General features: G+C 42.1%; 6 protein-coding genes, 2 long non-coding RNA genes and 1 other non-coding gene across 12 annotated transcripts; 5 read left to right on the top strand and 4 right to left on the bottom strand.

The window, feature by feature from the left end:
• The first annotated feature begins 8299 nt into the window (after window positions 1-8299).
• trnae-cuc (transfer RNA glutamic acid (anticodon CUC)) lies at window positions 8300-8371 on the top strand. Its single transcript has one exon. It is a non-coding gene; the product is annotated as a tRNA-Glu (tRNA).
• A 754-nt stretch (window positions 8372-9125) lies between these two features.
• Window positions 9126-35273, top strand: LOC148340105 (uncharacterized). Its single transcript, XR_015842615.1, has 4 exons — window positions 9126-9253; window positions 18178-18345; window positions 30547-30574; window positions 35193-35273. It is a non-coding gene; the product is annotated as an uncharacterized LOC148340105 (long non-coding RNA).
• A 9761-nt stretch (window positions 35274-45034) lies between these two features.
• On the top strand, window positions 45035-98086 carry samd11 (sterile alpha motif domain containing 11). Of its 3 annotated transcripts, XM_088292006.1 has the most exons (13): window positions 45035-45794; window positions 47122-47213; window positions 58798-58973; window positions 66575-66684; window positions 74733-74825; window positions 79298-79462; window positions 84606-84759; window positions 90271-90386; window positions 91363-91441; window positions 91573-92333; window positions 94379-94512; window positions 95494-95604; window positions 95839-98086. In XM_088292006.1, exons 1-13 carry the CDS (start codon window positions 45341-45343, stop codon window positions 96097-96099), a joined length of 2706 nt encoding a protein of 901 aa, XP_088148132.1. In that variant the 5' UTR covers window positions 45035-45340; the 3' UTR covers window positions 96100-98086. The 3 variants fall into 3 exon arrangements, with proteins under 3 accessions (XP_088148132.1, XP_088148133.1, XP_088148134.1); XM_088292007.1 differs by lacking the exon at window positions 95494-95604; XM_088292008.1 differs by lacking the exons at window positions 45035-45794; window positions 47122-47213 and adding an exon at window positions 55897-55970.
• A 2529-nt stretch (window positions 98087-100615) lies between these two features.
• noc2l (NOC2-like nucleolar associated transcriptional repressor) lies at window positions 100616-117044 on the bottom strand. Its single transcript, XM_088289949.1, has 18 exons — window positions 116902-117044; window positions 116454-116585; window positions 116194-116377; window positions 115862-116114; window positions 114225-114315; window positions 114057-114135; window positions 113821-113931; window positions 113548-113661; window positions 113275-113463; window positions 112440-112579; window positions 112182-112293; window positions 108825-108938; window positions 107657-107758; window positions 106946-107089; window positions 104234-104347; window positions 103905-104037; window positions 102134-102226; window positions 100616-100888 (listed from the first exon to the last, which is right to left on the bottom strand). The coding sequence occupies exons 1-18, from the start codon at window positions 116913-116915 to the stop codon at window positions 100755-100757; spliced, it is 2253 nt and encodes a 750-aa protein (XP_088146075.1). The 5' UTR covers window positions 116916-117044; the 3' UTR covers window positions 100616-100754.
• Window positions 117045-117809: 765 nt separating this feature from the next.
• On the top strand, window positions 117810-130560 carry klhl17 (kelch-like family member 17). The gene is made up of 12 exons (XM_088289950.1): window positions 117810-117986; window positions 119300-119564; window positions 120941-121062; window positions 121135-121356; window positions 124967-125083; window positions 125170-125383; window positions 125469-125613; window positions 126038-126205; window positions 126319-126407; window positions 126522-126595; window positions 126683-126864; window positions 128534-130560. The coding sequence occupies exons 2-12, from the start codon at window positions 119351-119353 to the stop codon at window positions 128760-128762; spliced, it is 1776 nt and encodes a 591-aa protein (XP_088146076.1). The 5' UTR covers window positions 117810-117986; window positions 119300-119350; the 3' UTR covers window positions 128763-130560.
• Window positions 130561-136111: 5551 nt separating this feature from the next.
• On the top strand, window positions 136112-151816 carry plekhn1 (pleckstrin homology domain containing N1). The gene is made up of 16 exons (XM_088291137.1): window positions 136112-136205; window positions 138377-138467; window positions 138555-138716; window positions 139671-139751; window positions 140355-140445; window positions 142183-142316; window positions 143311-143460; window positions 145088-145168; window positions 145281-145356; window positions 146071-146216; window positions 147197-147343; window positions 148221-148445; window positions 149249-149404; window positions 150020-150232; window positions 150446-150503; window positions 151176-151816. Exons 1-16 carry the CDS (start codon window positions 136132-136134, stop codon window positions 151358-151360), a joined length of 2070 nt encoding a protein of 689 aa, XP_088147263.1. The 5' UTR covers window positions 136112-136131; the 3' UTR covers window positions 151361-151816.
• A 595-nt stretch (window positions 151817-152411) lies between these two features.
• Window positions 152412-157779, bottom strand: perm1a (PPARGC1 and ESRR induced regulator, muscle 1a). Its single transcript, XM_088289727.1, has 4 exons — window positions 157721-157779; window positions 154367-157290; window positions 152944-153060; window positions 152412-152640 (listed from the first exon to the last, which is right to left on the bottom strand). Exons 2-4 carry the CDS (start codon window positions 157263-157265, stop codon window positions 152525-152527), a joined length of 3132 nt encoding a protein of 1043 aa, XP_088145853.1. The 5' UTR covers window positions 157266-157290; window positions 157721-157779; the 3' UTR covers window positions 152412-152524.
• A 7366-nt stretch (window positions 157780-165145) lies between these two features.
• LOC148340099 (uncharacterized) lies at window positions 165146-197975 on the bottom strand. The gene is made up of 5 exons (XR_015842546.1): window positions 197666-197975; window positions 194972-195010; window positions 175183-175430; window positions 166883-166954; window positions 165146-166390 (listed from the first exon to the last, which is right to left on the bottom strand). It is a non-coding gene; the product is annotated as an uncharacterized LOC148340099 (long non-coding RNA).
• Window positions 197976-211491: 13516 nt separating this feature from the next.
• Window positions 211492-213942, bottom strand: hes4 (hes family bHLH transcription factor 4). Of its 2 annotated transcripts, none has more exons than XM_088290444.1 (4): window positions 213580-213942; window positions 213366-213461; window positions 213166-213253; window positions 211492-212454 (listed from the first exon to the last, which is right to left on the bottom strand). In XM_088290444.1, exons 1-4 carry the CDS (start codon window positions 213685-213687, stop codon window positions 211883-211885), a joined length of 864 nt encoding a protein of 287 aa, XP_088146570.1. In that variant the 5' UTR covers window positions 213688-213942; the 3' UTR covers window positions 211492-211882. The 2 variants fall into 2 exon arrangements, with proteins under 2 accessions (XP_088146570.1, XP_088146569.1); XM_088290443.1 differs by having other exon boundaries at window positions 211492-212457; window positions 213580-213939.
• Window positions 213943-224701: the final 10759 nt, after the last annotated feature.

Raw genomic sequence — 224701 nt, 5'->3', positions numbered from 1 at the left:
TGCATATACACCTTTATGGTGGTTGTTTTTTAAATTTAGGTGAAATTATTCATATTCAAGACTCGTCTTGTGTGTTTGATCGCGGCGCATTGATTATATTTGGAAACGCTTTGCACCAAAGAGCTGTAATCCACCCATGAACAAAGAACAAGTGCAACTGAAATTGTCGTTGGACTGCGCTACTTGGATTGGATTTTATTTACCCTTGGCCGAAATGCGGCGATGGATTCTGCTTAAGGTAAGCCATTTTAAATTTGAAATGAAAACTTTGGAAAGTTTTAGGCGTTAAAACAGCTGCAGGCTCCAATTCAATATAATGGCAAATAAGTGTATGTGAAACTGACGAACTGCATGACAGACTGACGACGATTACAGGTTAGTTTGACTTGAAGAAATGACTGCCTGCCGAATGACTGACCGGCAAAATTTTGTAAAATGCCCACCTCTCTTCCTAATTTATATTCCACCGAATGGAAAGCGCTTTGTTACAGCTCCAGCTGTTGTGAATTGCACTATATAAATAAAGTTGTATTAGCTTGGTCATGGGAAAAAAAAATCAATTCTAAGTCAACTAATTAGTCACCACTGTACACTGAGATGAAACAATTTTGAGTAAGCAATTTTTTAAAGTTTCTTTACAATTCTTTCACTGAGTCTCTTTTGATTATACTCAATTTAAACACTTGGCTATTCCAATTTTTGCTCCGCGGGGAACATATTGGAGTGCGGATCAACCGCGTCTGTTTTCTCTTTAGAAGATGAGCTCTCAGCAGCAGGTAGTGAATCTGCGAGCTGGATATTACACTGCTGCGGCATAATAATGTCAAAGCCGGGCTAAGCCCAAAGGAATACCTCCTCCCTATCACAACGGGAGAGTGATGGACCCGCATTCTGTGATGCTTCGCCGCCATGGCTGTCATTTTTATGTTTTTGTTTTTTTTATTGATTTATTTTGCAGTTGTGATTGTAGTCCTGCTCTGGAATGATGCCCCTTTCCTCAAACAAATGGAGTAGTGAGGAGGTGCTGCGTGCTGTTGCCGCCTCAGGTCCCCATTAAAACACGCCGTCGGGGCCAAGCGCTGGCTGGTTGAATAATTCATCTTCCTCTCCTCTTCCACGTCGGGGATGGAGCGACTGTGACTCGTGTCAAGTCAAATCCCTCTCATGATGCTGTGTGTACCCCTCAGGCGGGCGCGCAGGCATGCATCATCCCTACACACACACACACAAAAGAAAATCTGCTGGTTGTGTCTGAACAGCAATACCATCTTTCTACCGTCTTTCCTGCTCGGAAAGGCCGCTGTGTTCTTTCGGCAGGTAGCCGTCGCCATGTTTGTCTAACGTCGTTGTTGACACAGAGCAACTGTGCCTCTGCTGTTTGTCTGAGCTTGTTAACAGCACAAACCTTCCGCTTTCGAGAGGCTCAGCGCTCATTTAGAGGTCATTCTTTTGAGGCCGACTCTCACTGAGCTTGGAGCAGCTGCTTTTGCAAAGGTGGCAATGCGGCGGTTATGTAAACTGCAGCTGCGGAAATGTGACCCTCGCAAGTCAAGATAATTAAACGCATCAAGCATCTAAATGGCAAGCACACCAAAATATGCTAACGTGTGTTTTTTTTTTTCCCCCCTTGGAATGAGGCGAGTACATGCGATTTAAAAGTGAGCGTTTATATTTCAAGCAAAGGTTAACGTGAGGTTTTCCAGTAAAGTGATAACTGGACCAGGGTGGCTGCAGGATTGTAAAATACTTAAATTGTTAGGTTGGGCTCCGCTGTGGAGCACATTCCCCGCAAAGTCAGTTTAATGTTTTTGGAGCAGGGCTTTGAGGGGGGAAACATGTTCCACTGTGGCCATGGAAACAAACGTCATGTCTCAAAAGTAAACACAACTTTTGGCCCAAAATTGAGCCAAAAGCATCTTTCTTGGGTCATCCTAATCTTAGGTTTTCCTGAAACTTCTCCTTCTGCCCTTTTTATTTCTAATCGTCATCATACCAAACGTCTTCCAGGGCGTCCATCCGCTGATCATCAGAATTCCTACACATTATTCTTCCAACTCTTTGTCCAATTCTTGCTACCCTCATCATTTTGACATTCCAACTCTTGCGTCATCTTACTGGTCCTCTGTTAAAAAAATACACATTATTTCTTTGCATTTTAATAAATCTATTTCATGTTATTTATAACCTTATATAATCTTTTGTTTTAGTCCAAAAATAAGAGAGTAGACCTTGTTCCTCCTTTATCGGGTTAGGGAGGGGAGGGTTGCATGAGGCAGAAGATTTTCCTTTCAGTTCTTGCTCTCTCTTGTTATGCCTCCTCTCTTGCAATCCGGACTGTTTTTAGATTTCGTTGGCATTATAACGGCTTCCTCTCAATTAGGGCTCACTACAGCTTTATGTTGCTAAATGAGGGAAATGCTTACGTTCGCAAACACCAAAATATGAGCCGATTGCTTTGATATTTTCAAGAGATTTTGGTGATGATTGATAATCGTTTTGTTCCAGTCCAGTTAATACTTGTTATAAAGTCTGTCATACTCGTATTGACTTAACTCACTTGAAAAATGCATTTATTTTTAAAAAAAACCCCACCATTTTGATTTGCCATGACAGTCATTTGTTTGCAATGTAATTACTCAAAGTTGTGTGTACCATGCATTTACTGTAAGTCGGACTGTGAGTGTGTTTGCAAAACCGCCGCATGTGTGTTTGGACCTGGTCTACGGTTCTCGTACGTCACATGATATCCAGCTCCCGCATTCCCATCATAGCCTGTGTCCTCAACCGAGCGTGGCCGCTAGCCCGCCTCGTGCATTCTTCACCTCGCCCAGCAGACCTCACGCACTCCCACACTCATCTTTCTCCTCTTCCTATGTGCTGGTGGAGCTTGCAGAGAAGAGACTGCGATCGAAGCAGACACTAGTCTTGGTTCAATAAAGCGAAGCGAGTTGGCTTGTTGGCAGCGGGCGAGACTTGCAGGCTCCTCTTTAATGCGTTGTCATAAAACATGCAGCTCGCAGAGAGTTCACGTTCAAGGAAGCCGAGCCCAAGTGTCCCTCCTTAATGTTTGTGCACCGAGCAGAATACACGTATGAAGTAAGTTAACACAAAAATATTAAAATGTATCAATTTATATTACAACCACAGTATCAATATAAAATACGTGTAAATGAATACATTTGAGAGAATATTGGGCCTTATTATCTTTGTATGGAGGCAGTTTATTTAAGCAACTTCTCTTGAGCTGTTCTGGTGTATTAATAATATTATGTCAGAGGAGTCCAATGCTTTTCAGGGATTGAGTGTCGATGCAACGGGTTGTCTGTGCGTCCCACAGTCTCCCATCTTGCATTGGGTGTCATACCTGCTGCGGGAGCTTCATAAAGGCCGCTTGTCACAAATTAATCTGAGTCATCTTCTCCCCCTCTGCAATTTCCTCAGTTCACTCAGTCTGCGGCTTGTCAGTCGCCCACTGCTTTGAAATGATCCAGACTTTTTCACACCTGGGGGGGTTAGCATGGCATGGCATGGCAGTGGGGGGGTGCAACAGACACAATGAGCACCCCCCGCCCCCCTCCTGACCTTGTTTGTGTAATGGCCGCCGCGCATGTGATAGATGGCGTTGCCGAAAACATTTAGCCGCTGCACCGCGAGTCTGTCCACTTGTTGTGACTCAGATGGATTGGCCATTGTTTTTTCCTTCCTCACCTCCGCGGTGTAATTTATCTCCAGTGAGAGTCCATGGAGGACAGTGTGTTTGTGGAATGCTGCCTGATACACCCACCAGCGGGCCCACAGAGAGAAGTTCTGGTGAGCACCAACGAAGATATTTTCCTGGTGAAAACATTATCTCTGTATATATAATATAGTACCATACAGGAGGGACTTTTGAGAGGAGCCAGATGAGGCGGCTCGGGCATTGTGTCAGGATGCCTCCCTGGTGAGGTTTTCCGAGCACATCTCACAGGCTGGAGAGATTTGAGCTGTGTCCAAATTTATAGGCAGGTCCTCCCAAAGGACCATTCGCAGTTTAGGTCCTTAGAAGCCTTCAAACTCTGTGGCCCACGTGGCCCATAAGACACATTGGGCAACAATGGTTGAGTAGTCAGCTCCGGATTGAGTCATTCTATTTGTGATATCGGCCAAAAGTCTCGTGTTGAATGGCGATTATGGCTAAAATGCATGTTAGCATTCTTTATTGATTTATTGATTTATTTATTTATCTTTCCTTCGGGGGCAACAATGTGATCACTCAATTTATAGAACTGCGGGCGGAGCCTCTTCACGGCAACCAAGTTTTCAGCAGCTACGGCTTGGAGGTAAGAACCGTTTCCATTTACTCAAGATGCTTTCATCGACTACGATGTTTTTCCTTACGGTGAATTGAGAAAGACCAATACTTTTTCAATAGGATGTAGATGAAGCCATGTGTCTGATTTGGTTGCAAAATTTCATTTTTACCACATTTTGAATTTATAAACAAATACAAACTCAATACATTATTACACACATAAAAGTAACAAAATATATTTAGTAAAAATACAATTACTCATCAGTCTGTAATTGCTTCAGGATAAAGGCCAGTGGTGTCCTTTTTTTTTTTTTTTTTTTTTTTTTTTTTCAGGTTTACGGTCGCCTGAGCAGGAAATGTGGCTGAACCTTATCTTCCAGGACCGATCACATGGACTGGGAAGGGGTGCAGTTAAAGTCCAATAGTCCTGTTCTTCCTCTCCTGGCTGGAAGCGGCGACCGTACTGGTTCCAGTGTCCACTACATCATCCATATGTGGTTTGCACGGCTAGCTGGGGTAATAGATGACTGCCATGTCACTATAAATGATTTTTTTTTAACCATTCATTACAATGATTTTTATACACAGACTATATGATTGCATTCAATTTCGTCTATTTTGGTATGTTAGTGTACATGTGGAAATGCCCTTTGAACTGTTCAAGATATTTTGGTTGTATATTTGATGATTACGTTGCACTACTTAGAGATGCTCGTGGTCTTCCGGCACCTCCTCCAGGCCAGACACCTCAGCAGACAGCCGGTCTCGCCACTGCACTCCCGTCACGATTATATATAATCTATTTGATACATTTATTGCCCTGAAAAGTACATGATGCAAATTTAAAATGAAAGTCGATCACTTTCTCGAACATGTATTTTTTACTTACATGAGGTGCAAAGGTGTGGTGCATCTCCAACTCGCAGAAGGTGGCACGGAACCTTGCCTTTGTCATTCCAAAGGCATGATGAATAATTGAGTGTGCCCTGGAATGATGGAAGTTGAAGTCTTGTAAGGAAAGCTGAGGGGGAGTGGTCGCTGGAGGCCTGGGTACCCTCCATCTGCCAAGATGAAGTGCCCTGGAGGAGGATTCAGCCCTCTACAGTAGAGGGGACCATGCCCGAGGACCCAGGAGTCGCGGACTGACCCAGGCCAGCTCACATAGATGTCCAGAAAGTGGCCCCGATGGAACACACAAGGCCTGAAGAACAAAGCTGCTATTTTTATAGTCTTGACCATCCGGGCCACTTGAAGGCTTGATCCGGACGGACATGATAGCAAACAATTGCTCCAGCAACTCATGAAAAGGCCCAATGATAATAGAATGAGAATCACTAAACTAGAACCTTCAGTGACCGATTCCATGCATGTGTTTGGAATGCGGCAGGATGGTGGCGTGCCGGGAGAAAAAAACATACAAGCGCAGATTGAATATGCAAACTCTCCACAGGGAAGGATGGAGCTGAGATTCCAACTCAAAACCTCACAGCACGTGCCAGCCAAGAAGTGCTGCCCTAACACGGGATTTATTATCTCATGTTATTATCATCATCACAGTGGAGTCACTTGGTCTAAAACTTTCAGATGCCTGTGAGAAGGCTAAACTTAAACAAGTTGTTGATCATGCATAAAAAAAAGACTTCACTGTCAGAGCCCAGATGAAAAAATGTAACACTTCTGGAGTGCTCCTGCATGGAATGGAAGCTGACGCATATCCCGAAAAGACTACAAAAGTTATGTTTACTATCTGCATTCATGGTGATGGAAAAGCTTCTTGAGCTTAGTGGGGCATATGCATAGCATGACTCACGCACTGAGTATTCAAAGTCTGTCATATGTCTGCAAACTGCAGAATGTTCATGTCGAACATTGCTCTGCAGAAGCCTGGAGGTTGCGATGTGTTATGGCAGAAGGTTTATCCCAACAACCCCAACCTCATGCAGCCCCCGCATCCCCTCTCCCTGTCGGCCCTCCACTTGGTGGCTGGCTGCAGATTTAATGGATTTAGCAGCTGTTGAGGAAACAGCCACGGCTTGCGGCATATGCTCTGCTTACAACAAAGAACAGACGTACACACCGTAAAGTATGCTGCCTCAGAAGCTGCACTCCTCCATTAAATTGACTTTCAACTTGTACTCCTGCATATTCAAAGCATTCTTAAATATGTGCACTATTTTCCAATGAATATATTATTAGATCCTAATTGTTGTGACTGTAATTCATGAATGTGTAATGTGTTTGGGTATTCAAAGATGCAAGAAAAGTCTCATATTAATATTATGAGCTGATTCCAAATATGTCATTTTTTCTCTAGCATACCAAGTTTTCATAATTATCATCATCGGCATCATCATCATAATTAATTTAGTAATATATTTTGTTATATTTATGAATTGAAGGTTAGGTTCAGCAACAAGTTGAATATTTTTTTCTGAAATGTCATAGCTGCAAATTGCAAAATGATCAAATCAGTATTGTGCAAGCTTTTATAAGTCAAACTTAAAACCAAGAAAGAAAAAAAAAAGTCGATATTTTTTAAATCAGCGTCAAAAATACTTTTGGAGACACATTCAGCCATCTGTGGTTCAAATTTGGTGTTGACCAGTGGAATTGCTCTGTTAATTCAGCCATTATTATACATACAAATTGATTTTTAATATTTATTAATTTAATAATAAATCGCCGCTCCTTCCTGCCAACTGCTGTCAGATTTTTTAACAAGAACATTGGGTCAGGCCTACAAACGGGAGGGCATTAGTGCAATTGTGCAGTCCTAGGATGCAATCTACACTACTACTGTACTTTCAGCCAATGGTTTACTTAAATATTGACCAATGATGTATTTTGTTTACCATTACAGTATTCTTATAACAGTACTTCTATCACTGCAGTATTTCTACCATTGCAGGACATTCACCATTACAGTACTTTTATCATTGCAATATTTTTATCATTGCAGTATTTTCAATCATTCAGTAGTTTTTATCATTACAGCGTTTCCCCCTCTGTATAATGGACAGGCATTAGGAGTGTTTCCTTACACTTAGATACGTTTATACTGTGTATATTTGCATGCTTTTTATGAATGTCTGCTGCTAATGTTATACATTAACGGCTACATTACGCCGCCGACTCTGTGTGATCTATATCTTTGCTGCTGTAACACCTCAAATTTCCCCATTGTGGGACTAATAAAGGACATCTTTATCTTTATCTTTAATTTTTGATTCATTAAATATTTGGTTGATGATTTATTGTAAAAAAATAACCTTTTAAAAATGAAATAAAAATATGTAAAATTGTATCTATTAAAACCAAATTTTAATTAAATACCTGGTTAATTATTTATGATTAGAGCACAGTAATTATAAACTACAGCTCTGATTCCTAACCTTGTTCTCATGGGGTATTTGCGATCGCCGGGCTGCCGCGGGAAATTATCCAATTCATACATTTTACATGCACATTTTAACTTATTTTATTTAACCTTGTATACGAATGACGTAGACAATCTATCCATTTTAAAAACTGAAATGTGACTTTTGACAAAAGTTCCCCCCTCCCCCTTCTGTAGCGGCAAATGGGGGCTATTTTGTTCATACTGGCTTTAGGGTTTGGTCGGTAACCGTTTCCGCCACTGTATAATGTGCAGAGCGGGCTTCGTATGTCGTTTTTTCCCTCCGCATTTCGATAGCTTGAGGGTGTAATATTCGCGCGATGAGACCGAGACAATTACCATCTTGACATATGTCAAGAGTCCGATGCAGCGGATAGAAGCCGGACACTTTTCAAAATAAAATATTTTTCGGCCTCAAATAATAAATAAACCGGAAGTACAATATTTTGCAATTTTCGTGTTTGGGGATCACTGTTCTAGCGGACGACCGCGAACATCCACAAATACAGAAATACGGTCGCGTCGTGAATTTCAATGTGGACACCACGCGCCATTTAACACAACTTGTCTTTTTATCTTATTTGATCTTTTGGGTCAGACGATCGTATCAGTCCCTGGTGGTCTAGTGGTTAGGATTCGGCGCTCTCACCGCCGCGGCCCGGGTTCGATTCCCGGTCAGGGAACTCCTTTTGGTAAACAAGTAATATGCACGTTACTATTTGAATTACTGAGAAGTTCTCCACATTATCAATACGACTTTATTTATTATTATTATTATATTATTTATTTATAAAACGCATTTCATAGCAGCTGGCGCTACAACAAAGCGCTTTCCATAGAGTGTAATTATAAACTTCTCCAACTGCTCCAATGTGATCTACTCGGAAGTGGTCGAACAATCAGTGCAATACTTCGCCGTGATTGAAAAATGCGGCAATTTGTACACGCTTACAAAACATTTGTTTTGACCAATCCCGGAAACGGATGAAAGTGTCGTCACCGACCGCCTAGTTTTGACCAGCTGAGTCTTGTTTTCTCAATAATTGACACTGATGACATGACGTTGAGTGCTTTTTTTGCAATGCGGATACAAGGCGTTTGAAAATATGATTTTTGAATCAAGCCATTTTCAACTGAGAATAGTTTTGGTCAGTTCGCCACAGACACACTTTAAAATGCTTATTGCTGATGGTTTAGTTTTTAATGTGACACACAAGAAACACACCAAATTAAAAAAAACACACACAAAAAAAAACACTAACAAATAGAAACTAAACAAACAGTCCTGAAACCGAATTAAAGCTAAATAAATGTGGGGAAAAAACTAAGTTCAAAAGGAAATTAAAACTAACTAAAATGAAAAAAAAAAAAAAACTATTATAACCACAGTACCCACCCACTCAACTTAATTCACGTGACATTTTCGGGGTGTGATAGGGTTGTCAGTCACGTCAACAGTGGCGGAGAAATGATTCTCGCTGCTCTGGAACTTTTTGAGCTCCTGCGACCATTACTGAAAAAAAGAGATGGCCTGAAGTTTGATGACCAGTAAGTTAAAGTATCATGTAAGTATTACTCGTTTACAGCTGCTGGTTGTGAACCAAGCTAACAATAGCATTAGCCACACTTTATATCACACACACAAACAAACACACAAACCTTATTAAAGACTATAGTTTTAAAGTTAGTTGTGAACTATATATTTTTATTAAAGACTGTAAGATGATTTTAAAAAATGTGGCATGGGACTTTTTGGGTCACAATGTTTTGCAGTTGTTTATGAGAATGATACTAAACCCACAAATGAGCATTTCACACATTATAACCATTAGCATTTTGTGCGCACATTGCATCGCCATTGTATTCACAGCTTCATTTATTTTGTCAGGTCAAGTATGGGGCTCTGCATTTCTCAAACTAATATTGTAATTATGACTCTACTGCTGTTTTCAGAAGCGCAATTTCTAGCAGATAGTTGGAAATAATTCTGTAATTATAACCTTAAGGCGAGCTGTAGGTTTATTGTCGCTTGATGGCGCCACAATCAAACGTTGTGCACTTGCTTGTTGTATAGCTTGAATGACAGAAGCGAGGACGCACAGCAGATGGCGCTAGTGACATTATTATTACATTTACTTGCATAGTCCTGTTGCCGTCACTTATTCATCACAGTCGATGTTTAACTTTGTTTTACATTAAATGCGCACTTCTCCCAGCCTTGTAGTTCATTCAGGCCAAACTTGATTTGGATTAATGGTGAACAATTCACTTGGATATCAGCTGCCACGCATTACCCCACTTTATAATTCAGCCTTTTTAGCGCTAAGAGAGTTCATGCATTCAGATTGGTACTGAACTCGAATCCAATTTCACATGTAAATAAAACAAGCTCAGCACATTTTTGAGACTGGCTCATCAATGGTGGTAGAATTAACCGAAGGCGCATCACGTTAGACATCACAAAATCAGAATAAAAAAGTATGGCCAATACATAATTCTATTATTTCCTCTCAGATTGGATGTAGAACATTAATTTGGGATTTGGACCTGGAGAGACGTCTTCAGGTATTCTAGAGTTACGGAGGGGTTCGCTCTCGCTTCCCTGAGCAGTTTCCGCCTCCCTTTTGTCAAGGGACGCTCTGTTCTTCTGAAGTTCACCTGGTGCTTCCACTACTGGACCAGTGATGCAACCGTACTTTTCGGCACATAGGCAGATGAACATGCGGTGGCTGCATATCTTTGTCCATCTATGCTTCTCTTGAACTTTCTGTCTGTATTCTGACAGCTCCCTGGACTTTAGGACTGTTGTCTGCTGACAAGCACGTGATGACTGTGGACAGGTTTTGGACACATTGGAGACATTGGACACAATTACTAGGCTTGTGACATTGCGATGCAATACGGTGTGCAATCATTTTAGACTCAAAATAACTTTTTGTCACATTGAAATTAGGGCTGATCGAGGTAAAATATTTGATGCATGAATGACCTGGCCATGCATCCCCATAATTTCACTCAGAATTGCAGTGAGCAGGAAAGCGGATGGTCTCTGTGATTTCAGACAATGCAATTTCAAGATTGTCAAAAATATGGACAAAGCGTGTTTTTATCCGTCGGTGTCATTGTCACTAACTGGGTCGAGTACCGAAAGACCTCTGACGATTAACAGAAACATGCTGCGTTTTTTTTAACAGACTCTGATCTTCTATGTTCACGAATCAGCAGGATATTACAGTAAACAGGTCACACTAACCAGCGGCAAACTAGTTAAAAAATAAAAATAAAGACGTTGTGTCTACACGCAAACGGCTGACGTCATCCTGACGAATAGGTTTAAACGTATATTAAATATTTTCATCTCATCAATGTTTTTTGCTATTGTTTGGCTGCCAGGATGGCCGAGTGGTCTAAGGCGCCGCGTTCAGGACCCAGTCTCCCCAGGAGGCCTGGGTTCGAATCTCGAATTTCCCCATTGTGGGACTAATAAAGGCAATATATTATTGCACCGCAGAGTACTGGGTTTTGAGATCTAGATGATAATAGGTCTCAAAATCATATTTTCAATCAATTTATCTTTGCTAAAGGACAATATTTTTTATTGAAATAGTACAAAATGTAACATATTTTTGCCTTGAACCATTTTTAACAACTTGAAAAAGGACCCCATTCCATTCCTCACAAAATGTCTTTTCTTTCCTTGCATTTTAGATTTTGTTTTTAACGGTATAATGTCATTATCTGTCATGTTTGTAAATCAATGTCACTGTACATTGTAAAAACAAATTGCAAATAAAATCAGAATCGCAATATCTGTCAGAAAAATGGCAATACAAATTTATCCTAAAATTTGTGTTATCATAGCAAAAGTGAACTTTTCTGGTTATGCCTCCTTCGCCACAGAGATCCTTTTGAAAACCGGAGTACTCACTCTTACACATATATGTATCGTCAATGCAGTCATCTCTAACTAACCCCCTGCGAACAAACACACGAGACAAACCGGGTTTGTTTCTGTTAATCGTCAGAGGTCTTTCGGTACTCGACCCAGTTAGTGACGATGACACAGACGGACAAAAACCTGCTTCGTCCATATTTTTATTTTTTTGTTTGTTTCCCGTCTATCGTCAATTGCGAGCAAAACAAGCGTCTGTCAGTGACGGCTATTTCATCAGTCTGAGCGAATGCCCACCTTTACGGTACGGTAAATTATAAACCTTCAAACAACTCACAGGGAGCAGTCCAGGGTTTTGTATAATTATCTTCTTCTATCTTAACGATGATGCACAAAACAACAGCTGCATTTAAATGTGAAGCTCTCTTCATAATGCTAACCAATGGCAACAGTTCGCATGAAAATTTTTTTATTTTTTTTTGGGGTGGACATCAAGTGTCTGGTTTGTACTGCTTTTCAGAAGACCATAGAAATCTTTTCCGCCTTTTGCAGCCAACAATGACGCACGCACTATGCATGACCAATGGCAAATGACGCTATGTTAACGGGTCGTGACGACCAATATGTCAACCGGCAATGTATTGTGGGTAATTCGAAGACCTTGAAGCAGTGTATGAACACAATTTTGTGTTTTTGTGATTTTTTTTTTTTTCCCTTCATCCTATGTGGAGTTGCTCACATTTTCAAAATCTGTTGATGTTAAAAATCGGTATGCATGTACCAGGCTTTGTTGTGTACTACGTTTTGATATTTGTGCTTAAGTCTCACCATTGCACGTGTGTGCGCTGGTGTTTTTGTGTGTGTTTGTTTTTGTGTGTGCGTGCGCATGTTGCGGATGACGGCGTCTTCCTGAGGCTGATCACCACGCTCTTCCCCGCGTCCTGTTTTTGTCTGCGCCTCCGTCTGTGTGGAAGTTGTGTGGGCACCCTCTGGATTGCCTCACCGCTGAAGCATGCCGGACCCTGTTATCCGGCTATCCATCTGTCTTATTGATTTTCTCCCGCGTCCCCCATCAACACCCCCCATCCCCCCACCCTGTAGAGTTTCATCTTTCCTCCACTTTTCTGTTGGGCGAGAGAGAGAGGAGGGGTGAGATCAGAGAGGAGGGGGATTTTGTGTGCGCGCGTGTGTGTGTGTGTGTGGGGGGGGGGCGCTTTGTTGGCAGCGTGACTTGTGTAAAACGGGTGGAAGAAGTTTTGGGAGGGGGTACTTATTTTTTTCTATGGCGAGAGAGAGAAAGACAGGACAAGAGTTGAAGTTGTATCCCTCTTTCTCTCTCTCTCTTTCTGTCTTCCCTCATTCTCAAGGGAGCATCCTCCCTCCTCCTCTTCCTCCTCCATCCTGCTCTGAGGCGCCTTTGCAACACACGCTTCATTCGCCGCCGCCGCCATCCCCCCCCTTCTCCTCCTCCTCTGCCTCCCGCTCCGTCCGCCCGCCCGCCCGCCTGCCTGCCGTCTCTACTTCCCGGGGGGCCTGGGCAGTGCTGGCGGCACAGTCGTGATTTGCAGGAGATTTGTCTAAGTGAGAAGCAATTAGTGCGCCTAAGCACTGCTAATGTATGCATGCTGGGGCCGCCCCCACACCCCTACCCCCTCAACCCCCCCCCGTCTGTGCCAGGTCTGGGCCAGCTCTGCGTCCAACTCTCCCTTTAGCACTTTTTGTCTTGAGCCGTCACATTGTCCCTGTTTTCTCCTTCTTGTGACCTTGTGGCTTGCTTTGCATTAGCATCTGGCAATTAGTGCACCACTCATGCGGAAATTAAATGTAGCATCTTATGTTGGGTTTCTACCATCAATCTCTTGACATGAAAAGTTTAGCGGAGGTGTTCTATAGCTCAAATTAGCTTACTTGTGTTGTTCTAGATTACGTGCATGGGATGTACAGCATTGTTCGTCCGTTCATATATAAACGTGATGGGAGGAGGATGCACCTACTTGGTTGAAGTCAGTCTGCCTCCATCCCCGTCTGTGACGATAAGCATCCTTTTAGCTGAACCTCTTTGGTGGACCACAATCCGTTCAGGAGCGTTGTTTAGATTTCAAAATGGAAAAGTAAATGCATGTTTTAAACCATATAAATTGTCTATGTTAACCAGCATTGTCACAAGTCAGAAAAGAGCACACGGGAATAACTTTAATGATCAGTGTAGAAAGAAGTTCCTATCTGATCCAGTTAACTTCATACATGTTGAAATAAATGTATTTCTTTTTAAGCTATTGTCATACAAGCCCAAGGTAGCCAAACACAATTTAAACACTTTATACATGTAATGATGTAATAAAACTTATGCTCCAATTTTTAATGGAAACTGTTACATCGGTCTAAAATTAACTCAGCACCTAGTGTAATGCAAAACATGAATACATAGCAGACATAAACCACTCTCCCTTTTGATAATGTGTGAGAAGCATATGGCTGCTTGGCAGTCAGCATGTCGTTAGCTAGAGGCTATCACGAGAAACTAGCAGTCTGCAGCTTCAGTCAGTGCGTCTTGTCTAGAACTGAGCACAAACAGATGGACTCAAAATGTATGACACAGAAGATCCAAATCAAAGTTCATTGCAGTAAGTTGCAATCGCAAACGATCAGATCATCAGCAAGCTCTGTCGAAGCCTGAAACAATCCTGATCATTTAAATCAGGTGTGTTGAAGTAGGGTTTCATCCAAAACAGGCAGGATATGGCTCTCAAGGAACTGGAGCTCCCGACCGCTGCTGTCGCGCCAAGTGACTTTTGACCTTGATCTTCACATGGTTCCATTGAGTGATGGTCAGTCTTTGCATTATTCGACTGCACTAATCCTTCTACACACTGGAAGCTCAACACGTTCCAAGCTCCTGCACGGCAGCATGGTCGCACTCAAAGCTGGTAGTAGACCTTGAAACATGCGAGGCAAGAGAAGGCTTGCTTGTTCACGGGGGACTCGCTTTCTGGTATGACCGCCCGAAGATGAACTTTGCTCTCTTTCTACGCCTTGGCTCTTTCTTACTCAGACAAAAACAAGATTAGGTCTGCTCGTCTTGATGCTGGGCTGTCTGCCTTCCAAACGGGAGCCGACGCGGGCCGTGGGTGGCTTTGGAACGAGGCGCTCGTTAATTAAAGATGGGCTAATTACCACTGCTTCTTAGCCGGGCTTTTACGGCACTGATAAGAGGATAATCCTGCAGTGAAAGGCAGTGATCGAAGTGGTCCCTTCTAGGCCGGGCCTCCTGCTCAGCTGGGCCGAAAGAAAATGCACGCTAATACCCCCCCCCCCCGCCACCCTCTTATTTCGCCCTCTTCTTTAAAGCAGGCCGTATAGAATATTCAAGCAGGCTGCACTTCAGTGGAGGAAGCCTGATTGAAAGACTCAAAGACGTCAGCCACTGCTTGTTAGGCGGAGCGTTTGTGAGGTTCCTTTTAAGCTACATCAACTTGCTAAGTTCAATTTGGTTAAGAAAACAAAGCCATATGGTTCATTGTGTGGCAGAACTAACATGGAATATATAATATATTGCAGCGTGGCTTTTCTGTGAGACGACACAATGGAAGCTCATGTGCTGGAGACTTGTAGCGGTGCCGACACACACACATACATATAACACGTGTCGGCTCACATGTAAATAATCACATTTACAGTCCATCTCGCAGTCACATGACTGAAAGGTTGCACGACCCGACTATCGTTCACGTGTCTCTAACCCATATTTTGTCACGGGGAGTTGGCCATTAGCGCTCACTGGGCCTTTCCCATATGCTTGGACGGCACAGATCTATAATTCAGGGATGGCAGATGTCTCCATGTATTATTCATAAGTGCCGTTCCATGCCACGCTAGCGAGCCAGCCAGTCGCAGAACCGTTGCAAGGTCTTTGCATATAGCAGGACTCCTCAATATTGACCTTTTGAGTGCCCCTTCCCGGCAAATAGGTCACTTTTCATGTCATAGCTGGGTTGTTTCTGTAGCATGCAGACAGCACAATCAGATTAATAAGATCTTCACTTTATTTGTGACAAATGTGGGATTGAGTGAGAAAATTGTCTTAATTATAGGTTCACCTCGGTTTTATTATTGTAATACCACGTCAGTTGGGATGATGTGGAACCTCCTTTTAGAACCTACCCATGAACGCTCCAGCTGCAACACTTTTCCAATCAATAGGGGGCAGTGTATAACCTCAAATTTGGCATTTCCAGCTCTCTTCTAAAAAAGGCGGAAATGCCAACTTCCCTGGCATGGGCTGAGAGTGAAAACCTCCATTTACCAGAAAATTTATGTTCCACTCTGCCACGCTCACAAGCTTTGGGTCGTGACTGAAAGAATGACATCACTGTGGCTTGAATGAGCTTCCTCTGGGTGGCACGTCTGGACTGCTGCTCCATGATGCCGTCACAGGATGTAAAGCACTGGGGATTGTGTGTCGTCCCAGTTTCCCCAACTCTGCCGGGCCAACAACTCCAAAGAGAGACAGTTAAGGCCATGAGTACAGACACAGGCCTCCGTCATGGCTGCCACTCCTTTGCTACATTACCCAGACTGGAGTAACACTGCATGTTTCAGTGGCCAATTACAATTTATTTTTCAGATTTAAAAAAAAAAAAAAAAAAAAAAATCTGGCAACATATATTTTTACATATTGCTTAACATTGTCTAAGTTTCCATTTCATGAACCTCTGAAACAACCCGCATGTGCTTACAACAAAAATGCAAAAAAAAATCAAGTACACAGGTGTCAACACTGGGCAGCAACAACAATGACGTCAACAATAATAAATGCATTGTATACCTTTTAAACATTAGAATAAAATAAGCCTTAATTAGTTCAGTAACTATTTTTACAGCTACTGAATAATATCTCATTTAAAAATATCAACGTAAACGTTGAGATCATCAGGCAATAAAAAGATGATATATTCGGTGGCATCGGGCAGAAAGCCTCGCTTTTCAACAAAATTGTTAGGCAATTAACATCGCATTGTCAAAGAGCGCATAGCCATTTTCGTCACTTTATATTGGTAAATAATTTGTAAAAATAGTATACAAGTACTGCCAAATACTATAGATTTTAGAAAAAAAATATGAAATTTAGACATGGGAGGGTTCGCCAAGACAAGAACTGAATGTGAACAGTAACATCTGCTGTAATTTATCGTAGTCAATATGTATCGGACCTCGCGATACCTGAACATCTTCAATAGACTACTTAATGAAAAACATTTTAAAAGTAGTTTTACTCCTTGCACACAATTTAAATACATGTAAATATATTAAAATACGCTTTTTACAGTGTTCCGTAGTGCCTACTATCTCTCTTTGACTGTCAAGAATTGGGAGTCTTTTCGTATAACCTCACTTTGAGGAAACGGAAACAAGAAAACTCCCGCACACAGTTCTCCAGAAAAAGGGCAAAGTGTTCACATAATCCTTAGGATCTAGTAGTGGTGGGTGATATGACGATATTTAGATCGTTAAGGATTTTAACGAGTTGTCGATCTCATAAAGCCAAAAGATCATCAGATTGTCTATAGGGCACATTACAATTACCTTTAGCTCTACGGCAGCTCAGAGCCGCTGACGCGTACCCGACCAACCAATCACAGCAAGCACGGTGCACCCTACGTGACATTCCCTTTTTTGTTTGTGTGACGGGTAGCTATGGCGGAAAGTCACCACGAAACAGAGCTGGTCCCGAAAAGCAACTCAACATGGACAGTGTGGATTTGGTTTGGCTTTTCCCCGGAGGACAAGACGTAAACCGAAGTTATTTGCAGAGACTCCGTTCGAACGTCGGATGGCAACACGGCGAACCTGTTTACGTCATCACTTGTGGAGACGGCACCCAAAACACTACGTCGACAGTCAAACCAAACTTAGGTCAGACACACGGCAGCCTTAGGCAGTTGTCAGCGGCAAGCCAACACAACTCACGGTAACAGTCATTTAACAAGGGCACTCCGTATGAAAAAAAAAACAAGCAAGTGGTGGAAAGTGACTTATTATTTTGCTAAAGACGTGATTCCGATTAAAATAGTGGGGGGAAAAAACGAGGACTTTGAAAGACTGTTCAAAGTACTAGAGCCGTGCTCTGAGCAGTGTTTTAATGTTGACGTTATGTTAGCTTTTATGTTTACGTTCACTGCGCGTTTAATTTAAGTTAAAACCTGTTCAGAGAGCTTAGTTGGCTTAAAATGTCAGTTTTTGTATTATTTATTTTACTGTTACATAGATGCATACAGACTTTTATTTTTAAATTTTTATTTCATTCACGAACATCAAACTTCCACGCATACTTTATGAGCCATCACATGTTTTGCCAAACAGAAAGTGTTAAAATTTTAGATAATATATTTAATCATGCTGCAACGCTTCATGAGGCCTCATCTACCCATCACCACTAGCTATTTGCTACTAACCTACGTACTTCCTTGGCTTACAGCAGACTTATAGAAATCATGAATAGCAACAAAAAATAACAATACACAACTTCCTTTCAATTCCATTGTAAAAAGTATTGGGATGAATTCATCTTTTATTGGCCTTTGCGTTTTGTTTTTCCAGGTTTGACCATTCATTGATGGATTGAAGCTCGTGGATAGTTGAAAACAACTCTTAACTGTGTGGATCGTCTCGTTTGGATTTCGAGCTCCTGATCACGCTTTATTAGCGGCAGCGCTTCGAGGCTGCAAATATTCCTGCTGTGCGATGGAGGAAGCGGTTGCGTGTGTGGTGAGGCGTCTGCACTGTAAATCACACCTACATACCTGGAGGAGACGGCAGCTTTGTGCGCCGCTACCCTCAAAGAGTGGGAGATAAAACGCACACTCACACACACACCGAGACACGCGCGCACACACAAAAGCAAGATCACAAGCTGCCGCCAGCGCAAAGCCTGTCCGGCGCTGAACTGGCAACCCGATACCTCCTCCGGAGCCTTGTGGACGGGTCGAGTGGGTGTGGGAGCAGGCTTCCATAAAGTCTGTCCCGCCGGTTGGCAGTAACCTGAGCTCCAAGCAGACAGCCGCGGTGCCTTGCAGTCAGGAACTTTGTGTGTGCGTGTGCGTGCGCGTGTGCGTGTCTGAGCGCGCACACACAAGAGACGTGCTGTCACACGTTGGGATGAGGCATATGTGCGTGCAGTTCACAGACCAGCATTAAGAACTCACCTTGAGTTTCTGTCACCCAATTTACATCATTCCAAAATATCTTCCTTTTTTGCCCTCTTTTGCTCTCTCTAATTTTGAGGACACTAGCGTTCCTCTCCAAACTCCCAACCCCCTTTTCTCCCTCCCCCCCCATTTTAACCTCAGCGAGCTTCGACGTGACCGCCATCCAAAACATCTAAGACGTCAGCAAGCAGAAAAACTGCCGTCAGCTGCCATATTGCACGCTGGGGCTGCCAGGATGCTGGCCTTTATGGCCGTGCACGCTGTGTGTTTGCAGAGGGACCGGAGGGTGGAGGGTTGGGGGGTGCGGTGACGGGCTGAGGGTGACGGCGCTTGCCTCTGGGTTGGCAGAAGGACAGAAACCCCTCTTCCGCCCCCCCCCTCCCTCCGCGTTTGCGGTGGGTGAGGAAGTTAACTGAGCCACGGCAGAGCCAAGATTCTTTGCTAAGATATTGACAGGTTGGAACCTGAGGGCTCCTGCAGGATAGGAACACACTGCCAGAGGCTTGGTTAGCGCACCGCCTGCCAGCCTCGCAGGGAGGGAGGGGCATGAGAGGGAGCGAGGGATGAAGGGGCGAGATGGAAAGAGTGGGTGAGCCAGGGATCTCTTCGGGAGTCCAACATGAGTTGGATGGTTGCAAACTGATGACGTGCTGGTGATGTTCGTTACAGCCCATTGTGATGATTTACAACAGGCAATGCATTCAGTACTTCATGTGAGCAGTATAATGGTGATCGCCAAAAGTCATCGCAAACACATTCAATATTCACTGACTCGCATTTTTTTGGGCTCTTTTCCCGGATGACCTACAATGCCACTCGATGGCGCCAAAGCCCTGGCAAATTGGAATGTTGTAATTGGTGTCAAGGAAGTGCATTACGTTGAAGTAATACATGGAGACCATTGTAAGAGCTTTTGGTTTGAGAGGAGCTAAATTTAGCCCAAGTTGTTAGACATCAACTCATCTGTAAGCGATTTGTTTTTAATGTGTACATTCTTTCTGCCCAAACCTTGTGATAATGTGAGGGGAACGCAGACGGCTCTATGGACCATTTCAGTCATCCTCTTGAATGCGCTGTGCTATGAAAAATAGCCACATCTAAATGTTTCCACAATTACCACCATTTTCCCCTTTTTAACACTGGTAACCCTAAAATCCAGTTCAGTAGACGCGTTAAATTTGAGAAAGGACAGCTTCACGCTACACAAACCTTGTAGCGACTGCACCCAAAAAATAGATAAATAAATAAAAGACATTCAATTATATTTTTCAGGGTTTGTTTGGGTCACCTTAGGAAAAGTTATCAAATTTCAGAATGGAAAAAAAGACATTAAATGTTTTTTTTTGTTCTGTCATGACTCAAATGGATTCACAATGGCTAGAAAAGTACGTAAGGGATAAGTAATACACGAACTTAAAATGCACAAAATGACTTATTGCACATAATGTTGGTTTGCTGCTCAGCAGTTTTGTGCCTTCCTTAAAAGGTATTTTTTGTGCATTGAAGCTTTGCACTGCAGAAAAAATAAATCACAATATGTGGTTATTTGTGGATTGTTCAAACCCTTTGTTTTTGAAGACCATTTTTTTATACATGCATTGAGAAATGTATTAAGAGAAATGAAATATGTTTAGATACTATGATAAAAAAGAAGACACATATGCATATTTAAAATGACATTTTTGTCATACATCCGTTTAGGAAGTGAGCTAGCACTAATGGAAAAACGTTGGGCCCCCTCCTCCATCATTTTAGTTACCCATCACTGGTTCAGACTATGAATATTGTCAATTATAAATATTTAGAAGGGAACGTCATCAATAAGTCTTAATTTTTCAATATTTGTTTCACCGTTCAGTCCATATCCCTTAGAAGAGGGGTGTCCAACCCCGGTTCTCGAGGGACCGTATTCAGCACATTTTAGATCTTCACTCTTCTCAACACACCTGATTCAAATGATCAAGATTATCAGGCTCCTCAGAACTTGCTGATGCGCTGATCATTTGAATTAGTGTGTGTTGGAGGAAGGAGACATCTAAAACATGCTAGTTAGAGGCCCTCGAGGACTGGGGTCGGGCACCCCTGCCCTAAAGTATAACGGGCGTTTACAATGTAGATATGTTTAATTGGTGGCTGTCCCACCAACACTGTTGAGCTCTGCAATGGGGTGGAAATATAGGTCTTGTGGTTCAGGATCATTTGCCATGGTAACGGCTGACCAGGTCAAAAGGTGAGCAGCTTCGCTAAGGAGGATGCTGGCGGCTGTTTGTTGATTTTTTTTTCGATAGTGATGACCCTGACCTTAACACAAATCAATACTGCCTCCTTAAACTTTCATTTGTCCTTGTTCACACTCACACCAGACAGATTGGAAAAACGAAGGCGGGCCCAGAATAAAAACACTACGTGAATAATAAGATAAGATAAGATAATGATAATGCATCCAAGTGTGTACATCTTAAATGTGATTTCATTCTTGAATTGAACTTTTGTCCTTGGAATTGAAACTTTGCGCAAATGTAGGCACATACTCTTGCAGGAATGCACATCAAAAAAGTGAATGGGAACAAAACACATTCCACACACAGACCACTACTAAAGCGGGCCACGCACATGCTGACGGATTGGTAGAGATTTGAGCATTTCCCTCCTGCGTTCAAAGTCCAGATTCTTAGATGTCTCTAAAAAATTATTCAGAGTGGTTTTCTTGTGGTGTGGACTGTGTCAAAGGTGCATATTATCGCTTTTGAATGTTTCAGATCATTTAGCCATTGTTAAAATCTCACAAGGAAAACTAAATGGATACAAGATGCAGTATTAAACCTTTCTGGCCCTACGTCAACCATGAGAACAATCCGTGGCAAAAATGGCATCCTCGGGAGAATTCCGGGGTGAAAAACACTGCTGCGGAAACAAGAGCACAAAAGCTTGTTTTAAGAAACGCCTTGATGATCCCAGAGACTTTTGGAGAAATAGTCTTTGGAGTGGCAAGGCAAAAACTGATCATGTTGGAAGATGTGCGGCTCCTTTACACTTTCATTACATTTGATTAAAAAAAATAAATAAATAACATCATGCTACAGTTACACATTGTGGTGGCAATGTAAAGGTCGAAGGCTGCTTTGCTACTGATGTCGTTTAATGGTTGAACATACATACTTTTTCGGGGTTGTCGTGTTTGTGTTAAATAATGATAAAGTACGCCTGAGGTTGCAGCTTAGAACGTTTATTCACACAAGTTTAATGCCATCCAAGTTAACAACAACAGTTCTTATTCTACTTGGTTCACACAGTCCTCAACTAACAGCAGCGCCTCCCAGTGGTAACACTTATCATAACAGGGGCCTCATGTAAAGTGCTGATTTTGGAGCGACAAGGATTCCGCTAGCAATATGGTTCCTTTTTAGCAAAAAGCACGATTGTGCTGGCTACTTGGAGAAATATTTCAATTTTGTAACACTCAAATATGTTCTTCTGCTGATGACTAAAAAATGGAAAAAAGTAGAATCCAATTTTTTTTCTTGTTGAAGAAGGGTGAAAGAAGGTCTTAAAAAATAAGTCAAAATGCTCTAAAAGGGTTGACCCTCTATGGGTGGTCTTGACCGAACAAACAAGCTGATTTGATATCACTCGCCCTCCCACCTGCAAGCTTGGCTGAGGTAGAAATGCTTTCTCCTTTTTTCACATGATTCTTTATCAAATCGTGATGCTTTACTACTTTGCCTCCTCTTTACAAGTTTTGAATTATGCTGGAAAAATACAAACACTGTATACTAAACCCAAAGCATCAGCGCCTGTGCTTTGCCAAGTTAATTAAGAACATGTCATTCACTAGTGAGTTAAAAACAAGTCTAATTTTTTGTTTTTTTTCAGATATGCATCATTAACCAGGTTAGTGTCAACTGAAAGATTGTTCTGTGAGCTGTACATGTAGGGAGTCGTTCCAATACAGGAAATCCTTTTCAAAAGCACCTTCCTGTCACCTCTCTTTTTCTTCATTGCAGTGCTTTTGCGTCTTTCGATGCTTTCACGCCCTCGTTACCACTTTCACTACCCATAATCCTGTGAGTGACCTGTGAGGTTGTTGTGCTCCTCTGCAGAGCTGCAAGCCTTCGTGGGCAGTATTTTTTTTTTCTCATGTTTTTGTTTCTTCATTTCGGTTCACCATCTTTCCACTCGCCCACAGAGGGAATCACCTCACTGAAAAACTTTGTGGATGCGCTGCAGCATTTGTCACATGACTTACTGTGCCGTTTGTTCACATTTTTAATACACGATAGCTGTTCGTGTAGAGAGCGTACTATAACTGACTTGTAGTAAGCTAACAGCAGTGTTTCTAAAGGCATCCATTTTACATTGAAAAAAAACTGTATGGGGTATTACTGTATGTATATATATATATATATATATATATATATACATACAGTAATACCCCGGTTATCGCGGTTAATGGGGACCGAGACCACCCGCGAAAACTGAAAAGCCGCAAAGTAGCGACGCCCCTTCAAAAATGCTTAAAAAAACCTATACAGGTATACAGTATACCCTCCTGTATACAGTACACCATATAGAATACGGGTAGAGAGAGAGAGTGAAATTCATGTTATAACAAAAAAACTAATTATTGTTAAAACTTATTATTTTTTTTATTCCCCAGCCATTCTTTTTGTATTTATTCAATTACTTCTTTTTGTATTTATTTAATTACTTCGACTTTTACCTGCTGGTACGCCGTCCGGTGTGCCCTCTGAAATGAAAGGTGGCATTCTTCATTTATTTATTTATTCATTCATAACTGACAGCCTCGCGCTCCGCTCGTGCCCGGGCGGAAGAGGTGCTCCTCTTCGGCTTAATTGTCACGCACGCCGGCCGGCCTCCTCCTGAGCTCTCGTACGGTCTCGAACGGAGCAAAATGTCGCCCCGCTCGTGCCCGGGCGGAAGTTGTTCCTCTTCGGCTTAACTGCCACGCACGCCGGCCGGTCTCCTCTGGAGCTCTCGCACGGTCCCGAAGGGAGCGAAATGTGGCCCCGCTAGTGCCCGGGCGGAAGTTGTTCCTCTTCGGCTTAACTGCCACGCACGCTGGCCGGAGCTCTGGTACGGTCCGAACCGCGTGAAACGTCGCCCCCGATCTGCCCGGGGGAACGTGCTCTTCTTCGTCCACTCTCCTCTTCGCCCACGCTCTTCTTCGGCGCACGCCGGCCGTCTAACCGCTCCAGCGCCCCGTCGTGCCGCTCGGCGAAACTACAATGCCCCCGAATATTTTTTAGACCCGCGAAGCACTGAACCCGCGAAAGGTGAACCGCGAAGTAGCGAGGGTTCACTGTATATAAATATGTATATGTATGTATATTCTTTTATTGGACTTGAACGATAATTCTGTTGGAAATAAGCACGCAGACAATTTTATAGAGTACATTTTCCTCTAAAAACAAATATTTGTTACCAGTAAGCAGTGTCCAAATTGAGAGTAAAATATTCGGAGTAAAATTCACTCTGAGAATTTTACGCTGAAAAATTTACTCTCAAATTCAACTCTGTTAACTAGTAACAAATATATGGAGTCTTTTGAGAGTAAAATGTACTCTATGAATATTATTGTCCAGGATACCCTTTTCTTAAACAATTTTCATTGGCCAGAAATGCTTGAAATTTTAAGTGAGCTGTTTTCTCATTATTTTAAAAAAATATTCCAAATGTAAGTAAGCTTTTCTCGGACTGGTTCTCTTTTCTTAATTTGATATGGTAAGGAGCTTATTGGTTAGTCCTCGGGTTGCCACATTTCATAAATAAAAATAAGGGACATTCACCAATATATTTTTTTGCATGTGAAAGCTTTTGTTGACTAATGCATTCTCCCCCAAATGTGTCCGAATGCAACACAATTGTGGTTCCGAAATGCTCATGGGTTTCCCCAAAATAAACTGAAGCAGTTTATTATTGCTCAACTCCTCTCACGTTGGCAGCTGATGCAACGTTTTTAGCTCTGCACAAGACACTTGCACGTTGTCACTGTCAGACATTTTTTCAGAGTTGGATGGGCGTGTAGTAGGCAGATACTTGAATAATGAGTGAGGAGATCATCAAAACAACATTGAAATCAAATCTGCTTGTTTTTTGCTGACCTTTGTCTTTCGTAGCCGATTGCATGCAAATCACAAATCACAAGGATGTCAAACGTAAATATCAGCATTCCTGGTGATGATGCCAGAAAATCAAGAGATCACAATTCATGGTTTTCTTTGGCAGTTTAAGTAGCAAATGTTGGTCAAAAATTCAGATTATCACTAACCACTGCAGTTTTTAGGAACTTTGTGTGAAGATACAAACTTGAGGAAAGTTTCCAATTAAAGTACGTGAAAATGTAATTAGTCTAACAAGCTGTAGGGGGAGCCAGGACAACCAAAATGATCAACAATTATTTTAGTTATGCAGTAATTTGTCCTCTTTGAGTATTTTCAATATGCAGGTATTTCCATCTATCAAGAAAAAAATCGGTGCATTAAGAGCTGGGTATCAATGAGATCATTTAAAATCCGATCATTTTTGCACCCAGGTGATTGATTTTTTTTTACGTAATTTGCTCACGAATTAGTAAGAATATCAGCCAAAGTTCAGCTTCAATTCTTTAACTTCCTTTGATTTACTGACATATATTCAAAAGCTTCATTTTCTGCTGCTGTTTGATCATCACTTTTCATCCCCTCATCTATCTCTTGAGGCGATAAGAAAAGATCATCAATATGATGATATTATCTCTCTCCCATGTTCATCTTCAAGCTTTTTAGCCAAACGATACGTGATTTGAAATTCCCCCTTAATGTGGTTTGTTAAGTGCTTATGTGTGGGCCGCTAAGTCATGCAGTTGATCGTCTCCAGGGTTTGGCTTTGGTGGCGTTGGAAGAGTTGCGTCGTGGCCGGCCCTGCGTGAAGCAGCAGCACAGGAAACGCGTCAAAGCGCTGCAAGCAAACTGAAAACAGATGTCTGAAGTTAGCTGCCGGGGGACTCTCGCCGTGGAATTAGTGTCAACTGGGGTAGTTCGCTTCCTCCTAACTGTTTTGCTGTTGCTGTGAGCTTGTCGTTTGTCTTCAGCTTGTTATCCTCTGATGAGGCTACTGGAAAAACAGTACAAACAAAAATACATGAAAAAGTACAATATGTTTCAGGTTGTTCAGAATTCAACAAAAAAAAAATGTGGTTCCTTCCGGGGACAGAAAAGATGCTCCTTCTTTCAGAAATTTTGCTTTTTTTTCCCAGAGAGTTTTTTTGGAAAGACCATCAAGAAACGTGTTGTTTGTCCCACATGTGTTGCTACAAGCTAATCCAAATTCGTAGGCTGCGTCCGCCAAAGGCCAAATTTGAAGGCCACAATGCATAATTTTCAGTGCACCTTGACTGCATGCCAGTGTCCAAATTCACGCAGTCTTTCAGTCAAGCCTTAGTTTCCATGGAGATTGGCGTTGAATGAAAGCTGCTGCGTGGCTCTCCTTGGTCGCTTGTATTGCTCTGTTCTTCTTCTACACTACATCGACTCTTTTACCAACTGAGCACAGTGTCGCCATCTTGCGGCGGTGCAGAAGACGGTCAAATGAGAGTCGCTCTCATTGTCCAAATTTGCCTCGGTTTATGCGATCCTCCGAGACTACATGCTGTACGTGTATGTCAGATTTTAGAGACTGGGCCTGGTGGGGTGTCGTTATGTCAGCAAGTCTGCGTGTGAGTATCTTGGTGTGAAGTGTGGCCAACAGCAGCTTGTTCGTGAATGTTTGTGAAGGTTCAACAAGCTGCCGAAGAGGGCAAACGTGGCTCTGGCGCTCATTTCCTTTGTTTCCTTTTTTTAAACTTTTATTTTTGCCTTTCTTAAGTCTGCTGTCTTTTGCCAGGTTGGTTTTGCAAAACACAATCTGTTTTCAATTGCCTTATGTAGATACATAAAAGTTAAACACAAATAAAATAAAATCCCTACATAACCGGGCTTTATAGTAGGTGTACTGTAAACCCCAAACAAAGAAGATACTAATAGTGAAAATACGCAAACAATTGACACTCCTTGGCAAGCAGCTGCAGCTCATTCCGAATGTAGCAGCTTGGGTTCTGAGCAGAACAAAGAGATCAGAACACATTTCTCCATTCAGAAAGATAACACTGACTCCCAGTCAGCTGTAGAATAGATTTTAAATTTCTCCTAGTGGTCTATAAATCACAGAATGGTTTGGGTCCTGAATCCATTAAGGAAATGATAATTGAATATAAACCCAGTAGGGCTCTGTGGTCTGCAGAACCGGGTCAATTCCTAGGGCCCAGGTTTCAAAGTAAACATGGTGACGCAGCAGTATTTTTACAATCAGCTTCACGCTTCGGTTGTTAAGTAATTTCAGAAAGCTGCTTTTCACTTCTTTTCCTTTGTTTTTAGTTTTTTTTTTGTCATTTTAATGAGCTACTTTGGTCCTGTTTGTGACTGTTTTAGGAGCTTTGCTTTTGGTTGTGTGAAGCACATTGAATGCTATACAAATAAAGTTGCCTTGACTTGCAAATACGTGGGTGTTTCGCCGATTAATGGGTGGTTAGGTTCGGCCAAAAAAAAAAAAAAAAACATTGCAAATGCTCATCATGACCATGCTGGGTCCACAATACACCGGACGCTCAATAAAGTTAGTGGACTCGCATTCAAAGCCTCTCCTAGTGTTTTGAAATCCAAACAACCTGTTTTTTGGACGTTATCGCGCAATAGATTGCGTGACCTTGGCAATACCACTGCGTTCTAAAACAAAACGACCGTTGAACACCATTGTATGACTCTCCCCATTAGACTTGCTGTGATATGCACTTATTATTAGGCGTGACCACAATAGAAAAGCTTATCTCATGCAAATGAACTCTTATAAGCTGGAATCCTCGGCTGCTTCACTTCTTTCGCCCCTCAGCCGCCCCCCTTTTCTCTTTGAAATTGTCCATAGTGGGAGATGGCCTGCTTTCTATGCCTGGAAGCGTCGCCTGCCCTCCTCCGCTTCACTGCCCTCTGACTTTCTCTCACATATACAGTATACACACATGCACATTTAGGCACATGTGCACGCACACGCACACACACAGGCCTATACTGATTCAGTCATGCACAGCAATCATACATGGCACATGCACACACATGACGCCCTGCGCGCCGGCTGACGCTGTACGTGCAGGACTCCAGCTGAGCCTCTGGTCCTCGTGAGGCGGCCTCGCCTCGCCGCCGTCTTATCCCTGTGTCATGGCACCAAGACCACGCACCCCTCGTGCGTACTAAATAGATGCACTCACAAACAATGACTTGCATGGCTCTGGACAACCGTAAATCCTAATGATAGTGGCTGACTCGTGTGTGTGTGTGGAGATGTTGGACACACAGGGGCAGTAAAATAGAAGCCAGCAGTGTTTGGCCGGGGCGATTTTTCTTTGCTGATTCGAGGTGAATTGACAAAGCCAGAAGGTCCTGAACAGCTCTGTCTGAGAGTGGCTTTCAGCAGGCTGTTAGTCTTTTCATCGCACGCACGCACACACACACTGTCCCCTCTGACCTGGGCCATTTCCTGCCCCTGGCTGATCTATTGGCTGACGCCTGCCCTGTGACTGCAGAGAAAAAAGAGGAGGGGAAAGAAAGTGTGTGTACGCATGCTTGCGGCCTGTCCCCGTGAATCGATATCCGTCTCGTATCCATGAGCTGTGCCTGACCCCTGATTGACCTTGCTCAGCGGTGCCGGTCGCCGTTTGTTTTTCCATCGGGTCTGAAAACGTGAGAGGCACATCAAGTTTGACCCCCGCTGTGATGAGGTGACGGCTCGACGTGGCATATGGTCATAGTCAACCATTAGATTCCACTTTGCTATGATTGCAGACTGCATTTCTATCTATGTTCAATTAAAAACAACCACAGAAGACAACAGCAGACCCAAAAAAACGGCAAAGTCGAATATAGCTGGTCTTCTGAGCTCTTGCAAGTCAGTTGTGACGCAAGCGCACTGGATGAAGTCAGCCTTGCGTGTTGTTGGTGTGTGCTGATAGACGCTTCAGCTCGCAGGCTTAGCGGGGCTGTGGGTGCTTGCCGCCGCCGGCACTAATTGAACCCTGCCGCTGATGGGGGGGAGGGAAGCGAGGGTGGCAGCAGGGGTGGGGGGGGTTGTGCGTCAATGAGGGAGTGGGGGAAAAAAAAGAGAAGGGAGGGAAAAAATAGCGTGGTGAGGGCGACGCACCCCTGGGGGGTTTGAGTCCCTGCCTGCCTGCCTGCCTTTTCGCTCTGCCGCTCCCCCCTCCCCCCTTCCCCCTTGCCTCCCTCCCTCCCGCCGCCCGTCTAAATAGCCGTGCCGGCGCTCCAGGGCTTCCTGCGCCTTATCTGCTGATAATTGGGCGCTGGAGCTCCACAGCTCGCTTATGAAATATAGATTCCTGACGGAGGGGAAGGACGGCGTAGGGGGTTGGGGAGGGGAGGTGTGGTTGTGGTTGTGGTGGAGGGAGTGTGCAATCAGAGAAAAGCCCCTGGCCCTAACAGAGAGTGTGGTGCTGCGAGCAAACAGCCCCGACAGCTCGGACAATGGCCCCACGCCTCATCAGAAATTTTCTGAAAATCGTACAAAACATTTTGAGTCAAATGAGGACCTCGACCAGTGTGTCATGACCTCGCATGGTGGGTATTTTTTGGCGGCCATTTGTTTTGTGAGGCGAGAACACTCGCAAGCAGCTTTACCATAACTACCGTCGAAAAGTTCATGGAGACTGACCTGCCATGCTACTGATTGTACTCACTAGCCCACGCCGATTCAATATACAAGTAAATTGAGTCATAATTTTGGTCGAGGAATGAATTAAACCGGTACCGCTGTACATCAAGCCTTTTTTGTTGCAGCATTTTATTAGTCAACCAACACCAATCCAGGCTTGCTGGTCTGCAACAGTTACGGACTTGTATGCACCGGCCCGTGGCAAAAAAAAGGTAGGGGACCACTGCCGAAGTGTAAGAAGAACTGATGAAGACCACTTCTCAAGTGTTCTTTGAGTATGAGCAGCAGCTGATGTTATTTTGTTGCAGCAAGGCTGCTATCTGCAGTCTCGTGGGGGCAATTTATTAGATCAGAACATGGGGACTGAATCCCACAGTGGAACAAGTTGTGAAAAATTCCACTGGGTCCTCAACACAACATGCATCCCTCTTATCTGTTTCAGCTATGACTATACAGTTGAACCCAGGCTATATCGCAATTTATCTTTCATGTTTTGCAGATTTTTAAGTGATCATTTTTAATGCATTTTTGCAGTATTAGTATTATTGTACTAATAAGTCCAGGTGCGTACCTTCAGTGTAGTACCACATTGTGCCTTAACTTGCTGGGCAGCAGTGGGTTCTACTGGAAAACATACAGCATAATATAAGAAAGTTGAAGAGTAAAAGAGAAGATCCCCAACTAGACTTAATTGATAGTCGTTCTTCCCTTGGAGCTGAGAGAATATACAGGAGGCTTGTGAGTAATGTATGTTTGTATCTGGTACTGCTCCACGTGTATTAACCTTGAAGGTTAATAATTCCTGCAACATTGATGCTAATTTCTGTCAATCCGTCTATAGTATTTTGCATTCTATCTTTGCATTAAGCATACGTACAATATCATATGGTTTGATTGTGTATTTTAGTTTTTAACATGCGTATTGGTTGTATTTCATGATATGCTCGTGGTATCATCAATTTACACAAAATTGTAAAGCGTGGAAAGATGTATGATGTTTTTTTTTCTTCAGGTCCATCTCTGGCTGACCTTCACTTCAGGTAAAAACACACAAACACGCACATACGCGGGCAGGTCTGTGCAAGAGCCAATTAGCTAGTGAGCTGTTGAGTTAATGAAAAGGCAGCTAGCTGCTTGCCTATGAGGGATGGACTGTGAGTTAATATATGACTCTCTGCAATTTATACATCTATGAATGCAATGACTTACTGACAGGTTGGACCAAAACAAACAGGAAGTATGCAAGTACTCGTTGTTGCTAAATTGCCCTTTTAAGAGATATGAGTGTTTGAAAAACATAAAATGTTAATGTTAACATTTTCTGTGCACTTTTTCTTCTAAAGGACAATGTGGGTTATGGTAATCCTAACACCCCCTCACACACACACAAAGAAATCACTCAACCACTGCCAATTTGTCAATCTTTAACAAATAAATATTCTGTTGTTAGTTTATTCATCAATGTGCAATCCAAACCTTTTTTGATGGTCATTAATGATGCACTGACCTTGACCAGGAAATGCCATACTCAAAGGTACCCAAAGCGTCATGTCCCTTGGACAAGTTGCATTTCACGACACCATGCACCAAACTAATTAATTTCAATTACAATTAGCATGGAGGCCCAACGGCTGATTTATTGCCTTGCTTTCACCCTGCATGTTCCCTTTGCATTAATCACCCTCACGCTGGTCCGTTTGATCTTCATCTCTTCATCTTCCTGCCAAGTACCTTCCTGTACACCCCCCCTCACCCCCCCCCCCCCCTAAACTCGGCTCCTCCCTCCGTCTGACCGCAGGGAACAGTAAAGTGTCCTTAACGCACCTGAAAAATGCGGCGCTTAATGTTGCACCACTGGACTGAGAAAATGTCCCTGTGTATACCTTCTAAATATTGAAGAAATAATTTGCGTGTAATGCTGAATTTAGGAATGATTCATGTTTGTTCATGCAGGTTACACTTCAAATGTGTCAGTTAAATCCCCCCTTTCATATGAGTTTCCCACTGACGTAATTCACTCTATGTGGAATGATTTTTTTCCAGAGTCCAAATTCGATCATCAAAACTATATTAACATGAACAAGATTTTTTTTTAAACATTATTAATTTTCACGTGAAAAAAAAATGAAAGATTTTTTTCAAACATGATTGTACGCAGTAACTCAAACAATTTTATATAAGACAACAAACATCTACAATATACAGACTCAACATGCTTAAAAAGTGGTAGAAAGAAGCATCGGTATTTAATCTTCCCCTTTCTCCACAGCTCAGTTGGAATTGAAATGTCATATTCTGTGATCGCATGGACAATCAAAAATAACATTTACAAACTATAGCACAAGAATAGTATCAACAAATCTGTGAAAACACCATGCCATTGTTGTTAAAAACTGTAACACACTCTTCAAACTCTCTCTAACGTCAAATGAAGAGCAGCAATCAACCCTGAACCATTGGCCTACTAATATATGATCAAATTTAAAAAACTCTCACATAACATAACTCTACCTTTTGATCACATGCGACAAGCGTGTGGCAGTGATCCAGACGCCAGAAGCTAACGTAGCAGCCTACGTCAAACATTGCAAACAGATGGACTCAAACGCATGAAACCAGTCACAGAAGGTCAAAATCTCATTCATTTGCTTACGAAAAGTCAATACTGGCTGAGAGTCCATACAAGTATGCTGGAGTGGAAACAAAAAAAAATACATTTGTCACACCAACATTTTAGGTAAGCAAACATATTGGAACAAATGTGAATATATAATATTTAGTTGTGAATTGACATAACCATGTCTAACATGTGACGTGTTGACATAATCAGATGTTCGCAATCTTTGTGAAGCTTTACAGGCTTCCACCACAGTCTCTTTCTGTTTCACCACAGGCTCTTTCAGTTGTTGCAGTTTGTGCGTGCGTGTGGGTGCGTGTGTGTGTGTGTGTGTGTGTATGGTGGAGAGGTAAATACCTTGAGTGTCCTCTTAAGACAGTAAAATGCATGCTCTATGGGGTTTCAGTCTGGAGATTGAAGACTGACGCCGTGAAGACTCCCAAACAGTTTGGTTGAAACGTTCTGTTCTAGCGGTACCATGTCACACGCAGGTGCTGCTTACCTGATACGCAGCCCAAATATATTGTTATTGTTTTATTGTTTATATTTCACACTGATAACCACACTGTGTGTGTGTGTGCGCGCGTTTGTTGTTTTTATTTTATTTTTATTATTTTTTTTATTTTTTGCATTTCTGCTTATGCGGTACCTGCATGTGATGTGGAAATTATGTTCTTGACGCGGATTGGTGACGAGGAACGGACTGGGGCCATATGGGTCAGCTTGGAATACTGAGCGGAACTTGGTGACGGACTGACGATGCTATACATAGCTATATGTAGCTTTAACTGTACATGTATCTGTACAACTTTATTGGAGCAGAGCGGCCGAATTAGGATGCGTTGTCAAACATTTATCAATTATATACTAAGTGTTTTTTCATGTTTTAGACTTTTTTGAGCAATGTGACCATGATTCCTTATTTTTTTTTTACTTGTATGGAACAATAATTGTAATAGGCGTAACAAGCTAACGTTCAGTGATTTTCATGACAATATACGGACAGTCACGAACAGTTTGCAGCTCTGTTAGACAACTCATAAGATGTGGTTCCACATTTAATGGTAAGATGAAGAAATAAGCTTAATTCCCAAATAAGGTTACATATCATGTGAGAAGGTGAAGAGAAGAAAAGGGTTGTAGTAGATTGCGGTAGTTTTTCTTCTTCATAAAGACAAGCATTCACTTTTCATTTTGCTTTTTAGTCTTGAAAATCTTTCCAGTTTGCATGTTTGAGCTCATGTAACCAATTATTTTCATTCATAAGCACAGGAACATAGAGGAAAGTACTCATCCATCCACCCACCCACACAAACACGCACACACAAACACACTGGGAGGGGGCGCTGTATTGGGTTTGCTCCAGGAAGTGTGGCTCCTCTAAAGCTCTGGTCAGATGAAAGGCGAAGAGAACCGTATCGATCGAGAGAGGCGGTGTGTGTGTATGTGTGTGTGTGTAGTGGGGATGTCGGGAGGTGTGGGCGTTGTGGCTGTGGGGGGTGGAGCCTGTGGTGTGTCTGCGTGATGCAGGGCCGCCAGCCAGGCGAGGAGCAAAAGGCCAGAAGGGTTCTGTGGGGCAGGGCGGGGGAGTGGAGCGGCGGGGGGTGAGATGGTGTGTCGGTTTGTTGGTGTGGAAGATTGTCGTTGCGGCCCCGTGTCTTTTGCTGCAACCCCCCCTTCCTGGCCCCTCATTGGAGAATGTACAGCACAGACACGCACGCATGTATGCATGCATGCATGCACACACCATGGCGGCACCAATCTGTTATTCAGGCGAGCTGTCAGGAAATGAAACAATATGGCTGGAGCCCATCTAGTGGTCTGCTTTGCGGACTATTCAAATCCAGATTTGTTTAATCCACCAATCTAACCCAAGAAGTTGGAAAACATTTAAATAGCAAAATCTATAATTGTTGACAAAGTGTTTGGATTTTGTCCCAACTTGACGACTGCATCTTTTGGAGGCTTCATTTAAAAGCCAATTATGTTAGAACTCACAAATGGAAGGCCCCTTCGAATGTCTCCCACAAACAAATTTCCCCGCTTTTTATGTATGTTTTATGTAGCATTATGGTGCAGTAAAGATCCAACATCCTTTGCCACCGGCTGAAACGGCATGAGGATATGGATCTTCTGAGATGGTATTCATGGGAGCATGCACATTGTTGGAAACTCTTCCAAATCAAGTGAGCCATGATTTCATTTTCGCAGATGTTTTGTCCCTGACTTTGTATATCTGAGTAGGCCAGCAACGACTGACTAGTCTTCACTTGCTGAAAGCTTCTAAGTGTGAGCTCTTTTCAGCCATAGCCAACTTGAGCCGGGCTCGCCACCTACGGCCATATCAGTGGTGACTTTCTTTAGCTGTTTGATGGTTCCAGCTCAGCCCTCTGGAGGAAGTAGTGCTCGGATGTTGCTGGGAACCCGCGGACTTGAGTGGGGAAAATGGTTGTGTGCAACCCTTTGTTCTTGGTATTTGGCATTTTCTGTTGGTGAGATGTGGCCAACCACTCCTCCTAGGGCACCGTGAGCTCAGCAACTGTCATAGTTTTCGTGCTCTTGGTTAGCAGTCCCACTACTATCCTTCACGGCCATCCAAGATTCCTTCAGTAGCATGACTCAGTCCTGAAAAAGATTTCAATATGGCAAAACATTTTGGAAAGAGAGAATGCATAGACTGTCGTATTCAACAAGTGCTGATGGTTGGCAGTGTTTGGAGGTTCCTCCAAACATATTGCCCTCTTGTGGTGAGGCTGTTGAGTATTTTTTTTCCTTTCTGATCTGCTTGGAAAACAATCACGCCGACAACATAAAATGTTAAACATGTTTTTATGATCGAGCCACAGACAGATGTGACAATGAAGGACAGCCAATTCGAAAGCAACCTGAGCAACTGGTTGACTGAGTGTTTGTATAACGTGTCTCACAAGTCATTCACCACAATCAAAAAGACGGAAGCGTTGGCAGCTGCGATGCCGTTAGCAGAGAAATGAACAGTTATCATTGCTTTTTCTATTTCTTGTTCTCTGTGTTTTGTACAGCTCTGATACTAACACGGATTAAAACCTGGAGGACTTCTGTGCCAGTCTTGTTCATACAAAACAACCAGCTGAAAAAAAACGGAAAATGATGGCTTTTATAGGCAAATGGTGTTTTTATGGTGAACTGTTCTGAATTGCTTGAGCAAGAACTTGCAAGAGCGAAACATTTAACCACGTGACCATTGCTCCGCCCGTGTCAATCGACACATAAACGAGTTTCTACTTTGCGCTGTGACAGACACAAGCGCCAACGAGATCAGTCAGTTGGCTGCAGCCTATATAAACTGCCCTTCATTGCCTTATCTGATTGATTTGAGCGAGCATGGAACCATATGTGGACCTGGGCTTAGTGCACCCCACCCTTCCCCTCTTTGCCCCGGGGGAGAGATCGTCCAGGGCGGCTGGCTAATTGAAATGTGTTGGCGACTCATCGACGTCTCGGCTGCCGTTTCAAGCTATTGCCAGCCTGAGTGCTGATTGCTGGTTTCACATCACACGAAGAAAAAAAAAAATCAATAGTAGCCGGGAGAGCTTGGGTTTATTCTTTGCAAGGAAACGTTTATGCCGTGCAGCGAAGAGTTTGATATTTCTCATTTGTCATTTTGTCTATGCAGATCAGACTTGACTGTGCATTGTTTCTAAATTGCTTTGCGTGCTAGAGGACATCGCTAGGGCCAAGTTTCCTGGAGCGACCAGACCTAGATATTTCCACTGGGAGAGAACCTCTTGACCTCCGCAAAGCACCAAAGCGGCCTTGTTGTGGAAAAGTGGCCTGTGATTCTACAAGGACTTCATCCAAAGGAATCAGTGCGCGCCAGCCATTTTAAGTTTCGCTTGGCGGGCGCTTTGCAAGCAACAAAATGCTAATTAAACGAGAAAGAAAACTGGCAAGGTTGAACTGTTTACAAAAGTGATAAATATTCAAAGACAATGCGAGACGGTGGCCACTTTGAATTTTGTTAGATTTATCCATTCATAATTCAGTGATTATGGCAAAAAGCTCCTCAATATTAACAGTCTGCGGAATCATACATATTTTTGCAAACATCAAAACATTAAATGGGATTTTCCATGTTGAATTGCATTTTGTGCCAAAGCATAATGCGGCTTAGATCTGATTTGGTTTCTGACCTGTCCCTATATTCAAAGCAGAACAGTTTTGGCAGGGATACTGTATGTCTTTAGAGGCTAAAATAAAAGTCATGCCTCGGTTGAGGTACGAATGTTCTTATTGCTTGGATCTTTCGGACCTCACGCCAATGTTCACTTTTGTTTTGTTTTGGCCCATGTGCTTTATTAGTATTGAAATAGATTTGCAATCAATGCATTGTGTTCTCATCCTGGTGTTTGAAATCACCACCTCTGTTCTCTCGAAGTAGCCTACTATCTGGACTGTGGCTGTTGCTACCCTTCAAACATGGAGCGAACCCTTTGAAAAATGGATTGTAGAAGAGATAAGGAATAATTTATGTTTCTATCACTGCCTCGCACAAATATGGTGGGGAATACTGTGCCAATAACTCCCACAAACTCCGAGAGGCATGCTATCTTTTACAGCACAAATTATTAACAGCGCAGGGGAGGAGACGCGCACATTTTTTGGGGGGCTACAGAGACCTGACTGGACAGCTTTATTATGGAACTATAATGTCGTGAAATCACCGTTTAAAAGTAAACATTCAATATAGTATCATGTATGCTGCAATATCACAATTAAAGTGCGTGTGTGTGCATGTTTGTGTGCTTGAGCGGTACATATGGTGTGTGCGTGCGTGCGTGCGTGCGTGAGAGGGAGTCAAAAGAGGGGTGTTGAGGGAGGATACCCGGGGTCGGGTGTCCGCTCGCCTCTGTCGACTGGCGTTGACAGCTACAGACTGCTGGTCTAAAATGAGAATCCTCATGGGCCGCCTGCCTGCCCATCCAGCAAGAAAATAAATCCCAAGTGGAAAAGGACGCTGTGTGGGATCACAGACAGCCGCCTGACCTCTCGGATCCGCCGGGGGAGGCTCAGGGCGCCGGCACGACACCGTGACCCCCCCACCCCCACCCCCACCCCCACTCCCCTCCCGCCGCCGCCGCCTCCTCTTACAGCCTCCTCACTGATCTAGTGTTACCCGTGTTCAACAGCTCTCAAATTCAGAACTTTGTTGGTGCAACGTGATGGACCTGTTTTATTGAAAAACAAAAATCTTGTTTACGTGACAACGACCAAGCAAAACTGGGAAAGTATACCTTTGGATTTCTCTGCGGAAACAAATACATTATCAAAGCGAGCTCACGTGACTCAAACATTGCAATATGCAGTCCAAACTGGTAATTAGCTTCATATATGTCCAGTGCACTCACCGCTTATCTTCCTGGCTTTAAATATCTTTCAAATACCAAAGCGCAAACATTTTTGTCTCCTCGTTATCATACAAGTCAGGGAGATCATTTCATTAGACCTCATTTTAGTCCATTCATTTGCTTTTATCTTTTTGTGAAATATTTTTTGGGAAAAAATGCCAATAGAACAGAACAAAAAAAAAAAATCACCAGAAGTTTATGTTTAGTGGGCAGATTAATGCGAAAACACTCCAGCGTACTTTTCTCCAGCGTTAGCATGTTTTATTGTCTTATTAGTTCAAAATGCTCACCAGTGGTGATGTGGATGACAGAGAAATAGTGTCATTTCTATTATGCGAGTTTAACACCGAGCATGAAATGTCGTGTTGCCCCGCATGTCTCGCGTGCTTTCGTTCAAGTGGTATCTATGCTTCAAGCGATAAGAGGAGTAGCCGCTCCTTCTCCACTGGCAAGAGAAAAATATAAAGTTTGAACATGGCAATGCTAAATGCTATCTTGTTTTGAAAGTTCATCTGTAAACAAGTCAATATACTCACCAAATCCGCCAACTTTCTCGCTCAAATTTCTCCAAGGCTGCTCCATTTTTGGTGAGGTGGACTTTTTCAAGCAAATGAAAGGAGAAAAATATTAGAAGAAAATGAATGACACAAATCTGCCAATTGGATTGGATTGCATTTCATAACATTTCTACAATGTCCTCCATTTTCAGTGTTTACATGGAAATATTTTTTTCACCAGTAATTTTCACTTGGAGAGCCATTTTCACTCCCGAATTGGCTAGTGATCCACATCACGATTTGAGAATCTGTGGCTTGGCCAAACTCTGTGTTGACCACACATGCATAAAGATATGCTTGTAAATTCGACTCTGGCTGTTTTCAGAGCATATCAGAGAAGCAAAATCACTCTTAACACACCGCCACAAAGATGATTTTAATTTTCAGCAACATCAGAGAAGCAGGCCCTTCGCTGACTTTCATCACAATGTAGAGAAAATGCTCAAATTTGCTCCACGCGTCAGTATGTGTGTACCACTCAGTTTTTTTTTGTTTTTTTTGCCAGCGCAAAGGTGTAAATGTTTGTTCATAATTTTAAGTCTGGCTAATGATACTATTCACACCTGAAAACATGTACTGAAAAGTTAGCAGCAACTGAACTGTACTACTTGCGCATTGATTCGTTCAAGTACCACATGAGTGGAACACACTTGGAGAATCATTGCTGTCAAATCTCGACTGAGGTGCTGAGATGTTGCTTCTTATTTTTTTTCCGTTAATTTGTAAACAATACAATATGTCGAAAGTCTCTTCTTTCTTGTCACACACACACGCACACAATCATTCTTCACACCGCTCACTTCCTTGTTCTCCACCTCTAATCACCAGCCGCACTTTCAGCTGTTCTCTTGTACCCTCATGGACAACCACATTTTAGGTACACACTGAATTAAGTGAACATTTAATAATCCATTCCATTTGTCCTCATTAGGGTCTCACATCAACTGGAGTCTTTCCCATCTTATGTTTAGTGAGACATCCTGGATTGGTCGCCAGTAAATCGCAAGGTACACATGGCCAAACAACCATTCGCTCTCACGGTCACACTTGTGGACAATTTAGAACCCTCATTTAGCCCAGTGCTTCATGAGGAAGAAGAAAACATTTTCTGACTACCATTGGTCTATAAAAATCTTATCAGGACACCTCTGCATAATATTGTATCTCAAGAAAAATAGATGAATACAGATCAACTTACAACAAAGAATAATTTTTTTTTATTCTGTAACAGAAATGATTTGAAGTTCATCAATTTTCATGAAAAAAATTAAGCGCTATTGCCACTTACTTTACTGGATGTGCCATTACACTTTCTTCTAGTACTGCAAATTTAAAAAAAAAAAAGAAAAAGCATGAACAAATTGTGAACATTGAAGCTATTTTTCTGGAACTAAATCAACTTTGCTCATTTTTTTTTTTTTTTACGTTGAGGTGGCAAGATAGATGTGGCGTTCACATGTTCTCCTTGTGCCTGCATGGGTTTTCTCTAGTACTCTAGTTTCCTTCCTCATTCCAAAGACATCCATGGTGGGTTGATTGGACACGCTGAATTGCCCCTTGGTGTGTTTGTGAGTGCGGATGGTTGTTCGTCTTTTTGTGCCCTGCGATTGGCTGGCAACCAGTCCAGGATGTACCCCGTCAAATACTCAAAGACAGCTAGGATTGGCTATACCGCGCCCACGACCCTCGTTATAAGTGGCTTGTAAAATGTATGTACGTGTGTATGTGTCAATGTGTGTGTAGGTGTGTGTGTGTGCCTGCGCGCATGTGTGTGCTTGTATAATAATTTAAAAAAAGTATTGGCAGTACATTAGCAGAGAATGTCCACTGTATCTGGATGGTTCTGTGAATTAATTTAACAAAGAAAATTTGGGGAACAAGAATTTAAGTAATGAAATTAAGGAACTAACGCAACAGAAACAGGAAAAAAAAGTTTTCGTTCTCAACAGCTTTTGGCTACTTGCATTTGAGAAGATCAGCAGTTTTTATTTTTTTTTTTTTGCTCAAGAGTGGCGAATTGATTCAGTGCTTTAAATAGTTAATTACTCTGGCCGTGTCTCTGGGTGTGTGAGTGGAGACTGGGGTGGGGGGTGGCGTGGAAGAGGAGGGGGGCATGGCGACGCTTCTGTCTTTTTCCGGCCGAGCCAGCTATATATTTTGCAGCTCATGTCTGAAAGAGTGGCTCCAAGCGCCCGGGGTGGGCTCCAGCCCTCTGATGGTTTTCCAGTGAGTATTTGTCAGGTCAGACTGTGCACCGCCCGCCGGTCTCCGCCGGTCTCCTCTTCTCTCCCCGGGTTATTTATTACCTCTCTCCCCCGCCGGCAGCGTTGCGGCTCCGCGCCGCTGCCAGTAACGGCAGAGGCGGGGGGGCCGCAGCAGGGGGGTTGCTGATGGACGGACAGGAAACGCAATGGACTTGTAAACAAAGCACTTCAGACTTTCTTTTCGCATGTCCTTCGCAGACTTCAGTCATATGAAACCATTTTACTCAGTTGAATTATTTTTTTTTAAGAATTATATATTCAAAAGCAGTCACTATCAGACTGCAGCTGTCCTCCCTTCGTTTTGTTCCAATTTCTCTTCCAACACCAATGTTATAAATCCCACTGACAACTGATCATCATCCATAATTCATTACAAAACTTCACAACCAATGCACACTCAGCAACATAGATCAACTGGATTGCTTGGATTCTCCTGGTCGTGCCACACGGCCAAAAGAAAAGAAATGAGCATCACATTCCACCAACAAATTTTATTTAAGGTTTGCCTCTTTTAATCTAGGTAAGAGTTATAGCACCAGAGTGTTATGTGGTTCGGAAGATCGTGAACAGTTGTTCAAAAACGGTTTTGTGTGGTTGATGACCTCAGTGGGCGGAGGCAAGAAAAGAGTGCTATCAAAAAAAAAAGGGAATTTAAATTTACAAGAACAAAATGTACGTGCCTATGTCAAAAATGCAAAATTAACAAAAGTCCAAAAACAAGATTCAAAGCAACAAACAAACAGGAACAAAGACAACCAACAACAAAAGCAACAATCCAACAAAAACAGAACAAAACTTTAGAACTAAGACCAAAACAAACTGACGAGACAATGAGGAACACCTGGACAAGACCCGAGTGAATGAGAGAGCCGATTGGCATCCAAGGGACGAACGGGATTGTCGAGAACAGTTGGGCACAAAATCTATCGTCATAGCCAAGTCATGAACAAAAGGACACGGGGAAAAAACAACTACCATCAACTAAATCCAATCAAAACCAAATAAACAAAACACAAATCATGACATCAAGCTATGAACACTCCCAGATGATGTTTTCTGTCAAACTAAACAGAAAACAAAGACAATAGTGCATTGTTTCTTTAAAACAACCACTTTAACTTTGCCTTATGAATGTTTGCATCGACGTCGCAGTGTTTATCTTCTGTGAAGAATGACTAATGTTACTTGAGCAATACAATGCTTGTACAGTTAAAGATTTTACCATGGTAACTCTGGAACTGTGTTTTATTTTTCATCATTTCAAATTTCGTCTTTTTTCTGAAATAAGAACAATTAAGAAGCCAAGCACGATCGTGGAGCATATTTTAGTTACCTTTTGGCGGTTCCATTGTATAGTTCTGTTGAGTCAGTCCAGTGTGTTGTGCGTCATATGCCAGCACTCATCATTATTTTGGCGTGTGTCAATATATGTTCATTTAAATGAAACCACCAAATCCAATACAAAGGAGCTGTCGAGCATTACTGCTGCCGAAAGGATTGGGGAACATTTGGCGTTGGCCGAGTACTGCGCTCTGCTGAACACCGTTGGAGTCTTCTGTATTCCTTCCATGCTGTTGTAAAAGCAGAGACTTTTTTTTTTTTTTTCGTGTTCTTTCTTCTGGTAGAGGTAAAGGTTAAGCAAAGTTTTCCCTTTATGTCAAACAGCAGAAAGAGCGATGGAAAAGTCTGCAATGAGTTTAAGCGATGGCTGAAGATGTGAAAGTTGAAGCGTTGACATTGTAAAGGTTCGGGGAACCCCTCCAGGATGAGTCACAACTTGGGACATGAAGTGGGTGTGTGTGAGTGGGCACGGGGGCTCCCTTTTCCGACTGCTTTCAGCACGCCTCTCGTGATGGGCCCGCCGCTTCAACTAAAGTTTCCGTGACGACGCTTTGACATTTGGGTAAAGGTTGGTTTGATAGCGGGAGAACCTCAAAGCTTCTCATGTGTAAGTCTTCCTCTTCCTAGAAATGACTGCTTCAAAACACACACACAGACACCATAAATGTCAGCGAGTCGCGATTTATGTTAGTGCTACTGTTCAGTGCACTCATAAACGAGGGAAGTGACATTATTGTTTATATCCAAATATATCTGCTTTCATTCTTCAAGCCGCATGCGTTCTGATTTGTGCCTCTTTCTGATCTCTTCCCACCTTTGGCTCGACACGTCACCGCTTGCGCGGTCCAAAGGAAGACTTGTCTGTCTTCATCTTTGCTGTGGTAGCAGGCATGTGTTTTTGTTAATGTCTGCAGTGGTTTTGCCAGCCCGGTTCTGGCTGCGGGCCTTCTACCAGATCTGGCCACGATGTGGTCTCTGGCCCTCCCGAGCAACGCGTCCGCCTGCGGTGCAGCGTGCCTCCTTCCTGTGTGTGTGTCAGAGGCTGTTTGGTCTGATTTATGGGCCCCGGACACACAGCACTTTGGATCCCACCTCTGCTGCTCCAATGGCTATACCATGTGTCAGAGGGGAATCCACCTGGGTGGTTCTCCACTGATGGGGGTCAGATGTGGACCTGCTCAGGAGCTCCTGGAGCTCAGGGCAACGTGCCCGCGCAAAGTGGAGAGAGAAGGTGCTCTCACCAAATGTTCTTCCCAGGTTGAGGCAACGTGCTTCCAGCAGTGCAAGAACTCATCTGAGCATCCGTTCCTTCTGAACTGTTCTCCAGTTCCACCTGCTTTTGGCCTGAGAGAAATGCAACTGGCTGAGGAACACAGATGAAACGGAATGTTTGTAGGACTGGATGTTTTTGCCTGCTCATGCAATTCAATTATTGAGCTGATGATTCAAAAAGCATGTCGTCCTATAATTGCCTCTTCAGCTGAGCTTAATAACGCTGTCCCTCTTATTACAATGAGAGCCACACTTGTAGTACTTGTTGAAATCAATGTAAAGCAGGGGTGTCACACTTGTTACGGGCCAGTCATAACAGTATACCACAAGTTACAGCTAAACATCTATCTGAATTATTTTTAAACTCTTTCAATGGCAGCCATTTTCAGACCCTCCCATGTGAAAAAAAGAAGAAATGCAAAAGACTTAAAATTACGTACCTGGGATTGAAAAATATGTCTCTGTAAATGAATGAGTTTTGAGATTACGGTTCTGTTCGCATTTGGCACTGTAAGGGAAGAAAAGGCAACCCCCCTCCCCCCAAAAAAAATATTTTCTTTTTTTTTTTCTTTTTTTGCTGTCAGAAACACATTTGAAATGAAACCGTCAGTTGTTGTTCCTTATACCTCAGACGTTCTATGGAAGAACCCTGATAATCCATCATCAATAGGCCTAATGGCATAGGTTAAGTTATTTAAAAGGTTTTTGTTGCTTTTATTAAATCTTTGTGAAATATATGAACTGGATGACCAAGAGTCAACAGGTGAATAAATTTTTTTTGTTAGTTTTTTTTCTGACTATTATTTTGAGGGAAAGTAAAAATAATTTACGCTATATGCTAGCTATTAGGGTAATTACATTATATATCAACTGCATTTGATCATTAGCGTTTTTATAACTCATACTAGTTTTGAAGCCAAGGAAAAATTGTGAATCGTTTTTGCAGGTCATGTAAAATTTGAGAGTAAAATATTCAGCATCAAATTCAGCGTTAAATTTTTGCTGTGAATAGTTTTTTAGAATAAAAAGTATTCTAAAAAATTTACTGTGTGTGATCCAAAATAATGTATACAACTGTCACCAGAATACAGATATTCACGGTTCAGCATTTACGAATGTACCTATGACAGTTTTTTGGGGCGGTGAAAGCCCTCCATTAGCTTCTGAAAATGTCTTTCCTTGCAATGTAATCAGAAAAAAAGCAAAACAAGCCATGTTGTGGCATCTTACGTCCAATGAACTATGTTGAAGTGAATTAAGGAACTAAATTTAGACAAAAATTGTGCCATCTCGTGGCTGTTTGGTGCCAAGGAACTATGCTATATGTTATATATTCCTACATTTTTCATGAGTGGGTGGACCCTTCAGATTAAATTTGTTGAGAATGGACCATCAAAGTACTTTTTCCCCCTGTACGAAGACAAAGGCGCAGGTCTTTGTCTGACATTGTGAGCCAGTCCACGTATTTATTCTCATTGGTTGAAAAATAAATGCATTTAAAACACAGCCCGCGTTTTTAAATGTGTCAGCAAGGAATATGATGATTTATATCAACCTGCAAGTCGAACTCACACTTGTCACATTCTCAATGCTAAAACTTGGTCCTTCATATGAATCTACATGGCGTCGTCCATCGCGGGCCCCCCTCTACTGCTGGCTGCCGCCGAGCCTCCGCGGTTTAAATGGGCCAAGTTGAGACGCGGCGGTGAGTGCAAATCGTGTTTGGTCTGCGTCTGTGAACTTCAGCCTGACTCCACTCTAGCACACACGCCCGCGCGCGCACAAACTCACGCACGCGCAGGCACACACACTGACGTAAAAACAAAACAAAACAAAACTTTAAGCTCTATGGTTACGAAAATACAACCCCAATTTACCCAGATGGTTTAATGCACGGATATAGGCGGAGTGTGTAGAAACGAAACACGAGTGACACCGCAGAAATCATTTCCAGTCCAAGCCAAGGCAATAAATCATTTAAAAAAAAACGGGGAGGCGGGGGGCAGGGGGGGCAGGGCGGGGAGGTGCGCGCGTTAATGATCCCCGTATGCAGCATCATGTCCGCGCCCGGCGCGCGCAGCATGTCAGGTATTAGCAGAGAGTGTGTGTGGGTGCATGTGGGAGGTAGGAAGCTGTGGGGCTGGCGGAGAGCGCTGCCGCCACTGCAAGCGTCACACTGCTGAATGGGAATCTATCCGGCAACTCCAGCAGACCGCTGTCTCATACGCGCGCCCTGCGTAAAACCAAGCGGCGCGTCTCCAAGTGTGGCTCGGGCCGACCCACAGGCGGCGAGCGCGCTCAGCAGCTCGGATCGGACGTCCACTTTTCCCGCACTTGTTCCCGACTTGCAGCGGCTCACAACAGCAGCATGCCGGCCATCAAGAAGGAGCGCCTGGACGGCGACGACATGGCTTTGGCCGCCTTCAACCAGTCCGAATACTTGGCCCCTTTAAACGCCGCCGCGATCCCCGTGGTGACTCCGCACCCGCCGCCTTACGAGCACATTTTGGCCCATCACCGCGCGTACTTGGGGCTCCACGACTCGACGCTGCATCACCAGCACCTTCAGCACGCCACGGACGACTTGATGCTGGAGCGGTTCTCCTCCATCCCGGACTTCCAGCCGTTCTTTGACAACGGCGAGCCGTGCATCGAGGTGGAGTGCGGGGAAAACAAGGCTTTGCTTTATATTAACAAACTATGTCAGGGCAGCAAAGGACCCTCCATTAAATACAGGGGCGAGTGGCTCACTCCCAACGAGTTCCAGTTTGTCAGTGGTCGCGAGACAGCCAAAGACTGGAAACGGAGTATTCGACACAAAGGTAAGCTGTGGCATCACTGGGAGCCGATACATTTAGGCTCTTTTTTGTTTGGCCGAGTGGAGTTATTACTTATTAGATGAGCCAAGACAAAGTTCGTCCACTTTACTAGAGGAACAGTCAAGAGTGCTCTTCGGGGCTGAAGTGGAAAAAGGGACAACTACATCACTTTTATTTCTCTTGGTTTGTGTTCTAAGCCATGTTGTAAAGTTGACTTTGTGATAGTTTCATTTAAGCAGTTTTGTTGTTGTCTACTTTCTGTTGCTATGTTCAATCTCGAGCTGCTTTACTAACCCACGTTTATTGCAGGGATTCCCAAACTGTGGTGCGCATGCACATGGGGGTACCGGTCTGCTAAAATAATCACTTTAAATTTATTCCCCCCCCCCATTCTCTTTCTGCCATGTATTATCAAGAGCGTTAATGTGAATATTTCCTTATGTTCATATTTGCATAATTCTTTATGAAGCTATTTTAATGCCTACGAAAGGTTGTCTTTTGATTTTTTTTGAGGGGTTACATCAATTCTGCCAAGATTTTGAAGTGAGTGTGTGGCTTAAAAAGTTTGGGATGGACTACTTTTATAGGAACACCATCACCCAAGAGAGATACAAAAAAGTACTATTTCCACAACTTATGCATACTGTATTTAGCTGTTCACAAAATCCATAGTGGTGATGTTCACTCTCCAGTCTCAGAAGTTTGCGTTTTGGGGATGGTTAGATGCTCGTCAATGTCAGCCCGGAAAGATTTGTTGTGATTCAGCCAGCTACAAGTTTGCATTTTAATCCATATCCTTTGGTCAGGTGATGTCCATAGTGAGGGATGCTTAGGGGGCGCTGGTCCATACATTTTTCTTTAAACATAAAAATATTTAATATGAACACTTAATTGTTCTGAATTAAATTTCAAGCTACTTAAATGGTTTTAAAAGGGCTTTGTTTTGATTTCTTGGCGTGGATACGCAAACTTTGCAGGGATATTGATGGGGCTCAAAAACTTTAGTATTTTTATGGATACATCGCCGAACTACATGAGAATTAAATTTGAGTATTTTTACGCCCCCCCCCCCCCCCCACACTGACACATTTTTAAGCCAGGTTGAGGTGACACCTTCAGATGTATTGGGGGCGGGGTGTGGGGGCGGGGGTTCATTCACCCCAAGGCCTGAAGTGATCAAGCAAATAGTCATAACAAAATCCGGATCCTTGTGCTGGATATTTGACATTGACTTCTTGGTGACTGATAAGAAAATAAAATGTGTTGTGGTTGCGTTCAGGTTATGCGCGCATGTTCTTTTCCACTCATTCGGCGGTTGTTTGTGTTGCAGGGAAAAGTCTCAAGACACTCATGTCCAAAGGAATCTTACAGGTGCATCCTCCAATCTGCGATTGTCCAGGTTGTCGAATCTCCTCTCCCGTGGTAAGCATATTTCATCTTCTGTCAATTACTTTTGCGCTGACGTAGATGTGCTACATTGGGTCCATTGATAGTTAGCTCAAACTTGTTTGCACAAAATATGGGAAATTTATTCTAGTTTTGTAGCAAAAACTCAGTCAAGTCACTCTTTTTTTTGGGTGATATTCTCTGATGTTTTTGTTCTTTGAAGTCATGTTTCTACAAAGTTGCAATTTTCAGTCGGTCACGATGAAGTCTGCAATGGTAAACCGTGATTTGGGTTGTGCTTCCACCGTGTGTGCGGAGGTGGGATCGAGAGAATTTTGTCAGCTCCATTAACAGTGTGTCCCATTAAAGAAGTCAACAAATATGAGGCGCATGACAGTGCTGATGTTATCCGTAAACAAGAATCATGCTTCAAAACTATAACTTGTGTTCTTCCCGTTGTATACCTTGCATAAAAATGACCTCTTTGCCAATCAATCACTGGGCAGCCATGTGTCTCTTGCTCCACCCACCGTTGTTTATAAATAGTACCAAAAAGTATGACAGCACAACTTGGAAGGGTGAAACAAATGGGTCGCAATTTGGCTTATTTCTGATAAATCGGACTAAAAACCACCCGATCTAGTTTGTGTGCGAAAGCAGCAACAGATATTTCATTGCCGTGTTTGTTTTGCCGCACAGTTGCATGATGGGTAAGCGTGTTTAGGGAGCGCTGCCTTTGTTTATAACCTTTCCGTTGAAGACCCTACAGGCACACTGTGACAGATTTGACAGTAATTTTCTCTCAGCGTGAATACCGAATGCACTTCCAGCCTTTCAAAGACGCCGAGCATCAAACGGCCATTTATCCCGAGACAACGAGCTGTCTGGCTTTGTGCGTGTGCGTGCGTGTTTTGCGTTAACTGTCGGTCACTGTTCAGTCAGCCTCCTCACCTGGCTGACAAGCGCTTGTTTGCCCGCTCCGTCCCCTAGAGCTTGACTCGGGGGCCAACGCCAAACCTGGAGGCCCCGCAGATGTGTCACGATTATGGCATCGGCTCTCTGTGCGTGTCAGCTTTGCGCAAGATCACACACACACGCACGCACGCACGGCAGATCTGTTCACACAGGTGTGCTGAGTTGTGGGTCTGCATGTGTGTGTTTTCATCACCACGCCGCGCATCTGTTGTCGCTCCCAAGCCCTAATCTTGAGGGAAGGGTGTAAGAGGCTTAGCGCGCTACTGAGTGTGGCTACCGCTGATTATTGTGTGTGAGACACGCAAGGCGAAGGCGCCTGAGATAAGACGGAGGTGTTTGAGTGATACAGGTAAACTGGCGACATTTTCACAAGAGCTCGAGCCCAAAAGAGAGCTCGGCCCAAACCAATTACCTCAGGGAGGTAAAGGATGGGAAACCAGATGCGGTCTGATTGCGTTTTTCCGAGAATTTGATCATTTCAGCATGCTTGCATGTGTTTACGCTCAAGAGTAAGGTTATCGTTGATTGACTTTTTGGCTTGTCTCGGCACGTATTCTTCAACCTCAATTTGCAGACGCGATGGACTGAAACGTTGCTATTGACGTAAGTGTGGATACGAGGGGCCGAAGCTTGTTGTTGTTATGGTCCTCGTTTCCTCGTCTGGCGGTGAAGCCTGAAGTTTAACCCGGCGACTGAATACCACCATGACGCCTTAGGACACCCACGTGCGCACTGTGCATGCGCACACACACACACACACACGCACACACGCCCACTCCCACTCGCACGCATACGCAGGCTAAGAATGTCAGCAGTTTCACGCGAGGGTGAGACGGCGGAGGGAAGGCAGCGGGGCTTGTATGGCCTCTATGGCGTCGCTCCCCCTCCCCTCTGACTCCCTTCAGGGCATGGCAGCCAGCACTCCCCGAACCAATACCCCCCCCCCCCTCCCCATCCATCCCAACATCCCTCTCTCCCTCCCTCTCACACACTATACGCCTGCCTACTGACACAAATTACCTCATGCAGACATTTATTTTGAAAGTTTGACAGCTGAACTTTAAGTGATCTCGCTCCGCTATAGGCATAAGACGAGCTTTCGTGAAAAAAAAAAAAAAAAAGTACAGCTGGTGGGAAGACGTTCCACCTGCCTGCTCAGGCCTCGTGCAAGATAATTGCAGCGTCAGCGCCGACTGGAGCTCTTTGTCATGTTGGCACACATGCTTGACAGTTAGTGATTAAATTATATGTGTAACGTCATGTGTTCACACTAGAGGGATTGATAGGCTGTTGATTGTCATTCTCCTCCTTAGCCTAATGCGGGATCATCAGGTGTTGAAGTTGTTTAATGGACGTATTAAATGCTGCCTATTCCGTATAACTGGGTCTATAAAAGGCAGAAAGTTTCCTGGGATAGTTTAATCCTATGGCCCTCGCTCTAAATGTGGTGTTTGTTCACTTTTATGTGTGCGCATCTGTGTGTGCGTACGCACGTGCGTGTGTGCGTGTGTGTAAGTGTGTGTGTGTGTGAGTCCAAGGTGGCCGGCTGATTAGCAAGCTGTGTGTGCATGCGTGTGTTTGCGTCTCCTCCCGGGAGAGCTCGGCTTCCTCTACTCTGTTATTTCAGCGGAACTGGCGGAGGATGGGAGGAAATTACAGTCGCCTCCTCTGGCTCATAAAGCCCCCCCCCCCCCGCCCATCCAATCATGGGCCCCCCTTCCCGCCGTTGCAAAACGGAATTAAACCCACACGTTCACAAACATCTGTGGAAATGGCCGCAATACACTGTTGTGCTTCAAAATAAAAGCTAATTCCTGAGGTGGAGTCTCCATTGGGTCGCTGGGCTTGTGTTTGCGTCTATGCGTGTTGCTGAAGCTATGTTGCTATGGTAACGCCAGTATAGGCCATTGGCTGAGAAGTGTGCAGAATTGTGGTCACGTGGAGTGTGTTTGTGCATTTTCCGACCAAGTGAGACTCCAAGGATGTGCTCCTTTAAGCAGGCTAATGGAGATCAATAGTAACTGCGACATGTGTCGGACATGTTGCGAACACTTGTGCACTTGTGACTTGTTGTTTTTCCTCTTAAATTCATTCAAGTTGAATTGGGTAATGATTGGCTTTAACTGGTGTCCAATTTCCCAAACGCACTAAATGGACTGAAAGGCAAGTCCATGTTTGTGTTTACTTGCATGCACAAGCAAACTTTATGTTGCTCAGTATGTCAGTGTGAGACAGTTGAAATAAGTTGAAGCATCCTTCTATTAGTTTGTGTTTTTTTTCCCAATAAAAGCCAAGAGATATTGTTGTGAAAACTCTTCCTCCCAACATCTGTGGGCGCATGCTGTTTCAACATGTGACTTCCACTAGTTGTCGTCACATTGGGCCCTTGCACACGATCCTGCGCCGTCTTCTGACATACATTAGCAACAAGCTCCAACAAGAAGACTTCAGCGACTACAAGGAAGTGAAATACACTGTTAGTCAGCAAGGTAATCGAAATCACACATGATCGTGATAATGCCTTGACTGGCATATTGTATGAACAACTTTTGGATTATTATTGATGATAAAACATGACGGAGAGTCAGATAAAGAGTGGATGAATTAAAATGCTGAAAGATAAATGAGGGCAATCTGAGTTTATCTTGGATCCCTTTGCACGACGTAACTGATGATTCCAAATGATTGCATTCCTTAGAGGTGGTGTGAGCGTTTGCGTGACTAAGCCTCATCAAAGTGCTTGTTCAAACCTCGAGGAGATGCCGTTTTAGTGGTATTTTTAATTAATTGTGCCATTGCATCTCACGAAACTCATCTGAGGTGTGTTTGTGATACAACCCTGTCTTCGCCTCCACTTCCGCCATCACAAAGATCCAGTAGCAACCTGTCTGGAAAGCTCCCCCGCGGTGGTCTTGGCGGTCCAATCCAAACATGCAGGCGGCGGGAGAATGAGGGAGGAGGAGGGCGAGGGGGGAGAAGGGCGGGATTGGGGGTGGTTGAGACAAGAGGGACAGGGGAGCGTGAGAGGCGCGTTGGCACGCTTGACTGCACCGCCACTGACCTCCCAGCGCCGCTCCAGCACTACCCCCCCTCCCCTTCCCTCCGCCTCGCCGCCCTCTCGCCCTCTGTGCACCGCCGCTCTCTCCCGTCACCGCAAACCCCCCTGCAGCAAAACTCCCGCCCCCCTCCCCTCGCTACCTCCCCTCCCTCCTTTTGCCCTGCGCCGCTCCATTGGGCTGAAACTGCCGCTCGACTCAGCGCGTGGGGGCCAAGGGTGCAGATGAATGCGAGTGTATGTGTGTGTGTGTGCGGGTGTGCGTGCGTGTGCGTGCGTGTGCGTGTGTGTCTTTGTTTTTGTGTGTGTGTGTGGGAAGGTGGGGGACTTGGTCGCATGCCTGCCCGCCTCACGATGCTTTCTCACTTTTCTTCCCTCCTTTTCAAAAAGCCGAAAAAGAACAGCAAAGTTTTGTCTATTATAGTACGCAGTTACGCTTATTCAACCAAATGCATTCTAGTTGATGAGTCGTTTATATATTTATCTTTTTATAAATATATTTTGGTATAGAGTGGTACCTTGACTTTCGTGTTCAGTTTGTTCCGTGACCAAGGTCGTAACAATTTACTTATTTAAAAATCCTCTATTGAAATGAATATAAATTCTATGAATACATTTCAGACATTTATTACTCAAGAAACTAGCACAATAAAAGCGAATATAAAGTGCTAGAGTATGCACTGTAGTATGCATTGGATGTTGTGTTGGTGTTCCTTTAAGGGGTGTGGCCTTGTGAGTGTTTTCATATCATGGTTGTGTGTTGTACTGTTTGTGTTGTTCAATAAATAGCAGAAAATGTAAAAATCATGTAAAAATACTTTTAAATTGGGGCACTTGGAAATCAAGATACTTGGAAAAAGCCATTCTGAACAGAATCATCTTCAGTTGTTTTGAAGTTGTTTTGAAACGTACCCCTCTCGCTTCACCCATGTACGGTGTATGCTATGATGATATTTCCAAGCTTAGTTTCACGAGACAAGATCACGATGATTCCTGTTCATATAGAAAATGCAAATGTCGTAATTAATCTACTTGCCATGACCACTTTTTATGTGTTTGTTCCACAACCTAAAACAACAGCTTGTCGTCTGGGACACACTTTGCTCGAGAGGCGTTACGAACACGAACGCTATGACACCGTCGTGTTCCGTCATGACTGTTTTGACTGTGACGTGTTTGAGCATGCTCAGACGGAACACTTAACAAACGAACTAGCTAGGCTAGTTTGTCTCAGAAACTGGCTGAAAGAGGAGAAATTCACTCGGTCCCAACAGTGACCTCATACAGTTGAAGTAATCTGCAATCTCCGGGGCCATTTTTCCATCACTGCACTTGTGCAAAAGTGGGTGAACAGCTGGCTTAACTCAAGTTACGAAGGGACTTGCACTTAGATGTGTCTATGGTTGTTGCTTTTTAAAAAGTTTTTGGCTCAGATAATGATACACAGAGTGAAGAGAAGTTGTTCTAAGCGTTGTTTTTACAATTAGCATTCCAAGTCCGTCGATGGGGAAAATGTCTTCTTCTTGATTTTGTTTTGACAATTGAGAAAGTTGGAAAGTTTGCTACTGCCACCTACAGGAAGGAAATATAAGAGCATGTCCTACTGTGTAAATAAATTCCTGTTTGTAATCTAGTCGTCAACTAAAATTCATTTGAACTGTGTTGCTTGTACTGTAGTTAATTCTGTTTTGCTGCCGTTTTATTATTTTGGTCATGGGCCTCAATGTATTTGTCTCTCCAGCGTTACAAAGGTCACAAGTTGCGTGTGTTGCTAATGTGTGTTTTTCGTAAACAAACTGCGACTTTGGCATAACAGCAACGGTACTTTCAATTGCGTTTGTCTTCTCTGCGTGATGGCACAACGTGTTGTCTCGCCATCTTTCCATATTCTCGTCACGTACTTTTGGCACTAATAACCTATTTCATACAGACGTTATCTGGAATATCAAGCAAATCATACCCAGCGTATTAGAGGGTTAGCTAGGGGGAAATGTGGTTACTGCCAACATTGTAAACACTTTAATCAAACCACTACTTTAATCCGGTTATTGGCGGTAATCAGGTTACGTTTGTCGTGTTTGCATACTGAGTGATCTCAATCTAACCGGCGTGTGGCTAATCACCATCCAGGCACGAACCTGTGAAAATGTCACCTCGGATTCCACGCGCCAGGGCCAGACATGAGGTGGCGAGACTAAACAAAATAAGGATTTGTACGTGGTGATGAAGTGGACCTGAAGCTCGTACACACAGGACATGCTGCTGTTTGTTTTGGCCTTTTTTCAGCGCTTTTATTTGAGCGTGGTAATGACCGCTTCACCCCACCCTCATGCCATTGTGCACACCCGCCCCCTCAGCCCCTCTCCTTCCCTGTCATCTCTTCACCCACCCCTTCCCCTTCCCCTTCCCCAAAGCGCTCACGCCAAGTCGGCCCGCCATCCCGCCTCCACACACACACAGGAAAACACACACACAAGGCGAGGTAACGGCAGACAGGCGCGTGACTCATTAGGCATTCGTCCCCTAGGGAGTTTGCTGGGGGGGCGCGTGCGAGGGGGAGCTAGCGCCGCAGCTGCAGGAATGTCACGGGCGGCTACCACAGTGTGTGTGTGTGTGGGGGGGGTGCATGTGTGCGTGTGTGTGTGTGGGAGGGTGTGAGCTTGCTAATGCTGTTTGGAGCCAGCGGCAGGCCACCTTTCAGGAAATAACGCAAGGGAAGTGAGGGGAAGAAAAAAAAATGAAGAAAAAAAAACACCCTTCTTATTCGTTTTTTCCACCAAGAGCGCAGTTAAAGGTCCGAAATAAATTTGGAGGGATTGATTGCTTTATAATCACTGTTTGAATTTAGCCGCCTCTGCTTGCCAAAGTTGTGTATGGTGTAGTCGATTACAAACAAGATGGTTTTGTTGATTTCCAGTTAAGCCTTGGCAAAGAACTCATCAATTGATGATCACCACTTCAATTGATTTGGTTATGGTGTTGTACTCACGACAGACAGAATGCAATCAGATCTCATGAGTGGAGCCTCGGCATTTAATGCTGTATTAAGTAACATTTGACCGTAAAGTGGTCGCGAAAATCATTTTGATAGGCGACTGGCTTATGATTGGACAATGGTGTGCACAAGGTTTGGTTAAGACACAGTCTCCGAAACTAAAAGTGTTTAATAAAGATCAGTGAGGTTTTATTCATTTATTTTATTTCATTTATTTGCACATAGACGGCAAAACAATATATAATGACACAATTTGTAACATAGAAAGCATTTGTGCAGATGAAATCACAAAACCCAGATAGGGTTTACAAGATCAAACTCGCCTCGTTTTACATCTGCATATATAAATACAGATTTATAAAAAACTTTTTGAAATGTAGATTGACAACCAAGGATGCAGTGAGATCAGTATCTGTATAGGTGACAAGACTGAAAGTTTGTAATCCCGCTTGTGAAATCACCCGATTACTATAGCACCTGATACTGTACCCAGCCTCTGATATTTTAGTCATCTATTCCTCTCTTACCTTTTCATTTGTTTAAGTGCATATGAGTTTTGAGTAACTAGTTTGATCGACTGATTGATTGATGCCATTTTACTAGCCGGTCATCTATTATGTAATTTAGGTCCTCTGTAAGGTGCAGTGTACAATATGGCTAATAGCACAAAATAGTTCAAAAACTGTCAGAATGTGCTTACTTCGAGGTTTTTGACACACCTAATAATGAGAGTTTCAAGATTGTAAAAGTCTGCTTGTGCTAACAAATAATGCAAACTATTATAGACAGGCTAACAAATAGCTTTGATGTTGTGATGTAAACAATGAAATAAATATTTGAACACATACAGACATACAGAACGATGAGATAACAAATACTTTTTTTTTTTTTTTTTTTGTGACACTTTCACCTCGGAGGCCAAGGCAAGCACAACAGAAACGGCACTCACATCCTGGGCAAGTGTAATAAGCTATATATAATATATTTGAGTGAAATGTATTCCTTGTTCAATGAAATATTCTTGCACGCTTGTTCAGCAATTATGTACATTTTTTTCTGCTTGGCCATTTCAACTTATGTTCCCTTGCATGTAAAGAATAACTGTATTATTTTTTTTTATGCATAGGTACGGTCCCAGGATTTTTTTTCCTGGGGCAAAAAGGGGGCTTAACCAATACATGGGTGTGCTTAGAAAATAATTCATGAATATGTTTTGGAATATGAAATAAAAGAGGCTTAACTGGGGCTATACATATTTCTGAAGGGGTTATACCCCCCTAAAAGCCTCTACACAGCAATCTGACAGAAAACATCGCAAAAGCTGACGGAGATGCCGACTACTCCGGACCTTCTGCGCATGCGTGTGAAGTAGTACCTCTCCATACCAGCTTTTAACAGCGATGTCCAATAACGGCGGCCTTTTTTGAATGAGTGTGATTAATTCGTCTTGGCGCTCTTCTGTTCAGCTAGCCGTTATGTCAATTGAGAAGATGTGAACAATGAGCAAAGTTGATTTAGTTTTTGAGGAATAGCTTTCACAGTTTTCCCACTTTCGTCACCGCCCATTCTTGTCCAATGCACTGATTCGCTAGCTAACAGCCAATCACAATGATCAGTTATCTCGACAGCCCGACCCGCCCAGTCGCCCCCAAAAACAACGGCTCTGATTTTACGACGTTGCGGGCTACGCTAAATAGACGGCGTGTACCAACATTTCGACGGCCGATGTCAAATTGGTGTAGTGCCATCCCTGTTTATGCATGAAAAGGTGAAATCAGGGAGTAGGAATCAAAGGTTTACACGCACTGACTGTGTCTACATTGGCGATACATATTAATATACACATTGACTGGCGCCGTGGCCTGTGTTCAAAAGATCGAATCGCCGATTCGTTTTCACGTTGCGTTCTACTGTCGGTGCTGTTCTCCGATTGTAGTGTACCTGATAGATAGTTAACAGCATACGCATGCATGCCTGTGAGTTTTTTAATGTCTGAATGCGAAGCGCAGATATTTTCGTTGGCTGCGCGACTGCCAGAGAGAACGCGTGGGAGGCGATATTCATAGTGGTGCTTTTAGTGGGACTTTTATGAGAGACTTTTTTCCGCGTCTGAAAGGAAGCTGACCACACGCAGTAAGGTTGACTCTGCACACACACGGTGTGTCTTTCCTTTTAGGGCTCCTACGTGGGCTGCCAGGGGTGTGTTTTGCTCGGTGTTTTTGCTTTGGCGAACCCTCCCCCGCGTTGCGGAAGTGTTGCCGGAAGCAGTGGGAGCTCAACCTAAACTCAACCCAAGTTCTGCGTCAGTGCCACTAAAGAAAGGATTGGGGCTTTCCGGGAGAGGCAAGGGTGTGTGTGGTGTGCGGGGGTGGGGGGAGGTAGGGTACGGGGGACTGTCAGCCTGGCTATGTCGCAGCCAATGTGGGCGATTGTCTACACGCTCGCATTCGCAGTCTTAGTCACAAGTGTGCTCAGACAAGTTATTCTTGTATATGCTATATTGCTGGCATGCTCCGAGTAAAACCCCCCACTTTGGTGGGAAAAGCAATGTGTGAAGACCAGGAACAGGTGTGCGTTTGCATGTGTGTGCGTGTTTGCCGTGTGTGCGTGTAGGAGATGAGCGCAGAGCACATGTGTGTTTCCGTTTTAACAAGCGCAATAAAGGGACTTTGACTCCGAGAATTTGCATTGAACAGATGCGACTGTTTTGGTCTGCTGTTCTTGACGTGATGTTGATTGGTTCGTGTTTACAAAGCCTCCCACCCTTCCCAGCACAAACCACCACCTCAAATTACAAAGTGGCCCACTCGCTGTCCTCCAGCATTAGAGCAATACTTGTGCAAAGCAACAACAGGAAAGAAGAGGTTAATGTGCTTTTCTGGTGCGGCCAGTGAAGGGATAGTAAAGGGAGAAATATGGCAGAAGTTTGTGGCCTGCTCATCCTGGGGGATGTTTCCACCCCCCCTTCCCGACTCTGTTTAATGTCTGCCATTTGAGAGACTCCGGAGGGGCTGCACCTGTTTGCCTCTTGGCTAGGAGCCCCCAACTACCTCCTCCTCCTCCTCCTGTCGCCCGCCTGCCTGGCTGCCACTCACGGTGCAGCGCCTCCTGGGAGGCAAGGAGCGGGGCGAGGAGGGGGAGAGAAGAGGAAGGGAAGGGAATGAGGGAGAAGAGCGGGATTGCGTGCGGTGGAAGGGATAGCTGCAGGGCTGGAAGGCGTCCGGGAGTAGGAGCGGAGTTGTCGGCGTACAGAGAAAGCGAGAGACGAGGGAGGAATTTAACTTCCATGTCCACTCTTTCACACCCACCTTCTTTTGTGGAGCTCGCTCACACAAGTTTTACTCACTTTTCTCCTTTTTCTTCCCTCGCTTTCTGTTTGACCTGTGGCCTCTCTTGCACAAACATAATTCCGTGCGCCATTCCTTCTCCAAATGTCTACGTTCTCTTGCTCTCCTTTTTCTTGTTAATTATTGAATGTCCCACAGCTTCACATCCAAATTTTCTGAATGTTTGTCTAGTGAAACTATTTCAAATGTTCACCCACTTCCACAGCATTAGGCACACACACACACACACACACACACACATAAGATGAAATTGCGTGGCTTCAGTAAAAGTTGACTAGGCCAGATTGCACCAACTGACAAAGAAGTAGTACCCCAACAATATGTTCATTGTGCTTTGCAGTGGTATAGAAATCATTTCTACAGAAAAGCCCACATCGGGGACAAGACAATTGTGGCCGCCATATTGATATAGAGTCCCGTTACGGGAATTTAAAAGGTCCTACTTTGTTAGACTGGGGCCCTACCTACATAACTTCATTTTGTGCCAGCGCAAGTCTAGTCTAGCATGATTGCAGCCGTTGTGCCCATCTGGGCTTTCGGCGCACGGAATTGCCTCGGCCCCAACTCAGCCGACAATTTGGAAACAGGCGTAGAAACGGGAACATTGTTATTTTTGTACAAGGGCAATGGCCTCGTTCAGCGTGTGTGTGAATTTGCTAGACGTGCTTGGTCTCACTGGTCTCTAGATGACCAAGTAGTTTATGGGAATGACGCAGAAGTTAGCATTTTTTGTGACGTTAAATCTATATCGTGGCATGAATCAAAACCCCATGTCGTGTCTGGGGCTTGATAGTTTATTTTTTATTTTTGGGGGGTCGGCTTGTTTAGTTAGCGCAGCGGTATTCAATCCTTTTTCTTAAGGGTTGGTGTCCTGCCCGTTTTCCATCTCTCCGTGGAACGATCGTTATCTAGCTTTTGATCATTTGAATCAGCTGTGTTGCAGCAGAGCGAGAGAGAAAACTTGCAGGACACCGGCCCACAAGGAACAGCATTGAGGAACCCTGAGTTATAGGAAATAGTCAACCCCAACATCAAAACAGACAAATCTATTATTATTATTATGATTATTTTGAAGAGGTGTATTTAATGCTGTGGCTGAACAGTATGTCGAAGACATGATGAGAATAGAAAGGCCAACATTCAAAACTGGAGTCGTATCCATGAGCCGAAGTTTTACACTTGTCTTGGTTTCTTTAAACGTTAAATGCATAAAGTGCTCACTTGTCTCTTGTGTGCCTTGTTGTACAGAATCGTGGCCGCCTGGCTGAGAAGCGCACCATCCCGCTGCCCCCTAACCGTGTGCCCAAGAAGGAGCTGGCCTCCATCTTCAGCAGTGATGACAGTGAGGGGAGCGAGCGGGCCGGTGGGGATCATGGCCACATCAAGCAGGAGGACGAGCTTCATTACAGTATCGTGCGCAAGAGGTACGTCATGTTTGATATGTGACTCACTCGCAATGCAAAGATCATCGTGCAACATGTGCAACGTGTTGTTTTTTTCTTATTATATGCACTTTGCCATGATGTTAAGTCATTGATGTATTTTTCACGGCTTTGGTTTGGTCTCAAGCTCTAAAACATTAGACGCTATGACCTCATGTCATGTTATTGCACTTTTGCAGCCAAATAGTGATATGACCACTGGAGCCTATGCTCATCCTGATGGACGTCCTTTCTTGCAGCCCATTTAACAAGATTACGGATCTGAGCTCATGAAGTGATTAATTAATACAAACAGAATAAATTAGACGAGGATTAATGGAAGGAAGAGGTGGTGCTGCCTAAAAGCAACCCCGCACAAATGAAAAACTCTGCTGTATGCCAAAAGCAAACACATCGGGCCCACAGTCGCACAATTCTATTCATCACGTTGGGAGGAAGTCAGAATGCTTAAAACTTATCAGCATCTAAGAATGCACATCATGAATAAACCTGGAAGTAGTTTGCAGTATCCTGTCAAAATAATGGTTAGCTCTGCTGTCTCACAGCACGACGTTCCCTGAGTTTGATTCCAGCATGAGCTGTTCTGTGCGCCTGATGTATGGAACTTTCAGCGTGCCGTTACCAGTTTTTACATCATGCCTGTGTCTCTCCTCTCCGGTTACTCTAGTTTCACCCCACAACTAAAGATATGTAAGGTTGATTTCCAGGTGCTGACACAAGATCTAGATTCGCTGCACAGTTGCTGCCGACTGCTCCTCGGGGAAGGGTTAAATGCGGAGAACATATTTTTCGGTCATGACAACAAAACCATGCAAATCATTAAACTTCAATAATAATCAACTTGAGCGTTTCATACATGTCGAAATGCACACGCAGCCATGCGTCATACACAGGCTTGGTGAGGGTCAGGGTGAGGTCGTCTCACTGAGATGAACCAAATGGACCGTTGCGCTTTGATGGATGAAAAAACGATGCAATTTTGCGCATTTTTTGATGAGTCCATGTGACTTTTTCGACGTGGCTTCACATGAATTTCGAATTTGTGATCACTTGACGCTTGAATAAACTGATTTGTGCAATTCTAAAATCTGACAGAGTGTGGATGAATATAATGCAGCGGCCGTTCATTGATTAACCTCAGAAAGTCCCCGGCTGCATTATTAGCAGCTTGTGCAAGCTCATTAGCGGAGGGGATGTTTTTCATGTCTTGAGACTTGCGTGTGACACAGTGGACAGCACACCAACTGTGACGCTTTAAATGGATCCCCTAACCTCATTTAAGAGGGCTTCCCCTCCCCCTGACACTTGCGCCGCTGGCGTGTAAAGATGATAATGAATTTAAAGAACACTTATGACTAATATGTCAGGCTTTTACCCTTTAGAAAGGCGACGGACTCGCTGGAGCCGCAGCTCCGGTCTGTCCTGGGCATCCGTCTCGGCCCCGCTTTATCCGCCGATGCAGGTCTGGACGAAAGGGATAATGGGATGTCCAATCACAGAAATGTGATTTCCATTGACCGCTGCTTCGTAAGTGAGTCGCAGAAGGGTCTTAACAAATTGGATTTGGCCAATGGATGTGAAAAATACAGGGCGCCTCTATATGTGTGTGTGTGTGTGAGGAAAGTTGTGTATCATCAGTGGCGGCTGCAACGTGTCGCATTCGACAACCTTCATCTAAATTGAGGCCGAATGTGTCTGTCCAAACTATGTCATCTTAACATAACCTTGTGGAGCTTAATAGGATGAATAAGAAGCACCATTTTGATTTCTCTATTCACTTTATATTCAGGTGGAGCCACAGGTGACTCAAACTGGAAATTGCAGTTCTTTTGGCGGACTGAGGAGCATGAATAGATGAATACTGGTTAATACATCACAACCTATCATAGGAATCTCCAGGACTGCGCAACCAAAAGCATAAAGAAAATTTAAAATACTTCATCCAAATATTTGTCAATAATTAAGCTTATATATGTATCACACTTAAAGTCTAGTATGGTAAACCAAGGATACATTTCATCACAGAGAAGAAATACTGTACTCGAAGCTGGTAACTTTGGAGTATAGTTTTCATTTCCTCCCAAAAACAAAAACCCAATATATTACTTATTTTTTAATTTTTCAGTTCATTTAAAGATTGATTAAAAAGCGCTGACAAAGTGTTTGGGTAATTACCCAGCAAACATCTCTGGAGTCCGCTGATGTCTTCTGTTTCACGTCCTTGGGGGCGTGGAAGTATACACATGCGTTCTCAGAGCACACCATTTGCCACCTAATCACCTTCATTTAGAAGAAATGCCTATAATATTACTGAATAAGGAGATCAAAAACTGCGAGAAAGAGCACCATAAGACCTACAGAAGTTCACTTCAAGCTGATTGATAGTCATACTAAATGTGGCAAAGCAGACATTAAAGAGACTAGGGACCTTACTTAAACGAGCCAATTGACTTCATGGTGCAAAGTACCATTCACCTGTTCCAGCCCATTTACTTTACATTATGTATAATTTATTTCCAATCCATCCATAGGCAGATTCATGAACGTTTGTGCAAATGACACAGTTTAACTTGACTTGCTTTTGAACAAACAAACAAAAAAATATATACATATTTTTTTCAGAAGCTGTGTTTAAACAGCTTCTTTAAATCAGCCGCAGTTGTCCCGAGTGCCGTACAGCTGTTTTAAGCTTTGAACTTGAATTAATATAATTGTGTTTACTTGAAAGCGCGGGCCTTTTCCCGTAGGATTGCTTCATATTTGTACATGGTTACGTTGTTGTCAATCTGAGTAATAACCAATACCACGGAAACAGCTCATTTCTACCGCATTCAACATTTAGTTTTGTGGTTGTATTGAACAACTGTGCCATTACCTTGTTCCAGGAAGGGGTCATGGACAGTGTGAATTTACTGGAAATTTCTCTCTTCCAAGTGTTAATTAGTGAGCTTCGGGGGGTGGCTTTATGGCTTTCTGGAAGAGCTTTTTGTTTGAAGCCATTTTGGTATTGTTGACGCTTATTTTCCGAGGCAAAAAAGTTGCAAAAGTTGATGTTTGAGAGGGTGTTGACAAGAAGGAACTCACTAATTCCTCATATGTCTCTCAAAAATCTCAAATTTCAAGGCAGTTTGTGACATGATGCTCTTGATCTCTTTAATACTAATTACAGAATTATTCACCCAGTTTCTAATAAGAAAATATGAACACCGTACAACGTGTAAAAAAAAAAAAAAAAAAGGGAAGAGGGTCGATGACTGACACAAAGTACGCATGGCCAAAATCAGTGCCACTGTTTCAATTGTTGTGACTTGTGCCTTAGGAAAAACAGCAACAAGGTGAAGTGACGATGAGCGACTGTTGTTTATTATTTATTTCTATTTTTATTTCTTCTCACCTGCGTTTGCTTGACTCTCTGTTGTGTGCTGTCTTTCGTAGCTGCAAGCAGAACGCAAGAGTTACTGGTACAAGCGTTCACGTGTGCATATATATATATATATATATATATATATATATATATATATATATATATATATATATATATATATAAAGAAACCTGTCAAAATAAAATTACTGCATATTTTGTATAAACTCTGCAGGCTGATGTGGCCCCCGGGCTGTACTTTGCCCAGGTCTTATGTAGGTTGTAGTGGGTTGTGAGTTCCGACTGCTTTGTAGGTTACAGCTCGAAGAGATCTTCACGCTTCATCCTTCTTTTGACCTCTTTCGCTCTTGTCTGAGTCGCTCTTTCTCCGCCGCTTTCACATCCCTGCAGTCGGTCTGTCAGCACTTTAACAGTGGCGGTGTGAGACGTGGCGTCAGAGTGCCTCCACAGCCAACTCATACTGTGACCTCCAGCATCGCCACCTCAGACTCAGCGTGCCAAAGCCGCAGCGGGGCACTGCTGGGTGTTCTTACCGAGTCCTTTCCTGTTTGTCTGGACTGTTCTCAGTCGTAGTTTCCTCATGTATAGGAGACGGCGCCCACAAAAGCGTCCAGGAAAGGATTACATCCACCCTGAAAGTTTTTTACTTTACTTTGTTTATTTGGAGGGACTAGAATTTCAAAAAGAGGGTAAAAAGTAATATGGTTAATTGAACGTGCATGATTTTATCTACTGAAGAAAATCTTGTTCACTCGGTCTATTCTTGTCGTAAACAAACATGGTTACAACGTGTTGTTATAATGCTATTCTTAAAATTTGTATCAACAGCCATTAATTACCCCAGTGTCTGGGTCAGTGAGTCTCTGCTGTGGTTCATGATGAGAGGGTGGAGTGGACCATTTTGGGGATGAGCTTAGGATGAAATGGCAGATCATGTCCTTATTAGCAGCCAGGCCCAACATTAATATAATACCCCGCTCCCCACACCCGATCCTCACCAGGCTGCCTTCCTTAGAGCTCACGTGGGAGCGCTGACTCAGGTGACTGGGTCTTAAACTCCATCCCTTCTTCATCCTCCGGGGGGGGGGGAGTGTGACCTTGCCGCCATCCACTGAAAGGAAAGGGGGCGGGCTGATGGTGGCCAGACATGGGTGAAGATCGGCTTCAGCCCCTCATTAGTCCAGGCGGGACAGCTCAGGAAAAGTGCGCTAATTACTCCGCTAACAATGCCCTTGCCGTTCATGGCTTAGAGCGGCCGACCCGCCACAGGATAATAAACCTCTAACCTTCCTGAGAAGTTCACGATAGTATTATCATCATTACTTTGAGTGACGGAGCGAGGGAGGGTTTGGCTGCAGTCTTATGCGTTGTTTGTCAGCATTTGTGTGTGCCATTGTTATGTTAAGATTTAAATCACAATTTTGAAATACAATATCTCTTCTGCATCTCATTTTCATTTTGATGAAAATCACTGGTCTGACGGCTACTAATTTCAAAGTTAACTTTCTCAAAGGATGTCTGGCATTATTGTAAAACGTATGCAGTTCACAGGCCAATCAAGGCTCTCCTTGCTTAGGTGACAGTCCGCCTGTTTTCTGAGTCACTGCTTCTGTGCGACTGAAAAATGAGCGGCGAGGGCGGCATTAGGCCCTCGTCGCTCCCCTTCATCTTTTCTGTTAGCGTGTGGAAAACAGCCTGGCGGCCCGCAGCCTGACATTACGGCGGCAGCCTGTAATCATGAGGCTGTAAAAAAACCCAAATCCAGCAGCCGCAAACAGTGTGGCCTCGTCATAGTGGTGGCAGCAAAGAACCATTCACCACTTCTGTCCCATAAACGCTGCTTTTGTCGAGTCATAGCGGACCCCCTTCGGAGACTGCTCTGCTTTTAATCAACTTGCGAGCTGACATGACATTCTTTGCAACATGTGAGGATGCGTTCGAAATCAAAAAGAAGGGGAAAACGCCTTTTTAAGGTTTATTTGACTAATGAATATATAGAGTTAACTTTTTTGGAATGGCAGCGGACAAAAAAAAAAAAATCAAACCTCTGCTTCCACAAGCTGTTTGCCATTAAGTGTGACGACACTTCCACTACACGGCTGCTACACTCCCCCTGAATGCTAAGCGGCTATTTCCCATCATTATGGCATTTAATGCGATCAGGATGGTAATCAGATTGCAAATGAAATACCCCCCTGACACACTTGTGTGGGTCTGCTGGCGAGGAAAGAGGTAATTGATGGGGAATTGGGCAGCACCAGCCAACTTTTGGAAGTAAACCTATTTATTATTTTTTTTTGCTCCTTCTGCCGCTTTAAAGGAAGAATAGACTTTTGTGCTCTAGGGCTCCCCCTACAGTGAAGTGGATTTCGCCATGTTAGTGAACAGATACATTTAACACTTCCAGCACAGAGTTATATCATCAAGAAATAAACATGGTCTGTTTTTTGTATTGTGCTGCATTGTATTTGAAAGCCCAAACCACAACCCTGGACAGTTATGTTAGCAGAGATGCTTGTGCTAACAGACCGTCACCTATGTCAGGAGTATTCAAAGTTTGACAATTGTGGTTGCCCCTGACTCAAAATGTAAATAAAAGAGAACCTTCATTTTACCACAGCTCTCAAGTTAGGCCTGCCGCACACTGAGCGGTGTGGCCGAGTGCGACTATTCTGGACAACCACAAAAAACTTAGTCGGCGACTCACGCCCACACACTAAGCAATGGAGCCTTTAACCAACTCGCTGCAACGGAAAATGTGAGGAACCTCAAATTATGTGGCGGAAGGCACTGTGTGAAAATGTATTGTTGATTATTCTTATGTGAGAAATGGAGAGGCCCATTTATGCTAATTACAAAATATCATATTTTGATAAGCATTCGAAAAAGCCACTTACCGAACTAAAGTTTTTCTTTTTTTTTTTTTTTTTTTTTTTTTTTTTTTTAGATAAATGAAAAAAAATCTGATGTCAAATTAAAAAAAAAAAATCAACTTGTGAAAACAATTTATTAAGACTTGTTTTTTATACAGTATTCTTTGGTGCTTTTTTTCTCTCTCTTGCTGACACAGTTCTTCAAATACGAGGCAGAGCGAGCAAAGCAAAGCTTCAAGCTGTTTATATTATCACAGTTGAAGTTTACTGTAAAACTCAACTCAACTGTATTTATAAAGCACTTCAGACAATAACCGCTGTATGCAAAGTGCTGTACATGGGGCAAAAATACGTCCTAGAACAACAAACAATAACACTTTAATAATGAAGCCAGTAAAAAGCACAAAAACTGTAAAACCAAAAACCAAGTCTCATGCTGAGTCAAAAACCAAAGAATAAAAATGAGTTTTAAAACGGACACATTAAACAAAAGACAATTTAACTTTAAATTCAAACTCCAAAATGTTCAACCAAACCAGTGGAAGTAACACTAACATATTTACAATTCATAGGCTGATGAAAATGAGATGTTCTGCTAATAACTACAACCCTTCAAACAATTTCAACTTTTAACGCATGGAGCAGCAACACATACAAATAAAGCATATTACAATACTTATCGGCGTATTTTCCACACTGCTTTTTGGGAACAACATTTATTACACAAATTGTGCCGGAGACCTCTGTCTGAACAATTCGACCGACACCCTGCATGTCTTCCAGTGGGCATGTTACACAATGTGGCAGCGGTGCGAATTACGAAGCAAGGGGTCACCTTAGTATCAGAATTCACTCAATCATATTCTGTTCTGTTTAATTATTTTCCATACATTCAAAATCATAATCACTCAGCAATGTTTTCCAATAATTGTGTCATCATTTCTGAGTATTACTTAAACTCTTCTTCAATATTCCCTTGAAACAGCTGGTATGGCGGCATCTGTCTCAGAAGCGGCATAATCAGGTTTTAAGCTGTTAAACTACTTAGAGGTTGTGAATATGTTGGATAATAGATCTTAGTATGGAAGATGAGTGGGGATGAGAGCCAAGAGTGCTGGTTGCACTAGTCACTCAGAGTGTGTGACACAACACAGCCACCTGTAGCTACTGAGTTTGGACGTAGCGCGCTCTATATGGAGCCTTTCTCTTGTAAGTAGAGTGTGGAAAAAGTTTATGTCACACTGGTTTGGCCTTGGGGATTTCTGTTTGGAAGTGCTTAACGCTTCTGTTTGTTTCTCTTCTCTTCCTCTCATGTGTGCGTGCGCCAGTCGTGACAGTGACCTCTCTACAATCATCTCCAACCTGCACCACAGCAGACAGCATGGCATGCCCGAGGGCCAGTCAGCCTCCGACCACAATGCCAGTACAGGACACACAGGTAGGACCTCCAGTGATGATGCGTGCGTGTGTGGGGGTGTGTGTGCGTGCGGGTGTGTGTGTGTGTGTGTACAGTATGTGTGGGTCACTTTGTGTGGCTAACACTGGCAGACTCCAACTGCACATTCTCCATAACATATGCAAGTATACTCTTATTTGACTCTAATTTGTGCGATTGGGGGATTTTGCCTTAAGCTTATTACCGCTTCCTGAAGGTTGCTCTCCTGTCTGTTATTTAATGTTCATCCTACCTTCTGTGTAGCACTCCAGGATTTATTTTGGTGTTAAAACCCCTGTTTCAAATTATGTCCAAATAAATAGCTTTGTTTGCTATTAATCCAAACAACCATGTGAGTAGAGGAACCGTGGTGTGCTAAGCTAAGAGCTTACACACAGAACACAGACAACATTTAATCGCGGCTATTTGTCAAGCAGCCTGCGTGAGGATATTGTGCCGCCATTAAAGACATATGGTCGGAAAACCACCTCACTAATCAGCTATTATCACAGTGTGTTTGGATGTTTTATGCCACTCTGACAATTAACAATGACATATTTGTGTGTAAGATTAATACACAATACTCTTTTTCATTCATTATTTGATGCCCAGCACTTAGCAAAAGTATTAGCGAATGCACACATGATTGCCTGGTTCACTAATGTTAGAAGGAGGTCTAACACAGTACTTTATTTGCTCAAGTTCTAAATGAATAGTAAACAATATCAAATCAAATAAGAAAAAAATATGAAATTCACTTTAGGATTTATAATCCAACCTGGATTATAAATAATTTAAACAACAAAAATAATTTCATTCTAATAATATTTTAATTAATTACATGAATTTATCATTTTTATTTTCATTATTGTTTTATCTAGTTATTATTCAATGTATAAAATCATTTATTGAAGACATGTATTATTTCATTCTTATAACAGGATAGGATTATAATGTAATACTAAAAATTGTGAGAGAAGAAAACAATTCAAAATCTAATAAAGTGTTGGAGACCATGAAATTCTAATTTTCGGGAATCACTTTTAAAGAATCAACGGAGTAGTTTATGCATATTCAGTTGTTTGAGTGTATGCAAATAGTTGAGTGTTAACACAGGCTAACATTCATGTCCAATGACACGTAGGCGTGGATGACGTTTTAGAGCTGCGCATTACTCGACTTGAAGGGTTAGAAACTTACTTACATAGTACACAATACATATCTTTTAGGACAGGAGCTATAACACATACATTTTCATTCTGCATATAAAATGCCGCTTTGTGAATGACACCCTAAATTTGCCCCCGGAGTGACCCTGCCTTTTCTCATCCTATTAGCCATTAGCACAGCAAGCGGCAAATCAGCTCAGACCCAACACCTCCATTCCCTCGCTCTCTGTTTGCTCATCTCTTTTGTCTGCAGGATTAATTACCCATACGGTACCTGTGAGAGCAAGGCATTGTGGGTCCAAAGGCTAAACTTACACCCAACTTTGGAAATTCACGCTAAATTTTGTTTTAATCATTCTCAACTTACTTGACAAACAAATCAGAGTGTTGAGTATTTGCGCTAATGAAGGAAGACCCAAAGGGTGGGCGTGGAGGTGCGTTCGGGGGATGCTGATGAAAGAGTGTCTGACCACAGTTTGCCTTCGCCAGAGGGGGTCCCGGACCCGAAAATCTGTCCGTTTGAGCATTAAAGCGCGATTTAACAGGCTGCCCGCGCGCCTCGCTTCGTTTCTGTAAACAAGTCCAATCCGATCAGTGCCTCTAATTCTGTCTGCCAGTGAAATTAGACACACACACATTCGCAAGCAAACTATTACACATAAATCGCGGATAGCTACACGTAACGCGTGCCCACGTAAAATCAACACAGGTTAGGATTGACGTCCAAATGCACACGTGGGTTTGAGAGCTGGGGATTATTTGAATTGTCTGTCTTCCAGTGTTTTCTCCACCTCTGTCAACTTTGCAACTCTACACTGAAATGTGGAATTAAAGTGTGCACAAACAAAAACAGGAAGTAGACGAGGCAAAAGAAGAGAAAGCTCACAGCAGAGAGAGACTGTGATGGAAGAAACATTTGGAATTAGTGAGACAGAGGAAAGAGAGATGAATGAGTGTGCTGGCGGCATCGGGGGAGAGCTGGCGACAGCTATGGTGGCGGACAGCGCCGCCTGTGTGTGTGTGTGCGTGCTTGTGTGTGTGTGTGTGTGCGCGCATGGGGGTGTGTGCGTATGTGTGTGTGTGTGTGTGTGTGTGTGCAGGGAGGAAAGGAGGTCGTCTCTGTGCCGGAGCAGGCCGTTAATTAAATCTGAGGGACAGACAGGAAGGCTGCCTCCCGCCTTCTCTTCTCCTTTCTATCCCTCCCTCCCTCGTTCGCGCTCTCGCTCCCCAGCCGGCGGCTATTCAGAGGGTCTGTGAGCGGCGATGGGGGGGATGCGGGGAGGAGGGGATGAAGGAAGGGAAGGTGGGGGCCGGGTAGGAGGAGCCTGGGCGTCGTTGCTGAGAGTCTGGCGGCCTGTGGAGACTGTAAACTGTGGCGCTGTGGTCAGACCGGAGACTCAGGCCGATAAGGTGTTTTTGGCGCGCCTTCTCTCCCTCCTCGCCCTCCACACAGACTCCCAGAAGCAGGCAGTTACAATTTGTTGGTGTGTCTCTGTGTGTGTGTGTGTTTCGTAGACGTGAGCATCTTCCCCAGTGTAGTTTTAAGTGCCTCTTTTGTTTGTTTTTTTTTACATGCATGAGAATCTGGAACACAGCATATTTAGGAAAGGGACTATTTTTTTTCTCAGGATGATAGTGAGTGCAATTTGCCTTATTAGTGTGATACATTATAAAGGGCTCTATGTAGTAAATGTTCCTGGATTTTGGTTCAAACTCTGGCGCTGTTGGGGTGTTTGCGTGAAAGAACTGAAAAAAGCTCGTAGAGTCGATTTCAGAAGTGAAGTTAGATGGGTTGGGGTAGTGATTTTCTTGAGCACATAGGGTCATGGGTGAGCTGGAGCCGATCGCAGCTGACAGATGGCAAGAGTTGGGGTAAACTCTGGACTGGTCACCAGTCAATTGTAGGGCACATAAAGACAAACAACCATTCACGATGAAGTTGCACCCGCAAGCACACGGAGGGACAAACCAACTCTGTAAAGAGAGTCTTGGAGTAGAGATTCCAACCAAGATCCTCAGGACTGTGAGACAATCATGCTGACCACTTGCCTAATGTGGCTTGACAGGATGATGGTTCACATTTTATTTGAATGCTAATCAAAGTCATGTATTGTGATGATTCTATGTTGATATGTGCCAAAGTCCCAAAGCCACATATTTTTCAAACTACCAACTTATGTTTACTTTTCATTTACTCTTCAATCATCATAGAATCCGTTTAAAAATTCCATAACTTTTAATAACCATTGTTGAGTCATGATAATTAATATGCCGTAGTGTTGCCGAGCAACACGTGCTTTAAGTTGCACATGAATTAAGTGTGAACAGTCAACTCCAGATTTGACAAAGAACACAGATCTGTTTATTGTTTCAGATTTTTTTTTTTAAATTAAAGTTACCTTCAGGCCTGATGAATCACTTTTGAAAATATGCATCCTATCCTTGAAATTTGCATTTTGAAAGCACACCGTTATGCAAATTGTGTGGAACCACTTAAAATCCGAGACTAATTAAATGTAGCGACCAAGGAAGATCAAATAATTCCTTGTTAACGGCTTCTTCAGTGTTTGTCGCAGCGTTCTGTTAATCTAAATGAGCTAAGTTTCAGCTTCTGGAAACTTCTTAAACACATGCAGCCACCTGTGCACCAGATGACTTAGCAGTTAGCCACACATTTTGCCCTCATGCGCTCCATAATTCTTCTTGAGCTCCACTTCTCTTAATTTCCTCCGTCCACCGCCGAATGACAGAGGAGGACGAACAGACGAGCAGCGCGCCCAACTGTGTTACTGTGTGTACTTTGTGCGTGTTGGCAGTGGCGCATCCTCCCTCGGCAGGAGCCCAAGCGCCCCCATGTCGCCCCCGTCTCCATCACCCACCACGACCCTCCTGCCCCCGCCCTCACCCAGCTGCATCGGCCCGTAAGCCAATCAATGGCGGGGCTTTCAGGGCCGGCGGAGGCCCCAGCGCACGGAAGGGGGGATCAATAAGTTATTAGCACCATTCTGTCAGCTGTAATGTGGAGATTGATTGGGGGGCTGCGGCTGGCGGCCCACCCCACGTCCCCGCCTGTCACCCCGCCTTTCCTCACGCGGCCCCCGCCACCCACCTCCCCCTTGCTGGCCTGATAAAGATGACAGATTAACGGAGTAAGAGAGGAATTAAGGAGTCTGGCTGTCTGAGCTGTCACCATGCAGCCTGCGATGGAGAGAGGAGGGAGGAGAGGAAATCGGACTGGAGAGAGAGAAGGAGAGAGCAAGGAATGCTGCCTTGCTTGATGCTTCGCCCTGATGGTGTCACATGAAAGAATGGTTTCGATCCCGCTGTTTTCTCGCTGTCTTTATCTGCGCTTTCCTTCTCATCTGGTTTTCCTCTCAGTCGGATGAATTGCACTTATAAAGGAGGTTAACTTGCAAGGTTGACATCTAATGACATTTGGATATGTTTCTGGTGGCTTTTACGTGGCTGAGGATTCAGTCCTATGTGTTTGTATACAGCCAAATCACAAGTTATGTCATGGTCTTACGAAGCAAGTCCTGGAGCATTCTTTTTTACTTTTAAATTCAACCTGCTGTAATGCAGTTTGCATCGGTAAACTCTGATCTAACGGCTTGCAGTCCCAGCTCAGGGTGTCTTGGCAGAATGGCTGCGTCAGCATAAATAGTGGCCCATCCTAGCGTAACCTGCCAATAATTTGAAGACAGTAAACAAAGGACAACAATGGCGGACATCCAGTGTGAATGTGTATACTTTCTTCTTGGCATGTGGCTGTTTATAACAAACAGAAGAGAAGCTTTGTTTGAGGAAAGGTGCATTTTGGATTTTGTTTCTATTATCTGTCAACCATTAAGAGATTCAATTTCTAGCGTCATGAATCAGATGCTGTGTCATTCTGATTAGTACAATAGGGGTGACAGAAGGTTTGCTAAATTGGTACCCTTACAAGATTATAAGACTAGAACACAAATCCAACACTTGAGCAATCATTTTGGTGACAGTGGTGAAGGCAAAGCTAGAAACTTAGAACTGATCCTTCTGCAAGACGGCGGGCATCTGCCTCAACCAGATGGATTAAGCTGGTGAGGAACAAAGTATAGACGGATGTAGGCAAGAGAAGATTGCGCACAATTCTCGGAACACCAATACAACTTACTGTATTCTCTATTGATATGAGCTCATAATGATGAATTTTGTCGTGTTTTTTGCTACATCCCAGATCGCCACTTTAAAAAATCGAAATCACAGCACCGATGATCAAATAATAATCACCACCCCCACTGCAGTGCACATCATAACATAACATGCACGTGATCGGGAAGCGCCCCGGGTAGCAAACTTGACTGTAAGCACCCTTAGTTAGTAAACGGCTTGCAGAGACGCTAGCACAGCTCAGGGCTGGGCATTAAAAGGCAGCATCAGTCGTCTAAGAAGCCCCATTTAATTGGCTTTAAAAACTTGCCGCCCTCAAATCTCTGGCCCTCGGGCACCCGCTCTGGAGACGGCGTGTCTTTAGTGAGGTCAGCTTGAGACGACTCAAGGATGTGTGTTTGATCATGAGCGAGCGTCTCCGGGCGTGGGTGGAAGCATGCTCTTTGCATTTTTGGAAGGTAGAGTGGAGGCTTGAGCTAATGGGGATTGTCGCTACTTCTGGATTAGGACGTGTACATTTTTGTGGGGGAAAAAAAGAACACTAGGATGGTATATGAAGAAGATCATTGAGGACCTTCATGTCGATATATCCTTGCTCATTAGCATCTTCCTCCCTGCAATGGTTTTTAGGGTGGTAATACTTTTGAATCTTCTCAACAACATCAAACAGGGTATTAAAATTGGAAATTGTTTTGTTCCTCATTTATTTGTTTATTTTCTTATAGTTTCACGTAAAGACGTTTTGAAAATGAGCTGAAAATGCCTGAAGGCACCACAATTTGCATGCCTTGCCCGTTGCACATGCTTGTGCAACAACTGCTTGTCCGCCCGGTTTCCGTTAGCGTATTTTTTATTCATCATATATTTGGCTGGAGAATTGGAAGTACACGTCACACTCAGTACTGCATTTCAGAAGTCATGAAATGACTGTAACTATCAAGTTTTGCAGGCTAATGTTATATCGCTTACAATTCATTTTAACCTTGTGATGAACAGACAGTGGCTTTTCTCTTGACTTGTCCTCAGATTGGACATATAAACTGCTTCTCGCTGGCGTTTTAATATCATTCGCGATTCCGCTTAGCCTGTGTGCGATTTGGGACTCCAATTAAGTCTCCATCTTGCCAAGTTAAACTTTACCAACATTAAGACTGTAACCCCTAACTAACTTTTTGACCAGTCTGCAGCCTGAAGGAGGTCATTTCTGTAAATAACCATAATGCTTGTGGCCTGACAGTGAAGTCTTGAAAATAAAGTTAACAAAACAAGGGCAAAGTGGCCCCACCAGAATGCACAATATATTCTGTCTCCAGGCATGCACTAAATTTTCACCGCGCAAGCAGTTTTCCATAAACACACTTTGATATCAAGCCAAAATTCATCGAAAATGTATGTGTTTGGCCAAGGCCTTAGCTTGTGACAGAAGTCTACAACTCTTACAAACTATCGTTATTGTTTTGGTTGTTCATTGTTTTTCATGCACAAATGAGAAGCATCGCTGTGTTAAAGACGAGACAGAACCGCCATTCTCTTTGTAGGAAAAAAACCAAAATGCTCCTTCCCATCCCTAAAAATACCCTCAGTGAAGAGAAGGCAGGAAAAGGGCGAAACAGAGGAAGCAGTTGCTGCTGTGGTTTGTCTGACAGAGTTTGAGAGAAAGGCGAGGTGCGGCAGAAAAAAAAAAAAAAACAGACAGCAAGAGAGATGACAAACATCTTTTCCGTTCCTGCGACGCAGTCTGCATCTCCTCCCTCCATGATTAGGCCCGTATTGATTTGAGGTGTGTTTGAGGGGGTGGAGGTGAGACGGCGAAGCTGAAAAGAAGGGAGGGATGAGAGTGGAGGAGACGGCGAGGAGGCGGAGGCAGCAGTAGGGGGTGCTGTGATTTTACACAAGATGAGGAAAGACGAGGAAATGTGTTTGTTCATTGGACAAACTGGAGGAGAGAACAAATGGGAGATATTTTTAATGAGAGATTGGTATTTGTGTTGGTCAGAAACAAATATACAGGCATAAAGTGGGCTGGAAGGAATTGAAATAGCTTTTAGTAGTGTCCAAACATTTTCTTTCAAAGGCTGCGCTTGGACAGTCTTCACCTTCAACAGTCTTATTATTTAACTCGCTAAAAACAATCCATCGGTGTATTACAATGTAGGAAAATGACACAGGCTGTGTCAATTATCAATTTCTCGCATTTTCTACGAGCTGCTAAAAACGGACAGCGGTTTGCAAATGGCACTCGTGCTGAAGCTTGGACACCACGATTGCAATCATTGGTTTTTAGGACCACATCTGGAAAAAGAGGAGAAAAACGAGCAGAGAGCATGATAAGACCTCAGGACGGACCGTTGGAAAAAACGTTAGCGACACACTGAGACAGATCTCTTGTCCTGTTGTCATACATACACACACAAGGCATGTGCGCATCCACTCACACACACAAAAGCACACACAGAGTGAGTGAGTAAAGCACATCTGTCATGAGGCCTTTCAGGCCCGCTCTCATCTCTAACAGAAAAGGTACATCTCCACATGCCTGTGCCCTGCTTCAATAACTCTTTCTTTCCACCGATAACTTTTTTGTCGGGTGTGTGTGGGGGGTGCTCTTGAACAATTTTAACTCGCACCCAAACTAATTTCCCAACAATCATTCGTTCAAGTTGAATAATAATAATTCCTATCCGTCGTTGCCCTTCCTTTACCCACAGCTCTTTTGTGTCTGTATGGTTCCAGATGACCTTCTAGGCAAGAGGAGAAGCTTCTCTCCCAACAGCAGCAGCAACTCTCCTTCGGATAGTAAGAAGTCACGCAGCGCATCACCCAAAGGTAAGCCCAAGTTTTGCATTCATCAGAGGTGGGGGATACAAGTCACGTAGGTTGAGTCAAGTCAGACTGCAGTCGTCAGTTTTCGACTTGAGACTAAACTTTAATGAACATGCACATATGAAGATGATCTAAAGCTTAGCTGAAGAAAGACAGGAGGGAAGAATTAGTAGAGGCAATGTTGATTTAGCTGTGAGAAGTCAGCATTTTAAAATTATGCAGAGAAAATGTTTTGTTTGAACAGTTTAGAATCGCACCTTTCCCACACATTTTAATCCACGAATCCCTTAACCCTCCCAACACAGATGGCGCATCCCTTCCTCCCAGAGATCCTTAAAAAACAAGCCCATTTATAGCCAATAAAGGCATCACCTTAATCGCAGAAATCATGTAATGTAGAAGCAATGCTCATGTGTAAATGTATGTAAATACGTGATTATTACACCAGACTTCCATTATACTTTTAATGTGGCGCACCTCCTCAGGAGCACTTGCGCCTGGGTTGTAGCATGTCCCAACACATTCAAGATTTGATTTGGAAGAAATGTCCTTGCGCAACAGTTTGAGGAATTTATCGATTGTCTATTAATTTTACATAACAAAAACAGGAAAAATTGAGTCATACCTGAAACAACAGTCTAATGACTTTTGCGGAGGATGTACCAGAATGCATTTTATCAGATGGCAAAACTAACATGAATATCATGTCAAATACTGTATGTATGTATAGAATATAAGTTATGTGTTTTTATTTAATCTTGCTGCATCTAACATGAGCAACCTTTACCCTCCTCCTGATTACCTACTGGTGAATAATCAGGCCGGAATTAATACATTTTATGATTTCACATAGTTACTAGATCGCAAATCTTCATAGTACACTTTTTATATTTGCTCATAATATGAGACGACTGCATGATAAATCATGGATTGACAGGAATACCTTTGGCGATAGTGCAGCAATCCGGTCACCATCGTCTATTATTCATATTTCTCTTATGTGGCGTGAAACTGGGCGCCCGACGGAGCCTACAGGCTTTTCCCTCTAGGCTCCTGAAGAAGACTTCCTGACTGATGCATTATAAAGCAGGCAAAACCAAATGCGGCTTACCGTACATCCAAGTCCATCCCTAGAAATATTGTACATTGGCAACATGCACACAACACATGAATTCACACATAGACACCGTAACTTTTGATGTCAATAACTTCATGTTAAAATATAGGACAGAGTGACATTAACAGGTGTTTTGGTGACCCTTTCTTTTTGCCTGATCAGTGCTCCTACCTAGCACTTACACACTTACTTTTTGGCCCCATCTTAGCCTATGAATGATGCATGTATTTATATGTGAACGTGTGTCTGCGCGTGCGTGTGCGTGTGTGTGTGTGGGGGTGTGTGTGTGTGTGTGAGAGAGTGAGAGAGAGAGAGAGAGAGAGAAAGAGAGATTGTGCTTGTATTCTGACTTGGCTTCCTTCTAATGCATCTTTCTTGTTTGATTTAAAATATAATTTATACGACACAAGTGAAAATTGCAAAAATTACTAAATGGCTCCAAGATAGAACTACATTCATCCATCCATTCATTATCTAAGCCGCTTCACCTCACAAGGGTCCCGGGGCTGCTGGATCCTTTCCCAGTTATCTTCGGGCAGTAGGCGGGGTACACCCTGAACTGGTTGCCAGCCAATCGCAGGGCACACAAAGACAAACAACCATCCGCACTCACACTCATACCTAGGGACGATTTAGAGTGTTCAATCAAGCTACCATGTAGGTCTTTGGAATGTGGGAGGAAACTGGAGTACCCAGAGAAAACCCTTGAAGGCACAGGGAGAACATGCAAACTCCACACAGTTCCGGCCGCAGCCGGAATGGAACTGAGCACCTCTGCGCTGTGCAGCCATTGTGCGAACTAGTCGTTCACCGTGCTACCCGATTGAACTAAAGAAGTTGGTTATTCAATTTTAGACTCACATGCACACTGTCAAAATGGGTAACCAGTTAACATTTGTCCAGACAATTCCACTTTTGAAAATCTAAAAATTAAATGTAGCCAGGATTTGAAAACAATCAATGTTGAAAATGGTTCCGAAGTGACGATGCATAAATTTTGAAATATGTCATGTATTGACAAAAATAAAAATAAATCCAACTGTTTATCAAGAAGCCAACAAACAGTGCTAGAGGAGGCTAAAACCCTGCTAACAAACAAGGTAAACAGATGGCTAACTGGGGGCCGATACACTGCTAATAGATGCTAACATATGGCTAATGGCGCCATAAGTGTGCACAACATCGTTAACAAGGCTAACAGAGGGTCTCATTCATGCTATTGTTTTAGTGATTAGGGTTCCTCACTACCACTCAACAGAAGTGATCACTTTGTAAATAGTTAGCAACCTTTGCGCATAGGAAACATTGTTACTGTAACTCAAAATATGTTACAGTGTGTCCAAGCATTTATGTTCGTCTTACTAGCAAAATGTCCTTTAAATGTTTAGTATTCAACATGAAGTTCCTCCATACTTGAGGGAAACTATATTGAGCTTTTGTCCGTCCTTGAGGCTCACCCGTGAGTTGCGTCCACACCTAATGCCCAACACTACACCTGTGTGTGTGTATGTGTGGCGTCTCCTCCAAGTGTGGCAGCGCCAGAGAATAACCATTAATGAGTAATGAATGTGGAGAAATGGACTGAGAGGAGAGCAGATGGAGGTAGTCGGTGAGATTGGATGCCGCTGTGTAAATGATGTCTGTTGTTCTTTCTGCACCAAAGTCGTCACCCTCCTGCTGTTTACAGAGTGAGAAAACTTTTGACAAGCACAGACTAGTTGAACGCACATACATAAGAGTACCTTGGGTGGATTAGCGGATGCTTGGCGGGAGAGACAGAGATGCTCTCGTGCTTGCTTTACCGCCTCCAGCCGCTACTGCTGCTCCTTAGCGCCACTCCTGCTTGCCTGCTCAGGGCCAGGCTCCGGTTTCACTAGCAAGAAGGAAGGTAAAAATAACCTCTTTTTCATCCTCTGTCTCCCCAACCACCTCCACATACCCCTGCACTCATGTTACTATTGACACATAGAGGGAGGAGGGAGGTCAAATGGAGCAATGAAATGCAGGGACCGGCAGCTAGTTAGATATCATGCGCCATCTTTACATGTATTTATAGATTTGCCGACTTTTGAATCTTTCATCTTAATCAGCGCTTTTGGACATTTTTTTTTTATGCATAAAGTTCGAGAGCTCAGTGTGGAGGAGGTGCTTTTCTGTCCAAGGCCAATAGATGAGGTGTTGGATAAGTTTGGTGGGAATTTTTACTATCAAATTATTTCAGTAATTTTATTGATTCAATTGAACAGTGACTTCTAAAAATGATATGGTGTCAATGTGTGGCCAGTATCGACGCCAACTCTGGCGCCGATCAATTAAGCTGCGTCGCACAGCAGACACATTGATACAGATCCGTCACCAGTACCCATCCTTAAGTGGGACACATGAAATGCAGTCATTTGTATGACAGCACTTACATTTCTCCATATATTTGCATTGCACTATGACAGTGTCAACGCGTAATCTAGGAAACAATCTTTGAATACTGCGACATCCAAAGTTATGTTGACATCTCTACTTCAGCTCACATCAACTTCTGAATGTATTAGAATAATCGTCCAAATATGACATATTTTAGGGCGTTTTCCTCTTCATAGAGGTGCTCAATACAAAATGTCACCAATTCACATTGAGAGAAATCAATAAAATACAAAATATTTTGGCAATATTTGTATAGGTTGATGTGAGTAGAGATGTCCGCATAGATTTTGGGGATGAGTGATTGCAGTTTTCTGATATCTGAGTGACTTCGGCTTTTTTTCAATTTTATTTTTTATTTTTGCACGTTTTAGACTGCTGCCCCAAGTGCCAGTCTACCTCAGTGTCCACTGCTGGTTCTTTACCAATACGTATGTTTTTTACAGACATGTCTTGCCACATTGCACAATGCCACACGACACCTGCTTCCATAACATTATTTTTAGTAAGGCTGTAATTGGTAGTTGCAGAAAAAACTGGCCATCAATCAAACAAAAAATTACATCACTGTTTCTTTTTACTATAATGTTTTAGTGAAAAGCAAATCAACGTATATCACAACACCAAAACAGCTACTATGATAAAATAAAATACTAATAAGAATAAAAAGTTTCATTTTCTAAATCGATTTTTCAAATTGGCAGGTGAGGGCACAAGCATCTTGGTGTGCGCGGACGGCCCCCTCTGGTCCGCCCTTGTTGACGGGTCTGATACATCCACTAAATAAGTCAATGTATCGTTACACCCCTTGTACATACTGTACAGGTTCATTCGTTTATTATTCGCCAGTTAATGACCTTTTCTTTTTGAGACAGCACTTGCGATAAGGGCAGTTTGATGTTGGTCCTCATCGATCATATTGGTCATCTGCTCCTATCCCCAGAGACCGCGCAGAGCCCAGAGGGGGAGGCAGCTGGCAGCCATAGCCACATGAGCCCTGAGGACCACTACAGACGCATGATGTCAGCACTCAGCGAGCATGGATCCTATGAGGAGCAGCAGCAGCGCCTCTACCAGCTGGCCAGCAGCATGGGACTGCCCGGACACGGTCAGTCCACTGTCTTTATCACTTTTTGGGCGGTAAAATAAGCAAAGTGCTCAAACCAAAATATCCATGACAAATATGCGGTCTATTGCAATTATCCCGCTGCCAATGAAAGGGCCACCTGACATTTCTAATTGTGGCATTGGCCGCCCCGTGTCAAGGTGGGACTCACATTGATTTCCCACCACCACGGCGCTTCGTCATTAACAACACCCGCAAGCGACATGCATCAATGCCGCCATTGATGCAGAACCGCTTATTGGCTAGGTGCCAAGCACCTAAATCTCTCAATACACTTGTAAACCCCCAGTTCGTCCCTTTTTTTTTAATCGAGAGAGATAACATGTACTGAGTTAAGCTTAATGAAACTACAATTAAAAAAAGGACAAATTAAAGTGGTGTTCAACCAGTCATCCATTTTGTAAAACCTGTACCATTATGTCCTTCCTGCTCTTTACAAGCTCTTGCATAATGGCCTTAATCCATTCAAGGCCCAGCTCCAATTGAAGTTTGAGCTACTTTTATTTTTATTTGATTAGCAATGATGTTGAATTGCAGGCTGTAAATTTAAGGGGCCAAGCCTATAAAGGTTTAATTACCTTCTACTTGGTGTCTTCAAGAAGGCAGAATTCAGAGTACCGTGCAGTGTGATTGATCACCGTCATACTTTCCCAGCAGTGTTGCTCGCATGACGCAGATGATTCCACGCGCCTTCTGTTGTTATCCTTGTCATTTTGTGGTTTCATTCCCATTCCATTTTTACATGTCATGTTACACAGAAGGGGCATTTTCCTGTCAATGGAACCCGACAAGTTGTTGCTTTGGCATTTCCAACCAGATTTTAGCCGCTGTAAGACTTATTCCATTGCTGTTAACATATTCAATGAAACGATACCTACCTGGACTCTCAGTTCTCTATTAGAACGTAAGAGCTTTTTGGGGAGCAGATACCTCTCAGAATTGGGAGAGAGCGCTAACTGTTTTGTGTCACAAGAGGCAAGCATGAATCTGTTCAGTGAGAGCTTGTTGACACTGACCTGGTCTCAAACGGGGGCCCCAGTGAAGCACCTTCCTTACCAGCCATGGTCTCTTCTATACATCCATCTCCAATCCTGCATCCCCCTTTCTCCTCCCACCTTTAGCCTTGGTCCCCACTGAGCATCCTTTTATGTGTTTGAAGTGTCGGCCGCAGAAAATGAAAGTGTGAATGAAACAGGGGGGTGAGATGGAAGTCTCTTCATGTGTTTGGATTTGTAGGTGTAAGTTGTTGTGAGATGCAGCTTCTCTCGGGGCAGTTTTTCGGAAGGGTGGAGACGGGGGTTCGGCTTGTTGAAATAGCCAACAAGGCTTTCCTTCGCTTCGTCAGTTGATGAGAGCAGCTTGTGAGGAGAGAAAGGAAAAACATTGTTGGGGATAGAGATCCATGTGAAAGTGAAGGGATGGATGGATGAGTCATTGTTGCGTCTGACTTTATTGAGGTTTGAAAACTATATGCTTCATCTTTTTAACATCACGCCAGACAAGTTGACCACTCCAGCTTGCGATTTCTCCGAGTCCAATCAGTCAAAAATTATGAAGCGTGACAAACTCTGCATATTTACTTCTGCCTAAGCCTGCCGCATTGTGAAAGGATTCGCTATTTGCTGCTGCATTCTGCGCTGAGCGGATGGATGTCGGCTTTTTCAGTACCTGCCAGTCCACCAAACCCATCACTAGGCCGGCCAAGCTGCATCAGCGCGGCACTCCTCTGCATTCTCACGAGCTGAACTGAAAGGATTTCGGCTCAACTCCAGGAATGATGTCGGGGAGAAAAATAGGCATGGCACAAAAGAAGGATAAGCGATATGGACCCAGTGTAGCGAACTGGGACCTCCCAAAATAACTCATGCAGAGGAAGAAATGTTTGTGATTTCGTGTTGTTTCCTTTTTAGTGGAGGGAAAATTGCATTTGCGTGCAGTGGGACAAAGAAGTCTGACCACAATCCGTTCCGCGACGCTGGTTGAACTTCGATTTGGTCCGCTTTCAAAACGAAAATTTCCCAATCATGGCAATTAATAATGATTTGTTCTACAGCGCAAACTAGCACCATGATAAAAATGACTTCACTAATAATTGCTATTCAATTATAAACAGCAGCAAATCAATCAGAAATATTTTTTTAACCCGTTTAATGATGAAGAAGAATTCGCAATGCATGCACCATTTTTTTAACATACGTGTCACACAATTGTAGAATGAGATTGACCGCGAATGTGATGTTAAATGTTGCAACATAATATCCATTCATCCATTTTCTATATCGCTTATCGTCACTGGGTTCGTGGATGAGCTGGAGCTTTTCAATTTGGTGCTGATGGCAATCCAGATATTTTGGTCACTGTGGATGTCCGTGCTCTACTGTGTGCTATTGTACTTTAACCAGGAATATGTTAGCGAACCATTTACCAGCTCGCTAGCATGCGACGCTAACATTGCAATCTACGTCTTCACTTTGTGGTCCTACTTGTCAAAAAAAAAAAAAAAAGGTCACAGATGTGCAGCATCAATCACGTGAATTCCAAGTCCACATCGTTTTTTTCCGCAACAATCCAATGGCGTCCCAATGTAACAGGAAGTCAGAACCTTTCAAAATAAAACCTGGAACATCTCCTATCATGGCTTAACAGAAGCATCACTTATGTCGTGCTATTGTCCAAATGGCTACTGGAAATCATATATGACCCTCATGACCCTGAAATGTTGGACAAAAGTACTTAGACATGTCCTGGCATATGTCATGGTAAGGATATTTTTCTTGCTCTTGCGGCTTTTGTCTGCTATAAAAGTTTGAATATTTATTTTTTAACCTTTTTTTAGGATCCCCACCCAACACGCAGACCTCAATGATGATGCAATACTAAATCACAATAATATTCCTTTAGCTGAGCCGCTCATCCAAAATAGCCGGTGTGGTGAGTAACGTTGCCGCAGGAAACTCAGAGGTCAACGCTTCCACCGTGTCACCCCTGCATCGTGCACAAAAGATTGTGTGCGTGCGCATTGGGGCTCCGGTTCCCTCTGATCCCGCTCTTATCTCAGCCCCGCCACCTTCACACACAAACACGCACGCACGCACGCGCGTGCGCTCACACACACACACGCACGCAACCTTGTCTGCCGCCAGCCGAGTCCCCTGTGGCCTGGCGCAGCAAACAGATCGATATACCGGAGCTAGGCCGCATTAATATCTGTCGCTTCACCTCCACCCCACCCCCAACCCCGGCGCCCGCTCAGCACGCACACACACGCGCGCACACACACTCAAGGCGGCACCTAAATCACCCAGATACACACAAACACACATAACGCCCATGCAGGCGGCGGAAATGGCCCGCTGGCACCTGAGGGATCTGTCTAATTAAAAATGGGGGGCAGATAGAGAGGGGGCAGGGGGGTGGGGGAGAGAGAGAGGGAGAGAGGGAGAGGATGGATTTTTCTCTCATTAGAAGCCCTGTCTCCTGGTGCGGCCTGGCTTAGCCAATAATGATGAGGTCTCATCTGGGAGGAAAGCAGGGAAGCTGGGGCGGGAAAGGCAAGGAAGGCGATGGAACGAAGCAAGCGGTAGAGGTCAGGGTTCGGCGTGAGGCGCGAGGCAGGAGGCAGCCAGAGAAGACTGTTGTGGTTGTGTGGAGGTGAGATGGAGAGCCGCACAAGCGGGTTTTCATCTCGCATCATCTATCCATCCGTCTGTCCAAACATCCATCCAAAACTGCTCACCAGTCACATCCCGTATACTGCAATTATGAATAGATAACTGTGTGGGATTCTGTGCAACAACAGTGACACAACGGTTTTTTGTTTGTTTGCTTTATTTGTTTATGAAACCCAATAATTGCACATCCTAATTGTGTTACTATTTCCATTGTTTGCCTGTTTGCTGGTAAGAGCATTATGCGGTAATAACTAAACTCATGTCCAGACAACTTTCTTATGGAGTGGGGCACATTGCTAAGGAATAACCCATTAAGGTTTTTGGCACGGACCCAGTTATATGGACAAATACTGAAATTCATTCAGACTTAACATTGAAACATCATTTTTTGGATTCAAATTTCTCAGTGAATAATGTATGACTTTTGTACGAATGTTAACAACTTGGTGCGAATGCAAATCTGGAGTGTTTGGCCTTGGTGGATCGCTGCACTGTGCCTTATGCAATTGTACTGCTTCCTCTGAGTTCTTAATGTGCGTTCAGTTAAAAAAAATACGCTATGTGATTATTTTGTTGTTTGTTTAAAACCCTGGGTGGTGTGTTAGTACAGTGGGTCTTTTATACACGTATTATAAAAGTTTATTAACAAAATGAAATATCTTCAGAGCATGTACATGTATTTTGTCTATATTTAATAATGCATTTTTGTCATTAATCTGGTTAGGAAGTGTGTGGTTTTATATGGCCCCCCTGTAGCACTGACGAAAAATTGTGGTCCCCTCCAACATTTATGTTGCCCATCCCTGATACACATCCGACACATTTTCTAATTTGTCACCTCTACCTTGCTTATTTCACACCTAAGTCCACCGTTTACCTGCAATATAAGCATGTCCATGGAAATATCTAGACTCAGGCAGTGCTCGACACTGGGTCCCCGGGTAGGATTGCCCCATTATTGCGCAACAGCAAGGCCAACATTCGACAAGGCCATCTGGACTTTTTCCAAAATCTGTAATATTCCAAAATTTTGAATGTGAATATGAGTCATACATATTTATATATATATATATATATATATATATAACACACGCACACAAATGGTATATTTCCATACACATGCTTGTATTGCAAGTAAAAGATGGAGATAAGGTGAAGTGAGCAAAGTAGAGCTGACAAATTTGAATACGTCTCAGATGACACACATGTTACACACATACCTCTTTCATCCTGTATCACACACAAAGCAATGCACAGCCCACTCAACATGCGTGTTAAATAGATGTTTACGAGGATTTTCTGCCTGTCTACATGGAAATTAGCCACTGGATGCTAAATTTACATCTTCCCTTCTCTCTTCCCCTCATTTCTTGCCTTTGCTTCAACTACCATTCTCCCATCCTCCTTTCTCCCTGTTCCGCTTCCCGTGTTTTGCATCTTTGTTCTTTACTCAGACGTGCTGCGCGCTCAGCAGGAAGCGTTGGCTGCGGCGATGAGAAATCCGGCGGCCTTAGAAGCTCACCTGCCCACGGGAGGCAGCTCCTCGTCATCCAGCCAGCGACGCAAGCAGGGCCTACCGCAGCACCGGGATGCACATTACACAGACAGGTGAGGAATCTCTTGCACTTGCTCGCTCCGCCAAGTTAGTTTGCAATGCGAGCATGACTCATTAATAAAACCTGACACCAATATCCTCCACAAAAGTGGCCATTACAGTTGATGTGAGGAAAAAGCTGAAAATAACGAGAAAAAGCATCTAAATGGATCCGTTAGTTACCATCTTGCTCAGAAAGATTTGATCAAATATTTGGATGTGTGTGTGTGCGCGCGCGTGTGTGTGCGTGTGTGTCCAAATAACCTCTTGCCTACCACTGTGGAGACGCACTGCTGCGTACCCAGCTCGTCCTCCCTCCCTCTCTACCCCCAGCGCTGGCCCCTGTGCCTCCCAAACAAAGCCGGGGGCAGCGGGAGTGGGCGGATAATTGCTTGTCGATTATTTATGTGGCGCGGGGAGAGGCGGGGGATCGATAATGGGCCGGCGGTGCGGCGGTGGGGAGCGAGGGAGGGTGGAAGAGAAGGGGGGATGTTTGTGCGAGAGGGGGGGTAGTGAGGGGAAGGGGTGGGGATATAAGCAGGAAGCGGAGCGGCCTCCTGGTGCGGTGTTGGGGCGGTGTGCATCTTGTGTGTTTGCGTTTGTGCGCTCCATTTTCAAGCGTCATGTACGCCATATATGTGGATTGAATTTGGCTTTGTTTGTGTGAATATAATTTGTGCGTGCATGCGTGTGTGGCCCATGGTGCTGTGCAAATGTGGTCAGCGAGCTGCGGCTGTGCGCCGCCAGTGTATACAGAGCAGCGTAATTAGCCACACAGGGCCAGGAAGGGTTAAATAGGCCTCACCCCACACCCAAAAACCTCCCACCTGCCTCCTCTTTAACCTCTTCACGAGCTACACACTTTTTGGAGCGAGTATAATGGAGGGGGTTAAAAGAGAAAATAGGCTCAAGGGCACTTGGCTTTAATTGTACCTTTGTCAAAATGAGAAAATAAAAGAAGAAAAGGGGAACATGAAGTGTAACCGTAAGTGTACAATGCCACCCTTTTATTTAATTAGAAGCAGAATTACACCTGTCCTTAAATACTGTATCCAGTTTGGACATCAGGACACTTCATGAAATGACTATGGAAACCATAGCTACAATCATTAAATAATTGAACGAAACAGTTGCCAGATTCAATGGGGAAAAACAGAATTGGTCGTTTGTGGAAAAAAGAATTCAGTCAGCGGCGCTTTACAGCACACCAAGCGATTAAACACCGCACATCTATTGGTGCGCTGCAGCTGAAAAAACTGCAACCCTGTTTGGGTTCGGGGGTTGCACATTATACTGGACTGTATTGCTTTTTACAAAATCGCAAAAAAAAAATTGCGACTGTCATACAAATTCAGAAATGAATTGCACTTTTCATCATCGGGACACCCATATATATATATATAGAACTTTTTTATCACTTTTGTGCATTTCTAATTGGCTGTTACAGCTGCACCAAAGTGGCATGAACTTCGCTCACTGCGTGACAGTTCACTTGGTTTTGGCTGCGTTGTCTATTGTGCAGCGCGTTTAACCCTGACACATCTTAACCAACGTAATGCTTATACCTCCAAAGTATCCTCCAATGAAACATCTCCTTCAGACAAAGGCTTCTTTTTGTCTGCACTTAATGAAATAAACATCTCTGGCGATCATTAGAGGAAGTTGTTTTGAAGCGTTTGGTCTATAATAAAATGAAGACGTGACTTCCCCATCCTAACCTTCCTGCAAAAAGCTACGACTTCCAATCATTCAAGTAAACCAAACCTTACTCTTCTACAGTGCAGTAGCAGACTTAAACCAAGCCTAGTGGAACACAAGTGTTACGTTCTCATTCTTTTCTCCATGTAGCATACAGGTGACTTGTAAAAGGCTGGTGTTAAACCAGCACAAAGAAAGAACAGGAACCAAATTCTAGAGCGACCCCAAAGTGGAAAGAGTGCAAAGTGAAGAGAGAATTCAAATAGAGATAATTGGTGGAATGAAAAGCCGTGGCTAAGGAAGCGAGTCGAGGCGGCAAACTCCCTCCCTAACTCTCTCTATGGCTCACCTTTCCTTCGACCCCTCATCATTGATTATCTTGGGCCCATTAGGGCCCATTGTTAAAAACAAATCATTAGGGCCGCTCAATGGGCTTAGAGCCTGGCGCTCCATTTGTCTGGCCTTAAATGGCGCTAAGCTCACCGAGCATCTGCCAGGCAAATAGGCAGGGATGGGGGAAAAAAAATAAAGTGAGGAAGGAAGTAGAAAAACATGGGGGCTTAAAATGGGGATGAAGAGAGGGAAGCGAGAGCAAAAAAGCGAAAAAGTGGAGAAGGCGAGAGGACGATGTGGCGGAGAGAGAGAGATGAAGCAAGATAGGGAGTGAGGCGATGGAGAGAATGTGAGATAAGGGAACGGAGGGAGGGCGGGCGAGCGAGGAGGGAGCCTCATCCATTTTAATGAGCTTCCTGTGTAAATGTGTTCCTGCGGAGAAGGAGCCGAAGGCGGCCGCGCGGCGCTCCTAATCCCCCCACGCTCCCGTCATTAAGGGCAGTCCTGTCACACACACACACACACACCCCCACGCACATACACACAAAACACACGTACGCACACACCTCGCCTGGGCTGCTTCAGGACAGGAACGCTGTCGCCACTCTGACAGGTCGTCACACACGAGTGAATTTCCCAGAAGCCCTTGGCCTCACTGGCGGCACAGCGAGACGTGGACACACACACACACACACCCCTACACGCGCGCACACACACCCCCGCACACGCAGGCCAACCATGGAGCTTTGCGTTGTTATGAGTCCACCTTGCATTTGTGCAATAGGAATGCATTGAAAGGCCAAAGAGAAAACAGACCAAGGCACACCACTCGTCCGTCCAAATTGCATTCTAAAAAAAGAGGGAGAGAAAGAATGAGAGCTGGAGGAAGGGAGTGGAGGGGAGTGTCAGGCGCACTCCTTTCCCGCCTTCTCTCCCTCGCTCTCCGTGATTAGGCCTAATTATGGTGGCGCAGACGCCTGGCAGCCCCAGTCATGCAGCTTTAATTGACCGTTATTCATCTGTGGCCTAACGCTAGGCAACGGTGGGCGGCGCAAAGAGACGGAAGAAAGAAAAGGGAACATCTGAGAGACGGCGGTTGAGGCAGTTTGGCGTGCGGAGGAGCCGACCACGGGTGGGGGTTGATGGCGGTTTTTTGTGTGAGCGGCGGCGTGGCCTCGTGGAGCTGCGCGTCGTGAGGCTAATTGCTTGCCCTGAGGGATTAAACCAGGTGATTACACACTGGGCGGTGTAATTACATAAGAAGCGGCTAGTGGGGCCCCCAGCTTGCGGCCCTGGGGTCACGCGCCACAGCCCTCACCCAAGATTAATTGGAGCTGCCACAGGAGTGCAAGGCGCCGCCGGAGAGAGCGGTTATACGATTAGCATTAACATTTCAGCGGCAAAGGCGATCGATGAATGCTTTTCACCCCCTCCCCTACACACACACACGTAGACCAATAGCTCACAACTATCTCATCCCCTTGTCCCTGCATGCGAGTGTTCCCTCCAAGCTGTTCCGCTCCCTCGCCGCTAAGCCAAGCGAGAGACAAGCAGGCGCTAGCTAATTTGAACATGGTTACAAAACAATATTTGCGGTTGCACGCGTCCCGTCGTTGGTTTCCACTTTGTTTTCCTCAGCTCCATTCCCATGTGTGCCTGTGTGAGGCGACACACACGACTGAGGACGGAAAGGCAGCAGACACACAGAACTTGGAAGTAGGGCAACCAAGATTAGTCAACCACTCACGATTAGTCGACATCGTCACTAATATTTTTGCTGTTTTGTTTTATTTGGTCATATAAACACGTATCACAATAACTGCACTGAAAGGCGCATTGGCTTGTGTAGCTGCAATTAATCTTGGTCTTTTGAGTACAGGAAGTACTTGTACTTGATGTGTGGTGATCAGTGTTCGGGGTAACGCGGTATAGTAATATATTACATGTTGTCAGTAACTAAGTAATATAACGATTTACTCTAAAAAGTAGCGAATAAATTGTGAAGAATTGAATCACTGTATTTTTTACATGTGATTTTAATGAATTTTGTGCCATCAGTTGCAAAACGTAAAACAATGGTCATTCTGATCATCAATCATCTGCCTCGAAGACGATGACGTGCGGTGGCCAATGACGCCACGCTGCGACACCTCTATTCGGACAAACTACAACACGCGCCATTAAATTAGAGTCTGACGCGCTCGTTTATTATATCCGTACTATTGTTAATTCACCTCGAACCTTAGTCTCTATGTAGCAAAGAGAATTAAAATTAACTGAACTTTGAATTATTATTTACAAATACATCTTAATTGTCTTTAAGATTTTATTTGCATGTAACTTAAAAAGAATTATAGCTGTAAGATAATAGGGGTTATTTTAGACTTGCTGCTTGCTTACTGCAATTTACATATGATCGAATTGGTCGACTGATTGCGACAACTATTAGTGACTAGTCGACTAGCAAACTAGGCGTTCATGGCAGTCCTGGTTGAAAGCCGCCAAAGGAAACAGGCGTAATTTTTGCCACCTATCAGGCGGCAAGCGTCTGCCTCCTCCTCGTCTTCCTCAAGACACATTTTGACACAGTCAAGAGGTCAAGATGCAGAAGCCTCATTACTCTGTCAGTTTAAAAAAAAAAAAACATCTGACTTGAGGATTTAGAAATAAGTGGGGAAAATGAATGCGGGAGCGCGTAACTTGACGAAATGGTGAGTGATGAAGAGGGGAGGAAAGAGAGGGCAAAAAGAAGGGCACAAACAACACCCATTTTTCATAGGGAACAAAAAGAGATGGTTTGGTTAAAAAAAAAAAAAGAGAGACACTGAGTGGGAGAAAGGTGAGAGGCGCCTTTCCCCCCTTGACGAGGACAAAGGACGAGGAAGATAATGGAGAGGCCTTTTCAAAAGTTGAGGTTGCAGGACGTGCCATCTTTTTAGCAGCATCAATGCTGGCTTGGAAAGCGGGAAGGAGGGAATGGGGCATCAAAAAGGGGAGGGGAAGGGGGGGGTTGACGAGGCGAACAGAGGCGGGATGAGTGTTAATTAGAAGGTCCTTCAGCCCGTGGCCCCGGTCAAGATGCAGGGGCCGCCCCAGCTGTCAGAGCATGACACACTGGCATTGTGCATTCAGCTCTCATTATGCGTGTGGCTCGAGTGTGTGTGCGCCTTTATGTATGCATGTGCGGGTGTGTGCGTGTGTGTGCGTGTGTGTGTGTGGGTGTGAGAGAGGCGGCAGTGGAGGGTACAGCAATGGCCAGCGGTGCTTGCTGCAGCCTGACAAGACTGATGAGGCACTGGGGCGACGTCAGGGCCTTTGGAACACGGATGATAAAAATACACCGTACACATCGACGTGGCGGCACGCACACGCGCGAGAAGGGCCGAGGCGCACGAGAAGAGAGGAAAACAATAAAAAAAAAAACACGGTTGTCGGAATGAACGAAGTGCGCTTTAAATTCATGTGTTTTTTTCTTTTCATATTTGCCTCTACAGGGAACTGTCCCAACCTCCGCCCCTGCTATCACCTCCAACGGCCCCTCACATCGCGCTCGGACCTCACTTGCGGGCTCCTTTCCTCGGCTTGCCCTCAGCTCTCTGCCAGGCCCCGGGTGAGTCATCGTTTGACAGCTTTGTCGGTATGCTAATACATGCGTTGCTTTCCAGTGTTTGGGAGTTGATACACAGAACGGAACGTTGAAGGTCACAAACAACAACGCTGGTCAACCTCCAATATTTTCCAATTTCAAATCAGTTTGCTCAGACTCCAACTCTCCCTGTTATAAAATATGCATTTAAGTTGTTTGTTGTTGTGAGTGAGCCACCTTGAATGATTTTTATTTAGTTTTTTATTCGGATTATGATTGGTTCTGGGACACTCGCCCAAGAATCAAACTCATGCTGTCGAAACAATTAGCAGCATTTATTGATTGCTCCACTCACTGGGGGGGAAGTACTTCACTTTCCTTTCCTCAAAAATATTGAAATGATAAAAGTTTATTTCAACACCTTTTGAAATGTACGTGTCTGACTGAATTAAATCCTATAAAACCAAGGATTTTGTTTTAGAGCTGTGCTAAAATATATGTTTAAGTAATAGTGAAAGATTTTTAACAATCACTCATGACTAAAATGTATTCACCCACTCAATAATAAAAACTCTCTGTTCTAAGCTGTCTGTCGAGAGAGCTACAGGATGAAAGTTGTCTTGCATAAAGACATGCAAGCTACTTTGACTACGTTCCATTCTTCATCTTGTCCATTCACTGAACTATACGTCATATTGTCGGGATAAGCAAGTCGAAAAGTCCGCATACTGAGTACGCAATACGAATTTGAATAGCCTACGTTATGAGGTGATGTGTGCGGTATGAGAAGATGCGATACAAAACAATATTATGTATAAATTGAGAACATCATGATGACAATATTTTAATTTTGATGGTAGTTCTGACTCTCGTGATTTGACTCTGGCAGTCAGTTTAAAGTATTTTTCTGCAAGTATGTAATTTTCCACAGCTCCTCGATGTTGAAACCCTGAACAGGGTTCACGTTTTTTAATTGTATTTTTTTCTTTTTTCACACCAGGCTATGGTTTTCTGCAACCGGCTCAAGCTGAAATCTTTGTACGGCAGCAAGAATTGCTGAGGAAGCAAAATCTAGCCAGGTGTGTGTGTATGCTTTTTGTGTGCCAATGACTCAGGTAAAAAAGTGTGTTGGAGTTTAGACTCATTATTTTTGTGTAAGTAGTCATTCCTGCGTATGTGCCTTGTTGACATCTGACTTTGTCTGCGTCAGACTTGAGATGTCAGCCGAGCTACTGAGACAGAAGGAGTTGGAGAGTCTCCACCAGCGCCAGCAGCAGCAATTGCTGAGCTCCGACCCGCTTGCCGCCCTCCCCGCTAGCCTGCCCTCGGACCACCCGGCCCTGCGGAGCCTTCAAGACATCCCCGAGGGTCATCCACTCCGAGAGGAACTAGCCCGCCGCTCGAATGCCATGCTGGTGCTTCGACACGGGGCGACGGCACCCCTCCTAAGCGCCGAGCAGCAGGAGCAGCCCAAGATGTCATCCACCCACAAAGACGCCCAAGCGCAGAGCTCCACGACCGGTTCAGACGCTGATTCCAGGAAGGCCCTCCGCCGGGGCTCTCAGACTGAGATCCGCGCTGGCCATCGCAAAAGAAGAAGAGAGGACAGAGGAAGTGACGGAGACGACGAGGACATGAAGGACTCGGGCAGTGAAACAGAAACATGCGACGAGAGGCGGGAAGGCCCCGGTGCCAAGTCGAGGAGTAAACACAAGGACAGGAGTGGTAGAGAAAGAGACGGCAAGGGGGCGTGCGACGGCGCCAAGGAGAGCCGAGAAAGCTCGGGCCGGCTCAACGCGCCGGCTAGTTCCGCTAGGACCGACTCGCCCAGTCGCCACCTGTTCACCTCAGCGCTGGGAAAGTCGGATGTCAAGCTCCAGCTTCCACCTGGATTTGTGCCACCTCTGCCCGCTCTTCAAGGACAGTCGTTGCCCTTCGGATTCCCCTACGTCAACCCTTACTTTCACATGGGTGAGCAGCTCACACACACGCACACACACACACATAAGAGGCTAAAAGGCAGCATGCGAAACCCATTAGCGTCACTTTGTGCGCGTATCTGGCTCCCCGTTTGGGGGCCTGCCTTTGACCCTGACACATGGCACACCAACATCACAGCCATGTGGGAATTTGTTCACACACACCATGGATCGGCAACTGGCGGCTCGCGGTTCGCATATGGCCCTGACTACACTCTTCGTGGCCCCTTGATTAATGATAAAATAAAATAAAATAAAAAACACTAAAAAAAATGTTTGTTTTTTTCCATAAAAATGTTTGTATAAATGAAAAACAAAATCCACGGGAGCTGAACCGCGAGTATGCAGGGGTCGACTGCAGTTTTAAGTTGTAATATCACAAATGACCACTAGAGGACATACATTGCACTTACACTTGGTCTTGGTAGGCCTAATATTTTTTGTCGCATTTGCAGGACAAACCAACAAATCTCAACATTAGAATTTAGAGTGAGTTGATTTTTGTGAAAAAATGCGCATATTTTGTTGCTTTGCTTTTCATCAGTTTTGTGCTGTCCTTGAATGGTAATTGTATAGAACAGAGCTCTTACAACTGGAAAAAAAAAATCACAATGCTCTTTGCTTCAAACTCTTTGTTATTGGGTTAGGATAGTGGATCTTTTATAAACGCTTTGAGAAATATACGAAGAAAAATAAAAGAGCATGTGCATGCTTGTATGAACATGTTTTGAAAGTGGCCCACCGTGTAGCACTGATGAAAAATTGGGACAAATGACTATAACGACAACAGCTTGTTGATGATCTGCCAAGAATCAAAATTTTGATATAAGAATTAGATGGTGGAAGCTATTGATGCAAATATTTTGCTTCATATTACCTTTATGAACCACCTATGTTTTTTTTTAACTCTTCTTGATGCCACTCTCTATTGAACATTGATCTGAAAGTACACTGAGTTGACATTTCATGAAGCCCTTTATTTAACCCAACAATGTCATTCGAGGAGGAAAAAAAAACACAATAACTGGTTCATGAAGCAAATTTAAAGCTTAATTTTCTCATCACTCGTGGAAGTAGAAAAAAGAAGTCAAAGGTTTATTTCAAGCAGTTTATTTGCACTTTCTTCTGACGTTTTCTGTCAAACCGAACATAAAACTAAGAGGCTTACAAACACATAACTTTGTCCTGGCCAGGTCTGCTAGCTTAATGCTAACACGGAATACAAAACTCCATTAGCGAGCTAATGATGAATTGTTGTGCTATTTTTGACACCCCAATGGATATTTAAAGACAAAGGGCCCAACTGATATGGATTTTTGAGACCAATGCCTTTTTCTGATATTTGCCATTATAAAGCTAACCTAACCTATTAACCGACCAATTAATTATTAAAAAAAAAAAAACAATAAAGATGAATTACAGGAAGGAAATGTGACTGCTTCACAATACTTTGTCCTGTAGTTGTTTTTTTTATGCAACAGAGAAAACTATGCAAAATTCAGATTTCACCCCAAAACGTAATGTGCTAAATTGAGGGGAAACAATAATGATATTTTTGCCAATTTGAAAAACGCTAATATCCGCAGATTAAATTGTTTATTACTCTTGTTTGAGTTCTAAAACTTTCAGTGTATTGTCTTATTTCTCTATTATGCTGCCCTCTGGTGTTTTAGGCATGCACATGAAAAGGAGCCACACATTGTATTATTCATGATGAATTTAATTGTTACTAATGTATATTATCATTAAGTACAATACTGCAGTGTTATTTTTCTAATTAAAAAAACATCTTACAAATGTTGGTTTTTGATACAGGCTGGAATGGATTAATGTCATTTTCATTCATTTCAATGGGGAAAGATGATTTGCCTTGAGTACAAACTAAACTCCTAAGTCAACGCACCACTGTACATTTCTCATTCTGACTATTTTATTTTATGATTCTGTAACAATCGTGACGCAACAGAATGTCCTCAGCCTCTTGTGTTTTAATTGATTTGTCGTTTCTTTTCCCCCACTGACTGCCGCTGCTCTCAGGCTCTGTTGGAGGTCTTTTCATGGATGGGGAGGACTCGGTTCAAGCGAACCCCGTGGAGGACTTAAGCAAGTGGAGTGTGGAGGACGTGTGTGGCTTCATAAGCAGCCTGGCCGGATGTGCTGAATACGCTCAGGTGAGACTGTGAAGACAACAAGACGAGAAGAGAGAGAGAGAGAGAAAGGAGGACAAATAGAGGCCAGGGGCAGGCTGACCAATAACTATAAAAGTGTGCAGTCATCACCATAGCGTCTTCTTACGGTCCTTTTGTACAATGAGTCAGGTTTAGAGAAGTGTGTGCTTGAGGGGTGTGTGTGTGGACATAATGTTTGCGTGTAAGTGTAGACCTCTTATTTATGTTTTGTGTATTTTTGCTCCCCAATTCATGGTCACGGAAAATAGCACAAGAATAATTACATGACATGATTTATTTTGCATTATTTGTTCTGAAATTAGTTTGTTTCCATTCAAAGTTGGGTCCAAAGTTTATGGACAGAGAACTCAGGGCCAGCGCCATTCGTGTATGCAAGGCAAACGGTCGAGATGTGTCGCTTCAACTGTATTAATTTTTTATTTAGATAATAGACATAGTGAAAAATAATATTTATTGTAAATCCTCATTGGAGATTATTGTCAAATTAAAGAGAATTAAGTAAGAGAATTGCAATTTGTTTTATTTAAAATAACCACTTCACATTGCATGACCACAAACTTGCAACGAATAGCATCACTGGAGTGGTGTAAAATAAATCATGGATATTTGAACACAAACAGTGCAACAACACATGTAGACAAACAATGCAACAATACTCAAATGGATTCTTTATCCTCTGTGCAAAAATATTACTACAGCTTACCAAATCACTTAATTGTGAATCTCTTTTTGGTTTGTGTCTCTGGTTGTATTATACTCCACCCCTACCCCCGACAAAAGACGCTAATAGAACATGAGGATTTTGATTTGGAGATCAAATAGCCATGTGAGTCTTCTGGAGCGATCGTGAAAATATATAGTTAGCGCCATAAAAAAAGCAACCAACTTGCGGTATTAGTCGTGTGTGAGTGCGTTGTGTGCATGCGTGCGTGTCTGCGGCTGAAGTGGCTGTGTCTCCGCCAGGTTTTCCGGGAGCAGGTCATTGATGGGGAGACATTAGCTCTGCTCACTGAGGAGCACCTGCTCAGCATCATGGCACTAAAGTTGGGTCCTGCCCTCAGGATTCGCTCGCAGGTACACACACCGCAGCCGTGCGTGTGTCCGTGTGTGCCAGACAGTAGACCCGAGAAAGTCAGCCAGCGTAGCGTAGCTTCCCAACCAGTAGCCTGCCCTAAAAAAACAAGCCTTCTCTCGCTCTCCCCCTCTCTCTCTCTCTCTCTCTCTCTGTGTGTTTAACTCAAAGTGTAAGCAGCATGTCACTGCCATCCAGTCTTTACTGAGTCCTGTTTCCTCCTTTCATCGGCTCAGGTGGCGCGGCGCATCGGCAGGCTTTTCTACATGACCGGATTCCCGCTGGCGTTCCCGTTCCCCCCGTCGGCAGCCCTGCGCCCTTCGGAGCGGGACGGGGAGACCCCGGGTGTGCCCGCTGACAACCCCTCCATGCCTCTCTCCTTGCTCCAGAGACCCGCCTCCACAAGCGGAAACTCTTCTCCGTTCAGTGGCCCCACACCGGGCTGCTCCTCACCCAAGCAGGAGAAAGCCAACGGCTCAACGGCAGTGGGAAGATAAGGGCTCCCTCTTCACAGGGTTCGCTTGAACTTCCGGGCCTTAAAGCAGAAATGGACGGGACCGGGAAAAAAGGCAGCATGAAGGACGACGCGGACTGAGTTTCTGGCCAGTGGCTGTGTCTGAGCGGAATCCAAAGAAAGTGGCTCGGGAGACGCAAAAAAGAGACAGCTGGTCACAGACAGCATGCCAAAAAGAGGCCACAAACGCCACATTCTTGCAAGTCAGACAAGCCAACGCCAGCGGAAAGCCGTTCGTCCTTCCTTCTTTCCTTCCTGTGCTGGCTTTTTTTTTCACCTTCTTTTCTGTACTTGTCCACTGCAAGCCCTGCACAATCCAGGAATAAGACTCATCTCCCTCCTCCTCGTCCTCGGCCTCGTGGAAGCTGTCGTCGTCGTCCTCGTCCTCGTCTCCGAGGCTGAAGCGGCGCCACGCTAAAACGCGAGCTCCGTCTTATCACAGCAACTATGCATTCCACTATCCCGATACCAAAGATGACCGGATGAGTGGAATTGGAACCATGTTTCTGCTTCTGTTTGCATGAAGGCTGTCGGACAGAGAGAAAGAGAGAGTGGGGAATAATGCTAGTGCCTCAACATGAAGCACTCGATGGTATTGAGAATTATTAGGGCCACACTGACAAGAAAAAACAAATCGCAAATTGTCAGTCAAAATCTTAGCATTCTGAGGAATAGCTCTGAATTTTACAGATGTGACGTTTTCATCGTGCAAGAAAAAAAACAAAAAAAAAACGAGACGCAGTAGTCCAGGGTGAAGTCTGCCCCAGACTCAGCTGGGAAAGGCTCCAGCTCCCCATAACTTTGAATAGATAAAAGTTCGAGAAAACGAATAAATGGATTACAAGAAAGAACATATTAGGACAAATAAAAGTCTGATTATTACCGAGGTCAAGTGTCACAAGAATAACAAGCATGAAGCCGTATTTTTACGGGGAAAACTGTCGAAATTGTAAGAATACTGTCAACATTTTGTGAGAGGAAAGTCGATTGTAATTTTATGGGGGGGGGGTGGATTTTCACAACAGTATTGCAAGACTAAAGCATCTCTTTTTATTTTTTTTTAATTAACTGTTATGACAAAAATAATAAGACAAAACCTTTAAATTGAGTAATTCAGAAGTATAAAATCAAACATTACATGAATAAATTCCTATTTTAAGAGAAAAAAAAGTCTGAGTGTTCCAAAAAGAAACGTTCCAAGGAAAGAATACAGCTATATTGCACCTGCATTTCATCAAATATTGAATATTTCCTTGTGCAAAATATATGGCAGGTCTGTGTCTCTTCATTTGATTTCTTTTTTTGTTTTCTCTTCAGTGTGGTCCTAATAGTCTGGGCACAACAGGACGCGTGTTGCCGGAAACAATAGCTCACATCTTTGTACACTTGTGTTGACTACTGTGGGAGGGTTTGAAATAATAATAATAATGATAAGAAGAAGAATGACGAATCATGCAAAATTGTACAGATTCATGCTTGAGATGAAAATATCCCGAAGGTTGCATACGTGGTACTTTCAATTTTTTGCTAAATGTAGATGCACGAAAAGAAAAAAAAAAAGTTTTCTTTACTAAAAAAAAAAATAATAATAATAATGATAATAATGTGACTCGCTGGATTTTTGTGGTACTTTTGTTCATATATTTTCCTCTCCTTTTTTTGGACATTTTTTTAAACTAATATTAAAAGGCGCTCCAATCCTGAATGCTACTTCAGCATATAAACGAGGACAAAGTATTTATAGGACTTAGTAAATAAAGCAAATTATATGTATTATAATTAACCCCTGAGACAGATTCCAAAGATACTTTTACTTTTTCTTTTGGTTGCAGGGCAAAAAAGGCACAGAGCTCTTAATACGTTTTTTTTTTATCTACACAAGCAATTGATTCAAATGGTCCCTTTAAAGGTTTTGTCTTCATCCTATTTTTCTATTCACCACACGGGTGAAATAAATCATAAAGAAATGACTCCATTGTCTCTTGTGGTGATGTCGTTTGGTTCTCTGAGGCTTTTGTGTGTCAACGTGGTGGCCGAAGGCAGATGGGTTCAGGTTAGGCTTTCAAAAATGAAGTAAAGCAGGGTTTGCCAATCTTTATTGAGAAGGCATATCGTTTACGTTTGAAACATCTCACAGTGCACCACCTAACAAAAAAAAATTCAAAAACATATATATTAGTTCATCACAAAATTATTATTCGGGTTTTTGAATGGCATATGGATATTCAGGTTTGTTGTGTATTCCGCCCTCTAGTGGAAGAGCATCTCATTTTTCTGGCTGTCCTGATATGTCGCAAGCATCGATAGATGGACAATCATAATTTATAGGAAAGTGACAATAAAATCAGTCAACAGCTTTTTTTTTTTATGAATGTACTTTATTTAGAAAAGACAAGGAAAAACATAACAAATAGAAAGTTGACTTGTGAACGGTATGAGCAAACAAAAGCAAAATGTACCTGATCATCAGCCAAAATAATATAGTTTGTGTTTAAAAGGGGCAGGAAGAAGCCTCACGCTTTTCCAGTCGTGTCGCTTTTTACTGACTAAAAACCCTCCCCAAAAATGTGTTTTCTGTTCAAGTTCAATTATCTTTTAAAAGTACACATTTTTAAAAATAAACAAATAGTTTACAAAAATGTGATTGGGGCTGTCAAAATTAAAGAGTTAACTCTGGAGATTAATTTATTTTTTTTTTAACTCAGTTAAATATTTTAACCCACTTAACTCAGTTTTGTTTACTTCAAAAATATTTTGCATACTTTTCAAATTTTGTACCATATCGGCTGTACATCTTTAGCACATCTTCTCAGAACAAAACACCGTGCTCAAGTTACCACTGGGCCTTGCTGGCGTGTGGCGCTTGTGGGCAGAACTAAATGTACTGCATAGGATTTCAAATGAGGGGCTCCAATATTGATTAGGATTTTAAGTTAGGGCTTCAATTTTGCGTATTCGAACATTGGTTTATGTTTCAAGACCGATTAGGGCAGGGGTTTGCAACCCACGGCTCCAGTGCCTCATGTGGCTCGTTCATCCTTCCGCTGTGGATCCCTGTGACTCTGTAAAAATAACGAGTACTTCATTTTGAAGTAAAAACAAGGCAGATATTAAAATTGGATTTGGGTTTTGAATTATGGTTTCAATTAAAATGCAAGGTTTATTTTAATTGAGATTCTGAACTTAGGTTTCTGGTTTCACTTGTAAACTATGGAGGAAGATACGGTTTGCTACCCAAAGTACGTACTGAATGTGGTCCCAACTGGGTTCCACATTAGCAGATGAAAAGTGTTGTGATTGTAGTGGCTATCAAATGCAACTGCCTTAGTGCAAGTAGGTTAACGAAAGAAAAAGGGGAAATTCTTGTTTTTTTAAATACTATTAGGAGAAACCAAAGTAATATTACGGTGCTAGCTGGGAGGGAAAAAAAACAACGAAAAAATATGTTAACAGAAAGTTACAGTCCAAGAGTAGTTTCTCTGTAGATAAAAAAAAAAAAATAATTTTATGAGTTCGGTTATATAGATATTTATTTATGTTTATTTGAAAAACAAACAAACAAAAAACTATGAGGAAAAATGTCCTAAAATATTAGAAAACTACACTTTTGCCACTTAGGTTGTAAATAGGTTTCAAAAAAACACTAGGAAACTAAGGAGTAATACTGCAAAGTGTTTTTAATGTCATGACAAAAGCAGGAATATTTTGTGGAAAAAAGAAACGTTGGAAATAGGTTGTAATCTAAAATTATAAGTTTAGATCGTAATTAAGTATTTGTTTTTAATAAAATGGTCGAATGACAAACAAACAAAAAGTTAGAATATCTTTCGGGGGAAAAAATGTCTTAAAAAAATAAATCCTATTGCTTAAAAAATTGGAATTAAACTAACGTCTGAAGAGAAAAAAACTCACTCAATATATTCAAAAAATGGGGAGATTACATGGATGTAAATGAACTAATGGTAGGGTTGCTCATTTGACAATAACAACTGCGAAACATTGGTGTTTGTGTTCATGCAACAGCGAGGACAAATCTTTTTTCCAGGCTTGGCGTTTGTACGAGTAAAGCCACGGTGCGAGCACGCAGGCAGGACGACAGCGGTCCCAGCGAGAACTTGGCAGAGAAACACAGCAGCCTGTGTTGCCGCTCTCCCACCTGAGCCCGGCTTCTTGGCACGGCATCAGACGCCAGCCCGCCAGGCCGGCACGCCTCTGCTGCCTCGGGCCTCCACGCCCGCCTCCTGGCCAGCCTGACCCCCCCCCAGCCCCCTCCCTCCCTCCCCCTTTTCTCCCTCCCTACATGCTGGCCTGAGGGAGCCTGGAGGTGTGCAACATGGACATGCAAGCGCACTACCGCTATGGATTTGCATACTTAATAAAGGTAAGTGGACCATCAAATGTACCCGTTTCAAGACAAAGATTAGGATTTGAACGCAGGGTTGGTGTTTCAAAAGCGGATCATACTTTCATATTTAAGAATGGCAAAACTGGACACATAGGATTGTTCATATAAGTTTATGCTCTATAAAAACGACATCAGTAAGTTATTGTACTGAACAGAGATATCAATTGGACTTTTGAAAGCAAAAGACATTCATTGCATGTTGAATGTTGAAGCGGTTTTCCGCAATGAGACTCTCAGTCGTCGTCGGAGAGCTCAAGGTCTTCCACCACATCCTCGTCTCCTTCGGCCAGCTTGATGAGGGCAGAGGACGACAGCGGCTGAGGGCGCTTTGACACCTCCGCATCCTCTTCGTCCTCCTCTATCTCATCTAGAACGGAGCACAGAAGGAAATTTGATTATAAGATTTGGATATGACACAGTTGTTACTTTTGTCATGCTGTACTAAAGAAACTCGGTCTTAGAAAAACAAGACTTTTGCCTTATCTGAGCAACTCTAGGAAGTCGTGTTCCAGATAATTACGGAAAATATTTTTTCTCTAAACTGATGACACAGAGTGTCCCAAAAAATTGGGCTATTAAGGGAGGGGAAAATGGTTAAGTGGACTGCCACTGTGCTGCAATTCTACAAGAATAATTAGGAAATCAAACACCTAATTTTACAAGGGTTAATTTATAATATGTGGGAATCAGTATGAAAAACACATTATACAAGAAAAAAAATTAATAAATGTATACCTTTGTTAAAATGCACTGTTTCAATTATTACGACCAGTGATGTTTGAAGATATTTGATAGGTTGAACGAGTCATTTATTGAATTTGCAGCATTAGGAGGTCATACTGTAGACGGTTCCCGAGGACTGGAGCAGATTAATGTCATTTCAATTCATGGTAGATGGGAAAGGCAATTGGAGATGAAACTCTTTGGAGGGGGCGAAGGAATCGACGGAATTATCGATAAGATAATCGATTCTAAAACGACTTGTTGGTGGCAGCCGTATTATCGTTCAAACAAAACTGTTGCTTCGGGTCCCTGGGATTTTCTTGCAAAAAAATTCCTCCTCAAAATTAGAAAGTCGCTCCTCAAAGTCAAGGATGAGCAAAACTGCTCCGCAAAGAAAAACTATTTTGTGCCTTAGGAGTAATAAAATATCAATTGGCTGGGGACGGAACTTTTTAGAAGTTGATGCCCCATCTACTACTCCAATTATCCACTATGCAATTTTGAGGGGGGGGGAATGCATCAGAATTAGATTATTTTCCAAAATCGTTCAGACAGACATGATGTGATAGCCCGTCAATGGCGCAATGAGGTGTTAGCATTAAGCTAACAGGGGCAAAATAAAGGCTATTTTCTTAGTTTTTGTTTAGTTTGACAGTAAACATTTCAAGGGAGAGCGACAGTATATAGCTTGAAAACTCTTTTTGAAAGAATTGTTCACTATTTGACAAACTGCGGCTCGTTTTGAAGTGGGTTGAGTTCACTGCGATATGCAGCACTCATATTGCATGTTTGCACTTGCATCATAAAAAGAAATTAGAGAATAGGGTGAAAGATGAGAATAAATATGTATTTTTTGCAGAATTCAGATGCAATACAAATTTACACCCACCCAAGTCTCCATCGCTCATGTCAGACAGTCGGTTAAGATCTTGGTCGTCGTCATCATCGTCGTCATCATGTGACCCATGGCTGCCCTTTTTATCTAGACACAGAGAGAGAGAGAGGGAGAGAACATTACAAGCAGATCAAACCACATTTTTCCCCTTCTCTGTTGACTTTCCCCAAGTTTTGGTTGCTACACGGCTGACGTTCTTTGGAGACACCTCGATGTGGGCCAAGCATCAGAGGCAGCTGCAAAGCGTTTGTGCATGCTTGCGTGTGTGCTTCCCCCTCCTCCCAGAGATGGAACCCAAAGTCGATTACAGCCGCCGCCGCCTGCACTGCACAAACACCCGTGACAGTTTACTACTGGCAATTTCAGACGTCTTCGGCTCACGGCCTAAATTTAGCAAATGGAGATTGCAGGCAGGTTTCATAGCAACACTTATGATGGAGGCTCTATGTGTGTGTGTGTGTGTGTGTGTGTGTGGAATAGCCAAAGGGACAACGGGGGTTCACAGGCTTTGAAGTTGAGGTGTGATGAGAGGCTGAGGGAGTAGACGAGACAGACGCACACACTACAGAGCGGGTTCCTCCTGTCTGCTACACTGCATGCACGCGCGCGCACACACACTTTAAATGCAGACACAAACATGGATAAAAATATCAGGCACTTCCCTCGCCGTCTAAATTCAATGACTTAATGCTAGTCACTCGAACGTCCTCACTGTTCCACTAGGCTACCTTTAAGGTTTCCCCTAAATGACCTGGACGACTTCTCGTTCCCCCTCCCCACGTACGCACGCCAAAGCACCACACACACATATACAAAACATCATTAGCCTGTCCTGCAAGTTCCAGGGCAGTGCGCGTCAACAAAGAAGCTTCTGAAGACTCGAAACTGGACAACGAGTTTTGTATTCGTGTGCCGTCATCTGTGAGTGTGTGCGCCAATGAAAGCAAGAGAGGAAGCCGCCACCTCTGGCTGTTCCACTGGTCTGGTTTGAATTAGGAACTCCCGCAGGGAGCCGAGCCCGTACTTCCTGTCGACGGAGGTCAGTTTGTGTTTGTACTGGGCGGAGGAAAGAGCAACCAAAGGGAGGGTAGGAGGCACGGAGGGGGACGGCTGCACGTGCGTTCGCGGGGACTCTCCCGGCAATCAAGTCCAGATGCATTGCAGGGGGAAAGAAAAAAAAAAAAATCCCTGCCGCCTACTCCTCTTTTCCTCTGTGACCTCAGAAAGACCCCCCCCCCCACCCACCCAACTTCTGTGGATGTATTCCCACCTAAGGCCTGTGGACAACCGCTCCAAAAGGTACAAAATAGAAAAAGGAGCAAATGACACAAAAACGCCCCCCCACCCAATCAAAGGGGAACATTTACAGGTTGATTTACTTTACTTAACACTAAAGGAAACCAAAGGACCACAACAACAAGCACAAAAAGACTCCATGGCAAAAACCAGACTTGATCTGACATTGCCTTTTGAAACTTGACTTCCTCTCTGCGAATCAAAAGGTAGCAAAACACCGCCCCCCAGAGGCCAACATAGGAAATGTGTTTTCTCTTGCTTCGCCATAGAGGTGGACCTCTGACGTTGAATGCGATCCTGGGACACTGCTTAGCCATCCATTTATCATATAGCATTAATTAGACCGGTAACCTTTGAATATTTTGAGATTATTCCATTATAACATGTTATTTAGACGGATGCGAGCAAATTCAATATCCTTCAAGGAAATCTACAGTGTCGAGTATTTCTAAAGGACCGACCAGCTTACCTTTGAATTTGAGTCCTGTGTCGTCATCATCCTCAGAGTCGCTTTCAAACAAACCCTTAAACTCCTTCTTGTCCTCTGCTTTCTTCTCGTGAAGCTTCTTACGCTTAATCTCAGGAAAGTTCAGATCTTCCATCTTCACAAAGCAGAAAACAACATTAATGTATTATTTTTTTATTATTATTAATTATGAAATAATTATTTGTTGTCGCATTTTAGTCGTGAAAATTAAGAATGTTTCTTGCTTTATATGACTAACACTGCCAGTTATAAAGTGAAAGCCTCAAATGATTTGTGAGATGGCGAAGATTTGTACCATGTTGGATATTTACCCTTTCTTTGCCAGAAATCTCCAACAGAATTTCCTTGTCTCTCAACTTCTTCCAGTGGATGAAGTATTTGCTTAGAGGAGTTCCCTCCTTCGCCGTCGCCTTCTCCCATTCCACCTGAGGAGTAGAGGACCAAAACAGCCGATGTCAATTTACTTTGGTGTTTCTTGGAGAAAAAGTCAACGAAGAGCACATTCACGAGCAAGGGGAAATAAAAACATGACTAGAATCTGGTCTGTGAGATCTTCCGAATTTGGATTTGATTACATTTCCTAACCAAATTTCCCACTGCAATCATTTATATTTGGAAAAAGGCCTTTGTAAATCCAACCCGTCACCTTCATAAATGTCACATGCGTTCATGAGGGATGATTATCTAAGACTCAGTGAAGTGTAAAGCGGAACGAAACCTAATATTTAATGTAAAATGATCAAATATAACACACAGAGTATTGTCCGGTTTAAGAAGCGAGCATGGCAAGCTACAACTTCCTTTGTAACACAAAGATACTGTCACAAGGGCGATGAACAAAAAGAGGAAGTAGAAATCAACCCCCTCCCAAAAAAAAAAAAAAGCTTCAAACATCACTTAAGAGACAACACTTCTGCTTAGTCTTAATGATGACTGCTCGTGGTTGTCTCCGACTATCGCTAATATAAGACAAAAGTACTTGGACCGCTGAAGTCAATTTTGCTAAGAAGGCAAGTCTGGTTTTTCACTCTAACTTCATTTAAACTATTTTTCTCATATTTCTTTTCGTATCTGGGACGGAAAAAAAAGGCAACGCAGAATCTTCTGTTTTGACTGATAAGTGAAGTGAAAATGTCTAATAATATATTACAGTAGTCACTAATGGATGTTTATAGCGGTCGTTGACAGAACGTGTATTTACCCGTGTTGCTAACAAACAAAAGAACGTAATAGAGACAACAGTCTTGAATCGTTAATTATGTTGGCTCTCAGCCTAGCGACAGAGGCAAGGTAGCAGAGGGGGCTGGCGGCCAGAAGGGGGCCGTGGCCTTTTTGCACAGCAGCGGCGGGGTGACGTCCCCGTTCCTGTGCCTGCAGGGACACCTCCGCCGCTGCTCTGTTGCCAGGAAGTGGATGCCATGGTGACAGCATCCAATGAGACAGCAGTGGCGGCGGCGTTGAGAGCGCTGCAGGAGCCGAGCTGTCTGTTCATTTAGCACACCCGTGTGTTTGCACATCTTATTGCCTCGTCTTCTTCTAAACACCAAGACCATCCCTTCATGACTACATTGAGCCTGCTGATGATTTCTGACATGTAGAAATAACTCAATTTGAGTAACTGTGTCAAAAATCTGGCACTGTGATCATTGATTAACTTGGCAACAATAATAGAATGATGTGACCTCTTATCCCATCCATCAAATTGTTACGAGTGACTTCTTGTGAGTAGTCAGCAAGCTCATACTGAACTTTGTGCTTTAAATGATACATTTCTTAAAAACCAACATCACGTCTCGAACTCGTGACTCCCTTGACAGTTGGAGGACCTCAAGTGGGTCCAGAAAAGTGTCCATTAATGTGTTTGTTTTTAACGTCCCAAGCATTTGTAATTTGAGTTCGACCAAAATGTGGTGAAAACTTTGCACCAAAGTTATAACCACAGTATTTTAACCACAGAATTCAAAGCGTGTGTTCTTTTTAACAAGAACATTGGGTCAGGCCTACAAACGGGAGGGCATTAGTGCAATTGTGCAGTCCTAGGATGCAATATTAACTACTACTGTACTTTCAGCCAAGGGTGTACTTAAATATTGACCAATGATGTATTTTGTTTACCATTACAGTATTCTTATTACAATACTTCTATCACTGTAGTATTTCTACCACTGCAGGATGTTCACTATTACAGTACTTTTATCATTGCAGTACTTTTATCATTGCAGTATTTTTATCATTGCAGTATTTTTCTATCGTTGCAGTACTTTTACTATTACAGTACTTTTACCATTGCAGTATTTTCTATCATGCAGTACTTTTCTATCATTTCAGTACTCTTACCATTACAGTACTTTTATCATTGCAATATTTTTATCATTGCAATATTTTTATCATTGCAGTATTTTCAATCATTCAGTAGTTTTTATCATTACAGCGTTTCCCCCTCTGTATAATGGACAGGCATTAGGAGTGTTTCCTTACACTTAGATACGTTTATACTGTGTATATTTGCATGCTTTTTCTGAATGTCTGCTGCTAATGTTATACATTAACGGCTACATTACGCCGCCGACTCTGTGTGATCTATATCTTTGCTGCTGTAACACCTCAAATTTCCCCATTGTGGGACTAATAAAGGACATCTTATCTTATCTTATCTTATCTTAACTCCATATTACAATGTCTGTGCACTTGACAAGACTTCATTTCAGATCGTAGTAATGGATTAAATGTTTCATTATGGGGATAGTAAAAAAATGATCCACGGTAGCCATATGGATGTCGGAAGAGAAGCGAAGCTTCTGTTTAGTCATGTTTTTGAGACCTAATGGTACCGTGTCGTGCATTTTAATAATACTGCATGGTTACACAAAATTAATGTCAATTGCCTGTAAAGTTAAGGTTGTATGATGGGAACAGATTCAGGTCGAAAAACAAATTACATACACAAAATGTTATCAATCTCAAGGGGGGATTTTGTTTTAAAATGTGCTCATATATTATATTTTCTACAGCCCTATACTCACCACTGCACTAGAATCAGCCACTCCAAAGGGGGCATTTTGTCGTTTTGCTGTGATGTAGTTGCTGTTTTCTTGCACCTTGTCAAGCAGCTGGCGCACCGACTTGCAGTAATTGGCCACTTTGCATTCTTTCAGGAACTCTTTCAGCTGGAAGAGGAGGAGGGTTAGCGTTGGGGGATGGTTAGAAGAACAGCACTTGAACACCATTTGTCGGATCAATTTGGGACAATTTGAAGTGCTAGGACGCACCAGATCATGACTATTAGTTTGCATTAATAAAATTATAAGTGATGAGTCCACTACTGACTAATACACAAAGGAAAGTCAGACTATTAAGGTGCATCCCAAAAGATATCTTCGCGTTTCTCATGAATCCCAATAGAAAAACAGGTAAAATCACAATGAAAAGTGTCGCTACTCTGTGCAGTTTGTGCGTGTGTTATAGTGTTAAACTTAAAAACCCGCCGACCGCATTGTGAAATAACCCCCACAAAGGAGGTCGAAAAGTGCTGATTTTGTGCGTGTGTGGTCTCGACAAAACAGCGGTACAGAAACAGGCAAGGCAACAAAGTCATCCTACTGAGGCAAACAAATGAATAGCCATTGTTTTGGAAAAGGCCCTTCAATTTCTGAACATATGTGATGTTCGTCAACATGAAAAGTGCACATTTACTTGAGGAGAGTGCAACATCAGCCACATTTAGTGTAAATTACCCGAAGGACTGTGGGCAGAGCGAGCTCTGGGAAGCCGATGGAGTTGGCCTGAGTGTGGAAATATTCCAGCATTAGGTCATAAAGCTGGTCAATCAAGCCGTCCTAAAACAGAGTTGCGGAAAAAACAAAAAACAAACTTTAGAGGTCGCTGTGTGTTGTGCACGTAGTTTGCACGCCAACTAATTTAACAAGTATCAGCCATGTACATTGCTGGTGGTTGACGTCAAGATACAGTGTGGGGGGATTATTACAAATTGCACTTTTTTTTTTTCCATTAATTTTATTTCAAACGACCCGTTTAAGTCGACATTTGCAAACGGTTTAGTCTGGATTTATGGCTAAACATTCAAAAACAGACGATAGACTTTGATGAATTTGTGTGGCAGGTGACAACCGGGTGAGAAAATGGGCCATGACAAAGCATGCGGGAATAATCTCAAAGGGCTGTGCTACAATCCTCTTGGCTGCAGCACTGAGTGCAAAGACTTGGGGACAATTTTAGAGGCCTGGAAAGAGGGCTTTAAGTGCTCAATTCCCTTACGTGCGCAAACACACGCACGCAGAATTGACACACGGTGTCAGATGTGTAACGCGAAAACAACTTTAGCCAAGGCCTGAGTCACTCATGAGATCAGATGGTCTTTCTCAGCGCAACAAATATCAGATGCAGATGTCCGACAATGGGTCATCTGAGCCATTCCATTGACACCGATGCGACAATCTTTCTTATACTGCATATGCATATGATTTGCATTTGAGATTAATCAACCCAGTATCTGACTGAGCGGCAAAGTCTTGTGCTTGCGCAAGGCCCGAGGATTGTTTTTTCGTCAGAATTTGTTCAAGGTTACAAACACGTTTGTCAGATGCTCGCAAACAGTTTTAACTGTTGGAAATAAATTTTTCACATGTTCAAAATGTCTTTTTTACGAAATTCGCCACTCAGTCCGATACGGGCTTAAGTTAAACATCAAACATTAACTTCTGTTTAACATTCACCAGTATCCTTTTTTATTTTTTCAACTTTTTACAATTTGCAAACAACCAAAAAAAAAAAACTTTCTACCTTCATCTAAGAGTTCCCATTACTTACTTACATAAAATAAAATGCTGTTATTGTTGCATGTTAAGTTCACAGACCCTTTTTTTTTTTTCTTCAAAGTGATACCTTGTACGCTTTCTCTTGCAAGTTGACATTGTTCAGCTTCAGGATGACTGCAAAGTTGATGGGCTTTTTACTCATCCGGGCTGGTTTCTTGTTGAAGTCCACTTGCTGAAAGATCTGTGAAGAAAAACATGAACATGAATTGTGAGCTGGCAGCTTCAAAAAATTCATATACAAGTCACTGCAGATGTTCGGAGGTGTTTAACTGTCCACCAGTCTACCAAACTCCTCAAATGCTACAAGTGGTTTACATTGAAAATTAGAGCAACTGGGACTTTCTGTACCTTGCTATGATCACGCTGACATGAGTGATCACAAGCCAATTAAACAGCACACCAAGTGAGCTCATTCGCTAAAAAAAAAAAAAGAGCTGTGGAGCAGCATGAGGTGACAAATCTCTTCCAAAATGCTTTTGCCATCTCGATTTTGCGCTTGCTGGCGGAAAACATCCTTGCAGACAAAACTAATTTGAAGGAAACTATTTCAGACGACGCCAATGCAGTTAGGGAGAGATAGATTTTGCATGTGAGTTGGTCTGTGATGCACTCTCCGCTCAGTCCAAAATGAAATATTTTATATTATTAATGTCATAAAAACATTCTGGTCGCTGTAGGGGTGTACAGGGAATTTTTTTCACCTGTTAATGTTTGTAGGGTGTTGGTTATGAGACCTGTCATTGATTGTCTTTATTTCTGGTTTAGGAAGTTGAGTTGGTAGAATAGAACGCTTTTTTTGTTGTAACTGAGTGTCTCCACCCTGAGCCTTTTGCTGTCTATATTTAAGTGTAAATAAATGACTGCAATTGTTGTGGTCGTCCTTGGGCGCCGGGAAAGAGGGAAGCATCTTTCATGTCAAACGTCCAGTCATAACATGTTGCTGGAACGTTAACATGTTTTAACGTGTTGGCTGTGGCAGTTAACTTTTGAGCAAGATGGTTGAAGAACAAAAACTGCAATGGCCAAAAACAACCAGTGACAGTGTTACTGGTTGACACAAGAGGATATGGTTGTTTTGCTACGCAAGGTTAAAGGAAAGCAGGGTTGATGAAAAGTCTCGATTGCCGACCTGTTTCCACACATTCAGTTAAATTCAGGATGTCAAATTATTTTTTTGTAATCCATCAAAAGTTCACCTGTGCCAAAACACTTCAGTTGGGTTACCTAATACAACTGGACGCTTTTACTTGTTGGGTGTTTATATTACACGCTGCTGCTGGAATAGTGGCATTCCCTGACAGGCAGTCGTCATCCCGCCTGTTGCGTCCATGATACTACCTTTGAAGGTGAGAAATGGACAGGTCTTTGCTCCCCCATTCAGTGTTGGTGCCATTTGCACAGAAAAAGCGACACCCGGGGGGAAAGAAAATGGGGCTTTTCAGGCAATGTCAAGGGGGTTAGTAATATGGCACTTAAAGGGTGGAGCCTGACCAGAGAACAGCCACATTCCAAGAAGAAACAACAAAACAATGGATGTCCGACGTTGTGGCTGCTAAGAAGTCGCTTTATTTACATAAGTTGTAAAGGGATCGCCAACCCACCAACAGACCCTGTGGTGGCAAATGCAAGCCAAATCAAAGTAACAAACTATCGGGGGGAAATTAACTGAATTGTACGTTTGGTGGAAACACGGCATTCATACAAGGCCAAGAAATAGTGGAAGCTTTTCCAAATAAGAAAAAATAGATGGCCATAACTATGGTTTCATAGGAATCTGTATGTAAGACTTTAGTCTCGTGGTTACCACTGTTTTCAAAATGTGAAATGCTGTACCATTCTCCACTGGTTTTAAAATTTGAAATATTTGGTTTTAAAGGGTACTCGCAGGCTGCAATGGGAACCACATCAAAGCATAGCTGGAAGCGGTGGACTTACATTACAGAAAGTCAGGTTCTAATATTACAAGAATAAAGTGATACTGATCCAGATTAAAATTGTAGAAAACAAAAAAAAAAGGTAATAATTTCGCCTTGAGGTATTGAAATGAAGTTGTACATTAACCGAGTAGTTAGCAGTGATATAATAAGACAGATGGATGGATAAGATTAAAAGTTGCTTTGCTAAAAAAAATAATAATAAAAAGAAGAAAAAAAAACAAAAAACAAAAAGAGTAGACAAGATATAGTCAATTTCATCATGAGTATGATCAATGTAATAAACAAACCAAAACAAAACCGACTAAAAATTCCGCTGGGTACATTCTTAGGCAGTGAGAGAACATTCCAGGCAGCGCGTCGACTATTCTTCCACATGCTTTAGCGTTCTGCTTATGGCACACAAGTGAAAATGTGCTGTGTATGTGTTTGAAGCTATTTCTGACACCCGCTTATCACCGTGTGGTTCTGTGCGCCTGTGTGGTCGTTAATGTGCTCAGCGTGTGCGAAGCAGAACGGCGTCGCTGGCCGCTGCTGTCTCTATAAACAGAGGATGTGGTGGCGGTCTGAGGGGAGGACCAAGGGGAAGTGGGACAGCATGGACCAACCCTGATGCATGCACACACGCAAACACACACAAAACAGCACGCACACGCTGCCGCTGCTGCCCGAATTAAATCAGTATCAGTGCACCTCAGCTTACCTTATAACAAGAATAGTAAATGAGTAAAAGCAGAGGGAAAAATGTGCATCACAAACTGTTTTGATGTTGGCGATGTAGTGGGGGTGGGGAGTGAGTTAGCTAAATGGGGCATGCCCTCTGCGTGAAAGTATGGGTAAAATGGGGGGGGGGATTGGTGGAGTAGGGCATAGGCAGACAGGATGTGGTCTACACAGCGTGTTGAGACCACAAGCATGACTTTATCGCTTCTGTCAAACTGCTACACGCACAAACCCACACAGAGACCACTCCTAAAGGGGGAAGCTAGTCGTTGCTGGCAGCAAAAAGCAGTCTCTTCTCTCAAACCAAGCTGACGCGCAACACCCAATGCTGTGCGGAAGTTGTCAGTTAATGACGTTCCATTCGGAAGGCAACTAAGCTTTCTGCCGCTCAAAAACACATTCTCCTCAGGACAGAAAGTCACCACTTGTGGGCTTCCACATTAAACAGTTGGCAAAAGATTCTGGCAAATTAACCATGACATTGTCTCAATTTAGAAAAAAAGACAAATTACCAAAACGTGTGCGGATGTGTTGGAGAAAACCTGCGGCTGGAGTGTGTTTTATTGTATTACAGCCCCGTTTTGTACGAAACACTGAAATTCACTTCAATAAAAGCCCCTCACTCTTCTTGTGTATGTTTATCTTGATGGTCAAAATCATTTCAGGACCAGTGGAGAACAATTAGGATAAAATTACGTGGAAGGCAACATTGGCCACATAAACAAGTTAGAAGACAAATAAGGCACTACAGTAGCATGGAGTCTCACCTCGGCGAGGAAAGGGAGAACCGGGACAAAAGTGTTGGTGCTGCTTGAAAGCAATGTGAGGGCTCTGCAACAATGCATCCTCAGCGGATAATACCTTGATGAGGGCACCAACCTGTTGAGGGACATAACACAGTGATCACTACCGCCACCTGCTGTTAGTATAAAATACAGCAAGATTTTTGCTTCACTCATGAAAAAAAAATGAGAACATAAAAAAATAAATAAATAAAATCCCGGCGACAAACTAAGAGCACTTACTTGATGGTACCAATAATGACTTGGCACAGTGGATAGATGAGAGGGTGGAGGACGTCACTGGGGTGCAGGGTGCTGAGAACACGACACCACAGGTAGAGACAGTGGATGTACTGCCAGTTGTAAACTGACTGGTATGTTTCCTAAGGAACACAAAAAGGCACCGTTTCATTGGGCTGATCTCAAGTCTCTGAACGGCAACGTTTCTTCGATCCTCAAAACATTCAAAGCAGTCCGGAAGTTGGGACTATATTACGCAGCATCTCAGTTGTCTTAAAAGTGCAGTGTGAGGATCAAGGAGGTTCCATGGGCTAGTTTAAGATGATGGATGAATAAAAAAGGGCGAGTACCAGCTGGACCACAAATGACAAGATTTCAAATATTGAATCTTCTGTTTTTGTCATTGATTAAAGTTGGAATATATATATTTTACTGATTGTCTGTTCTATTTGAGAAAGTACAACACCAAAATGACTTAATTTCACGGACTCATAACTACTTCGAGGTGCGTATGGATAATGGATCAATGAGGATCCATTGCACCACGAGTCAACACTGTTCACAATCATATAAGTGGCCCAAAGCTACGGCAGGGAGGAGTAACTAAGGAACACGCCGGCCCACATCTGGAGTTAGGTACATACGACATCATTTATTGCAAATCATTTTTCCGACCTCCAGTCTTAGATTTCTTGATGTAGCAAAATGAAACTTTGAGTGGCGCAAAACGAAAGCAAAAATTACATCCTAAAACCATTCTTTCCAGGATTATATTTCAAATGCTCCTTTGGTTTCGGAGTCTGTCCTCCTGAACTCATTCACATGATGGGAAACCAACCTTCTTCTTCATGGTCATGGCACTCCGAAGGTGGATGGCGAGTTGTCTGATGTAGATAAAGGCATGCTGGTAAGTGGCACGCGTGTCCAGGGAGTACATTTCTGAAAGTGTGCGCTGCATGAAGTTGATCATGGGCAGCGCATTGGGCGATGTGAACTTGCAGTTTTGCACATAAGAAATGTACATGTGCTGAAAACAGACAAAGTTACATTTATTTATTTACAATAATCCATGTTGAAAGAGCATACCACTGCATCGTTTTTTGTTACTCACTTTCAGAATGGGGCTAAGATAAATTTCTTGCTTGTGTCTGCAGATTTTGTTCAGGACCAGAAAGGCAAGGACTCGGCTTGTCTCCTCTCCGGTGCTCCATTGCTTTATCATTTGCTGAAAACAAGACGTGACATGGATGAACAAAAACATTTCAACTATGATACCACAACATTCACAATTCATGCAAGAATGGTGCTGGTGACTTAGAATTCATTTATTTTAAGAGATGAAAAAAAGTATCACGATGCTAACGCCATTGCACATTATTCGTACCTTAACCAGGGGCCGACACTGTCTGGGAAGACAAAGAAAATAAGGTACGAGCTGATTGGCGTGTCGCAGGACAGCGCTGATGACTGTGGCCTCTGTCAGGCAGGAAAGCAACTGTGGATAAAGCGCATCAAAGAAAATCTATGAACAATACAATGTGTCACAGAAGAGGCACAACTCCAGAATTTATCTGCTGTTCCTTTGTAATCTAAATCACACAATAATGGCAGCAAACAAACCTGAACAACGCCACCGAGATACATCTTGATGTCCAATTGATGCTTCTGCCATTTCCTACTAGTTTGCGGTAGAACTAACCTAAAAACAGAAAAAGAAGAATGTCAAATGATTTATTTTTTCAATCAACACTGATATGGATATGATAAGATATGAGAACCCCTGCCTACCGTTTCGGGTCTGTATCTGCCTTTAAGTTGAGCATCTTCTGAAAGGCGCCATGGATGTCTCGGATGCAGAAGAGGACCAGGGAATTAAACACTGTAGACAAAATTATAGAACAGGCGACTGTTAATTACTTCACTAATGCTACACCCATAAAAGCAGATCAAAGGCAGTTAAGATAACAAAACTGAACTCGCAAATATTGGCTATTCTGCATTCACAAACTCATATTCACGGACATTTTTTAACCAATCCTTCTTAGCTGAATATGTCACTTAGCTTTTCAAAAGTATTAAAGTATTAATTTGGCGCCATCTAGTGGAACCTTGGTATGATGTTTAATCCTTTGATTTTTTTTCATGTGGTTTGATCTTTCCTGTTTTGCGGACAGTTTCTGAAAGCACTTCTAGCAGTTAAAATTGAAACAAAGTTATTCACAGATTTGTGGCAAGAGTCAGTGCCTATCACTCAGGAATAGTTGGGATCCTCTGTACTAAGGCTGACATTTTTAACACATAGATTGCCATATTCTCCCAATTATAGAAGAGGTTAGGTAATTTTAGCATCCAGAATTGCATTGGCCTGCAAGTAATGTTTTATTCTGCAGTTGTTACAGATGCTTTGATTGCTTTTGCTGTCACAGGGGTTACATTTGCGGTTTTCATTACTATTACAAATATTTCACAGTGTAGCGACATTGTAGAATAGTTTTAGGTGTGAAATACTCTTTGATTTCTGTTTTGATGGAGGATATTTTAAACATATAGCGTTATACTGTGAAGAGGCAAATGCATGTTTAAGAGGTTGACCTGATAGGGGCTAAAACCATACAATTCTGGATGCGCTTAATTATACTAGAAGTGCATGTTCATAAACAACAACAACAAAATCATAAAGGGCATTCTCCAGTTGTCCTTTATGACAGTGGTCCCCAACCACCGCTAGCAGCCCGGTGGCCATTTTGTACAGAGGCGCAAAGAGAAAATAGTTAAGAGTTGTTATATGATTGAGAACTGAAATAATACGATGACTAGCAGTGAGATGTGAGTACACTTACTAAATCAGACGGGGTAGAAACATGTTGGACAACAACCAGACTCGACCCCTTTCCCTTCTCGACTTCGGTTTGCAAGTTGAAGTAATCATTAAGTCATAATAAGAAGCTAGTAAACAATAATCGAATGCACATCTGATGGACATCGAAGACTTTCAATGATGAAGCTATAGTGATAAGAGAAGTTCTTAACAATCGCTTGTCTGACAGTATCTCCAAATCAGCGTGCAAGACAATAGTCCTGTTGAATCATGTGAACAAGTCCCACCCAAGTGATGACTGAAATGGCTGATGTAGTTTGCATTGCTTAAAATGTCAGTTAAATGATGCTGCAGTCTTGTAGTTTTGACCTAAGCGCGGGTGCAGCACAGCGATAAAGGCATAAGTCATGAATTAATCAGTCCATATTGAACTCCTTTGCTGACACAAATGAATTTGCCTCAATGAAATGACTCACATGGTTTGGTAATAATAATGCATTCATTGAGAATCATTTTGTTTGAGGGACCCTATAGCCCAATCTAGATTAGTCATTAAAAAAATTCCAATAATATTACACTATCACAACGTAAAATAACATGTTTTTACCTGAACTCTCATCCACCTTGTATTTGCACTGGGTAGCTCCATCACCCTTAGTCGTGGCAACAGCAGCCTTGAAGGCTTGGGTGATATCTCTGACGAGGCGGGGAGAAGGTTCCTTTTTTACAGCAGCTTTCCAATCACAGATCATTTTTTCTGTGACTTTAATGGTATCGACTGTCTTCTTGGATTTCTTAGAACCTTTTTGAACTTCCTCCTTCTCCTTCTCCTCCTCCTCCTTCTCATCATCACTGGCATCCTATATGTAAATGATAATTTTGTTGTTAGGGAATACCTTATTAACGTTTAATACATTTACACAACAGTGTCAGTACCACCTCCAGCACGGATGGCAATCTGTGGTACTTGTCCTCATCCTCATCGTCAGAGCTATCTGAGTCATCAAAATTCAGGAGGTTCTTGTCATTGTCCTGCAGAAACTTGTAAAACTCTGGATCTTTATTTTTCAATCTGGACAGCTGGTCCTTGTGCTGCGACGCTTTACCCTTCTTCACTTCGTCCCTAAAGAGGAAAGAAATGCATTGTTTGACACTAACCTTTGAATTTGTACATTTGAATCAACAAGTCTGATAGTTACGTATTGTTATCTTTCGTCTTGTCCTTTTTCTTCTCTCCATTTTGCTTGGGGGAATCGTCTTCAGCCTCCCCTTCATCATCTGAATCCAAGCCGTACTGCAAAAACTCATCCAAATTGAGGTCCTCTAGTTTTCTACAACAAACATGACATCTCTATAAATCATCTCGCTAGAGGGAGGAACAACAGTTTTATAATATCGTCATCAAAAAGAAGAACAGTCAGTAAATTTCATATGCAATGGAGTAACACGTCGCTGCTTGGATTGTTGTTAGCAACAGCTAGCAAGACCCCCTTTAGCTAGCACATTATAAACCAGCTCGCACATTGGTCACGTAAAACTAATTCACTTTCGTGGTCCAAAACAGCCAAAACATAATATCGGTTGTTATACTAAGACCGGCAAAGACCTTAATTACAAACCAGAAAACATTCAAGAAATAGCACGTACCGTTTGCCAGCCATGCTGTATTCCACATGTGACGCAAAATTCTAATTACCCACAATGCCTTGGGTGCTGTTGGTTTTGTGTTTCATGGACAACTACCGATGCTGGCTCTCTGTAATTTAGTTTTATATCTTAAAAAATTGCGTGCCATTCCCTGAAATAAATGCAGTGTTGAAAACATGATCACAATAGTTTATTCGCAAATAAAAAAAACATTCGGCGTGCACGAGAACCTGAAAATATCTCGTGTTACGACACTACATAAGATCTTTAGTTTCAATGATCGCTACATCCATGGGACAGGGATTGGAATAGCTGCATTCGTTGTTGACAAGTAATTTTCTTTACCCCACTTCTGCGAAAGTTCACGAACTGAAACAATTCGCTCCTGTCACACCGACAGTGGCTGGCGACGAAGACCGAGAAACCAGCAATAGGCTTTTATTTCACTTTTATTTGCAAAAAATGATACTCGGTGGAAGCCATGGGTGACTGTAAAATGTCTTGATATTTGATTTCATGTAATTTCAACGATAACTAAATTGGTACTTGACCAATCACGATGGCTCTTTTACAACAAGCCCACCCTTTCGCGCAGGCGCTGTTGTCACGTTAAAATTGACTTCCGTACTTCGTAGTCGGAGGCGGACTTCTTAAGGTCGTTTCTGAATATGCTCATAGTACACAACCTTCTGATCTCGAGTTCATCATACGATGTGGACAATAAAACATATACCATGTATTTGATGCAAAAAACACTTTACATTTAGTGCAATCTCATCCTCAACTTCCGCACAAATTTCCGAGCTCCACTATGGATCGTATCCACGCTTTTAAGGTTAACTATCGTTTCCACCTTAACAGACTCATATCAGTGTCCATACATTTTTTTTGTGCATTGACGTCAATCGTATACAAGACACAAAACAGGCTTTTTCCTTTAATATGCCCTATGCCGAAGACGAATATGGACAGATAGCTTCGCTGCAGCCGACTTCTAAACCATCCTGACTGCGACAGCTGCAGGCTCATCTTACATCATATTGGGAGAGACACGAATTGCAAATATAACTGCAACAAAGCTACCGGTAAAGAGACGATATCCCTATTTTACCCGTGTGGCTACTAATGTTGTATAATGGACCAGACGGATCTGGTTGAAAAAATGTGCTTTAATAGAATTATAAACGCGTTGTTACAGCTGTACCATATTTTTAAGTTGTCAACATTACCATAGGCTCTCAGAGCTTTGCAGATGCCAGCTAAAGCTTCGGAGACAAACTCAGTGGGCATTTAATGTTGTCCCCATCATCAGAGAGTATGGTCATTAGTAGTGTATGGTGTGTGTGTGATGGGCGGCGTTTCATGCTTAAAATTTTATGTAAAGCTAGATACCAGACAACACTGCAGAACGGTATCATATTTGAGGGGAAACGGAGCCTACTTTTTCACAAAATGGTCCTCGTGAAGATAAGCGGATTGGATCATGGATTGTCATGTTTGTTGTAGTTTTTTAATCTCAACAATTTCCAAGAGTTGACTGTTGATAAACTTTTGCAGTTATGGTGTTTTTTCCCGCCGAGATAACAGCAAACGCCCACTGGGTACACCTACAATAATAAGATGCAACGCAAGCAGTGTATAAACAAAATAAATGATCGACACTATCAAAGAGCCATTGTAAGTTTTATCGTTTCGAATTATACAATAACACACTCAAGTTTTTTTTTAAAATAACTTAGCTACTTTATTGAGTGACATCAGAGGGTCACACTATTAGAAGCTGTATCATCGATGTCCAGTTTGACATCATCGACATTAATGGTAATGATGGATAATAGGGATTGTGAATCTGAGAGTGCCAATCAAATCCTTGCATTTTTTTTTTTTTTGCAAAGAGATTCCCATAGCCGTCCAGACAGACCTAAATAAGATGATGTTAGTTTAATTAGCTATTGCAGCTCAGATTCATAGTTATTTGATTTACACGTGTTGGATTCGATTTGTTTCATGCAATGTGAATATTTGCCATAACACAAAATGTTGCTAAAAGTCATTGCTACGTGAGATACACCCTTCTTATGTCCAATTACATCTGAAATAATAATGTACGGTACATGCTGTATTCTGCATTAGATGTTTTACTGCTTTGGGCTCTAATCAGCATTGACGCCGCATGCCCAGCCAGCCTGCAAAAAAAGACCGGACTTCTTGGATTGCTGTTGTGCTGACAAGAGTCCTGTCATAGCTGTCACCATGAGAAATACAGCAGTAACAAAAACAGCCGAGATTGCTCCAGGCACCTGTCATAACACCTGCTGACGAACTAAGCTCTTTCAGGCGGAAGACTGATGACAAAGGAAATTTTCTACTGTAGTTTTAACGCCAATCAATTTCTCAGTTGGCCAGAGTGCGGCACAGGCACGAGCCGGCGACCGCCACACCCGGCACCATGATGGAGGGAGGCATGCAGCTGCTGAACCGCGATGGCCACAGCATCTCGCACAACTCCAAGCGCCACTACCACGACTCATTCGTGTCCATGAACAGGATGCGACAGCGTGGGCTGCTGTGCGATATTGTGCTCCATGTCTCCAACAAAGAGATCAAGGCACATAAATTGGTGCTGGCTTCTTGCAGCCCTTACTTCCACGCCATGTTTACCAGTAAGTACAGTACAGTGCATATCATCCCCCAAAACCAGCCTGCACCTCTTTTTCATTACACTTTCAATCCTCTTCAATCTGTTTGCCTTCGGTTATTTTAAGCTCTGGAGTTTAACGTGGGAAAACAACATATGAGTACAGTAAACACCACCTTATGCATTTGAAGCATCATTGTTTCCCTGCCTTGTTTTCCTGTCTGGGGCACAGGTGGTCAGTATCTCTGTGCGTCTTACATTTCCTCGCTATACAAGGCCATTGTGCTTGTAAACTGCCTCCAGACTTCCAGACAGCAAGCTTCATCGAGTCTAACCCAGTCAATAATGAGCTCATTTTCACAGTCTGTTTAGCTTTTTGCCTGTTTAATTAGTTTTTAAGAGCATATATTTTTTAGTTTCTATTAGTTATTATTTTTTCAAAAATGCTTTTTTTATTTAGTGTATATTTGTTTTGGTATTAATGTTATCTATTATATATATATATATATATATATATATATGGAATACTGTAATTATCAAATGCAAGATTAAAAAAAAGTTACTCAGTTTTGTTTAATAAATTAAACTACAATTCCAGAACATCTGTTTAACCTTCCTTTTTCTGTACGGCTATACAGTAATATCAAAATAAATACATTGAAGATGAAACAAAAGTGCATGAAATTTATTGACAAAGATTAAAATGAAGATTTTTCCCTATAATTAAAGTTAGTTTTACAAACGTAAAATGCTGTTTTATTTTTTAAATCACTAAATTTTATTTTATTTTATCAATAAAAATAAAATTTTAGTTTCAATTATTTTGTTAATTTTCTTAATTAGATTAATCTTGCTGACAGCTTTCTGCAAAAAAGTGACATAATAGTAATAATAATAATAGTAATAATCGTGCCATAATAATTACAATGCTAATAATAATATATACATGATTGAATTATTAATTTGGGGCAGATTTGTCCTCAAATATAAAAAAATACAGAGATTATAACAGATTATAACAACTCTGAGCTGTTTTAGCATTCTGAAATTGGTCCCCTCTCTGCATGGGTTGATTCGTTGTTTGTGTCATGCACTGCATCAAATGCAGAGGTAACATAATTTTCCTATTCGCTTGCAATTTCAGTCGTATATTTATTACGGTTTTCTAAAAATGGCACCAAACTTGAAAGTAGTGTCATTTTAGCCGAGTCAACAGATCTGAGCAGCACTGACTGGTTAGAACCGCTGTCCTGGGTGAGAATGTGGCTCCCTAAATGTTCCTTATCCCCTGCCTCTCGTCATCTCAAGACAGCTGGATCCAACTTTCCTGTGACCTGCGCAGAATAAGTGGTAGAGAAAATGGATGGTTAGTAACTACGGTTATTGTGTACTCTTACGTAGATGAGATGTCAGAGAGTCGTCAGACTCATGTGACGCTACATGATATCGACCCCCAGGCATTGGAGCAGCTCATTCAGTATGCCTACACAGCAGAGATCGTGGTCGGGGAGGGTAACGTTCAGGTAATATACAGATTGCATCATCACTCATCACTTAATACAGCCAGGGTAATTCCACTTGCAATCCTTCCTTAGACGTTGCTTCCGGCTGCGAGTCTGCTGCAACTCAATGGGGTGCGAGACGCCTGCTGCAAGTTCCTCCTCAGCCAGCTGGACCCCTCCAACTGCTTGGGCATCCGAGGCTTTGCTGACACGCACTCGTGCAGCGACCTTCTCAAGTCGGCGCACAAGTACGTCCTGCAGCACTTTGTGGAGGTGTCCAAGACAGAGGAGTTCATGCTGCTGCCATTGAAACAGGTGGGTGCAGGTGTAGTCATAATGAGCGCTGTCGAGCTTCCCCTTTTTTTACTGCACACAAAACTCACGTGAAAGGAGCAGGGAATGTGACGTTGAGCATGATAAACGGATATGATTTTTAGCCTTCATTTAACAGACATTTGCTTTTCCTCAGCTGAGTGTGTCTATCACTGTCCCTATTAGTTTTATCCTCCCACAGAGCAGCCATAGACTATTTCATCTGGCACGTCAACTCAGACAAGCTATAGCTTATTCAGCAACTGCTCTCTGTTGAATGGTTTCCATTTTTAAAAGTCCTCGTTTCCAGTCTAAACTTTCTATTGAGCTAACAGAACGATTGCTTTCCTAAGGCGGTTTTTCCTTTATCAATGTATGAGCTCATTAATGTCATCTTAGTTTACGCAAAATGCCAGGAATGGATACTGGCGAGTCTACATCAGTTTTTTAGGTGGTGTATTAAATAGTGCCAGACGGATGTGCTTTTTTTTTTCCAGGCCTATATAGATACTGATTATTAGTATTGACGGATGCAGATAACCCATAAGCCCATATTCATTTGTAGAAAAATGGGGGGTAAATGGTATAAAATTTTGAAAAGTAAAAACTCCAACACTTCGTTTAATTGCCTATAACTGCAAGTATATTAAACTGCTTTTTTAATTTACATGTTAAAGCTTTTGTAGATCATAGAAAATAGATATTGTTTTTGGTATCCTAACAAACAGCGCAGAGAGTAGTTACATAACTGAAATGGCCTTCTTTCACTCCTCAACGCAGCTACTACACGGTTGTGACTTCTCCGTTGCTTTTTTTGGGTGTTCCGTCATTCTTACGTGTAAGAAAGCCATATGCAGCAGCTGTGGCTTTTTTTTTGTCAGCAGAGAAAGAGAAATTTATAGCTCTAAATTAAAACAAATAAATAAAAAATACTGGACTTTCCCTTGCAGTCCATTTTTGCACCACGTACGGACGGCACTTTGCTGTTTTAAAGTGCTCTATAAATAAAGTGGAGTTGAGCTTTTCATGATATGCGGCTTGCACAGAGAGACGGACACACTGGCACTCACTCACTCCTTACTTTTGTCACTATTTCCCTATCAATATTACCTGCAACTTTATTTCAAGTAGTTAAACGTTGGAACCTTGTGAGTTATATAAAACTGTATGGAAGCGTGTTGCGGTCAACCGAAATATTTTTTTTTTTGTTGGCCATCGAAGGAATAAAAAGAAAAAAGGCCGATACCTTTAATTGACAAAATGCCAACTATCGGCCTGACTGATAATCTGTCTGTCAATGTTATTGTAAAATATATAATAATATAAATATATGAAGTTTGCCTTCCGCCAGGCCTGGTTAATACATTGGATGGATGTTCACTGTAGGCTGCTGCCCTCATCTGACCAGACAGCAGCTGTCTGCTCTGGGCCAACAAACCCAGCCAGCCTCATCTCAATCAGGCAACAGTGCCAGCCAGCCACTCAGACTGCAGCACGCTGTAGCACCGAGCCACGTTATGTGCCTTTGATATTTTTTAGCATGGCTTAGCAAGCCTTAAATGAACATTCAAGTGATTATGTGTGAATTCTTCATTTGCCAGGAAGGATATTGTGGCATTTATGTATGTTGAGCTTGGGTGGGAGAACAAAGGAAGGGTTTATTGTCATCAAAAATATGTTTTTCAACTAATTTTGTGATTTTCAACTATTCATGATCCAGGCTGAAGCGTTATATACCGTATACACAGTATACTGGTCCAATATTTGGTTACTGTAGTTTTTTTCCTTGGGAATTGGACGATAAGTCAAGGAGGAAGATGTTCCCAGGCGTTTTTCTTTTTGTGTGTGTGATGGCGTTTTGATCATTTTTGCATACTTTTAAAAATACACTAACCCCTGGACTGTCCCATGAGATACACAATTAAATAAACATAATAAGCACGCTGACTTTGGGATTTAAAAATAAGTATTATCTCAGTGAAGCCAGAATTTTGGAAGCTTATGTTGCAGAATTCGTAAAAAGTCAAAACAGTAAAGGCATTATGTTTAATCATTAAAACACGACAGTATAATCACAGTCAAGTGCGTATTAAATTTAACCGACCAACATATCAAAACTTAATTATATACAAATAAACATTTAAAAAATGGTAGCGGAAAGTAGAATGCCAGAAAATAGTTTCAAACATTTTCAATTCTTCAATCGCTGTCTGTTCCTTACCTCAATAAATGTTTACGTTACATTTATACGTCCCAACTACTACAGTAAGCTACAACTGTTGTGCAAGAACACCAGAGACTGGATGTAGCTGAAGTGCATTTCCGGCATCGTTCTTTATTTTCATTGTTCATGTTTGTTTAAAATAGAAGAAATGCTCATATTTAAGGTTTTACATATTGTGAAAAAAAAATCGTACACGGGGACAATGGAAGCGTATACAGTAATTATTGTTACATAACAGACACCCTTTCAACTTGAAATTTTACTGCACCACCCGGAGGGGTTTTGTGCATGCCGTGTCATATTTTGAAAATCATTGCATTGGATTGCGCAGGTGTACCTTAATGTGTAAAGTGGATATAAAAAGTCAACACACCCCTGTTCAAATGCCAGATTTTTATGATATTAAAGCAAATGAAACCATCATTTCAAAACCCTTTCTACCATGTGCCACATAATCCGTACAATTAATTGAAAAAAAGTACATCATTTTGGGTGGGAAAGTACAAATGAACAACTGAGATATTGTGGGTGTGCAACTCCTTCTTTTAACTGGGGATGTTGCTGTGTTCAGAATGATTTCAGATTTGTACAATGGAAAAAAAAAACATGTGAAATCTCGCAAGCACATTTGAGAAACTGTCCTATGGTCTAATGAAACCAAAGTTGAACTTCTTGTTCATAATTCCAAACTTTATGTTGAGTGCAACTGCAAACACTGCGAATCACAAAAAAAACCCAACAAAACACCATCCGTACATTGAAGCATGGTGGCAGAATTATGCTTAAGGTTTACTTTTCAAGTAGTCCTGGGAAAGAAATATGAGTCAGGAAAAGCCTGCTAGAACAGCTGCGCTTTAATTGGGGTTAATCCGAAGCAGTCTGAATGGTGGCAGATGTGTGCTGACTTCCATTTACGATGACTTTGATTGTGATTGATTAATTCTAAAACACAGCCACATCCCCAGTTGCACAGAGGGTGTGCACGCTTGTGTAACCACATTATATTAGTTGTTTATTTTTACTACACTTCTGGATCTGCACTCTCATTTTTATTTTCCATTTGAGTCATATTTGGAATATTTTTTCTTGGTCTAATTTTTTTCATACCACAAAAACAGGACATTTGAGCAGGGGTGTGTAAACGTTTTGCGTCCAGAGTAAATATTTGCCACTCATAAAAGAACTCTTGGGTTTTGCTTTTTCCTCATCTGTCAGCAGAAAATATTTCACGCACTTTCATTCTTTGAAACATGGAGGAAACTAGAAACAATCTATTTCTATATTGTGGCTTGAAAAATTACAATACAGTATTTGTTCATTGTATTGCATAAGGTGTTGTTGCCATATTTATTTAATTATTACATTTGGCATTTTATCTTGTGCTCACAGGTCCTGGATCTGATTTCCAGTGACAACCTGAACGTACCGTCTGAAGAGGAAGTGTACCGGGCTGTGCTCAGCTGGGTGAAACATGACATAGATGGTCGTCGGCCACATGTTCCATGGGTAGGACTCATTTTGTCTCACCTGAGATGCTTTCTGACTTCACTCTTAAAATTCAACTCACCCAAACAATGTTGCTGATCCATCAGTTGATGAAGTGCGTGCGGCTGCCACTGCTGAGGCGAGACTTCCTGATGAGCAATGTGGACACAGAGCTGCTGGTGCGTCACCACTCTGAGTGCAAGGACCTCCTGATCGAGGCTCTCAAGTATCACCTGATGCCTGAACAGAGAGGCGTGCTCAGTAACAGCAGAACGCGAGCTCGCCGCTGCGAGGGCGCCAGTCCTGTTCTCTTCGCCGTTGGTCGGTGCCAAACTGAAAAGACAGTCAAATGAATATAAAATGGTCCTGTTTGAACATTGTGTGTGCGTGTACGCTTTTGTCCTAGGTGGGGGCAGCCTGTTTGCTATTCATGGAGACTGTGAAGCATACGATACCAGGACAGACCGCTGGCATATGGTGGCATCCATGTCTACGCGGCGGGCCCGGGTGGGCGTGGCAGCCATTGGGAACAGACTGTATGCTGTTGGTGGGTGAGTGACAACAATATTTAATTAACCTTTGCTGGTACACCCATCGTATCACTTCAACATCCATACTTCAATTTTTTTTTACTCCTAATTATGTTCACTGCCTCAGCAGGGCACATAAACACAATCAATGATTCACTCTTGCATTCAAGCCAATGGTCCATTTGTTGTGTTCAAATAATCTAATATCCATGTTTTTAAAATGTGGAAAGATCAGAAACCCACACATGCACAGGGGAAATAAAGCAAGCAAGCGCCCAATTCTAACTGCACCCATCTATGAAAATACCAAAATCCTTTGCACTGATAAGGGTGTTGGCTAAAAAAAAATATTTCACAGGGAGGTACATCATTGAAAAAAAGGTTACAAACCACTTCTCTACAGTATAAAATAACACTCCTCTTCATTTGTCCACATGTCATTCAGGTATGATGGGACCTCAGATTTGGCAACTGTGGAGTCATATGACCCCATCACTAATTCCTGGCAGCCTGAGGTTTCCATGGGAACGCGACGGAGCTGTTTAGGTGTGGCGGTCTTGCATGGATTGTTGTATGCGGCTGGGGGTTATGATGGAGCTTCCTGTCTCAATAGGTATCCACGTAGACACGCACACGCACACACACACACACTAGTACAGTACTAGAATAGTTGCTTTTGATTGTCTTTTAAAGATGTCTTCAAAGTTGTCTTTGCTCTCTCTATAGTGCAGAGCGTTTTGACCCTCTAACCAGCACATGGACCTCAATTGCTGCCATGAGCACGCGCAGGAGATATGTTCGAGTCGCAACTCTAGGTAGCAACTTGTGTTGCTCAGCATGCTTCATATTATAATGTCACATCAAGATGGATTGATGTTCAACTGCGTAAGTTTGCATTTTGATAGTTTACGCTTTCTTTCCCCCTCCAGATGGTAACCTGTATGCGGTGGGTGGTTATGACAGTTCCTCACATCTTGCCACTGTTGAGAAGTACGATCCTCAGGTACATTTGGTGCTTTTTGCTATGACGTGTGAAAACTTTGATTTGTGAGCTGAATATTATCTCTTAATTGTTGTGTTGGATGAACAGAGCAACACGTGGACACCCATTGCTAATATGCTAAGTCGACGCAGCAGTGCCGGCGTGGCCGTCCTGGACGGCATGCTGTATGTAGCGGGAGGTAATGACGGCACCAGCTGCCTCAACTCAGTGGAAAGGTTCAACCCCAAGACCAACACGTGGGAGGGAGTGTCTGCCATGAACATCCGCAGGTTTGTCTGCAGACACAATTTACAGTCGAACAACTAAAAACAGGACGGAATATCTTTGAGAGAAAGCTATTATTACACGATGAAGGACTTTTTGGATGACCTCCTGGATGACCAAACACCCTGCAGAGGAAAATTTATTTTGGCCGCTTGTATCTAGGACGTTGTTTTTTGCTCAAGGAATAACTATAATGACATGATTTCTTTCTTTTTAAAATTAAAGCATGATTCTCTTAAAATTATGATTGTTTCCATTACAATATTATGGCTTGGTTATCCAATATAATCTAATCTTGTTTTTCTTTATTATTACAAAATCATAAATTACATAGTCAACGTTTTTGCTCAAAACATTACGAGTGACAAGTTTATGAAGAATTGTAATAATACAACCTCTTGTCAAAAATGTCAACTTTATTCTCAAATTTTACAGCAAAAATTCTAGCTTTTATGGAATTACTTTTTATTCATTTTGTGAGAAACTAAACAAATAAAATTATTATAAATTATTAAATTAATAATAATTTCATAAATTATTCCCTGCAATTGGCTGGCAACCAGTTCGGGGTGTCCCCCGCCTACTGTCCGAAGATAGCTGGGATAGGCTCCAGCGCCCCCCTGCGACCCAAGTGAGTAGAAGCGGTACAGAAGATGGATGGATGGAATAAATTATTATTAAATTAATGATTATAAAATCAAAATACTATGACTAAGGTAATGACGTGGCATCATTTGGACATTTTTTCGGGGGATTTTCTCTTAAAGCTCTAAACCTTAAATTCGCCCCCCCCCCCACTTGTTTTATGTGTGGTAATCCCTGCAGTTGTCGCGCACGTACGCTCAAGACAAATATAGATGCAGCAGATCAGCATTGAGAAGTGGGCTTTTGAGGTGTAGCCATCTTGGATTTGTAGATGTGTCAGCTAATTCGCTCAACACGCACACGCATGCTCAGACACCCACCCTCCTTTGTGTGAGTCAGAATGTGGTGGGAGCAAGTGCAGCGCCCTGAATAAACCATGGTGCAGAGCGCTTTTATTATCCAGTTGCTGGGAGGCTCAATTTACAGTTTAAGCAATGTCACCCTGTGCTGATCTCTAATCCGTCTCTTGACCCAAAAACATACTAATGTTGAGAAAAAAACCCCATTTTATTCTACTTTAAAGTCAGTCTGTTTTTCAGGTTTTGGCAGCATCTGTCTAACAATAGTGCTGCCACAGTTTTTTTGAAAAAGCAATTTAGTGACTTTTTTGATTACTTGATTTTAAAAGTCACTAAGTTCAATCACAAGTTACTTACTTGGTTTCATTCAACATCCGCTGACAACCCTGCTTAACATAAAAATGACAACTGCTTTTACCAATGCAGTTTTATCAGTACTGTTTAACTCATTCACTGCCATTGACGGCCAAAGACGTCAAAGTTCCTTTTTTTATTTTATTTTTAACTCGGCTGGTAGCGAATGAGTTAAGAATCAAATTTTCATGTGCACAGTTGGGGGCCAGGCATCCACCTAAGGGGGCATCCACACACCACTCTACCCCCATTAAACTATTAATACAAGCAAATATGAAGATTTTTGGACCACTTTTCATTTTTCTCTGTGGCAGGACTCCAATCGCTATCCTCTGCAAATATATCATTTTGTGGTTTATTTTGTTTACCGTCACAGGAGCACTCACGACTTGGTGGCAATGGATGGCTGGCTTTACGCCGTGGGAGGCAACGACGGCAGCTCCAGTCTCAACTCTATCGAGAAGTACAACCCGCGCAGCAACAAGTGGGTGGCGGCCTCCTGCATGTTCACGCGCCGCAGCAGCGTGGGCGTGGCTGTGCTGGAACTGCTCAATTTCCCACCACCGTCCTCGCCCACCCTGTCTGTGTCCTCCACTAGTCTTTGACACGGGGTCATTGCTTGGCTAACCTCAGCCTCCGCTGCTACACCCCAGACCGGTTCTGGGAAAAGGCGTAACTGCTCAGTTTGAGGAGGAGGAGGATGAAGATGAAGAGTAGCTGTGTAAATGAGGCTCCTGGCCGTTATTACTGGCACTTTAGATTCAGATTGGCCATCAAAAATGTCATGAAAATCTGAATTAGGACAGATTATACTGAGCTACTGCCACCCCAGAGGTCTATTTTGTACGATGAAATTGAATATTTTGCCCTTCTGCGTGGCGCCCTAATCATCCAAGTTCTCTCGCCTCAAGAGTACAAACATATTCCTAAGGAAGATTGACCAGCCTTTGCTCAATCCTCACTTTACTTGCCACCACCCGAAAATGTAGTGTTTGCAATCTCACAAGAGATTCTGAATCAAACGCAAATGTAGCTCATTGTCTGGTTATAACCAACTGCATGTTTAGTCCACATCAGCTGGCATCAACTCCCAAACTGGGAGGCTAAAATGAGGTAGTGCTGCTAATGTCACGCTAGGTGGCAGTAACGTGCAATGGTATTCCCCACCTCCCTCAATCCACACCCCCCACCCAATGTGCACTGTGAGACAGCACTGACGCAACACAGGAGCAGCCGAGCCCTCGTGTCTAAAGGAGTTTCAAACTTGAAAGAGGAATTTTAGAGTATTTATAAAGATGTGTAAATGTTAATATGTTTAACTGTAAGATGTTAAGAGAAGGAAACATGAGATGCCTATTTAAATGTAAATATGTTTAACTGTAAGATGTTCAGAGAAGGATACATATGAGATACCCATTTAAAAGTGTTTTAATATATTTATTTATGTGTGATATAATAAGATAATGTTCTTGAGTTGACTATTTGACAGAAATTGCCCTGTTACCATGTTAGTGTCGCAGTGAGCAGATTAATGATGCTTGTCGGAGTTGTGTGGATGTACCACAATTGTCAATCGTTGAAGTCAAACTTCTATCGACTGCAAACTAGCTGCGATCAGCCAAGTAGTGCACGCAATTTGACACAACTGGTACAAAATAAAGGTTATGTAATCTAAAATAAATGTTACTAGGCCCATGTCTAGTTTCCATGATGATCGTGTGACTCAAATGCTACAAGGGCATGCGGAGAACTTCTTCATAAAATAAAATGACAACAGCATGCAAAAAAAAAAGCACACAAGTATGATGCGACCAAGATGATGGTCATTCTGCTCACCCGTATTCTCTGTCATGTCTTTTACAATCCGCCTTGGTAGAATCGATCCAACTTCTATGAATTACTGATAAGTATAAATGTGTCGAGAAATCTAACCCAATCATTTCTGTGTGGAGTTTATTTTTATTTCCAGTAGTGCACTTGCGTCATCTAGATGGAACCCTTCATGGCTAACAACAAAAAAAAAAAAAATCCCGGGTGCAAACGATTGTGATATATTGCCCTTTTCCTATTTTGTTCAATGTTTTAATTTTCTACCTCATTTTTCGGTTGTTTGTCAAAGAAGGCCCAGTCGAATCAACCTGCCCACATCTAATGGAAATGCTGATGTTGTTTGAATCTATCAGGACCAAGGACCACTTATGGCATGTAGATAAGAATGTCTTGTAAATAGGAAGATGGCTCAATGAATCGGTGTTGTTCAATGTGAATGTGACTGTAGCAATTTTTTTAAGTTTGTGCTTCGCTTGTATGTGGTGAATATTTATTTGAACTTTAAAATATTAAATTTTGCACTATTGCAATTGGAGCAATACAAAAACTGAAATAAAGATGTTACAAATGTGATTCAAGTTTGAGACAAGATCTTTAAATTGTAACCCATATTTTCCAATATATTGCATCTCAGTGTGCCATTTACTGTGAAAACTGAACCTTGTGTCGCTGGGCTTACTTGCTATACTGCATTGCTTGGTAGTGTCCCAAGATGCTCTCCTTTCACTCCTTTGACAGCTGAGCAATCTCACTTTACCCTTTCCGTTACTTCACCTCAAACGGCCACCACACCTGTGGCTTCCTCTGCACACACCATTTTAACTTAAGTTGAATCAGCCATAAACAAAATGGTAAATAGACTGTCGCTTTTCTACCTTTGGTACGCAAAGCGCTTCATACTGTTACCGCATTCACCTACTGATGATGTAGCACCAGGTGCACCTGGGGGGGGGTCAGTATTTGGCTGAAGGACACTTTGTTTTTCTGTCTGTCTGTCTATCCATCTATCAAATCTATCCATCAGTGGCGGGCCGTGCATTTCACACCTGGGCCTTCGGTGAAGTCCTACTTCGTCCTACTTGAATAAATAAATAATGAAAAAATAAATACCCTTCATAATACAATCATTCATGACACCACGGCTGGACAAATATTTTATAGAAACACACTTACACAGTACTGAGCGAGTGTTGGACGACCTAGCTTCTCTTGAAATGTCTTGAAAATGGCCTCGCAAGTGCATCTTCTATTAATCCACACTTTTCCCTCCTTCGTGTAATGTTCTGTCTTCTATTATACAACAAGTCACGCAGGAACAATGATGCAGCAAGCTGGCCTCTCTGTATTTACTCACTCGTATTCTCTACCTTGCATACACGCTTGTTCGTCTCGTAACCAAACACACGTCAGGCAATACTGCCTACTAGTGGCTCGTGATATAAGTGCTATCATTACACTTCGGCCATTGTGGTTTAAAAAAAAAACAAGAATATTTTAGATTTTCGCACGGTCGCCAGTTACAACTTCCAGGTGTGTTGATTCCGCGTAGCACTGCACCCTCACGCGTGAGTATCCAATCACAAGACACGTTCATCACTTTCAGCGTAAAGCCAGCGATAAGGCTCACTGTAACCAACTCGTAATCTGATTGGCTATCGCAACTGCCTATCAAATCTGAAAGTCCATTGGCGATGACAGAAGAGATTCCCGCAAAATTGCATCTGAAGGCCTAGAAAATAATAGTAAGCGCTACTGGTATTGTCAAACCTGCCTGGCAACACGAGCGAGTGAAATTCTGATTGGATAAAAACCCTCACCAAAAAATACAACGCTAGGATATAATATGACATCAATGTGAAGAATATGATCATTTTTTTCTTGATTATGTTATGCCTATCTATCGATCTATCTATCTTTTTCTGTGTTCATTGGAACATGTGTCAACAACTATTTTATGACTACTGATGTGTTTGGACTTCAAATAGTTGCTTCAAGCAAAACCACAATATATTGTGCTGAGCTGGCTTTGTGCGTGTTCAGTTTTTTTTTTTTTTCTTTTACAAATTTTGCTAGCTAGTGGGTTTAAAATTAGCATTATGCGAGTCCCTCATAGATGGATGCAATGCAGATAATCCGGTCACTTTTCAAAATGAACTATTTTGGATCGTAAATAAACCAAAAGTTTATTATTTTATCTGTGCAGCCTGGTCCAAAATGGCCCGGTGGTTGGAGACCAGTGGCCTAAGGTGTTCTAACTACATATTGTAGTATGCGTTACTTAACTCCACCAAGTAGGTTGTGGTTGATTGTGAGAAAATTTGAGTGAAATTCTAATTTATTCTCCAGTTTGGTGCTTATCACATTCAAAACAGAATGTAAGGAATGAACTTTTTTAAACTGACAGTGAGTGATCTTGCCTTCAAAGGAGCGCCAGGGTCCAATTAAGATTCCTTTATGCTGGTCCCGTGTGAGAACTTTGGCACGTCGGAGTTTCCACTGGACACCTGATGTTTGGGCTCTCATACCAAGGCTCCGTTTAAGTGGGCCAAGGTGTGACTTTAGCACCGTCTCTCTCACCCGCTGAGTCTGGATAAACAACACGGAGTGACTTCTCAGTTCAGGCCACCACACATGGAGGGGGTGAGATTAGGATTGTATCAATTCACTCTATTGGAAAATATGAATAAAACGGGTTTGACTCACAATACAACAAACTCATGCAAGCTATCACCAAAACAGCACTTCATGTTGCCGGCCGCATTGAGCAAGAAGAATTAAGCATGTTGAGTCTTGCCAGTTTCACATTTCAATTCACAATCAGATGCTTGATTCTAAGTCAGTTCATATAAATGGCGGTCAATTGGTCAAAGACACTTTTGGGACTTTTTTCCCGACAAGCAACTATCCTGTATGTCCATGGTCCCAGCCAATCTATGTCATTTTTTAAAGGAAAGAAAATACAATAAATTCCTGCTATGATCAATATCGCTTCAGTACTTCTCGGTAGCAGAAAGAATGTCAGAATACAATTATTAAGAAATTTGTCAGTGCTTATATGCACCTATATCGATTTCAAATTTTGTATCATTGGTTTATTTAATTCTTTTGTCATTCCACTCATATCGTTTCACTTTCTGCATTCTAATCTTGGTGATAGCCTATCTTATGCAGGAATTTGATGAATGCTGCTAGTATTTTTGAGTGAGTTAACCAAATGCGGATAACAACATATGGCACTTTTGTGAGGGTGAAAAAGTTACCGGTTAACATCATGAACACAAAAACCACACAGATGGCGAAAGAGTTGACAATATCCGTGTACATATAGAAGCCATTAGACGTTGCTAATAAATAAATATATATAAATAATAGAACGCCTACAATATGTTTGAATCACATTATTAGGACAAATGAAAGCACGGTCAACTTGTCACAATATTGCAAAGAAAAAAAGCATTAATGAAAGGAGCAACTCACTATCCAAAGCATTCCACATCAAAGGAGGTGGAGGCAGAAGTATGGTGTGTGCGAATGGATTTGTTGATAAGTTCAAAATAAAATGTACTGAAAAAATAATACTTTCAAATCCGGCATAGATTTGAAGCAGCTTTTTCAAATGCAATTTTTCCCAGCTGCATCTAGAGAGTGAAATAATGATGATCTTGTCGAAATTAACTCACTCTAAGAAAATTGTATGCCTTCTCACATCGAGTGGAACAGCCCTTCAATTTTTCCACCTGTCACTTTATGGAGCTGGGATATACACGGACATGGATACATTTTTGCTGTACCCATCCACGGAACAACCATTCAATTTCACACCTGACTATACCCGGGCCGAGCATGCTAACTCCACACGGGGAGGACGGAGGCCTGATTTGAACCCACAACCGCTGAACTGTGCGGCCCATGAGCTAACCACAAGTGCAACCTTTACTTGTTGTAAGCAAATTAGATTTTTAGACCAATCAAGCAAAATTGAATCAATTCCCATGACACCCTTGATGATCCCTCACAAGGCACTGATGTCCTGAGGAACAGTGGTTGGGAATCATTGCGATTTACTGTAAATCAAGTTATATGAGTAACTCTCTTTCCATGCACCGTAGACTTCTTTTGGACGGATGATGAAGCCTACTTGAAACTTTGGACGGAAAACTGAGATGACATAATGCAGGAAACCACGGGAATATTTTTTAGGACGTCGAGTTCCTTGTGATTGGGAGGAATACTGATGGAGGTGTATGAGTCACGTGCTGGCTGCGTGTGTTTTCAAGCCCGCTGTCATTACACCTCAGTGCGCCGACATTCGTTTACTTTAACAACTATCAGACTATAGCCCGTATATTGTATCGGTATCAGTCGGTTAGTCAATCTGTCTGTCTATCTGTCAATCAATCAATGAATCAATCTCGCGAGCAGCTCTATCTATCTATCTCTGATTTAAACTGTTTGTCATGGGTGAAATAAAGAAAAAAAGTCTGCATAATTCTTTCACCTTATATTTGTTATTGTTGCTGAATTCCTATGAACACATTTATGAGTGAAAGTGATTCAAACATTGACGTTATATTATAGCCCTCTTTGGGCTTGTACCTGGAATAGCAGCTTGGCTATGATGTTATATTGTTTATAATACATCTATTCATCTTACATACTGACATCCATAACAAAGCCCTCTGTGCGCCAATCATCTAGATTAGTTTCCCTGGTTTATTTTGATCTTATTTCACACATACCTGTAAATGTTATGTTATATCAGCACAGAAGCAGCTCAATTTGTCGGCTACACTTTGTTGATTAAATCAAATATCTTTAATCTCGTCACAGGTGCGCAACCCATGAAAGGAGATCCAGAGAACAATAAAGTTGTGCTGTATGCCAAAGTGACAATGATCCCGAAGTGGACTGTTGATGCCTCAGGTACATCCGTTTAACAACCTGTCCAACAGGTTAGCTGCCAACGAGCTGCACGTGTTCGATTTTATTACTAAGATGGCCGCAGACACTGACAAAGAAAGAAATGAAAACACGCGGAGCACACCTGTCTGACTGATAAGACGTGAAGCACGACTGTGTATCGCATAACGTCTTATCAAGTCCTTCTCTGGAATGGAACATATTTTCATGTTAGAGCCGTGTACGTAATACTCATTGGCATCATTTATAACTTTATTTGGAAGTTCCAGATGGAAAATTAAATATAGCGGAAGACTCAATTGAAATTATATTGGTGTTCCATTGGACTGTTCTAATCATTCATATCATGGTCAGCTGGGTTTAAGTTTTTTTTCGATTCAACTACAAGTAATACAAATTCACTTAAAGTCAGCATTTAGTCTGAATGATTTGGTCTTATATTGCTTTGAATTTTGAGAATTTCTATTAAAAGACTCCAAATTTCAATTTGTGTTTATCTCTCGGGAGCAACCTCCGTATATGTAAACTGGATAGCCACTCTTTGCATACCTATATGCAAATGGTACCTTTCGAATACACAATAGTCCTGTTTAACCATCCATGCCTCACATCGCACTGATGGATGACTGACTGCCCAAGGCTAGAACACGATAGGAGGGTTTCATATTTTCTGTGTTCATTAAAAAAAAAACTACCTGCCTATTTCGGTCATCAATATTGAGAATATGAATAGAAAGCATTATTTTCTAAAATGACAATAATCTGTTAAAACACTTGAATAAAATATAGCCTTCTTACAGCGGCAGGCTGAGTTCATGCCTGGACATGCCGCCGGAGGCTCGCTCCCATTTTCTCTCTGATTGACACACACCATCCAGCCCGTTTGCAGTGGCGACCCACAATGAGCCCCATTTGGCTCCTGGAAGGTGTGAAACAGCACACTTCTCTTCTAACCCCCCGAGACTTGTCTTTGTAGCTGCCAGGATTGATTTAACAGACAGGCAAGTGCCAGAAGGTGTGAGAGCGCAGGAACACGCTGAGGCAATGATGCGGGCCCAAACCAAGCCCCGCCCCCTTTTACGCAGCCACACGCGCTATACAGTCCTCAGCCAGTATGCTGCTCCCTCATTCTGAGGAGAGCACGGCGTGCGCTACGCTGCCCCGCCGGACTACTTGCTGAAAAATCACACTTTTTCTACTACTGAGGACGCTCACACGAACATTATGGGGAGCAGCATTTCATGTGTGCCCCAGCACAACTTCACCTTCTCCAGCAAAAGTTTTATCCGCAGGAACAGGTAACTACAATCATCCAGGTATTCGTTGGACTTTTCTATGAAATGTATCCGTTCTGTATATACCTATTATTTAGTTTACTTTTCGTCCGTGACCTCTTTTGTCAGGCGTTGAGAAATAGGAGTTGTGAATTTTAGTTCCAGTGGCTTTGGTTCCAAGTGATGTGCTTGACTGGTGGCAGTCTGGCTCTGTGTATCAACGATCCGGTTACCATTTTCTCCACACATCTCTGTGACTGTGAAGATGATCTGCCAGCTGTCAGTGATTCCAGTGACCTAACAACAAAATCAGGCCTTGACCGCCTTATGGTCCTCTTGACATAGGGCCAAATATATTTATTAAGCGAAAATATGTGATCCTGATGTAGCAGAATCAGCTTGTCATAATCTTAACCCTGTAATCGATGGTTTATCTTGCTGGTTCCGTTCAATCCCACTGGATTATTTGTCGGGACATGTTCCTATAGTCAGTGTTGGATTGTCACATCTGATTCCCATTAGCGCCCATTATTCTAGCTTGCACTGATGATTCAGGTTCTGGTTTTCACCAACTTGCCCAGAAGCTCTTAATGTGGTTTGTATTTGTAAACAACCACACTCACACACACACACGCACTCACACACACGCGCACGCACCCCCCCTCACGCGCACACACAGATAGATCAATGGCTCAAGTATGCACAGTAAATTCCAAATTCCTGTTCCTTTGTGGTAAAATGCCACAGTACTCACTACTAAAGGATCTTAGGTGTGTAAATGCACCGCCTGCTTGCCATAGCAGACGCATTCTTTTTTTATGTTGCGTCCACAGATGGGAGTATCATTATCATACTTTTCTCATTGTTGAAACAAACCAAAATAAAGCGGAAAGAGAATCAGGGGCCTTAAATGATTGACGCTGGTCACTGACTTCCTGATTAGACAGAACTTGCTTCCCACCATGCAGACAAAGGCCCATATTGTTGCACATATACGGACAGATAAGCAGATCAACTCCAAAGTGAGACTCCACCAGTAGTGCTTGAGTGCGTTATCAGGGCACTGAGGGTGCTTCCTCATGAAGATGTGACACTAATGGTAGCAGGCGAGGGTCATGCAAAACAAAGAGGATCATTGAATGCAGATTTTCAAATGCATATCAGCAGCCCAGGAGTCAATTGTTCTAATTAGGTAAATGTCTGCCACTGATGGAATAAAGAAAAAGTGGGGAGGTTAATTATCTTCTATTGTCTGCAGAGGTGGATAAAGTAGCCAAAAGAATGCATTTACTTTAGAATAATATGGCTTCAGTAATAGTAAATAGTTCTCCAGATTATTACTTGAGTAAGAGTAACATAAGTATTGCGTGTTGGGAGGAATACTCAAGTAGTAACTGCGGAATAGCTGCTGATTCATTGAGCTTTTTAATCGAAGTATTAAAGTAAAATAAACAAAAACTATAACAGGAATGTGCAGGTTCAAATATTGCCCAACATAATCGAAATGAAAATAATGACTGTAATCTTCATTAATTAATAGAAATCGAACAAATTCTGCCACAAGAAATGGTCTTAAAATAACCTTTTTGCTTTATCCTCCTGAAATAGCGCATTGGGGTCAGCAGACAGAAAATGGAACAAGGCATTTTAGTGAATCACACAGCTTTTCTTTTTTCGTAATCTGCAAGGTAATCATATAAATGGAATGTGTGTTGTCCTTCCTCTTCTGACCGGGAGTCTCTCGCCATTGTGTTTGCCGGACTTCGCATAAATTAGTCACTTTGAAAATATTGCGTCCGTGTGGTGCTGAGGAGACTTTGTGTGCAGTCATGGGGCTGCCTGGCTTGTTTGATTGGTGGAATGGAATCAAACATCACTAGTTTTCATGTTGAATTGGTAAGTAAAACGTACGATGCATCCTAATTCAAAACAAAAGTTGCTTACATAAATGTAATGGAGGAAATGTTGCACGTTACTACCCACCTTTCATCGTCTGCACATAAATTGGAATTTGAAACAATAAAATGTCAATACGACCCCAAGCCCGCAGAATCTTGCCTGCATGTCCTGGGGACAGAAGTGGATGACAGGCAACGCCTATAAACAGGAAATGTCCCTTGAAAATGCACTTGGGAAGCAAATAATAAACACTGGAGAAAAAGCGCTGAAAAAAAGTTCTTCTCCCTCTTGAGCAGCAGTCGCCTGTTTCGCAAGAAGAACCCCCAAGAGGGCCAGGAGAAGTCCAACAGTATCATCAATATCCTCTGCACTGTCACCCCACGGAAGGTAAAAACTCAATCATCTGCAACAGTCAACAACGCTTCCTGCTGTGGGTGCATGCAAAGTCAGTGTTCATCAAAGGTCCGCTTGCAGGAAATGTCCCCGAAAGACCTGCAGAGCATCGAGAACATCAAATGGGATCCTCCATTCCCGTACGACCCGGCGAGCGGCTGGAAAAAGAGCAGCATTAATGTGAAGAATTACGGGCGGCTGATTCACAGCTCCAAAGTTCGTTTCCGCTTTCTGCACTGCCAGGTGAGCAGAACTTTTTCTTAAATGACATTATGATAATACATTATCCTGTTTAATTTGGTGTCATGAAATTTAAGATCAAGCCTGCACTGACAAATCCATCGCAAAGCGGACGGTGTCAAAAACAACAATAGCAGGTGCAGCCTTGCAACGACGCTACTGCGTGAACATTAAAATACAGAAACTCAGTGATGCAACTGACATGGTGGTTAGCCGTGAATAATCCAATCAGTTCTCCAGCCTGTGTTCGGACATGCTTTTGCAGAGTGGTAATTGTGAAACATCTCTGGGAGGAAAACCTCAGGGTAGAGAGAACTCTTTTGATCCCACGTCCTGATAGACGACAGCTTGTGCAAAGTCTAATTTCGCAGCAGCAACTCTGTTTAGAACAACAACGAAAACAGTTAAAGGATGGAAAAATTGACCCGTTTAATTCTAAAAAGAAAATGTGAAACGCGCACAGAGAGAAAAATGTTTCTTAAGCATTGTCTGATCAGTGAACTATTTAAAGAATAGTAGATAAAGTTTACTATCGTCACAAGTTGTGAGTGTCCAAAAATTCCCTCTATTCCTGAGAATCCAAAACTTACACAACGCTAATATTTCCTTGAACCAACGATGAATCAGCAGCTGACGCAACAGGCGGGGAATTTAAAAAGCAGTAGATCCTAATTTAGTGCTTGACATTGGAATATGATTCTTCTCAGACAGAAAAGGAAAGTTGCAAGGAAGAAATTCCAACGAAAACAATTCCTTTGCAGTTAGAACAATACATCATTTTGACTGAACCCTTTAATAATGGATTTCTTCTGCATTGCATGAAGGGTTATGCAAAGTATACAAAGTCTCATAATTGCTCTGCAGGTGTTTTGGTTTGCCACCCGTAATCTAATCATAAACGCCAATTACAGCGACAAGTCCAACTTGACTTTTCAGCTTCTCTTGTTGCTTCTGCAGGATATACACGATTGTTACCTGGATCTCTTCCAGACACACCTTCACTTTGTATCCAACAACACCCCTGGACTGACATACCAGGTGAGTTTTTTTCCCCCTTCAACCTCAAGAAGACTTTTATTCCTCCTTTCAAAACCATGCTTACATCCCTACGTCAACATTTTTACGAGGTTTCATGTTCGCTGGGATAAGAGGTCGGAGTCATGCCGTCATTGCGTTTGACATACGTATCCTGTCAACCGGCAGTGTGTTGGTAAACAGATAGTATGATTATGTTTCCTCACCTGTCTACTGGAGCATGAGCAGTCATTAATCATCAGCGCACCTCGTCTGCTGACGGCATAGTCGGAATATACATGACAGCATTTACAAGGCGAACTTGGTTTCAGTTTGAAACAAAAAAAAAAAAAAAACCTCTTTGTCAGAACATGGTAAGATGTGACTGATAAATCTCAGTTACAACAAGACAAACATGGCATTATTAAGTATTAATATCAAGTTTATGAGTCATGAGTCATAGCTATTGTAGCGGTTCACATAGATGACTCCGCAATTACTCTGCAATTTACCGGCAAACGGTCCAGTGTTTAGTTAAAAAAAATCATCTGGGATGGACTCCAGTCACCCAAAACTACACATCAGCAAATATTAGCTGACTCATCGTTTTTGCTGTTTTATGTGCAGGGAACTCTTCCACTGAAAGAGCTCACCATCTGCAACCTGCAACAGAACTGCAACCACAGCCAACCGATGGAATACGCCTTTCAAATAAATGGTGAGCAATAATATTTTATTGTCACATTTTTAGTACCGCATTACATTTTTTTTAATATTATATAAATTGTAAAACGATGTATGAATAAAATTGTGACTAGGGGATTTGCACCCGCAAGATTCAAGCTGGAGTCAACTAATCAACTTTTCGCAACATTCTGACAGATAAGCTAAAAATATAAAAGACAAGAATAAAGGTTGCTCTATAAGGGAAATAAAAATGCGCCTATTGATAGTTTAAGTACAAAATAGTTTTGCTGGAGGTCCTTCTTATTTCAGATGATCAAAGTAGCTTAGGCTTACAACAAATCATGGCCATGCGTTCCTTTCAAGCTGCAGCATTTCCGGTATTGTCACATTCCGTTAATTCAGTGGTGCTGTGACCCTCATCACCTCCAATCAACCCCAAGACTAACTAGAGTTGGGCCCCCTTTAACCTTGTTCAGGGGCCCAAAGCTGCCTCAAAGGCCTCACTGGTTAGACAACAGGTGCAGTTCACAGACGCCAGCTGTCACACCAAAAAGCCCTGCTACCATTCTCAGCCTTGTCACTGGTGCAAATCTAGCACACTGTCCGCAAATGAAAGCCACTTCACTTTTGAACTTGCTTGCTATTTGGAGGAACTTAAATACTTTGCTTGGGTAACACTATCAGCCAAAACAATGGTGTAATGTGAAAGTCCATGAAATAAGATGTATATGACAAGTGAATCAGTCAATGTCAACTCCACAGTGTCTCAATCGTCAGACAATACGCAATCCATGCACGTTTGCTTATTCAATTGTTACATACATAATGTCTAACATGAACAATTCAATTCCATAATGGGTCATGAATTAGAAAACTGTTAATCACTTACTTTTAGGGAATGCAAACGATACTGAGATCACTGTCACATGAATGGGTTTGCCTCAAACAACAGTAAAAATGTAATTGAATAAACAGACCAAAATGCCAAAAATGGCAGCAATTTAATACATTGATGGATTTTCATTCACCTGGATATTTCCCTTGAATACTCAGAAGACGCTTATTATCTTGTGGTTTTATATTTCCGTCCTTATTCTCACTCGCTCTCAAACTTTCTTTACTTTATGGGAAGCATCGACAACGGCACACATGTGGAGGAAGTGTGACGAAGTCTGAGTCAAGTGAGAGATCTGATGTAGCGATAAGTGTGAGACATTTACTTTTCCAACTGCTGGAAACGCAATTCAAGCGGGTCAAGAGTATGACGAAGCAAACAATGAGTGAGAGAGAACTTCCAGGAAATGTGAACAGGAGCGTGAACGTTACATAACGGTAGTTTATTACGCTTACCAACAATGTGCTTCAGTCCGAAAGCCTTTAACTTTCTTTGACTGATCTGCATACACACATTAGGTAAACTCGCACCTGCTAACGAGCTCGTTAAGAGTTATATCAAGACTATGTATTAACTTCCAAAGGCATCTATCTCGAGCACAATGAAATCAAACGTCTTTGCTGTTTATCTCTGGTATGTGCATATTTGATAGAGAGAAAGTCTTTCTCATTCCTTCTGGGCTTTCAGTGTGTGGGAGGACGAGACCGCTATGATTTGAAATTCTTGTGGGGATCTTCAGAAGCACTGTGTGATGCGGTCTTCCACATATGTTAACAGTTACTGCATTCTAGACATAACAAAGGGAGCCAAGTGGGAACTCCTCGAGTGAGTGGAAAGCTATCTCGCCAATGAACCCCCCTTTGTTCCTCACAGGTGTCAGCCTGAACCCCATCATTGTCTTTTGTGCCAGCCAAGAAGAAATGGACCGATGGTTTGGTCTTCTTAAAGAAAACATTGCAGCCAACGGCGGCAATGCTATATCACCGGAAAACTACACCAGAGTCAAAGTAAGTTCTCACTAACGCTGTTGGGATGCCAAGAGGTGGTTTAAGGCACTTAAAATTGTCCAAAAGTGATTGCTTTATTGTATTTTGTAAGCATATAAGTACTGAAACAGTATTTTTGATTCTTGGATGGGAAATGGTGAAACCATCTTGTTGGAAAAAGAGCATACTGACAGAACTACGGTATGCCATTAGGATCACTCATTTGTTCATAAACAAGCCAACATCCAAAAGCATCAAAAATACATATACAATATGCGCTCTCTCTCTCTCTCTCTCTCTCTCTCTCTCTCTCTCTCTCTCTCTCTCTCTCTCTCTCTCTCTCTCTCTCTCTCTCTCTCTCTCTCTCTATATATATATATATATATATATATATATATATGTATATATCCGAATCAGAATCAGAATGCCCTTTAGTGTCATTGCACTGAGTGCACAACGAGATTGGAGAGCTCCCCTCTCCAGTGCAATATAACAAATAATTTAATTAAATATATCAATATTAAATTAATTCAAGAAAAAATTGTAAAAAAAACAAACTAAATTGCCCCGAGGTGTGAGTGTGAGCGCAGATGGTTGTTTATCGATGTGTACCCTGCGATTGGCTGGCCAGGGTGTACCCTGCCTACTGCCCAAAGAAAGCTGGGATAGGCTCCAGGAGGAGAAGTGGTTCAGATAATGGATGAATATGTATATACAATTTTTTTTTTAACTTGCCCGGTGGGAAAAATCTCTTTCTCCAAGCTCTGACGAAACAGGATGTGTGTGAGTGTGTCATGAGTCAAGTAGGTCACTCCTGGCTCTCCTTCAGGGCTGGATAGCAGGGAGTGGCTTTGACCACATCACAACTGTTATTTAACCTTTAAACACTCACCAGTACATCATGTTTTCAGGTGTGCAAGTGGCTGATGAAAATATAGGTGAAAATTAACCACACTTTAATTGGCAGTTGGTTCTTGAGTCATCTTTGTTTAACTTCCCCGTGTGTCTTTTTTAGCAAAACCAGGAGAAGACACCTGCAGGGAGAGAAGAGCTGAGGAACTCAATCAACAAAGAGCCCATCTATGAGTGGGAGGGCTCGCAGCGGGACAGCCTGGGCCCCATAACCTACGTCACCAAAGTTCGTTTGCAGCACCTGCCCTGTCAGGTACAACCGAAACATGCACTACCTTTCATTTCCTAGCTTGTGGGGGAACACAAAGGAGGGACATCACATGTGTTCAGGCACATGGGATTTTTGACAGGACTTGAAGAAAGTAGGAAATGAGTCACAGTGTTCAAATTGTGTAACACGTGTATAACTTCCGCCGCATAATGTAAGGGTGGAGTTTTTGGGCCTCTCCTGCACATACGCTTCATGTCGTTAATTATGTTATTATTTTAACAAAGGGTTAGCAAAGTCAGATCCGGCACGCGAGTGAACTACTTTGAACAGTTGCGCAGTCGTGATTTTGCATTAGGGGCAAGTTGAGAAGTGCATCAACCGATACAGTAGTTTGTGCTATGATTAAAAAAAAAAACTTGTTCCTATTATTATTTTATGATGAATACACATTGATTTATTTGAAACCAAATGTGTTTTGATGAGTCGCATCAAAACAAATAAGTGCTTTGCAGATTAAAATAATGTATTGAAATAAAAATCAACACCCAAAAAGATTTAAAAAATTAATTAAAATTATAATTAAAAAAAATAACTGACACCTTGTAGAGGTTTTTTACAAGTCTTGGGTTTTGTATGTCATCTACAACACGCTCTTCAACAATGTTGTCTTGCAAATAGCATAGTGAAATAATGAGCAAGTTAAAGTTTTGTATATGTCCACTGGTGATGTTATTTTGTATGACAATGATGATTAAAAACTTTAGACCTGAGGTATGTGCCTCCAAGCAACAACACAAATAATTTTCCAAATAATTTTGATGACACAAAAGTGACAGCTAGGCCCATGTTTGAGAACCACTGCTCTACTTTAGGTACCCAAACGTTTTATGTAAGTTGAAGTTTTCCCTAAAGTAGCATACCCAAGTTGCTGAGTATCAGATAGAGGCAAATGAAACAAAACAGCAATCATGCCACGACGTGCCAGGATTGTTGAGATTTATTCACTGTGGGAACTCGCGGTTGCCCTATTGAAGTGTGTGAGAGTTAGGGTGTGGGAAGTGACTACACTCACCTCACAGCTGGAATGTCAGCTGTCTCTACGGACACACCCTATGTGAGGTTGAGGAAATATAACCTATGCTTTCCAGACCTTTAAATGCCGAAATGTACCAGAAATCATACTGGGTCTCTCTGCAGAGGATTAAAGGATCCAACGGTTGTTTTTAAAAAGGTTGAATCAGATTTCAAGGTGACCTATGTGCTTTTCCTCATTCAGTCTTATCTGTCTGCAAGACGTTATCAGGTTTTATTACCGTTAGAGAAAAATAATTTGTTGCCGTTTTGCCTTATGCAAATTCAAAGGTGCAGACATATAAAGAGTTGTGTAGGTCAAGAACATTCAGTCCACGAAACATTTTGAATCCCTTGTTGTAAAGTCTGCTGTTAAAACTATAGAGAGATCGAAATGAACCTGCCACTAAACAAATTCTGCCACTTGACAATGTGGGTGGAAATGCCTGATCACTTCAAAAGAAATTTGTAATTTGTAAAAAGAAAAAATACATCTATATATTGTCACGACTGAGTTTGTGTAATTAAATAAATAAGGGCAAATGACTGTCAACTCCATAAGAATGAAACCAACAAATGCTACTTTTTTTGTCGACAGCAACAAAGTGACAGATTACTGGTGATGTACACGTCAACGCTGATCATCTTATCAGAAGAGGAGCACGGCCTCTTCTACAAGGTATTTACAAGAATAATAAATACTTCAAGCGATATACTGTACTCATCATTGAACTCATCATCAACTCCTGAGCTGTGCATGTCTTGTATAAATCAAATATTTCATTTACCAGGGGAAGCTTCCACTCAACATGATCACGGTGACCACACCCTGCCAAGACGTCAAGCCCAACACCTTTATGATTGAAGGTACGTAAACATTGTACAATATAATAAGATGGGAGTGTTGTCGGTGATGAATCATTATATTGAAGAAAAAACATTTTCAGTATATTGTGACATCTTTGTAGCTGAAGAAGGTGAAACATACTTGGCACTTGATACATGAACATGTTCAATGTCATGATTTAATTAGGCCTATTTAGGAATAACAAAAATTTATGTCACAGCTGTTAATAGCATATTTTTCCCCGGCAGAACTGCATTTTATATTAAACAGTACTTTTAATGTTTTACACATGTACATATATGTAAAACATTCAACATTTGGTTTATTAAAATAAATTACTATCTGCTTCATTTTTGTCAAAAAAAAATCAATACAGCGATTACTAGTGATGGAGCCCCATGTTAAAACCACAACATAATAAAACATGCTTTCATGTGTGCCACGTTGTCCGCACATGGAGAATACCGATTCACAAGTTGAACTCCTCATTAACTGTGTAACTTAGCAAACATATTGATATTGTGTCCCACCCTAGTGTACAGTGTTGTGCATATTTGACGCCAAGTGGACTTTTTCAGGAATGTGCTAACGTCACAAAGTGCAACCCCCCATGAATGAATTGGTTTTATCCCCAATGAATGACAATCTGATCGCGGCGCATTCCACTGAACGACTGAATCGAATGACACGCTTTGTTCCCCCACGCACTCCACCCCTCCCTTTTCTGTTGCTAGGGAAGCTCATCAACCCCATAGTGGTGTCCTGTCTGGATAGGAGCGAGTTCCGCGACTGGATCCAACATTTTAAAGCTGCTGACGTGCCCGTTCTCAGCCCACCGCCCCCGGTCTATGACATCATCTACACGCCAACGCATAGAGAGGTAAGACCTGCCCGTCTTCTTTTTTTTTTACAGGCCCAAACAATCGCGTTGTTCACAGCTGCTGATGATCAAAGCAGTCTATGTGTCTTTCTACACCTGTTTGGTGATTCTCCAGGTTGACGTGAATCTTCTTTGTAGTCACGTGTCCTCTTTTTGACAATCCTTAATTGTTTCTATCAACAGTGCTGATTTTATATGACATGGCGCATTACTCCTTTTAGGTTGGATTTATGTGTCATATTATACATTTTTATAGTCACTTCGTTTCTAGGAAGAGTTTCTACGGCTCAGTTGAAACCGGCCAATATAAAAATGAGCCAATCTGCTGCATTATAAGGATTACAAATGAGGACAAGTCACAATTTATACTTGCTAATCTCACATTTGAATCCCTGCTCTGTATCAAATATGAAATCCATATTGGGAACTGTGAACAGTGGTGGTCTTGTGTTTTGCTTCAGTCTTCTGTATATACGCTTTCCCAGGGTATCCTGGCTTCCTCCCGCATCCTAAAATCATACATGTTGGGTTCAGTGAAGACCCTATATTGTCTATTGGTGTAAACTTGAATTGTCGGTCATCTACATGTGTCCATATTCAGCTGGCATCGTCTACAGCTCACCTTTTGAGCCTAATAAGCACAAGCGCTCCAGAAAATGGATGAATGGAGGGAAATGACCACATGTAATGCAGCGTTACCGCTGAAGAGACATGATGGTTTTCTCTTTCTTTTTTCCTGAGTAAGGAATTTACCGGTACTTGTTTTCAGCAAAATCTTACATTGTTATATGTGTTATGGATTTCAATGTGCACTGCAGATACTAGGAAGGTTGGATGATCATTGAATATTCACTTATTGTCTTGAATTATGACAATTGAGTGGAAAAGGTTACTGATTAATCACGTCTTGAAGAAATTGAGGCCCCAGTGTAATTTGCTATGTAATGCTGTTAATATGTGGAAACTTGTGTGCCGTGTAGGCGCCGCAGTTTGACAGGTGGAGTGGAAACAGTCAAGGCCACCCTGAGTCCCTCAAGTTCAGTCAGAGTGGACGAGGATCCCACAGCCGTCAGTTCCCCACTCATGAAGGCAACCCACTCTCACCGGGATACTCAGAACCTCTCTGTGTAAGTTACTGTCAATATCAATAATGTGCACTGCTTCACTTTGAAATATGCTCTGACCCCGCTGGTGCAAGGCCAGATAATTGACTTTTGGGTATTTTCTGATTTTCCAGTAATATTTGTCCTCATTTCTCTTGTTCTATGTAGAGAACATATAATGGATGTTTATAAGCGTTTTCTGAAGAATTTGTTTGGGGTTTGTCCATTTTTTTTTTGTTTTGTTTTGGGGACCCCCTGAGATAACCTTGGATATCCCGAGGATATAAATCTAACTCCGATACTGGTCAATATACGTGAGGACATAAATTGTCAACGATAAGGAAAACTCTATTGCTTGCTTTACTGGAGCACAGCAACAATTTTTTCCTCCCACTCAGTTAATGATTAAGCAAGGTCAAGAGTCCTGTTTCTGCCCAAAAAAAAAGCTCAGGTGGTACACCTCAAGGTTGACAAGAAAAAGAAAAAAAAACTGTTTAGTTGGAATTTCTTCCAGGCAACATCCCATTTATCCAGGAACTGATTATTCAGCAGCAGTAGCATGTTTTCTTGTTAATCTCTCTCTCTCTCTCACACACACACACGCACCCCATCCCCACACACACACACATTTACAGACACACTGTAGAAATAATGAGGTACATCAGAACATTTTATGACACTCCTCTAAGAAAAAGGCAATGCAGAGCAAACCAATTAGCTTTTCCTAGAGTGGGCTCATTGCCAATAAGACTTGTCTTTTTTTTTAGCCTCTGACCTGCACCCATCTAATTAAAATGACTGAGACCTCTTTGTCCCCATGTGTCACAATGGTTTTCAAGTGAGACAAGCGCCATTTGCGAATGATTACATTGCTGACAACTGCCCCGCTTGTTGTCTACAGTACAGCCGTCCCTCCTCGACCGAGACCGCCCGCCTGGGAAGCAGGACCAGCAGCTTCTCTTCACACACCAAGCCCGAACGTGACCCACGACCTTTGCCGCTGCGCTACCCGTCCCCCCAGCGCAGCTCTTATCTCCAGCCAGGAGAAAGCTCTGCAGGCATGCCACAGCTGTATAGCACGCCGTACCCTGGCCCACATCGCCTTGAGAAAGGCCTGCTTGTCAAGGTAATAAGTCAGCCCGGCCTTTATACACTTGATAAGTGCACACAGAATTCCCCTTGAGGGTGTCGACTTATCTTTCAAGTCACTATAAATACATAGTGAGTAGGAAGTCGAGCTAGGTCATGATATGGTGTGTTAGTGATGGTAGTGGCAAAGCTTAGACATGACAACAGATGAATGAGTAGAAAACATTTAACCTTTGGCCTTAGAAACTTCAATGAGCAAAAAAAACATTTACTTGATATGTTGGATCTTGGAGAGAGTGCTGTCTTTCTTTCCAAAATGTCTTTTTTACTCAATACGGAGTAAAAATTAATGTGTCTAAACAAAGTCTTATGGATCTTATAAAGATATATAAGAAAATATTGATTGGCACATGTTTGAGCCCTATGAAATGCATAGCAACAAGCGGTCACACAAATTATCTAGTTGCTGCCTATGATAAATTGTTAATGTGTTTGTTGTCTGTGCTACTTATTTATGTAAAGCACTTGAAAGAGAGTTATCACAAAGTAAACCGGATCACTACAGCACTTTTTTAAAGTAGTTAGCTCACCCCGACTGCATGAATCTCTCTCTCTCTCTCTCTCTCTCTCTCTCTCTTTTAATGTCGGACGTGCCTGTCTTATTTTGGATTATCTTGTGAGATAACAATATTGTGGAAATACCACGGGGCTGAGCATAGATGAATACTCAGACTTGGTAATTGGAGTCCAAACACTAAAAAACATTTTCACCCTAGAGTGAATAATAGAAAACTAAACTAATTATTGTTTTCAACTAACACTTGGGTTTGTTCTGATCAGTCAAACAGTTGGAACACATCCCAGACGCCTTTTGGCTACTCCATGAATGCCCCGCAGCGACACTCAGACATGTGCGCTCCTCGCCAACCGTTGTCCCCGCTCTACGATGTGCCCTGTAGCCCTGAAATCTTCGCCTTGGATGAAGTGCATCCTGTGGTAAGTGGGTCATTGATACTGGATTCATTGATTCAATTTACACCAAGGTTAACGAAGATAAACAGAAAGTGAATAGTACATGTCTTTCAACAATCAGCAAATTAATTTTTCAGTTCTTGTTCATTAAATTAATTATATGTAAATAATACATGAATATTTTTTTCATTTATGCACCCTGCTGACTAAATTATCCATTTTTCATCCTGATTGAGTTCTTCGTATTAATCAAACAATCTCAACGCAGTTGACCTCCTCTTTTGGCATTGTAACCAATTCCTCAAATACTCGAGTAATTGCCGCCCAGCCTGAAACGTTGAATTGCTTTTGGATAATGTCAAAACACTTAGACAAGGCTATGGCTTGACTAAATGAAGCTCCACCCCTCACTTCAACATGGTTCTTTGGCTCCAGGATGCCATATCAAGGCAGGAAAGTAACATTTTTATATTAGACATGGCTTTTTCTAGAGCCCAAAAAATGATTTTTTTAGACGAGTTTTTCAGCAATGAATGGCAGATAGGATCTTCCTAAAGAAAACAAAAGCATGTGAAATGTTTAATTATAAGACAAATCACGCTCATAGAACCATCACCAAATCATCTTCTCCCTCAACAGGAGAGCTGGCAGGAGTCCACCCATCTGTACCACGCCCAGCAAAACTCTTGGGTTCCTCCCCCTTCCTTCAAGCTCTGTACCCCACCGATGGGCAGACACCGCCGGAAAAGCCTGGTCCAGGATAAAGAGAGCCCTCAGAGTCAAGTGGATCAGAGAGCCGAGGCCGTGTCGAGGCTCAAGCTTCTGACTGCACCCTCAAAAGGACAAGAGCAGGTGAGAAAGAAAGTGCCGCTTATCTCCCAGGGCACTCCGGTTTCTGGAATGCTTTGGTACAACATGCAAATGTGGCTCACTGAATGATAGATGGATGTATATATTTCTTGTCTCGCGCAGGTGCTATAAGATCAGTTGCCGCAGATGAAACAGAATATTTGTTATGGTTGACAATGGGAAGTGACATTCTTGTATTTTCACATCTGTTGACAGGCAAATCTCCGGCCCACCTGTGGGATCAACGCATCTGAGATGTATGATTACTCATCAGGTAAAAACTGGTGGCAAATGATCATGAGCACGACAAAACAACACTTTGGATATGATGGACAAAAGTAACTAAATGTTCATCTTGTTTCTCACTTTATGGGAAAAGTTTGGTGATCTCCCTTTTCCTTAGTTTATAAAGCAAGGTCCATAAAGCTGTGTCTGGATGAGTTTTCTGTTGAAGAACATAAAGCCCTGGTCTTAACCCAGTGGCCCAGTTTGGTTTTGCCAGCACTTGAGGCATGAAAAAAAAAATTGTGCCATGCACCCCATCCACCATAGCCCAGCACACGCCCAGAATTTAGGCATTTTTAGCCCAATCACCACATTAAACAATCTGAGGACTATTGTGATTTTCTGTTAAAAATATCCACCCATGCATTACTGAGAGGTAAATATTTGCAAAATATCACGTTTATCATTGGAATTGGGGTAAGGCGAGAGAGAAACTTCTGTTTGTGTTTGTCTTTGGTTGACACATTGCAATGAGCACATGCTTCAAGCAAGTGGCTGCACGTTTCTGTGATGCACTGGTTTTAGGGTAAAAAAAAAAGAATGACGTGTGTTATGTATGAAAACACTTGCCAATCACTACAGTATAATGGGTGGAGAGTGTCTCATATTCAAATGTATGAATGATTTATAAAAGCCTGTCTATCCTTTCTCCCTCTGATAGATCTTCATTCATACCTCAAACCCACAGAACCAGATGACCAGGAAATAGACTATGACAACATTTGGGAGTATGATCGCCACACTGGAATGATTCAGCTAACGTCTGGAATTCCGACACACTGGACGGGATTAAACAGCGGGGCCAGGGGCCCTGGTGCCATGGCAACGGCGCAGAGATGGTCATAAAGCAAAACAATAGGCCGGCACTCGTCTGGTCGTGTGCAAACAACGGATCTCAATCAGAAGGATCATAAAAGCTAACTCGTGCAGGCTTGTTGTCCAGTAAGCGTACAGTAGCAGAAGAAGTATGAGGACGTAGTGGTGGTAGATGTGTGAAGGGGAAAAAAACATTCTAAAAAAATACAAAAGAATAAGAAATTCAAAATATGATTTCATGGGTTTGACAGTAGTTGTGTATTATTGTACTTGTGAATGTGTTTTGTTCATTAGTGCAAATCTCTCTTTACCGCTGTTATTTATATTTCTCTTTTTGCTTAATTAAAAAAAAAACATTCCATTTGGTATTCTTAATAAACCTACTGTATACAGTTTGTAAATAATGTACATTTTATTATGTATGCAAAAAGACGTTTAATTTGGCTGTAAGGGTGTAATACTGCATTATTCTGATACATGTGTGACGTGCGTTCATTTTTGTGTTTGTTTGATGTGTTTATTTATATTTAAAAAAATAAAATAAACTGGTAAAATGAGCCAAACATTTGGAGTACATATTTTGTATTGCAGTTCTACTAACATGTATGGATTTTTGTATTATATATATATATATATATATATATATATATATATATATATATATATATATACGTAAAAAAATCCAATACGTGTTGGAAGCATACCCAACTTTTTTTTGTTTGTCTCGTGATCATATACTGCCCTCTAGTGCTTGAATAGTGTAAAAATACCGGTTCGGTTCTTATATCTTTGCGGACCAAATGAAATAAAAAATCACCAAACCAAAACAAACTAAGCATACATACAATTTATTTATAACACACACACACATATATATATATATATATATATATATATATATACATATATATATATATATACATATATATATATATATATATATATATATTTAAAACAGGATCACAAGTAAAACAAAAAACAAACAACCCAACCCCTCCCCCCCAAAAAAACCCCCAAACAAACCAAAAACTCCCCACAGTTTTTCTAAAGATAAAAAACATCCATCCATCCATTCTCTGTACTACTTGTCCTCACAACGGTCGCGGGGGGGTGCTGGAGCCTATCCCAGCTATCAAAAATTGAGTATAGCGAACAATGAACAACTTGAGAAGAGTTCTTACTAATTTAGAGACATCAAGTACCACAGGCCGTAGTGAGATGCACTTTCTTCTGATCAGCTGCCACCCCAACCTTGACATCCTTTCTCAGGTATCGAATTGCTGACAGAGCACTTACATTTGCCAGCAGAACTGTTTGAAAAGACAAAGGACAAATGAGTCAGCACACGACTGAAATCCGTCTACCTGTACTTCAATAATAACTACACATTCTTGGGTAGTTCTTTTTCTTTTTTAAATTTCAGGTTGATTTTATGTAATTAGAAATGTATCATATCGCAAACAAATGTGTAATTAACACATCAAGGTACAGTATTTCTTGAAAAAAAAATACAAGAGGTTGACAAAAAACTAAATAGACAAATCCATACTTAGGTGGTGTATCGATTTTTTTCAGAATCGGTTGCTATGTTTGACACCTGGTAAGATTCATACCAGCCTTCCACATGTCTCCAACTTGGGGATTTGCTGTCTTCAGCACCCAGGAAGCGAATGCAATACAGACCAGACACATATCTGATTGTCTGAGAGGCAGCAGGGAAACATCTGTCCCTGTAAACACAGTGAGAACGTTTTCCACAGTGGAGGCTCGTACCGGACATGAACATCCGCATTGGCAAATGTACAACAATAGCTGAGCATTAGAGCCCCCTAATATGTTGACACTTCCTGTCATGTCACACGATGACCTGGTTAAAGCCATACATCACCAACATGTGCTGCAGAAATAACTGCAATACGATCCCCACAGGCCACAGCGGGATATACAGTTGGTCCACCTACTCAAATTAACTAACTAACTGGAGCTGCTTTATGCTGACGCTGGACAATCTTTAAGTCAAGTCAGGTTCACACGTCCGCGTCCAGTGTCAGCTCGAGGTAATCTAGGCCTACTACCATCAGACATGTCGAAAAGTGATTCATCTCCATAATTTTCTATAGTGTAAATTGTATCGCCATTAGGGTGGGCTGGATTATATCTAACTGACATTTTTATGAGAAGTACACTATTGACTTGTCGGCAGTGAATTAATAGGCACAAGTAGATAAACCGGCGGCACGGCCGACTAGTTAGCACGATGGCCTCACAGTGCAGAGGTCATGGGGTCGATTCCAGCCTTTCTGTGTGGCGTTTGCGCGATCAGGATGGCCGAGTGGTCTAAGGCGCCGCGTTCAGGACCCAGTCTCCCCAGGAGGCCTGGGTTCGAATCTCGAATTTCCCCATTGTGGGACTAATAAAGGGAATATTATTATTATTATTATCTCCCCGTACCTGCGTGGGTTTCCTCCGGCTACTCCGGTTTTCTCCCACATTCCAAAAACATGCATGGCAGTTTGATTGGACACTCTAAATTTCCCCTAGGTATGCGTGTGAGCACAAATGGTTGTTCGTCTCTGTGTGCCCTGCGATTGGCTAGCAACCAGTCCAGGGTATACCCCGTCTACTACCCGAACACGGCTGGTATAGGCTCCAGCAGCCCCCGCGACCCTTCTGAGGAGAAACGGTTCAGATAATAGATGGATGGATATGAGTTAAATGTTTCCTACTTGGAATCCTTTTCAGCCTGGTCATCCTGGACGGGTGATTGCCCCATCTGTGGTCCCTTTTCAAGGATTCTCAATTTTCCCCAGATGGGGTTTTTCTGAGTTTTGGGGGGTTAACACCAAAGTATGTCATATTTTTTTGGCAACTGTGGGCACATGGTGGGCGCTTTGAGACATTTCTGTGATTAAGGGCTATATAAATAAATTTGACTTGACCATTGAGTGATCAGTGATGATTTTAAATATTGAGTCAGGAAATCCCACTTAAGTTTCCAAGTAAGGTTCCTGTTCAAGTCTTTTGTGTGTATCTTACTTGGATTAGGAACACCTCTTCGCATGTCTTCATATCCGAGTGGTTGTGCCAATATCCGTCTGTTGATTCTGTTTTCCTCTTGTTCGATGAGCAGATCCTTAAGGTCCATATGTCCTAATTGACGGAGAGTTGGTGCATTTTTCACATTTTGCCCCAGACGCACAAGTGACGGGATTTTCTTCTTGTTCCGGATTGCACCTCCACTGAGATGAAAATTCCTGAAGGAAAATGTCGCAGTCCAAAAGAAATTCTGTCGCATGTCGCTGTCACAAAAGAAATTCTCATAATTGTCCGTAAAGCTTTGAGTGGTATTTGATTTTTGACTAAGCCTGCTTACCACCCTCACTGGACTGCAACTATCCTCCTCCTCCTCCTCCTCCCCTGCAGAATCGTCAGAAGAAGAGGACGCAAAGAAATAGTCATAGGCTTCCGGCAAGTGCAGCTTTGTCTGACCAGAGGTGACTGAAAGAGTCTTTGCGTGCTTCTCTTCTGAAACAAAAGGGTAGAAGAAATGTTCTATACCAAACTCTGCAAAGAAATGTTGGTAAGTTTCAGGGACTGAATTTCCATCCATGTTGAAGTTGTTGATGTCAGCTTTCACTGATTGACTGGGGATTTGTTGTTTTTCACCAAGGAGGAACTGAAATACATCAGAAAGGGAGAAACTGTGTTTATTTTCATCTTTCACCTCTACTTCTTCTAAAGCTTGTAAAATGTGTCCTTTCTCAGCTTTGCTGCATGGTTCCAGAGTATCCAAAGCTCTCAGATTGCGCACGCTCGCATTTTTCGATATCTTTCGGAGACCCTGCGGTGGGCATCCATGTTTCGAAGATGCACTGAAAGATGACTCCTCCGCTTTCTCAGTGTACATATCGACAGGTTCACTCTCCCACAATAAAACACACTTTTGATTTGACTGAACGGCTTCAAGATGGCCGTAAGTGTCCTCACCAGATGACGGCAGCTTGGTGTCAACAAACTGAGAGGAAAGATTGCAATTGCTCTCGTTTGTCTCCTTATTCGTCTTCCGTAGACCCATTATGTCATTAATTGTCAGCTTCTCCATTTCACTCCAAAAAGAAGACATGAGAAAAACTGGATGTTTTGAAGATGGCAAGGATTCAGGCTCATCTTCAGCATTTAAATCTCTTATCATTCGTCCTGTGCCGTGAGCTCCTTCCTCATGTGTGACCATGCTTGAGCCACATCTATTAACTGGATCTGGAGCTGGACTGGGACATGAACCAGAACCAGCAATGTTTTTATTGGATGGCGACAGTCCTGGCCTTGTGTCTTCAAACGTGGACAACTCTGCATTTGGCTCTCTCTTATTCTCATCTGAAAAAGGACCAACAAAAGAGCTAATCTTACCGTCATCTTCATCACATTTATTATTTTCCACATGATATTTTGTTTCCGGAAGAGCTAAACTGGAAGGTCTTTCAGATAGGCGCCTTGCATGATCTGATAATTCCATCAAGTTAGCTGTTAATTCAGCGCAGGTCACTTTGCTTAACATCTCATCTACTGAAGAGACAGTGGTTTTGCACTTTTGGAGTTCTGTGTTGGGAAAGGTCGACTTTTGCACGTGAGATCTGAACAAAAATGCATGGCTATTTTGGTCCAGATTGTGAGCTTCCATTTCCAGCTGCTGCTGGGGCTCAGCCTGACTTTGCCACCCCATCTGCTTGTCTCTGCCAGAATGTAAAGGCTCTGCAGCCAGGACGGACTTAGCAGCAGATAGGGTATCACCTTGGCCACCAACCCCATCATCATCATCATCATCATCATCGTCATCATCATCGTCATCGTCATCGTCATCATCATCGTCATCATCCCGGACTGCTCTCTCAGTGGGTGCCTGGGCTTTAGGGCTACTGTCCTCTAGATTGACTTGATCTTCACAGCTTGGATGAGTAAAGCACTGGAGATGCATTAAATCATCATTATGTTGACCGTGGCTACATCTGTACCTCCTTTTTTGTTGACATGTACCTTCAGACGGGACCATGGTTGTGACTAACACATCAGTCTTTTGGCCCTCATTTGAATATAAGACCTTTATATCGCGATAAAATGGAGGGCAACTTTTCTTCTCATCATTCCTCCCCTCAATGCTGCTGTGGGTTGCCTCCATGCTGTGCCATCTCTTCTTCCTTCTCCTCCTTTTCATGGTGGCTATTGGTGATGATGGTGGGCAGTGGACTTCTTTTGTACGGACTGTGTCCCATTGTGACTTATGAAGTTTGAATGAGTTATCAGGTGTTTGAAAAGGAGTCTCATTTGTTCTGTTCTCAGTTTGGAATCTGATGAATGATTCAGTACGAGTTGACCTGTCACTCTTGAGCTGTGAGCTGCTGGTTAGAGGGTCATGTAAAGCATAAGAAAACGGCTGCGCTTTTTTTATGGTTTTCATTTTGTCAAAGTCATTCTCTTGGACAACTATTTTTTCCTCTCTGGCAGGCAGCTTTGCACTAGCTTCAATCCCATTGCTGCTCAGTCCATCTTCCTGTTTCGACTCTTTGCTTTTTGAAACATTTGCCTGGTTTGCCATCCCTTCAAAGAACATATTGACCGACTGCAGGTGAATATCTTCCTCGCTGCCTGACAGGATAATCTCCATTCCACTGGTGGCTTGTTCACCAAATTGGGTCTCCACGTCCAGGCCTTTGCAGTCGGGTATGGTGTCCACGCAGCAGTCAGCCTCTGAGTAGCGTCTGGTCAGTTGGATTTCCTGGGCACTTTCTTTCAGTGTGGACTTTGTGTGATCACCATTATTCAGTCCACAGTTGTCTCCTATAGCCAGCGATGGAGGACGCAAGTCACACTCCTCACACGTCGCAAAAAATAACTGCCAATCACGGTCGCATATCTCCACACTGAAGTCCAAGTCCTCCATTTAAACTTGGGTGATTCGATGCAACCTGAAAAGGGATTAAAAGTGCAGCAATTTAAAAGGTTTATAAACATAACACAATAAAATGCCAGTTAGCTGAGTGGCATTTTAAACATGATTTTTTGAAATCACAAAATATTTTTTATGTAGAAGTTGATGGCAGTAAAAACACAATTTAGCAGGAATATCTATCCATTTTCTAAATCACTTGTCTGACAGTGAGAATGTTTTTTTCTAATCATTCAGAAATATATATGTAGATCACATAATACTCTATGCAGAGCAATGAATCTAAGTAAATAAAGACAGCCAATGAAAATAAATATTGCTGTCATTGTTGAGCTCCCTTGGAAAAGAGAGCTTTTATCTCAATTGGACTAGTCGGATTAAATCAAGGTCAAATAAATAAAGTACAATTTATCAACTAGTATTTAGTGTTAAGTGTGCTCGCTTCTTACCTGACTCGCTAGGATCCCCAAGAGGTTCTGAAGGTCCACAGCTCTGCAGTTTGTGCGGCACCATGATGCATTTCTTGAGGCGGGTGTTGTTTTTGCACGCGTCAGAACAAGCCGCATGATTTGATAAATATAGAATGATGCTTCTGATCACGTAATGCACGTCGTGCCTGCATCTCCAACAGAGCTGTTCGATCTATTTAAAGCAGGGGTCTCAAAACTCCGGTCCCCGAGGGCCGCTGTCCTGCATGTTTTAGATGTCTCCCTCCGTCAACACACTTGATTCAAATTATCCGCTCATCAGGAAGCACCGATAATGATTCCGGTAATTTGAATCAGGTGTGTTGGAGGAGGGAGACATCTAACTCGGCCCTCGAGGACCTGGGTTTGAGAGTCCTGGAAAGTGGAAATACAAAAAAACTGGTAAGCCTCCTAACTTGGTTTGCAGGATTTGTGCTATTGTTTCTGATTTTGAGTTTCTCCCACAATCTTTATAATCTTATTACAGAGCTCACAAAATTTCAGGAACATTAGGACCAGACTTACCCACAGTCAAGTCACTCATTACCTATGAGTCATGGGTGCTGTGTGTCAGTCAGATGACACCTCACGTGTGTGATGTGATGGGCCAAATCAGGGTCATCCATTTGCGTGTTGAGAGTGGAAGTGGGAGTTAAAGGGAGGGTGAAACATGTGCATCTGTTTTTCTGTATAGTGTGCAACACAAAGCAGCAGAGTGTAAGTAAAACAGAGTAAACGATACAGTACTCTCTCTTACGGTCTGAATATTTTTTTTTCATTAGAAGATTTGACAAATCTTGTTAACAAGTCACGGGTTTGTGGGGTCTAAGCAGGGTTCATGGGAGCTCAATCGTAAACGCTGACCCGTCAGTCATACCTGATGATGCTGATGACTGCTTTTATAAATGACTAGTTCGTGGATGCGCATACATTTTTCAAATGTAATTATAAACAATTAATATTTCATGCTAGTAATAATAAGGACAAAACTAAGTCACTGTCGTCGCCAGAACAATTGTCTTTGACTGTCCCCAATATGAACACAGATAGATACTTGTCAGTTAAATTCTAATTGTCATGCTAAAAGCAAGATTTGGTTTTTAGTCTCTCGTGAAATGTACCATTAGGCTGGTCTGTTTATCTATGAGGGGGGGGGCTTAGTCTTTGTTTACAGCTATCAGTGAGGACAATGTGATTACGGAGCCCATTCTTGCTGTCATAATGTCACTGACACTAAAAGATACAGAGATAACCTATCCTGTCCTAATCTTATTATTAACTGCTAAACTGTACTTAGTTGATGCTTAATGCACCGTAATTGCGACAGCATCTGTTGATTCAACACGGTTGGTTCCCTTGGGTCATTCACATTTTATACATTTTGATAATCTGTCGTGAATTTCGTTGACAATTTTCTTTTTCTTTAACTGTGCTTGTTGGTGGGATTAAATAATTATTCAGTAAATTCTATATAAAAAAGGGTGAGTTATTCAATATGGATGGATAGACATTGTTTTCATTATTATGACGCAGCCCCCCCCCCCTTACTGCTCAGACAAACAAAACTGATAGTCAACCTCATACAGTCCATTCCGATCTCACACTTGAGGAAATAAATAAATAAATGTCTGGAATGTGAATACAGTATTTTGCTTTGTTTTCTTCCCCCCCTATCCTATGTCACATATATACCTATAACACTTTCATGGACTGCAATAACAAACTTTATTTCGCCTAATTGCATCGCTATAGATATTTATATGGGATAAGGGAAAACAGAGCTGTTAATTAGGCAAGCCATACTGGGCTATGTTCCCAAGCGAGTCCACTCGAGTCGCCAGTTGCATAAAAGGAAGACAAGCAGAGGCTTGTGTGGCTGCAGCACCTGGGGCTGTTGGCCGTTTTTACATGGATGGGCTTGTGTTTCCATCAACAGCGTCATGCACTTATTAGCCAGTTCATGGATTTAAGATTGCAATCTGCTCAAACTATAATGTCCCAAAAATTTTCTGTTCATGCAAGATTCATTGCTTGGCGGCATGTATTGTATCTTCATTGTAAATAAGCAATGGGTTCAAGGGACAGAAGTCTTTTGGGGGGTATTTCCAGAGAACGCATGCATGCTGTTAGTGATGTAAAACTACACAGATGTGCCTTGGGGGCCTCTTGACAATGGTGAGATTGGATCAGGTGTATGTTGACAAGCATTTTTGTCTACAGTTCAACTGACTCTTGACAACACAATCTTCGAGTTTAACTACTTCAACATTAACTGCACATAGAGACACATCAAGGGCAATGTGCAAGTTTATATTTCTACTCTTCTGGTCGTTTTACTGATGCAACACCAGATTAAAAGGATGCAGCGCATTGCTCACAGTAAACCACTTGATGGCGCCTAACAACCATTATTTTAGATCAAATTGAATGGGCCCAATATTACAAACGTCACGTTACAAAATCAGGCACAGTTCTGGGGTTAGGGTTCCATTGGACAGGCGATTATTTTATCTGGCAAGTGCAGATGAACACCACAGATTTCTGTTAGACCATTAAATGTGGTAATGTTATTAATGGATAAAGTTGGGTGTGCTCACTTAATCCCACTGTGACCACATTTGTCTTTGACCTGAGAACAGGTCTCATCTGCAAAAATAAACTGCTAAACCTGCGGCTGCATCTGGAGAGTGGGGTCAAAGTTGTACTAAGATCTGTTGTTTTCCAAAAGTCTAAATGAATATAAAGAAAAGTTTGACAAAGAAAATACAACATTGTAGACAGAAAAAAAGCATCACATCAATCCTACTGAATCATAACATTATTGCTTATTGACATTATCATTCCTATTCCAACCCTAAATTGACTGTCGATGTGAATGATTGGCCCTTACAACATGGCTACCAGTCAAGAGCCACATTGATTTCTTAAATAACACAATATGTATGGCAACAAAAACAGTTTTGGAGAATTATTTAATGTTTATTATCGAAGACAGGCATTGCAAGGAACAGATTGCTTCAATTTGTTTAGGCTTGAGGCTTGGCCACCATACGCACACCACGTGCTGTCCGCCTCCGCTGCTTCCTTCCACGTCATCATCAGGCATACAACCACATCGTTTCACATTAACTGCATGTTGCCAGAGTATTTTTAGCCCGGCAGACAGCGGCTTGAGATTCCTCCTGCCGTCTCCCGCCTTTAGGCAGTCTGACTCCTGACACCAGTAAAACAATTCAGCCTATTTTTCCCACTTCCTCTCTCCAAGTAGAACAGTTGCAGTGATTGTAAAGCACGCTGAGCATGACCTGCAGATGTGTGACATGGTGTCACACGCCTGAGCCTGAGGTGCGCGCTGACCCCTGACTCGCCATCTCTGCCTCAACGGACTGGAAAGTTTCATAAACTGGGTGAAACGACAAGATAAAACTATTTAAGTAATCTGTTCTGGTCGCAGGTGACCTAGTGCCGATGCCAGCTGACTTTAGGTACACCTTGGACCGTCACATAGCCAATTGCAGAATGCACAGAGACAAGCAACCATGCACACTCAAACCTAGGGCCCTATTTTTGTGCCCAGTCTAGTAGAAAGAATTGCCTAACTGTGCACATGGGTGGTGTTTTCTTCCTGTTGGTATTTTCATAGACGTCCGCAGTTAAAAAGAGGCGTTTGCGCCATTGTGGGAGTGAACACAGCTGATTCACTTTCTTACCAGTGAAAGCGCCATCAATTTTTGAGACACCATTGGCACTCGAGAGCACAATAAAATGTAAATCAAAACATTGCCAGTATTTTATTTATTCCCATTAAAATAATGTCCGAAGTCATATTTGACATAAAATATTGTTTTTGCCAAAACCGTCTCCTCATGATGCTTGACCACCTCTGCCAAAATCGACCACATCTTTGTTAAATAGATCAATTCCACCCTTGGAATGAAATTAGTTTTTGGTTCGTTTTGAGTGTTTTCTGAAAATATCACTTATTATACAATTATTTTAGGAAGGTGACAATATCATGCTCTTAAACCTGTTCAGGATATATAACTTCACTGTGTCTTTGTAGATGTGTGTATTTAAAGTATTTCTAATTTGGTGATAAACAGTTGAACATGATTAAACAATTTGTTTTCACTTATAAAATAGTTTCTAAACACCCGGGCTGTATCGTTAATATTTGTGAACACTTTAGTTTTTTCTCACTTAGTCTGATTGTTTGTGGAATGTAAATGTTGTTCTTCAATAAAAAAATAAATAAAAATTGTGAACTGAGTACTAGTGAAGCCCTGTGAGACTTTTTGGTGATTAAGAGCTATATAAATAAATTTGACTTGACATTGTTACTTGTGAGACACTTGTAGCAAAATGAATATGTTATATTGATAAAATGTTTCATTTGTTTATAATTGCACTACTCTCAAGCCCAACAAGTGTGAGACTGATAACTTCCATCAAATTAAAACTTAAAGCTTTATTTGGCCATGAAATGAGAAAATGTAACTCTTTCAACATTGTAGGTAAATTATGAGTTTACCAGTTTGTGTCCCAACAGTTTTGAGTTGTGTCTTTGGTTTTGTGTTTCACTAACATTGTTACATTGCTGTTTGTGAGTTTTGAGACAGTTTTTTGAACAAGGTATGTTTACATGAAAGTTTCTTCCTTGAGAATGCCATTCTTCTGTGCAGACGTACTCCTGTTTACTCTGGGTTAAACATACGGTGAGCTATGAGACAAATCATTCTTCTCTCAGTGGACTTGACGGGTTAATAAGTTATCGCAAAACAAAGGAGCGTCAATTTATCCGCCGCAAACCGAACGACAGGCTTCCTTTCTTGAGCCTGGGTCAGCCGGGTTATCAGGTACAATGGCGATCAATAGGAAGTGCTATGGCCAATCACGTTGCGGCTCTGTCATTCACCTTTTCACAAGCAACACACACCTACACACTCTCGCACACGCACGTGCATGCATGGTGCCAATGCCCACACGCTGTAATGGCAAAATGCGAAGAATCTGACTGTAAAACACATTTTATCGTGCCACTCAAATCGTTCACTCAAAGTCCCTCAACCTATTCAGGAAGTAGCTTTGACGCTATAACTACTGCATGGATGTGGTTTTATCGTGCAGTTGGATTTAATTTCATGAGCATTTAGCGGCTGGCTACATAGAGAGAGCATAATCTTGTCAAGCAACATTCATGTTTTCTGGGGTTTACTGTGTCTGCAATGGGATCATTTCCCAAATATGATGCGCTCTTTCACTACATAACTTTGCAATTTTGTCACAGTCTGTTAATGCCCAGAGTTCAGCGCCTGCTCAATGGCTGGCTTCCTGTGCTGTGCCCTGTTTGCCCTCTTGATGTGACTCAGCCATTTGGTGGGTGTAGGCGTCGTCTGCATCATCGTCGGCCAGAATGACTGTACAATGGCACAAGCATTCGATGTGAGCACTCGCCACCGTTTCACCCATTTGCACGGCTTCACAGAAGTGGTTTTGCATTGCAGTTTGGGTGGCAAAATTTGCATTTTGTCTCTCATCAAATTGAGTAACAAAACTGAGAATCATCCACCAAGAGAGTCCAAAAAATCTTTGCAAGGCTGGACGCATGCACGATACATCTGGACTCTGGAGAGAGAAATCATACTCGGTAAACTGAAATCAGTTCAGAGTATACGGCAGCCAGGAAGAATGGCAGATAAGATTGATTTATTAATAAAAAATGTAATATTTATGATATCTAAGTCATTTGTATGTTTTCACAATAGAGGCCACACTTTTGAGGTCGGTACATGAAATTTTCTGTTGCGTTACAGCTAAATCTAAAAAAATCTTTTTATCTTTACTTCTAGACAAGAAAATACTGTTTGCTGTTGTACACTATGAGAATTTCAGAAATAAAATTGTTGATTATGTGAAAAAGAAAACCAATAGTTCATTCTTTATATTTTCATACTTTTTTTGGTAACAAAACCATTGCTTTAGGTAACTGGGATTAACAAATTGCTCCACAAAATTGGAAAGTTGCTTCCCATGTGAAATAACAGATTCACAAAACTGCTCGGCAAAGAAAAAAAAAAATCAAGCTTTGTATTTGTGGTTCAATGGCCTCATATTTCCTCCCGCACACAGCCTCTTGTTGATGTGACACCCACTGTGTCTCTACTAAAATAATCAATGCAATGGTTTATCAACAACAGTCGCTCAATCGTGAGGAAGACTGCAGATGAGTTGATTATGGTGCGACATTTGTTTATGACATGTCGCTATCAGGGTGAATGGGACTTTCTTGTGCTGACACCGATGGTTTTAACTCATTTTCCGTGGAGGTCCAGAAGCACTTAAAGGCCGTCGGTGCTGGCCTCTGCGCACTGAGAGTGTGGAAGAATTTGCACTGACGCCAAAGCATTCATGCAACAATACGGTCGCTCCCTGATGAGTGCTTGTCTCGCTCTCGGGGGAGTGCAGCACTCCAGGAAAGAGACTCTTCACTTGTGTGATGCTGTAGGCCAAATGGAGAGCGAGAGAATAGAGGCAAGTTGGAGCTTATTTACTTGTTGGTTGCCATAACAGAAAGGCTGTTAAGTAGCATTGGTTGATGTGTTCACTCTTGTTCAATGAGGCACAACAAAAAGCAAACGGTCAGAGGTCGTCATTACCGATGTCGTCAGCGTCCAAAACCTCTCAGGGCTCCGACCTTTTCACTCAGCACAATAATCAGCCCTTGTAATGTTGCTGCTGTGAGACTGGGCAGAGTGTGTGGAGTGTAGTCAAGACACGCAGTGCATGCCAGTGCTGTTCTTTACATTTTGCCACATATTGATCGATTGATTTTTTAATTTTTTTTTAATAATTGGGTTATCATAAAAAAAAACAGTAAATGCAGAATTGTACAGGAAAATCGAACTAACCAAATCTTCAATCTTATAATTTCGCAAAGCATACTTCAACAAAGAAATTCATTAAAGCGCCAACACAATTCTCATCATCTCAAAGAGATAAATTAAGTCATGAATAAAAAACCCAAAAATCATAAACATGCAAAATAAAAAAATGTCCCCGCAGCCAAGCCAACAAAAAATGACATATACATATATATATACATATATATACACAGATACACACACACACACATACACACACACCCCCCCCACACACACACACACACCCCCCCCCCCACACACACACACCACACACACACATACATACATACATATATATATGATTAAAAAATATTTTAAAAAGTGCTTTGCGATGTGCTTTTCGGAATCCATGGAAAATGTCTTATTTGGAAAATACTGTAATGCCCGCAAAAGACATTTTTGTTTGCATTGCTTCACCCCCCCCCCACCTCCTCCACTTCCCACCATGCCGCAGGGTATGCAAAGCTCACTTGTAATTAAAATTCTTGCCCGCAACACAAAGCAAAAACAAAAATAATCAACCAAGGGACAGCTTGTAATTTGACAATCTTGTAAAATGAGCCACGTGTAAGACAAGGTTCCGCTCTATCTAAAATCGTGTGTGTGTTCTCTGCCAAACCGATCTTTGTTCAACATGTAAACGCTTAAGACTGATATTGGCCATAGGTTTGAATGTGAATATTTGTCTGGATCTATGTTTTGTTGTATTCTGTGACTTCTAGGTATTGTGTCCAGTGTGTGCCCGCCTTACCCCGCGTGTCAGCTCAGAGAAGTTGTTAATAACATTTTTCTTTTCACTAATAAACGAACATTTCTGTCACCACGGTTACGTCAAATATAATGACTGATGAAATAGGGACAAGGGGCTCAACCCAGATCATATATTGAGTAAATAACAATTTTAATGAGGCAGCTCAGAGCATGGAAGGCATGGAAAGTCTACCCCCTCTCATAGCATGAGAAAATGCCAGATTATATTGAGAACCTCCATCCTCCATCCTTCTCCCAGATCTCCTGCTGTGCTCTAATATAACTTGAGAAGAGGGCACAGAGGCCAGCGCCATCAGTGAGTACATTATAGTAGAAGCTGTCGCATGGCCGTGCAATATTACTAAATACTAGCTGCCACTTTGGGGTTGCTCAGGAGAAATGCTTGCGTTTGGTAGGTGGGGAGTCAGGATTTCACAGTAGGTTCTGCTTGATTAAAAGGGTTCCAGCACAGTGGTGAGCGCTGGTACCCAACTGCTTGCATAACAGCAACATATATTACAATGATCAGCTCGGGCAGGAGTGTGTTCCCACAAGTATCACAAAATGAGGCGGTGAGCATGTGGTGAGAGAGATTTAAATGCTGGGGGTCTTTTTTTTTTTTTATTTTTTAAATATTGTCTCTCCGTTAAGTGCAGCTCTCTCACGGGCTCTCCACATCATTATACATGAGGAGGCACAAATGTAATGGGATCCCATAGTAAAACAATATCAAATGTTCTGCCTTTGGACAACAAAACAGTGACCTCGCCTTTCACTTCGTCCTCACCAATTTTCCTTCCTCCAAATCATACCTTGGGCCAAAGTGTTGCTTTTGCTCCTGCTGCTTCACCTTCTCTTCTTGCTCTCCTCCTGGGGACCTTGTAAAGATCCTAGGCACTGCAGCGAGGGGCTCACAGGTGAGAACGGCCTGAGGACTAAGCTCCCCTGCTGGGCTGCGACACGTGCTCGCACACTGCCATTTCTGTGGGTGGAGAAAGTGTCGTTCTTAACATACGTGCACGGACATGGACACACACTTTGAAAGAAGAACAAAGTTTGCTTAAGAATGTTTTCATGTGGTCCATCATTGGTGTTTTCATGTTTAAAACGTCACACATCACATTTGTAACTGTCACACATGCGTAAAAGAAGTCAACCACTAATGTATTATTGTAAGCCACCTGTTATCAGGCGGAGTTCAAATAAGTTCAATGGCAAAATAGGGAATGACAGAAATGGGTCAGAAAACCACTTAGAACGTTTAAGCCATTAAAATTAAAAACTCCCTTCATATAAGAAGTATTAAGCACAGGGCAGTGAGCCAAGTGGTCAACTATTTAGCCACCAGGCCACTTTAGAGGACTACATCATGTCCTCATTTCACAAACACAACTTGGAACTTCGACGGGGAAAATCATTTCCAACTAGGTGAAACAATGTAGTGTAGATTACTAGAAATAATTAAAATATTTACCTTTGTCACGTCACACTTGTTTGAAGCCACTTGTTGCTCAGCAGAGTTTGAGTGTTCAGTTGAAACTGTCCACTAAGGTGTGTAGAGAGAAGTCAGACAATCACTTATGTCATTTAAATAATTAAAACATTCTATCTGCAACAAATGATAAACATAGCCAATAATTTGATAGCTAGCTAGCATTGCAAGCAAAATCTCTGAATCTTCACTCACTGCACCTGCTTTTTAAACAGCAAAAATATCATATAAACTGTCACTCTATCTATTAGATGGGCTAATACAGTTTTGATCCAGAGAATTTCTCACTCAAATATTTGTTCTTTTTGTTCTGTATAGACAGCTTTCAAAGGCCTCAAACAAAAGAGACAAATTTGATGAACACACAATAGTCACTGTGATCTCAATGTATTTTGCCATGTAGTCACTGATCCATATTAATTAGAAAATATATACATGAGAAATACAAAAAAATACTATCTGGTATTGTAGTAACCCCCCCCCCCCCCCCAAGTCTTAATGTCATAGCCTTTCATCACTAGTTTCATCCTGTTTAAGAGCTTTAGCTCACCAAATCAGTGCCAAGCTTGGTAAGCAAGCCACCATGTCGCGAAGAACTCCACACACTCAAAAGATATACACATAACCAAGTATGAGATATGTTTTTATATTCTTGTCAAAAGCTGAGGCACGACACTGGATTGCGGCAAGACGACAGACGCAAGACTCAGCCGCTTCCCACTGTTTCCCGCTTCAGTGGCGAGCTATTTCAGAGGTTATTGATGTGTGTGCTGACCGGGAGCATTCAAAACAACTACCCTGCTGCAACAGGTTACAAATCCAACTTCCCACTCATTAGCCTCTAACTGATTGTAATCTGGCCTTTGAGAAGTAGTGGTCCGCTTTGTGGTTGTTCTGCACATGTGAGCGCCCCCACTGTCCCTTGTGCTTGTCCACCTCACTCAGCAGCAGGGTCACTAGTACACACACAATTGGCTCTCTCAGATGTAATCATTAAAGCGGGTGGGAGAGCATGGGCTCTTTTATATCTCAAGCTTCTGTGGACCAGCTTGAAATCAGGCACAGTGGTCACACTGCCTCCCCAGTGGGAGAGCCCCATCCTGGGCTGGCTATTGTTGGCCTCACCCTTCAACTGGCGACCTGTGGTTCTGGTTGCACCAGCTTGATTTGTATGCCAAGGTCTTGCACTAAAGCCGACCAGGCAGGGGTGCTGGGTCAATATTGGTTTTGAGTGCTTGAGGAAAAATGTCAAAATGTTCAATTCTATTGATGTCCTCCCACTGGTATTTGTTTCTGTGGCAAAGGCGAAAAAGCCTAGTGGGCCATTAGTGTAAACACTGCTTTGTCTTAGGGCTCAGCTTCCAGCAGGACACGTACACAGCAAAGACCACAGATAGAAGGTCTGTTCCGACTTCGGAATGGCAAAGCTGTGGCGATAAGAGGCAAACGTTAGGACAAAAAAATATAGACTATGCAAATAAACGCAAAAACATCCGTCCATCCATTATCGGTACCACTTCTCCTCACAAGGGCCGTGAAGGTGCTGGAGCCTATCCCCGCTATCGTCGGGCAGTAGGTGGGGTGCACCTTGAACTGGTTGCCAGCCAATCGCAGGGTACACATAGACGAACAACCATCTGCACTCCAAATCACATCGGGGAAATTTATGCATGCATGCTTTTAGAATGTGGGAGGAAACCGGAGTACCCGGAGAAAACCCACGCAGGCACAGGGAGAACATGCAAACTCCACGCAGGAAGGCACACACACAAAAACAAGTATAGACGTATTGCAAATGATCATGTGTACGTTTATTTATGTATAGGCTCCAGCACGCCTGCAACCATTGTGAGGATAAGCGGTTTGGATAATGGATGGATGGACATTTATTCATTTATTTTTTTCATTTATTTATACCAATAATCTACATATGGCCGTCTTCTCCACCCATGCCAAAGCCGTACAGTATATGCAAATGATGCCTCATCAGGGTTTCCCCTGAGATGACCTGCCCGATCGGGAGGTGCAAGGCAGTCTCCAATTGTCCACATCACACACATGACCGACTTCAGACATGAAACTCTCTAATATAGTTTGATATGTTGGACAGAAAGACAAAATATCCCAAACCCGTGAGAAAATGTGTTATGGGCCGAGGAAACTGAAGTTTAACTTTTAAAATAATCTCACAAAGTACGTTTCGGCATTTTATTTTTTTTTCAACAAAACGTGGCATTTCAATTAACAAGGGTGTGTGTGGAAAAAAACTCACACGCAATAACAGACACACACACGCACGCACACACACGAACACATCCTAAATGAAAACAAGTCATTTCTGTATGCCTTGTGGTAAAGAGTGAGAAAGACAAGCTGTTTTATAGCAGCAGACCCATGTCCCCTTTTCTTTCTGCACTCTCCCGTCTGTTTCAGGCTTCCAGGAATACCTGATCCTTTCTAAAATGGCCTCAATTAACACAAAGCCATAAAGTATTTCTCAGCTTTTACACTCCTATGCTTTTTCCTCCAATCCTCATTGCTTTCTTGTTCCCTTCCAAACTTTATTAGGTGACAGGCTATTGTGCTATCACAACATGTCATTTCCTTCATTGGCAGACAGGGAGGGAACATGCATTGAGCAAGGAAAGGGCACTTAAAGACCTGCAATGTTTTCTATGAAAAGAATTTTATGAAAGCAAAAATTTTAACTACAAGCAATATTCATGTTAGCATACACACTTGTTAAATTGCTTAAAAAAAAATCTTAAAATAATCTCATGCTCTTATGCCCTTCGTGAGTTATGTTGTATGACTGCTAAAGGATTAATTAGCACGCAAGGACAACGATACAAAGCGTGTATTTGACACATTGTTGCAAGGTGACACACATCTCTCATTGGCAAGCAAGTTCAAGAACGTGCTCATGGTCTTGTCATATTTAACCAGCAACAATAAATCACTTTACTACGTACACTTTAGTAACTCATTGAAAGCAAAGGAAAGACTCAGTCAAGACTATTTGAAGGCAAACTTGGGTTCAGTGATCAACTAAATTATCACCGTTGCTGCTGGTATTTTTAGGCTTATAGGACTAAATTTAGAAGGGCTGAATGATGCATTAAGGTACAAAAACACCAGGAAATCACATGACAGTGGAGCTTCAGGGGAGGTCATGATGTTAGCTGGTAATAGGGGTGAATTATTTTTAGGATGCAAAAGTAACCTGTCACCACTGGGTGTGTATTTTATATTTTTTCTCAAGAAACAATGCAGTTGTAAAAAGGGATGCACGTGATCACGAGTGCAACCTCCAAAGGTCATTCCTGGCTGCAGCAAACCAACACACATCCACAGTTCACCTTCGGTAGCGTTGACTTTGCATGAACATATTTGCACGTGAATTGCTGACTCTGTAGTGAGAGGCTAAGCAAACAACTCTTTGTGCCTGCTGTAAGAGTAAGAACAAATGGAGAGCAAAACTGGAATAAAAGGCATGGCAACATTTGCAAGCGTCACACGAGGAGAAATAAATCCCGTTTGCCTGTGAGGCTACGGATGCCAGAGATGAAGTGTTTACAACAGCCTGGTGAGAGGAAGTTGCAAAAATAGCTCAAACATGAAGATCAGTAGCTGCTTCAGGGAATCACTTGCTAATAAAAGACCTTCTTGTATGGCCAGAATAATTGAGCGGTGGCCAAATGATGCTTGTTGCGCCTTTCCTTCTCGTAATTCATTGGAGACTTCCACAGCCAACCAGCAGGTGGGACGAAGGTGTGTTGAGGTTTCTTCCACTACACTCGACACGTCTCAGTGAATATTTTTCCTGAGTGCACATCCTCAGCGCTGAGGCGAAATTGAGGCTGCGGGTCTAAATGTGCATTATCAATTTGTAAATATTTTAAAGTGACTAAAATCAACCGCCATTGTCTTTGCTTTTAATAAACGCAACAGAGGCAAGGCAGACGTAAACAAAAAAAGATGATGAACAAATATTAACCACAAACAATACGTGCTGGCCTCATACTTCACTCATCTGCACCACAGTTTTATAACCACGGCTTTACTCCACTGGTCGTTTCCATTTATTGGCAAGGCAAGACAAAGCAGTTTTATTTATATAGCACATTTGATACACAAGGCAACTCAATGTGCTTCACGCAAACAAAGACACAATACATAAAAGCGCTTACAAACAACGGTTGACGATCAAAGACAAAGCATCTTACAAAAATGTATTAATTAAAAGTAGATTACAAAATTAATAAAACAGAAAAATAAAAAAAAAACATTCAAAGTAAAGTAAAGAAATAAAAGTCTGTGACTAAATATCTAAAAAGAAAAAAAAAAGTTTAAAATTGTTTAGAGGACCTTTAATCAAATGATTGAGAAAATAGCAGAGTTGGGCTAATGTTCCATAACTATTACAAAATGCTTTTTCTATATCAATTCTATTTACCACAGTTGTGTTGTTTTTGAACATGTGCATGTAGAGTGGGTCACGCGATTGGCACAGGGCATGTCAGAATTCTATTCAAATTTGGATAAGACCTGATTCAACATGAAGGATTTACAATTTTCTGCCGTTTTTTTCCTCCTCGCGCTGCCCAGACACATTTTCAGAATGGTACTAAAAATGCAATTGTTTTTATATGCACAAAATTCAGATGGTAGACAATGAATGCAGTGTATCCCTCAAGTTTCCCCGGCCAAAAACAATTACATGTTCACCATGATTGGCTCAAGGCTCCCACTGATTCAGGTGATTTGTATACATTATTTAAAAAAAAACTTTGCTGACTCACACACTGACATCCCAAAAGACAAAATCAAGGGAGAGAGACTCTTGCTTAACGCAAAGTTCACCTTCAGCCAGCAAAATGAAACGATGAGAACGCAACAGTATGGAGGACATAAAGTAAAGTGTTTCCACAAGGAAACAGCTGTCCATGCATTGTCGTCTGGAGTTTTGGTTTATGGACATCGTGGAGCTGTCAACAAAGACGCAACCTGGCAGATGACAATGGACCAAGTAGGAGGAAGAGTGAGGGGCATAGAGTATTAAATGAAGTCCAATGTTAGCCTTTTAGTTGTTTTTATTGGGCAATCAAGTGGATGTGCTGCTCAGCAGGGGCGGCATTTTGAAAAGGGGGGATTGCTCTTCCACACTCAAGGGTCAATCAGGCATGTATATGATAATGCACTTACTTAAACTACTTGTATTTAGATAATTTGATTTTTCATTTTCTTTTAGTAGAGTGCAATGCAATAATTTAGAGTCTTGGGAACCAGGGTTCGAAATTAACACCCACCATTATGCCAAAAGCGGGTTAAAATTAAATTTGTCGCTAAAAATGTGATGCATGAGGCAACTGCTGAGACTGACGACGTATCTTTCATTTTGTAATCGCAGGTGTGTGTGTGTGTGTGTCTTTGTTAAAACTAAATGAAGAGTTGCCTCAGTTCAACACTTTCAATAAGATTATGTTGTGGAGAGGAGATTTCATGGCGTGTACAAGTTAACGGTGAGCCGTGTAGGACGAGCTTGGGCCGGTCCTGACAGTTTTCCATCCCTCCCTGCTGCCACACAACTGATTCAAATGATCAGCATCTTTAAACAGCTTCTGCAGACCTTTCCAATTATCTGATCATTTGAATCAGGTGTGTTAGATCATGGAGAGATAGAAAACAGGCAGGCCCTCATGGAACACCATTGAGGACCCCTGGCCTTCAGTGTTCGAAACTTCAGTTACATAGTACAGAGTCATTTTTTTCCGGCGCAGACGGATTATACAAGGCCGTAACTTTTGGTGACCGGCAACGGGGCGTGGATTTGTTGCCTGCCGCATATTGTGCAGATTGGGGTTCGTATGTGGCCTGTTTTTTTAATTCATTTTGCTAGCTTGTGGGTTTCATTTAATCGTAATGCGATCGAGACAACTCGAATCTTGACATGCGCCGAGAGTCCGATGTAATGGAGAGAAGCTGGTCACTTTTCAAAATGAAATATTTTTCCGCCGCGAATAATAAATAAAGTGGAAGTAGTGCTTTTTTTTTTCATGTAAATGGCAGATTGGTTAGCAAGCGAATCAAATTATACTTGGATGGATGGATGGATGCGGCCCGGAGCGGACCGGTCCAAAGTGGCCGCAGACCGGTGGTTGGGACCACAAAGTTAAACAATAAAAGACATCGATTGAACATGCTGACATCTCACAAAAAAATGATGGGTTAACTCAAATGCAATGAAAAGAAGCGGATAAATCAGCAAAAGATGCACGTAGACAGCTTTATTCTTAAAGACTAGAGATGTGGGGTGGTTTGCAATTATCAAGAACTTCTCAAATGTTTAGTAGCTTATTAGGCTACTTTACGACACTGTTTGAATACAACACAAACTTGTTGCATTGTAGGAGTAGAAAACACTAATCTGAACATATTTCGGTTTATTATGTGCACATGTCTCGAGTCATCCGACAGCTAATCAGCCAAGGCATTAATAAGCTACTGTTCTTTGGATGATGCAGATCATGGTTGATCATCTGACGCAAGTTGCTTTTCATTCTCCATGCTAAGTGACCATCGCGCCACTGAAGATTGATTACAGAACTTTAAGATACTAATAAGGGCAACAAAGCGATTTTGTTTTTGTTCCACCCACCCCCCCCCCCCAAGTCATGAGACAAAAAATAGAAATAGTGCAATAGTGCAACCTTGAAAAGTTTTTGACTGTGCAGTAACTAATAACTGTGAGTGTGGGCGGTCACGGCCTTAAAGGCCTTCTCTGCTGGCCTAACATAATCAAGAAATCGTGATCATGTTTATGATAAAAGTTTTTGGGGGATATTATTACCGAGTGTTATATTTTTAGGTGAGAGCTTTTATCCAATAGCATGTGTTGCCTGGCAGATTTCATAGTACGCCTTGAGAATCAACAGTGTACGCGTCACTGCTGTATGAGTGAACGGATTCTTACTGTTGATAGACAATTGTGATAGCCAATCAGATCATGAGTTGGTGACTGTGAGCCTTCTCGCTGGCCTCACGTTGAAGGTGTGAACGTGTCCTGTGATTCGATAATCCATAGTTAGAGGGCAGAATCTACAAATCGACACCAGACACCCGGGGACCCTTCGAAAAAACTAAAATATATTCTTGCTTTTTGAAACCACAATGGCCGAAGCAGGGAAAAGTGTGAGTTTGATTGCAGATATACTTGGAAGACCTTTTTCAAGACGGACCTTTCAAGCAAAGCTCTCTTGTGAGCCGAGGGGGTCCAATACTCAGTCGTTCTTAAGTGTGTGTCCCTATATTATTTGTCTAGCCGTGGTGTCATAAATGATGGTTTTATGAGGGATGTTCAAGTCGGACTAAGTAGGACCTCATTGAAGGCCAATGTGTGAACAGCCCGCCACTGTCTAATTAGAATTCAACAAAGAAAACGATGAGCAGCTCAGTAATTTTAGACAGAGCATCTATTTCAATTGCAGTTTTCAATTTTTCAGTTCTAATCATTTGAATCACGTCGTTCAACTGAAATGAAGGCCAGAAATGTTTTAACCTCTTCCATGTCTTAAGTTGTTTCTTGGTTGCCCTTTCCAAAAAAGCTTGAAAACATTCAAACCTTTTCTACTTCTGTTTCATGTATCAATACAATTAGCCCCAAAAATTAAAATGGGTGAAAATAATCTCACAAAATAAATCAATGTCAATCAATGGCTATCATTAGTTTGTCATTTCCATACAGTGCATCTAACTAGCAGCCAATTTGTAGTTTTGCACATATTAGCATGTGCTTCATTGTAATACTCAGTGTGCAAAGATGTTGAACTGTGACTTCAACTGCCTTGAGTCACGATTGAAACATATTCTGTATGGGCTCAAATGTACGGAAGGAGGCACTATTGTACATGTTGACAAAAAGTCTTCAACATTTTAGACATCTAAATAAAAAAGGTGGTTAAAAAACAACTCAATACTGACCACTGAAATCTGATTAATGGTCTGGAATGGCGAATAAACCGGAAAAATAGCTCTCTGTGGTTATTTTCGTGAGCCACTAATGCACGGCCAAGGGTGCCTAAATACCTGTATAAGCAGACTTCATACTGTTAAAGATTCTTGGAATAAGAAAAGAGAACAGGGACTAAGTTCCCACACTTGTGTGTTTTGTTTCTTCCTGCCAATATGTAAATCAGCAAGCCAGTTATGAATGACGTGTGCTGGCGTGTGTTTGTGTACGCAGGCGTGTGTGTGCGCGTGTGCGTGAGACTCATGTAACTCACCTGGTGAGACGTTTTGTTTAGCCCTCATTCAGAAAGCAGCCGCTGCGGCGAGCCCCTCCCTGAGGCAGCACAGTCTCCCAGGTAGAAGAGAGCAGAAATGGGAGGAGATTTCTCACCACGCCCCCTAACCGCTCTCACCGCACTTGATTGGTGGAATATTGCGTCATGGCTGAAACGCGACTCTGCTGCAGCGGTCCAGGCAGGTGCACTAGGCCGCAGGTCTTGGGGAGCGTGTCTGTCGATCTGCTCTAAGACAAACAACAGGAGGTGGAGGAGGAGTGTTGATGTGAAAGATTCACTTAGCTTTGTCATGCCGGCAGACTCATAAGGTGTTTAACGTGACGTGTTTCTCTAAACGCTTTTATCTTGTTTCACAGCAGCTGCTCCACAAAACCAACTGCAGGTGCGCATAAAGAGTGCATTTTTGCTCATATATACAGTAAAGCATTTATAGTGAGGGATACGTTCAAGACCAACCTGTGATATGGAAATTATAAGGAAAAAAAATTGCATTCCTTTACTTTTCCCATTTTACACATATAAAAACACGTTATAACACATTTCAACTTTAACTTTCGTTTTTTTTACTTTGTGCAAATTACCGCCACTTTCACGACACGATAGCTGACCAATTAGCATGGCTTTCCCTCTATTAGTTATTCCTCGCAATTGTTTCACAAGATTGATACTCGTAAAAAGTGTAGCTTATTCGCTGCCATGGAGGCTTTTATAACATACTTAGCAAAAAACATAAAAATGGATGGGGTGGGGGTCGTAATGCAAACATTGATGTATTTGTCGCATATCCGCCTGTGTCTGCAGTCAGGCTGTGATGTTGTCGATAAGAAACACTGTTTCTTTTTATTTTTTAATGCCAAAGTGATAAGCAACTCAACAAAAATAGCTATGATAAAATTAAATAATAATAATAAAAAGTGTATTTTTAGAAATCCATGACTCATATGGGCTGTGCAAAAATCTTGTTAGGCAGGCACACCCCCACGATGACGGGCCTGGGCTGATGTAGTCGTCGCTCCCAATTAGCCTGTTAACCAGTGAGATGTTCCAGAAAGGCGTTTGTTGAGCATTTCTCAACTTTCCTATTCTTCTTGGGCAACTGTCTCAGCTTTTTTGGAATGTGTTGCAGCCATAAAATTCCAAGTTAATGATTGTTCGCTTAAAACAAAAAAGCTCATCAGTTTGATCATAAATACCATGTCTGTAGTGTATTCAATTAAATATAGGTTGAACATGATTTGCAAATTAATGTATATTCTGTTTTTATTTAGATTTAACAAAATGTCCCAACTTTGTAGGAATTACGGTTGCACATCAGAGCCTTCAGATAAATCACATCCCAACTTTGACCTTTGCATTGACCATAGACATGTGCGAATAAAAGTGTTGACATTTTCCCTGCATCCCTTTTTTTTTTTGCTTCCCCCTTATAAGCTTACATTCAAATTTTGCTAACAGTGAGGCATCAGTTTCATGTCCTACAAATAAAACGACAACAATAGCCGCCCGCGTTCAACTGTCAATAATCCCAACCAAGTTAAAAGGAAACTTTTTTTATAGCCTCTACAAAGGTGTGGGGTCAATTTTAGGTTGGAGGTTCAAGAAGTGAGCCAAACATTATCGCTTCCATTATCCTGGAATTGATAACAGCTCAACCAAGATATGTGCACACTTGGTGCGCACCTGCACACGTGAACTCTTGGGCTGCTTCCCGAAGTCGCTCTTATCACGAGACATCACGCCTGTAACTGGTTTACAGTCACGTCAGACATATAATAAGTTAGCGTTTAACTGTAAGCATCTATCCCTTTCTGCAATTTCAATGCCGGCGTCTCACATTTCTAGACAGTTCTGTACAGTTGCGAATAAAAATAGAAGACTAATCAGATTGCTTTGATGTCAGGCATACCTCACAAACCTTTTGTTGGCATGGAATCTAGTCTACATTGCTTAGGTTAAAAAAAAAAAAAATCAGCTTTACTTGTAATTCATGAGGGGAGATTACTTACTTACTGAGATGCTTGATTAAGACAGTCGAGCTTTCAAAAATTGAAGTATCGGTCAGAAAGCTTATGAAATATTGGACTTTTACTGTGAGAAGATCAAAGGCCAGATCACGGACAGATAAGCACAGACGTAGTAAGGATGTCATGGCATCAGCCATTGCACAACACATGCAGACTCACAAGTCGAAGAGTGGAATGCAACGTGGATGGATGAGCTACAACCTTTCTTGAACCGAAGCACTTCGAGGCTCTGAAATACGTTACTGGACTTTTTCCGCAAAAGGCTGAAAGATGAGATCACGGACCGACAAGCAGTCACGTGACGATGTCTTGGAACGACATCACAGCACTTAAGCAACCATTGCCATTTTACAACTGTACTGATAGTTCTTAGATTATTTTTTTTCTTATGGCAATTCAGCTCATCGACAGCTTCACTAGTAGACTGCAGCGCATGTACATAACTGTAAAACACCCAATTTACAGATTCACCTGTTACCGCGATACTGGAATAAGCTGAATACATTGTAAGAGTGATGAATCAATTACTCCAGTTATTTAGCGACTTATCAATAGTGTCTTGGAATGATTTTACATGTGATCTTGCAAAGTCCATTGGCAGATCTTCCATACATTTTAAAGACTAAAGATAATATATACCTGCATGCATACGAATGACTAATTGGGCGCGTGTGTCAGACAGGCTGCCCTGTTAATGTGTGTCAGTCTGCATGCGAGGCAGTCAGCCGGCAGTGCGCCTGATGGCTGGAACCACGCGTGAGTGTGCAAGCGCGTGCATGTGTGTGTGTGTGTGCGCAGCTGCTGACGAGACCTGTCACTATCAGGCCCACACATCTCTGGCACTGTCTGTGTTGATACTCCGCCTGAGGGCGAACGAGTGTGCAGAGGTTGAGGAGAGCAGCAGTTTCCCACGGCTGCTGCTCACCGCCTCGGCCCTGCCTCTACATTCCTGGGCTGCCAGCGCTCTGTAAATGTTTGGACAGCCTTGAACAAATAACACACCTTGAAAGGCACAAGCACGGGCCCTCTCACACTCTCTACAAACCCCTTCTCTTCATCTGCCTTCTTAAACTCGCATTGGCTCACACACCCTCCACCCACTCCCGACCACAGACTACATCCCTCGCGGCCACCCGCCATCCTACTGCCACTTTGACTTTCCCAGCGTCACGTTCATGCACAGGACTATGTTCGTGCCGAGCACTGGCTTATACAAACAGGTGCACACCTGCGCGTATAAATACACAGAGAGTTGGTGCTACTAAAGAACTACTTACACCACATAACACACTTCATAGCGGATCTCTTCGCTCCATTCAGGAAACAACCAGCTCTATGCAAACCATAGCAGTTGCAATGCAAATATTGCACAGAGTTTTAGAAGAACAAGATGCAAACATATGGTGGGCTTGAAGTGCAAATAAAAAAAATAAAAATACAACGAATAACTAAAAACAACAACATGTAGAGATGAGAATGAATGTTGCACTCTAATTGTCAAACGACCAGAATTGGGGTTTTTTCAACTTTTTTTTTTTTTTTTTAAAACATCTCACAACTACCCCCCAAAAGTGTTTTTTTATACCCCATGTATGCGTCAGAGTCTGCGGGTAAAATGAAGCCTATTCCATTTGAAACCATTCATACCCATGGTATGGAATTTAGTCTTCAAAAACCCAATATTTGTGTATATTATTTTAAAAGCCAGAGTACCCATGGAACAGCCACACAAACACAGGGAGTGCATGCAAAATCCACACAGGGCAGGAGATTTGAATCAGGAATCTCCTGACTGAAATCCATTTTAAAAAGTAAATAAGTAAGTAACTTGACCTAAATGAGCTCGTTCAGGATTTAAAAAAAAAAAAAAAAAAAAAAAGTGATAGTGTTTTCAAAGCACTCAATTATTTTGCCTTCGATTAATTCATCGTGATTATAATTTGTTATGAAAAAAGGACTTTCCCGCCGTGAAGTGTCAAAAGCCAAATTTCCGCAATGTACTACTCATTTGAACATCATTCTGAGCATGACCATGCACAGAGGCTAATCCAGAAAGATTTCCTCCCGTCAGTCACACGCGCATGCTGATGATGTCTGCCAGCAGCTGGAGTTCAGAGTAAATCCCAAAACTTCCACTTCACTCCCCAAGCAGCAGCCAGTCAACAGCAGCTCTGTTTTCACTGCTGGGGGCCCTAGGGGTGTGTATTTCTCCAATTTGGTTTTGCTGCACAGCACTTTTTGCAGCTGTGATGACATTTGGGTGTCACCCCCTTGTTTCTCACCGTCTTCTGCCAACGCCACTCCAGCCACTGGTTGCCCGCCAAGCTTGAGGTCTGTGTGTCAGCCCCTTACTTCGGCTGTGCATATGCACACATGAAGAGGGGGCTTAAAATCCAAAAAGTGCCATTGACCAATGTGGGCTTTTCAAGACTGAATCAAAAGAACACAGGTTCAGTGGCTTGATGAGGAGGCGGGGTCATCCATGTTTGTGCAGATATGTTTTTTTCACTTTTAATTGTTGATATTCATGGTTAAATTATGTCACAACTTCCAACAAGCTGAAACAGTCAGTTGCGGTTTTCAACTAAATTTTGATTAGTTCTTTTTGCTGTAGGGAAGCAAACACTGCAACATAATTCAGGTAGATTGTGTTAATGATGTAAAAGAAGATCCTATAACACATCACAGGAATCTTGTGGTTCCACATATATATCATAGAATATATTTATAGCATACCTCGAGACTTTATTAGATTTGTCATTTTCTTGGTATAATTGTATCGGAATAACAAATGTTTTATTTATTTCTATAATTGTACATGTGCACACACTACACATATAATGTTTTGCACATGTGATATATTGATGACAAAAATGTTTAAATTTATCATTAATTTTCTTGGGACAATCACGTGGTGGATTGTCTTCCGATTTACAGCAAATAATCAAAATGCTCATGTAAATGTGTCCCGCACAAGCCAACCCCAGTAGCTTCGGCTTCGTCAAAAACAACTTTGGATACAGTGTGGATGGTGAGATTAAATTTCCGAAAAGTGAATAAACCTATAAAAATGAAACAATAGGAAATCAGAGCTGTTTTGCACTCAGGCAAATTCACACGCGATGTGTTCGTCCCAACAATCACATTCGGTTGCAATAAACAGACATTATTATTCTGAGCTTGGAGAAGACTTGAAGAGAGGGAAGTGAGCAGTCATTTTCTCTCAGGGGGGTGATACCGATAATAGTGGGTGTTCCCCCACATTGGAGCATGTCTGCTTGTTTTCAGCTGTCCCCCCCCACGCAGCGCAGCCGGAAACCCCGGCTCAGCTGCTGTCCATTACACCAGGAATGTATCCTGGGGTCAGATGCCAGGAGTGTTGTGGCACATTAATAACAGAGTGACCACATAGTCCCAGGCCGCTTGTGCGTTATTAACGGGGTGAACCTGAGTCCTTCCCATGCTCCGCTCATCACTCCTCCCGACTAGTTTGACAGCAGCTGCTCCACTCTCGGATTCCCAAAGTCAGGCGTGTGCCATCATTTGTTGGTCTGTGTTGTTAGGGTGGAGAGTTTATGGAGTCACTGTCTGATAAATATGTCAGCTACTTAAATGCATATATCATTTGTTTTTTCCATTGTAGAAAAGACGGGAAAAAAGTATTTTAATTTTTATTTATTCTAATTTATTAATTAAATTTATTGGAATGATGAATTGCTAGATTTTTAATTTTTCAAGTTTTTGTTCAGATAAAAAAAAATAAAAATAAAAAGGGGGGGGGGGCATTACTGGTTATCATTATCCGCCTGACAGTCCAGACTCCGACCTTGTTGTGTGGCCAAGTAACAAATCAATCATTGGGCAATGACCTTTGATAACGTTTCCTTTCATTCTTACTGAATATTAATATTCAACAGGGACCACCAAGAAAGTGTTTAACCTGTTCTGTGCTACACTGCGATTGGCCTGTCTGCGTTTCTTGGTGTGGGTTTATGTCAATTAAAAGAGAAAATCATCGCAACTAATTGTTTAGCTTTTTTTTTTGTTTATTTTGTTAATAATTCATGGACTTTTGCTTACTATCCCCTGAACCTCATTGAAATACTTCAGATAGCATAAAAAACTCTAAGATTGACATGGGTAGGCAGGAATATGCAAGATTTTTGATTGGTGCAGACAAGGTGCATTGCACATATGGAATGAACATTACAGTAATTTCGATGGAGGCGAACAAATGCAGTATTCTTTTAATAGAAGTGCAATGATTTGAAATGTTGGGCCTTGTTGGAGGCGGCTTGATTGTCAGGCCTTCAGAATGCCACTCGAGGTGCTCTATGATCTACAGAGTGTGTTACGTGCACAAAGCTGGTGGTTGGCTGATTTTACATCTCTCCTCAACCTATTGAGGCACGAAGCACCTGGGCGGATCGTTTTGGCCCTAATGGTATGGCCTGACAACAAAACAACCCAAAAGGTACTTGAGGAAGTTTTTTTGAGCCTGGTACTAATTGCGACACAGGACAAAAAAATAAAACCAGCCCATACTTAATTGGCTTCTTTTCTTTCTTCTTCCTATATCCGCGCATTCAATCATGAGATGGAGGCAAACAAAACCCACGCTCTCTCCTTGACCTAAACCTCTCAGTAGGTCACCTTACAACTGTAGCTGGATAGCCTCTAGCAAAGAATCCAAGGATTCGCTGGGATAAACAAACAATGGTGCATCGTAGTAAACAAAGGATGCAATTCATTTTGTGATTTTCTGAAATTCGCAACACATAAAAACAACATATTGAACCGCAATGCAATATTCTGTGATGGTTAGCAAAATTCGCTCGCAGCAATATTGGAATTTGCTGATTAATTGAAGTGAACAAAACAGGAAAATTACCAACAACAAACCAAAACAAGTAATAAATTCGAACAAAAGTTGGAATGGCAAAAGGAGAAAAGCACCTGTCACAGATCATCTACTTAGTGGTAGCCAAGACTTCTCTGTTAGCACTAAAGCCGATGCAAACGTTTCAATCTCTTTGATTACTTCCACATTTGATCCATTCAACACAACAGTAGTTGTTCAATATGATTCCCGATGACCAGTTTTAATTATACAAAAGATTTACATGGGTAGACAGTTTAGTCTTTGGAATGTATTCTGCAGAATTTCCCTGTAAACTGTGACAACAGTGGCAGTGAACTGAGGAGCTTCAAAAGAATGTTGTTTGGAAGTATGTCGTTTACTGTTCATAGCCAAGAACAAATCACAATTGAAACATTGGTAAATGTCACAAACCAGCATTACCTGCCCAATTATGGGCAGCCAATTCCACAGGTGGGAACTCCCGAACAAGCTAAAAATAAAACAAAAACTTAAAGAAGTAATTCAATCGGGAAGGTGAAAATTGCTATGGAACATTCAATCACTCCTTGGCCATTCACAGAAGGAACAAGTGGAAGAGCTGTTAGTGACGCGTATGTACGTTTGTGTGTCTGGACCACATTGTGGCCACCGTGTGGGACCCACTTTTCACCCACCTCCCCTCGCATTGCTGCTTCTAATCTCTGACCCCCATCAATAAGACGCATTCAGAGTCCATCAAACAGATGAGCTACTGCACAGGCAGCCACGCACCGCTGGGGGGAAAACCATGGGAAACGCTCTCTTAATTGTCCCCCCAACCTTTTTTAAAGAACATTAAGCAGCATTATCTGACCATGAGCCTTTCTTGGTGGAGCTCCCTTCCAGAGAAGGCTACAGCGGCCCACTCAGCCGACAGACCATTAAAGCTGACAGGTCTTTGTGAAGAACACACACACGCACGGAGACACAAGCTCCCAGGAAAGTGCACCCGACGAAAGAAGAGGTGGGGGTTATAACCAAACAGGTTAGCTGGTCATTTGTCTGGTTTGTATCAAGCCCACCTTCAAGCGGGACTCCCCCCCCATTGCCTCAGACCCATTAAGGGTTATTTAGTCCCATTGGCGACTGTGTATGCTGGTAGACAAAACCTTCGCAGGTCCCACCTGCAACAGACACAACATAGGAGCATAACTAGTAGTAAAAGCCTCAGTGGCGTCAGGCGGTCTTTTCGAAAAGTGCAATGTTCCAAATGACTTTTTGATTTTTTTTTAACGAACTGCAATACATTCCAAACATACCAAAACCATTCATAAAAGTTCTTATGCATTTTGTGTAAGATACATCATAAAAAGTGAAGTAACTTACATCAGCACAGTATAAAAATGAATGCTGCTTTGCTCTTATTTTACATTTCTTTGCATTGTTTTTCATCCAAGAAGTAATTGTTAATTAAAATATTTAAATTATAAAGATTTAATCCGTACAATTTTGCAATTAAAAAAAAACACTCCCGGTTATTTATAATAATATAAGTACCGAAAAGGGCCTTCTGCTACTGCCAGTCAGCTCGTCTTCGTCCACATTGTAAAATCAACATAGCTGACATCCTCTACTGCTTCTAAATTACTTTTTTTTTGCCGTTTATTGAAGCAAAGTCAGCATTGTAAATATTGTTCAGTTTTCAGTAACCATTGCAAGTTAAAATAACTCAACATGATGCCTACTTGGGCTATGTAGCTTTGTTTGAATATTACAAACTGTCAGAATGTTGAAGAAGTTGCAAGATGGCATTAATTGTGTGTTCATCATTTCTTACAGTGGAGCGCCTGAGGTATAATACAATCCATTCTGAGTTGTGTGTTGACGTCTGATTGTCGAAACAATTGTAACCATATGAAATAATGGAGCCAAACTATTACCATTCAGCAGACAATGCTTTAGGTCAAAATCACTCGTTTTATTTCGAAACTTAAGCATCAACACTTAAGAGGAATGTTAAAAACACAGCATTGTTTATTTTGTTGGACTCAGCACGCAAGGTCAACTGTATTTTCTTGATTTTATTTAGTAGAATTTATAAATGTACATTATGTTGAGCAATATATTGTACTGCTTTATCTATAAACCTTTTCTTCTCGTCTTTCTAAAACAATATGCTCTGATCAACATCCACTTTAAATGATCTTCTTTCTGTTTTGGAAATAAAACACACACACACACACTGATTCACGATTTCGGCTTAACGGTCCATCACTTTAGCTTCATGATTGGAAAGGCGTGAGACATGTTTAGGCTGGTGTTAAGCTTCTGTGCCCTTGTTGCTCACCTCAAAGCTTCACATTACAGCTGGAGATTTAGTGTGAGTGGATGGCCATGCGGAAGATTTGAGTTTAATCTGCCAAGTCAGGTCAGATCAATATAACAGAAGAGGAAAATCTAAAGCTATTTTTGTGGCTTGTCCAGATTGTTCAACATGAAAGTGGTATTTCCCAGTAAAGTTAACAGATTTAACTCAATGTGACTCATTCTAACTGCTTCAAGCTTAACCACATTGGCAGTGACTTAAACACATTTACTCGCAGATGTGTGATGGACTGTTCTTTTGCGAGGCGATTTCTCCCTTCATTTCACTCATTATGTGTGAAAACTGCTCCCTGCGACCTTATGACATCATTACTCACAAACACGGGCAAATGTGCTCCCCTTATTGAGCCTTGGAAATGGCATATGTTGCATAGAATGGGCCCGCTATTAATCAAAAGCAGTTAGGCGCTAAATAGGCAGCTCCTGGATGAGAAGGACCCGCCCCCTAATAGAAGCATCAGATGTAGTTCCCATCGGCACAAAGGAGGTGGATTCATCACCTCATCTTTTTCATGCAATTAAAAAAAGCTATGAGAAAAAAATTCCATGAATGTGCATGTTTGTGCATTTGAGTGTCCGGGTCGCAAAAGGAATATGCGAGCGCCTTAATAGTCCAGAATAGGCGGGACCTTCTTGTTGGCAATACAAAGGCGTTGCTGTGCAATCAGCTCAGTGTAAAATCGCCGCTCTGTGGTCCACACAAAGGGGCACAAAAGCAGGGGGCTGGTGGCTGGGGTGGGATGGCGGCAACACAGCTGTGAGCAGAGCCTACACATCTCGCCTCAATATGGGCCCTCCTCACATCTGTAGCAGCTTGGCCCCTGCTTCCGCTCGGCCCTGCGCACAATGGAGGTGCTCGGCAGACTCCTTTTGTTGCAAACTTTATTCAGAGTCCCTTTTTAGCCTCAATCTTAAATATTTCATTAGACCTCCTTCGCCTAGCTCCCTTTCTTTCATTTGGGTTTTCAAGAGCAGTGCACTTTACCCCCATTCGCTTGAAGTGACGCCCCCAAGGGCGACAATGCTTTCTTCCTAAACTGTTTATAACTGGATGTTATACAAAAACAAGCACTACTTTAGATGTTGGACAAGGAATATCGGTCGTGGGAATTGTCTACAAGTGGAGGCTTTGTTGGGAATAAGCAAACTGGATAAATTAGTGTAAATAAAAACTATGCTGCCCATGTGTTTGGTCATTATGTTTTGACACAAGTTGATTTTACAGACAGACAGAGTATTAGAGTAGCCAATCGCTCGCAATCCTGTCGACGATATTTTGATTTTAGTCTTGTAAAGAATAAAAAGATACACATTATGCTGATTGGCCACAACCTTCAATCCAATCTAATGAGATTTAATTCTGCCTTTTAGTTAATAATGCTCTTTGAGCCTCCGGTTAATTCTCAGGGACAGCAATAATAATCTCTATAATTATAAATGATATAAATTTGACCTGAGGCATGTTAAATTATTTTATTGGTTCAGAAACGGGGAAATGTTTTTTGTGTGGCTCATTATTAACTCTGTTACTAAGGATTTCAATCCAAAGTTATTTAAAGTTGATAAAACCTATTAAGCGAGTACCATCAACTAGTTCAAAAATATTTGGCGATGGTTCATAATGTCAAGATATTCCTTGTTCAGTATTTTTGCTGTAATTTTTCACAACTTTTGATTATTTTTTCACTAAAGCCTTGCGCAGATGGCTACTATTAATGTTGTGGCAATGTATTCATGACATTAGGATGCATTAGCAACATTGAGTGTCATGATGAAGTGTTACGCCACAAGCTGCTTCCGTGTATGGGAGGGCCACACATAAGCGGCACGTAGAACCCACTCATCTAAATATTAAACACTTCTTAATAACTTTTCAGGCTCTGGCAAAACTTCTGTCACGTGCATAAAAAGAGCTGAAAAGTATTTGTCTTTATGCTAAGCTTGATTGGCCTGAGTCACAAAGAGAAGCTTTTGTTCAAATGGGAGGCGGGAGGGTTGATTTATCCAACACTTAGAGAGAGCCTTATGAATAATTCAGTGTTATCGTTCAACTCGATGTGCGATTATTATGTTTTTCTTCTCTCTTCACACGTGAAGGATCTCAAGAAGATGGGTTGGGGGGGGGGGGTGTATCGTGCCGGGGCACTTAAAAGGAGGTAGTGCACCCGCAAGGACAAAACAAGAAAGGCTGCTGTGCACTCGCTCTGCTGTCAGCTTGATAAATTTAATGTGTCACCAATTAAAAACTCGTTGCCATTCTTTAATTCAGCACAGGCCTTGTTAACCGCGGCCCAGCAGGGAGGATGCAGGCTGAGCTACGGCCTGTGCGACCAGCACCTCCATAAAGGAAGCTCTGCTTTCCCATCCTTTTAAAACCACCGCCCTGCCCTTTGGCATGTAAATAAGACATTCATTCGGCAGCACTTTCCCAATAGAAAAAAATGACCATCGATGTCTGATTTTTTTTTTTCCCCTCAGAAAACAAAGAATTCTAAAGTTTCCGATTTTTATTCAAAAACAACCTTTTTGGGCCTTTCTTCTTGAGCATTCTCATGGTAATTGTGTTGACTCAACTTTGGGCAACGTGGCTATACAAGGCATATGAACCCTAGCAGGAGTCCATTAGAGAAATACCATTTAGCGAGCTGTTTCTGTGAGAAAGTCAAATGTTTGAGAAGCTTTTTTTGTGCTGCAAGAGACGAGGGTCCTGGAAGAGCAGCAGGAGGCCTTTTGGGAGCTTGGGTGAAACTAAAGGCCGCATAGGTCTGAGATACTTCACAGCTGAAGTCAGAAGTGTTGAAAAAGCAGAAAGGCAGCTTTTCTTTAACAAAATCTTTTTTCCTGTCAGCCGTGAATGCTTTGCTATTTAGCATCTGTGACACAGGATAAGTATGTGGAGAACAAGGCTGTCAGGAAAGACATGTGGGAGAGGATTACTGCTTTTTATGTATACTTCTCAAAAATGGAGAATTCCAAGACTAATCACAAGATAAAAATATGCAAAACTGACCTCAGTCTAACTACTTTGAAAACATGTTTTTTAAGACAATTAACAGAGTGCAACTTCATTTTTACCGTTTATTTGACAAGACAAAATAATATGAATGAATAGGTTAATGGTCTTAAGTGCTTTGCTCAAGGGCACACAAGCATTGCTCAATAAGCAAACTAAAATATTTAAAGGCGCCAGTCCCAATTTTCATTGATAGATTAATAGTATGAAAACAAATTACATCTCATTTGTTTAATTTCAAATCCATCGTGGTGGTGTTTAGAGACAAAAAGATAAGAATTATGTTTGACCTGAATGTGGATGGATAGATCACAGGTGTTAAACTAAAGTCCTCGAGGGCCGCTATCCTGCATGTTTTATATGTTTCCCCCTACTAACACACCTGATTCAAATGATCAGGTCAACAGCAAGCTCTGCAGGAGCCTGATAACGATCCTAATCATTTGAATCTACTGTGTTGGAGGAGCGAAACAGCCAAAAAAAATGCACACTATTGGACCTCGAGGACTGTGCTATCCATGGATACTGTAGACAACTCACAGGGGTCAAACCGAAGGTACGGGACCCACATCTGGCCCACCACATCATTTTATGTGGCCCGCAAAAGCAGACCAACCTTGACAACTTTTATGATGCATCCGAAAAGCTATACCAAACTTTCAAATTGCCATATGTAATGAATAATAACTTGTACTATTGCAAGAGTTCATTTGTTAGGTTGTCATCGTAACTTCAACAATAGTTGAAAAATACCATCATACTTGACGTCTGATTTCAAAACGAGGTATTTACAAACTTCTGTTTGGTGTTATTGATAAAATGTGTATATACTGTGTATGTGATGAAAATGTATATGGTTTAACAATCATAGCTGCCCTCTGAGGGAAAGTGCATAACTACAATGTAACCCGCGACAAAATTGAGTTTGACACACCTGCTGTATATAGACAGACAGCTAGCAAACTAGCGAGCTAGATAGATAGATGGTTTGGCACAAAATGAACCGGGTTATCAAAGAGACATTTAAGCCTTCATTATGAATAAGTGTAAACTACATAAAGAGTCCAAGTAGGCCTCTTACACATACCCCCCCCTCTCCCTTCTTCTCTGCTCGCTCATTATAGCCCTCTCAGTGCACTTGTTTCAATTAATTGAATTAGACATAGCAGCTTGTTTCAGCATTGTGTCCTACCATGAGAATCTGCAGAGAAGACAATCATCAGCAACACTTGTCAGGAGATCTGAGAGTTATTGGAAGCTCTCGGGGTGGAATGGACCCCCCAGAACCGAAAACTACCTATGTTCCATATTGTACCCTGGCTCTGTGCCAAGTAGAGTGGGCCCCAAATAAGGGGGAGAGGAAGGTCACTTCACTTAGCCATAGACGCTACAGAATGCAACCAGACATGCTTGGCGACACTTGAACTTTTCCGCCATAATAGCATGATTGTTACCCATATAGGTTTGCAAATTAATCGCAAACTTTATGAGGAAATGTTCTTAATGAGTTGATGGTACCAAACCGGCCACAATAATTTCCAATTTCATAATTACAGTTTAGTGTAGTTCTTAGCTACTTCAGCTGCATCAGACTGAGAGGCTAATATTGACATCATCTCATGAACAATAAAACTAAATAAAGTAACCAAAGTAAAGGACAGCTCGGTTTGATGCAGCGCAATGCAACCAATGCAATAATTATTTGATTAAATCGCAGTGGCGGGCCCTGCATTTCACACGTAGCCTTCAGTGAAGTCTTACTTCGTCCGACTTGAATAAAACCCGCTCATATTATCATCATTTATGACACAACGGCTGGAGAAATAATGAACAGAAACACACTCAAGCACTCCTGAGTGATTGTTGGACGACCAAGCTTCTCTTGAAAAAACTGTCTTGAAAATGGCGCGGCAAGTGTATCAAGTGTATCAAATCCACACTTTTATTTCGGTCCCTGTGGTTTAAAAAAAAATGAAAACTCACCGCTATTAATTTTAATACAGGTATTGAATTGGCTCTCATTATAGTGAGCAAGTATACCTAATTTTCTTTCTTGTATTTTACTGCTCTGTTAGTTGAAAACGCTTAAGCTTTTTCTTCCACTTGTACGCCACTGTGTCTATACTGAAATATGCCAGCTGTGTTCGACACCTCACTGGTCCAATTCAACCCTTTGACTTCCTTCGCAGAGTCGCTGGAGCGATCTTGAAAATCAAGACTCAGTCATTAGAGATTTTTTTTCTCAATCTCTTCTTTTGGATTGCAATGGACAGAAGCCTCCTCTAATGTGATTGCCCTTTTCCATTTATCCACATGGCCTGTAAATGGAGGCGCTACAAGGGGACGGCTAGGTGCTGTCACTACATAACGCCACCTCCCTAACCCTGGGGGTCAGGGCTAGATTGACACCCTAACCCACAGCCCTGATCCTCCTTCAACCTCTTTAGAGGTGCACCCGGCCGTCAGTAATACGGCCCGCGCTTTATTCATTTGGAGATCAGCCGAGCTGAAAAGATAAGCTGTGAATAATTGGAGGCCAAAGACCATGGAGAATCTGATGGGATATTTGAGTCTTTAACTTTTCTGGCTCTCTCCTCTTCTCTTTATGCTCCTCCCTAAGGCAAAGGACAGGCCTTGTTAGGCTCAGGCAGCCAGATGGGCGAGAGAAGAGTGGGATGATCTGTGAAGCCTTTTAGGAGAGGGTTGACACCGGCTCTAGAGACCTGTCACTCACATACGGGCCGCTCAATGTGCGGCTTAATGCATCCTCCACAGCCACCAGTGGACAAGCAGCAGTTCTGTGTGGACACCAGACTTCCAGACAGTATGTGCTCCCTCCTGTCTTCCTTTCACTCTTTTTCGTGGCCTCTGTCATTTGGGCTGATTCCAAGAGAGTATTTAGCTGACTGCTAGGAAAACAAAATAACGAGCATATTTAAAAAATAAATAAATAAAATAATTAACTGCAGCATTGGTTGTTCTGAAAATGCCTTCCATACGAAAGACAAATTGTTACAGCGTGATATCCTTGATTGAATAGAAAATCAACCAAAGAGAATCAAAATATCGACTTTGGCCCTTGTCTATCGAATCAAATCGATTTGGGAAATTTGAATCAATACCCAGTCCGACCATCCATCCATCTTGAACCACTTAAAAAAAAAATCTAAGCATACAACTGAAATATTTCAAGGTATTTGGGCATCTTAATCATGTTGCAGCTTGGAGCTTTGCAGATGGTTGATGCCTTGCTCAAGAGCATATAAAAAAGGCTATCATTCTTTGTTTTGCTCCATGGTGGCATTTAAATGTTTTCCTTAAAGAAGGCACGGGAAACCAATGGTGATCCTGTCCTTTCTAAAAATAGATAAAATCTCAGGGGAACTGTTAAACGCACAAACACTCCCACAATACTGCTAATAAATATAGCTTGATCTTTACTTTCATGGTCCTCTGGGGAATGACTGAAAAGGCCCCGGAAAGAACGTTTCCTCACCTCTGTCTCACAGAATGAGGTCCTCCTAACCCTAAACAAGAAATGCTGACTTGGATGTACAGTATGTTTCAAGGGAAAACTGTTGCTGTAACTCCGTCGTGTACCCCCAGCGACCCCTTGACACGCAAACAAGAGATGGTGCATTAATAGAGCACTCAAATCCCACTGGGAGGTGAGCCATGCACGCACTGGAAATTAACGTAAATGAGAGTGTTTGCAATTCTGGCAGTGGCTGTTGATCATCCCAGTGTCAAATTAGCATCCCGTGTGCCCTGCACGGAAGACACAAAGGCATGGTTAGCTGCACTGTGCAACAAAAAGCGAGCAATGGGGAGGCAGCTGCTTTACTGGTAATGTCAGGTCGCAGGTTATCTTGGGCCCGAGCCAGTACAAAGCTCACGCTGCGCTCGGTCTGCACAACAACAAACTCTTTTAATGTACTAAGAGGGCGTGTAGTGTTCTGAGGACGGTATGCACACTGGACCTCACAAACATGCATTTCTGTCATAAGTCCATTCTCACACTAACACGCTTGGCGCAACAACAAACAAAATGTGCAACAATGCAGTAGAATTGTTTGGCCCACAATAACTCTCTGTTGTCAAATCAAGAGTAAATCCAGCCCTCTTAATGAGTGATCATGTTAGCGTTGTCTGTTTAGTAGCAGTGTGGAGACTAATTACTGGGCAGGTTTGTTTGTTTTACTTTAACAACAGCTATTACAGAATTATCCAACGCTGCGATCAACTTCAAACTGTGGAACACGCCGACTCAAATCAAGCAAATTATTTTGCCTTCCCATTCATAATAATACATTCGTTTCTGGTGTGGACACAGGCGACCAATGGTTCCTTGCTTTACATTAATATAATTTACCCTTTTTTGGTTTCTAGAGGAATGGGAGGAACACTATTTTTCAAGGCATACGGTGCTTGCATGTTTTGGCAAGAATTAATGCTTGCTCAAAGGGAATTTGAGGCCAACTTTCCAAGGCAATTACTGAACAAACAAGATTACTTCCCACGAGAGTGCAGACCTCCACTATGGCTGAACTACCCTATTAGCACGATATTGTTCAGAATGAATGAAAGAAAATATTGACAAAGGATCACCCATCCAAAAATTTGAGAAACGTCACTTAAAACAGTAGAGGTGATCCGGCAATCAGAGGTGACACCTCAACCCCGCCCACCACCTCTTTGACCTGCTGCCCTCTGCCAGGTCCATCAGGACCAGAAAAAAGTGACTCCAAGACAGCTCCTTCCTACAAGCCATCGCTACACTACTCTCAAAGCAACACCAAGCTTAACATATATAATCATTTGCTGCCGCTTTTTTAGATTCAAAACATTTCTGTCTCTGTTGTAATTCTACATATATATACATACATACATACATACATACACACATACATATATATACACACACACCCCTACATACACACACCCATATATACACACACACACACACGTACATATACACACACATATACACGCACATATACACGCACATATACACACACATATATATATATATTTATATTAATTTATTTTCTTTTTTTTAACTTATGTTTGTACTCCAATCTCGTTCTATTTGCGACATACAATGACAGTAAATGATTTGCTTGTTTCTGACAGCAAACAGCACACAACTTTCTTTCCAATTGCTCTGATATCAATGAGGAAACAACAAAATGAAAAAAATGCAAATTACTGATTATTTACAAATGATAAAGAATGGTAAAGATTCTGGCCTAATCGATGCTGAACACTGGTGTTTATTAATATGAAGCACTTGATCCACTTGAATCTGTTTAGTTCCATTTTTATTCCTTTTTCTTTATTCTAATTCGCTTTGTTGCTCGGCTGTGCCTTACACTGAAGTACTAGGTTTGGTTCCTTGCCTTAAAAGGGGGAGCGGAGCAGTTTATCATCTTTATCCATCAGACAGCGAGTGAGTAATTAAACAGGCAATCCAGAGGCATCTAAAGTGACTTGATATAATAAATCAATGAGGGTTTGTAAGTGTCTTCATTTAAACAAAGGCCATGAGAATAAAAAGCCATTAAGATGACATGTGAATTGGCAAACAAACTGTTTAATTTGTGTCAGCTGTGGGAGCAGCCCAAATTTACATCTGATTGGAGTTTAATGGCCCATGGCCTGCTTTGGCCGCTGAGTCACCATGGTGACCAAGCTTTCCCCAACATTTCTAACAGACTCAAATGTCCTCTTTTTTTAACCATTTGAAATGTGTCATGCGAGCCAAATGGGGCTGGGGGCTTGTATGTATCAATTTGTTTCTGTTGCAGGGCCCACTCTCGCCCCGCAATGAATATATGGGCCATTGAATCGTCCCACACAATGACCACAGCTGATGCGGTTGCCACAGAGACACGCCCACACAAAGGCACGGAATGATGACATATGGTCCGAACCTGCCCAGTCGCTGGACCCCCAATAGGCTGACTGCATTGATAGACAAAACCCCGCGTTGGCCATTTATCTGTGCCTACTCATTTCATGGTAAGATACACTTTTTATCAAGTTTCCATTGCCTTGCACAAGGAGTAAACGGCTGGTGAAAAAGCCGCCGTGTAAAGTGGGGGAATTCATCATGAAGTCTTGAACAAAAGCTTTCTTTCCACCTGCTTCTACATTAATTCGCACATCAGAGCCGTTTCTTTTTGTTTAACATAAAAGAGAGAGGATGAGTAAATTACTTAAATAAATAGAAGACTTTTTAATTTCAATGATGCCACTCCACTAAATTCCAACTTGTAAATTGTCTGTTGCGCAGGATCGATGAGACATTCTAAACTTATATTAGCTCTGATGTAGGTTGTGTCAGACACACACACACACACACACACATTTCTATATGACTCAGTAGTGCATAAAAAATACATTTAGTAGAGATGAGGCATGTGACTCTGTAGGGTGCAAACTGTATTGTATTTTATCTAGGATGTCCAGTCAGGAACGGCCAAATCTCTGCACTCGAAGCACTGACCTACATTTACAACCTCAATTCTATGAATTTGTTGCATGAAATTGCATTAGTTTATTCCCACCAGTCTATTGTCCTCATTGGGTTGCATTTGTCTTGACTGAACTACTTTCAGTACTTTATTTGGATGTCAGCTTCTTCGGCCGATCAGATTTGACCCTCTCTCTTTTGTGTTGCCATGAAAATCAAATCTAGGATAGGGACTTCAGAATGCGTAGTGCTTGCTGATGCAACATAGTGTAACTATATTAGCAATGGGACAATTTTTTCATTTGTTTCTTTAAACGACCAGATTTCAAATTCATCTTCCTGAAGCTCACCCTCTGTTTGGTTGGTAAGAGCAAGCCAAGTTCAACTGTAGACAAATAGATGATTATTTATTCCTGCGGACAATTTAGATGAACGGCCGTACCCTGCATGCTTATGGGAGACCCAAATAAACATAAACAATTCCAGAAAAAAACAACTGCTAAACTTGTACTTTTTTTTTTTTTTTTTTGCATTCCATGAGAACAAATTATTTACAGTGGCGCGGGATAAAGACCTTGCGATTATCAGCATGAAGATAAAATGGAGATGGTAAACAAAGTGCAATTGTTTGAGAGTAAATCCCTCCAGGCAGGAGGAGGTCTGATTCCATTCGTAAGTTAAGTAGTGTGTGAGAAAGACATTCAAGAGTTGACCTGCTTCATGACTCACCACTCAGCTATGTGATGATGTCATACTGCCTTTGTATGCTGGGAAGGTTGTGATGCACTATGTTGGAGGCGGAAACTAACTTAAAGCACCGCCGGGCTACTTTTAGCCACACGTCACAAAGATAGGAGGAGCTCCTTTTATTTGAACTGAATTAAATGTCAGGAAAAGCAGCTAAAAATAGTTCATGCTTGATTCCTGACTATCGAGCCAATAAAACATGCTCTAATTAAAAAAAAAAAAAAAACATGGAAGGAACTATAGTAAATGAAATATTACATCTTTTTGGGTGGGCGGCAGCCTACCTGATTTGAGGAGAAAGCGAATCATGCATCATGGTGATCCTGCAGCAAAGAACAAATCGCAAACACGTCACAAGCAAGGCCACTGAGGTGATTAAGTGTATAGAATTGATTTTGGAAGTAAAAACGCATTCAAGTATCCAATAAAATAAAGAAAATTATCACTGTATAAAATGTTCAATTCCTGTACATTTTGTACAAGATCTGCCTAAATAGGAATTAATATGATTTTTTCATGTTTCTGAAGCAGTGTTGTTTTTGGCAGGCATTTTAGATTTAGTCTTTTGGACGAAAATGCTTATTAGTTTTCGTCACATTTAGTCATTCCTATTTGTGATAGTTTTAGTCAACAAAAACGCAAAAAAAAAATGTGTCCCGTTTTAGTCAACGAAAACATCATAGTCCTGTTTTAGTTGACGAAAACCCAAAAAGATTTTAGTCAATGTGAAAATAAAATAAAATATCAGCATACAAGGTTTCCACCCAATAAGCAAAGACTTTCTGATTGACTACTAAGTATTAGGAATTACCAACAGATAAAAGTGGTAATAGTGGAATCAATGCTCATTGCTCCAAAAACTAAACATTATCTGGCATTATTCCACTTAAAGAAACATAAATAAACAAAATAAAAACGTTTTAACAACATAGACTTGTAGTAGACTTGTTTTAATACAGTAACACAAGTACAAAGTCTAGCAAACATATTATCTTCTTTACTTGTAACAGCTTGCTGTCATCAGTATCAAGTAGCCTACCGAGTGTCACTGTCGCCATGGTCCGTCAAAGGAACGCGTGTCAGTGTGTGCGAGCCGACACGAATGACCCCGGACATTTTTTTTTTGTTTCGAATGACTGAAGGCGTGTTTTGTTGTGCTGGTGTGTGTGGCGCATGCGCCCTGCGTGTTGTCCCGGTAGTGGGCGTGCCCAAACGAGAATAGGTTGCAACAGCACCGCAATTTTTGAACGACAGATTACACGTACAATGGGAAGGGATGTGATCAAATGTGAACGTCTGACGGACCACACGCTAACAATTTCGTGCCGTCTCGTCTCGTCAACGAAAATTCATGTACGTCACGTCATGTTTTCGTCACATTTAGCTCGTCATCTTCTCACTATCGTCATGAAAAAAAGGGGCGTTAACGAAATATTTTCGTCTTCGTTGACGAAATTAACACTGTTTCGAAGTCTAAAATGGGAATTGTGTCTTAATGTGTTCATTTGTACAACGCCAAGTTAAAAGTAATATCTGTTCATTTTCAAAACCAATGAAATATAAAGTGTTTCAGCATAAGAAAATGGCGCTGGAACATGCTGATGATTGATTGACTGGTTGATCGATTAGTTGATTACATCTGCATTTGATGAATACACAAAAAGGAACGTAATAGCACACATCAAGATTTCCCCCAATCCGTCATTAAAAATGTGGTTCTTCATCATCAAGGTACAAAATTCCAAAATGTTGCCAAAAGATCCATACATGCACATAAATAACATGGACCAGTTGCAACCTTCTGACATGTAAAAAGAAAAAATTAAAATAAAAACATAAAACTTATCAAATAAAAAAAACAACCAATTACATTGTGAACACCTTTCTGGCAGTGTCAAAACTGAATATTTATGTAGAGGCAGAGTTTTGTTACAGCACTTGAATCAAATCTGATCAATCAAGTGCGCCCAATATTATGGCTGGTCAAAATGAAAACTTCACGAGCTGACAGCATTTTATCAGACAATCAGCAAGCCAATAAAAACTACCCTGGGACCAGTTTTTGGTTCTGACCCTAATTTTTTAAAACTGAGCAATATAAACACACAAACATAAACACAAACGCATACGCACGCAAACATCTTTGGACAGACAACATGACAAAAGGTCATCCTACAGTGTCATGTGACATCAACTAAGGTGACAGGGTGGGAGTGATCCGGAAGAAGACTTGACTGGCGGTTTGATCCAGAGGTGACAGGCCCTTCTGGATATGACCTATCTATTCCCTCATCTCACCCCAGTCACCCAGCCGCTTGTTGGCTGCATGGACGCCTCCATTGATGCTGTCATGGGGAGGGACCTGGAGGAGACTATTTTCCTGGGAGGTCAGAGACCCCCAGGTGGATTGTTGAAGCTCCCTGAAACACTTGAGCGAGCCACACTCCAAGTAGATCTGTCTTCAACGAACCCGCTGGAGCTGTCAAACCGGAAACACGCCGTGAAATTTGAGATATACGGGCCCTGCCGTCCGTCTCAATTAAGCACGCTGTGAATATGAAATGCAAATCTTACGTCAACAAAGCCTTCTCTTGTTGCTCGCAAACTGCAACCAAACATGCACGCATCATCTGGGACCGTGTGACCTGACACGTGTGCCACAGCAATACATAGCGCTCCCTAGAATTCACACACAGGTTTAAAAATAGCCGCAAGAGAGGAAATCCCCCTAACTGCAATGGACCTGCACTACAAAGACGCTGGAACAATGAGGCTCTCACAACTAGGAATCCTCCTAGACAATATAGGAAGACTGAGGCATCAGAGAGTTGTTTTTCCCGGACAGACTGTTGTGTCTAGAGGTGGAAACCTCTGACCACCACCGCTGACTCGTGGCAACAGGCCACAGATGAAAGGATGCACTGCACTGGGAGATAAACACATCTGCTTGTATCTACTCACAGCTCCAAAATACTCACCATTCCACTTTGGCACATCTGACCAGCCCTTTTCCCAAATCCAATAAATCCAAACTGAGAAAACTCAAGACCTGCACATTTTAGAACCATTAACTCTATACTGTTAAAACAACTGACTTTACTAAGAATAAGTACTACATTAACTGCACAACTGTTTTGCTTTCTCTTTAAATTTTTTTCTGCAATATTGTAACATGATAAAAAAACAAAAAAAACAAGGAGATGGCAAAGGGCAACAAGTTGTCATGGTCTGTGTTTGTTAATTGTGGTTTTGGTATTTAGTTTTTCCTTGTGTTCCAATGTCTCTCGTTAAAGCTTATTGTCACCACCTGTGCTTGTCATCCCACTCCCTAGTCTTGACCACTCCTCTCCCTCTAACCCTCTGTGTCTTGTCCAGGTGTTCCTCGTTGTCTCTTTAATTGGCTTGCATTTAGTTCCCTGTTTCCTTTCACTTCTTGTCAGGTTATTGTCTATGTCAGTTGTCTCCTGTCGAGTTGTTTTAGTGTCTTTGCAAGTCCGGGTCCTCCTTTTCTAGTGTTTGTTTGTTTGTTACTTTGATCCTTGTTGTTTTGTACTTTATGCTTTGATATTTTTCATTTATTTATAGTGTCTTGTTTGTTTTTTGTTTCTTCTATTAAATACCCTTTATGTTACATAACAGATAAAAATCCTCAAATCATTATAAAAATGTCGCTGATGAACAGATTTATGCTATTTTTACATTATTGTTTGACGGGGAAAATGAATTCTGAATCATCATAAAATGGAGTTCCACAAGAGTACTTGGATGGATGTCAGACGGGAGGAATTCTGTTTTGTTTGAAAACTAGCTAATAAAATTGCTGTCACATTGATAATTGACTCCAAATGCAATTAGTCCTAAACAGTCCTGTCTAGAAAGCCACAGGTGATGTTATAGTGCCTGACTGTGAGGCCATTTTAAGCCAGCCCGAAGAAATCTTTTTGGAGAGGAGCCAATAACAACAGTGATAAATTCATGGACTAATAGTGAGCTGGGGTTAAAACTACAACATGAAACTCACCTGAGGAGTTTTAGCTGGTCTTTGCGCCATCTGGAATTTCCAAAAGCGGGAGTGTTCCTGGACCCAAAAGATCCAAATACTACTAAGATCTCTGTTCGTGTGGACATACCCTCACATTAATCAACATGATGTCAAACACAGGGAAAACGCAAAGAGTTGATTGTCTAAGACGGGGAGTAAAATAAAGAAGCAATATCATTGCTATGTTGCAGGATGTACTGATGCCAGTAATACAGATCGTGTCTATTTTGCTATTTAAACTTCATATTTGTTCATTTTCAAGGGCAGAGATCTGATAGAGCTGTTCAATGTTTTGACTGAAATGATTTCCTTGCAGGGCTACCTGACAATAATTTCCATCAACTCTTAATAAAGTGAAATTATGGAGATGCGTCACCATGCCAATGAGGTCCAGTGGCTCATGTGGGACACTCAGGTCACTCTCTGTGGGATCCTTCATTTGGTTAACGGCCTTTAATGACTTCACAAGACTTTTATCTGCTGAAAGCTAGATGGTCGCCCACCAAGATAATGCGACAAGCAATTCATTTGCAATTGGCTTTGTGTGTGAAAACCTGTAATGCTATGTGAGGCATGTATAGAAAACTTTGGAATGCGATTATCAAAGTTTTTTGCTTATCGTATTTAGTCAAATGAGTTAAGTAAAAGTTGATCCCAAAATAGAATTTGATTAATTTTTAATATTGATAATTAGCTTCTTCAGCTAAATTTTAGCTAACTTTCACAGAGTCATTCAATTTGCTATATTTTACTGAATGCGCCGCAGTAATGATATTTGCAACAAAATAAATATAATACATGGAGTGAAAGAAAGTCACATTTACTATCTCCTGAGTCTATCTTTCTTATCTTGACAGACTAATTTACAAACAGTCACGAAAACAATCCGTTACATTTTGCCTGGTCGTGCTACTTGAGCTACTCTTGAAAGTTGGAATGTGAAACTTTGCGCTGAATGAGGATCCAATAAGGCAACACCTTCCGCTTGATTGACAGCCTTACAAAGGCAATGGGGCAGAGTGATTTGTCAATGGGTACAAATCAACACAAAGAGGTATTGATTGGCAGGCGAGAAAAGAGCGCAGGACAAAGAGCGAGGCGGTGGGATCTCAGCCGCGTGATCAATACTGCGAGTTCTGCTTGAGGGAGCCATCCCACTTTGTGTGGATACAGTCGGAGGCGCAGCAAAGATCAGCTATTGTACGGGCACACTGGGCCTGTCAGTCAGCACACGTCCACACGGCAGGGGGGTGACCCCGTATGATGCGCACAAATATACAGACGTTAACCGTGACGCGCACATCAGGCGTTCCCAGACACATTCAGGGATGACCGAGCCAGGCTGGAATGATTGTCAACAGGAGATTTCGGACAATAAGACGACCACATCCTGATATTCATTCATTCATATAATATCGGTGGATGAACGATGCCGATAAGTGCAAATGCACAAATGAATTATTTTTGTATTTGTACTTCATTACAATCCACTTAAATCATCGCTAACTTTAGAATAGAATAGAAATAGAATAGAAATCCCTTTATTGTCATTGTACTCAAGTGTGCAACGAGATTAGAGGGCTCCCCTCTCCAGTGCAATACAACAATAATACAGACAAATATATAAATTAGATAAATAAAGAAGACAGTGCAATGGAATTCAGTACTGAATAGGGCATATAGAAACTTTCTGACCATGCCAAACAAAATGTAATTTGCAGCTTTATCAAATGAACGGCTGCGTATACATACCTTACACCTCAATAAAACGTCAATTACTTAATGAATTGTTACTCACCCACTACTCAATTTGCTTAATAAAATGCGTGCCTCAATGTTTTCAAGTCATTAACCTCCACTGTACATATCCGCCGCGCCGGATCATCACGTTGTCGTCGTGCGGTGGCAGAGTACCCATACGGGGAAACCAAGAATGATCCAAAAACCCGGCGTCCGAACCGAAACTCTGTTTCGCTCCCGGACCCACACCTCTATGAATAGAGGTGTAGCCATACGAAACTTACTTTACTTACTGTACATATGCAACGCATCTGTGACGGCTGGTCAAAACCAAGACTGGACCATTTTCATTCCGACAGGTGATTCATTCATAAAAAACCCCAAAAACCCAAACGCGTTGTTGTGAAAAGTTTGCAGACATACAACCAGACATTCACAGAAGGTGGGATTCCCCCTATGAATGGGCTGAGGCTGAGAATAACATGTGAGACGGTGCGTGCGCGCGTGTGTGCCCAGCACTAATCTTATCATGGTCCATGTATTCATCATGAGGCCCCGTCTCTTAAGCCCTCGAGATCAGACTACCACCGCAGATGAGTGCTTGTGTTGGAAGTGGTGATCCATCCTGCCGAGATCAAAACACACACTCGCACACACGGCATTGTTTACTTTCACTAAGCCCCTTCGTCAAGCATCACTAAAAAGTTGTTTGAGGAGCAGAGGCGACAGTTCGATCCTTACAAATATGATTGAAGGAAATGTTTAAGACATATGCCATGAAACGAATTCTCCCTTTGAACATATTTTTCAGAATGATATATTTAACAATATCATTATTATTGTTGAGTGTTTATTTTTTTTTAATTACTTATCAGAAACATATCTTTTTCTGAAGGTATCATGGATAAATTCTGCAGACAGAAAAACCCAATATTTCTTCCGACTATTCTATTTATCCATGCAACGGAATATGCTACGGCTCCCTGCAAATACAGAATTATCATCTTTGTGTTTCGGTAAACAGACTGACAACTGCTTAACCCAAGACATATTAAAACAGTAAAATACGTCATTGGGATTAGTATACATCTCAATTGGATTTTATTTCAGCGTGTATGTGCGTGCATGTGTGTGTGTACCCAGCTGCATTCTTGCCCATTCTTTGACTACATTTGTTTGGCAAGGGCCCATCCACTTATTGACACTTGTCTCCTTTGCCTCCTGCATGACAATCCGAGCAATGAAACCACAAGTGGGACACACACTGCTCAACAGTTGCTACAAGAACAACATGAGCAGAGACAAAAAGTGTTTACCTTCCCAGGGTATGAAAAAAAGGAGCAGGAAGAAGAAGAAAGAAAGAAAGAAAGACAAAGCGAGTCTCATTGAATAACTGGCACACGCAGTGTGTGCATTTTCACAATACAAGTTTTCCCTCTATGCACTTTTATTCAAATCCACTCACGATTCATTACATATGAATAAACTTATTGCATTTTCAAAGTATGTACTTTTATTTTATTTTTTTGTGTAATATTAGTGTCCATAAATCATAATGCTTTACAGTCTTGGTTACATTCAACCGGTGACCTGCCTGGTGTGTCTGGGGGTTTTCCCACTGGCTGTGATGGATGGGCGGAACCTCCTGTGCACACCTTGCCTGCAATGCCATCAGATGGGCAATTAAGTTCATGAGTTTCAGGGGCCAGACATGGATAATTAGACTACTCACCATCGGTTCGCTCGTTCTTGTTTTTCTTGTTGTGTCATCCGGTATTTCCCTTCTTTGCTTCTTATGCGGGTGTATGTAGCTTTTAGTTTATTTTGGTGTTGCTCCTTGGGCAGTTTCAGCCTGTCCTGTCTGTGGTTTAACATCATTCGGACATACCAGACTTTCTGTGTCATGGTCGTGAAGCGGCCTAGATGGCGGACGGCCAATCGTTGAGTGAATCACACGACAAGGGCAACAATGCGTCAAGACAACTCAAAATCGGGCATGGCGGTGAAAATTGGTCTGCGACGTCTGTTAGGTCGAAATCGGGCTATTTATGTGTAGTATGACCTCTGCATTATGCCGACGTCAGACTACATGAATGTGGCCCGATTTTGGACAAGGACGCTTTCCGAGGAAAATCTGGCATGGCAAAAATTCTCTATGACTTCCCTTATAGAGTGACATGTCCTACGTCGCTCTTTAATTGGTTCTTTGACACCAACCAATAGGAAGACACAAAATTATGACGAGGGACAGGACATTGCGAGTACATACAAACATTCAAAATGGGGGGAAAAAGTTGGGAGGAAATATTAGAAAGCATTCGTAGCATTTCAACTTACGCTACATATGCTAGCAGCAAAGCCAGATGCTGATTAGCATATTTGCTGTCTTTCAATAAATTTGTGACATTAAATTCTTTTTGGAGCATAGACAGCCAATACTGCCCTCTCCCTGCCATCCGGGGAAAGCGTCTTTTCCTGCTGCTTGTCCCCCCCACCCAACGGACTTGCACTGATGGACAGAATCTGGATGGAAGTGTGCAACCATCGGGTGGGGTCAGGTCAGTCAGAGAAATCCAAGAGACAGAACGATATTATCGTGTCGCTTGACAGCGTGACCAAAGACAAAAAAGTTGCGTAGTCTGAGGCCATTTGTCCATGTTGTTTTGAGTTGTGATTTGCTTAAATTCACTTCCAAGTTAAATTCTTAATCACCAATTGTTGGATGTGTGCTTAGAGGTGATCATTTGGTATTATTAAAAGCAAAACAAATGAAAAAAAACGCTCTGCGTCAAGGGCATTCGTAGTAAAAACAGTGCCGAACTCGCAGTGGTGACCCCCTTATGAGTTTTGTGTTAGTAATGTCTTAAAATTTCTGTTTTACCGCAAAAAGTGACAAAACCAATAATTATTCTAAATGTATTACTTTTGACAAAAGTAAAAAGCAGAATAAAGGAAGAAAAATGTGTATTTAGTTAATATACGCGGACATGGGAAGGGAAGGAAGAGCGTGGAGATTAAAAGGTGGATGGCCCCATATGCAAACATGGTCACATCTGCTTTAAAGATTTTTCCAAATGTTCACACATGCACATACAAAGGATTGTGTCCGAGATGGGACCAGTCACCAGGACATCCTGTTTGAGAGTCAATGCTCGCCCGCAACACACCCTCACTCTCCACCCACTGTGCTAAGGAGACAGTGCAGCTGTCACCACCTGATTTAGACTGGATGACAAGTCCTTGGTGCTCTGCGATGGCCCTTCAGCAAAGCTCTGTTTTATTACACCTTCCTGAGGTGCCAGAATTTTATCTGCAAAATGCAACATTCACTCAGCATTATCGTCTGATTTGGACGGTGGGAAAGTGTGTGGTAGGCTTGATTTGGATCGTCTGAACCGGGATGCCCAAACGGGATCACGGACCATTGGGTGTGTGTGCGAGATAAGCAATGTGGTGGCAGTATTGTAAGATAATTACAGTATTCATTTGAATCATTTTGTCCATTCCCAAATCAATATATCTATCTATCTACTAGTTTGATGTTTTATGTTTGGACTCCCACCTAAACGGTTCCTCAATCTCAAAATATTTAACAGTTACTAGTATGGTTATATTTTATTTTAAATTAATTTGGCAGAATTGCGACTCCTTTCTCCCAACAAAATGCCATCTGCTGGATTTGGTGGGGAACCGCACCACTTGACTCAAAATCCAAAATTAACACTAAGGGCATTGTTTTCGTAGATAGACTCACAAGCACTTGGTGAAAACACTGTCGCGTCGTCATTTTTGTGGTGAGGCATGTATTGTTTCACGTGTTTAGGAAGTAGGCAGACCGCTCTACTTCCTGGGTATTCTTTCGGACCGAGGGTGTTGACTGTTAAACGGCCCCCGGCACGCGCGACGATTTGGTGAACAAGTATAATAAACTAAGACAAGCAAAAAGCAGGTCTAAGTTGCGGCACAGGTGGACTAACATGATTTTGGTTGATTTCATCGGAGTACAGGCAGACAGATTCTGCACTCCACTGATAGTGGATAGCATAGTATATCAATCAAAAATATGTTAAGAGTGTGCCCTTAAACCCTCTGAATCATTGGATAAATCCATTAACTGAATGCGCTAATTATTATTATCCGCTTTAATGTTTTTTAAGACATCTAATTCTAAATTGTAATTTAGACCTTAATGCAGGGGTCCCCAAGTCCCGCCATCGAGAGCCTCTATTTAGCCCGTTTTACACATTTCCCTCCGCCAATACACCTGATTCAAATGATCAGGATTGTTATCAGGCTTCTCCAAAGCTTGCTGATAAGATGATCATTTGAATCAGGTGTGTTGGAAGAAGGAAAGATGTAAAACAGGGAAGATAGGGGCTCTTGAGGACCGGATTTAGGCACCCCTGTCTTAGAGTATGTCATGCATGGGCATGTACCATGGTTAAGGGTGTTATGGCCCCGTCAAAAAGAAACGGTAATTTACGGGATTGCGTGAACATGCTGGTAGTGTGTATCATACTTTTATTGAAAAACCAAGACAATCCCTTAAGTAACTGAAGTCAATTGAACAAAAGTAGTTTTCACAATTTCATCTCTTAGTCAATTGCAGTGTAGACAAAAAGCCTGTCGCACTCACGTGGACAGCTCTGGCCAATTTAAAGTCTTAAGAGACGTTAGGTAGCCTAACATGCATGTTTCCAGAGAAAACACAGAAGCTGAGACTTTTCCAGCCACTATCCCACTGTACTCCAATCCACGTGAAAATCGTAAAGGAAAACATCTTGCTCTTCTGGGGGCCTAATACCGTCTGAACTACCAGTATATCAAAAACAAGTTATGATATTGTTTCCAAATAATACAATAGATGGCTTCTATAGAATGCTACAAAACCCACTCCAAGTGTTTTGAATCCAAGCAAGCTCCAGCTGCCACGTCTGAAGCCTTCAGGGAGTGCTTGATACTGACATGGCATTATAGGTGTGGTCCTCACCTAGGTTGGATTAAGCGAGCAGGCTAAGAAGGGATCTCCCCAAAGGCACCTCAAAGCCTCTGGCTTGCACCTTTTCACAGAAGCTACATTATCTCCTTCTTTAGCATGCATTTGCTTTTCTTTTCTTTTCTCTTCTTTTCTTTGGGGAGAACATGTGTCAATATCTCTTTCAAAGGAATTAATTCGCACAAAAATCAGATGTCAACAGTGGCAAAAATGAGAGAACGGCTTCATCATGTACTTTTTTTTCAATCTCTCACTATAAGTCATTTGCATTTATCTTCTGTGGATAACTGTGAATTTCTCCCACTCACTTCATAATAATTACTTTTTATTAGGGATAGACCAAATTGATTTTTTTAGGCTGATACGGATTCCAATATTTGGCAGGAAGAAAAAAATATAAATCATCAACTAGGGCGGCATGGTGGACGAAGGGTTAGCACAACGGCCTCACAGTTCAGAGTTTTAGGGTTTGATTCCGGCTCCGTCCTTCCTGTGTGGAGTTTGTATGTTCTCCCCGTATCTGCGTGGGTTTTCAGCGGGTACTCCGATTTCTACCCACATTCCAAAGACATGCGTGGTAGGTTGATTGAACTCTATAAATCGTCCCTAGGTGTGAGTGTGCTTTTGGATGGTTGTTTGTCTTTGTGTGCCCTGCGAGTGGCTGGCAACCAGATCAGGGTGTCCCCCGCCTACTGCCCGAAGACAGCTGGGATAGGCTCCAGCACCCCCACGACCGTCGTGAGGATAAGCCGCTTAATGGATGGATGGATTATCAATTTATCAGCCAATTCATTTAAAAAATATCAGAATCAGAATCAGAATCAGAAATCCCTTTATTGTCATTGTACTCAAGTGTGCAACGAGATTAGAGAGCTCCCCTCACCAGTGCAATACAACAATAATTCAGTTAAATATATAAATCATATAGTGTCAAGTGTCAGACTTGGGACATGCCTAGACATGTGCTCCGACAATGTGGCACACGCACAAACACGCGCTCGCTTGCGCACACACTCGCACCCACGCACAAACAATCATGTGCCATTAAACCGGGAGTGCCCAAGTCTGCCCCTCAAGGGCTCCTATCCACCTGATTCAAACGATCAGCTCATGAGTAAGCTCTGAGAAGCCTGATAACGATCATGAGATTTGAATCAGCTGTGTTGGAAGAGGGAAAAATCGAAATTAGGCTGGCTAGGGACTCTTGAGGACCGGACGTGGGCACCTTGGCACTAAACAGTCGGTCAGTTCACCAGTAAAACTGATAAGACTTTGAATAGATTGCGCTTAATCTCTCTATGAATAGTGTGACAGTCAAGTGAACAAAGAAGAGTTACACCAAAGTAAACAAAGGACAAAAATTGAGGACATCCAGCATTTCATTTTCTTTCTTCTTGGCATGCGGTTGTTTGTGACAAGCTCCAAATATAGTATGGCAGTGACAATTCTGTTGACTAATCAACAGAGTGGTAACCCAAATATTTGTTTCGACAAATTTTGAAAACGAAAACAACTGCAAAGCAATTGCAAACTAAACTGATCTGGACTCCTTCTTGGAAGTGGACTTAACTGCAGCCGGGAGCAAAAACAAATTGGTGAGATGTTTTCATCCATTTTAATGGTTTTCATTTTATGGAATGGGGAAATCAATCCCCCAATAAATATTTGGAATAATACGTTCTATAGGCCTTCACTAGTCTCAACACGACTTTCTAATTGATATGATGTTTGTGGAATATGTGTTAAGCAGCAAAATTCTGAGCCATCTCTGAGGACGGCCATTTCACCTCTGTCAGCTGAAAATGACATCACAGATGTTCGGGGTTTAGGTAATGACCAATCAAGGATAACCTGTTTTCTGAAGCTCAGCATGGGTTTCATGGAACATATTCTTTAAGAATGAAAATATAGAAAATTTTGGGGTTGACGTCCCCTTTAAGGATTTGTTATGCTATGTTATCCAGATATACACGGAGCCTACTGCGCAGTCATTTTTCTTGTATTCCAGTCCGCCTCTTAGATTATTAGAAATACGGAACAAGTAAAGCAATACTATTGAAAACTGAGAGCACATTTTTGCAATTGCTAACATCTTTCACAAATGAAGGATACCAGTAATAAAATTAAAATGGCTGCCTGCTACATTTCCAGTTTTGTCCATCCTTAACAAAGCTAATAATACCTTCTCCAACATTGCCACGTTTGTTATCAAAAACTTGACTCAAATTCAATATTGAGGAACATTTGGATTCTGAGCAGCACCCTCTGGTGTATTAATTGCTCAGTTTTCTGCATTAAGATCATGGATGAGCCTTTTGTCTGTTGTTTTGTTTCTTTATTAGTGAGCAAGATTATGTATCATGATCACTTTCCAAATATGAATACTGTAATGCCCCTTCTGTTCCAAATCATCTCAGCATGCAAGTGAAATCCACAATAATTACAGCCTTTATAAATACACACTAGGCATGCTTTTAAAGCGTTTATTTTTTCAATGGCTTTCTTTAAAACAATGCAAACACATTTAAATACATACTGTATATTGAAATAGGACGAGCAATGCATAACACAAACATTTTGAGCAAGCAGAACAGAAAAATAGACTATTGCAATAACACACTCAAACACACAAACACAATTAAATCCAAAATGTAGAGGGACCACGAAGTGGGGGATTACTATAAAGACGTTCATTTTGGAGTAAATTAGTGATTACCCATATAGGCAGTAGCTGCAAATACGCTACATTGAGAGAGATTTTGGCGGAGGTCTGCAGTCTACTGGGTGACATTTGAGTTGGAAATCATAATACAATTCTATTTTTAGTAACTCATTTTTAAAAAATCATTTAACTGGTGTTCCAACTTTGAGGTCATGACTTCATCACTGTTAAAAGGCATTTAATTTTCACATTGCCAACATGGGAGTGCCATTAGTCGAGCATTTATCACTGGGACATATTGCTCTCGAACTAAAATAGAATAACAGTTGCCCATACGATGGAGGATAGGCCGGGATGACCCCTTGATAGATGAATACATAAATCAAACATGCTTGGGCTCTTTCAAGCCCCACCGAGGAGTCACCGCTATGACCCGTGCCAAGGGGAACTTTCTACTTTCTTGTCTGGAATCTGCGCTAGCTGCAAAGGCTGGGCACCTCGTGGATTGAAAGTGGAGAAGCTGCTGAAAAGCCAAACCTGACCTCAGACACACGCCTAAGACTGGTGGGAAGGACTGGAGCCCGAGTGGCACACGGACCATGTGATACTTGATCAGGCTTGATGAGACAGGCCACCCAGGATAACCTCCACGTTCCACGCTCTCAGGCTATAAATACAAAGACAGACAGGAAATGTGAAGTGACAAAGATTAAGTTCCCTCATAGAGTGTTGTCTGCAAACATTTCACACACAGGGAGAGGAATCGAATTGTACTTCCCCGAGCTTCAACAGCTTTTTAACAGGTCACCACCCCTCTCCGCCTGTCTATCTCCTTTTCCATATCCGTCTCTGTCCCGCCCCTCTGCTTCTCAAGAAAACAGGTGCAAAGAAACCTATCGGGAACACAGACAGACTGACAATTGCACACACTTCACCCACGATGCCGACGTCCTGCCCTGCTTTTCCTGATCGGAACAGGCCGCCAAAGCATTTGACAAGCAAATTTGATTTCAATTCTTGGAGCTGCAGCGTCTTCACATTAAGAAGCAAATAAAGAGCATTTAGTTTAACGGTGCAACAGGTTACTGTTCATAAATCACATTGAACAATGACGTTAAACTATAGCTCTTTGGAATGTTGTGTTATCAGGGTGAAGCAGACGCAAGTTATCCTACCGCAACTCTTACTTTTTTTTTTTACAAAGCAAACACAGGAGGATATGTTTGCAAATGTGCTGGTTGAAAAAAAGGGAATTGTTTCAGTTTGAAATATATGGTTTGACACCAGTCCTGGAACACACAGGCATATATGTAAATGCGTATGCAATACATTTGGAATATACACCAATGATGTATGGAAAAATGGGGCTTTAGTGATGGATAGATATTAAAACACCCATCAGGCCTGTGCGCTGGTTCAATGTGAACTGACTCACAAGCAGGGTGCTGTGGCACCCGAGTGACTAGTGAGCTCATCAGGGGGAGTGTGGGAAATTTCACTTTATTTATCCTAAAATGATTAGTTATTAATTACAAATATATCTTTGCTCATCTTCAGAAACTATGTCAGCAATAATGAAGGCAGAACACTTAAATGTTCTTCCATTGTAGGACAGAAGGTCAGAAGGACAAATTTATTTGTATCCATTTGAATTCATGCAACCTAATATCTCCTTGCTAAATTTTTGTTAGTGTATCAAGATTATGCTCAATTAAAGAGGCCTTTTCACATAAGTAAATTTACGAATAAATTAATCATTATTTTATCCAACTTATCCTTTTTTGTGACATGTGTTTATTAATGTTCAGTGGTGCGCCCTGATTATTTTTTTTTCTCATGTAAAACGGGTGGCTTGCCTCGCAAAAAGTTGGGAAGCACCACACTAGAGCGTGAGAGAGACGCACTTGTCATTGTGGCAGCACAACTTGCATACGAAAAGCACTCAAGTGCTGGTTGTAAACACTGCCGCGTCTATACAACAATGGCAATTGTAAATTTGGAGGGAGATTTGATGGTGAACATTTGGCGGCAACGTGTTGCGCGCGTTCAGCCCATTGAGTCGCTAATGAGAGTGATAGATTGTGGCTCCTCGGACGACCTCGACCCCCTCAATAGCCACTGCTCCCATGGGATGTGACGGCCACATCCCCGAGGGACATTCAACCCTATATAGGAATCCTTTTCATCATCGGGGAAGGGATTTTCCCGCTTGTTTCATTCCACCCGAATTCCCTCTCGTGAAACCAAATCTGGACGGGAGTAAAATCATTTAATGGAACACGAGCCGCTGTCTTGCTCAAGTGCTCGCAATAATATATATATTAAAAAAAAACTAGACTCGCTCGACTTGTTTTAACAGTTGACTCCTGGATAAACACTTCTACCCACCTGAGCCTTTTTTATTTATTCATTTCCACCGGACCGTGAGGCTCACTTTGCCAGCGTCCGCCTCCACACCTCAGCAGAGCGGCTGCGCTCGCGGCCTGCGGGCGGGGATTTAATGGCTGGCTCTGTGCCCGACCACAGGCGGACTAGTTCGTTCGGTTCTCACGACCTCAGCTCCTCAAAGGCATCGCTGAACTATTGACTCAGACGCGCAGGCAGTAAGAAAAACCGCAGAGGCTGCACACGCTGCCAACTGCTGTTTGAGTGTGGCTCCTTGCAATGGAGACTTTCAGTGTCGTTTAGACATGGTGTCATCTGCAGGGCATTCAACCGGATGGAGAAAATGAGAAACACACTCACTGACAAACATCGAGCAACTGCTTAAAAAAAAAAACACCGACAACGAATAACTCAATGACAGATGTGCAGAAACTGTCACCCAAAAAAGCTGGTTCCAAATCAAAATTCTTTGCACCAGACACGCGCACGGACGCACGCCATAAAAGCGGAGCTGCTGTAACTTAATCCCAAATGAGGGGGGCTTGGTGGCTGCAAGTCACTGGTGACGGGCACACGGCAAGCTCCACGCCACCAGCCCACCACATACATCTTTCGGATTTAGAGCCCGCTGCCTCCCGGGTTACGTTAACGTTTATATAGAAGATGGGAGGTGACATTATATGGAGTGCAGTGTGCAAATGATGTGCAGTGCGTGTGTGGATTTTTAATTTCCTTTAAAACAGGAGTAAAACAGAAAGAAAAACTCCCACTTACTGCCTGATGTGAAGAAATCCAGCCAAGCTGGAATGAAAAGTTGCCTGTTCAAATTGCACCCAAGAAAGAATTCCCACCAATATATTCGTGTATACAATATTAATGTTGGAATTTTGACTTTTAGACAGGTTGGAATTTCAGTGAGTGTTGTGTGCGCGGATTTAAGGGGTAGAAAGTGGCATAAAAATGGTCTTTACACTGATACTGTATTTTTCAACATTATTTATTCAAACACTGGAAGAACACCAGTTTTTCTTTAACAAACAGAAAAACAATATAAAACAGCTTTGGCATAGAGATCAAGAACAACTCTGTACAAAACTAAAACTTTTTTATAAAAAGTACTTTATAGCAAAAATCCTATAAATCAACACATCTGCATGTACAAGTTATTTATCACCATCATCCATCAACTGGAACTGGTCATAAATCATAATGTTCCATCTAAGGCTTCTGTTCCATAAAACGAAACAAAATGAAGTGCCACATGATTTTCTTCATGGTGGCGTAAAAGAAAAGTCACAGGTTAGATCCTTGTAACAGCTGCAGGTCTGAATTTGAATGTTGTGTGGCAGGCCCACATTTCCATGTTTGCGCTACCAGGGCCGCCACACGGCCTCACCGCTGTCCGGCCCGGGACTCACTCCTACCGGGCTGACCGCCTGTGATCCCCCGGAGAAGGAAGTCATACCGTGGACCGGTGAAGCGACAGTGCCAGCCGAGGGCCCGTTGACCCCCACGGGCAGCCCGGCGTTTGCATACAGGGGGATCATCGGGGCTGTGGCTGCTGCGAAGGCTGGGTTGGGGATCAAGAAAGCAAACTGTCCATCAGACGCGGGCACGAGCTGGAAGCCGCCGAACACCTTTGGGGAAGCGGCCTCAGCCGGACTGAGTTTGGAGGCCATGCTGGCGCTGGGGCTGATGGGCAGGGTGGAGGGGAGCTGGACGTGCAAAGGCTGGGCGATGTGAGCTTGCTGGGACGAGGTCTGCTGCGAGTAGTTGATGGCCATCATCTGGCTCATGCAGCCGGACAGGTGACTGAGAAGCCTCGACCTCACCTCCACGTTGACCCCCTCCGCAGTGGACAAGAAGCGCGTGACCTCGTTCATGCATTCGTTGAATCCGGCTCTGTACTTGCTCAGCACAGTGGCGTCAGGGGAGAGAGCGGCTGCTGGAGAAAATGAGGAGACAGACTCATGTTAGTGATGCCCTCTTACGTTTCAGTGTTCACTGACTAACTTTTAATGCTGTAGCAAAATACAAATTTTAATGTCACACATCACCCAAACTATGGTGCTGGAAAATATTCAATTTCACTGAATTGAATGTGAAAATATTACTTGTTTACACTAAATAATTGCTCATTTATGCCAGTGGCTTTGAGACAGATGTAACAAAAACATGCTTTCTTGGGTAGTGGATTTAATTTTTCTTTCCCCCTTCTTTCTACCATTTTGTTGGTGTACATGTTGTAGATATTGCTTGGTTGTTTATGTAAACATTCAAGGTTTGGGACATCTTAATCTCTTAATTGTTTTTCCATTCATGTTTAAATACTAATTTGGAAACTGTGGGTGGGATTCAATAAGACCCCCCCCTCCACACTTTTTCAGGCATTATTCTTTATCCTTTTGTATGTGAAACACTTCCTTATTAATTGTGATATCAAATATGGAATGTAATTGTTTATCTCTTTGTGTATTATTATAAAATGCTATTGCTTAAAATAGATGCTGATGAAAAAAACATTCTACTATTATAACTCAATTACCTCCATCATTATTTCAGTATAAAGTATGTTTGTGAAAATATGGTGGAATGTGAGTGATTTCTAATGTGAAATGAGTGGCTCAATAAAAGTAGATGAAACGCAACTTACCACTCAGCTGCACTCGCTGCAGGTTTCTTAAGTGCTTCACTGTCATCTCCAGGATGTCTGCTTTCTCCAGCTTGGAGTGTCTGGAGCTCTGGAGATAATGCATTTCAAGTTTTATGACAGACCCACGTATTTGCGATTCTTTTTTTTTTGTTTCCAAAGAAACAGAGGATTACGAGTTGACAACTCTAAAATCGACTTACATCTTTCTTTAATGCGTCCAGGATGAGCGTCTTGAGCTGGCCGAGGCTTTCGTTGATTCGTGCTCTGCGTCTTTTTTCCATGATGGGCTTGGATGACTGCAAGGAATGAAAATAGAGAGATTGTTCAGTCAATTATCAATGTCACAGGACGCACGTCGCATCGTAGATCATAAATATCCAATCCTTTTGTTTAAATTTTTTAAGCATCAATTACCTTTCTGTGCTCGCTGGCATTTTTGGGCTTGTCCGGTGTGTGTGATCCGTTTGCTGGGGAACCAGCCATCGGGGACCCCGTCTGCTTCTCCATGGTGTCAGCAGGCATCGTAAATCAGTTATGGGTAGCGAGTTAAAACGATAAATCCTTTTCCTGGGAAAATCAAGATGCTGACCAAAAGTTTTCTTGTTTTAATGACGTATCGTCCCCCGTACAGTCTTGTTTAAAAAAAGGAGGGTGGGAGGAGGAAGAAAAAGCGTCCTCCTGTCGTCAGTATTGTGTCATCAACAAATCGTGAGTGGCGGCGTCTCGACTTCTGCAGCCGACACGCGCCACGGACGTACTTATACCGGCGCGCGTGCTCCCACATCGTGTGAAAGCTGCTCTGCATTCTTTCCCACACTCGCCTCAGCCAATGGCAGCACGGCCCCGCCAAGTGGGCGCGAGACCAGACGTTGATTGGCCAACACCCTCGCGCGCCGTCAGTCACGCGCAGCTCAATCAACCCGCCGGGAGGAACAACAAAGCCGGCGGAGCGGCCGGCTGGGTCGGGAGGTGGTGAGAAGCGGGGGAATGCGCTTCGATGTTTGCTTCCAACTTTAGTCCCTGCTCGTGAAAAAAGCAAAATGGCGTCTGTTTCTCTAACACAAACTCGTATATATATCATTTTATTTTTGACACGTTTTCACTGTTAGTCTGGCGTTGGAACACAGGATGCATGTAAACACGAGTAAGCTATAGGTTTAAATAAACTTCTATTTTTATGTCAGCTTCCGGACGTGCGCCGCCTGCGGGATCATGGCACGCGAGGGACTTTTTGCAGGAGCACGCAGCCAGCCAATGGCGCGCGCCTGCTTTATGCAAATAAGACGCTCCTTTCTCCGATTGGCTGCCGGATGGGCCCCGTGTCAATCATTTCGACGCGGGAGCAGCTCAGACAGGCTGGGATAGGGGTTGGGGTGTTGGTGCGGGTGCACATCTGTCCGCGTGCCAAAAGTGTCAGATTAAAATGTGTTCCTCGGAGCCCACAAGACTCTACACATGTAATAAATAAAATGTCTGATGCACAGTATATAAAAGGATGTGTTAAATTTAACTCTACCCACACTCCCTTTAAGTTAGTGTTTACGAGAGATAAACAGTGAAAGTACGTTAAATATGGGGATTGCTGCTGTGACATGAAAATATCTATCTATCTATCTATCTATCTATCTATCTATCTATCTATCTATCTATCTATCTATCTATCTATCTATCTATCTATCTATCTATCTATCTATCTATCTATCTATCTATCTATCTATCTATCTATCTATCTATCTATCTATCTATCTATCTATCTATCAAATGAAGAGGAACTCATGCTCGATGCTCCAAGGAGGGAGAAGGTCGCCACCTGGCGTTCATTTTGTAAACGTATAATCTTGCTTCTTAATCAATATAGCACGTCACGTCCCAGACCAGTTCTAATAATGTGGTGTCAGTGGTTTCAAATAAACATCAACTGCACGTTCGATATTCTGTGGTGTATGGTCAAACGACAGATCTTATTTAAAAGCTTCAGAATTTGGCACACGTGCTTGTTCGTACGTGCGTGAGTGTCCGTGTGTGTACGCGTGTAGGCGTGTACTCTTTCATGTGAACCACAAGGAGGAGCATCTGTATACTACTATTACAGAGAGTATAAAGTATGTAGCACACTGTTGTTGTTTACAAAATAATAAAGACTATCTTTTGCTTTTCGGTCTTTACTATACATTACATAAAACAATACGGCGCAAATATATATTTTTAATGTACATTTGAACAAAAAAATATTACTGCTTGAGACTTTATACCTCAAACGTCCATGCAAAGAATGCATTTGTCATTGCCTGCTTCTTTCTGACAGAAAATAGAACTCAACACCAAAATGTCAGTTAACTTTCTTTGTGATATGAAACTCTACTTGAAGATATATCGGCATCTTGTGGAGGCCAAGCGTTCGAAATGATGTTTGCATTTCGATCCTTCAATGTTGCCTCTTACTGTGATTGTGAAGCACTGGATTGTTAGTCTATTGATAGAAAACGAAAAATGCGTTGAGACCATTGTGAGACAGGGTTAATCTTACTTTACCGGTGTGTTGTCACAAAAGTAATGATGATCTTAATCTGTCCGAAAGTGCTGATGATGTGATGTAGTTAAATATTATCGCCAAATCGCCAAACTGCACAGATGTCAAACACTGCCAACCAGATTCCAGTCTCATTTTGATTTATAAATAAAACAGTGGAAAAATATGGATTTTGATGGCATGGGACCTCTAAACATATATCCATAGGCCATAACACAGATTATTTTTCAGCACATGTTCCATAATATCAAAGCTAGAACACCTAAATACATAGTTGAGCTATGTTGTGAATTTGTATTTTTTTTTAAAAGGCCACATCAGGTAGGAATGCTCAGGTGGTTGTTTCAACACAAATGGAGTAAATCACAAAATAAATCACAATATGAGACACTGCATAAAAAACATTGCTGACCACTCTTTGCAACCGTAACTTCAAATGAAAAGAATAAATTCCCATGTTAAATTAGAGGATATTTTCCAACAAAAGGAGCATTACAGAGTCTGAGAAGGCGTAGATGTCAGGGTAATCTTAAAACTGATGACAAATTCTGTGATCCTCTTTTGGTCCGCAGTCTATTGAAAGGGGCCAAATGTAATAAAATTTTGCTAAGCTCCGCTGTAGTGGAGTGCGTAAGCCATTGTTGGGTGGTTCATGTGCCCCCAAGGCTGAGCTGTGCTGAGGCATGCTGGACGCTTGTTTACCCAGGATCCCGAGTCTCAAGGGCCAGCTGTGTGTGCTCGGACTTACTCTTGCTTTATTTGCTTTCGGATCGGCCCCAAATGATGCAGATCTAATTCCACAGAGCTTCGCCGACTGCCGCATTGAAGTTAACAGGCTTCGGATTTAATAATTTTGTGTAGGGGGAATTGCACCTGTTGAAGTCGGACCACTCTTACCATTTCAACCCATATCAGCCCCTTGTTCACTTGTGCATATCAAAGGGTCCACCGGCTGAGGCTACAAAGACTGGAGGAATTCTCATTCAAGGACAAGGACACTTTTGGAGTGACTCTGTCATTAGAACATCATGAAAGCTGATATTCTGACACGGCTTTACCGAGGAATGTGGAGAATAGAAATTGCACCAACATTCACTAGTACTTGCTTTTTGACTCAGTCTTAGAAGCTATAGAGGAGATGTCTGGGGAGATGAAAAGCCCCACAGAGTGGGGAGAAGCAGTGTTTGCAGATTTAGCAGACTTCAGTGGTCCGTTGTGCCGAGCCGCTCTGTGCTCAGCAACTGCTTTTCACTGTCGCCTGCTTAATTTGTTCTTGCACAATGAGCCCATGTACCTCTTGGAATCCATGTGCAGAATGCAGAAAGGGAGTCAATTCAATCACTGTTAGCTGGTGTCATCTGGCCAATCCTTGTACACAGTCCCAATTAGGTGCTCGGTGATGTTTACAGCAACCCTAGCGGTTAATGCTCCTTTGGTTGGCTTTGAATGCTGTGGAAATGTCATTCAAAGTGGCAAATCAGGTTACAAAAATATCACCTTGCCGAGTGACCCGAATTCATCACTGCGGGCCCACCGCACCAATATTCAACAGAAAACATTCCTCATAAATGAAGGCATGTCTTTCACCGAGCCTGTGCCTGTGACAGGTGACTACCAGACAATGAGTGAAAAACTGCTATTCTCAATCAAAATAAGTTGTTCAAGCACACTCCTTTGACACTTCAATAAGAATGCCCTGCTGAAGAATGCAGTGATTCTTCAAATGTGATATTAGCACCACTAGTGGTATGTAAACTTTCTCTAGTCTTACGCAAAAATATCACTCCTCAAAAAAATCTCAATTGTATTTAACTTTCTAGAACAATCCATCCATCCATTTATTCTCTAAACCGCTAATCGTGCTCAGAGTCGTCGTGGAAGGCATGAGACTATCCCAGTTGACTTTGAGCGAAAGGCGGACTACACACTAACAATAGTTGGTTAGAAAATAGACCAAATTGATTTATTTTTTTACCCAGCCAATGGGTTATTGTAACACCAGCCCAACATTAGGTCATTTGACTTCTCAGGATGGGTTGGTTGATTTAACCCAACAGGTGATGTATTACCCAAATGGACTCTATGCACAGCAGCTCGCGATGTATTTCTGATGGAAAATATTGAGGCGTGAGAGTTTACGGCTTCCATTGAGTCCAAGCGATGCCATCCGGTGGAAAGATAGCCTCACCAAAGACAAAGACCTCCCTCCTCCTGCAAACTTTGTGGTGTGCCAACCATTATGTTCATCTTTTTATTTGAAAATATTTACCAGTGACACGGTACTCCAAAGGAGAATGTTCGGATTCATACCTGCGTAGAAGGTCCAGCGTGGGAAACAAACCCTGGTTCATTTAAAGTGGACCAAAGATCGCAGATGTGAATACACCCTATAAATCTTCTAAGTGAGATTTTGCTTTTTATGTGAAAAATGCAGCGCTGGATGGTCTTTTGATGGCACAAAATACACTTTGGGGGAATGAGTTGACCAGAAAGCGCGGCAGGCAACACGTGTGCCATGTTGTTCAGTTGCTACACACGCATGGACGATGCTACAATAAATGTCCTACTACCTTACCTGCATGAACGTCAGTTCTGGTTTGGTCCAGTGTATCAGCGGTTTTATTTACGAGCACGGACTCTCCTTGGACAAAATGCCCACTTGACTCCCACCTGCACCCACCGAGAATTACGACGGGATGAGAGAAAGCAGATCCTTCCTCGGTCATTGAAGCTTATCTCCCACTTCTTGCTTGTGAAAAATACTCGGCATGTCATTCGTTTTTAATGTCACCTGGAAGGACATTTAAGAACACAAGACTCCAACAAACATCATTGAAGCCGAACAGATGTCTAGGTCTCCCCCGTTAAATTTTCCTGATATGCCCATTTCATAATAATATACAAGAGTAGATTAAGGGCAGTAAGAAATCAGCAAAACGGACACTGTGGAGTACTACACTGCACAATCTGCGCTCAGACACAACAGCGTGATAAAGTAAGGTCATCATATCCTTGCTGTCCTGTGAAAGACAGTTCTATCCATTTTTTTCATTATTATGTTAATAGGATTGCCGCGTTACAGACATCCCATTGACAATTGCATTTAAAAAAAAAAAAAGACAAAATTGGTCAGACGTGTTTTTCACAGGACAGCAACGAAGTACCAAGAGTAGCTGATTTGTGCTCAAGAGTCACCTGAGCACCTGTCGCTGCTGCAGTCCCACTCAAGAACACAGCACGGCTTTGATGAATCTATTATGAAATGTAATTAAAGAAAAACGTGAAAGCAAACAAGTGTGTTGAAATATTAAACTGTGGGCCTCATAAAACCTTTCAGTCACTGGCAAGCGATGAAGGGAATTATCTAGGGCAGAGGTATTCAATTAAAAGTCACAGAGGTCCACGACGAAAATTTCTTCCAATTAAAAGGTCCGAACCAAAGTCCAACTTCCCGAAAAGTCTAGCCTATGTTCACATTTTTATATAGTTTCAATATTTAGTCATTTTCAACAGAGCGCACTTATATACTAAATATTTAGCAATGTGCCCATTAAACACCTTTGCCAGTCAAACAAATATAAGGCGTTTATTTCACATTCAAGAAAATGTGGCTCCAGGAATTTAAGGGTGCCACTTCCAGAAAAAGACTGTAAAATATCTCCTGCAGAAATATATCACGTACTAAGCAAAGAGTTATCAGCCTAAAAAAAAACAAAAACAAAGCCTAATTATCCAAGAAAACCAGGTCAACATGTTCAGTACACAATCAACAAAAATGGCTGTCCTCATGAAAAACTAATTCAAAATGAGCTTTTTCAACACTTTTTCTTTTGAATATTTTTTTAACTTCTCTGAATGAGAAAAATTAGTTTGTGACTGCCCTGCCAGTGACTTAATTCTGGGTTGGAACGGAGTCAGGGCCATTGGGATTTTGTAGATTATTTCACACATCTGGGTTTTGTGTTTTCCTTGAAATAATGTTTGTGCAACCACATTTAAGCACTCCTTCACAACTTCCCCATCACTTGAACGTTTTTTTATGTTTCCCCAAAATCCATGATACTTTTACTGAATATTCGTTTGCATGCCGCTTGGGATGTAAACGAAAATGTAAAAATCTGTTGTACTGCACTCGAAGTTCGATGTTTTTGCCTGCGCTCACCTCAAATGTCAGCGGATAACTGTGCACAAAAGGGCGGTGCTTTGTTTCGTAGTGGCGCTTCGCAATGTTGCGACGGTTTCGGAGCATATGATGCACACTGGTTTTGAATTGGCTGCAGCCAGAACGAAACTAAATTTCTCCGTCCATTCATTTAAAACAAGACGCATCGACCTCGCTAACTTTTTAGCAAGGCATACTGTCAGCAGCACTCTCTTCCGGTCTGCTGCGCAATTAGCAGGGGATCGTAAACAAAAGATTTGATTGGCTCAAATCAGTGACGCTTTTTCCGTATTTACAAGAATTGCAGCGCCAACGTTTGCGAATGCGCCCTGAAAAAAATTCATCATAGATTGGCCATGGGTCCGGTCCGAACCATCTCGCGGTCCGCCATTTGGTGATGCCTGATCTAGGGTGACATGAGGACTGTCATTTGTTTTGCTGCATTAGGGATTTGTTATATTTGGGACTGGTGAGCTGACATTGGTGTTAAAACAGCAGTTTTCCCTCATGTGAAACCAACGTCTTTTTTTTTTAAAGATCAGACTTTAAGAATGTGGGAATATTTTTGTGAGGCACCACAAATAGGAGTAAAAGTGCTATTTTTGCTCACAGGTTGTTTTTATTCTCCTTTAATCTCATGACTCTCTCAGCTCTTTTCATTTGCAAGAAGATGGGGGTTAAAAAAAAACCCTGTGATCAATTATATTTGCCTCACTTTTCAAAAAGGCTTGTTGTCATTTTGCCATCTGCAGACCAGCATGCTCAGTACAATGTGCTGTATTCACACAGCCTCTTTGGCTTTCTGAACACAGAGAGAGAGCCTTTTCTCTTCCTTCTCGCCCCAATTCAAGTCTTTCTTCTCCCTTTTAAGTAGGCTGTTGATGAGGTTAGCCTAATCAGATTAAGTCAACTCACATTGCTCTCTGCAGTTTGTTTTCCTTCCAAAGGCGTCCTGACATCTCCTATACTTTCCCTTTATCCTCCTCTTTGCACTTTTTATCCGAGCCTGGACCCAAAAAAAACCTTTTCAACACGGGCCCCAATGGACCCCTTTATAAACCGCAGATCCCCTATGATATAGGTTATTTAGAATGGGTCACTAGACTGCAATACATGGGAAAAGCCTTTAAAGTTGTGCAATGACGCATTTGGACATTTCCACCGGTTGTCTGTGTGAATGCCAGAGATTAGGTAAACACAAAGCGTCGGCGCTCACAAAATCAAATTCTGCAAATTGGTGGAACCCTTAACTCGATTCTCAGATAGACGTCGGCGATTTGTTCAGTAAAGTACAAGGCTAATGCAATCTGCATCGTTGTAACCACGTTTGTTTGGGAGCCAGGGCAACTTGTTAACTTGTTTTTAAATGCTGCTTGGATATGCATTGGCATGTGGATTTAAAACATTAAGCACCCATTCAATTTGTCATTTCAATGAAGGCGACTAAGAAACTTTGTGTTTGTCGCACTGCCTACCCACTGTCCAGAGTCCTCTTTGGTCTCAGATTGTAAATGCAATGTCATTTTAATTTATTCTTTTAATCTATTTTAATACAATAACGATTGCTATTAAATTTGGAATTGCATTCTTCATTCATGATTATCTATAGATATATTTTTACCAGTGGATGTGTTTTATAGAGTATATGATGAAATGAAATTGATTGATTGATTTTGCTCTGGCTGTATTCACACTCATCGTCATCATCATCATTCTCTTACGCTTATCCGAGGTCGGGTCACGCGTGCAGCAGCTCAGCAGAGAAGAGCAGACTTCCCTCTCCCTAGCTACGTCCAGCTCATCCTGGGGAACCCCAAGGCTTTCCTGAGCCAGCCAGGAGACACATCTCTCCAGGGTTGTCCTCGATGCTCCCTCCCAGTGGGACACACCTGGAATGCCTCACTAGGGAGGCATCCTAATAAGATGCCCAAGCCTTTCAATGAGGTGGAGCAGCAACTTCATCGACTACGAGCCCCTCGTGGATGACCGTACTCTACACCCACCGGAGAAATTTCATCCGGTTGTACCCAGGATCTCTCTCTTTTTCTCGCAACCCACATCTTGTTAATAGGTGAGGGTAGGAACGTAGATTCACCGGTAAATCGAGAGCTTCGCTAAGCTCCCTCTTCACCACAGCTAGTGTCCCTGATCTCAACACGATATTGTAGAAGCATGCCAACCAGGACAGCCCCCAAACATCCGGAGCCTTTAGGAACTCAGACGGAGCTCATCCGCCACCAAGGGTTTACCTCAAAGAAAAGAAGTTACAAATAACGATACAATTAAATGTGTGCTTTTGTTATTCACACCACCATAGTTATGTCTACTTAATTCCAAAAAGCTCTTCTATCAGAAGAGAACTTAACAAAACCTCGTGATGTATACGGAAACATTCACAAGAAAAAAAAAAAACTCTTAAACAGTTCATGTTAATTTTTTATGAATTAAAATGAGTCAAAATGAATCTAATTAACACGCATACACCCAACGTCTCGCCACAGAACTGTAAAATCGGTGAGGTTGTAACTTGATGCCCTCTTTAAAAACAGGCTAACAAAGACAATGAGCACAATGAGTATAGAGGAGGCCTTTTCAGATGACTTCAGATCCCCCCCCCCAACGCCGTTGAGAAAAGACATGGCAACCCCACAAGCTGAATGGGGGCTTCAGGATCAATTGAAGCTAATGGACATGAGAGACTGTCCATATAATTACATTAGAGCATTTCAACAGCCCTTTGAGCTCCGCACTCGCAGCTTGGGCACACCACCTCGCTTAATTCATTCATGTTATAGCTGCACAGAGCAATGTGCTGTGACAGATATAGCCCTCTTGGCCACTTTGGAACAAGGTTGCACTCCATGGGACGAGCAACACGATTGCCCCCACCCCACCCTCAGCCCTTTGCATGCAAGCGGCTGGATTTAAAACAGAGGGTGGCGACTGCCGAGACAAAAGATCAAACGTAAAGGTCTAGAAGAGATCTCAAAATTGTCTTGAGGGCAACATACTATATGCATTTGGTTCCATGTTGGTCTGCTCTCTGCGTTCTTCTTTCGTGGATGTAAAAAGTCGACACAGCCATGTTCAAATGCCAGGTCTTTGTGATATATTTAAAAAATGATTCACAGAAATCATCATTAATGTGACCTATAACCCATACAACTCATTTGATTTAATGTAAATGTCTAAACATCTAAAAATGTAGTGCACACCCTCTTACAACTATGTGGCTTTGTTCAGAATTAATCAGTCACATTCCAATTCCATTTCAGTGGGACTCACACATCTGCCACCATTTAATGTGCCTCTGATATTAAGCCCAAAACATTTCAGATGTTTTTTTTCTTGAAGAGGACTGCAGGTTTTGTGCTAACACTGACTGCTATTTGGTACTGATCATAATTCCTTCCATGCCCAAGTTCCATCTGAAGGCCCAATGCATGATTTATGAGCAATGTCTGATTTTTATTTTTTTTTATCGTCTAAAACCTGCTATTTGAATGTGGGTGCTTACACTTTTTATATCTAGAGTAATGTCAAATAAAAAAAGAATGAAACTATTTCCATTTTGACAAATATTGTGTTTAGTGATAATCGAGATGTATATAATAAAATTGTATTGTTATCATATTATAAGCTAGCTACTGTATACAGTAAAGTAGAAACTAAAAATGGAGTTATAAACACCTCAGAATTTGTAGTTTAACCAAAAATATTTTTGAAAAAAGTCAAACAACATTTGAAGTCCAAATATTTATGATTTGTGAAATTGCATATTCTCGTGAGCCCTCAGCTCAGTGAGCATTTGCCTATTTTTCTTTTAAAATATTTTTTATAGTCTTCAATTAATGCCAAAGTGCAAATCAAACAGTCAGAAGAACATTTGTCTCAGCATTCACCATGCTCAGTTATTTGTGATTTATTGCAGACCCCTCCAAACATTTGCAGGTTAAATTATTCACATTTTTTAATGATAATTACTTTTGTCACAAGGGCAAAAAGTGTTCACAAAAGTAGAATTGACCCCAACTTTAAGGGGAAAATCCTCTTTTAACTCAAATGACAAAAAGCACAAAGTTAGTCATTTTCCACCCTTAATAGTACCATTGTTTGTTTTCTTCTCTTGTCTTGGTGTTAAAAATGCTTTGGCTTTATTTTTTTGGGGCCAATAAAAGACATCCTTTGTAGTCGAGCAGAAAAATCAATGCAAATTAATCCTTTCTTCATTTTCCTGAATAATTCAAAGCTTTGCACTTTTGTTTGCGGAGACTAAACAAAATCATAAGAAAAGTGCAAACCATGAACATTCATTGGTCAGTGGAGAAGAGAGATGACCTCCCTCTCGGTTGACAAAAAGGCCTTAATGGCGTTGCCTTGAACTCATGATGCAGGGCAATCCCTTCCGAGTGACCAGCACCACAGGAGATCCAACACATGCAGAACGTGAGTGCCGGCGAGGTTTTAAAAGCCCAAAAGGCTTCAAACGTTTCATCTTTGGTATGAGGTGGCTGATTATTATTAAACAATCAGTCATTTTATTCAATAGTTTGTATTTAAATTATTTTATTCTCTTGTGCCATGATTACATTGTGATACAATTTGAGAATGAAAATATTCCTTCGCTTATCCTCCAGATAGGCAAAATTCCACTGATTAGCTGTAGTAAGAAGAGCTGATTACAATTGGACTCATCTTCAGTTTCGTGGCAACTTGTTTGTGTAGTCACAATTGAGACAGTGTGGTGAGAGGTGTGTGCAGCTCCCAGTGGGTCGGTTCTAGCTATCTTCAAACAGAAAGCTAGCATAGTAGGAATCACGATTTGTCTTTTCTCTTAACCTTGT

Source organism: Idiotropiscis lumnitzeri, chromosome 3 (assembly GCF_059441095.1).
Source record: "Idiotropiscis lumnitzeri isolate Australia: NSW breed Sydney's pygmy pipehorse chromosome 3, RoL_Ilum_1.0, whole genome shotgun sequence".
NCBI lineage: Eukaryota > Metazoa > Chordata > Actinopteri > Syngnathiformes > Syngnathidae > Idiotropiscis > Idiotropiscis lumnitzeri.
Note: the sequence above shows the minus strand (reverse complement) of the source record. Positions and strands in the feature narration are given on the sequence as shown.

Coding starts and splice junctions, on each gene's coding strand:
- noc2l (XM_088289949.1), bottom strand. Junction 113,464..113,547: donor ATCTTAGCCCCATTCTGAAA/GTGAGTAACAAA, acceptor GTCTGTTTTCAG/CACATGTACATTTCTTATGT. Junction 107,090..107,656: donor CTCTGCCCACAGTCCTTCGG/GTAATTTACACT, acceptor CTCCTCTTCCAG/CTGAAAGAGTTCCTGAAAGA.
- plekhn1 (XM_088291137.1), top strand. CDS start 136,132: ATGGGGAGCAGCATTTCATGTGTGCCCCAGCACAACTTCACCTTCTCC. Junction 145,169..145,280: donor AGCACGGCCTCTTCTACAAG/GTATTTACAAGA, acceptor TTCATTTACCAG/GGGAAGCTTCCACTCAACAT. Junction 150,504..151,175: donor GATGTATGATTACTCATCAG/GTAAAAACTGGT, acceptor TCCCTCTGATAG/ATCTTCATTCATACCTCAAA.
- perm1a (XM_088289727.1), bottom strand. CDS start 157,265: ATGGAGGACTTGGACTTCAGTGTGGAGATATGCGACCGTGATTGGCAG. Junction 153,061..154,366: donor AAGAGGTGTTCCTAATCCAA/GTAAGATACACA, acceptor CTGTGTTTACAG/GGACAGATGTTTCCCTGCTG. Junction 152,641..152,943: donor TGGAGACATGTGGAAGGCTG/GTATGAATCTTA, acceptor CTTTTCAAACAG/TTCTGCTGGCAAATGTAAGT.
- klhl17 (XM_088289950.1), top strand. CDS start 119,351: ATGATGGAGGGAGGCATGCAGCTGCTGAACCGCGATGGCCACAGCATC. Junction 119,565..120,940: donor CTTCCACGCCATGTTTACCA/GTAAGTACAGTA, acceptor ACTCTTACGTAG/ATGAGATGTCAGAGAGTCGT. Junction 125,384..125,468: donor TCCTGTTCTCTTCGCCGTTG/GTCGGTGCCAAA, acceptor CTTTTGTCCTAG/GTGGGGGCAGCCTGTTTGCT.
- hes4 (XM_088290443.1), bottom strand. CDS start 213,687: ATGCCTGCTGACACCATGGAGAAGCAGACGGGGTCCCCGATGGCTGGT. Junction 213,254..213,365: donor TGGACGCATTAAAGAAAGAT/GTAAGTCGATTT, acceptor CATTATCTCCAG/AGCTCCAGACACTCCAAGCT. Junction 212,458..213,165: donor GCAGCGAGTGCAGCTGAGTG/GTAAGTTGCGTT, acceptor CATTTTCTCCAG/CAGCCGCTCTCTCCCCTGAC.
- samd11 (XM_088292006.1), top strand. CDS start 45,341: ATGCCGGCCATCAAGAAGGAGCGCCTGGACGGCGACGACATGGCTTTG. Junction 58,974..66,574: donor TACAGTATCGTGCGCAAGAG/GTACGTCATGTT, acceptor TGCGTGCGCCAG/TCGTGACAGTGACCTCTCTA. Junction 94,513..95,493: donor GATGTGCTGAATACGCTCAG/GTGAGACTGTGA, acceptor TGTCTCCGCCAG/GTTTTCCGGGAGCAGGTCAT.